Source organism: Marmota flaviventris, chromosome 3 (assembly GCF_047511675.1).
Source record: "Marmota flaviventris isolate mMarFla1 chromosome 3, mMarFla1.hap1, whole genome shotgun sequence".
NCBI lineage: Eukaryota > Metazoa > Chordata > Mammalia > Rodentia > Sciuridae > Marmota > Marmota flaviventris.
The window spans coordinates 125,674,687-125,963,044 of NC_092500.1; the positions used below are offsets into that span (position 1 = coordinate 125,674,687).

The window sequence follows — 288,358 nt, forward strand, 5'->3', positions numbered from 1 at the left end:
GCATGAATGGGATGTTTTTGAATATTAAGATAGTTGTTTCTAAGTTAATTTTTGTACAACCGAGTTCTTAGTTCAGGACTGCATACCAGTTTTATACTGTTCAAGAGAAGAATAAACATCTGTTCATCTAAAAGATCAAGTGTGTAGTGTGGGGAGAATCCTATGTGGGATCCATTCAGTTTGAACACTGAATTTTCAGAGGTTGTTGGTGGTCAATGCATTCAAATTAAGAGAATGACACTGGTATTTGAGGTTCAGAGTATTTATTGTAAATGAGAGAAACATGTAAAAACTTTAAAGTAATGAAGAAGACAGAACTCTCCTTTATCAGAAAACAATATCATAAGGAGTTACACAAAATACCAAACAAAACAAAAAAACACTCTAAGGTGTTAGGCTCAACATCATCATATCCAGGGTCTTCTTTTCTCAGGACCAATAAGGATGTTGTCTCTTCCACGTTAGAATTGTCAGCTTCTTTGAGAGACTGAGGAGAGATGCCTGGAACAGTAAGAGAATCCTGGTTTTAGTAGTGACAAGAATGACAGTCCAGAGACCTCTTGCAAAGTAAAAAGACTAGTAGAGTGGCTAGAAAATATCTATGGGGAACTAGGACTTTTGTGGAAGGGTTAATAGAGCTATATCACATTGACTATGTCCTGTTCAAATGTCTTGATTTGAACAATGAGAAGGAGAATGAGTTAAAAATGATGAGGAGTGGTAATGAGATGCAAGTGCTCTCTTCCACACCAGGCTGGTCTGATTCCTTAAGCACTCCAGGCAGAAGATGACCTCTCACAATTCCTCCATACCTCAATAATATACCACATTTCTTTCATAGTATTCATGACAACAAGTTGGGTCCAGATGCTAAAGAAGGAAAGCTTAACTAAACTCAATAATTTCTTTTTCCCATGGACCACATGACCATGCACATGTGGAAAGCCCACTTCTAAAATATAACACTATATGTTATTTCAAATAAGAGAATTATTCCTTCTAACATGTGAAATCTCAATATCTCTATTTAAGGCTATTGTATGTTATGGATTAAAGTGGGAAATGTTAATGAAAATAAGTGGTTACATGCTTCATTAAAAATAATTTTTAGCAAAGCAATGTTGGTTCAGCACATGTGAATCAATAAATGCAATCCATCACATAAATCGAATTCAGAACATAATTTATATAATCAACTCAATAGATGCAGAAAACAATTCATCAACAAAATTTAGCATCCATTCATGTTAAAAATCTCGAAGACACCAGGGATTGAAGAAAATTATCTCACTCTTATAAAGGCTATACATGACAAACCCAACATCACATCAAAATGAATGGTGAGAAAATAAAAGCATTTCCTCTAAAATCTAGAATGGGACATGGATTCATACCCTCACCATTCCTATTCAATTTAATTCTTGTAATATTAGCTATATCAATTAGACAGGAGGAGGAAATTTAAGGGATACAATGAGAAAAAAAAATTCAAATTATCTCCATTTGCAGATGATATGATTCTATACATAGAATCTCAGAAGATTTTTATAGTGGATTAATAAATACAGCAAAGTAGCAGGATACAGGATCAACATACAAAAATTAAAAGTTTTTCTATATGCCAATAGTAAAACCAACCAAAAAAAAAATGAAGGACAGTATCCCATTCAAAATAACCTGATACAAAACAAAATCATGAAAATAAACCTACCTAAGAAGTTGAAAGACCTCTAAAATAAAACTATAGAACACTGAAGAAAGAATTTAAAGAAGACTATAGAAGATGGAAAGGCATCTGTTGTTCTTCAATAAGCAGATTTAATATTGATAAAATGATTATACAACCAAAAGCAATCTATAGATTCAATCAGTCCCAATCAAAATATCAATGTCTTTCTTCACAGAACTGGAAAAATCAGTCCTAAAATTCATATGGAAGAATAAAAGATCCAGAGTAGCCAAAAGACTACTGAGCAAGAAGAACAAGGATGAAGCATCACAATTCCCATGCTCAAATTGTGCTGCAGAGCTCTTCTAACAAAAATAAAATGGCATTTTTATAAAAACCAACATGAAAGTCAATGGACTAAAAATCACAGAGATAAACCCACACAGATATAGTCATCTGATGCTTGACAAAATCAGTAAAAACACACATTGGAGAAAAAAATGGATGTTATGGTTTGGATGTGATGTGTCTTCCAAAAGTTCATGTGTGAGAAAATGGTAGAGGAGAAACAACTGGATTATAAGAGCCTTAATCAGTCATTGCATTATTCCCATGGTGGGAATTAACTGCCTGGTAACTGAAGGCTGGTGAGTTGTGGGTTGAGGGGATGGGACCCTGAAGGCATTGTGTTCTGGAGAGTGGAGTCTATCTCTTTTTCCTAATCACCATGCAAGGTGCTTCCTTCTGTCACATTCTTCCACCATGATGTTCAGCCACACTTTGAGCTTCAATGAATGGAGCCTGCTGTTTATAAATAGATACCTTTGAGACCTTGAGCCCCTGCATAAATCTTTTCTCCTCTACAATTGTGCTGGTTGGGTCTTTTAGTCAAAGAAGTGAAAAAGCTGACTAAATAGACTTTTTAACAAATGGGAAAACAAATATCCATATGTAGATGAATGAAAGGAGCTCCCTCTGTCTAGCCAAGTTATGAAAACAGCCTGGGTGTCTGTCAGCTGATGAATGGATATAGAGAATGTGGCAAAATTTTACTCAGCCATAAAGGAGAATTAAATTATGGTATTTGCATATAAATGGCCAGAACTGGAGAACATCATACTAAGGGAAATATACCAAACTCAGAAAGTCAAAAATTGAATTTCCTCTCTTATATGAAGAAGTTGGAGCAAAATAAAGCATGAAGGGAAAAAAGTGGTATAATTCTGAATTAAAAATGACTCATGAAAGAAAAAGAGATCAGTGGAAGAGAGTAAGGGAGTTGATGCGAAGGGAGAAAGGATGAGAAAAAGGAGGAACTGTGGAATGAAATCAACAAAATAACGTTAAACATAAGTATACCATGTTAATGTATATATAATTGTAGATATATATTACTAATTTATTTAAAAAACTATAAATTAACAGAAAGGAGATAAGTAGAGGAAGAGGAGCAGAAGAATGGAGAGGAGAAAAGTGGAATACAGGGAATTAAAATGGAGAAAACTTTATTTTGTGGGTATATAAATAGTTCAAAATGAACAATACTATTATGGAGAAATATAATGCACTGAAAAAATTTAAGAATTCAATAAATAAATATTGGTGAGGATGTGGGAATATAGAAATACACACACATTTGTGGTAAGATGGCAAAATAGTATGACAACTTTGGAAAGCAGTATGAAGATTGTTTAAAAGAGTAGGAATGCAGCTACCATTTGGCCCTGCTATTCTACTTGTTGATATGTATCAAAAGAGCTGAAATCAGCATAAGACTGTGATACAGGTATATCAGTGTTTATAATAGCTGAGTTTACAGTGACCTAGTTATGGAACCAGCCTAGGTGTCTCTTAATGAATGAATGAATAAAAAATTACACACACACACACACACACACAATACCCATAAACACACCTAATAGACTTCTATTCAGTCATAAAGAAAAATTAAATTATATCATTTGCTAGTAAATGGGTGGAACTGGAGAAAATCATGCTAAGTGAAATAATCCAGACTCAGGATGATAAGAGTTGAAACTTTTCTCTCATATGCAGAAGCTACATAGAAGTAAGAAATAAAAAGAGAGATATTATGAAAATAGAAGCAATAACAGTGTATTAGAAAGGGGTTGAGGGGAGGCATGATGGGAAGAAATGGAGAGGATCTCTGAAATGAAAGTCTCCATATTATGCTCTCCTCTGCTTGAATATATCACAATGAATTTTACTTTTATGTATGAATGTAATGTTCTCACTACAAAAACAATAAATACATAGAAGACAGACCTGTTGATTAAGAGAAGGTAATCAGGGGGAAGGAGGAGGGAAAAGGGAAGCACTGGATATTTAAATGGAGCAAATTATGTTGTATGTATTTTTGAATATATCAAAAGTAGTGCCACTATTATGAATTATTATAATGCACTAATAAAAACACTAAAATGCTCTCCAAATTACTTCTCACATGTTTAAAGACAACCATACTTGATGTTCAAACAGAGGTCTTGGTTTGCTGTGTGAAAATTGTAACAAAGCCACAAAGTCTCTGCAGCTCATACAGACATGTCTCAATCCCAAGAGCAGGGTGTAGACAGAGGACATAATATTTACCTCCTTTCAGAACATAGTATTTACCTCCTTTTTAAATAAACAGAAAAAGGCAATAGATGACATCATCTTGGTTTACAAGGCTACTGAGAATCTTGTAGTAAAGGAAAACTGATCATTGATATGTCCAAATCCATCTTTACCATGATAATAATGCAAGACCACTGGAGACATAGTTATCCACTTACATGTATGAGAAGACCTGGCACCACCTCCCTCTTCTGGGAAAAAATCTTCTCCTTCATTCCAAAGAAAGAAGGAATTTCAGGAACAGGTAACTCTTCAACATCATCATAACCACTGCTTGTGGCAACTGCATGCTGTCCTCCAGGTTCTGAAAACAGGGAATAAGGAGGAAGAGAAAGATATTTCTTAGTCTTGGTGATGTCTTCAGTCTGTAATAATGAAGAGATTCTATGAGATTCTCAAAGCTGAGAAATATAGGCACCATATTCCAAGGCTGTCCCAAAGGCATACATTTGATGTCCATATTCTTACATCATGTAAATCATCTAAATATTTCAGTGTATGAAATTCAATAATATTTTACTAACATGTTATGCCGAAAAACATTAATAAAACTTATGCTGTAAGTTTGATGCACTCTTTTCAGGCATATGATAATGGGTTGGAAAATGCGTACATATCAGAGATTGAGGGTGATTTCATTAGGAGTAAGGATAACCCAGGCTGTTCATATGGCCTGTAAGGAAATAGAAACACAGAAGAGAAGCCTGTCTTTCTCTCTCCCACAGATAGGCTATTCTACCAATTTGAATCCCAGGAGGCATGGGTTTCAACCTCCTCTAGTGCTTTGCTGTCCTTAAGATTTAATTTTAAAGAGCACTCCTGGACATGACCCACCCTAGGAACTCTCCATTTTTACCACTTGGGGAAGGTCCATGATGTCCTCCTTTCTCAGGTCATTTTTAGAGAAGCTCTTCCAATGATTGATAAGTACAGGCATCACACACATTCCTTGTGTTATAGTGATTATGTAGGCCTTTTTTTTTGTCTTCATATACCATAAACCACAAAATAGTCCATACATCCCTGTATTTCAGGTGAAATCCATATGTTCTCTTTCACCATAGAATTTGTGAGATGATCAAGTTCAAATGTTCTTTTTAAAGTTATGGCCTTGGATTTTATAATGATATATTTGAGGTGTGTCTGTGACCATATAGAAGTATCTATGGAAACCAACAGATTAGAATCTCATCTTTCCCTTTCTGTATGACAGAGTGGGTGGAGAGAAAAAGTAGTTGTGAACCTTAAGGAAGAGATCCTTCCCATCCTAATCATAGAAAGTACTTCTTAGATGATAATCTCCCCTCAACCCCACAATCCAGGGGAAGACTTGTCTCTACTACCTGGGGCAGGTTCAGGGTCTCCATTCTCCTCATTGTCCCCTGTGTAATAGGGTAGCTTAGTTGCTGAGCCATCATCAGATATGTTTCCTAGTAGGGAGAAAACATCATAGACAACCACAGTGGGAGGTCCAATGTCAAGTTTCAGAAAAAATTTTGAAGCTTCATCCTTGTAGAGAGAGGACTTAGAGCTCCTGCCTTAGAAGGATGCTGATAATTGTTATAGTGGTCCAGGAATATTCCTAAAAGTTCTTGTTCTAAATTGTTAGTCCTCAGGTTGGTGGTATTTGAAAAGGTACAAACTTTAAGGTGTGAGAACTAGTGGGAGGAATGAAGTTGTTGGGTGCATCCTCTTGAAAAGGATTGTAGGATGCTAATCTCTTCTTATTTCTCTTAATATTCTGGTCACTGTGAGGTGAGCATCTTTGCTCCACCACATGCTCCCAGCATGATAGGCTGCCTTACACAGGCCAAAAGCAGTAAAATATCTGAAAATGGAAGGCAAATCAAACTTTCTTCTTTATAATTTGATTATCTCAGGCATTTTATTTCAGTAATAGAAAGCTACCAAATATGCCATATGAGGTTGGTGATCTTTGCTTATTGAAGGTTTCCACACTGAGCAAACTCATGCAAACAAAGGAGGTAGAACACACCTGGGCTGTTCAGCAGGCTCTCCTTCTCTGGATTTATGGGGTAATCTATCTCCTGGTATAGGACCTCATCAACAGCATGTTCAAAACTGGATAAGGCTATGGAAAGCAAAATGAGTTCAGACATTTCTCCTGGAAGTCTTTCCATTACCAACAGACCATGGGATAGAACTAGATTTCTGTCCACACATGGATCTTAAACCCAGTCTCCACTAGCACTGCCCACATGGGAATCATCCTCTTTGAGGGCTCCATTTTTTAACCCAGGACGAATTCATGTCTTTTAAGTTTCCAAGTCCATGGTAGAGAAGGTAGTTTTTCATAAAATGAGAACAAGACTAAAATGTGTACTTAAAAAAATTGTCCCAATATTATCGTGCATACTTTCAGGTCACAGAATTCCCAAGTCCCACCTTGGCGCTGTGCTGTCCATCTAAGCAGCTGAGTTCCCAGGATGATGAGAACAAGAAAGAGAAGGGCTCCCAGGATCATGCAGAGGATCCCAGGTAAGGAGAAGATTCCAGGGACAGGAGCTGAGGCCGAACTGGAGCCTGAAGAAGAAAAAGAGCCATGAGTCTTTAGGACCATAAGCTCAGGAAAAAAAAACAAAAAACAAAAAAAAAAACAATTACCTGGTCTTCACTTGAGTCCTCAGGACCATGAAGTCCCTAGTTCATACATCATATATCATGAATCTCAGGATATTACCACCCTAGATCCTGCTCTGGGCTGTGTCAACTATCTTCTGAGTCTGGCTTTAAGGGATTTCTTTAAATTTAATGCAGGTGAGGCAGTGGAGCTCCCTGACTGCTACAATTTAACACAAATGATGGCTTCTTCTAAGAAGACCTGATTATAGTAGACCTGATCATCAGGCCTACTATAATATGACCAGAGCTGTGTAGACTCCATAGTGCAGAACTCTGAAAATCTGCTTATCTCCTCCAAAATAAAATAAAATAAATTTATTTTAATAAATTAAAATATTTTTTTTTTTATCAGAGCAAAAAAAAAAAAAAAGCAAACAAACAAAAAAACACTTACTTCTCTGGGTGGGTCGAGTTGTTGTCCTTTCACCTGGGGAGAAGAGAAGGAAAAATCACTACGCTGTTTTGGTCTGGGAATGTCTCTGGGTACCACCCCCAACCATTGGCACATAGTTCTGTCCCAGATGCCAGAAGATTGGGCACAGCCTTCCATAGCCAGTGCTCAGGGCAGCAGGACAGCCTGGGAAGCCCTTTGGATGCAAACACACTCCTTTAACCCTAGGCCCCCCACCTGGTCCTGCTACTCACTGGAGCACCTCACACTAGCGTCCTCCTCATGCTTGCAGTCACTCTGTCCCCAGGGTGCTGCAGCACAGGCCCACAGGGAGGGCTCCCTGCCCCTGCACTGCACTTCGTCCAGCCAGATGCTTCCATTTCCAGGGCCAAAATCAGCTTCTCCTGGGGCTTCCAGGGCAGAGCCACAGCCCAGCTGCTGACACACCACCTCAGCCTCTGCCAGGCTCCAGGAGTCATCACACAGAGTGCCCTAGGTGCCTTCATGCCAAACCTCCACTCGCCCTGAGCACTCACTGTCTCCTCCCCTGAGTCGGAGCTTCTCTTTGTCTGAAAAGGCAGTAGCACCTCTTTTTACTCCTTGGTGGGAGGAAAGGAGCCCTTGGAAGCCATGAGGAATGTGGGAGAGGATGAGGTACCTATGCAGGGTGCAGTGGCTGGACATCTCTTGGGTCTGTTTCCTGTAGGAGCAGACAGTGGGAGAAGCACTAGTAAGTGACAGCTGGGTAGATCCTACCCCCAGACAAATCTCTCTAAGGTCCTAGGCTCAGTTCAGGTAACAGGTGGAGATAAGGTGCTTCAGAAGTAGTCTATTAGACTGGGTTACTGAGACATTCATTCTCTATAGCATATTCCTATCAGCAGTTGAAATTACTTTTATCAATTTACCTGTTTTAAATGCCTACTATGTGAAAAAAATACAAACACGATAATGCACATTCTCATGTATGTATATGAAAACACACTCATAGACATGTTACCCAGAAAGAAAACTCCTCTAGAAAGGGCCCTTGCTTCATTCCCTCTGTTCCTGCTAATAGGACAATGCCTGGCATGTTGAGTGCATTCCTTAGAAATATATATGGGTGAGTTTCAACGAACGCTATGAACATTGGCTTGATAAATATTTAATTATTAAATAAATAGATGAGTAAGATGTGCAGAAAAATAGTTTTTGAACTCTTTCAAATCCCAAAGGCAATAAAAGAAATGTAAACTAATGTCAATGGTTTTGGGTAATAAATATTAGGCATTTAAAACATAAGTACTGAGTAATCCCCCAAATAAGTTGTACTCAATATATCTCATATTGTTAATGAAAAATTACAAACATTGAAAGTATTCATTTAAATTAATTGAAACTATTATTTTCAATAAATTAAAATATTTTACATAAATTATGCAAGCAGATATCAGATAAGTTAATAAGTGAACAATAGTTAGCTGGAAAGATAGAAACATTTTCATGGAAAGATAATACACTCAGGAAAATTAGAGGTAACACAGAATCAAGCAAAACAAAACAAAAGAATACATATAAATACAAATTAACATGGACAAAACACACATGCCACTTGTCCTAAAACAGCTTCGTGGATATACATTATCCCCATTATTCTGTCAACCTCCTACACTATACTGAGAACATCTCTAGATGATGGCAGGACCTGTCTTGGGTGGTTGCTCACTTCAGGATTGGGTGTCTATTTCTCAAAATGTGGAGTCTATTGTAATAAAAAAACATCATTGGTACCTAAACTTATTATTTATTATCACTTCAGACTCTACAGGAAAAATTTAAAAAATAAGGTGAAGAACATCATTGGTACCTAATCTTATTATTTATTATCACTTCAGACTCTACAGGGAAAATAAAAAAAAAAAATAAGGTGAAGAAAGGGAGAAAAATGAAAAGTGTAAGCAATTGCTTTTGAAATGTTTACCACTATTTATTATCTCATCCTTCCTGGATTTTAGGCAGTTCCTAGCATAGGTTTATGGGCTTTGTTCCTTTTTTGATTTTTGAGCTTCTGTATGTTCTTTGACTTATTTTAATGGTCAAGTTATAAAAAAATCCCAGGGTTTTCTATGAAGATGTGAAATACTGTTTGAAAACAATTGCTCCTACAAGGTAATATGACAGTATCTGTTCAAAAAATAGATATCCTGTGATCTTTCAACCATGGGCAGTCATTTTGTAGTAATAACCTACTAGTATGTTGTGTTACATGTGCAAGGATATTTTTTACAATATTGTTTTTAGAAGGGAAATGTAAAAAAAAACAATTATAAATAAATAGCAAAAAATGATTATGCAAGCTCCAATACTTATCTATTAAGAATGTAACATTATGGAGTTGTTTTACAGAAGAGTGAGCACTACTTGTGGAACATCCACAATATATTGTTAAGAAAGCCAATGTAACAATAGTAAATATGATACAAGCCCAACATTGTAAAACCAAATAAAAAGATACCATAAGATAAATGCTATTATCACTGTTATTAGTTTAGATAAAATGCCATGAAAATGAAGAATTGGGAAAAGAGAAACTATCAGTCCATTAATTCTATTTACATCAGAGGAATATGAATAGACAAGTGGTTTTGCAATGTCACTAATGTATCTTTATATTTTAATGTTTTCCTTGATTTCAACGAGTAATTAGAGTTTTGGTAATCAGTGTAACTGAAAACATTATTTAATTCTACACCAGAAATAAACTAGAGGGAAGAATGTCAATCCCCTAGTGTCAAACATTTGCCATCCTGTGAAGAGAGCAAAAAATATAGCACAGCATAAGAGAAGGTGGGGTGGACATCCCTTTATGTCTCCAGTGCTCTTTGCCCAGAGAGACAACATTACTCATTCCCTTGGGTTCCTTGCATGGTGAGGTTCTTTAGAGTTACTTAAACTTAGAGTGAACCAAACCCAACCAGTAGTAATCTGCACCCATGAGTCACATCCTTGAACCCTGAAGTGGCTCACAGTCTCCTCCCTTTTTCATGAGGAAGTCCTTCAAAGTCTGAGAAAAACAATGTGTTCACTCTTCCTGGCATTTCTGCAAATTATGGTAATTACAAACTGCTGTGCCATGGTTTCCAGTTGTTTCTGCATTTGGTAGCCACAGAGAAATTTGCCAGTGTCACTTCTAAAGGCAGCTCACCTGTGACACAGCAACATATTAATCAACTTGGTAATCAAATGAGCATATTTCCAGCATTAAACAGACAATATGTTATAGAAGATAACGACCACTGAAGATTGTTGGAAGAGTCCAAGCAACAAGTGATCTTTCCTGAACCAAGATGAGGGTGGAAAGGAAAGAGTAGAAGGAACTAATTCCATGGTTTCTGGTACAGACATAGAACTTGCTACTACATTGGAACTGGAGGGAGAGTGAAATGGAGATGTGAATGTAGACTGAGAATAAGTAACTGAGCAACAACAGTGTCATTAACTGTGATGGGGAATAGAAAAGGGAAAAAAAGGGTAGAGGCAGATTAAAGGGGTGAAATAAAATGCTCTACTTTGAAAACAAATTTGAGTTGTCCATTATACATTCAAGTGAGGGTCCAGTAGAAATGAAATACATGAGAATGGATTTAACGTCAGAGATAAGATATGGAGTTTATATTGGGAGATGTCAGTGAAATAGTATCATCTAAGGCCTGGACCCCAATGAGATTAGTGAAGGAAAGAGCTAAGGAAGAATAGAGAGTCTAAAATTTAGATATTGAATGAAGAAGTTGCAAGAATAATAATCAGTAAATTAGAGTGACCATGAGGATAAAACAAAAAAAGAAGATAGACAGCTGAAAGTTTCTCTTTTTCCAGTGAAGTTTGTGTGAAGATTATCATTTGTATGTATCATGGGTTTAAATAGCAATGAGTGGGAGTTCAGGAAATTTGTAAAATATTATGTTAGAGAGAGGGCAAGAGCCCATGTGAGAGAAGCACACTACAATATGGGGCCAGTGTGGAGGATCCATCAGAGATTGGATCACAAATTCAAAGAGACTAGCAGGATAATTTCACTTTATAACAAGATACAGTACTTTTCCATGATACAACAGTCCTTGCCTAGTCCAGTGCAGGCAGCGAAGTGTTAGGTAGTTGACTCAACTATTCTTCTCATTGACAGATAAAGAAGAAACCAGGGAATTGAGTGTATTTGAAGGGGCAGGATATTAATACGGCATCATGTTGTCTAATCAGGGTAAGAAGAACATGTGCTATACTGAGAAGAGTGGAAGAATGAAAAACTGATAAGGGAAAACATTTGGAATCTGCATGAGGATGAAATATCTGGAAAAGAAGCATAATGAATATGTGCTACACGAAGAAGAGGCAACAGTCAGAGAAGGAATAATGAAAACAAGATCTCAAGCTGGACAGTTAGTGATGGTCAATAGTGTGGCCATCCAGGGATATGGGATGTAAGTGTAGTGCTTCCAAGGGAGAAAGTCAGGAATGGAGGCCAGTATGTTATCTCAGTTGTGTGCAAGTTTCCTGGCAGCACCAGAAACAGGAGACAGAGGAGCCTAGTGAGCCTGGAATTGCAGTATTCCTGGATGAGGGGGAGCAACCAGGCTGAAGAATGATACCAGTTGAAGTGGTAGTTGGTACTACTTCATGGAACAAATTTTAAGCACGTGGACATGGAGAAAAAATAATATAAATTGTTGAAAATGACAATGGAAAGCAGGAATATTTTTATTCTAAGATTCGACCCAGAAATATTTTTTGAAAGGGAAGCACAGAGCCTCCAGATGATAAAGATATCATTGTTTTCAGAGGACAGCCAGTTTTTTTATCACAACATGAAACTGAAGCACATCTTGTAGATCTTAAGAAATTGGAAGACAATAGCCTCCAATTTCCAACAGGTCCCATAGAATGTTTTCTGGGAGAGGGATGAAGTGGTTCGTTTGCAGTAGCATATGGATGAAGGCTCAGAGGAGGCATATCAACCTCTGGGACTGTGAGGAGATGAACTCAATAAGAAAAAAAGGGGGGACAGACCCCTCATTTCACTGCAATTCCCCATAATGTGGCAGACAAGAAGATTAACAGACAGCTTTTCAACAGAATTGGTATTGGGACTATGGATAGGAGTTGAATTCTTGTTATCCATTCAGATAATCAGGCATCACTCTCCCCAGCTTCTTCCTACTCTGCTCATGATGAGATTTTATCAGTACCTCAAGGTCACCAGACTTCTCACACCTCAGTATTTATATTGACCAAATGTTCTTATTACTTTCATCATTTGACATCTACTTCCTTCAGTGGTCTCAACCTAAATGTTATTTCTCTTTTCCTCAAATTACCCATTTACACAGGACCTTCCACTTCTTTATGACACATTTATGGTTGGTGTGTTTCATCAAGCTGGAGGGTAAACTTCATGAGGACACGGAGAGTATTTTCTTCTTGTCTCTCCTCCTTATGACTCAAATTAAATTGCTAGATGCAATTCACTCAATTACTTATAATCAAGAATCTGAACTGAGAGTTTTTCCTACTGATGTAGATGGATTTCAGAGTAAAAGACCATGAGCTCAAAGATAATCCACTAGTATTGGATACCCCAAGTTGTCCCTCACTCTCTAGACTGTATGGGGTGGATGAAGTGCTTACTCCTAACATTAATTTGCACATCTGGATTAAATGATCACCATGGTACCTATAAACAGTTTGCTTAGTGGTTTAACCTTCATTACCTGTGAAAAAATTTTAAAAAAAACCTAACACTATGACAGGGCCTAGCAAGTGATTTATATATTTGACGTCAAATTCCTCACTCTACTAAGGAAATAGAGAGTAATTATTATAGCATAAGACTGAACTACCCATTTGCTGACATAGTTTTTTAGAGAGTAAGTTCATGCTCAATTTAATATTTATGGCATTTTCCACATAAATGGCTGTCAGAACAGATTTACTTAATTCTGTTATTGAAAGGAGATTGTAAATTGTAGCTAAAATAATCTCTATTCAAATTTGTACATCATAGACTTATTTGAACTTATTCCCTTGGCTTGAAAATATGATATTTATTTAAAAATTTACAGAGTGAGGACACAGGAATAGGGAGTAAGTCACCTGAACACATGATATAAGCTTCCTCCTTTGCAGAGCAAGATCTCTGTTTCCAGGGGTCAGAAGGACACTGCCAGAGAGAGGTGTCTGTTTTCCTACACTGGATTGCATCCACCCAACGGGGTCTAGAACCTTCTCTTAGAGGAACAGAAGAGTTGAGAGTCCCAGTGTCCCCACAGCCAAGCTGTCTGCAGATAATGGACAAGGTCACAGGTTCCACGGGGCTGTGGCAGACACTGCCCCAGGTGTTGTTGTAGAAAACCTCCAGCCACCCAGCACTCTCCTGGTCCTCGCTCCCCAACCTGAGGGCCAGGAACTCTGAAACCAAGAGGAGGAAAATAGGACAGAGTGAGTATTTAACACTTAGTGCTGCTTTTCTTTACCCCTATGTAGTGAGTGCTCATCGCTAACTTTGCTGATGAAATGCCCACCAGGAGAAACAACACTTTTATCCATTTACCTGTTTTCATAACTTGTATGTATCTTTGTAGTTCTATGACAATGGTATAATGGAAAATGAACAGGCAGGAACACTGAAGTGGGACTCTTGAAGGGAGGGAGTAAAAGCTACCTGACTAAATATCTGACGGACCCTGGGAAAGGGGGATAGAAAATGATGTGGCATAACAGTGAAGTCCCAGATATGTCACTTCCTGATGCTGGAGCTTGCGAATAGGTTACTTTTTGAGGCAAAGGGGATTTGCAAACATGATCAGGATGAGGATTTTATAATGGTGCAATTTTTTTAGATTATTTGGGATTAACCATGTCAGCTCATTCTAACTACATCCTTTGATCTGTATTCTTTCAAGCAGACAATGGTTTCTGACCCTGATCAAAGAGAGATGTGAAGATGAAAAAATGGCCAGAAGTATGCAAGGTGGTTGAGTTCAATAAGGAAGGAAAATACCTTTAATGCTGGAAAAGGAAAGGAAATGACTCTTCCCAGAGCCTTGGCTTAAGGTAGCCCACTGACACATTGTTTATAGCTCAGGTGAACTGGGGTCAGACCTGAACTCATTTTGTTCTAGGACACTAACTCTGTGGTAATTTATTATAGCAGCAATAGGAAACTCTTACAATGGGTCTCAGGATGTTGCACACACAGTAACTGAAGCATGAGGTCTGCAGTCAAATGGACACTGAAGAGAATGAATGTTAGGAATCAGGGATAAGAAGAAAGGAGCAGAAACTCAGCTGTTGCAGAAGAAATGGAAGCATCTTCTCGTTTCTGCTAGAGGGACAGGCACTGTGGGATGAGCCTTCTCCCCTTCCACCCTGCCACCAATTTTCCCTCCTCTGCCCTAAGGCTCAGATACCATCCTTTATATGCCCCTCATTTCTTCTACCTGTACCCAGTGTGCCCCACAAACCTGAGAAGATAACCCCAGCATCTTCCTTGGGTCTGCAGTTGTGTTGTCCCCAGCCCTGGGAAGGGCACTGCCACACATGGGCCTCCTCTCCTGTGCAGTTCAGCTCATTCAGCCAGATGGGCCCTGATCCCTCTCCAAAGTGAGCAGAGATGGTGGCCTCCAGGGCCACTCCACAGCCCAGCTGTCTGCACACCACGTGGGCATCACTCAGGTAACAGCTGTCATCACAGATGGAGGCCCAGGAGCCCTGCTGCAGGGTCTCCACTCTCCCTGCACAGCGACTGTCCCCATCCATCAGGCGGAGCTGTCTGCTGTCTGAGGAGAGACAGGGTCATGTCAGTGGGCATTTGCTCAGGGAATGGGAAGGCTCTGTTGCTGGAGTCTTTGCTCACCTGAGCAGTTGGTAGTGTGGCCCTCTGAGGCTGCCAAGCCTGCTGGGTCAGACCAGCAGTCATTGCACTGGGGCAACAGCTGGGTCTGGTTATCTACAGAAGGGAGTAGAGAGAATGAAACCAAATTAAGGTACATAATAATCTGGTGATGGCATTTGAATTTTGTAGGACAAAATCAGTAATTTCCTATCTTCACAACTGTTCTCCTAATGGAGATTTCTGCTTCTGACTCTGACATTTTTGGGCTTTATGTCAAGCACTCAGATTGACTTTAGAAAAGTCGAATATATTAGTTCTTCTTGAGAGCATTGCACAGCTCCCAGGACAGCTAGATTTTAGAAGTACAGTGAAGAGAAAAGTAAAAAGTGGGATTAGCTATTTTTCCTTGGAGGCACTTGCCCATTCCAAGTTAGAAGGTGAAACTGAAAATCTCAGCATATTTGCCAGATTGCCTTGGCCATACAGAAATATAATTTAGCTTGGACTAAAGAGGAGAAATCATGTTAAACAACCAGGAAATTTGTATCTTATTTTGTGGAACAAAAAGGACTTTTGTCACAGGGATGGAACCCAGTTTCTCAAAACTTCACTTGTTTTTATATAACATGATCTACCTTAAATATAGTACATGGAAGAAGCAAACTAAAATCCTTTCTGAAGGTTTTGTATAGTTTCTGAAAAACAATATTGATCCAAAATACCTCATGAAATAGAGTGTAGTAGAGAACAAAGAAGAAAAATGAGAAAATATGGGAAAGATTTTTACATAATTACTAATGGTGTTTCCTTATAGGTACTTTAAATAATCATAATTAAATGCTCTATTAAATGGCATGATGTGCATCTTGGCAGAGAAATAATCACAAAAATATAGTAAAATTTGAAAGTTAAAAAGTCAAGAGCTAAAAATAAGAACTGAGAGATGAGTCAAAAAGATAAGATTATCACAGAATAGAATTGCAAAGTAAAAAAAAAATATAGAAAAATACTAAGAGTAAAACATAGAAATATAAGGATAGAAACTATAAACAGGGACTTGAGAGACATGGTGAGAGAACCTAACATTCCTATGTAATCTAAAAGTTTTAGATATTTATGGCCACTATGATAGTGGTAAAAGTACAACTTAGAAAATACACAAAGTCAGATATTCAGTACACATATAGCTTTAAAAATGTTCAGAAAATTTGTGATGCTCTATCCAATGACCTGTGAAGTCCATTGTTCCTTCCCTTGAATCTGGGCTGACCATGGTGAGTGGTCTATAAGCAATAGAATGTAGTGAAGCCTACATGGCTTAACATAGAAACCTAGCTTAGAAGTCATGCCTCCTTCTCTTTAGGATGTTTGCTTCATGGCATATCTACTGCATAGAGACTATCATGTGGGAGACAACATTTGTAGGTGGTTCTGTCAACAGCCTCAGTTGAATGTCAAGCTACCAGCCCTGTGAATGAACTATCCTGATTTTCAGCATGGTCAAGCCTTCAAGTGATCTCAGCTCCAGATGACATTCAAGTGTAACCTTATGACAGATCCCAAGAGGCCTTCCAAATTTATGAGTCAGGTAATGATCAGAAAAAATAAAATATATTTTTCATTTGTGTTGCTCTTTCGTGCTTGCTTTCATTCTTTCAAATACCAAATATACAGAATAAGGATAGAATTTCTTTTATTTATTTATTTATCTATTTATCTATTTCATACATGACAATAGTGGAATGTACTACATTCATAATTATCCATTCACAGCACAATTTTTCATAACTCTGCATATAAAGTATGCTCACACCAAGTTATGCCATTATATATGAGCTCACTTATTGATTTTTTTGCATTACAATTCTTAATACACCTTTATACCACAAGATATCATATCTCTGTTTGTATATAAGGTATGTTGACAACAATTTCACATCTTCATACATTAGAATTTCTAAGGCTGCAAGAAACAAATGTCAGATTACATTTAGAAGGAAACCAACTTGCATCTCAGCTGATTTCTCAACCCAGACCCCCAAATCTAGGAGGTCTTGGAATAATGCATACGAAGTCTTCAAAGACAATGGATGTCAGCCAAGAATACAATACCCAGCAAAATTAAGCTTTATATTTGAAGATGAAATCAAAACTTTCCCTGATAAACAAAATTTAAAATAATTCACTACTAGGAAGTTGCAGAACATTCTTAGAAAAATATTCTACAAAGAAGAAATGAAAAATAAAACTGTAAAACAGCAAAGGGAGGAAAGGGGATAATCTAAGTCAAATTAAAAACCAGAAATAAGACAAAATTGCTGGGAATACAAATCATAACACAATAATATCTTTGAATGTAATTAGCAAAATTCATCAATTATAAGGCATATACTGGCATGTTGGATTAAAATAACACAACCCAACAATATGCCCTCTCCAAGGGGCTCACCTCACAGGCAAACACATTCACAGACTAAGAGTAAAAAGAAGGGCAAAACTATATCACCCACATGGATCATGTAAACAAGCAGGGATTTCTGTCCTCATGTCAGGTAAAGTGAACTTTAAGCAAAAGCTAATCATAGGCACAAAGAAGGACATTTCATACTGCTTAAGGGAATGATACATATGCAGGACATAGCAGTTGTAAATATTTATGCCTCAAAAAATGGAGCATCTATGTACATGAAACAAATTCTTCTCAATTTCAAGAAAGAAATAGAATATAATACAATAATACTGGGTGAGTATAACATACCTCTATCACCACTAGATAGATCCTCCAAACAAAAACTAAAGAATAGTAGAGGATAGGAAAGGCAGCAGAATACAACAGACACTAGTATGGCAACATGTAAATCAATGGATGTGTAACTGATATGATTCTGCAATCTGTATACGGGGTAAAAATGGGAGTTCATAACCCACTTGAATCAAAGTGTAAAATATGATATATCAAGAACTATGTAATGTTTTGAACAACCAACAATAAAAAATTAAAATAAAATAAAATAAAATAAAAATTTAAAAAAAATATAGAAGTAAATAATACAATCAATAGTTTAGAGACATATATGGAATATTTCATCTATCAATGATCTATGACACTTTTTTCCCAGCAGCACATTAATCCTTCTCTAAAATAGACCATATCTTATGCCACAAAGCACCTCTTAGAAAATACACAAAAAATAGAGAGAATGCCTTGCATTCTATGCAATCAAAATGGAATAAAATTAGAAATCAATGATAAAATTTAAAAAAAAAATAGAAGCTACTCTAACACTAGGAGAGTAAATAATACACTAAGGAATGACCAATTGATAGAAGAAAAAACAGGAATGAAACAAACAAACAAACAAACAAAAATACATAGGGGAAATGAAAATAGTGTCACAAAATCAAAAACTCTGGAACACTATGAAGGCAGTATTAAGAGGAAATTTCATTGTTTTGAGCTCATTCACTAAAAGAATATAAAGTCAACAAATAAATAATCTAACATTACATCTCAAAGCCCTAGAGAAAGAAGAACAAATCAACATCAAATACAGTAGAAGACAGGATAAAGTTAAAATTAAAGGTGAAATCAATAAAATCGAAACAAAAGAAATAATTCAAAAAAATTGACAAAATGAAAAGTTATTTCTTTGAAAAAAATCAACAAAATTAAAAAACCTTTAGCCTCTAAGACAAATAGAAAACAAAAATATTAAAATTTGTGATGAAAAAATATATATCACTGAAATACAGATAATCAGAAACTATTTTGAAAATTTATAGTAAAAAAAAAAGAAAAGAAAATCTTGAAGACACTGACAAATAACTGAATCAGGAGGACATACAAAATGTAAACAGATCAATTTCAAGAATTGAAATAGAAGTCACCATGAAAAGCCTACTAATCAAGAAAAGCCCAAGACCAGTTGTATTCTAAACCAAGTTCTACAAGACCTTGAAAGAAAAAGGATATCAGCCAAGAATACAATAAACACCAATAGTCCTCAAGTTATTCCATGAAATGGAAATGAAGGGAACACTTCCAAACTCATTCTATGAAGATACTATCACCCTAATAGCAAAATCAGACAAAGACACATTAACTAAAGAAAACTTCAGACTAATACCCCTGATGAACACAGATACAAAAGTTCTCATTAAAATTCTGGAAAATATCATACCAAAATATTAAAAATAGTGCACCATGATCAAGTGGGGTTCATTTCAGGGATGTAAGTTTTGTTCAACATACAAAAATGAATAAATATAATTCAACACATCAATAGACTTAAAGAGAAGAATTATATGATCATCTCAACAGATGCAGAAAAAGCATTTAACAAAATACAGCACACCTTCATATCCAAAACACTAGAAAAAACTAGGGATAGTAGGAACATACCTCAACATTGTAAAAGCTACATATGCTAGATCCAAGGCCAATATCATTCTAAATGGATAAAAAGTGAAAGCATTTTCTCTAAGAACTGGAACAAGACAATGTCCTCTTTTACCACTTGTATTCAACATTGTCCTTAAAATTCTAGCCAGAGCAATTTAAGAAGAAATTAAATGGTTACAAATAGAAAAGGAAGAACTCAAACTATCCCTTTTTGCTGATGACATGATCCATATTTAGAAGGCCCAAAAAATTCCTCCAGAAAACTTCTAGAATTCAGCAAAGTAGAAGGATATAAAATTAACACCCATGAAAATCAATTGCTTTCCTATACATCAGTGGTGAATCCACTGAAAGAAATTAGGAAAACTACACCATTCATAATGGCCTCAAAAAATTAAAATATTTGGGAATCAATATAATGAAAGAGATGAAAGACCTCTACAATGAAAACTACAGAACATTATAGAAAGAAATTGAAGAACACTTTAGAAGATGGAAGGATCTCCCATGTTCATGGATAGCAGAATTAACATTGCCAAAATGGCCATACTCTCAATTGCTCTATATAGATTTAATGCAATTGCCATTAAAATTCCAATGGCATTCTTTATTGAAATAGAAAAATCAGTCATGAAATTCATTTGGAAAAATAAGAGACACAGAATAGCCAATGCAATCCTTAGCAATAAAAATAAAGCTGGAGCCATCAAAATACCAGACCTTAAATTAAATTATATTATAGAGTTATAGTTACAAAGAGCAGAATAGTGTTAGCACCAAAACAGACAAGTAGACCAGTGATACAGAGTGAAGACAGAGAGACAAAACCACATAAATACAGTTATCTCATACTAGAAACAAAGTGCCAAAAATATACATTGGAGAAAAGATAGCCTCTTCCAAAATGGTGCTGGGAAAACTTGAAATTCATATGTAGTAAAATATAATGGAGCCCAAATATCTCACCCTGCACAAAACTCAAAGTGGATCAAGGACTTAGGCTCGAGACCTTAGACCCTGTGCCTAATAAAAGTAAAAATAGGCCCAAATCTCTGCCATGTCATCTTAGAAACTGACTTCCTTAATAAGACTCCTAAAGTGCAGGAAGTAAAATCAAGAAACCACAAATTGGATACATTCAAGCTAAAAAGCTTCTTCTCAGCAAGGAAACAATCAAGAATATGAAGAGAGAGCCTACAGATTAGGAGAAAATCATTGTCATCTGCATTAATCTCCAGGATATACAAATATCTCAGAAATTTAACACCTCCCCCCAATAACCCAATAGATAAACTGGCTAAGGTACTGAACAGCCACTTCACAGAAGAACAAATACAATTGGTCAGCAAATATATAAAAAAATATTAAACATCTCTAGTAGTTAGAGACATGCAAATTAAAACTACACTGAGATCTCGTCTTACTTCATTTGCAATGGCAATTAACAAGAATACAAGTAACAATAAATGCTGGCAAGTATTTGGGGAGAAAATTTCACTCATACAATATGGGTGAGATTCTTTATGCATAGTGGTATAAAGATTCCTCAGAAAACTTGGAATGGAATCACCATTTGATTCAGTTATCCCATAACTCAGCATATACCCGAAGGTCTCAAAATCAGTATGCTATAGTGACACATTACATCAAAATTCAGAGCAGCTCCATTCACAGTAGCTAAGCTATGGAAGCAACCTAGATGTTCTTCAGCAGATGAATGGTCAAAAAAAAATGGTATACATACACATTGGAATATTACTCAACCATAAAGAAGATTGAAATTATGGCATCTGCCAGTAAATGATTCAACTGCCAGTAAATGATTCAATTGGCTAAGTGAAATAAGCCAATCCCCCCAAAAAAACAAAGGCCAAATGTTTTCTCTGATATACAGATGATAATTCACAATAAAGTGGGTGGGTGCTACAAAAGAATAGAGTTACCTTGGATTATACAGAGGGGACTGAAGGGAGGGGAAGTTCTATAAGGGTAGGAAGGATAGTAGAGTGAATCAGACATTATTACCCTATGTGCATTTATGATTCCATGACTGTTGTAACTACACATCTTGTACAACCAGAGGAATGAGAATTTATATTCAATATATTAAAATACATTCTACTATTAAGCTATTAAATACTATTCTAGCTATTAAGAACAAATAACAATAATAATTTTAAAAGTTTGAAGCAAATTTGGTAGCAGAAGTTTAAGATTTGAGAAAACATTGAAGAAGGTATTTGGGTGTTCTGTATGCTTAAGCTATACAGGAAATAATAAACCTACAGCCTTTGTCAATAAAAAATACTCTGAATAATCCTTGACAGGGTCTGAAATGTGAATATGAATCTTCATTGAGAAGAATCATATTTCACCAAGGAATGTCTCATATTTCTGCTCTGCTCTCCATGCTGTCTTCTCTTGTCACACAAGGGGAAAACTGAGTACCAGTCAGCCCTGCCCTCTCTTACCTGAGCAGACCACAGAGGCTGTGTTTCCATGGGCACAGGCAGGAACACCCAGGGCAGTCACAGGGCAATTCCACAGGAAGGACTCAGATCCTGAGCAGTGAAATCGGTCTCTCCAGATCTCATCTCCTCCTTCCACAAAGTATGCTCCCTTTGGGGTGGAGATGGAGACTCCACAGCCCAGCTGATGGCAAACTACATTGGCATTTGCCATATTCCAGTGGGAGGCACAGAGTGTTCTCCAGCCTCCAGAGGTCTTCATCTCCACTTGACCCTCACACTGAGAGCTGCCATTTTTCATGAGATGAACATCTGTATATCCTGGTAGAAGACAGGGTTTTAGTAACACCTCACATTTGTTACCACAACAGAGTGTGCAAAAAGGTTAAAGTCCTGCTGTGGGTCTCACCTGAGCAGACAACTTGCACAGCCCCTCTATGGTGGCAGCTGCCTGCAGGACAGGGCACTCTGGGGCAGAACCAGAGCTCGGCTCCCATCCCTTACACTGGAACTCTTCAGCCCAGACCTGTTCACTGTCCTCTCTGAGGGGCAGGTCCAAGGTAAAAGATGCTGCCTTACCACAACCCAGCTCTGCACAGATGACCTGGGCAGTGGGTAATGTGAAATTCCCATAAGGTACTGGAGTCCATCCTCCTCCAGAATTCACTTCCACTCACCCAGAGCAAGGTCCACCTCCTCCATCCAAACGCACAAATCCTGTGGAAGAAAATAACCAGTACAATGAGTATCTAGGGTTGGAATTGGGAGCTATATGTCTCAGGAAAACTGTAAAATATTTTTCTTTTCCCAGGAATGGAATGTAGAGAATGGATTCAGTAGTGTTAGAATGGAGATTCCATGAGCAAGTGTCTGAAGACAACTTCAGGAGGAGAAATTTGTAAGACTGTTCTAAATGGCTGACTCCAGAAAAAAAAAAAAAAAAAATATATATATATATATATATACATATATATATATATATTTCTATGTATTACAATATATCTAACTCTGTGTTTGTGTGTGTCAGTCTACCTCCTTTTTTAATAAACCTATATCTATCCTCTGAATTTCAACTCAGTGTAGAAAAAAATTAGGATTTACTTTTCACTATTTTATCCTCAGGAACTTTCAGTTCACAGGTAATAATTCCAAGTAAGTTAACATTTGTTAAAGAATGAAAAAATTCAAAATGTATCAAAAATTACAATTTATATTAATTTCCCATTTAGAGATGAGAAAAGAGCCCACTAAATAGTGTGAGACAGAGATGGAAAGTAGGTTATGGTGACTAAGATAATCTGGCTTCTTTACACCATCCTTCCTATTAAAGAAGACAGAGAATTTTGAAGTTGCATCAGCTGGGTGATGTGGCATTTGCCTGTAATCCCAGTGGCTCTGGAGGCTGAGGCAGGAGGATCTCGAGTTCAAAGCAGCCTCAGCAATGGAAAGGCACTAAGCAACTCATTGATCAATCTGTTGCCTTCTAAATAAAATAGAAAAAAGGTCTGTGGATTTGGTTCAGTGATTGAGTGCCCTTGAATTCAATCCCTAGTACCTCCCCATCCCCCAAAAAAGTAGGATCAGAAGATTTGAGCATGCTCCTTTGCCTTTTTGTTTTGTTTCTAGGGATCATTTTGTTACTAATAGTAAAGTTGGAAGAAGCCATTAGACATCTAATGAAGTTGATCAGGAAGTGATTTTGAGTATGGGTTCAGACCTTTGGGTAGGCTGACTACAAATATGGAATTGTAATGTAATAGTAGGTTGATGTCCTGAAGAAGGGAGTACTTTCTCTGTAAAATAACATGTTCAATAATTTTTATTTTCAAAGTAAGCCATCAAAATGGAATTTACCCAGTATGGGTAGAAATGCCTCCAATCGGGAAAGAATAAAAAATGCAGCAGAGACGTTTTCAAAGGAGACACAATCTGAACTTTCCACTCAGGCCTGATATAGGAGAGAGGTGTGCAATGACAATATTGAGAGTGTGCTTCCTTGTTTTGTTATTCAGAATACTATCATGTTTTCAGAATTTTTCATGTTCCAGATGTTTTTCTAGGTGCTGTGTATGTATATTTAAAGAAAACAATGTCATTATATTTTCAGAGCTTTACATCCAGTGGGGAAGAAAACCAGTTTTAAGCCATTTGAAGTTTGTGAGCCACTGAGTGAAAAAGAAAGAAAAATTGCATCTGCAGAAATCTATTGATTCATATGAATCATTCTCACTCAAGTAATTAAAAATTGCAGCCATATGTATCTTTGTCTGAACTTTTGCTCCATAGACACATTGTTCCCCTGGGCATGTTTCAAGTTTCTTATGAAAGTATCATCCAATGGATCTTTTCTTTCTCTATTCTGACCTTCTCAATACCTCAGCTTGAGTCACTCTTGCGAATCATTTTCGTCCTTTTGTGAAGGAGATGTGTATTGAGTTCACACAATGTACACAGATTGCCCTTCCACCAGGGTCTTACGTGCTGCAGGTGCTGCAGAGGTAATCCTTATATGCACTTTGTCAAACTTTGAAGGCCATCCCCCAGATACTGTAAGCTTCTTCTGTCTTCTTCAGAAAATTCTATTTGTCTTCATGTCTCATTCTTATCACATTTATCTGACAATATATTCTTCTTGTTTCATTGTTTCCATTAGATATAAGCAATATAATTTCCCCCATATCTTGTCACCTGTATATTTTCCTTCATTTTCATCTAAGTAAATTTATACTAACTCATACCTACTGATATAATGTACATATTAATTGAGTAAATTCATGTGCTGATGTATGTATATATTGCATTTCTTTGTCTCCTCAAATCTTCATTTTTTTTTTTTTGGTGAAAGCTTCCAAAACACTTTCTTGTAGCTTTTTTAAATGTAGTTCATTGTTATTTTTTATAGACATTCTACTGTGCCATGGTGCACCAAAACTTCTTGCTCCTATTTAAGTAAAACCTATTATTCATTGATCAGTCAGTTGCCTTCCAATTCCCATTCTCTGCATTCTCTAGTCTATGGTAACCACAATTCTACTCTCAACATCGATGAGGTCAATTCTTTTATATTTGACATACAGTTAGATTATAAGATACTTGTCTTTCTTTGCCTGACTTATTTTAGTTAACCTAGTGATCTCCTGACCCATGCATGTTATGTTGAATGAAAGGATTTGATTCATTTTAATGGCCAAATAGTATCCTATTGCATTTAATTTATTTGTCCATTTATCAGCTGATGGAAGTTTAGATTATGTCCATTTCTTAGCTACTATTAATAGCACTGCCATAAACATGGGAGTACAGGTGTTTCATCAACATAGAGATTTCACTTCCTTTGGACATATGCTCAACATTGGGATTACTGTGTCATATGGTAATTTGTGTGAGAGGTGCAGGATGTCTGATAATGTGTTTGTACCGCTTTTATTTCTTTTTTTTTTTAATTTTTTATTGTTGGCTGTTCAAAACATTATATAGTTCTTGATATATCATATTTCACAATTTGATTCAAGTGGGTTATGAGCTCCCATTTTTACCCCATATACAGATTGCAGAATCACATCAGTTACACATCCATTGATTTACATATTGCCATACTAGTGTCTGTTGTATTCTGCTGCCTTTCCTATCCTCTACTATCCCCCCTCCCCTCTTCTCTCTCTGCCCCCTCTACTGACATTCGTTTGTCCCCCTTGTATTATTTTTCCCCTTCCCCTCACTTCCTCTTGTATGTACTTTTGTATAACTCTGAGGGTCTCCTTCCATTTCCATGCATTTTCCCTTCTCTCTCCCTTTCCCTCCCACCTCTCATCCCTGTTTAATGTTAATCTTCTTCTCATGCTCTTCGACCCTACTCTGTTCTTAGTTACTCTCCTTATATCAAAGGAGACATTTGGCATTTGTTTTTTAGGGATTGGCTAGCTTCACTTAGCATAATCTGCTCTAATGCCATCCATTTCCCTGTAAATTCTATGATTTTGTCATTTTTTAATGCAGAGTAATACTCCATTGTGTATAAATGCCACATTTTTTTTTATCCATTCATCCATTGAAGGGCATCTAGGTTGGTTCCACAGTCTAGCTATTGTGAATTGTGCTGCTATGAACATCGATGTAGCAGTGTCCCTGTAGCATGCTCTTTTTAGGTCTTTAGGGAATAGACCCAGAAGGGGAATAGCTGGGTCAAATGGTGGCTCCATTCCCAGCTTTCCAAGAAATCTCCATACTGCTTTCCAAATTGGCTGCACCAATTTGCAGTCCCACCAGCAATGTACAAGTGTACCTTTTTCCCCACATCCTCGCCAGCACTTGTTGTTGTTTGACTTCCTAATGGCTGCCAATCTAACTGGAGTGAGATGGTATCTTAGGGTGGTTTTGATTTGCATTTCTCTGACTGGTAGAGATGGTGAGCATTTTTTCATGTACTTGTTGATTGACTGTATGTCCTCCTCTGAGAAGTGTCTGTTCAGGTCCTTGGCCCATTGATTTGCTGGATTCAGTATTCTTGATTGGCAGGTTTTTCTTCAGTTCTATTAAAATCTCATGGCACTCACTTCTGACCTATATGTTTACTGTTGAGAACTCTGCCATCAGGTGAATTGGGACATTCTTATATGTTATTTCTTTTTTTTCTCTTGATGCCTGAGAGTCTTTATCTTCCATCTTTGAGAGATATACTATAATATATAGAGATAAGAACCAGTGTTTTGCCTTCTAAATAAAATGCAATTCCTCAACTAACTTTTCACCTTCACACAGAGACTTAATCTTCTTTATATTGTACTACCAGGGTTTGAGGAAGAATGAGGTGGGAAGTACTGTGGCCACCAACACTGCAATGCTATTTCATACACTGAGGCCACATCCTGCTAAGGCAAAACAGCAGTGGGGAGGAATTAAGAACCTCAATGCTATGAGCTGCCTACTGCTGAGGTGGACTCAAGGCTCCAGACTCCTGCAACCAGCCACAGGTGCTGCAGGCTTTTCTTGAGTCTGTCCCAGCAGCACACAGGTCTTGCTCTTTTATATATGTTCTACATTTGAGGCCTCTAATTCCTACTCAGTGCTGTGTATGATCCTTTTTTTTAAAGAGAGAGAGAGAAAGAGAGAATTTTTTAATATTTATTATTTTTTTAGTTTTCGGCGGACACAACATCTTTGTATGTGGTACTGAGGATCGAACCCGGGCCGCATGCATGCCAGGCAAGCGTGCTACCGCTTGAGCCACATCCCAGCCCCATGTGTATGATCCTTATTGGCCTGACACTGAACTCCAAGTCAAAGTCCAGTGCCAGCAAGGTGCCCTGATCCTTAGAGTGTCTTGCTTTTCCCTCTTCTGCTAAAGGTTGGAGAAGTAGTGGTGGAGACAGACTCTTTGCTGCCCAACACAACAGAGTTCCAGAGTCTCAGTGTCAGGTTACTGGCATGGGGACAGGGTTATAGGGCTCTGTTGGGACCCAGGTTTCACTGTGGCAGGCCTAGTCCTGGGTTTCAATTTAAGGTCTGGGCTAAATTCCCTTTCCATTCCCCCCAAAGTATGCATTTCTCTTCATTCTGGGCTGCCTGAGGTTAGGGAAAGGGCAAGTCTTATCTTCCTTCCTCCCTCAATGTGTCTTTATTTTTTTTAATCATTGTAAAAGCATGCACTCACCTGCTTTATTGTCTCTTATGAAGCCAGTTTGGTGTGTGAATTACAGTTATTGTGATGTATTTGTGGGAGTTATTTGATGTATTTGAACAACTATTCTGATCTGAGTCCTAAATTATATATCATCTTACCATAATAAATATGCATTAATATTTTGTTTCATCCAACACTGATCTGCCAGCACAGGACTAAATTCATCTCCCACATATGAGTTTATACAGATGTTGCTTTAAGAAAGAAATGTAGAGAGAATCTATTGTAGTAATGATGGAAGGAAAACCTGTGTCTCATAGCATTTGCCCACAGTTCTTTGGCCCTTTCTGCCAATGAGTTGATAATTCTGATGTCTGAATCTGGAAAGGAGAATTGCAATTTTCTGGTAATTCTTAAATTCCCCTGTGATGTGTTTAATCCCATCCTTGTGCCTGTACACCTATTAACCCAGTGAAGAATTATCTCTGGCTATACATATATGAACATTCAATTCAACTGAAAAAAAGTAAGCCCCATTCTTGTCTATCTTTTGAAAGAGGATATGTGTGGTAATTTATAAATAAATATATAAATAGTAAATTATAGAAACAAAATTATGAAGATGATTTTAAGTGAAATGATTCTACAAAAAAAAACCCTATCTTTTTGAGTATGACTGCAGAGAATGAAAAGGACAGTATTTGAGATTTACAAGAAATAATTAAAGCCCATTATCCACTGCTATTTTGAACACCCAGGGTCCATGGGGAACTCTGAGTCCTCTATGGCTCATCTGTCTCTTATTTCTCTAGAATTGAATACACACTTTGGTTCCTTCCATTCTCTTAGACAGTGGAGAATATGCAGACCATACCTGAGTAGATGACACCTGCGTCTGCAGCATGTATGCAGTTGTGTTGCCCCCAGCCTAGAGAAGGGCACTTCCACACTTGGTCCTCCTCTCCTGTGAACTTCAGGTCATCCAGCCAGAGGGGCCCTGATCCCTCCCCAAATTGTGCATAGTACATGGCATCGAGGGCCACTCCACTGCCCATTTGTCTGCACACCACATGGGAATCATTCAGGTCCCAGTGGTAGCCACAGACAATGCCCCAGCAATGCTGGTGAAGGATCTCCACTCTGCCTGCACAGCGACTGCCTCCATCCACCAGGCGGACCTGTGGAGTCTCTGAGGAAAAGAATCATGTCAATAGTTGTATTTACAAAGAAAAGGAGAAGGGTATTCTTTTCCTCTGGTACTCCCTCTCCTAGCCAATCAGTTTGCAGAATCCACTTTCAGACTGCAGAACTTGCTGTGTAAGACATGGAATTGTTTATACCAGAATAGTAGCTAAATTTCAATTTCTACCAAACAAGTGGGACAATTAATTGTGTAAAAAAAAAGAAATGAGTTTAAACACATCATAGTCTAGTTAGATGTCTCAGGTAGAAGTTATGAGGTAGTTCCCATCAGAGTTAAACCTACTATTTGCAGAGATCTTCACAGGATCTGATAACACAATTCTAGAAATGTCAGGTTTCCTAGCTTGAGTAGATAAAAATGTCTTTTTCTGAATAATTTCTAAAAGTCAATGGGCCAGCATCTGATTGGTTCTTATAAAGCACACAATTGAGTGCCAATGGCTAGAGATGTGGAAGGACCAGGGCACAGGCATAGAGTAAGGAGATCAAATGTGAGATCATCAGGAACCTCAGGTGACAGCCATGAATCCAGGATAAATAATAATCATATAATCATAAGATTGAAGAATGAATTGACCATGGCTTGCCTCCAAATATTTCACTAATGATTCTAGGCTTCAGAGTTCAGATTGGACATGTAATGTCAAAACTTGATTCACTTTAGGTATATTGAGCAAGTTGTCAAAAAAAGATGATTTCAGATATCGACATTGCTCAACTTCAGTAGGTATCATAAAATGTTACCCTTTTACCAAATTCTTCTTTCAGGAGTTGTTATTATTCAAAAATAGGACGTAAATGGCAGAAAAGAAGTAACTTTGTTGTGACTCTCTGAGTTAAAACTATTAGGAAACAAAGGGATATTTGTACTTTGAGAAGAGAAATAGAGGAACTATAAACAACAGGGAGAAGGAGAAAGGCAGCCCAGAGAAAAGTATAAAGCAAATTACAACTTAATCTCCAGCTTCCCGGGTGAGGGAGGCAACCTTCAAGCATAAAGTAAACTGGAGAATGTAGACAGCCTAGATGGTGTCTTACCTGTGGGAGAAACACATGGTTCTTACAAGCTTTAGATCAAATTTAGGGAATTGTTCTGAGAGAGAATACTCTTGTACAACAAGAAAGCTTTAGAGAAAAAATTCATCACATTGCTCAGCAAGCTCTCAGAGTGATATAACCAGGAGCTATATCAAGAAGGGGCCATTGTTAGGGACTAACTGCTCTGGGGTTTAGACAATATAGGGTAATCACAATTTTAGGCCCCTGGGCCACCCTGCCACCGTTATTAGGTGTAAGTTAATGTTCTACAGTCTCAGGTAGGAAGAGTGACTGACACAAACATGCTGAGAGCATCAAATAGTAGGGGAAGGATGGAGGTCTCATTGGTAAGTGGCCCCACTCTCGGTAAAGAAGAGCAATTCCAGGCAATGTGGTTGCACATAGATACCAGGTCTGAGAACTCAGAGACAGCGTCTGGTAATTCATTGCATTCCCATGTCGTCTATCCAGGGATTACACTATTTTCCACATGCTTTCCAGGAATTCACCATGGCTAGGACCCTTAGCACACCCCAATGGGCACCTTCTAGAGGCATCTGGGGCAAATGTGTGCCCACCCGTTGGGTGTGCAAACCACCAAAGGAAGAGCTGACTTGACATATGACATGCTTTCAGGTTTCCAGACAAAGCCCCTGCAGGGATATTATAACCTGTCTTGTCAACACTCCTTTAACCTCCTTAACGGGAAATGAGGAGAACAGTATAGCCAATCTATTGCCTCTGATCCCAGCATGTTTGGTGGGAAGAGAGAGGAACTGAATCTGATTTCTTTTGCAATTGACTCCCACATTCCTGATGGATTCAAATGTTAGATGACCTGGAAAAAGTGTCTTCAATGCAAATACTTTGGTGGGAAGAAATTTTGACACGTAGTTTTCTTTATGCTTTATTATATTTTTATACTATTATTTAATTAATTTGTTTTTAATTCTTCAAATGATTTTCCCCCTTTTTCTTTTTCACCCCTCCCCTTCTCTTTATTGTACTTGTGATTGACCCCAGAGGCACTTTACCACTGAGCTACATCCCCAATCTTTTAAATTTTTATTTAATTATTTATTTATGAGGCAGGTTCTCTCTAAGTTGCTCAAGCTGGTACTGTACTTGGAATGCTGTCTCAGCCTTTAGAGTCCATAGGATCACAGGCAAGTGTCACCTGCCTGGTTATGTTTTCCCTTTTTTTGTTACAAATATTTTTCTTCCTCTTTCTAAAATTCCCTTTCTTCCTTCCCTTTTATTTTCCAACTTCAATATTTTTTGAATTAATTTTCCTTTTACTAATTCTTTACTTTCTTTTTCATTTCATATTTCTTCTTCCCTTTATCTATTGTTATTGCTGTTTTAGTTGTTGTTGAGTGTAATTGATTATTACTGTATTTCTATAGGTGTTTTATTTGGTACCGGGGATTGAACTCAGGGAATTTAACAACTGAGACACATTCCCAGCCCTTTTAAAATTATTTTTGGGGAGAGGATACTGGGGATTTAACTCAGGGACACTGGACCACTAAGCCACATTCCCAGCCCTATTTTGTATTTTATCTAGAGACAGGGTCTCATTGAGTTGCTTAGTGCCTTGTTAAATTGCTGAGGCTGGCTTTGAACTCACAATCCTCCTGCCTCAGCCTCCTGAGTGGCTGGGATTATTAGCATGTACCAACATGTCCAGTCAGTTTATTGTTATGTTGTGGTTATTGCTATTGTTTTCTTTTTTCTGAGTTATGTTGGTGATCAAACAGAGAACCTCAAACATATTGGGTGTGTGCTTTGCCACTGAGATATAACTCTTGCCAATCTAGAGAAGTTGCACATTACTGAACACATGACCTAGTGCTGATAAGGGTTGGTGAGTATTTCAACTTAATGAATAGGGAAGAGAGAAATCCACAGCTGATGAGCCAGCCACAAGTAGGCATAACTCCTGCTTCTGGACAATCTCCAGCTTAAGAAAACATGGGGGAAATAATTCAAATGATGTGGGAAAAGTGATTTGAAGGGCCTCAGCACAGGTTGTTGCCCTATACCCTCAGACCAAACACTAAAAATAATACTGGAAAAATAACTACAGAAAGAATGCCCTTCACACTGTGCTGTATATAACAACATGCATGAACTACCAGAAAGACTCCATTTGTATGAGAAATACAGAGAACAATATTGTGCTCTGAAACTATACATGGAGTTTCAGAACCCATCATTACCAACCAAAGAAGCCACAGAGAAACAACCTACAATGTCCACTTGGAATTAATCTCAACTCTTCAGGACACTGACACCCCAAGTCACATTATTAAGAGAAGGGTGCTTACCAAGAAGACCCTCACATAACAGATTTATAAGCAGAAACACTAGCAGCCAGGGGGCATGAATGATGTACTTGAGACCATGAGAGAAAATAGTTGCCACCTACATGACTATGTTCAGAAAAGTTATCCTTCAGAATCAAAGGAAAATAAGACTTTTGAAGATAAGCATCAGTAAAAGGAATTTTGAATTATGAACCTGCAATGTAGAAGATAAGGAAGCAATCCTACACACAGAATAGAAAGCAAGACAATCTAACAATGAGATCATAAGAAATAATAAATAACACTAGAAGAGCAGATAAACAAGTGAGAAAGAGGAAAGAATTAAACATTATCAATTCAGTAAATCATTAAAGCTCCAAGATGAATAAGGGAGAAAGACATGATCACAGATTATTCAAACTCTCCAGAAAAAAAAAAAGACAGGCACTTGTAAAAACCTTTCAAATATAATTCTGAGAATCAGTGGTCTGATTTTCAAATTAAAAGATGCAGCCTGGATAACTGCATTAAAAATCAAGATCCAACAACTTGCCGCCTGCAAGAAATCTACCACATAGGCAAAGACATATGTAGACTGAGAAGAAAATTATTAAAAGTGACATTGAAAGCAAATGGAACCTGAGAGTAAACAGAAGTAGCTGTATTCATATGTGAAAAACACACTCCAAAATCAGTCAGAAGAGACAAAGAAGGTCACTACATATTAGTAAATAAAATAAACCATCAAGAAGATATAATAATTATAAATAAATATGTACCAAATAAAAGAACACAGAATTTATTTAAAAAACAATCATAAGCTATAACAAGAAAACAAACTTCCATACAATACTAGGCGTATCTTAATATCCCATCTCACTAATAGATTTGGCATGCACAGAAAATATCAACAAGTACACATCATAGTTACACTACCATTATACATCAATTGGACTTAGCAGATATCTACAGAATATTCCATACAACATCTTTAGAATACACCTCTGGGGAAGTAGGATAGGTAAGTAAGAGTAGAGAGTCTGAGGTTCAACCAAGAATGTGTCTAAAATTTATAAGGTAAATAGAGAAATAGCAAACCTATTAGACAGAATAAGAACAACCAATAAGGTAGAGTAACCATATGAGAAAAAAAATGAGGTAGATAGCTGAAGGTTTCAATTTTCCAGGGATTTGAGGCAAGATCATCATTTAAGTGTATGGTGGGCTTAAAACATCAGCATGAGTGAGATCTGAGAATTTGTAAAATAACATATTAAAGAGAGGGCAAGAGCACATGTGAGAGCAGCACACTAGAATAGAGAGGATCATTGTGGATGGTTCATCAAAGGTTGATCACAAATTCAAGGAGACTAGCAGGATAATTTCACATTATAGCAAGATACAGTACTTGTTCATGATCCAACAGTCCTTGCCTAGTCTAGTGCAGGCAGGGAAGAGTTAGGTATTTACACAACCACTCTTGCCATTGACAGATAAAGAAGAGAGCAGGGAGTTGAGTGTACTTGAAGGGGGTGATTATAATGGGGCATCATGTTGTAAGAAGAACATGTGCAACTCAGAGGAGAGTGGAAAACTGGAAAAATGATAAGGGAAAATATTTGGAATCTGCATGAGTATAAAATATCTAGAAAAGGAGTATCAAGACTATGTGCCATAAGGAGAAGAGGCAACAGTCAGAGAAAGAGCAATGCAATCAAGATCTCAGGATGGACAGGTAGTGGTCAATAGTGTGGCCATACACAGAGATGGAGTGAGAGGGAGCACAATACCTCAAAGGGAGAAATTCAGGAATGCAGAGGCCAGGATGTTATCTCAGTTGTATTCAAGGATATTGGCAGCACCAGGAACAGGAGTCAGAGGAGCCTGGTGAGCCTGGTACTGCAGCCTTCTGGGTTGAGGGGGAGTCTCATGGGGCAATTTTCATGGGGCAGCTGGACATGGAGAAAAAGAAACAAAATATTGAAATTTCAAGGCACACCAGAAATATCCTAAAAATGGGATAGAATCTTATTCTAAGATTTGACCTTGAAAAAAAGGGAAGCATAGAGCCTCTGAATGATGAGGACATTATTGTTTTCAGAGGACAGCCAGGGTTTTATCAGAATAAGAAATTAAAGGGACATTATAAGTTTTAAGAAATTAGAACATGATAGTTTCCAATTTCCAACAGGACCCATGGAATGCTTACTGGGAGAGGGATGAAGTGCCACATTAGTTTCCAGTAGGATATGGATAAAGGCAAGAAAGTGGTATCAACAAAGACCACTGGGACTATGAGGAGATAAATCCAAGAAGAAAGTAAGGGAAGACTCACCCCCCCATCTCACAGAAATTCCCCATAATGTTGAGATGAGAAGACTAACAAACAGCTTTTCAAGAAGATTGTTATTGGGGCCATGCCTTGGAGAGAACTTAAGCTCTTCTTACCCATCCAGGTAATCATGTATCTTTCCCCTCATCCTCTTCTTGCTCTGCTCATGATGAGATTTTATCACTACCTCAAAGTCACCATGCTCCTCCTTTCTTCTTTTATTGGACCACTACTCATTTAGTTATCAAACTAAAAATGATTACTCTTTTCCCCAAATCACATATTTCCACAGTACCTTCATGACACTCAAATTTTTGCATGATCGTGTTATCAGGCTGGAGTGGAAAACCTATGAAGACAGTGGTAGTGTTTTCTTTCTGTGTCTGTCCTCCTGCCTGGAATTAAGGTTCTACCTCCAAATCACTTGATTACTTTTCATCAACAAAATGGCCTGAGATGTTGTCTGTCTGGTTGTAGATGGATTTCAGAGTAAACAGCCCAATATATTTGATTTCCAAATTTCCCCCCCCATTCACTTGAAAGTGTGAGAGAGCTGAAATGTTACTCCTTATCTGAGATAAATGACCACCATGATACCTATCATCAGATGATAGTAATGATTAAGCCTCATTACCTGTGGTGGGGTGGAAGTGTGGGAACAAAGTGATAGCACAGAGCAAACAATGTACACAACTGAGGTCCAGTTCACCCCTTTACTAAGGAAATACAGTTTATATAATAAGTTATTAGTATAATTTAAGACTGCATGAGCTAATTGCTAAGAATGTTCATCAGAGTATAACTTCATGCTCCCATATTCTCAGTTCAGTCTCTGGTTCTTTTCACATAAGTTGCTACTATCAATAGTTTCCTCACATCTGCCTTTGAAACAGGACTACAACATGTTGATCAAGTAATCTCTATCCAGTAGACTAATTTCAACTCATCCATTATGCTTGAATATGTGAAACTTTCTTAATAACAACCTACAGGCATAGGACAAACACATAGAAATAGACAACAAGTAGGTCACCTGTACATGTGATATGAGCTTCCTCATTTGCAGAGCAAGATTGGTGTTTCCAGGGGTCAGAAGGACACTGCCAGAGAGAGATATCAGTTTCCCGACAGTGGATTCCATCCACCCAGCGGGGTATAGAACCTTCTCTGGAAGGAACCAAGAAATTCAGAGTCCCACTGTCCCCACAGCCAAGCTGTCTGCAGATCATGGACAAGGTCACATCTTCCATGGGGCTGTGACAGACACTGCCCCAGGTGTTGTTGTAGAAAACCTCCAGCCACCCAGCACACTCCTGGTCCTCACTTACCAACCTGAGGGCCCGGAACTCTGAAACCAAGAGGAGGAAAACAGGGCATGGTGACCATTCAACTATTACTGGTATTTTTTTTTTGTTATTCCTAGGTAGTGAGTGCTTATTGCTGACTCTGGTGAGAAAGTGCCCACTAGGTGAAAGACTAGATGTTTTGTCCCTTTAATTCATTTTGCTAACTTGTAACTCTCTTTACAACAATGTAATATTAACAAACGCATAGGCAGGGACATTGATGTGGGTGTTGATTCTGTAGAAAGTAAACTCTTATCTACTATCTGCTATCTATCTATATTCATCTACTATCTGACTAATCATATGACAGATCCTAGAAAAGGAGCATGGACAGAGGGGTGGCAGAATAGTGGAGATATGTCACTTCCTGATCCTGAGAGCCTGTGTATATTTTACCTCACATTGCAAAAGGGCTTTTCAGACAAGATGAAGACAATGATCCTTTCTCTAGGCACAGTGGGAGATGCCTGTAATCCCTGTTGCCTGGAAGCTGAAGCAGGAGCATCCCATGTTCAAAGCTAGCTTCAGCAACTCAGTGAGGCGCTATGCAACTTAATGTGACCCTGTCTCAAAGTAAAATATAAATAAAAGGGCTGTGGCTGTGGCTCAGTTTTTGAGCCCCCTGAGTTTAATCCCAGTACAAAAAAACAAAACAAAACAAAAAAAAAAACAAAAACACAATTACAAAAGAATGTTTTCACTGTGAGACTGTGAGATTATCTTAGATAATCCTAGATAGGATGACCCAATCTAATGACATCTTTACACCTGTATCCTCAAAAACAGATAAGCCTTTCTGGCCCTCATCAGAGGGAGATGAATGTGGAATTGTGAGAGGGTTGAGATGTTTTGGTTTTGAAGAAAGAAGGGGTCATACGAGGAATTGAGGCAACTTCTAGAAGGTGAAAAAGGCAAGAAAATTAGTCTCCCCATAGTTTCAGCTGTTGCAGCCTGCTGAAACCTCGTATATATCCCAAGGAGACCCAGGTCAGGTTCTCACCTACACACTGTACGATGATAAATTTGATTGTTTTGAGTCACTCATTCTATGGTAACTTGTTACAGCAGAAGTAGAAAATTAATTCAGTGGGTCAGGATGTTTTACCCACATGTTACAGAACAATGATGACTGCTTTAAATGGATATTGCAGAGAATGACTGTGTCAGGGGACAGTGCTGAGAAGGAAGGAGCAGAAGCTCAGGTGCTTCATCAGGAAATAGAAATATCTCATCTTCTCCTTTGCTTCAGGGACAGGAACTGTGAGCCCCCACCTTCTTTGTCAGCAACTGCTAAACCCCTGCCCTAGGACTCAAATACCATCCTGCAGACCCTCTCCTGCCCTCCCCCACCTGATCACAGTGTGCACCACAAACCTGAGCAAATGACTCCAGCATCCTCCTTGTGACTGCAATTGTGCTGTCCCCAGCCCTCGGAAGGGCATTACCACACATGGGCCTCCTCTCCTGTGCAGTTCAGCTCATCCAGCCAGATGGGCCCTGGCCCTCTCCAAAGTAAGCAGAGATAGTGGCTTCCAGGGCCACTCCACAGCCCAGCTGTCTGCACACCACATGGGCATCACTCAGGTCCCAGCTGTCATCACAGATGGAGCCCCAGGAGCCCTGCTGCAGGATTTCCACTCTACCTGCGCAGTGATTGCCCCCGTCCACCAGGCAGAGCTGTCTGCTCTCTGAGAAGAGACAGGGTCATGTCAGTGGGCATTTGCACTGGGAATGGGGAGGCTCTGGTTCTGGGGGCCTTGCTCACCTGAGCAGTTGGTAGTGTGGCCCTCTGAGGCTGCAGAGCCTGCTGGGTCAGACCAGGAGTTATTGCACTGGGGAAGCAGCTGGGTCTGGTATTCTACAGAAGAGATTAGAGAGCAGGAAACTGAATTAAGATAAATAATAATCTAGTGATTGCATCTGAAAGCTCTAGGGTATAATCTGGAATTTCCTATTTTCAGAGCTGACTGTCTATTCAAGAGTTTTGCTTCTTCTTCTGACATACTCTTTTAAACCAAGACCCAATAATTACTTTAGGAAAGTGTTAATATATCAGTGTTGTTTGAGTGCTTGCATAGCTTCCAAGGGAGGAAGACTTTGAAGTCAAGTTCAGAGAAATGTAAAAACTAGAATCAACTATTTTCCCCTGAAGTCATTTAGTTGAGACTGAAAATCACAGCATGTTTGCCACATTTCCCTGGGAGTACCCTAGTCAAATTTAGGTGAGACTGAAGAGGAGAATCCTCTTAAAAATCCAGAAAAGTTGTTAATTCAAAGAGTTTTTTTAAATAGGAATGAGTGCCCAGTTTCTCACCATTTCAGTTCTCTTTGTATAATGGGATCTACCCTAAATAAAGTGCATTGAAAAAAGTAAAATCTTTTCTGAAGGTTTGTACGATGGAATTTTTTTTCAAATAGAATATCTGTCCATCAAAAAACAAAAACAAAACACCACATATATAAAAGAGTTTACATAGAAAATGAAGTGCACAAATGAGATAAAATAAGATATTCATAGAATGGTATTAGTGTTTTCTCATAGGTAATTGAAATAATCATGATTAAATTTTGTAAATTAAGTGACATGATGTGCATTTTGTTAGAGAAATGATGATAAAATCCAATCAATACTGTATAGAAAAAGAAGTAATGAAAAAGAACCAATAAAAAGTCAGTAACTAAAATAAGAAACCAGAGGTTCAGTCTAACAACACTGCAGGTTAGCACAAAGTAGAAACAGTAAGTGGAAGAATGCAGGGAGCCATCCGTGAAAAACACATGAGGATCTTCTCTAGGCATGAAGCCAGGGGGATTTCAGGTTTAACCTTGGGAACTATCCATGGCTCTCCCATGCAATAGATTGCCCAAGACACATGACCTTTATCTTTGCATCGCTAGGAAGATCTCTCATGGTCACTTCAGAGAAGGGCATTACCCATTGGGACCTGGATATGCCACCTTTTTAACCTTTAATGGAGAACATTCTATGGAAGGCCTTTGATGTCCCCCAATATAAATAAAGCAGGTGCAGGCTCCATTTTGCTTTTTAGTACAGACGCTTGATCCATATGATTGTCTAGTCCGTCCTGCCCCTTCTTTCTGAAAATATTTTCTGTGTCCTTTGGGTTTTTTTGTCCTTCTATTTTTCCTAGCTTTTGTTTCTCATCCAGCTCATTCCACTGAGGGGAACCCCATTTCCATCACCTGTGCAGGATGTGGGTGAGAGAATATCATGTGAATATATAAAGTGAAAAACAGAAAGACAAAAACATAGAAAATATAATAGGATACTAAGAGACATGGTGAGAGAAGCTCACATTCCTATATACTCTACAAGTTTTAGGTATTAAGACCATAAGAGATAGTGTAAAAGTATAAAGTGGAAAATACAAAAAGTGAGTTATCTAACACACCTGTCATTTTAAAAAATACCCACAAAATCTGTGACATCTATCCATTGACCTCTGCAGTCCATTCCTCCTTCCCTCCCATCTGGGCTGACAGGGGTGAGTTGACTAAAGCAATAGAATGTGGTGAAGCCAGCACAGCTTGACTTAGGAACCTAGCTTAGAAAGTTATGCCTCCTCCTCTTGGCTTAGGATATATACTTTATGGGAAATCTACTCTTTGTAGAGACAATCACGTGGGAGAGAGCATTTACAGGTGGCTCTGTCAGCATCCCCAGTTGAACTTCAAGCTTCTGGCCATGTGAATGAATTATCCTTGATTACCATCTTGGTTGTCTTCAATGACCTCAGCTCCAGATGAGATCTAAGTGCAACCTCATGAGAGACTTCAAGAGACAACTACCAATAGCCTTTTGCCAAATTTATGAATCTGGAAATAATGGGCAAAATGAAATGTATTTTTTATTTGTGTTGCTATTTTTTGGGGGGAGGAATGTATTATAAGCAGTAGCTACTAGGACAATTACATTTACTGTGAAACAGCAATCTTATGTCCCCATGTTTATTGTGGCATTATACAAAATAGCTACAGTATGGAATCAGAAGCTACAGTATGAAATCAGAATCTACATATGGAATCAGATGCTCATTGCAAGAGAAATTCATAAAGAAAATGTGGTATAAATATAGGCATAGAGAAGCAGGGAATCCTGCCATTTGCATCAAATGGATGGAATTGTAGGACATTATGTTACGTTAAATAACCAGACACAGAAAGAAAAGTACAACATGTTCTCCATCATATGTGGAAGCCAACAGGTTAATTTATGGAATTTGGCAATGATACTGTGGTTATGTAAAACAATTCTTGAAAATATTTTAAGAGTAAAGGGACATACCATCTTATCCATCTACTCTTAACTATTCACTCAGAAATATTTTATATATTCAGGGATAAATGTTGCAGAATGAGGGATAATATAGAAAAATATAGCATTGGGGAATTTGCATTAGGGTTATCTGGGAATTTTATACTATCTTTGAAGTTCAGTCAGAATTTTCAAATAATCCATTAAGTAAATGAGTGAAAGAGAAAAAAGAAAAAGCCACAAAAAATGTGAAGATGAAACCTAGTTGTTATGGTTTAGATAGTGGGTGTCTCCCAAAAGCTCATGTGTGAGACAATTAAAGAAAGTTTAAAAGTGAAATGATTGGGTTATGAGACCCTTAGCTAATTAGCACATTAATACTCTGATATTAACTGAGTGGTGAGTGTAGACAGGTAATGGGTATCTGGTTGAGATGGGTCCCTTGGAGCATGTCTTTAGGGTTTATATTTTGTCCTTGTTGAGAAGAGTTCATTTTATTTTTTCTTCTTGGTGGCCTTCTGCTGACCTCCTTTCCCCTGCTCCACTCTTCTACCATGATATTCCACCTTACATCCGACCCCAAAAATGGAGTAGTTGATCTATGGACTGAGACCTCTGAAATGTTTGGCTTCAAAATAAACTTTTTCTCCTTCTTGTCAGGCCTTTCTATCACAGTACAAAAAAAGCTTACTAAAACATTAATATCTAGAACATTTCACTAAAAAACAACACATAAAATAGCATCATAAACCTAAAACCCCAAGAGTATGCCTATTAAGAGTTATGTATAGTCTCTGAGAGAAATTAGAGATATACCTTGTAAGACAGCTCCATATTGATGGTTACATTAAAATCAAACTCAATATAAATATCATTATGTGATTATTGAATTAACTATACCAACTGAATTATTGAATTAAATATATCAAGTTGTAAAATTTATGCGAAATTCATAAGACCAATTATGAACAATACACTGGACAGAAAAAATAACACAATTAGAGCAGTTGCTTTAAAGTAGTCTTTAAAAAAGTTAGTCACACATGCTATGAAGTTATAATTAAGGAGGTGTGCATGGCTACAAGCATAGAAAATGACAGAATGGAACAGAACAGAGCATAGAGCATAAGTCAGAAATATATGCACACTGTGTATTTCAAAGGTGACACAACAGTGGGGGAAGGCTTTTCAGTAATGATTATGAGTCAAATGGATGTATAACCAATAATGTGAAAGATTATTTTACACCACACTCCCTAAGTAAAATTCCAACCCTAGAAAGGTTGTGCAATTATATGTAAAAGAACTGTAACTAAACTTCTATGTGATACTCTTGGAGAACATTTTTATGATCTTATGGTACTAAAGTTCTATTTAAAAGGGCATTAGAACACTAAGTGTACAGGGAATATTGATATGCTATGCTTCATTAAGAACAAGAATCTGATTCCAGAAAGAATACCATAATAGGAGAAGGCCTGGATTAAAAATCATACACAAATATATCCATATTTGCACCAAAAGTTATTGGCATGGTAATTTGTAGGATCATTATTTGGGTACTCAAAAATTGTGAACTACTCAAATCTCCATATAATTTGAATGGATCAATACATGATCCTGTATTATTTGGCTGAAAACCCTACAGCAATAAAAATAAATGAGATTAGGCTAAAATAAAAAGATAGGTAAATTCTAAATATTATGTTGAGTCAAAATAGACATAAAGAGAGAACATGCTATAACTTTACATAAAGCTCAAATCCTGACAAAATTTTCTTTCACAGTAGAATTTAGAGTGGTCTTCTTTGGAGGGGATGGGGACACAGTGACTGAGGTATCTGCAGGTGACTTCTGGGAGCAGCTGATGATCTCTGATTGTCCAGGGTGAGAAACTGGACCGAGCTATTATTCATTATTTTACAGTGTTCTCTATGGATTATAAAAAAAATAATAATGCTTACTTAAAACCATTCCTCATACCCCTTGGATGATCATTGAGAAGAACAATATTTCACCACACAATGCCTCAGTTTTGAAGTCAGTTCTCCACATTGTCTGCTCTTAGAGACATGTCACTCAAGTACCAATCAGTTCTGACATTTTTCAGGAGCTGAACATTTGTATATGCTGATAGAAGACAGGCTTTTAGCAACATCCCACATTTTCTTGCCCACAAAGTGTGTAGGGAGGTTAAGTTCCTGCTGAGAGTCTCACCTGAGCAGACAACTTACCTGAGCAGACCACAGAGGCTGTGTTTCCATGGGAACAGGCAGGAACACCTAGGGCAGTCACAGGGCAATTCCACAAGAAGGATTCAGACTCTGAGCAGTGGAATTGGTCTCTCCAGATCGCATCTCCTCCTTCCACAAAGTATGCCCCCTTGGGGTGGAGATGGCGACTCCACAGCCCAGCTGAAGGCAAACTACATTGGCATTGGCCATATTCCAGTGGGAGGCACAGAGAGTTCTCCAGCCTCCAGAGGTCTTCATCTCCACTTGACCTTCACACTGAGAGCTGCCATTTTTCACAAGCCGAACATCTGTATGTCCTGGTAGAAGACAGGATTAGCAACATCCTACATTTTTCTTACCCTCACAGAGTGCATAGGGAAGTTAAGGTCCTGCTGTGAGTCTCACCTGAGCAGACAACTTGCACAGCCCCCCTGTGGTGGCAACTACCTCCAGGACAGGGCACTCTGGGGCGGAACCAGAGCCAGGTTCTTGTCCCTTACCCTGGAACTCTTCAGCCCAGACCTGTTCGCCACCCTTTCTGAAGGGCAGGTTCCCTAGGACAGATGCAGCCTTGCCACACCCCAGCTCTGCACAGATGACCTGGGCTGTGGATAATGTGAAATTCCTATCAGATACTGGAATTCACTCTCCTCCAGAATTCACTTCCACTCGCCCAGAGCAAAGTCTATGTCTTCCAATCAGATGCACAAATCCTATGGGAGAAAAAACAAAAAGAAGTGTCAGGGAATAGAATTGGAAGCTACAAGTCACATGTAATAGTGTAAAATCTTTCATTTTCCATTGTTGGTTTCTGGGAGTAGATTTAACAGATGGTGCCAAAATATGAATTCTATGAACAAGTGTCTGAATTCACTAATCTTTTGGAGGTTATATTTTAAAGAGTATGAGACTTGCAGGTTCATCTTAAAAATTAGTCATCAGTACAGTTATCCAGTGACAGAAACAACAAATATCAGCCTCCAGAACAGAAACCTGACTGGCTGAAGGCTCTGCCTGTGGATGCAACCAGGTCTTCTTCTCTATGAACTCTGGTTTTCACACAGTTCCACCTTCACATTAAAGGTCAACATCAGCACCACCAGAGAAGGCCACCAGTTTTGTATGACTGATTGTAGTTTCAGCTCAAATAGAAACATAGTCTTGCCTTCAGTGGCATTATTTCCTTTTTATTTTTCTTTTTTCATTCTATATGGCCTATTTCTAGTATCCAAGGGTTAGAATGTCTGAGTTGAGATAGAACATTACATCCCAATTCTCTCTTAGATAATCCACTGTGATATCTTAGTACAGTGCCCTCTAGATAAAATATTAAGAGGGAATCTTTGTCTTGGGCACTGAATTCTATTGCAATGTCAAACCGTTTGCAGAGACATTTGTATAATTTTCATTAATAAAAATTGGAAGCATTTCAGATAAAGAAATAGATCAACCAATTCAGGTTTCACCTTTACTCCGCTATTCTTCACTGATGATTGAGACCTAATCTGCCATAGCCTGAGAGGGCAAAGAGAAAAATTATTCAAGTACATTATACTGAGATGATCAACTAAGCATCTGTCATTGTACAGAACAGAGATCCTGAGATCTTCAGTGAGCAGTATTGTTACAAACTCAGCAATACACTTATTTACCTTTAAAAACACATTGAGGATTTGTTATGTTCTGAGCATTGTATTATAAAGTAACATATGTCAAAAATCCTTGAAACAACTTTTTGAAAAAGACATGATTTATACATTAGAGCCAGCTACCATCAATACAGACAGTATTTTTGGAAGATGATTTACTCTGTTACACTTAATGAAATATAAACACAACAGTCAAAGTATGGTTTAGATGTTAGTATACATTGTTCTATAAACCCAAAAACCTTTCTATTGAAAGTGGTATTATCATGGTCCAAAGTTCTTCAGATAAACAGGCAATTCTTATATCATACTTGTTTAGAAATCCTCATTAGTTCTATTTGCAAAATTATATATAAATTTTGGTAATATGTCAATGTTATAAAGATATGTGGAGAAAAAAAGTTCCCCTTCCTCATTTTCATTACCAGATGGTTGAGATAAATAGTACCACAGTTTTATTGTTCACTCTTCCTTTCACCTGTCTTTCTTATAAAGATTATATTCTCAAGTAAAATTAAGGTGCCATATTGAACCTACCACTCAGTCTGCACAACCTAGAATCTTGAAATCTTAGCAGTTTGAATGTTGAGGTTGTTTCATCTGTGTCTATAGTGTATGGACACATAATTGCCAACTATTTGTTCATAGCAGCCCTCCCTTTGGAATCTTAGAGAATGGAAGACTTCAAGGCCTAAAGATTATTTAAGAGGCCTAAATTGGTAGAACTTATCAACAATATCTGTTTTATATTGTCTCCTAAGATAACTGCTGTGCATTTTTCTCTCAAGGCCATAAACACCATTTACAGTGGAAACTTCTAATTTGACTTTGAGGCATAATATGAAGCACACATAATGTGTGAGGATTTTTTGAAAAATAAAACATTAAATATAATATCCAATGCTGAATCTATTACTGAAAATTTTTATTACAAACAATTCAGCCTCAGCTCTCTATCTCACCTGGGAGGCTGTCATCTTCAGGTTACTTGAGAGTTATGCAACTCAAGCTCCCAACAATGAATGTAAACTGAATTTTTAAAAATGGTGTACATATAAATAGGATGGATTGCAATAAAATGATCTGTTCAGTCAACTGTGGATAAATTTCATAAATATAAAATTAAATAAATGAAAAATAAAACAAAACCACAATAGGTGAACCAATTCAAATAGATTTGATGCACAAGCCTGGCAGAGTTCACATGAACTTCTGAAGGGAAGTGTGATGAATAGGGACCTAAGGCTTCCAAGACCCCCAATCCCCATATTCCTTCCCAATCCCTGCTTCTTTTTCTTAGCTCTTCAGAACTAACTTACACATAGAGCTGAGAATGTGGGTCCTGGTGCGCTGCTGGATCCACAAGAGGGTAAAATCAGGGAAAAGACTTCACCTGTCTCTACCTGTATTATTGGCCCACCACTATAACCAGAGTGGGTGGAATGGTATGAATGAGCACATCAAATGCACCTAATTATTATCATGAGGACTGGCTTCCCAAAGAAAAAGATGCTCAGCAGAATATTAGGATGAGCAAATATGTGGGATCCATGTAAATGCAACCACAATAATTTTATGATGGTGTTTAATAACTATTTTATCCTTTTAATGGTTAATTCTGTTTCCTTTAGGAAATGCACTTATTTGCTGAAACAGTTTAATATCCAAGTTGTTAATTCTGTTTTCCATAGGACTTGAAATTTCTTGATAAAAATTAAGTGTGTCCATGAATCAAGGACATTTATGACAGAAGGCTGGTGTGAAGGGAACAATTATGTATGAAATATGTTAAAAATTATTAAAAATTATATTTTTATTAAATAATAAGCTTAGAGTGGATTGGAATTGAATACAAACATGTGTATATGTATGTGAAATTCAGTACTCATAAAATCATTCACATACCTACATTTAATTTTAAATAATAATATTTTAAAATTATTAGACTATATATGCTTATAGTGTTAGATATTTTAGGGATAGATACTAAATAAAAGAAAATTAGTCTTTGTTTGGTATTTTCCTGTATAGTCAAATATGTATATGTCAAAAAGAGTCAAAACACCGGGTTGGGGTTGTGGCTTAGCAGAGAGTAATCCCTTTGCACGTGCAAGACCCTGGGTTGGATCTTCAGCACCACATAAAAATAAATAAGTGAAATAAAAGTATTGTGTCCAACTACAACTAAAAAATAAATATTAAAAAGAGTCATAACTCATGGAGAACAAATGATACCCGCTCTTTAGAAAATATCAGAGTGGATATAAAGAAGACCCATTCTAGGGCTTTCTTTTTAATATAACATTTTCAGTATGTCCTCTAACATGACTTTTCCATATTGACTAAAGTCTTTGAATTATCTCATATAACACAAATCCTTTCATTGGTCTAGAATTGGGTAAGGAATCAATGTCATTACTGATGATGATTTTGATTAAAACACAATTTTTCTACCTCAAAGTTGTGGAGGACAAAAGTAGGGAATGAGAGTTTTAGTGAGGTTGGCTCCTTCTCTCAAGACTGCAGGAGGGGATCCTTCCTCGTCCTCCCTCACTTTTGCTGGTCAATGACAGTCCTTGCTGTGCCTTGGCTCAAAGATGTATCATTGTAGTTGCTGTCTCTGTGCTTACTTGTCCCTCTTCTCTGTGTCTGTCACTATGTTCCCTCTTCTGAGGACATGGGTCAGGTTGGATTAAGAGTATGGATGACAGACTTTAGAATATGACTGAAGAATTCAATGCAAAACAGCAAGATGAAAATTCCTCACATCCTTTCTGCTATAGTAACTGGCTCTTCTTCTAAATCTGTGATGCTTCAGTGAAGATTTTTGAATCTCCTCCTGTGATGCATCACACTTAGAGAATAGAGCCACATCCCAGTCTAATCATCTGTTCCAGGAGTAGTAGGACTGGTAAGAGGAGGCACATTCGCCTTAGTCCCTATAGAGAAAGCAGTGATTGGCAAAGATGACGTGAAAAGAAAAGAAGAAGTAGTTCTTTATTTATCCCCATGGTTGCATGTTGTTTCAGTCATGACCACCAATTGAAATTACATGAGGCATGGTAAGGACATTTCAATATCTGCATGATATGGGCATTTTCATGATATGTGATGTCTTAATGTTGAAATAATTCCATAGATATTGTCATGTGAGGTACATTGATTTTGGGTTCACCAGAGCCATCTATATGTTAGTTTGAAACAATATCAACATTTTTTCTGTGTCTTTTGCCTAACATTTCTCCACATGAGGGCCATGACAGAGCCTGACTGACTTGAGCTCCTCACTCAGCTTGTGTCTGACTCATCTGAGGACAGGTGTTGAATTTTCAGGGTGAAGACTGGGCTGACACTAAAGGCTACTCTCCAGCTCCTTGTCCTTTTAAAGGAAATTGTTCTTCCAAATCTCATCTGAAAGATATTAGGACTTATGCGTATATAGGAGGCATAGTAGAGAAAGAACAATTTTACCAAGAACCACTGAATGGAGAATTAACACAATACAACAAATTCCATGAAAACTTCAAAGGACCAACACAGCAAAAATTAAAAGTAACTTCAAAACCTTAATGTTTGACACTACATATTGAACACTAAAGAACAAATTTTTCTTTTTGTGTCATAAATCAGAAAGAATTAGAGACACACTCATGCTTCAGTCCAAAAGGAGGATGCATCAAAGCCCACAGTAACCAACCAAGGAATATGGTCCTGCTCTGTGGCGTAAGAAATTTGCAGGATTGGCACTAAAAAGAACTGAAGGTGCAGAGTGTGTGTTTGGCACATGGCAGAAAATGACTCTTTTGGTGGCTTCTCTAATAGGGAGAAATAGATGGGAAGCTCACAGTCAAGGTCTGGGTGTTATATTCCTGTATAAATAAATAAAGTACTGTGGTGTTTATATTAAATTCATCCTCAGTCTCAATTTCCCTTCCTAAAACTCTCTATCTGAATTGTCTAGTACCCTAAATTCCTCGACATAACGGCCTTTTTCATGGCTACTTAAAGATCCACAGTGATAAATGCTGTTGACAGTGTTAAATGTGTTATAAGTTGCTAAAAATGATATACTGTTGAAGATGCTTATATGCTACATCCTTATGTCTTGACAGAGAAGACAGACCTGGTGAGAATAAGTGACTTGGTAGAGGTTAGAGACATTGTGCCATCCAGATCTTTCCACCATGACCTCATTTCTGCCTCTCAGCAACAGTTCCTCTGGCTTCAACTTCCCAGCATCTCAGCTGCCCCCTACTTCATCCTCCAACCCCCGTCATTGAGGATATATCATTTTCTTTGCTCATTTATACTCTTATTTCACAGAGGTGGCCTCCACTTTACAAACTGGATTCATTTGCAAAAACACTTCAGTCAAGTCCAAGAAGGGCTTGTAGGGACCTTGTCTTCAGGAAACTACTCTTTATGTACCTGTATCAGCTCCTGGGAGATCCCCAATTCTCCACATCCAGCTTTAAGAAAACTAGGGCTCTTTCATCTTGTGGAAATGACCTCTCTGACTTCCCATCACTATTAGAACTTTCGGGCTCAATTTGATCCAGGTAAACCAAAGAGGCAGGGTGGCCAGGTTGATTTTCAACATCTTTCATCAAGATCTCACTTTTGTTTCTATCACTAAAAGCAAGATTGCTTCCTGAACCCTGCTGTAGCTGGGACTCATCTTCATACAATCAGTTCTCTAGGGTTTTGATCATAAGCCTTGTTTCTGTATCCATCTGTTTCCTCATCCATGACTTCACAATCTTACTATAATTTTAGGGTACAGAACTGTGTCATCTGAATAGATAGGAATGTCTCCATCAGATGTGGAGACATTGGCCAGGTAGAGGTCCACACAGATCCCAGTATCTTCTTTGAAAACCCAACTGTCCCTGAATTCTTGGGCTTCCCAGTCATCTCTGAAAGCTGCTGCATGAATTTCCCTTTGAGGCACAGGAAGAGGATAAGGAGAGTAATCATTGGAGGCCCCACAATTGGCAAAATGTTTGTAACCAGGAAAGGTAAAAGGGGACAGAGGGGTCTTCAAATGAGACATAATCTAAACTTTCCACTGCGGCCTGATAGAGGAAACAGGTATTTGAGGAGAGTATTCAGAGTCTGCTTCCCTGTTTTCTAATTCAAATACTAATTTCTTTTCAGAATTTGCTATGTTAAAGAAATGTTTTTAGGTGCTGGGTGTGAATATTTCAAGGAAACAATGCAGACAAAAACAAACCATTTCAAGCCATTTGAACTTTATGAGCAATCTGGTTGGGAAAAGAAAGAAAAATTGCTTCTGCAGAGGTCCACTGATTCACATGACTCATTCTCACTAGAGTAAATTAAAAAGTTGGAGTTAGATATATCCTTGACTGATTCTTTCTTCAAAGACACATTGCTTCCTTGGGCAAGTTCCATGTCTTAAAAGGTGTCATCCACGAGGCCTTTTCTCTCCCCATTCTGTCATCAATACCTCATCTTTGAGTCACTCTTACAATTCATTCTTCTTCTTTTATATAGTGAGGGAGTACAGAATTCACACAAATGTACACGGAGTCACCACCCTAAACCAGGATCTTAAAGCCCAGGCACTGTAAGCTTCCTCTGTCTTTCTCAGAATGTTCTATTTGTTCCCTTCTTATTCTTATCAAATTTACCTCTCAGTGCACCTCTCTTGTATTACTGCATCATCACATATAAACTACATAACCTTCCCCCATATCTTGTCACCTGTAGCATTTTCCTCCTTTTTTCATTTAAATTAAATTTATTTCAACTGATACCTCGAACATAAATAGTATACCTATTAATAGAGTAAATAGATCTCTTGATGCATGTGTACATTGTGTTATCTTGTTTGCTCAAACACTGTTCATTTCTTTCTGTGAAAATTTTCAATATGCTCTCTTCTTGCTTTTTGAAATAAGTTTCTTATTGTTATCTACAGTCACCCAACTATGCAATGGTGCACCAGAACTTCTTGTTCCTATCTAAGTAAAACCTATAAGAGATTGATCATTCTGTAGCCTTACATTTCTTACCCCTACACTTTCCATCCTATAGTAATCACAATTCTAGTTTAAACTTCTAAACTTTTATTAGATCAAATCTTTCATATTTGACATATAATGAGATTGCAAGACCCTTGTTCTTCATGGCCTGAGTTATTTCACTTAACCTAATGATTTTCAGGTCAATGTTTTCATTCCTTTTCTTTTCTTTTTAGCTGAAGAGTATTCCATTATGCAAATATACTTCATTGTATCCATTTGTTAGTTGATGGACTCTTAGATTGTTTCCACTTCTTAGTTACTGTCAGTTATGCTGCAATAAATATGGGAGTACAGATGTCTTTTCAATATCTTGATTTCATTTCCTTTGAATGTATGCTCAGCAGTGGATTGCTGTATTGTGTGAGAATTTGGGGGGGTGGGGCTATCTGATAATATCTTTGTATTTCCATTGTTTGAAAAGTACAGTTTTGGCATGTTCTGTATTTTTTTATTGGAAGATTTTTTTCTTCAATTCTATGAAAATCTCATGGCACTCACTTCTGTTCCTCATCTTTCCTGTTGGGAAGTTCACTGCCAGATGAATTAGGACATCCTTATATGTTGTTTGTTTCTTTTGTCTTGATTCCTTTAGACTCTTTATCTTTCATCCCTGAGAACTGTATTATAATATGTAATGATAAGAGCTCAAAGGGTCCAGGTCAAATCTGGAATTTTCACCCCTAAGCAGAGACTTAAATCTCTCCATAGTGTGCTGCCTGGTGCTTTGGGAAGCAATGAGGAGGGAGGTCCTGTGGTCACAAATGCTGCAATGCTATGTCACACACTGAGGCCACAGCCTGCCAAGGCAACATAGAACCAGGGGGGACCAAGGTCCTCAGTGCTGTGACCAAGGTCTTCAGTTGCCTACTGGTGAAGTGGACTCATTGTCCAAGACTCCTGCAACCAACCACAGGCTCTTCTTGAGTGTGTCCCACCAGCACACAGCTCTTACTCTCTCTATGAGTTCTGTCCCACCTTTGAGGACTGTAATCCCTACTGAGTGCTGAGTGTCACCATGATGGGCCTGGCATTGTGCCCTAAAACAAAATCCTGTTTCTGCTCTTGTGTCCTGCTCCTTAGCAAGTGAAGTGTTGATTTTCCTTCTGTCAAGATAGTTTGGAGGAGTGGTAGTGGAGACAGTCTCTTTGCTGCCCAACAAACACAGTTACAGAGTCTCTGTCTGAGGTTACTGGCATGGGAACAAGGATTGTTGGGCTCTACTGGGCACCAACTTAGTTCTGAGTTTCAAGTCTGAGGCCTGGATGTAATTACCTTTCCATTTCCCAACAAGGGTGCATCTTCCTTCATGCTGGGCTGCTTGGATTAAGGGAAAGGGCAACTCTTATTTTCCTCTCTCCTTCACAACAGGGTCTTTTCTTTTTATTATCAAAAAAGTAGGCATTTGGGCTGGCCCTTGGGCTGGGGTTGTAGCTCAGTGGTGGAGCACTTGCCTCGCACATATGAGGCACTGGGTTCTATCCTCAGCACAACATAAAAGTAAATAAATAAAATAAAGGTATTGTGTCCATCTATAACTAAAAACATATATTTTTTAAAAGCAGGCACTTACCTGGGTCTTTTTCTTTTCATACACATAGTTTATTTTCTCATATCAAACCATTTTGTGTGTAAAAACAGTTTATGTGGTGTATTTGTGGTAGATCACTGAATAAACACCTTAATTTGAGTCTTAAACTATGTAATCTCTTACCATAATAAATAAGCATTTATATTTTATTGCTTTCTACATTGATCTGGAAGCACAGTGTTCAATTCACCTCCCAAGATGAGTTTATGCACAAGTTGCTTGAAAAAGAAATGTAGAGAGAATCTATTTTAGTAAAGAAAGGAGAAATTGTGACTCAGAGCAAAATGCTCACAGTTGCTCTGTCCCTTCCTGACAATGAGCAGATAATTCTGATGTCTAAATCTGGAAAGGAGAATTGCAACTTTCCCATAATCCATAAATTCCCCAGTGATGTGTTTAATCCCATCCCTGTGCCCAAATAAATACTAACCCAGTGCAAAAATACTTCTGACTGTATATATACACCACTCAATTCAACTGAGGAAAGTAGGACCTTATTCTTCTCTGTCCTTTGAAAACTGCTGCAAACAGAGTGTGTGTGCTAATTTTGTATGTAATCCTAAAAATAGTAAATTAGAGAAACAAAATTATGATGATTGATTTTAAATTGAAATACAATACTCTACAAAAAATCTTGTCAAGTAATAGTGGAAAAGAAGGGAAAAGACAATATTTGGGATTTAAAAAAAGACTGTAATAAATGAAGATCATCATCCACTGCCATCCCTGAATCTACTGATTCAGGGAAGGGCATCCTACTTCTCTCTGGACAATTCATTCTTTATTTCCCCAGGGATCAGACACTATTCCTGGAACTTTCCATTCTCTTAGGTAGTGGAGAATGCACTGACCATACCTGAGCAGATGACTCCTACATCTTTAGAGTGCCTGCAGTTGTTCGCTCCCTGGCCCAGGACAGGGCACTTCCACAAGTAGGCCTCCTCTCCTGTGAACGCCAGGTCCATCAGCCAGATGGGCCCAGATCCCAGTCCAAATTCTGCATAGAGCAAGGCATTGAAGGCCACTCCACAGCCCATTTGTCTGCACACCACATCTGTGTCTTTCAGGTCCCAGCTGTTATGACAGACAGTTCCCCAGGAATGCTGGTGTAGGATCTCCACTCTGCCTGCACAGCAACTGCCACCATCCACCAGGTGGAGTTGTGGGCTCTCTGAGAAGAAAGACTCATGTCAATGGTTGTATTGACAAAGAGAATGAGAAGGTTTCTACTGTCATGTGGTACTCCCTCCTTCAACAAATCAGTTGGAGAATCTACTTTCAGAATGCAGTGCTGTGGTGTAAGACATGGAGTTATTCATTATACTAGGAGCGGGTAAGTCTTAGTTCTATCATCACTTGTAGGAGAATTAATTGTGAAAAAATAAGAAATGGAATTAACTACAGTATAATCAAGTGAGTTGTCTCAATAGAAGTTATCATGTAACTGATCAGAATAAAATTTGTTATTGGTAGAATTCTGTATATGATGTGACAAAAAAAAAATTGAGAAATGCCAGGTTTTTTAATTTGAATAGCCGAATGTGTCTTTTCTGAATGATTTCTACGAGTTACTGTAATGGGCCAGTATCTGAATTGGCTTCTTGAGGATATATGCTTCAGGACCCATGACCTCAGATTGGAAGGGTCAGAGCACAGAAGATGGAGTGAGAAATGGGATGAGATCATCAGAAGTCTTCGTTGACAGTCATGAATCCAGTAAAAAAATGTAATTAAGACTGAAAAATAAATGGATCATAAAAAAAACCATAGTTAATGCAATATATTTCAGTAATGGTTCTAGCCTTCAGAGTTAAAATATGGGTATGCAATTTTAAATTTGCATTCACTTTAGGTAGATTGGGCAACCTCCCTAAATAGATGATGTAAGATATTGACATTGCCCAAATGACACTGGGAATTATAGAATGCTACATGTCCCTCTAAATATATTTAATCTATGCTTGGACTTCCTGCCAGGTATTCTTGATGAGGAATCAAATAGCAGAACAGAACTACACTATTTGTTGAGGGCCACAGATAAGTCAAGATGGCGCCTGGCACTTTGCCAGGAGGAGTGGTTTGAGAAGTAATGCCAGCGAGCCATTAAGATGATGGAGATTCCTTAATGACTGACTGCTGTATCTAGATGATGTTAATTAAGTTAAGCTGTGTGTAATTATTGAGATGATGAGGATTCCTTAATGACTAATTGATGTATCTAGATGATATTAATTGAAAAAGCTGTGTATAATGAGTTAGGTATAAATACCTCTGTTGTCCTACAATAAAGGGGCTCCCGATGTTTCAACCTTCACAAGTTGCTTGTCACCCCCCGGTTATTTTGCCCAGCCAGACTGCAGCAACTATTTATGACTCTGTGAGTGAAAAGAGTCAGGAACACAGGAAAAACTGTATTCTGAGAAGAGAAAGAGGAAAAAACACTGGGAACCAATAAAGAAATGATGAGAAATGTTAATGATATGGAGAATCATTAAGGCAGCCCAGAGAAAAGTATAAAGCAATTTACAACTTCAACTCCAGCTGTAACCATGTAATGGATAGCCATGGGAGAAACACATGGTTCTTACAAGTTTTAGAACAAGTTTGGGGGGAGAGGTTCTAAGAGGGACTCCTCCTGCACAACAGGAGAGCTTTGGAAAAGGAATCCATCACATTGCTCAACAAGAGTGCTATAACCTGGGATTATCTTGGCATGGGTCCTATTGTAGGGGATAAACTGTACTAGGATTATAAAACATGGATTATTCATAATTCCAGGTCCCTGGGCCACCCTCCACATTGATTCTGTGAAGGAAGTGAGCACCTACAGTCTTAGATAGGAAGACTGACTTTCACAAACACAGTGACAGAGTGGCACAGAAGAGCCTAGAGGCCTCACTGACATGTGGTCTTTCTCTATGTGAGGAGGAGTGATTTCAGTCTCATGTGGTTGCACATGGAAGCCATGTCTGATAGCTCAGAGACCACATCTGGTGATTCACCCCATTCCCATGGCCTATCTTCAGAGTGGAGCTCAGTGTTTGGAGAGCTTACACCACTTTTCACAGGCATTCCAGGGATTTACCATGGCAAGGACACTTGGCACTCCCCCATGAGCATGAGTCTTTGGAATAGTGTGTGCCTACCAGTTGGGTCCAGAAACTACTGAAGGAAAGGCTTGGATGATTTTGACTTTTGCCATACACCCAGATTTGCAAATAGAATTTATCCAGCATGAATATGGCCTGCCCCATCAATATTCCCTTAACCTCCATGGCAGGAAATGAGAAGCTCAGTGCAGCCAGCATATCACACAATATCCTAATTCATCTTGATGGGAACTCAAAGGAACTATGATTGGTTTCACTTTTTAGGCTACTAACTTAGTATTTCTGGTGGATTCAATTGTTAAATAACCAAAAATGGGTTGTCTTCATGAAAGTATTTTGTCTGGGAGGAATTTTTATGCATTTAAAAAGTGTATACACACACATATTGTTATATTTTCCTTATTACTCTGTATTTAATGCATTTGTAAATTCTTCAAATGGATTTTTCTCTTTTCTTATTTCTCATCTTTGCTTTACATAATTAATTTCCTTTTATTAATTTACTTTCTCATTTATTCTGTTTATTCTTTGCCTAATCTATTGTTACTATTTTTTTTAGTTTTTATTAAGTTTAATTGATTATTATTGTATTTATACAGCTGATTTATGTTTATGTGGTAGATACTGCTATTATTCACTTTCTTCTTTCTTATTTATGATGTTTATCAAGCCAAGAAACTTGAACAGGTTGGATGTACTTTGCCACTGAGTTACACCACCAGACACTAGAATGAGGATGTACTTATTTTAGCCACAACCTAGCCCTGCACAAGCTTTGGTGGATGTTTTGGTTTGGATGAGAGGTGTCCCCTGAAAGCTCCTGTTGAGACAATGCAAGAAGTTTTAGAAGATAAATGATTGGGTTATGAGTCTTAATCCAATCAGTGAATTAATCCCCTGATGAGATTAACTGAGTGGTAAGATTATTTTTGTCTTTGACTGTCAGAGGAAACCATGGAGTTGAGTGTCCTTGAAGGTGGAGGATTATAATGGGGCATCATATTGACTAATCAGGGTAAGAAAAGCATGTGCATTCCTGAGGAGAGTGGAAAACTGAAAATATGAAAAAGGAAAACACTTGGAAGCTGCATGAAGATAAAATATCTGTGAAAGGAGCATCAAGAGTATGTGCCACAAGGAGAAGTATCAATAGTCAGAGAAGGAACAATGCAATCAGGATCTCAAGCTGGACAGCTAGTGATGGTCAATAGTGTGGCCATAAAGCAGATGGGGTATGAGGGATGCTTCAAAGGGAGATAGTCAGGGATGGAGAGGCCAGGATGTTATCTCAGTTGTATTCAATTATGCTGGCAGCAGAACAGGAGAAAGAGGAGCCTGGGGAGACTGGTACTGCAGCCTTCCTGGATGAGGGGGAGTGATCAGTTGGGAGAATGACATCAACAGAAGTGGTGGCACTAGCCACCTCAGGGAGCAAATTTCAAGTATTTGGATATGGAAACAAAAAGAAAAGAAATTGTTGAAAATGAAAAAGTAAAGCAAGAATATACTTCCTCTAAAATTTGTCTCAGAAATATCCCATTTAAAGGGAAGCACAGAGCCTCCCAATGACAAGGACATCATTGTTCTCAGAGGACAGACAGGTTTTTCTCAGAACATGAAACTGAATGGTACATAATAGGTCTTAAAAAATTAGAAGATGATAGACTCCAATTGCCAAAAAGCCCCATGGAATGTTTTCTGGGACAGGATTGAAGTGGCATACTTGTTTGCAATAGGATATGGATAAAGGTTTAGAGGCGGTAGTATCAACCAAGACCACTCGGACTGCGAGAAGGTCAATTCAAGACAAAAATAAGGGAGACCAGGCCCCTCACCTCACAGAAATTCCCCATGATATGCAGATGAGAAGATAAATAAACAGCTTTTCAACAGGATTGTTTTCTAATACATGCTTTGGAGAGGACTCTAGCTTTTATTATGCATCCAGGTAATCATGCATCTCTCTTTCCACCCTGCTCCTGCTTTGCTCATGATGGGATTTTATCAGTACATCAAGGTCACCATGCTCTTCTTACCTCAATATTTACACTGACCCAATGTTCTGCTTTCATTCTGCATTGGACTTCTAATCCTTTAGGTTTCAACTTAAATATGATTTCTCTCTTCCTCAATGTACATATTTCCACAGCACCTACAATACCTTCATTACACTCAGATTTATGCAGGGTGTGTTTCATTAGGCTGGAGTGCAAACTGCATGATAGGAGGGGTGGTATTTCCTCCTTGCATCTTTCCCCCTGCCTGGAATTAAGTTTCTACCTATAAATCGCTCAATTACTTACCATCAACAAACTAATCTGAGAAGTTTTCTGGTGGTGGATTCCAGAGTAAACATCCTACTGTATTAGATACCCCAAGTTGCCACTCACTCAATTGAAATTGTGAGAAAGATGAAATGTTTACTCCTAACCTCAATTTCCTCATGTGAAATAAATGATCACCATGGTACCTACCAAGAGTTGATTGTGTCTGTGAGAACAAAGTGATAGCATATAGCAAGCAATGTGTATAACTAACATCCAGTCATTCACCCTCTCACTAAGGAAATACAGATTAATTAACACAACTTAATACTGCATGAGCTAATTGCTAATAATGTACATCAGAGTATAACTTCATGCTCCCATGTTGTCAATTTAGTCTCTGGTTCTTTGCACATAAATTGGTATTATCAATGGTTTCCTTACATCTGCCTTTGAAATGGGACTGCAACAGTGGGATTTAGTAATCTCCATCCAGTATTCATTTTGTAGACTTATTTCAACTCATCCATTATGTTTGAATATGTGAACCTTTCCTAATAACAACCTACAGGCATAGGACAAACACATAGAAATAGACAGTAGGGCACCTGTACATGTGATATGAGCTTCCTCCTTTGGAGAGCAAGATTGGTTTTTCCAAGGGTCAGAAGGACACTGCCAGAGAGAGGTATCAGTTTCCCGACAGTGGATTCCATCTACCCTGTGGGATCTAGAACCTTCCCTGGAAGGAACCAAGAAATCCAGAGTCCCAGTGTTCCCACAGCCAAGCTGTCTGCAGATCATGGACAAAGTCATAGCCTCCATGGGGCTGTGGCAGACACTGGCCCAGGTGCTGTTGTAGAAAACTTCCAGCCATCCAGCACACTCCTGGTCCTTGCTTACCAACTGAGAGCCAGGAACTCTGAAATGGAAGGGGAAACATTGGGCTCAGTGTGTATTGAAGTCTTATTGATGTTTTTTTCTTTATTCCTGAGTAGAGAAAGTTCATTGTTACTCTGCTAAAGAAGTGCCCACCAGGTGCAAGACTGGAAGTTATGTCCTTATAACCTTTTTTCTAACTTGTACATCTCTTTCTCTTTCTACAACAATGTAACTTAGCAAATCAATAGGCAGAAACACTGACCTGGGGGCTCTTCTGGAAGTGAACTCTTTATCTACTATCTGAGGAACTACTTGACAGATCCTAGAAACAGAATATGGACAGAAGGGTGGCAGAATAGTGGAGCTCCAAATATGTCCTCTCACTGATCCTGGGAGCCTATGATTATTTTACCTTATTATAGAAGGGCTTTGCAGACATGAGTTATAATAGATCCTTTCATGGCTTATCCTGGATTAATAAGGGACTGCAACATAATCATATCCTTAGACTGTGTTCTCAAAAGAAGATAATTCCTTCTGGCCCTCATCCGAGCAAGATGTTGCTCAGTGTGTTGTGATACTGTTGGTTTGAAGAAGGTAGTGGTCATGAGACAAAGAATTCAGGCAACTTGTAGAAAATGGCAAGAAAAGAGTCTTCTGAGAGCTTCAGCTGTTGCAGCCTGATGACATCTTGAATATAGCCAAGACAGACCCAGGTCAGTATTCTAACCTACACACTGTAAGATTACACATATGTGTTGTTTTGAGTCATTCAGTCTATACTACCTTGTTATAGCAGAAATAAAAAAACTAATTTAGTGGATTAGGACTTCACAACAACAGGTAAGAGATGACTGCATTAAATGGGCAATGAAGAGAATGACTGTGTCAGGAGACAGGACTGAGAAGGGAGGAGCAGAAGCTAAGCTGCTGCAGCAGGATATGAAAGTACCTCATCTTCTCTGCTGGAAGGACAGGTACTGTTCTTTTCCTCTGCCCTGTCCAGACCACTGCTTTGGGGCTCAAACACTACCCTGAGACCCTCTCCTGCTATCTCCCACCTGTGCAGAGTGTGCAGCACAAACCTGAGCAGATGACCCCTCATCCTCCTTGTGACTGCAGTTGTGATGCCCCCAGCCCTGGGAAGGGCACTGCCACACATAGGCCTCCTCTCCTGTGCAGTTCAGCTCATCCAGCCAGATGGGCCCTGATCCCTCTCCAAAGTGAGCAGAGATGGTGGCCTCCAGGGCCACTCCACAGCCCAGCTGTCTGCACACCACGTGGGCATCACTCAGGTCCCAGCTGTCATCACAGATGGAGCCCCAGGAGCCCTGCTGCAGGATCTCCACTCTCCCTCCACAGTGACTGCCCCCATCCACCAGGCGGAATTGTCTGCTGTCTGAGGAGAGACAGGGTTATGTGAGTGGGCATTTGCTCAGGGAATGGGAAGGCTCTGGTGCTGGAGGCTTTGCTCACCTGAGCAGTTGGCAGAGTGGCCCTCTGAGGTTACAGAGCCTGCTGGGTCAGACCAGGAGTCATTGCATTGGGACAGCAGCTGGGTCTGGTTTCCTACAGAAGGGATTAGAGAGCAGGAAACTGAATTAAAGTACATAATAATCTACTGACGGAATCTGAGGTAAAAGCTATAATAAAGAAAGATTGATTTCCTTTCTTCAGAGCTGATATTCTAATGGAGATTTCTGCTTTTCATTATGTTTTTTTTTTTTTTGTTGTTGTTGTTGTTGTTTTGTTTTGTTTTAAGCCTATCCTTTGGAATATATCAGTGCTCCTGGAGAGCATTGAATAGCTCTTGGGGCAGCATGATTTTTGGAGGCAAGTTCAGAGAAAAGAAAAACTAGAATCAGATATTTTCCCCTATTGAAATTTTTCATTCAAAGGTAGTAGGAGAAACTCTGAAAATCTCAGCATGTTTGCCTGATTTCCCTGGGAATACATAAGTATAATTTAGTTTGAGCCAAAAAGGTGAAATTCTGTTAAATATCTTGAAAATTGATATCATATTTCGTGAATTGCAAGTAGAGTTTTTCTTTTAGATGGTGCCCAATATCTAACTACCTCAATCATTCTTACTTAAGGGAGCAGTATTCAACTTCTGGGACACACTCAAACTGACCTCCTTGATCTGACCTGACTTGATTTACCTATCTATACCAACTGCCTGTCTAATTCTGTCTAATTCTGGTTTCAATAAGTGACGCAGAAACAGTATTCCCACTGCTGGAATCCCAGGTCATAAAGCCACACAGAATGCAGACTTTCTCTATACCACCATCTTGGATCTCCTTCTTCCTTTCATTTTATTTATTTATTTATTAATCTTAGTTTGATAAATCTGAAAAAGTTTCAAGGATAATATGAAATTGCAGTTAGAGTTACATTCTTATTGATGTACATGATGGTGGGATTCACTGTGATGTTTTCATATGGGAAAATTATGTCAGATTCATTCCACTGTCTTTGCTTTTCTTATCTCTCTCCTTCCCTCTATTTCCCATTGAATGTATTTTTATTTGAATTGGTATCTTGGGGGGAATTTATTAAGCAGAAATAGCAATATTACATTGACTATGAAACTTAGTAATCCTGCATTCCCATGTTTGTTGTGGCACAATTTAGTCTAGCTATGGTATTGGAATCACCCCAGCTGCTCACTGAAAGACAAATTCATAAAGTATAAGTTTTATATATATATATATATATATATATATATATATATATATATATATATATATCCATAAAGAAGAATGAAATTCTGTTTTCATCAAAATGGATGGAACTGGAAGACATTGTGTTTTGTTTAATAAGCCAGATACAGAAGGACAAGAACCCGTGTCCTCTATCATATGTGCAAGCCAAAAGGAGTCCATTGGAAAATAGACAGGAGATTGCTACAAGGTGTAGGTCATATTTATAATACTAGATATATCCAATCTGGTATAAAAATTCTTGTGCATGAAGTTAAGAAAGATGTGTGTTTCGTGATTAATTTCTGTAATGTATATAGGTTAAATTTCTACTTTGGAAAAAAGGCAAAGCCAATTTTCATTTATGTAGAACAGACTCAAACATTGATTTACAAGTTATCTTATTACTTATTTTGCTTATTATCATACCTCAAAATCAGAACTTTTCATAAAATTATTGGTATGTATTCTTTGAAAATATCTTTACCATAGAATACAAAGAAAAATTAAAATAGTTTCATAGTAAGAAACATAAATAAACATGAGAACCGAACACAGCACATTACCATACATTTTTTAAAGTGAATTGATGAACCTAGCCTAATTCCATTTTAAGATTGGGAGTCATCTCATCACAAAGTCATGAAAAATTAATTTCTGTTTTACTATGTATTACTGAGATGTCTAAACTTGTTTGGAATTTCTGCTCATGCCTTGAACTCACCCATGCCTGGCTCTCCCTGATCAGATAACAACCCTCTCTGAAACCACAGTGGTGCCTCATAAATTCTGATGTTTGGATCTGAATTGATTCTCTACCTTGAAATGTTAAGCCACATAGATCATTAACCTACTATCTGCCTTTGTATTATCCTCTTAGCTGTTAAGTTCTCATGACACCTCTTTTACAACCTTTTGTTCTATAAAATCTTGTTCCTGAAGAGCTGGGGTGCTGATCTCTAGCCCGGCTTAGAGAGAGACAGCCACTGGCCAGCTTTCTTTGTGAAAACAATATAAATTTGCTTTAATTTGATTTAAAATTGTAGTTGATGGTATTTGCTTTGGCATGTAGTTCAACATGAATAACATATTTAGTAAAATTGGTAAAAATTTGATAATATACAGATAATACACTATATAATCATATTACATCAAGGTGGATTTATGAAATTTGGCAACAGCACTGTAGTTACATATGAAATTCTTGAAAATATTTTAGGAGTAATGGGACACATTACATTATCCACCTACTCTTAACTACTAACTCAGAAAGATTTGATAAATTTAGGCATAAATGGGTCAGAAGGAGGGAATATAGTGAAATAGTGGCATTTGGAAATCTGGTTTAGTGTTACCTGGCAATTATTCTTTGTTGGTATCCATAAACTCAGGGCATGTGCAAGTAAATGGATGGAGCTGGAGGATAACATGCTAAGTGAAGTAACCCAATCCCCCAAATCAAAGGCCAAATGTCTTCTCTGAGGTGTGGATGCTGATTCAGAATGCAGGTGGGGGGCATGGGAGGAATGGAGGGACTTTGAAAAGGGCAAAATGGAAAGGAGCATAAGGGAGGCAGTATGGGTGTGGGGAAGATGGTGGAATGTGGTGGACATCATTACCCTAAGTACATGTATGAAGACATGAATGGTGTGACTCTACTTTGTGTACAACCAAAGAAATAAAAAAATTGTGCCCAATATGTGTATCATGAATTGAAATACATTCTACTGTCATGTATAACAAATTAGAAAAATATATTTAAGGAAAATTTAAAAAGTAAAAATAAGAAAAAAGAAAATCCACCCCCCCCCATACAAACACAAAAATAAAAGTGAAAACAATTTAAACTCATTCTTATAATATTTCACTAAAAGAAGCATTAACAGCCTCAAACACAAAAACACCTAGGACTAAACATCATAAAGGCTATGTATGATCTTTGAGAGATATAAGAGATATTCCTCATAAGTCAATTTTCTGCATATTCATGTGTAGTCTAAATCCAATGTCAATCTAAATAACATCATGCTTTTATTTGTAGTAAACATATAGAGCTGCTTCTAAAATATTTGTAAAATGCATATGGCCAAGCATGACTAATGCATTAGGCAAGAAAGACTACACAATTAGAGGAGGTACTGTAAAGTAATCTTTAAAGAAAACTTACTCAGACATGCTATGAAGTTATAACAATTAAGGGTGTAAGGACTGCTGTAAGGATGCACAAACAACAGAACTGAATGGAACAGACTATAGAATGAGTAAGAAAATCGGCACCCTGTGTATTTCAAAGGTGACCCTGTGGTTGGGAAAAGCCATTTCAGTGATGATGCTGAGTCAAATTTCTGCCCAAACAATAATGTGTAATTTTTCTTCACATCATACACACCCTTACAATATCAACCTCAGAAAGATTGTACAATTTTTGCAAAAGAAAAAGAATTAAACATGTATAACATACCCTGGGAGAATATTTTTAAGCTCTTATGGTAGAAAGATTCTATTTAGTGTACAAAAAATGTTGACAATCTGTGCTTCATTAAGAACTACATTTGACACCTGAAAGAATATCATATTAAGAGAGTGAAAGTAAAAGGACAAGCGTTAAAAAAACTGATACAAATACATACATATCTACACCAGAAGCTATTACCATGAAAATATGTAGGATCATTATTTGGGAAGTCAACAAGCCTTAAATCTCAATATCACTTGAATGTATCCATACATGGTCATGTGGTCATTCAGCATAAAACTCAACAGCAATAAAAATAGAGAAAGCTCTGCTACAAATAGCAAAATGGGTAAACTCCAAGCACAATGTAGAGTCAAAGTAGATACAACAAAAGAAGATACTGCATGATTTTACATAATGGTCAAATCTGACAAAATTTTTCTTTGGCAGCTGAAGTCTAAGGGGAGGATGGGCAGTGACTGAAGGAATGTGCAGCAGGTGTCTTCTGGGAGCTGCTAATGTTCTCTGATGGTGCAAGGTAAGAAACTTCCCAGAGTTTTCATGCATCGTTATAGAGTGTTCTCTATGAATTGCAATAAATAATAATGCTTACTTAGAACTATTTCACTTAAAACCGCTTGGCAGGGCCTAAAGGATAAATGATCATTGAGAAGAATCATATTTTATTATGGAACATCAGCTCTCCACGCTGTCTGCTCTTAGAGACATGCCACTCAAGTACCAGCCAGCCCTGACCTCTCTTACCTGAGCAGACCACAGAGGCTGTGTTTCCATGGGCACAGGCAGGAACACCCAGGGCAGTCACAGGACAATTCCACAAGAAGGACTCAGACCCTGAGCAGTGAAATCTGTCTCTCCAGATCTCATCTTCTCCTTCCACAAAGTACTCTCCTTTTGGGGTGGAGATGGCGACTCCACAGCCCAGCTGACGGCAGACAACATTGGCATTGGCCATATTCCAGTGGGAGGCACAGAGTGTTCTCCAGCTTCCAGAGGTCTTCATCTCCACTTGACCTTCACACTGAGAGCTGCCATTTTTCATGAGCCGAACATCTGTATATCCTGGTAGAAGACTGGGTTTTAGTAACATCCCACATTTTTCTTACCCACCTCACAGTTATAGGGTGGTTAACATCCTGCTGGGATTCTTACCTGAGCAGACAACTTGCACAGCCCCTCTGTGTGGGCAGCTTCCTCCAGGACAGAGCACTCTGGGACAGAACCAGAGCTCAGGCTCCCGCCCCTCACACTGGAACTCTTCAGCCCAGACCTGTTCTCTGGTGGGCAGGTTCCTTAGGACAGATGCAGCCTGGCCACACCCTAGCTCTGCACAGATGACTTGGGCTGTGGGTAATGTGAAATTCCCACCAGATACTGGAATCCACTCTCCTCCAGAATTTTCTTCTACTCGCCCAGAGCAATGTCCATCTCCTCCTTATAAATGCACAAATCCTAAGGAAGAAATTAACTATTAAAATTAGTATCTTGGCTTGGAATTCATAGATACATATCTCAGGCAATGATTGAGAGCTTTTCTTTACTCAGGGTGTGGGGAATGGATTCAACAGTTGGTATCAGAATGGGCATTTCAGGAGAAAATATATGAAGACAAATTTAGGAGGAGGAATTTAAATGATGAGTTCTGAAAATATTATTGACTCAAATCTATCTCTGTCTCCTTTTTTATAGGATCTGTATCAATCTCTGAATTTGAAGTCATGTTTAAAAGACTAGGCTTAATTTTTAACATTTTATCCTCAAAAACTTTTACTTCACTAAAAAACCTCTAACTAGGTTGACATTTGTTAATGAATGAAAAAAATTCAAAATTTATCAAAAACTGACAATTCATATCTATTTCTCATTTATAGATATATATGGATGAAGAAAGAATCTGCTAAATCTGGTGAGGCTGAGATGAAATCCGGTTATTTTTCTAAAATAATCAGGGTTCTTTACATTATATTTCCTATTATAGAAGACAAAAGGAAAGTTTAGATTTAAGATCAGAAGTTACAAAAAAAGAGGTTACCAAGATTTTTAAGTATTTTTTTCTATTAAAAATTTTGTTTCAAGGGATTATTTTGTTACTAATAAGTGGAGTTGGGAGAAGCCACTAGATACCTATTGAAGCTCATCAGGAAGAGATTTCAAGTATGGGTTTAGACCTTTGGACAGGGTTTTGGCCACAGGTATGGAAAAGTAATGTTTATGTGATGAAAAATTTAAGCAGGGCATTCTTGTTGAAAAAGAATATTGTAAGCCTTCAAAATGGAATAAATATCAAAAGAATTAATTTACTTTAGTAATTTTTTTTTACTTAAAACATTATAATTAGAATATTCTCATTTCTCTCTGGAACTGTTGTATTAACATCAAGTGTGGATTTGTGACCTTGTGATCACAAAGACTTTTTAATTTATATCATTATTACAGAGGAGTGATGACAATGTACCTTACTTGGAAAGTCACAGTGAAAGTACAAAGTTCAAACTGAAATGAGTATACTTTCAGATGGTATGTTTTACTGAGTGTGAGACCTTCAGGGTGTCATAAAAAATCAGCTATCAATATTGGTGTCCAGTGAGAAGAACAATAAAGATCAGCCTCCAGAAGAGAAACCATCACTGCAGGCTCTCCCTGTGGATGCAGCCAGGTCTTGTTCTCTGTGGATTCTGATTTCCATTCAGGACATCTCCACACTAGGGGTTAACACTACCACCACCACAACCATGAATTGTGCATGATTGATTAAAGTTTTGGCTCAATTAGATACACAAAGTTGTCTTCAGAAGTATTAATTCTTATTAATTTAATTGTATATGGTATATTTCTAGATCCTGATATAAAATGTCTCAATTTAGGTAGAATACATTACTTTTGAGTTCTGAGACAATTTAGTGGAATATCTGATTGTAGTGTCCTCCAGTTTAAATGTTATGTGGGTCTGTTTTTTTTAGGCACTGAATTCTGTTGCAATGTAAAATCTTCACAGGGAACTTTGTAATTTTAACTAATGAAAATTGGAAGCATTTCAAATAAAGAAATAGATCACCCAATGCAGGTTTTATATTTGCTCTTCTACTCTTAACATATCAGAGAGACCTAATCCAGTTACATACCTGGGAAGGTGAAGAGTAAAATTTCTACTGAACATGTACTCAGACAGTCAACTGAGTATCTGTCATTGTTCTGAACAGAGATCCTGAGGTGTTCAGAAAGCAGTGTTGTTGCAAACTCAACAATATTTTTATTCATATTTTAAATGGTATTAATTATTTGTTGTTTTCTAGGCATTATTAATGAAATAACATACATACAGAAAACTCAAACTTTTTTTGATACTACTTGATTTAGAAATTAGAATCAGCTACCATCTACACAGAGGTGATCCCCACTTGTTATTCTCAGGGATTAAATTACTCTGTTGTATTTAATAAAATATAAATAGAACAGTCAAAGTGTGGTTCAGGTGCAGGTATATGCTGTTCTGAAAACCCAGATCCCCTCATTCCATAGATAGGTATGAATATGGTCTACATAGTTCTTCAGCAAAGTATGCATTTCTTATATCATAGTGGTTTAGAAATCCTCATTAGTACTATTGGAAAAAATACATATCAGTTTTGGCAAAATATCAATGGTCTAAAGGGATTTGGAAAAAAAAAATGATTTCCCTACTCATTGTCATTACTAGATAGTTGAGGTAAATAGTACCACTATTTTATTGTCAACCCCTCTTTACAACTGGCTTACTTATACAAAATATATTCTCAAATAAAACTAAGGTGAGCTGGAAGCAGTGGCAAACATCTGTAATCCCAGTGTCTCAGGCTGTTGATGCAAGAGGATTGTGAGTTCAAAGCCAGCCTCAGCAACAGCAAGGCACTAAGCAATGCATTGACAGCCTGTCTCTAAATAATATATATTAAAAAGGGCTTAGGATGTGATTCAGTGTTTAAGAACCCCTGAGTTCAATGTTTGGTATCTCTCCCCAAAACAAAAGACAAAAAAAGTGCCATATTAAACCTATTCACTCCGTCTGAACAATCTATAGTCTCCAAATCCCGAAGTCTGAATGTTGAGGTTGTGCCATCTGGGCCTCTAGTATATGAAAACATAGTTATCTATTATTTATTCAGAGTAGACCTTATTCTTGAATCATGAGGAAAAACTGAATGAAGGCTTCAATTTTATTGATGAGGACTAAATTTCCATTTATGGATCCACATGTCTCCTCATCCATCACTCCAAAATCCCACTATTCTCTGTAGGCATAGAACTGTGTCACCTGAGTACATGGGAATGTCTACATCAGCTGTTGGAAAGTAGAATATATCAGTGCTGCTGGAGAGCATTGCACAGCTCCCAGGACAGTTAGATTTTTGGAGTCAAGTACAGAGAAAGGAAAAACTAGAATCAACCATTTTCTCCTATAGGCATTTCTCATTCAAAGGTAGTAGGAGAAACTCTGACAATCTCAGCATGTTTGCCTGATTTCTCTGGGAATACACAAATATAATTTAGTTTGGGCCAAAGAAGTGAAATCCTGTTAAACATCTTGAAAACTGGTATCATATTTAATGGATTGAAAGTAGAGTTTTTCTTTTAGATGATACTGGATATCTAACCACTTCCATCACTTTTACTTAAGGTGATCTACCCTAAATTAACTGCCAGAGGAAGCAAAATACCTTTATGAAGGTTTCATAGGATGTGCATCTTGGCAGAGAAATTATAAAAAAAAATCCAATAAATATTTGAGAGTTAAATGAATTTGAAAGTCAGAAGCTAAAAATAAGAAACCAGTGGGTGAGTCTAAGAACATGGTAGATTAGCACAAAATAAAAATAGTAAATGGAAGAACATGGGGAAATACAGAGTGAAGCACAGAAAGAAAAAGGGATAGGAAATATGATATGGAACTAAGAGACCTGGTGAGAGAAACTAACACTCCTAATACTCTACAAGTTTTAGGTACTTAAAGCTACTATTTTTGTTAAAAATTCATGTCTCTTTTAAGTTACATGTAACAGAAAAATCCATTTTAGTATAATTATACAAGCATGGAATATATATTATTGCAGTTAGAGTTACATTCTTATTGATGTACATGATGGTGGGATTCACTGTGATGTTTTCTTATGTGCCCCTGGGAAAATTACGTCAGATTCATTCCACTGTCTTTGCTTTTCCTATCTCTCTCCTTCCCTCTATCTCCCATTGTCTAATCTACTGCACTTCTATTTTTCCTCTCACTGCAACCTAACTAACCCCTTCTTGTGGGTTAGCTTCCACAAATCAGAGAAAACATTTGAACTTTGGTTTTATAATGCTAGGTAGAAATCAGAAAATATGTGGGATATTTAATACACCCATTGTTTAATAATATAAATAAAATCTGTGATACTCTATCTATTGACTTGTACAGTTCATTCCTCCTAGCCCCCAATCTGGGCTGACAGTGGTGAGTTAGTTGTCTATAAGCAATAGAATGTGGTTAAGCCAGCATGGCTTGACTTGGAAACCTAGTTAACAAAGACATGCCTCCTCCTCTTGACTTAGTAAGAAGTTTACTTTATGGGAAATCTACTCTGTAGACCATCATGTGGAAGAGAGCATTTGCACATGGTTCTGCCGGCAGCCTCAGTTGAACATGAAGCTACCAGCCATGTGAATGAACTATCCTGGATTCCCATCTTGGCCAAGACTTCAAATGACCTGAGTTCCAGAAGAAATACAAGTGCAACCTCATGAGAGACCCCAAGAGGCAACTGCCAAAGAGCCTTTGGCAAGTTCCTGATTCTGGAAATCATGAGAAAAAATGAAATTTATTTTTATTTGAATTGGTATCTTGGGGGAAAAATTTATTAAGCAGCAATCCAGCCAAGATTACACTGAATCTCAGTAATCCTACCTTCCCTTGTGTGTTGTGGCACTATTTAGAATAGCTATGGTATGGAATCACCCCAACTGCTCACTGAAAGACAAATTCATAAAGTATAAGTGCTATATATATAGCCAAAAAGAAGAAAAAAATCCTGTCATTTTCAAAATGGAAAGAACTAGAAGACATTGTGTTTTGTTTAATAAGCCAGATACAGAAAAACAAAAACCCATGTCGTCTATCATATGTGCAAGCCAAAAGGAGTCCATCGAAAAATACAAAGGAGATTGCTACAAGGTGTAGGTCACATTTATAGCCCTAGATATGTCCAATCTGGTAAAAAAAAATTCTTGTGCATGAAGTTAAGAAAGATATGTATTTTGTGATAAATTCTCTAACATATATAGTCTAAATTTCTACTTTGGAAAAAAGTCAAAGCCGATTTTCATTTATGTAGAACAGACTCAAATATTGATTTACAAGGTCTCTTATTACTTACTTATTTTGCTTATTGCCATAGCTCAAAATGAGAACTTTTCATAAAATTATTGGCTTGTATTCTTCAAAAATATCCTGGGATACAAAGAAAAATTATAAGAGTTTCATAGTAAGAAACATAATGTTATGTTGAACTGAATGCAGTACATTACTCTATTTTTTTTTTACCATGAATAACATATTTAGTAAAATAGTAAAAATCTGAACAAGACTAATACACTATGTAATTATGTTACATCAAGGTGGATTTATGAAATTTTATAACAGCATTGTGGTTACATATGAAATTCTTGAAAATATTATAGGAGTAATGAGACACATTATCCACCTACTCTTAATTACTCATTCAGAAAGATTTGATAAATTTAGGCATAAATGGATCAAAGGAGAAAATAAAATAAAATAGTTACATTTGGAAATCTGGTTTAAGATTACCTGGCAATTTTATACTATCCTTAAAACTTTTTCATAATTACCAATTTAACATTAATAAATAAATTAAATGAAAGAAAGAAAAAAAAGAAAAACCCCACACAAAAAAATAAAACTGAAAATAATTTAAAGTTACTCCTATAATATTTCACCAAAAGAAACATTAACAGCCTCAAACACAAAAACACCTAGGACTAAATATTATAAAGGCTATGTATGTTCTTTGAGAGATATTAGAGATATACCTCATAAATCATTATCTCCATATTCATGTGTAGTCCAAATCCAATGTCAATCTAAATAACATCATGCTTTTATTTGTAGTAAACATATAAAGTTGCTTCTAAAATGTATGTAAAATGCATATGAACAAGTATGACTAACGCATTAGGCAAGAAAAACTACACAATTAGAGGAGGTACTGTAAAGTAATCTTTAAAGGAAACTTACTCAGACATGCTATGAAGTTATAACAATTAAGGGTATAAGGATACACAAACAACAGAATTGAATGGAACAGACTATAGAATGCGTAAGAAAATCTGCACCCAGTTTATTTCAAAGGTGACCCTGTGGTTGGGAAAAGCCTTTTCAGTGATGATGCTGAGTCAAATTGCTGCCCAAACAATAATGTGTAATTTTTCTTCACATCATACACACGCTTACAATATCAACCTCAGAGAGATTGTACAATTTTGCAAAAGAAAAGGAATTAAACATGTATAACATACCCTGGGAGAATATTTTTAAGCTCTTATGGTAGAAAGATTCTATTTAGTGTACAAAAAATGTTGACAATCTGTGCTTCATTAAGAACTACATTTGACACCTGAAAGAATACCATATTAAGAGAGTGAAAGTAAAAGGACAAGCATTAAAAAATCTGATACAAATACATACATATCTACACCAGAAGCTATTACCATGAAAATATGTAGGATCATTATTTGGGAAGTCAACAAGCGTCAAATCTCAATATCACTTGAATGTATCCATACATGGTCATGTGGTCATTCAGCATAAAACTCAACAGCAATAAAAATAGAGAAAGCTCTGCTACAAATAGCATAATGGTTAAACTCTAAGCACAATGTAGAGTCAAAGTAGATACAACAAAAGAAGATACTGCATGATTTTACATAATGGTCAAATCTGACAAAATTTTTCTTTGGCAGCTGAAGTCTAAGGGGAGGATGGGCAGTGACTGAAGGAATGTACAGCAGGTGACTTCTGGGAGCTGCTAATGTTCTCTGATGGTGCAAGAAACTTCCCAGAGTTTTCATGCATTGTTATAGAGTTTTCTCTATGAATTGCAATAAATAATAATGCTTACTTAGAACTATTCCACTTAAAACCACTTGTCAGGGCCTAAAGGATAAATGATCATTGAGAAGAATCATATTTTATTATGGAACATCAGCTCTCCACACTGTCTGCTCTTAGAGACATGCCACTCAAGTACCAGTCAGCCCTGACCTCTCTTACCTGAGCAGACCACAGAGGCTGTGTTTCCATGGGCACAGGCAGGAACACCCAGGGCAGTCACAGGACAATTCCACAAGAAGGACTCAGACCCTGAGCAGTGGAATCGTTGTTTCCAGATCTCATCTTCTCCTTCCACAAAGTATTCTCCTTTTGGGGTGGAGATGGTAACCCCACAACCCAGCTGACGGCAGACAACATTGGCATTGGCCATATTCCAGTTGGGGGCACAGAGTGTTCTCCAGCCTCCAGAGGTCTTCATCTCCACTTGACCTTCACACCGAGAGCTGCCATTTTTCATGAGCCGAACATCTGTATATCCTGGTAGAAGACTGGGTTTTAGTAACATCCCACATTTTTCTTACCCATCTCAGAGTTATAGGGTGGTTAACATCCTGCTCAGGTGGGATTCTCACCTGAGCAGACAACTTGCACAGCCCCTCTGTGTGGGCAGCTTCCTCCAGGACAGGGCACTCTGGGACAGAACCAGAGCTCAGGCTCCTGCCCCTCACAGTGGAACTCTTCAGCCCAGACTAGTTCACCAGGCTCTCTGGTGGGCAGGTTCCCTAGGAAAGATACAGCCTGGCCACACCCCAGCTCTGCACAAATGATCTGGGCCATTGGGAAGGTGAAATTTCCATCACATACTGGAATCCACTCTCCTCCAGAATTCACTTCCACTCACCCAGAGCAATGTCCAGCTCCTCCTTCCAAAGGCACAAATCCTAAGGAGGATATTAACCATCAAAATGAGTATCTCGGCTTGGAATTTGGAGGTACATGTCTCAGGCAATGCTTGGGAGTTTTTCTTTTCCCAGTGTGTTGAGAGTGTTTTCAACATTTTGTATCAGAATGGAAATTTCTGGAGCAAGTATGTGAAAACAAATATACAAGGAGGAATTTAAAAGATCAATTCTGAATTATCGATTTAAGAAATAAATGTATATTTATAAAACTGTGTGTGTTTGTGTAATATATGTGTTTTTGCTTTTTTCTATATGAACATAATATACTTCATATTAAAAAAAGATACCTGTGTGTGTGTCTGTATATCTGTCTCTATCAGTCAACTTCTTTTTTTATACTACCTACATCAATCAACTGAATTTGAACTCCAGTAGAAAATAACCGGGCTTAATTTTCACAATTTTGTCCTCAAGAACTTTTTCTTCACTAAAAAATTCAACTAACTTAACATTTGTTAATGAATTAAAATATCAGTATGTATCAAAATATGACAATTTATATTTATTTTCCATTTAGAGATGAGGGGAGAGTCCACCAAATAGTGTGAGACTGAGATGACACCAGGTTATTTTGACTAAAATAATCAGGGTTTTTATATCATACTTCCTAAGACAGTAAGAGAATTTAGAAGTAGGAAGAGAAGTATACACACACACACACACACACACACACACACACACACGAAGTTATCAAGAGATTTGAGCATGATTTTTGAATTTTTGTTTTATTTTGTTTTGAGGGATTATTTTCTTACTAATAAGTGGAGTTGGAAGAAGCCATTAGATATCTATTGAATCTCATTAGGAAGAGATTTCAACATACATTTAGACCTTTGGACAGGCATTTGACCACCGGTATGGAAAAGAATGTAAGGAAGTTTATGTCTTGAAAAAGTTCATTAGAGAATTCTTGCTGAAGAGAATAATATGATCAGTGATTATTTTTCCAAAGTAAGTCTTCAAAATGGAATTAACATCAAAAGTATTTATCTACTTTATTAAAATTTTATTTAAAGCATTGTAATTAGAATACTATCATTTCTCTCTGAAACTGATATATTAACATCAAGTGTGGATTTGTAATTACAAGGACTTTTTAATTTATATCATTTTTACAGAGGAGTGATGACAATGTACCTTACTTGGAAAGTCACAATGACAATACAAAATTTCAAATTGAAATCATTATACTTTCACATGGTATGTTTTACAGAGTATGAGACCTGCTGGGCATCATAAAGCTCAGCTATCAATATTGGTGTCCAGTGACAGGAACAGTAAAGATCAGACTCCAGAACAGAAATCATTAATGTAGGCTCTCCCTGTGGATGCAGCCAGATCTTTTTCTCTTTTTTCTCTTTCCATTCAGGACATCTCCACACTAGGGGTTAGCATCACCACCATCATGAGTTGTGCATGACTTATTAAAGTTCTGGTTCGATTAGATACAGAAAGTTGTCTACAGAAGCACTAATTCTTTTTCATTTAATTGTATATTGTATGTTACTAGATCCCAATATAGAATGCCTCAATTGAGGTAGAATAACATTACTTTTGTTTTCTGAGACAATTCAGTGGAATATATGATTGTAGTGTTCTTCAGTTGAAATGTTATGTGGCACATTTTCTTCGGCACTGGACTAAGAAAAACATTCTATTGCAGTATCATACCTTCACAAAGAACTTTTGTATAAATTACACTAATGAAAATTGGAAGCATTTCAGATAAAAAAAAAAGATTATCCAGTGTAGGTTTCACCTTTGCTCCTCTACTATTCACAGATCAGAGAGACCTAATCCAGTTATAAGTCTGAGAGAGGGAAGAGTAAAATTTATACAGAACACGTACTCAGACCATCAATTGAGTGTCTGTCATTTTGCTGAACAGAGATCCTGAAGTGTTCAGGGGCAGTGTTTTTTGCAAAATCAACAATATTTTTATTTATCTTTAAAACTATATTAATTATTTGTTGTTTTCCAGGCATTTTTAATGAAATAACATGCATCCAGGAAACTCAAAACATTTTCTTTTGAACATAATTGATGTACAAATTAGAGTCAGCTACCATCTACACAGAGGTGATCCCCACTTGTTATTCTCACGGGTTAAATTACTCTGTTGTATCTAATGAAATATAAATAGAACAGTCAATTTATGGTTCAAGAGTAGATACATTATTCTGTAAACCCAGATTCCCCTGATTCCAGAGGTAGGTATTACTACGGTCAACATAGTTCTTCAACTAAATAGGCATTTCTTATATCAGTGGTTTAGAAATCCTCATTAGTACTATTGGCAAAAATACATACCAGTTTTGATAAAATATCAATGGTATAAAGGAATTTGGAGATAAAAAATGATTTTCCTTTCTCATCTGCATTACCAGATGGTTGAGGTAAATAATATAACCATTTTATTGTTTACCATCATGTGCACCTATTTTGCTTATACAAAATACATTCTCAAATAAAAGTAAGGTGCAACAGGTGCTCTGGCACATGCCTGTAGTCCCAGTGACTCTCAGAAGGATGAGACAAGAGGATTGTGAGTTAAAAGCCAGTCTCAAGCAACAGCCAGATGCTAAGCAACTCAGGGAGAACCTGTCTCTAAATATAAAAATATAAGAAAGGGGTTAGGATGTGGCTCAGTGTTTAAGTATCCTTGAGTTTCATCTCCAGTAACAACAACGACAATAACAACCAAAACAAAACCCCCTAAACAAAAAAAAAATAAGGAGATATATTGAACCTATTCACTCAGTTTGACCAATCAACAGTCACAAAATTCCAGAGGTCTGAATGTTGAGGTTGGTTCATCTGGACCTCTAGTGTGTGAACAATAATTATCAATTATATGTTCAGAATAGTCCTTCTTCTTGAATCATGAGGAAAAACTATGAAGGCTTCAACATTACTGAAGAGGCCTAAATTGGTATAATTTACCCAGAATGGTAATTTTTCAAGTCTTGAAAGTATTGACATGCATTGCTCCCTCTGAGTTGTGTTAGACGTTTCTTCTTTGAGTTTTGAGGCACAAAACGAAGCTAACCTACCCGAGTCTTTATTGAGGCATAAAAATTAAATACAGTATTCAATTTTGGGTCCAGAAACCTCATCTCTCTGTCCACCTGTCTCCTTGTCCATCACTCCACAATCCTACTATTCTTTTCAGGTCACAGAACTGTGTCCCCTGAGTACGTGGGATTGTCTCCATCAGATGTTGTATTTGCCCAGGCAGTGGTCCACAAAGGTCAAGTGCCTGCCTCAAAGAGCAAACTTTACCATTGGGCTTCCAAGTTACCTTTGAAAGCCAGAGGTGTCAGCATAACCTGTCCATCAAGGCAGGGGACAAGGTGAGTGGTCATTAGAGGCCCAGTATTGTTTAAAATGCCTTTCACTGGGAAAGGGTAAAAATGGGGCAGAGAGGTCTTCAAGGAAGACACAATCTAAACGTTCTGCCCAGTCCTAATGTAGGAAACATTTTATAAAGGCAATTTTGAGAGTCTCCTTCCATGTTTTCTTATTCAAAACATATACCCAAAGTTTCCATGTTATAGAAGTGTGGGTTTGGATTTTTTTTTTGTTGTTGTTGTTCTGGATACATATATATCAAGGAAATAATATTGCTATCTTTGTGGAGCTGCACAAGAAATGGGAACTAAAATGTTTCAAGTTTCTGAAAAATGTGTCATCCATGGGATCTTTTCGTTCCCCATTCTGACCTCAATGACATAACTTTGAGTCACTTTTGTAAATAATTCTTCTCCTTTTGTATAGCTAAGGTGTACAGGATTAACACAAATGTAAACAGATTTCCTCATCATATACCCAGGGTGTTAAGTGATGCTCAGATAATTCATGTGTGCTCTTTGTCACCCTTCTGTTGCCATCTTCCATATACTGTAAGTTTTCTCTGTTTTCAAAAAACTCTATTTGTCTCCTTGTTCCTATTCTTATAAAATTTACCTTCCAATGCACTTTTCTTGTATCATTGAATCCATCAATGTAAACTATAAAATCTTCCCCCATATCTTCTCATTTTTCTATTTCTTTCCCCTTAAATTTATTTCAACAGATACCTAAAAACACAAATAGTGTACATTTTAAAGGGTAAAGAGATGTGCTGGTGTATGTATACATTGTGTTATCTTTGTCTCCTCACACACTTTATTTCTTTTTGTTGAAAATTTCCAAATGCTTTCTTATGACTTTTTGAAATGTAGTTTATTATTGTTTTCTATAGTCACCCTACTGTGTAGTGGTGCACCAGAAGGTCTTGCTCTTATCTAAGCAAAACCTCTTATTCATTTACCATCTGTAGCCTTCCATCTCTATCCCCTACACTCTCCAGCCTATAGTAATCACAATTCCAGTTTCAAATTCCATATGGTCAACTCTTTCAGATTTAACACATAGTAAGATTATAAAGCACTTTTCTTTCTTTGCCTGAGTTATTTCACATAGTAAATGAAAGGATTTCATTCCTTTTCTTCCCTAAAGAACGTTACATTGCATACATTTATTTTAATTTATTTATCCATTTATCAGTTGATGGACACTTACATCAATTCCATTTCTTAGATACTCCTGTCTCTTTAACAACCCAATTTTATTTATTTTATCATCTTTGGATATATTCTCAGCAGTTGATTAATATATTATATGGTAATTTTTCTGGGGACTGTCTGGTATATGTCTTCATATTTCCTGTGTTTCTAAAGGATAATTTTTCAATGTTCTATATTTTTTAAAAAAAATATTTATTTATTCTAATTTGTTACACATGACAGCAGAATGCATTTCAATTCATAGTACAAATATAGCTCTTGATTTCTCCTGTCTCTGATTGTTCACAAGGTAGAGTCACAATATTCGTGTCTTCATACGTGTACTTATGGTAATGATGTCCATCTCATTCTACCATCTTTCCTATCCACCTGCTCCGTTCCTTCCCCTCCCTCCCCTTTGCTCTATCAAGTTCTTCCATTACTCCCATGATCTCTCTGCACCTGTCCCCATTATGGATCAACATCCACATATCAGAGAAAACATTTGGCCTTTGGTTTATTGGGATTGGCTTTCTTCCTTTAGCATAATATTCTCCAACTCCATTCATTTACTTGCAAATGCCATGATTTTGTTCTCTTTTAATGCTGAGTAATATTCCATTGTGTGTGTGTGTGTGTGTGTGTGTGTGTATATATATATATATATATATATATATATCCACAGTTGTTTTATCCATTCGTCTACTGAAGGATATCTAGGTTGGTTCCACAATTTAGCTATTGTCAATGTGTTCTGTATTTTTGATTGGCAGGGTTTTCTTTCACTCTATGAAAATCTCATGACACTCACTCACTTTTGGTCTATATGTTTGCTGTTGAGAAGACTGTCATCAGGTGAATTAGGCCACCCTTATGTGTTGTTTGTTTCTTTTCTCTTGATTCCTTGAGACTCTTTATCTTTAATCTTTGTGAGGTGTGTTATAACATGTAAAGATCCCAAAGCTCCAGGTCAAATCTGGGTGGCCCACTATATTTTCACCCCCAAGCAGAGACTTAACTCTGTACTTTCTCCATAGTGTGCTGTATGGGCTATGGGGAGGAATGAGGAGAGTGGTCCTGTGGCCACCAATGCTGCCATGCTATTTCACTACCCTAGGAAACAGCCAGATGGGACAGCACAGAACTGGGAATTCACCAAGGCCCTCAATGCTGCCTACTGCTGAGGTGGACTCAAAGACTAGGACTCCTGCAGCCAATCACAGGCTCTACTCGGATATGTCCCACCAGCACTCAGGTCTTTCTTGCTCTATGATCTCAGTCCTAGAGTTAAGGTCTCTAATTCCCACTGAGTGCTGAGTATCACTCCCCCATGGTGGGCCTGGCACTGAGCTCCAACACAAAGTTCTATACCAGCCCTATGCCCTGCTCCTTAACAGGTGGAGTCTTACTTCCTTCTCTGCCAAGGCAGCTTGGAGGCGTGGTGGTGGAGACAGTCTTTTTCTGCTGACTAAACACAGTTCTAGATTCTCAGTCAGAGGGCACTGGTTTAGAAATCAGTGTTGTCAGACTCTACAGGACACCAGGTTCCATTCTGGCAGGTCTTGTCCTGGGTTTTAAGTCTGAAGCCTAAGGTTGATTTCTTTTCCATTCCCCAGGAAGGATGCATCTGTCTTCATGATGGGCTGCTTAAGGTTGGAAACTTCTAAACTTCCTCCCTCTTGAATATGTCATTTCTTTTTAATATACTAAAAACAGGCACTCACCTTGTTTATTGTCCCTTATCAAGCTAGTTTGGTATGTGAATACCAGTTAACTCAGTGTATTTGTGGGAGATCACTGAATAAATATCCTGGTCCTGAACTATATGTTCTCTTACCATAATTAATATGCACTAATATTTTATGGAACTCAACATTATCCAGGACTGGGTTACATTAACCTTTCCAAGTATGAGTTTATACAGATGCTGCTTTGAAAAGCAAATGTAACAAGAATCTACTGTAGTAATGATGGAAGGAAAGGCTGTGACTCAGGGTATTTAATTCACAGTTCTCTAGCTCTTCCTGCCAATGTGTTAAGAATTCTCATGTCTAAATATGGAAAGAAGAATGGCAACTTTCCAGAAATTCAAAATTCTCCTGTGAGGTTTTCAATCCCATTCCTTTGCCCATACACCTACTGACCCAGTACAAAATTATCTCTGGCTTTACATATATAAACACTCATTTCAATAGAGAAAAGCAAAGCCTCATTCTTCTGTGTCTTTTGAAAAGTACTGCAAACAGAGAATGTGTGGTAATTTATGTATAATTCTAAAAATAGTAAAGTAGAGAAACAAAAATTATGAAGATTGATTTTAAGTGAATCATCCTACAACAAGCCTATCTTATCAATAAAGAGAATTGAGAAAGAAAAGTAGAATATTTGAAGTTTACAAGAAAAGAAACCAATGAAGCTCATTGTCTGCAGCTATTTCAAACACTCAGGGTCTATGAAAGAACCTCTCTGTCCTCTATGCACTGTTCTTTTTCTACTCTCCCACTTCCTTAGACCTTTTCATTCTCCAATACAGTGGGAATTCACTGGCCATACCTGAGCAGATGACACCTGCATCCACCTTGTGTGTGCAGTAGTTTTGACCCCAGCCTAGGGAAGAGCACTTCACAAATGGGACTCCTCTCCTGTGCAGTCCAGGTTATCCAGCCAGATGGGCCCTGATCCTTCCCCAAAGAATGCCCTGTGCAGGGCATTTAGGGCCTCTCCACAGCCCACTTGTCTGCACACCACGTGGGCATCATTCAGGTCCCAGCTGTAGCCACAGAGAGTGCCCCAGGAATGCTGGTAAAAAACCTCCACTCTGCCTGCACAGCGACTGCCCCCATCCACCAGGCGAATCTGTGGAATATCTGAGGAGAAAGAATCGTGTCAATGGTTGCATTTACAAAGAGAATGAGAAGGGTTCTCCATCCCCCAAACTAAGCTTTCAGAATTCAGATTTTTCTAGGTAAGACATGGAGTTGTTACACCAGGGCAACAGCTAAATCTCAGTTCCTACCAAAACAATGAGGAAAATTAATTGTGTAAAAAAAAAAAAAAAGGAATTAAACTCATTGTCCACTCCCATTCAGGAGAGTCAGCTGCTACCTACCCACAGAAACTCTGGCTACCACTCCCCTGTGGGCCCCCAACTACCAATGAGAGGCTCCCCTGGTTGCCTCCATCTTGTGACTCCACTGGGCAGCTACTGACATAGCTCCCTACATAACAACCTGCCTGCACCTGGGGAAATGTCACAGGCTCTGAAGACAGCCCAAAACTGCAGTGTAAAATGTCACAGAGCTCATTTCTGAACACATCCTACAGTGCCATTGCCTGGCTTCCCCCACCCCATGTGACACCCCAGCACTGGAAGCAGGCTGCCTCCAACTTGGGTCAATTTCCTTGCCATATTTAGTGGGGGCAGCCCGCAGATTGGAACTCCAGCTGGCCAGGTACCTTGTTACCAACACCCTCCTCTCCCAGCAGCTGTAACCTGGCATAGCAACTGCCCAACACAAAACAGCTTACAGTGGGAGGGGTGTGCAATGCAACCAGGGAACCACCCACAGGAGCCCCAATGAGACAGTTCCCTTAATTGGGAACTGCTAAGGGAGAGGGAAATGGGGCAAAAGTTTGTAGAAGAACAGAGAGACCAGGAACTGGGAAATCTTCAGGCAAGATAGGGACATAGGACTGGGTGCTCAGGTGCCATGCCTAACTTCCATGTGCCATGCATCAGATCCAGCCTTCCCACCTCGTTATCTTCACCATACTGAGAGCAGAGATACCAGCTAACAATAGACAACTCCACCCATTGGATGAGAAAGGAAGCAGGGAAGATACTGATATCCAAAACAATCAATAATCCTGGTTACTTCCTTTTTTCTCTCATCTCTTCCTCTGTCCTCCTGCTCTCACATCCCCAACATATGTGAAACCAAGTACTTTGCATGAATTAGGATTTGAGGACTGGAGTGTCTGAATAATATATTATAGGTGTGATGTATATACCCTGTTTTTCCTCTAAAATTTGTATTATCTTACCACCTTTTATTTTTCTGAATACATATGTGTGTTTGTTTTATGTACTCTACTGTCTTCCCATGAACTTGTCTACCCAAATTATTTCCAGTCTATTCTCTTCCTACTAGCCCTCTTCATTAGATTTCTCTTTCATACTTCCTAAGATATATTAACTCTATATCCTCACATCCTGCCTCCTCAGCATATCATTCAAAGCTTCACCCCAGTTCATTTCCCACTGTCAGAAACTGTAAATGTTTTTGCAAACCTAGTGATTATACTATAGATAATAATCAAATTAACAATTCTGTAAATTGTGACCAAACTGTAAACATCTTAATAGCAACAAATTATTTATAGGTAGTATATTGTTGACATTGGGATCTGTTAATAACATCCTTCCCCACAAAGGAGAGGTATTGGAACCCTACAGGAACACTGTAAGCCTAGAAGTAGTCATGAAATTCATCTGGAAAAATAAGAGACCCAGAATAGCTAAAGCAATCTTTAGCAAGAAGAGTGAAGCAGGTGGCATCACTATACCAGACCTTAAACTAAACTACACAGCAACAGTAACAAAAACAGCATGAAATTGGCAACAAAATAGACTTGTAGACCAATGGTACAGAATAGAGGACACAGAGACAAATCCAACTACAATGATATTAGACAAAGGCACCAAAAACATACATTAAAGAAAAGATAGCCTCTTCAACAAATGGTGCTGGGAAAACCAAAATCCATATGCAATGAAATAAAATTAAACCCCTATCTCTCACCATGCACAAAACTCAACTAAAACTGGATCAAGATCCTAGGGAATTAAACCAGAGACACTCCCCCTATTAGAAGAAAGATTAGGCCAAAATCTTCATCATGTTGGATTATACCCTGACTTCCTTAATAAGACTCCAAATTATTTTTGAAGGTTTTAAAGAACTTATGTTTGTCTTCTTTAGTGAATGAAAATTTTTGACAGAATACAGTTCAACATCTAAATTGTTACTAATTTGATGTTTTCAATAGAATTTTTGAAGTTCATAAGTAAAACTAAATGTGAATATAGGAAAGAAATTTTTGACATAGAAGGCTGCTATAAAAATATTCAAGAGATTTAAAAATATTAAAAAGAACTAAGTTCTTATGAGAGTGCAATGCAGCAGAATGTAAATGTAGATAAAAGACAATTATATGTTTAGAAAGTTAGTATTTAAAAGGTAACAACTTAAATCACTAAGACATATATATTTTTACATCATTGAAAATTTAAGTATTTTTTAAAATAGTATTTTACAACTACTATTCATTGTGCCCTAAAATAAAATTTTCAGTGGTTAAATAAGCACATGTGAAAATCATTCATAATGCAAGTCCCCCCCACACACACACACAGACACACACATATCAAATAATATCCAAGTTTATTGCAAAAAAGACATGTTTGAGCACTTTCCTACTAATACCAAAATGAAAATGGCTCCATATTTCCATATTTACTAAAATTCTTAATTTCTGGAATGTAGAATTTTTTTTGGCCATTGATTTGGTAAGAGCATTTTTAAAAAATATTTGATTTAAAAATGAAATTTTATGTCTTACATGAAGGATAAATGTAGTAACTAAAACTATTAGCCAGGTTAGTGTGTTAGCAAATGCTTTTTTATGAAACACATTAGATAATCAGCTTATAAAGAGAAAAGTTTTAAGACACACATTAGATAATCAGTTTAAAAAGAGAAAAGTTTAATTTCATTCACAATTTTTTATTAACTACACCTGACAGTACAATGATCTTGATAATTCATACATTTGAATCAAATGGGGTATAATTTCCCATTTTTCTGATTGTACAGGTTGCAGAATCACATTGCTCATACAGTCACATATACATACAGCAATAATAATGTCTATTTTATTCTGCTGCCCTTCCTATCCCCTCAGCCCCTCCCCTCCCCTCCCATCACATCTCTCTACCCAATTTAATGTGACACATTTCTTTTTTTTTTTTCCTCCTCACAACATCATACATGTATTCTGTATAATGATGAGGGTCTCCTTCCATTTCCATGCAATTACCCTTCTCCCTCTTTTTTCCCTCCCACCTCTCTTCCCTATTTAGTGGTAATCTTCTTATCATGCTCTTCCTCCCTATCCCATTTTGAATCACCCCCCCCCCCTTATAACAGAGAAGACATTCGGCATTTGTTTTTAGGGACTGGCTAACTTCATTTAGCATAATCTCCTCTAATGCCATCCATTTCCCTGCAAATGCCATGATATTGTCATTTTTTAGTGCTGAGTAATATTCCATTATGTGTAAATCCACATTTTTTAATCCATTCATCTATTGAGGGGCATCTAGGTTGGTTCCATAGTCTAGCTATTGTGAATTGTGCTGCTATAAAAATTGATATGGCTGTGTCCCTGTAGTATGCTCTTTTTAGGTCTTTTGGGTATAGTCCGAGAAGGGGAATAGCTGGGTCAAATGGTGGTTCCATTCCCAGCTTTCCAAGGAATCTACATACTGCTTTCCAAATTGGCTGCACCAATTTGCAGTCCCACCAGCAATGTATGAGTGTACCTTTTTCCCGCATCCTCACCAGCATTTATTGTTGTTTGACTTCATAATGGCTGCTATTCTTATTGGAGTGAGATGGTATCTTAGAGTAGTTTTAATTTGCATTTCTCTGATTGCTAGAGATGGTGAGCATTTTTTCATGTATTTGTTTGATTGTATATCCTCTTCTGAGAAGTGTCTGTTCAGGTCCTTGGCCCATTTGTTGATTGGGTTATTTGGGTTTTTGTTGTTGTTGTTGTTGTTGTTGTTTAACTTTTTGAATTCTTTGTATACTCTAGAGATTAGAGCTCTATCTGATGTGTGAGGGGTAAAAATTTGTTCTCAGGATGTAGGCTCCCTATTCACTCACATATTATTTCTCTTGCTGAGAAAAAACTTTTTGATTTGAATTTGTCCCATTTGTTGTTTTTAACTCTTGTGCTAAAGGTGTCTTATTAAGGAATTTGGGGCCTGCCCCCACATGATCAAGATTAGGGCCAACTTTTTCTTCTATTAGACCGCAGAGTGTCTGGTTTGATTCCTAGCTCCTTGATCGATTTTGAGTTAACTTTTGTGCATAGCGAGAGAAAGGGATTCAATTTCATTTTGTTGCGTCTGGATTTCCAGTTCTCCCAGTGCCATTTGTTGAAGATGCTATTCTTTCTCCATGCATGCTTTTAGCCCCTTTGTCTAATATAAGGTAGTTGTATTTTTGTGGATTGGTCTCTGTGTCCTCTATTCTGTACCATTTGTCTACCAGCCTGTTTTGGTGCCAGTACCATGCTGTTTTTGTTACTATTGCTCTGTAATCATGGATGCCCTCTCTCAACACTTCTATTCAACATAGTTCTTGAAACACTAGCCAGAGCAATTAGACAGATAAAAGAAATTAAAGTCATACATATAGGAATAGAAGAACTTAAATTAGCACCATTTGCTGATGACATGATCCTATACCTAGCAGACCCAAAAAATTCTACCAAGAAACTTCTAGAACTAGTCCATGAATTCAGCAAAGTGGCAGGATATAAAATCAACACCCATAAATCAAAGGCATTCCTGTATATCAGTGACAAATTCTCTGAAATGGAAATGAGGACAACTACCCCATTCACAATATCCTCAAAAAAAAAAAAATACCTGGGAATCAACCTAACAAGAGAGGTGAAAGATCTATACAATGAAAACTACAGAACCCTAAAGAAAGAAATAGAAATGACTTTAGGAGATGGAAAGATATACCTCGCTCATGGATAGGCAGAATTAATATCATTAAAATTGCCATATTAACAAAAGCACTTTACATGTTCGATGCAATGCCAATCAAAATCCCAACAGCATTCCTCACAGAAATTGAAAAAGCAATTATGAAATTCATATGGAAAAATAAGAGACACATAATAGCTAAAGTAATTCTAAACAGGAAGAGTAAACAGGTGGTATCGCCATACCAGATTTTAAACTATATTACAGAGCAATAGTAACAAAAACAGCATGGTACTGGCATAATTCACAATTTTAGAAGTTACAGTTTGTATTTGGTTGGCCTAATTTTGAGGGGTAGTGTATCCCCTCATTGTAATATAACAAGGTACAGCACATTGCTCATCTCATGTGTGGCAAGAGAGGTAATAGGAGACCAGGGTTCTATAATCTCCATCAAGAACAGGCCCTTAATGACTCAGTGATTCCCACTATTCTCAAAGACCTGAGGGGTCTCTCACCTCTCAAAAGAACCAGGTTGGAGTTTAAGCATTTACCATGGGCCTTTGGGGACAATTTTAAGATCCAAACTATAGCCAGTCATTGGGTTTTTGAAAGTCTAGCAAAAAGAGGAACAATTTTACCAATGGTTACTGTGTTTAGAATTAATATATTGAATGCACTTCTATAGAAATACCATAGGACCAAGAGGGCAAAAATTAAAAGTAAAGAAAACCATGAATTTTAAAATCTGTCTTGCATTGTAGAGAACTATACTCAGTTTTTTAAATCATTAATTAGAAGAAAGAGACTCATCAGTGCTTCAGTCAGATAAAGAAGAGCACAGTTTCAGACCATGCAAAATATAATTCTTAGTTGCCTATGACACTTGCGATATTAGGTCTATAAATGACTGAAGATATATGTTGGGCACAAGACAGCAAAAGACATCTTTGGTGGCTACTCTTGGAATGACAGAAATATGGTTGTTGCACAGTTCAGATTTGGGGGTTGTTTTATTTCTAAGCAAAGAAAATACTATCCCTTTGATTTTGTAGCATAAAACTATTTCCAGTTTTATTTTTGTTTTCTAGAATCATCTTTTCATGGCTTACACATACAATATCCAAAGTATCTTCTGATAGTGACTTATTTTAGTGCTAAGATTAAAGATCATTAACCTGTAAATTAAATTGAGAATTTTAATGCACCATTTCCTTTTATTTTGGCAGAGATGGTGGAATGGGGTAGGGATAGTGATTTGTACAATGTTATAAATTTGGAGAATATGGTTGGACTATCTTCTCATGTCATTGTTTTATTCTTCCCAATGACAGCTTCACATGTCAGGTGACTACACATTTCCTTCTCCCTTGGCTCAGTGTAAGATATATATTGTGTGTCAATCTCCTGGTACATCCTTTCCACTTACTGTCAGACAAGTGTCCTCGAAATCTCATATTTAACTCACTTGCAAAAAAGACATCAACCTGAGTGATACGAGAATCTCAGGGTCCAGACTAGAAAATTGTTGCTCCTTACCTATGCTTCAGCTAGAATGTCCTCAATTTTCCACATTTCTGCTCTTTTCAGGGCTCTATTGACCACAGGAAATGTCTCCTCTTACCCCCTCTCATAATTACAGGTTTAGGTCTCAATTTTATCCAGGTAAACCAAAGAGCTAGAATGACAAGGATGGTTCTCAACATGTTTCATCAAGATTGTATATATATTTATTTCTCTATGTCCAGGGTTGCCTTCTTCATCCTGCCTGTAGCTGTGTCTCAATCTGCATTCAACCAACTCTCAGGCAATATCCTCACTTCTATCTATATGTCTCTCATACATCACTCCAGGGTCATACTTTCTCCTGGGACAGAGCACTGTGTTGCTTGAGATACTGGAGATGTCTATATTAGATGTGGTATTTGGCCACTAACAGATATACAAAAACTGAAGTATGTTCCTTGAAGACCAACCTTGCTTTTTACATTTCAAAGCAGAGATGGCTGCATGACCTTCCAATCAAGGCAAAGAAGGGGCAAAAAGCATGGTCACTAGATGCTGAGAAATAGGCATAATATCCTCAGAATAGGACATGATGAAAATGCAGGAGAAAGGGATACTTCAAAGAGGTATATGTAATCTTTATGCTCAGGTTTGTTATTTATGTTGGAGATGGCTATGTGAAGGCAATATTGATAGTTGACCTCATGTTGTTTTATTCAAAATTCAATTTTTTTTTAGATTTCTCCATGTTGCAAGAATGTTTGTAGTTGCTGAGAATATAAATCACAAAAAAACAATGATGTTAGCTTTGGTGCATGGGCTGTCTCTCGTCCAGTGACGAGGTCCACAGAACAGGGTAGAGGAGAGTATGGCTGTCAAGTTGCTAATCAAGACCTCTGGAGACCAAGCAGGGATGAGGTCTGATTTTATTGTGCAGTTACCATGTATATACACACAGGCTGGAGCTAAGCAGATTACAGGCAGCCACCAGTGCAATTTCTGCTAACTGTCCCTGCAGAGACCAATCAAGGAGTGGGCCATGGAGCAAGCACTGGGACTACAACACATAGCCTCATGACCAGGACTATGCATTCAGGGTAAGTGTCCTGCAGCTCATGCACCTAGCACACGAGGGGAGTCACCTGCCACTCTGACACCCTTAACATGTACCATGTATGCAGTACTCCGTGCACTTGTCCTCACAATTTGGGATTTCCTATTTCTAGTGGAAAGAAAGAGAAGCAGATAGTTTCAAGTTATTTGAAAAGTTTATGAACTACTGGGGTGGACAAAGAAAGAGATATTGCCCTTACAGAGGACTACTGATTTATACAAACCAATCTAACCAAAGGCAAAATGAAAAGTTCAGTCAAATAAGTTTCTCTCTTTTTATATTGATGCACTTTGACCTAAGGTAAGATTCCTAATAAAATCTCATTAAAAGAGAATAAAATCATGACATTTGCAGGTAAATGGATGGCACTGGGGAAGACATGCTAAGTGATGTCATCCAATCCCCCCAAAACAAATGCTGAATATTTTCTCTGATATAAGGAGGCTGACTCATAGTGGGGTAGGGAGTGGGAGTATGGGAGGATTAGATGAATACTAGATAGGAAAGGGGGTGGGAGGGAAAGGGAGGGGGCAGGGGATTAGCAAGGATTGTGGAATGTGATGGACATGATTATACAAAGTACATGTATGAAGACCTGAATTGGGTGTCAACATACTTTGCATACAAACAGAGATATGAAAAATATGTGTAATAATAATTGTAATGCAAAAAAGTATGTGTATAAAGCATGAATTGGTGTGAACATACTTTATATACAAAGATATGAAAAATGGTGCTCTATATGTGTGACAAGAATTGTAATGCATTCCACTGTCTTGTATTTTAGAAAAATCAATAAAAAATTGAAAAAAAGAAAATTCCAAGGGCATATGACTTCAATACTGAGTTATCCACAAAGGTTTAAAGAAGTACTACTATCAATATGGTTAAATTATTTCAGAAAATAGATGAGAGAATTCTTCTAAACTCATTCTCAGAGGCCAGAATTCCCTCATATCAACATTAGACAAGGACGCACAAAAAAGAGAAAAGGTATAGACCCAACACCTTTGATGATTATAGATGTCAAAAAACATCAACAAAATACTAGCAAATCTAACAGCACATTAAACAGATTAGTACTATAATCGATTGGGATTTATCTTGGGATGCAAATGTGGTTTAACAAATCCAAGACTGTAAACATGATTCAACACATCAACAGAATAATGGACAAAAATCATATGATATTAAAATTATACAGTAACAAATGCAGTAAAGGCCTCAAATAAAATTCAGAATTCCTTTATAATAAAATATCTGAATAAATTTAAAAAAGGAAAACATTCTTCAACATAATAAAGGCCAATATGTAAAATGTTACTGAATGGGAGAACTCAAAATCTTCCTTCCTAAAATCTGGAACAAAGTGATAGTGTCCACTTCTATCACTTTTGTTCAACTTAGTACTGAAATCCTAGCTGGATAAACCACGTAAGAGAAAATAATAAAGGGAATCCAAATTGCAAAAGAGGATATGCAAATTGTTTGCAGATCATCAGATCTTAATACAGAAAACCCCAAAGACTCCATCAAACAACAACAATTGAAACTAGAAAATAAATTCTGTAAATTTGTAGTATACACAATCAATATATGAAAATTTATAGTCTTGTGGTTTTTCATTAGTGAAATATCTGAAACATAATCAAGAATCAATTTCATTCATAATAGCTATGAAAAATACTTAGAAATAAATTTAACTAAATAAGGAGAAGATTTCTATAATAGAAACTATAAAACATTAATAGAAGATTTTGAAGAGGTCATATAAAAAACAAAGCAGAAAGTCATGCTATGTTTATAGTTCAAGAGTCAACATTTGTATCTGAAGCAATCTACAGATTCAAGCCAATTCCTGTCAAAATACCAATTCCTGTCACATATCTAGAAAAACACAAACTCAAAATATATACAGAATAATGAAAAAACCTTGAATATGCAAAGCCATTTTGAACCAAAGACTAAAACAGGACTCATTACAGTACTCAATTTCTAAATGTACTATTAAGCTGCAGTAATCAATAAAGCAGGTTATTGGCATAACAACAGAAACACAGAAAATAGGATAGAATATGTATCTCAGAAGTAAATTCATACCTCCATAGTCAACTGACTTTGGATACAGGTGCTAAGAAAATGCATTAGAGGAAGGACAGTCTTTTCAATAAACACAGGTGGAAATAATGGATAACCTTATTCAAAAGAAAAAAAACTAGATCCTTATCTCTCACCAGATACAAAAAATTATCTTAAAGTGGATTAAAGACTTAAATGCAAGCTATGAAACTACTACAAAAAATAGGAGAAATTCTTCAGGATACAGGAAATGGGCAAAACTTTTGGACAAGACATCAAAAGAACAGGTAATAAAGTAAAAAGTAGACACATGAGATTCACAAAAAATGCCAAAGTCTTCCACATAGTAAAGGAATCACTCAACAGAGTGAAGAGACAGTCTACATAACAGGAGAAAATATGTATAAAATATACATATGAAAATGGGTTAATGTTCAGAACATATTTTTAATACAGATATATACAAAATAACCTGATAAAATATGGTTTCTAGATCAAAACAGATACTTCTCAAAATATATACAATGGGGGATGGGGTATAGATGAGTTGGTAGAGTGCTTGCCTCGCATGCACCATCACCACCATTATATATATATATATATATATATATATATATATATATATATATAGTGTATGCGTGTATACCTATATATATATATATATATATATATATATATATATATATATATATATATATGCTCACCATCACTAATCTTCAAGGAAAAGCAAACCAAAAGACAATGGAATATTGTCTTACTCTAGTAAGAATGGCTATTATCAAAAATAAAAATACTAACAAGTATAAGAATGTGGACAATGTGGTGTTTATGCACAACAGAATATTATTTAGCACCAAAAAGCATGAAATCCTGCTATTTTCAAAAGTGTGGATGCAAGTAGACATCATGGTTTAGTGAAACAGGAAGAGTACAGAAGGATAAGTGCCAGGTGAGATCTCTGAGATGAGCACTATAAAAAAGTCAATCTCACTGAAATGAAGAGTGGGATGGAAGCAGCTGGTGAGACTGGAGGCCTAAGGGGAGAGGGGATGATGGGGAAAGGCTGGTGAGGGGCTCCAGGTTATGTAGCTAGATAGGAGAAAAAAGTTCTGTTGTGCTCTTGAACAGCAGGGTGACTCTTGATAATGTTAATGTGCTGCATATTTCAAAAGCTCCAACTATGGATTTTGAAAGGTTTTACCACAAAGAAATTATAAATATTTGAGGACAGAGATATGTTTAAACTGATTTAAATATTATATAATATATGTGTAGAATAAATCACCTGGTATCCCATAATTATGTGTACATTTTATGTTTTTATATATCTGTTAAAAATCACTGTCATGCCAAGTTTATAACCAAGTTGAATTATTGTTTAAAACCTCCCCACAAAAAACAAAACAAAAAAACCCTCAAGACCAGAAGCCTTCAGTGGTGAAGTATACCTCATAGGAAAATTATAGGACGTCTAGGTTTTGTTTTGCTGTACAGAAAAGAAAAGAAAGCACTTTCTAATTTTTTTAAAGATATCTCCAAGGTCTTTAATGGAGGAAAAGCACATGTTAGTGAAAGCAGAGTCACATTAGTGCACTCCAGGAAAGCCTAAAAGCACTTTCTAATATATTTTATGATGTCAATAAGATATAATGTCAAAATCAAGGCCTTAGAAGAAAACAAGTTAACTGCAAAGCAATATTCTTCACAAATATAGACAAAAGAATCTTCAGCAAAACACAGCAAGTTATACTCAATAATACACAAACAGGATAATGCACCAGGACCAAATGAGGTTTACCCAGGAACACAATGCCGTTTTTTCAAAAAAAAGTAAATGAAAGTAATTTACCATATTAATAGAATAAATGAGAAAAAAGCAAGATTGTTTCAATAGATGGATGGAAAAAATTTGGTAAAATTTAATATCCCTTTATAATAAAAATTCTCAGGAAAATAGGAAAAAAAGAGAATCTCATTAAGCTACAACAACATTCTCTCTTAAAAATTCCATTTTTTTATATTGAAGTTCCCCAAAAAGGCAAAAAATAAGCAAAAAGTATAAAACTTATGAAATATGAAGTAAAATTCTGTATATTCTCAAACAATATGATTGTGTATGTGAAACTAGGAATCTGCAAATATCTGCCAGTACTTATAAAGCTACAAGACATGAACACAATATAAAAATTAAATCATCTAATTGTAGCAACAAAAATCAGAAAGGTTAATAATCTTTTTGGAAAGAAGTACATCAGACCACTTGCTTCAAGATCTGTTATAAATCTACCATATTGAAACAGTATGGTACTGGCCTAAGGATAATCATATAGGTAATGGAGCCAAATAGGAGCCTAGAATCAAACTCTCATGTTATGCCTCCCTTCCTGAGTAAAATATAAGAATGACCAATGAAGACACAAAAGGTACTGAAAACCATTAGTAACTAAGGAAGAGCAAGTTAGATCTACAGAGAATTAAACTTATTCACAAGAACTTCTAAAAGAGTAAATAGCAAGTGTTAGAGAGGATTTGTAGTCATGGGAATAGTAGTATTAACTTTGGAAATCTCCAGCTGTTACTTTAAAGAAAAGATATTGACAATATGATGTGCCACCTTCAATAATATTCCAAAGCAATGAATGTTCCTAACATTTTTATTTATAGTAACAAAACTAGGATGTCACTCAGCTGTACCATAATAGGTGAATGGATAAGAAACTGAGATATATCCACACAAGGAAAAGTTATTATGTAGTAAAATGAATAAAGTATTGTAAAATAAATGTTATTGTGTATATTTAATATATGTTACATGATGCAATGGTAAATTATAAACATGTATATAGATTTATATACCCACATTTATATTTACTATCATGAAGCAAAATATCATAGCCCACAAACCACATACTTATCCAAATTTTGTTTTGCTTTTTTTTCCTTTGGCAAGAGCACCTAAAATCTAATCATTTAGCATGAATCCCCGAAAGAGCACAGTTTTATTATATATAGTCCTCCTGTTGTATGTTAGAGCTCTAAGCTTAGTCATGTTACTTATCTGCTGCTTTGTATCCTCTTACCTAAGTCTATAATGTTGAACAAACAAAATGAGGAAAAAAGTGTCATATACTGTATGAATGCATCCATGTAGGCCAATTAATGTGTGGTGTTGAAAGTCAGGGAACTGGTTAACCTTGCCTGAAAGGAGGCATGAAGTTGTCTTCTAGTTGTTAATATTTTATTGCTTGATTTCTGTATTGTTTACATGTATTCACTTCATAAAAATTACTAGAGCTTGAGACTTGGTACTCTTCTATATTTTAATACTTCAATTAAAATTTAAAATAAAGATTCAAAGCCAGGCCATTGGATTTCAGAGATCAAACCTTTTATTCTTATGCTAAACTACCTTAGTAATATAATCTTCATGAGACTTTATTAGTCCCAAATGTTGTTTTAAGATGAAAATTATAAATTTAACAGAACTCTAAGAACAATAGAACATACATATTTCTTTACCTACTTATTGGTTAGCATTTGCCCAAAATAGAAAAATTAATATTATTGTGGAAATTATGATTATATTTATAAATGTGTGTGGACACACAAATGTGGAGACTTCTGTTATAGCATTATGTAGACGTTGTAGGTGTATATATACAGTTTTATATCTAAAAACAATTTCAATTCCAAAATATACTGTCTCTCTTTGTATTTCTGTTTCTTTCAGGAAGCCTTCTCTGACCACTTCTGAGTAGGTTAGCTGACTTCCTATTGTGTTCCCACAGCAGCCTTTACTTTCTTAATTATTGTATATATCATAGTATATCATTGTTACTGGTTTAGTTGTTCACCGCCCCTATTATGCTGTGTCACTGAGAAGTGTGCTCACTGTTGTAGCAATGGTGCCTGTTAATGTATAATGAAGAATTATTACTTCTAGCAATGCAGTGTACTAGGTACTCTAGGGAACCCTCCAGTACACAGAGAAAATACTCCACAGAAACAGGTCCTGACACCAGTATGGCCTTTACGTATAAGATATAAGCCAGCAGGAGAAATTGGGAGCCCTTCTGAGTGTGCAATGCCTTGGAACTGTATTGAGGGGCACTGTGGGAGATATTATGGATATACCCATTAAATCTGTGCCACAGAAAGAGTCAAGTGACTGGCAGGCTGCTGTGGTCACCTGGACTACTGGCAGTAAAGGCTCTTGAAACATGTTCTAGAATTGAGGAATTTTTAATGCCCTCACAGCATAATTCCAAGGTTGAAATTTTGCAAGAAGATGGGGCAAATTCATCTGAAGCAAGTGCTTCCATATGTAAAAATGTGTTTTGATATTTTTCATCCTCTGAGGAAAATGTTTTCTCTGAGAAAAACTATGTTTATTTGAAAGAGGTATAATTTCTTCTCAGCCCGATGATGAATTCATTCAGTGATGTTGCTGACAGAGACTAAAATGGAATCAGAACATTAATTTTACATTTCAATTTGAGAGTCCATCCCCACCCGTAAGAGCCAGACAGCTTTGCAGACAGGAAACCATCATGGGCCTTTGGCTAGAACCCAAGGAACTGGATGTTCCTAGACATATAGTAAGGAAGTGAGGAGCAGAACATCTTGTTCTTATTGGGAGGGGTAGAGTTTCTCAAAGAAGGACAGAGACTTTTGAACAGAGAGGCTGGAAAAGGGAAGAAAAATTGAGTAGAAATAGATACGTGAGGGAAGGAGGCAGGACTAACACCTGTAACTAGAATAGCTGATTCTCCAGGAATGTGGTTAGATCATTCCCATTTCAGGAGCTCAAGTGCTGGTAACCTAACTCCACTGAGCCACAGGCCCAGTTGAGACCAGATTTCAGGCAAGGTCTGAGGAAACCACAAGGGAAAAATTCACTAGGAATATTTTCACAAGCACAGGGTTCTTCTAAGCAGCAGATTCTTGGCATGTGAGAGAACAAGTTCAAGTACCCACAGGAAGGGAAAATTGGACTATGAGAGGCTCATCCTGAAGTCTCTAAGGCCGGATCCCTGTTCTGCCTACAATGCAAACATCAATTCATCCATGACCTTTCTACAGATGGTGTAGATTTTGTTTTTCCTGAGCAATGGGATCAGAAGACCATCAATCAAAGTGATAGGAAGAGAAAAAAAATCTGCAGAAAGACAAAGTTCTACCAAGTACCCTGGGCAGGCGAAACACGATAGTAAGACAGAAAATGCCTGAGCTGTGGGTTTGTGAGGAAGAAAAAGAATCTCATGTCAGGCTCAGAGTGCAGGTGCAGGGTTATCTGTGGTAATAACTGCAGTTCATGTTGGGGGGGGGAGTTCTTTATAGGCACCAAGGTTTACATCTGCTCTTGTCATGTGCACATACACATATATCATCACCAAAACTGCCCTCACTATCAAATCCAGCACCACGGATCAGAGTGATTTCTATGGACTCCTGTCTAAACAGCTGACTTCCAGTGGGCAGGCATGCTCCTGCTCACACTTTTACTTCAAAGTTCCTTCACCCATTATTTTCTCTCCCTCTCTCTCTCTATCCCTACACCTCTCTGCCCCCCCATCCAGTATCTATGTTTTTTATTTTTCAAACTTTCCTCCATTCTCTCTCATCTTTCTCTCCTTTTTTCTTTCCCACTGTATTTTTCTTTCTGTTTCTCTCTCTCCCTTCTCTCTTCAGGTACATCACTCTCTATGGTCCTTCTATCTCCCTCCTTCCTTCTCTCTCTCTCTTTCATACACACAAACACACAAGTTCACTGGCTAAAAGGGCAGAAATACTAAAAAGTAAACATATTATAGAGTAGAGGAGAAACAGATAAGAGGGCCAGCTTGAGGTCATCCCTCAGCCTCTAACTGTGAAGTGAGTTTTTAGGTGTCATTGTAGAAGTCCAGAATATAGTCTCATAATTTGTTCTGGAAACAAACTTTATATCTTTCCAACATCCCATTGTTGTTCTCGAATAACAGACCCCACAGAAGAAAAATGAACATTTACTGTCACTTCAGATCATATTAGGTGAAAACCCAATGATGATAAATAGACAGTGTCTTTAGCATCCCAAGGACCATTTCCCAGAGTCTTGGAGCTAATCCAGCATCTCCCTGGTCTTAAAAAGTGGGGCTATTCTTACCTTGAGCATCCACTATGACAGTAAAGAGGAGAAAAGCAAGTCCCTGGAGATGGCCCTGTCTCTGCATAGTCCTTCTGCTCCTTGTGTCCTCTGGTCACAGCATTGGCTTCTCCAGATGATCCCTCCCAGCTTTTGATGGGGCTCCTACCACAGAAAGGGGATTATATAGTGCCAGCCACTGACATGGACATCTTCTAGGAGCCAATAGAAACTGTGTTTAACGTCTTTCCTGCCCTCAGAGACTGTAGGAAAAGAAAACTTTCTGAAGTTAAAACATCAATTAGCTGCTGAATCTTAATTATCTCCTTATATAAAATAGAGGTCTTTTTGATAACAGATTTCTTTCTGTTCTAAGGATTGGTACAGAAAAGCGATTTTTTTTTTTTTTACCCAGTTGCTAACATTAGTCAGGTGCAAGCTTTTGGATCAGTTCTATTAACCAGTGGAATCAAGAAAAGATGACCTTTGTTGAGTGAGACCTAGGATTCCAATGTCACAGGACCAGCATGTTGTGGCTGCAAGGAATCAAGATGTCCTTAGTGTAAGAAGAAAAAGGATGGGGATTAGAAAGATAAAAAGACTTTTGGGGAATGAACAAAGGTGAGTTGGACATCACAATGTGAGTGTTGATCCTATAGACTTAACTTCCCTCCCTCTTCATTTCTAGGTCATAAGTAAAGCCTGTCTATAGCTCTACTGAGGACAGTCTAAATGTATAAAGATTGTCTTCCTCTCCTTCGGTCAAATCTCAGAGAACTTTTACCAATTTCACATGAGAATAAATTGCAATTCCCTGGGACATGGTGGGATCAGGGATTGAAAATAATTTATAAGTTCACTTCTCATTTACAATTCAGCTCTCCTCCCTCTGACACTCCAGTCTTTATGGGATTCATGGACCCTGCTAAAAGGATTTCTTTTGTACCCTACTGGTATTTTTGCCCTTTTAGACCCTGCTCTTGGTTTCTCCTTTTCAGCAATTTTTTCTACACCTTCTCTTCTTTCCTGCATTCTCATATAAATTGCTTAGTTCTCTTTCACATTCTCTCCTGATGTCTGCTCAACCTCTACCCAGTGTGACAAACCTCCTGAAGTGTTGCTACTTACTTGATCAATTACTGAGACAGGGATATTAAAACATCCCAGTTAAGATAGCAGCTCTCTCTATTTCCCCCTTTGCTTGTATCATCCAGGCTTCATGGATTTTGATGCTCTGCCATTATTTGCACAAATATTTATGGTGTTTTTATTTTATTTTATTTTATTTTTTACAAACTTTGCATTTTCTTGTCATGAAAAGTCCTTCATTAATTATGGTCATAGCCTTTGTATTGGGGTCTACTTTTACTAACTTTATTATGAGTAATGTTTTCTCATTGTATCTCTTTCTATCATTTTCCTTTGCACATTTACAATTTATTTCTTATAGAAACATAGTTGCATATTGATTTTAAAAACAATTTCACTCTGACTTGATTATAGATTTTAGGTAGTTGTAGAACTAGAGGTGACCCACATACTCTTCAACCATTTCTACCCAAAATTTACATGTTGTAAAACAATAGTACAGTATCAATACAAGGAACTTGACACTATCACCAGCAACACATGAGAGATCTAATTTTTTGCATTCAGTCTTACATTTAGTAGTTAATATTTTTCATTTTTTCAACTTGAATAGATTACAGTGATATTGTGTCATAGTTTTAAATTGTCTTTCTAGTGGCTGGTTTTGCTAAACATTTTTCACGTGCTTATTTGGCATTTATATATCATTCTCTATTGAATTGTCTGTTGATGTCTATTGCTAATTTTCTAACTGAATATTTTTGTTTTGGTTTTGAGAAATTTATATATATATATATTCTAAATATAACTTTATCAGATATTTGTTTTGCAAATATTTTCTCTCCATCTCATGCTTGTCTTTCCATCTTTTTGGAACTTTCTAGAGAAACAGTTTTTTTATTATGATTAATTCTAATTTACTAATTTTTACCTTTTTAATAAGATCATGCTTTTGGTGTCGTCCAATCACTCTCTGCACAGCCCTAGATCCCAAATATTTTCTCTTATATTATTTTTTAAAAGTTTTTTGGTTTTACATTTTATACTTAAAACCAAGTTACATTTTCAGTTAATTTTTTATAGGGAGTGAAACTTGGGTAAGGTTCAGTTGTTTTCTTTGCTCATGGATGCCTATTTGCATCACTACATCTAGGCTAGTTTCCTCCTCTAAACTGCTTTTGCATCTTTATAAAAACTCAGTTGACTCTTTGTGTAAGTCTGTTTCTGTGTATTTGGATCTGTTCCATCCACTCACATGCCAGTTCCTTCACTTAAGCCAGACGGTCTGCATTATCATAGCTGTAAATGTCTTGATAGTGCACATAATGACTCCTCCATTTTATTATTTCCTCCCTATTTTTAGATATTCTCATTTTCTTTTTTGCATAAATTTTAAAGAAAGCTTCTTATATTTGCAAAACTTTTCAATAAACTGTTGATATAAATTTACATAAATCTAATGATTTTCTAATCCATGCATAGAGTATGTCTCTCTATTTGTCTTTTTAAATTTATTGTATACATTTTAAATCTTTCTACATACAAATCTTGATTATATCTTTTTGAATATATAAATAAATAAATGTCTTTTGGTTATTGCCAATGACATTTTTAATATGTTTCTAAATTTTATTTTTGTTTAATATTAGTATATAACAATTCCATTAATTTGTTCCTTGTGGGAACACACATAAAATTTATTATCTAAAAACCATTTTTAAATGTATAGTTGATGTTTAAGCTTAATCCATGTGGTAGCTGGTATAGGATTTCCTTCCTTATACAGCTGCATGATATTCCATTGTCTATAGACCACATTTTGCATTGTCCCTTGGTAATGGTTTTTCCCTTTGTTTCTACTTACATTATTTTTATTTTATTTTATTTTTGGTACCAGGGATGAAACCCAGGGACATTTAACCACAAAGCAACATCCCAAGTCATTTTAAGTGTTTTATATTGAGACAGGATCACACTAAGTTGCTTAGAGACCTGCTAATTTGCTGAGGCTGGCTTGTACCTGTGATCTTCATGCCTCAGCTACCTGAGCCTCTGGGATTACTGGCATGCACCATCATATCCAGCTTCAGCTTTGTGTTTACATCCCAGGGAAATAGTAGCATTGTTAGTCAACTTTTCATTAATGTAACAAAATACTTTAGAAAAACAATTTACAGAAGGAAAGATTCATTATGGCTCACAATTTCAGGGATTACAGTATGGTTGTTCAATTGCTTTGGGCCATGGTGGAAAGGCATGGCAGAGGAAATCTGCTCAATTCATGGCTGCCATGAGGGAGAGAAGATGGAAGGGGTTGAAAGAAGGGTTGTGGACAAGATATAGTCCTTAAGAGCACACTCCCAAGGATCCATGCCATTCAACTAGATTGCAGTTCCTACCATTTCCATCAACTCTGAGTAATTCATTCAAGTTATGAATATATCAAAAGAGTAATTCACTGATGAGGTTAGAGTCCCCATGATTTAATCATTTCCACAAAGCTCCACTTCTGAACAATACTGCATTGGGCATGAAGTCTTCAATACATGAGCCTTTGGGGGAGGGGGACTCTTAAGATTCAAACCATCCTATTTTGTTCCTGATCCCCAAAAGCTCATGGACATCTCACAATGTAAAATACATTCAGTCAAGAATCTCCATAGTCTTAGAAGTCCCAGCATTTCTTAACAGTCCAAGTCCAAAGTCTCCTCTGAGACCCAAGGCAGCTGTTAGCAACAAAAATTAAAAAAATACAAGTTACACATGTTCAAAATACAATGGTGGGGCAGGTAAACATTCCTATGCAAAAGGGAGGAAGGGAGTGATATAAAGGAAGGATTGGATCAAAGTAAGACTGAAACCCAGGAAGGCAAACTTTAAATCTGGTAGCTCCATATGTTGTCATCTGGGGAACATGGTGGTGGACTGTGAGCTCCATAGGGTTTAGGCATTTCTGCCTCTATGACCTTGCCAGTTGCAGCCCACATGACCTTTTTAGGGCTGGCTCTACTCATTTCTTGCAGCTTTCCTCAGCAGACATTCCACATTCTTGGCACCTCTAACTTCCTAGGGTGTCCACTTCAGTTTTGACTTCAGTTTTGAATTCACTGTCAAAGCCTCATTCATTCCCTTCTCATGGGCTGCCCACAGGGATACTAGCCCTAGCAGACACTGTCTATCCTCCCAGGAATTCTTCTGAAATCTTGGTAGAAGCAGCCATGTCCCTGTAACTCTTGTATTCTTCATGCCTGCAAATCCAGCACCAAATGTATGATGCCAAATTCTACAGCAATTTGAGCAGTAGTGTGCCTCACTTAAGCCACAGATGCAGTGGCCTCTGAGTGCCTAGAAAGTGGAGCAACAACTTCTTAGGTAGCCCTGTAGTAACAGTGCTCTCTTCTGTTCTTTTGAACATGTTTTCACCTGTACACTCTTGAGCTTGTTATGGTTGGGATCTTGCTAATACCCAGTATGCCCTCAAGGCAAAAGGGTACAAAATGCTTGGGTTCTTTGTAATGGTACTAATCTCTTCAGAGTTTCTGTAGCCTTAATTTTGCAAGTGATATTCTGGACTACTGTAGGTTTTTCTAATCTTTTTGCTCTACTTCTTTACTCTGATTTTAAATGCAAAGTTAGCTACCTGCAGCCAGAAATATCCATGCCACATCCTTAATGAAGTGTTACCTTGAAACTTCCTCTGCCATATGAGCACTGAGGGGACATCACAGATCCAAACCATAACACGATGTAAAAATGCTCTTTGAAAAAGTGTTTTCATGGTGCAAAGTTCTCTTACTATAGGTGAAGCTGTGGCTGGATTCTCCAGGGCTTTTAGAGGACAGGGCCTGGCACTTCCTATCAATGCAGAAGCAAGGAATTCAGGGTCAATGCCCTGGAGATGGCTAGATAACCCCCATTCTTACTCTACTTAGGGTATAGGGAAAATTTGTTTTATTATCAAACAGGTACAGGTTTCCCTCCATTTGTCCCCATGTGAGAGTAGAGAGAATCTCTTTCCCTCTGAAGCACACATTTCAGACAGGATAGAAAATGCCCAGAGGGACCCTTAGTCCTTCAAAAAAGGGAAAAGATGTCTCTTCAGGAAAACTTTTGTTTCCTTTGATTGATTTAGGAAAAAAAAAAGCTGAAGAAACTCAGCAAATACTGTTCTCTGAGCTTTCTCTCTCTCCCTGCTCACATGTGGGTGACTCAGATGTGAAAGGGGCTGGATCTTGTGCCTCTGAATCTTTAAGTCTTTGGCAGATATGAAGCCTCCAGGTATTCACGAGCATTCTCTTATTTAACACCTAGGACAGCATGGGATGAGGCTGAGGCCCCTGCCAGGCTGTCACAATTTAGCATTGCTCGAAGCTGTGACTTCATCATGTTGAGTGCCAACATGTGATAGTAAGGAGCAGAACTCCCAGCATCCTTTCTATATTCAAGATATGCCCTCCCCCCAGTGGTCCACTCAAATCCTAATACTGGGATCTTCTTTGTAACAAATATCCTTAGTTTCATCCCGGGAACTTGCCTCTTCCTTTTTTTTCTCATTTTCCTGGTGCAGGAAGAAAATAATATGCAACAAGGACTTTAGAGAACACAAGGATCCTGGGATGAGGAGAGCTTTGGGGAAACTGGTGAAAAGGGCTTAGTGTGATGGGGATTATGAATCTGCATCTTGACCTTACTGTTTTCTGGAAAGTGATACTTGTACTTCTCTAAACTGTAAGCCTCAGTGACTTGGAAACGATGTAATGTATGATAACAGTAGGGATGGGCACATGGGACCAGGAACCAAGTTAGACCAGCAGTGAGAGTCTTTTTTTTTTTTTTTTTTTTTAGTGTACAGGAACTCTGTCCCTCAGAGCACAGAGAACATGAAGACTATGGGGACTCTGCTGATCTGACAGCAGTCCCAGAGACCTCAAGGGTTGGTCTATATAAAGGTATTTCATGATATATCTTATTCAACCTTTGTCTCAATCTTGATTGCATGTGATATTATCTGTGAGGTGGCATGCAAAGACTTCCATGGAGGTATTGAGACCAGGGAAGAGAAAGAGCCATAGTCAGGGGGATGTCCCTAGAATGTTCTCCCCATAAACCATCATCTGGGGTTTTTCATACTGCCTGTGGGGCAATGTCTGCACCTAGCATTTCTGAGTCCCACCTCAGAAATATATCTGCATTTGTGTACTGAGAGGTGAGGGAGTAGAGTTAAGATAATATGGCTTTATATAGAGGAGACATTGAGGATAATAGAGCTTAGGGAATTTAGAACATCTGTTGCCACAGTCTGGCTGGGTAAAATAACCGGGGGGTGACAAGGAACTTGTGAAGGTTGATACAGTGGCAGCCACTTTATTATGGGACAGAGAAGTATATATACCCAACTAATTACACACAGCTTAATTTAATTAACATAAACTAGATATAGCAGTCAACCAATAAGGAATCCTCATCATCTTAATGATTACACACAGCTTAACTTAATTAACATCAACTAGATACAGAAGTCAGTCATTAAGGAATCCTCATCATCTTAATGGCTTGCTGGCATTGCTTCTCAAACCACTCCTCTTGGCAAAGTGCCAGGCGCCATCTTGACTTGTCTGTGGCCCTCATCAATCTATCCTCTGAGAGGGAACATCTGGTTCTTGTGGGTTCATCCTTTAAGGAATGAAATGACTGCTTTTCTAACTTAAATAATTTTCGTTCACACTCTATTTTCTTTTTCTGACATCTTTTGACTACCTCATGAGTAGGAACCGATCTGTGTTCTCTATGTTCATAGTTTCTTTAATGATTTCAGATCTAAATTTTTATGTAGTTGACATGTTGTTAGACCAAAAATTTTTAAAAAATCATAAAACTTTAGGGTGAGTTAATGGAGAAATACAATTTTAGAGAAAGATATTAGGCTTTACTAAACATTTTGTTTGAAGGGACTTGTGCCAACAAATGTTGAAGTTGGTACCTCTAACAACTATCCAAAATGTCTTTAATTACAGACTCTGGGATTATTAGTACTTGAAGAGGTCACAAGGTATGCAGGGAAAAATACTACTTCACACATGAAGTAACTGAAACTGGACAACATGAGACTTTCTCAAGGTTGCACAGAGGTCACTGTTAGATCCAGGATGGCCCTCTTCTCATTCCTAGCCATAGGTCCATATCACTTTCATGCTTTCCATCAGGGACTTTTGTCTGCTTTTAGAGGACAAAAGGCTGATGATCTAAGAAACAGTAACAAAAATGAATGGATTCCTAGATCTAAAATTATTTCTTAGCTCTCTCTATGTAAAATTGATTAGATGGACATTACCAGGGCCACTCTCTGAGAAATAGGACCTAAGGGACATCACAGCACCACCATGTGCTGTCTGATTGTTCTGCTGTCACTGTCTTGAATTTCTTAGTAGTTTTTACACAAGAGACTATGCATTTTAATTTTGCCCTGGGCCTTACAAGTTCTTTACCCCAGAGGACAGTTCCTCATAGATAGGTGAAAGTGAGGTCCATATCAGAAGTCATCATTTCCTGGGAGGATGAGTTTTATTTATTAATTGCCAAGCCTTCCTGCAAAGACAAAATTTTTATTCTCAATGATGATCAAATTCTAAATTCATTTCTCTTATTTCTAGGCATCTTTAGGGAGATGGGAAGAGACTTGAACTTTTGACAGGCTCCCACCTATAGTTACAGTCACATGCCTCAGTCACCATGCAGCAACCCATCTTTCCAGTCACAATGACATGAATTATGAAAAGATATTTTGGGGTTAATTCAGGATTTAAAGCAAAGTGAAAAATAGAGTAAAAAGGGACATTATATTGATACAGTATTTTGATACTTTAAACTTACTAATACATTAGGATTTCTTGGCTAAGCATTCCTTTTCACTAGGCAGGGATTGGTGAGGGAAAGTAATTACTCCATAATTGTTTAAGAAACACAGCAGGACTAATCACATTATTTTCAGGACATAGTGCAAGATGACAATGTGGAATGTCTTATTTAAAAACCATGACTATTTTCACAATGGATCTAGAACATTCAACAAAGCATGAGGCCCTTCTGATCCTGGGCACTGTGCAATTCTACAGGCCACATGCCTATGATGCTTCCTTGATTGACAGCACTTTCAGAGCTGATTGGCTTGATAAAGCACAGCTGTGTGAAGGTGGTCTGGTACCTTGGAGCAGAAAAAGCATAGCAGCTACACTCACTTGACTTTCAGTAAAACATGGAATTATCCCTGTTGGCCTTTTTGAAATTGGGGTCCAGTTCCTAAGTTTCTTCATGGAATACATGGTAATGGAGCTGTACCTTTCTGCCACAAATTTCCTAAGAGAAATTGTGGAAAAATGTGTGATGTTCACAATTATTTTCTTTGATCCCATGTCCCTGATTATTTGTATAGACTGAGAAATAGTTCTTTGCAGTTCTTTTAGCGTTTCAGTAATCCCTATGGGAGATATTTCCCTGATAGTGATCTGTGATCAATAGTTTATGTTACCCTGTGTGTTTAATGTTGTTTAAAAATTGTCTCAGTCTGGGTCCCTAGGTTGCTGTGTTTTTACCTCACCCATGATTCTGGTGCCTCTAGGGGGCTCTGTTTTGTCTTCAGGTCCTAATTATCTCCAGACCCTAAATTTGCTAATTTGGTTTTTTACTTTGCTCGGAAGAAGAAGATCTAGCAGAGGAGAACCTTCTGAATGAATAAGAGAAGTCTGGAAATGAGGATTCTGAGCTCAGGGACTTTGGAATGTCACTTGAGGAACCAGTGTATTGACCCAAGATGCTTTGGCTCCAGCTGCAGGTTCAGAAATGATCACAGTGTGTGTTCAGATAGGGTGGGTAATGGTAATTTGTCTTTCATTTATATATAAAGATCCAACAATAAATACTTTGGCCATTTTACACAGTTCTGTGTAGTTGAGAATTGTCTCTGAACACCTAGAGATGCCAACACAAAATGCTCTTACAGCATTCATGATGTTGCCCCTTTAACTGAGAGGTGTATTTATTTATTTATTTATTTATTTTTTGATGGGTGAAACTCAAGGTGAGTTGACTTGTGGTAAAACTCAGGGAGATGCTGAGTCAAGGCCCAGCTGATACTTTACAGTAAAAACAAATGAATATCCCATAAAACTGCAATGCTAATTACAGTATCTTTTCTTGCATAATTTTCCCCCACACCCAGTAGCTCTGGAACTTTGTTACATGGAAGTAGAGGCAGGTGTGACAGGACTTCCTGCATAAAAAGTAATAAATCCAAAACATTAGAAATCTAAAAACTTCTCACAGACTTAATTGTAATAGGAAGGTAGAGAAATAATTTGGAAGCTGAACATTTGTAAATAGCTAACTTTGAGACTTTGGCTGTGAAGTTTTTCAGATTGCAACTTGTTTTCAAGCCCTTCTCTAGCTTTTCTTGGTTGAGTTACTGAGTAGAACACCTCATGTACCAATGGTAATGAACTCTCATCTCTACATTTCCCAGTAAAGACTATCTCCTACTTTCTCAACTCTGATGACATGTTTGGTTTGTTTCATTAATTAATGTATTTACTTGTTCTGAGCTGGGGATTCAATCCATGTCACTGAGCCTGCTAGGCAAGTGTTATGCCACTGAGCTACACTCCCAATCCCGCAATAATATTTTAAAATGTAGACAAATTCAAATGACCCTATAACATTGGTAGGTTTTACTTGAGGAACCAATCTTCAGCTTCTTGTTTATTTCCTCTGAATGTGGGAAAAGATGAGAAATGCCCTGTCTCTTGGTAGATAATATCAGTTCTAGAAGTGGATTGGGGTCAGGGTTAATGATGTTCTGTTAGGGTATAGATGAGTCTTGTTTCCTGAGCATGTTAAGCTATGAGAAGATATGGATGCATGATACCATGAAAAATAGTTTTAGTATAATTATTTACACTCTCTATAAGATTACTCTCTATCCCACTATCTTTGAATAACTTGATGAGAAAAACGAAAAAAGAAAAGAAAATAATTGTCTATCTATTCCCCAAATTCCATCTTAATATGTTCTTATCAGTGGAAGGGGAGGGATATGAGCTTATTTCTTACCTGCTGTGGTAGATTAATGGGATAACACAATGTAGAGTAAGGTCAGACCTGCTATCCTCTGAGCTTCCTGGGAAAATCATTAGAGTTCACATTCTGCTAGAAGTAAACATATCATCTGCAGATAATAAGTCCAAGTTTTTAATTCTTTCAGTAATGAGAAAGAAAGTGGATGAAGGATTGGCTAAATAAACACTCTGGTATCTCTCATGTCTTTTGGGTGTGTCAGGCTATCATGCTTCTAAGTGCTGTGTTCTGTAAGTGGGCTCTATTTCACCTAATGTACAGACATTTTACTACTTCTTCCTTATCAAAAATATTTCTCTTAAAACTTTATCTTATGTAGTAGTATTTACTGATGTTTAGTGTTAAAGGGAAAGAGTGATACAACCTGGAGCAAGATGTAAACATCATTAAATTAGCCTAATTTTAATATCCTACTGCTGTGCCTTTCAATCCCTTTCACCCAAGGAAATTTCTCTTTGTGATTATTTCCATTAAATTTAACCCTAATTGTGACAATAACTTACTACAGAGTCTCTCCCATCTCTCAGATTGGCCTATCCTGTCTTCTTTCTTTTATGAGTTTTGAAATGGCTCCCATAAGTCCTCTTGGAATTGACCCTCTTGCCTCAGGTGTAGAGAGGTAACAGGAGAGTAAATCAATTAAATATTCTTCCTCCAAAAGAGGCAAAGTGGAGGAATTTTTTCTACTTTCTATCTTATACTCTGTTCAATGGTCAGGAACAAAGAAAATTTTATGTTCCCAACAGTCATTACTTTGCCAGTTTGATTCCCTGATTCTCATATGTGAGCTATTGTGTGCAGAAGCTGACCCCCAAAAATAGGATTTGTGCATTCTGCCTATTTGGAGTCTAGTCCATACTCGTGATTCCTATTTAGGCAGTCCATCTTGATTTGGTCCAAGATGGACTGCCTAAATAGGCACATGGCAATAGTTTGGCAAACTAATCAGTCTGGCTTTCGGGGAATAATAGGAACCTTGTCAACACAGCAGATTCACAGTTAGGAAAATGAATCAAATTATAATAAATGGACACTGACTGATCTCCTATAATACAGTATACATACAGCATTAACTTTTATGACTGCTACCCACATCCCATCCCCATTTCCTGAATGAAAATGCAACTGCTGTTTTTTTTATATATATATATATCAGAAATTTATATTATATATATGTATATAATATATATATATATATGTATATAATATATATATCAGAAATATATATTATATATATGTATATAATATATATGTATATAATATATATATATATGTATATATATATATATATATATATATATATATATATATATATATCAGAAATTTCCTTCCTGTTATACATCACTATGATCGTAACTGCAAATGGGTATAACTATGAGCAGAAAAAACATCCTGCACCTTAGGTCATATCTGATTACCAGTAGTGCAGGAGGACTTGCTTATCTGTACTTGGAAGTAAATTGTGGTGTAACTTGTGTATCTGAAATATCTACAGCATCTACATAATTTCCTAAACTACCAGCCTCACCAATGATCAATGAGAGATAAAGGGTCATTTAATTTTAGAAATTTTAATTTGATGTGTTAATTGATAGCTTTTCATGTAGTTTGGCTGAAATGTAACAATGATTTATATCATGTTCTCTAAATATTTTTTCTTAAATGAAATAATGTGTTTTATTGCAATTTCTCCATATTTCTGCCAAATCAGTGAACTATCAGGGTCTTCCTACTTCCATAAACAACTCTGGAGTAATAGTAGTGATAATAAGAGTAACTATCTACAGTATTAAGCACATTAGAATAAATTTGTCCTTGAGTAGTTGAAGCCTGTATTCAACTGGTAAATAATGGTTATGGGTGATGAAGGGTTTTAGTCTGAGAAGAGGACTGCATATGGGAGGCAATGACAGTGTGGATTGTAAGGAAGTTCTGATCACGCATTTCCCCAATTCATTTTATCACTTATATAAGTGTTATACCCACAGGCATTTGTGGAAATAATCAGAGCTAGTCCATGTGTCCACGATGCATCAGGGAAGTACAAATGTTACTTACTTAAAATGTTAAACAATTAAAAAAATCAAAAACATGGTGAATATAGTTGAAGAACAAATTTTTTAGTTGAAATGTCAATTTATCAAGAAGGTAAGAAGAAAGTATAGAAGCAGAACTTATCTCTGAAACATTAAAGGTTATACAGCATCTATTTATCAGAAGTGCTAGAAGGAATTAAACATAAGCCTGGAGAAAAAAAAATGAAGAACTATTAGTTGAAAATTGCAGAGAAGTAAAAAGCAAGTCTTATTTTGAAAAGACTTGTATATTGCCACTTAAGTATAATAAATAATGATAATCACAGGTAAACAAATTAGAATAAGTTTTATTCCATGCATATATAATTATGTCAAAATGGATTCTACTGTCATTTTTAACTAAAAAGAACCAATAACAAAAGTACTAAAGTAAAATTTCCAAAAAGTGGGTATGTGATCTTTTAGGATGCAAGAATCAAATTGACTCTAAACTTTTTAATAGCAATGTTGCTTACCAAAAAATAATAAAGTAATATCTTAAAATAATAAAATCCAACAACTTTGAATTTAGAATTGTATTTATAGCAAAAATAACATTCTTAAGAGAGGAGTAAATATATTATTAGTTAAAGAAGCTCACAACTTTATAAAATATATATCATGCTGCCACTAACATAAAAAGAAACAATAAACTCAACTTAACAGTAAGTATAAGGAAATTGTAATGTTTTTCAAAGACCAATCTTAGTAAAACACAGGACTAGATTGTTTATTGTTGACTTACATCAAACTCTCATAGAATATTTTCTCTTTTACACAAAAAGAAAAATAGAACAAAAAAATAGTGGAAAAAATACCCATCTTGTTTAGTCTTGGCAATTCTTATGTTTCTATGAATTTATATATTTCATCTAGACTATCCATTTTTTTGGTGTGCAATTGTTCATATACTCTAACAGCATTAAAAATTTCATAGAATTGGCAACAATGCCTCTATTTTCATTTCTAATTTTAGTAATTTTTGTCTTCTCTTTCTATTATTTCTTTAGTTAAAAGTTTGTTGATCTTTTAAATTGTTTTTGGCACTGGGGATTTTAACCCAGGAGCTCTTTATTACTGAGCTACACCCTCACCCTCTCCTAACCCCGTTTTTTAAAACTTTAAGAAAGGGTCTAATTAGGCAATGTAGGGCCTCCCTAAATTGCTGAGGCTGGTCTTGAATTTGTAATCCTCCTGCCTCAGCCTCCCTAGTGGCTGGGATTACAGGAGTGCACCAGGGCACCCTGCTAAAGATTTATCAGTCTTGTTGGTTTTTTCAAAGATAAGGTAATAATATTCTCTGTTTTTTTCTGGACTCTATTCTGTTAATCTTAGATCTAATCCTTATTAGATCTAAGATTAGATCTATCCTTCTGCTTGATTTGAGCATAGCTTGTTCTTTTATTTCTAGGTTTTCTGGATTTCCATTTCTAGTTGCAAATATATGTTGCTGATTCGAGTGAGAATTTTTTTTCATATATGTATTTATAGCTGTAATTTTTCCCCTGCTCTCACTAAATGCGCTAAATTTTGTCTTGCTGTGTTTTCATTTTCATTCATCTCAGAAGTATTTTCTAATTTTTCTCTGATTTCTCTTTGATCCATTGGTTTTTTAAGTGTGCTGTTTAATTTCCACAAGTTTGTGATTTTTCCAGTTGGGTTTCTGTTATTGATTTCTAATTTTATCCCATTGTGGTTGAAGAAGATATAATAGTCCCCTCTTGTCCACATGGACAACTTTTTAGGACCCTCAGAAGATGCTAATAACTGTGGATAGTATCAAATCCAAAATATACCACATTTTCTTCCATATGCATATGCCTCTGATTAAGTCTCATCTATGAATTAGTCACAGTAAAAGATTAACAATGACAATGAATAATCAAATCAAACAATTATAAAAATATAATGTAATAGTTATGTGAATGTGGTCTCTCTCACTCTCAGAATTCCTTATTTTACTGTATGCTGGATGAATAAATAATTCACATCTTGTTCGGATAAACAGGAATGCTTCAAGATTTATTATGTTACTCAAAATGGCACATTTTTTTAAAAATTGAAAATTGAGTCTTCTTACTCATGAATATAGAGTGTATCTTTTTTTCTCTCTTATTTTATATAGGCAACACAGGCTAATTTTAATTAAATTGAAAGTAATCTAGTAATAAAGAAAATAAAAGGATGATAGAGTATCTCTTTATTCAGTTCTTTGCTATCTTTCTTTAGTTTTAGTTTTTCTTTTTAAATTATTATACATATCTTGCTAAATTTATACCAGAGTTCTTAATTCTTGAGGTGCTTACGTACATTGCTAACGTGTTTTGAATTTCCAAAGCAACTTGTTTTTTTCTGGTATACTAGAGTGATTGATGAGTTCAGTGCAGTAAGTTTATATCCTGCAACCTTGCTGTATTCATTTTGTATTTCCAGGAATTATTGCTTTTGTTGTTAATTCTTTTGATTTTTTTTCTACACATAATCATTGCATCTGTAAACAAAGATTTTTTTTTCCTTTCAAATCTGTACACCTTTTATTTCCTTTTCTTGTCTTATGTCATTAAGGACTTCTCAATGGTGTTAAAAAGCATGTTGAGAAGGGACATCCTTTATCCTTGTCTGTTTCTGATCTTAGTGGGCATCTTTGTTTTTCCTACCATTACCTGTAGGTTTTATTGTAGAACTTCTTTATCAAGTGAGGAAGTTCCCCCTACATCCCCGATTTTCTGAAGGTTTGCTGTTTTTTTCTTGAGCAGGTGTTGAATTTATCAAAAGATTTTCTGCATATATTGATGTTATCATGTGATTTTTCTTTTCTGTCTTGTTGATATGATGGATTATATTTATTGGGTTTTGAATGTTGAACCAGCCTTGTACAAGTATAATAAATCCTACTCACTCATTGTATATAATTCTTTTAATACTCCACTGGACTCTATTTACTAATATATTTTGTTAAGAATTTTGCTTCTACATTCATGACGGATGTTGAAATGTATTTTGTTTTCCTGTAACACCTTTATCTGGTGTTAGAGTGTCGCGTCCCCTCGCCAGCAAGGAAGACACGACACAGGATTCTTCTTTCAGCACTTTATTCAGGAACCTTGGAGTAAGATGAAGAAGAAGCAGAAGAGAACAAAGAAAGAGCCCCGAGCAGCCGGTCTGCCCTGGCTAAAAATCTCTTGCACAGCCAATGTCCTTGTGCCACGTGGAAAAAGCTGATAGATACACAAATGCGGAAACAAGTCAGAGCCCAGCTCCACAGCCTTACAAGGAGTTGTTTACTTCCACAACTCTAACTGCCAAGAAAGCAGAAGCAGGAAACCAGCGCCATATTCAGGGTGCGGTCGCCGGCTCCCTACATTAGAGTAATGCTTGCCTCATAGAATGAGTTAGGAAATATTCCCTTTTTTATTATTCTTTGAATAAGAACCTTGAGAAATAAGTGCTCACATTGTTATTCAGTTGCTATATTTAGTAGTAGCCCCAAAAGACCTAGGCTTTTTTTTTTCCTACTGGGAGCAAATACCTTTGTGTTTGAACTAATGGTGTGGATCTTCTGAGCTTCTGTGTTCCTCCCCACAGCATTTGATATCTGAAATGTGTCTGTGGTTGATCTTTGGTAGTGGTTTTGTGCCATGTCCTCCATATTTAGGAGACTTCTGTTTGGTGTTAGTAGTGTTGGTTCATAGGGCCACGACAGTTCCCTGCCCTTATTTCAAAGGTAGAGTTTTTGCATCACCTTTAGAAGAGAATGAATCTTTGTACCCTGGAAAGAAGAGGCACTTATTTTGCTTCTACTCCTTCCTTTGAAGCACTGAGCTTTTTGCTACACCCTAGTGTGAAAAGGTTGCTTCCCCTTTTATCTGATGACTGAAAACTTTTGCTGCCTATAAGAGAAAGTTTTAGAGAAGACAGGACTTTGCCTTTCTTCATCAGCAGTTGTCAATCATCTCACAGAGTTGAGGTTTCTTTGTCATCTCCTGTGTTGCTCCCAGTCTTTCTGATGGAAGCCCAGGATGAAGCTATTTGAGTGTGAAGTACCCTTGTATCTCTGACCTCAATAATTCAAAACTTGCAAGGAAGCAACTCTTTCAAATTGTATATTATATCCATTTTTTTTAGTGGATTGTCTACTTGGGATCAGGATTACTTGGGTAGCACATGACTTCAATAAAATAAGTTAAAGGAAGTAAAAAGCTATGCCTTTTTACCTCATCTACCTTTTTCTCAATGTTGAAGAAGGAGAAATAAATATTCTTTGTAATTTTCTATATTCTCAAAACAAATGGTTGTTTCAAAAATTATTCTTTTAACATTCTAGCATGCTTATGACAGAATTTTATCATCTGTAAACCTGTTTATATTGTCTGTTTTCTCCCTCTTTCATCCTGTCTCTTATTATGCCTAAAAATTTTGATTGAATGCTAGATATTTTTTTATTGAAAATTTTGTTCTGACTTGACATAATCTTTCTCCATGAGTCCACCTGTTATTTCTTTTTTTATTATTGTTCAAAACATTACAATGTCCTTGACATATCATATTTCATACATTTGATTCAAGTGGGTTATGAACTCCCATTTTTACCACCTGTACAGATTGCAGAATCACATTGGTTACACATCCACGTTTATACATACTGCCAAACTAGTGTTAGTGTAATTTAATTTACCCACAAGCCCACTTTAATTCAGATTTTGAGTTATGTTCTCTTAGTATGTCTGTTACTTAGACGTGTTTATTTTAATTATTTTATTTTATGTGTGAATTCACATTTATTTTAAATTTTAAAATTAATAATAATTTTAATAAATTTAAAAATCAATTTAAAAACCATTATGTTCAAAATGGATCTGGAATATTCAACAACCATGAGGCCCTTCTGATCCTGAGCACTGTGCAATTCTTTGTATACAGCCAGAGATATGAAAATTGTGCTCTGTATATGTAATAAAAATTGTAATGCATTCCACTGTCACATATAAATAATTTTTTAAAAAGCACTGTGCAATCTATAGGCTACATGCCCATGAAGCTGTCTGTTCCACAGCATTTCAGAGATGATTGGCCCAATAAACCACAGCCTGTGTGACAGTGGTCTAATCCCTTGGGAGGAGAAAAATCATGGAAGCTGCACCCAGTTGACAACTCTCAGTAAAAGCTGGTATTAACTCTGTGGGCATTTGAGAAGTCAGAAACTGGTCCCTAATTATGTTTATGGTACTGATGGTAACAGAGCTGTACCTTTCTGTCACCAATTTCCTAAGATTTTTCCTAGGAAAAATGGGATGGAATATTCACATTTCCTGTCTCCGATTTTATGTGGTTAGTTATAGAGACCCAGAAATCACACTTTACAGTTTCTCTTGTCTTCCAATAATTCCCTTGAGAGATATTTCCAAGATAACGAACTGAGGGCAAAAGTTTTTGTTTGCTAGGTGTTTAGTGTTGCTTGATATTATTTCTATTTGGGTTCCTCTCTATTTTGTGCTTTTGCCTTGCCCATGATTCTGATGCCTTTAGAGGGCTCTGCTTTGTCTCTGGCTCTTAACTTTAACTTGATTCTAAATTTGCTATTTCTGGTTGCTTTTTACATGGGTTGGAGGAGGACTATGTGAGAGAGGAGAAAGTTGTGAATGAATAATAAGACTGTGACTCAGTGGTGGAGCAGTTGCCTGTCATGTGTGAGGCACTGGGTTAGATCCTGAGCACCACATAAAACAATAAATAAATAAAATGAAAGTAAAAAAAAAAAAAACATAGGATCCTAGAAATGAAGATACTGCACTTAAGGAATCTGGAATATTATACAAAGAATCAGCATGTTTGGCTGGGTGTGGTCATGCATGCCTATAATCCTAGCGGCTCTGGAGGCTGAGGCAGGAGGATCTGAGGTGAAAGCCAGCCTAGCAAAAGTGAGGTGCTAAGCAACTCAGTGAGACTCTGTCTCTAAATAAAATACAAAATAGGGCTAGAGATGTGGCTCAGTAGTTGAGTGACCCTGAGTTCAATCCCCAGTTTAAAAAAAAACAAAAACAGCATCAGCATGTTTGTATTGAAACATGTAAAATTTTGGTCCAAACTAGAGGTGCAGAAATGATCATAGTTGTATCCAGACAGAAGAACACAGGCTTTGTTCCCTTTTAAGATGTCATTCATACTTTGACCATTCTGACTGGTTTTGTTTAACTGAGAAATGTGTTTGAACATCTAGCAATGTCAAACGTATTGCTTTACAACATTCATAACCTGTCCATTTTAGTCCACAGATATATTGTCTTTTTCAGGGTGAAACCCTTGGTGAGTGACTTGTGTTCAGAATGAGGGAGACACTAGGTCCAGCTAATGTTTCTCTCTCCACAGATGACCTTGCATTTAAAATGCCTGAATAGTCCAGAAATATTTTTGTTAATTATACATCATGTCATTTTGTGTCCTCCCACTATGACTGGAATTTGGTTATATGGAAAAAGGTGCAGTTGTGACAGAACTAAGTGAAAATCATTAATCCAAAATTAATAGAAATTTTAAAAAATCTCAGACACTTCATTGGAATAAAATCTGCCAAAGTCATTTGGAATCAGAAGATTTTTAAATTCTTAACTTTAAAATGTTGACTGTGGAGATCTCAGACCCCAATTTATTTCCAAGACTGATTCTGTATTTTCAGGTCTAACTACAGTGTTTGGCATCTGTGTTTTTAAGTAATAAAAACATATTTTGTTTTTGCTTTGATGGGAATAAAACCTTACACGTTGTATGCAAGGACTCTAACTCTTAGCAGCAACACTAGAACTACAGTGATTTTATGATGTAAAGAAATTCAATTGATATCACAACACACATAGATTTTATATTGGGCAACAAATTTTTATTTCTTCTTGTCATTTCCTCTATGGGGAAAAGTCATAAACTCTGTCTCTTGGTTGATGAAAATATGGTTAGAGCCAGATGTGGCAATCCCAACAGCTCCAGAGGCTAAAGGCAGGAGAATTGCAAGTTCATAGCCAGCATCAGCAATTTAGTGAGGCCCTGAGCAACTTAGCAAGACATTGTCTCAAGATATAAACAAACAAACAAACAAAAAACCAAACAAACAAATAAATAAATAAGGCAGGAGAATGTGGCTCAGTGATTAAGCTCCCCTAGATTCAATCCCTGGCACCAAAATAAATAAATAAATAAATAAATAAATAAATAAATAAATAAATAAATAGATGAATAAATAAATAAATAAATGAAAGAAAAGAAAAATAGTGCTAGAAATGGATTAGGACTGGGGTTAATGATGTTCTGTTGGGTCTAGACTAATATTGCTCCCTCATTTATCATTTTAACCATGATGAATTTGGATATCCTTCTCAAGTCATATTCTGGAAGATAGTGATGCAAGATTATTTGGAAAATAGTTCTATTGTAAGAAGTTATACTCTCTCTAAATTATTCTATATCCTATATGAATTATGTTTCAAAGAAATGAAGTAACCCTCTATGTTCAAGCTGTGGGTACAGGAAATTCAAATAATCAACTCTTAAGTACTAAAAGTGCTTGCTTTTATCCCCAATTCCTTTCCAACATGTGCCTGTCAGTGGAAGAGAAGGAGAATGAGGCTGTTTATTTCTGTCCTGCTGTGGTAGTATCAACAGGATGACACAATGTACAGAATAGGGTCAGCTTTGATGACCTCTGAGCTTCCTGGGAAAATCATTTGAGTTCACAAGTTTGCTGGGCATAAATTTAACATCTGCAGATAACAAGTCCAAATTATCTTATCAATTTCACAAGATTTAAAGTAGTTGAAGCATTAGCTCTCTGTACACTCTGGAGTATTTGTAATGGCTCCTGGGTGTGCTCCAGCTGTTGTGCATCTAACTAACACAGCCTGTAAGTGTTTTCTGGCTGAATTCTCAAACTCTAATTCTATTTTTCTTCCTATGCTTCCTATTTTCTTTCTGCCTGATTTTACTTAATGTGTGAACATTTTGTGGTTTTTCTTTCTTCAAAACATTATTCTGGGAAGTTGATTTTATATTATGGACACTGAAAATACTCTTAAACGGAAAGTGCAATGTAAGTATAAGCACATGGACCTAATTTTAATTTTCCACCTCTGTTCTTTCATATTTCTTTCTTCTGAGAGGATTTCTCTTCGTCTTCCTTTCCATTTCACCCTAATTGTGTTCATAACTTTTTTATAGATTTCCCGCTCTGTCTCCCAACCTTGCTTGGTTTCTTTGTTTTACAAGGTTTGAATTGGCTCTCACAAGTCCTCTTGAATTAAAACTTCTTGGCTTGGATATAGAGATTTAACAGGATAGTAAACCAATAAAATATTATTCCTCCATTAAAGTCAGAGTAGAGGAATTTTATCTACTCCTGGTCACAGTGTTTGTAAAAGACTTTATTAATAAAAAAACATTATACACAGCAGGCTTATTGTTAGAAATATGAATCCAGTCATAATGATTGGGCGCTGCATGACCTCCTGTAGTACAGCACACATAGTGTAACTATGTGTAACTAGTGTAACTCTTACTTACTATTACTTGCAACTCACCCCCATTTCCTGAGTGCAAAAGCAACTTATGTTTTTTTTCTCATTAGGGCAAAATTTTCCTTCCTGTTATATATCACTATGGTGACAAATACAAATGGTGTAATGACAAAAAGTAACACATGCTGCACTTTTGGTCACATCTGATTAACAGCAATGCGGCAAGCCTTGATGATCACCACTTGGCAGAAAATTGTGATGTGGTTTGTGTGTTTTAGATCACTCTAAAAGATCTGTAGTATGTTTGGAATCTTCTAACAAAGGAGCTTCACCATTGATCAATCACAGAGATAAGCGGGAATTTAGTTGTAGACATTTAAATTTGATTTATTAACTGAAATTATTTTATTCAGTTTGGCTTAAAAAGTATAAGTACTTGTATTATGTTCTCTAAATATTTTTTCTTAAATGTGACAATTTGTGTTCTATGCCATGGATCCTTGTTCCTAACAAAACATTGAATCTTATGATCTTGCATTTCCCCATTTATTCCTTTTTCTATAGCCACAGAACGCTGGTAGCAATCTCATTGCTGGGTCTATGAGTCATATTAGGGAAGTACCAATTATTACTAAGGTAAGAAATTAAACAATGAAAAAACAAAAAGTAAAAATTTAGTGACTTGCAATAAATTTTACAAGATGGCAAGGGAAGAGATGAGAGAAAATATCACTAAATTGCTGAAGGACAGAGAGACAGCATCTACTTAGATTAAATCCCAGAAGAACAGAAATAAAGCTGGTGAAAAAGAAAGAATTTAGAAATAACAGATTAAATTTCACAGAAGGAAAAAAAAAGAAAGATGCAATCTCAGTTTGAAAACACTAGTACATTGCCATAATTAAAAATCATCAGACTTGTCCAAATTATAGAGAAATCTGAAATGTACCAAATTAACATCTAAGTGAAAGGGAATGTGATCTGCCAGGAAGTGTGAATCAGAATGACTCTAAACAGCAAAAGTGTTTATAAGAAGATAATAGAGAGAGACTCATAAAATTTTAAAAACTAATAACTTTGCACTTAGAATTATACAAAGAGATAGAAAGTCATTCTTAACTGAGGTATAAGTATATTATTAGTATAATAAGTTCACAGTTTTATACAATGTATATGATGCTGCTTTTAAGATGAGTAGAGTTAATGAGCTTAATTCAACAATAAGTATCACAGAATTAAAATGTTTTTGAAGGTTGACCTTTAGTAAAACCTATGTCTAGATTTTTATATGATTCTTTTTCATCAAGCTAGCAAAGAAGAAGTACTATTATAAAAGAAAAGAAAAACCAAAAAGACAATAGAGAAAAGATTCCAACATATTTCATTTTGGTAGCTTTTGTGTTTTTAGGAATTTATCCATTTTACCTAAGTTATTCAATTTTTTTGGTTGACAAATATTTATAATACTTTCACACTATATTTGTGTAAATTTGGCAATAGTGCCGCATTTTCAATTAAGCTTCTAGTAATTGATGTTTTCTCTTGTTTTTTCTTCATGTTGCTACAGGCAGGTCAGTTTTGTTGATCTTTTCAAAGTAGTAACTTTTGGTTTCATTAGTTTTATCTTGCTTTTCTAGTCTCTACCTATCTTTGCTCTAATCTTTACTACTACTTATATCTTTTTTGTTAGATTTTGATTTTGTTTGTTCTTCTCTTTCTATGCCCTCATGTTGTAATATTAAGTTGTTGATTCAAGTTCATTTTTTTTAAATTTTCATTTTATAGGTGTAATTTTCTCCCTTAGAACTGCTGTAACTGATTCCATCATTGTGGCATGTTGTGTTTTCATTGTCTTTCATCTCTGAATAGTTTTTAATTTCCCTTCTCATTTCTTCTTTCATTCACTCATCAAGTGTGTTGGTCAATTTTGACAAATTTGTGAATTGTCTAATTGTGATTTATGTTGTCAACTTCTCACTTCATCCTATTATTTGAGAAGATACAATAGTGCCTCTTTATCCATGGGGCCACATTCCAAGAACCTCAGAAAATGCCAAACTGGATAGTACCAAACTCCATATGTGTTATATTTCCCTATATGTACATGCCTATGATTACATTTAATTTATAAATTAGGCACAATGAAAGATTAACAGCAAAAACTAATAATGAAATAGAACACTATAACAGTATAGTGTAATTCAATTTATATGAATGTGGTCTCTCTTACTCTCAAAATATCTTGTACATTGCACTGTAGAAGGGGATGATTCATATGCTGGTAGGATTAATTGGAATGATTGAAAAATTTGTCATGCTAGTCATAATGGCTCTCTATTTAAAACTCACAAAAATTTCTAAAAAGTATCCATTAAATATTTTAGACTTCTCACTAAAGAATGTGGAGTATCTCTGTTATTTAGTTCTTTGCTGTTATTAATTATATTTGTATATTTTCCCTTTATACATCTACTACACATTAGATCTATATCTAAGTCTTAGTTCTGTTGGTGCTTATGTAAATGGTAATGTGTTTTTAATTTCCAATACCTCATGTTCTTTCCTGGTAAATAGGAAAGTGATTGGCTTTAATGTAATAGTATTGCATCCTGCAACCTTTCTGTAATCACTGCTTAGTTCCAGAAATTAGTGTTTTTGTTGTTGATTCTGTTGACATTTTTCTACACAAATAATCATTTCATCTACAAACAAAGAGAGTTTTATTTTTCTTCCATATCTGTATACCTTTATTTCCTTTTTTTGTCTTGTTGCACTAGCAAAGACTTCCAGGATGGATAAATAGGCATGATGAAAGGGGAATTCCTTATCTTTTCTTCTATCTCAGTGAAAAAGCTTTGAGAATTTTACCTTTAAGTATGATTTGCACGCCAGGTTTCTTTTGTAGTTCTTCTTTATCAATTTGAAGAACTTCCCACTCTATGTTTGTTGGCTGAGAGTTTTTTTGTTATCCAAAATGAATATCAGATGGGCATGGTGATGCACACCTATAATCCCAGTGTCTTGGGAGACTGAGGCAGAAGGATGCTAAGTTCAAAGCCAGCCTCAGCAATGACAAAGCAGTAAGAAATTCAGTGTGAACCTGTTTCTAAATAAAAACAAAACAAAATAAGTATGAGGATGTGGCTCATTGGTTAAGTACCCCTGATTTCAATTCCCTGTATTTTTTTTAATTATTTGTTTTAATTAGTTACACATGACAGTACAATGATCTTGATGACATATCATACATTTGAATCAAATGGGGTATAATTACTCCTTTTTCTGAGTGTACAGGTTGCTGAATCACATTGGTCATACAGTCCTGTATATACATACAACAATAATAGTGTCTATTTTATTCTGCTGTCCTTCCTATCCCACCCTCCCCTCTCCTCCCCTCACTTCTTTCTATCCAATCTAATATGACACGTTTCCTTTGTTTTCCCCCTCACATCATCATACATGTAATCTGTGTAACAATGAGGTTCTCCTTCCATCTTCCCTGCAATTCCCCTTCTCCCTCCCTTTCCCTCCCCCTCTCTTTCCTATCTAGAGGTAATTTTCTTCTCCTGCTCTTCCTCCCTACCCCATTTTGAGTCACCTCCCTTATATCAGAGAAGACATTCGGCATTTGATATTTTTGGGATTGGCTAACTTCACCTAGCAAAATCTGCACTTATGCCATCCATTTCCCTGCATATGCCATGGTCTTGTTATTTTTTAGTGCTAAGTAATATTCCATTGTGTATAAATGCCACATTTTTTTTATCCATTCATTCTTTGAAGGACATCGAAGTTGGTTCCACAGTATAGCTAATGTGAATTGTGCTGCTATAAACATTGATGTGGCTGTGTCCCTGTAGTATGCCATTTTTAGATCTTTTGAGTATAGTCTAAGAAGAGGAATAGCTGGGTCAAATGGTGGTTCCATTCCCAGTTTTCCAAGGAATCTCCATACTGCTTTCCAAATTGGCTGCACCAATTTGCAGTCCCACCAGCAATGTATGAGTGTACATTTATCCCCCCGCATCCTTGCCAGCACTTGTTGTTGTGTGACTTCATAATGATTGCAATTCTTACTGGAGTGAGATGGTATCTCGTAGTAGTTTTAATTTGCATTTCTCTGATTGCTAGAGATGGTGAGCATTTTTTAGTGTATTTGTTGATTGATTGTGTATCCTCTCCTGAGAAGTGTCTGTTCAGGTCCTTGGCCCATTTGTTGAGTGGGTTATTTGTTTTTTTGTTGTTTAACTTTTTGAGTTCTTTGTATATCCTAGAGATTAGAGCTCTATCTGATATGTGAGGGGCAAAAATTTGTTCCCAGCATGTAGGCTCCCTATTCACTTCACATATTATTTCTCTTGCTGAGAAAAAAAAAAACAAAAAACTTTTTAGTTTGAATTCATCCCATTTGTTGATTCTTGGTTTTAATTCTTGTGCTGTAGGTGTCTTATTAAGGAACTTGGGGCTTAACCCCACGTGTTGGAGATTAGGGCCTACTTTTTCATCTATTAGATGGTTTGATTCCTAGCTCCTTGATCCATTTTGAGTTAACTTATGTGCATCATGAGAGATAGGGATTCAATTTCATTTTGTTGCATATGGATTTCCAGTTCTCCCAGCACCATTTGTTATTAAAAAAAGAAAAACAAATAATCAATATTAGATTGTGACAAATATCTTGTCGGCTATATGGTGACATAATTGTATTTTTTTTCTTCTCTATCTCTTTGAACTGATGTAATAATTTGATTTTTTTAAAATGTTGAACTAACTTGTAAACCTGTGACAAATTTCACTTGGTCATATTCTTTTAATACATTGTTGCACTCCCTTTACTGATATTTTATTGAGGATTTTGTATCTATATTCATGAGAAAGTTTAGTCTGTAGTAGTTTTTTCCTTCAATGTCCTTTTTTTCTGGTTTTGGTATTAGAGTAATGCTGGCCTAATAGAATTAGTTAGGATTTATTCCTCTTCCCTGATTTTCTGGATTAAGAACTGTGAGGGAAAAAGTTCTGTATTTAAACCACCTGTTTATGATATTTTATAATAGCCTTAGCAGATGAAGGCTTCTTTCTTCCCTCAGATCTCATTCTTATTACTTGGTGTTAAGTTCATTGTGGGAGCAAATACATTTTGTGTTTGAATTTATAGGGTGAATTCTTTCAGCATTTGTGCTGCTTCTCCCCACAGGGGCCAACTGAAATATACCTGTGGTTGATCTTTGATAGGTACTTCCTCAGGATTGAGCAGACCTCTGGTTAGTATTAGTTTTGGTTCCCAGATCCAAAGTGTTTTTCTTACCACCTCTTTGGTAGAGAATTTTTACTTCACCTCTTAACAAGAGAAATGAAGCAAGAGGCAAACTTGTTTTGTTTCTACTTCTTCATCAGAAGCACCGAATTTGTCTGTTCACTAAAGTAAAGGTTTGCAGTTCTTCATTTAGTGACATAGAAATTCTGCTTCTCATAAAGAAAGTTTCAGGGCTTTGCTGTTCTCCCCCAGCAGTTGTTGATCACCACTTGCACTCTGTGACATCAAATGGTCTTTATGTGGTTTCCTGTCTGTGGAGCCCCAGGAGGAAGATGTTGTAGATGAGTGTGAAGTACCCTTGTAAAATGCACCTCAACTCTTCCAAACTGAGAAAGCAGTCTGAAAGACAATTTTTGAGAATACAAGGAACAGTAAATGTTGGTGAGGATGTAGGAAAAAAAGGTGCACTCATACATTGTTGTTGGGACTGCAAATTGGTGCACCCACACTTGAAAGCAATATGGAGATTCCTAAGAAAATGTGAAATGGAACCACCATTTGAAACAGCTATCCCACTCCTCAGTTTATACCCAAAGGACTTAAAATCAGCATAGTATAATGACTAAATTGTGGGGAGACACTCTGAATGACCACGCCTTCCAGTCCTAAAGCAGGAGGCTCTGACCAATCACCACATTCATGGTGGTTTGGGCGTTGACCCAGCTCAGATAGCAAGGCCAGTCTTCAGGTGTAGGCTTACCCTGAGGTTGAGTTACACTCATCTGCTCCCTTGTAATCCTACCCCTTCTGATCTTTTGTGGATAAATCCTTCTAAGAACAGTGTCTCCCTAACCACCCCCACCCCCCAGTAAAAGCTGACTTCTGAAATTGCTCCCTGTCTCTTTCTTGTTATCCTCTTATGACTTTCTCTTGCTCTCCCTTTTGGGGAGCCTGAGAGTTGGGGGAAGCCATCCTAAATATTGTGTAAAGGTAAATTGTGTCTGTGTTTTATTTGTGTCACCACAAATTCACATGAGCAACCTTAGTTCAACTGCCCACGCTGGTTGATGGTGGCACTAAGCCACATCAATTTTTATAGTATCTCAACTCACAATAGCTAAGCTATGGAAATAATGTAAGTGCCCTTCAACAGATAAATGGATAAAGAAAATGTGATATATATACACAATGGAATATTATTCAGCCTTAAAGAATAATGAAATCATAGCATTTGCTGGCAAATGGATGGAGCTAGAGAATATCATGCTATGTGAAGTAAACCTATTCCAAAGAATCAAAGACCAAATGTTTTCTCTGATATGTGGATGCTAATTTGCAATAAGGTGGTGAGGGGTCTAGGGAAGAATAGAGTTACTTTGGATTATACAGATGGAAGTGAAGTGAAGGGAGGGTGTATGAGGGTAGGAAAGGTAGTAGAAGGAATCAGACATTAGTACCCTGTATGTGTATATGATTAAATTATTGCTGTAATTCTACATTATGTACGCCCAGAAGAATGAGAAGTTAGACTCCATTTATGTATGATGTGTCAAATGCATTCTACTGTTATGTATGATTATTAGAACAAAAAAGAAAGATCTTCATTCAAATAAATAAGAAATTCAAATAAACAAAGCTTATAAAATAGCACAAATACTCAACAATCTTACCTTAAAGGTGGTAGGTAATACAATAGCTATAACCCTTTGGAATGCAATTACCAATATATATTAAGAATACAAAAACATTGGATATCTTGACTGTAGTTTTTTTCTCTGGGGAACTATGTTGACAAAATTATTTTATCATATAAAAAGCATTATGAGCCAATCTACTCATTGCCACCTTATTTCTGTTAACCATTCTATGCAAAACAGCAATGCTGTTGTCCTCTAAATACTTTTTCCTGTTTTTTTATGGCATTTATTATCACCTGACATTTGTTTATTATCAGTCCCTCTCAGAAACCCTAGAATTTAAGCCCCAGGAGAGTTTGCCTACTTTGTCCAGTGCAATATTTACAGTTGATAGTTGTTAAGTGAAGAAATAATTCCAAACATTCTGCAAGAAAGGAATTATTTTCAAAATTATGATTTATTCACTTAAGGTAATAGAATGAAACTATTAGTGAATATTTAGGAATAATAACATAGAGAACTATGAATCCTGAAATGATAAATTTAAAAAGTGAAATCAATTCTCATGTATACACAAGCATGCAACACATGATGCTTTGATCAACGCTGGATGGCATATATGATGTCAATCCCACAACGGAAATAAAAAACTCCTCTTGCCAAGTGACATTATAGCTACATCACAGTGCAGCACATTACTCATGTCTGTGCTGGTAATGGAGGAAGCAAACCTAGTGTCCTGCCAGTCTTATAAAAGCATAGAACATTATGTTATATCTAGTACATAATGTTTGATAATGATAATAAAGGACTCTGTTACTTGTTTTTGTATTTACTGTACTATACTTCACCATTATTTTAGAATGTATTCCTTCTACTTATTGAAACATCTACTGCATATCTATTGGTGCCTATTAAAATGCAAAAGCTTAAGAAAACACACTACAAAACAGGTGTCCTCCAAACTAAAATTATTAGTAATTTTCCAGGTTTATATTTCTGTGATCCTAAAAGCATTATGACCAGCACCTTTAAGAGAAAAAATAGCTAAAGATGTCCAAAGACATGGCTTTCCAAACCATGCTACTCTGATTAAAAGATTTGACACTTAATGAGTGAGACCACTGGCTCAAAGGGCTCTGGATCCTGACAGTGACAGCAAAGCTCCAAAAGAAACTATTGCCGCAGGAGTCTTGCCTCCAAATGAACAACCATATTCCATGCTTGTGAATAACCTAAAATAATAATAACAACAATCTGCAAACAAGTCAAATTTAACTTATGGTTTATGTATTCCATCTGAGTTTCAAAATTATTATAAAACTGGATTTGCTTTACTTGTAAAAATTTTGCTTTGTACTTGCCTTGTAAAATATCATTACCATTGCCTTTTGTTTGTAGGAGTACTATTACTAACAAAACAACCTGGGTTAATCTGAGATAACAAGTCCTCACCTATAGGATACATAGACTATAATGCTGATCTTCAGTACTAATACTGACCCCAACTAATGAAAAGGGGTAACTGTAAAAATTATGGGCATTAAAGCTAAAACTATTACGTCCACTCCAAGAGTCGTGAAGGTGACCTTCTCAATATTTTAAACCAAAACTTGGAGACCAAAGCCATGGAAGTAAAAGGAGTAAGGAAAGGGCTGCCAATATTTAGGACCTTGCATTCTAAAGTAATCCAGGATCTAGGGAATGAGAGAACCCTTCTAAAAGCTGTAAAATCTTGTGAATCAACTGATGTCCTGATCAGGGCAATCATGAGGATCCTGCTCATTGGAAAGCCAATCAGTATACATTAGGCAAAGAGGAGAATTATTGAAGAGAGAATTGTCCCTGATACTTCGAAGAGAAGCTAGGTGTGGTCAGCAAGACCCTGACCCTTCCTGGTAGACAGCACAACCAGTCAAGAAGATAAAGAAGCCAAAAGGCTTTTCACATGTTCCCAAGAGGGACCCTCGAGGAATCTCAGGTGACCTTAATAGTAGATAGGACAAGGTCAATTTTTTACCTGTTTACTCTTAAACACTTGTTGGGAAAGTATAACCAAAACACAGCCATCATGGATGTATCAAAGGAAAGAAGGTTCTTTAAGAATATCTTCTTTTAATATATCATGAGATGCACACTGTGTCAGCCCTACCAAAAGTAAGTAGAGATGCTATAGAGAAAGAGGTATTATGCATGAGTATCGGATAATAACTATCAAAAGAGGCTCTGCTAAAATCATGTTTTATCTGAATTAACTTAAGTCTGATCATGATTTTTTTAAAAAAATCCATATCCTGAGATGTGTACAGGTAAATAAAAACATTAAGTTTTACTCAGTAAGCTTTTGGTTATGGCCACTATTGGGAGCTCTGGTAAGTATGTCTGCTCCTATTGCTCAACCCTCTCCCTCTGAATCTTCTAATAAATTCTGCATCTTCCAGATTGCAACAATTAATGTTAAGAAAAATTCCAGCCCATCCCTACAACTGAGATTGGTTTTTCTCTGTAAGTTCATGGAGAGGCCACAAAGGAGGGACTGAACACCATCAAGAACAAGGTGAGGAGCTCACAGTGAGTCCTCCCCAACAGCCGCAGCTTGAGATGACAGCACACCAACAGGCCCCTTGACTGTACCTTCTGAGAAACCTGACCTAGACACACCAGATAAAAAAGGACTGGAGAATACAGAGGGCCATTCCAGAGACATGTATAAACACAGATTTGCAGGTGTGTGGCCTGCTGGGGAGGACATTATCTGTGTCCTGGGCTGGACTTCACATCCCACCCTAGACAGTGGAGAGTAGCCTGGGAGGTCTCCTGTAGACCCTCAGAAGTAGCACCTCGGTGGTAGCTAGCTCTGCCTGTCTTCCTGCACCACTGGGCCCTGTATAATGAATGAGACCACTGGCTCAAAGGGCTCTGGATCCTGACAGTGACAGCAACGTTCCAAAAGAAACTATTGCCACAGGAGTCTTGCCTCCAAATGAACAACCATATTCCATGTTGGCGAATAATAGTGGGTATGCTGCAAACATGAAAGGAAATTCAGAATATCCAACACTGAAATACACAAAATTGGGAGAGTGAGTACAGGAATACCATCCCTGGACACTAGTGTGTTCCATAGAGTGTGGTAGTAGAGCATGCAAATGTGAGAATCCAGCCTGCTGGAGTGAGCAGGAGCAAGACATTAAGGGTATTTACTCATCCAGGGTCACTAACAATATCCAGGTCATGGCTCTCCTATTATCTGAGCTCCTCGAGAAGTACCACATCATGGAGCAGGTCCTCAGTCATGGTCTAAAATCAATAACCAACCTGTAGCACCCTGGTAAGGGTGCTAGCTGTGGGAACTCTGTGGAACAAGAAAGACTTCACATTCCTTCCTGAAGTGTTCATGGAGGGTGGCATTTATTTCTACAATTCTGGATGGAAGGATTATGGGGTAGCATCTCTTACCATCTTGGATACAGTGAAAGTGATGACATCTTCCTTACAGAAAGAAAAAGTAGTCATTTATTGTCATGCAGGGCTCAGCCACACAGGTGTCTTAATAGCATGTTATTTAGTTTTTGCAACAAAAATGACTGCTGACCAAGCAATTATATTTGTGCTGGCCAAGTGACCTAATTCCACACAAACCAGAAGACAACTGCTGTGTACAGGAAATTACTCAGTTTCTCACTCCGCTTCCATAGTATTTCTCTTGCTGTGATACCAAAGCACACACTGTCACATTAGTCCAGTACCTAATTCATCAGCATCATCTGATTCATGGTTATGAGTCATGACTTCTGAAGCACATGCTCCAAATTGTCCAACTGGTCTGCAAATTCCTGCATGAAAACAGGCCAGTGGTGATTAAGGTCATGTTGAAAGGTCCTGAACTCTCTGCTGAAATTGAAAAGACCATGTCTAAGATGATGACAATGTGGCTGGATGAAGAGTTAATGAAGCACAAGAGTGAGGCATCAGACCCATTTAACCCTACTGCAGTGGTGGCAGAGTTTGAGAAATGGGATGATTCTTTCCAATGAGCAAGAGTTTGACTCCCTTTGGAAGAGGCAGGATGTCCAGTGATCTATCTGAAAATGTGATTCAGCTACATTGACTCCGATTTAAAGAGGACCCCAACTCTCCTGGAGCAAGAGGAGACATCATGCCTGCCCAGGGCATGCTGGGCCACAACGTCCAGCAGCAGAAGCCCATCAGATATTGTTGAGATGCACCATCTCCAGAACTAGAGTTCCAGAGGCGGCATTGGTTGGTAACACATTTTTTTTTCTGGAGTCACTCTAAATGTGGAGGTTTCAAAAGACCCAAGGATGATGAACCATCACTATTTTGTAGGAGAGATATTCCAAAGGAAGTACAATGAAGGAGAACATTCTCTGTGGGTATTTCACATTCATGCAATCCTTGGGAACCAGTTACACCAACTTTGCAAATCTCCATAAGGATCTAAACCCTTATAAGCAGCAAGTGGCCCTCTGTCATTGTGAACTGCACAGTGGTTAGGGCCCAGGTTCTGTGGTGGAGGATGAGGATTTGCTGCAGCTCTCAGGACTGTGGCTTCAGTCCCAAGACACAGTTTTTGGTTGGACATAAAACCCAGAAAATCAAAGGTCTGTCTGAAGCAGTGCCATGTGCTGACTTGTCATGTGAATTGACTGTTGAAGCAAGGAGTATACTGCCAGTAAAAGCCCTAGCAAATTTAACTAAATTTGTAGAAAAGGAGGAAGTGAAAAGGAAGATAGAAATGTAGCAGAAAGAACTAAATTTCCTAAATGGAGCATGGGAAAGAACATGTGGTGAGAGAGATCCTTTCATCTCTGGTCGTTTGATGTGGTCTTTGGTGGAGCAACTAAAGAAGCTTATAATCACCAAAGAGGATGTGGACACATTGGTTGACAGACACACAGGTGCCACTGAAGCCCTGTTCTTATTAGAGAAGGGACAGCACTATCCTTTGTGTGTTGCATTGCATAGTGAACCTGAAGAAATTCCCATTGAGGTGGAGAAAGCTTGCCTTGTTCACATCATTAAGGCTTTCACTAAAGTTAATTTTGATTCTGAAAAAGAACCAATAGTTTACAAAGTCCTGTGCCACAGTCTGGCTGGGCACAAAATCACGAGCCACCACACACCTTGTAGATTCAAACAGCAACTCTTTATTCTCGAACTGTCACCGGCACTTTACACACACGTTCTGGGGAAATTCACGTTCTGGGCCAAATCCACATTCTGGGCAAAATCCACTGGGCTCTGAATCCCAAATACTCTCTCAATCCCCCGAGAACTCAACGGGAACTCAAGGAGCAGGTGCGCCTGAGGCAGCAGGATAAGCCCTATTCCCAGCAGGGTACATCTTAAACCTGGAACCGCCCTAAACCCGGATATGCCCTGGTCCTTGAGCAAGGTCACCTTAAATGCAATGTCACTGCAAATGACCTGGGTCATGCCATGCGTCATTCTTACTTAGCAATGGCCCTCAGCAGTCCTGAAGAAAATATTTAAGTACATTTTGGGAAGGGGACAAAAATGGCAAAAGAGCCCCAAGCCAGGCCTTTGTGAAGGTAAATTTCTCCTCATGATGAATATGTCAGGCCTAAATATCAAGATAACATTTCTGTTCATCTGTAAATAAGCTGAAGTTTATAGAGCTACTTTTTCTCATAGCACTTTATTTTGAATGCTGTTGGCTTGAGCTGAGAATGATCATTCTTGTTTGGGAAATCATTTGTTTTAAAATATCCTTGAGCTACATCTACTCTTGAAAAATTGCCATAAAGTTGGTGCCACTTTCTTTTATTTATTCAACTGAATTAATATTATTGTTTTAACATTTTAAGTATGTGTGTTTACCTTAATTCTTTTTGACATTCCCGAAAAAAGTAATTCCAAAACAATTATTTTCTTGATAGAACTTTTCCTAGAGGTTTTACCAAATAGATGATTTTAGTAGTAAAACCTTACTGTGTATGTATCCCACTGGAAAGTCACAGAGATTCTTAAACTGTTTTTTATTTGTTACTAAGAAGTAAACTGATACATTTTTAAAGGACTTCTAAAGACATTGTTTGAAATTTCTTGGTTTTTATGTTATTATAAATGTGTCAGAGTTTCAAAATGTATTATTTTTCAAAGACATTTTATTTTACTTTAGTGGATAGACTGTAAAGTGACTGGAATTTTTTTTTTATTTTTTGGTACCAGGGATGGAAACCAAGTTTGCTTAACCACTGACCCACATGATAGCCATTTTCTATATTTTATTTAGAGACAGTGTCTGGCTGAGTTGCTTAACACCTTACTTTTGCTGAGGCTGGCTTTGCACTCATATTCCTTCTGCTGGAGACATTTGAACTGCTGGGATTACAGGCATGCACCACCGCTCTGGGCTATGACTGGGAGTTTTATTAGTAGAAAGTGGGCTTGTCCTTTGTCGGATTTCCAGATGACCTTTCCAACCTTGGCTGTCATAGTAGGCAGGAGCAAGTCTCAACACACCAGGCCTATTCCCACTCTTCAAAGTTGCTGCTGAGCCAAATCACATTTTACAAAGGAAGTGGGATGAGAAGTGGGCAGTGTGTGAAATTGGTAAGGAACAGGACTTGCCTGTGTCCCTCCGGGGACTTCATAGAAAGTATAGTTGTGCCAGCCCTGCTCTCTCCAGATGCCACAGCCATTCTGTAAAGGTGACACAGCCAGAATCAGTCAGGTCAGGGCTAGCCTGCTTGTGCTAATACAACATCCACACAGACAATGGCCTGGAACAGGTCCCACACTCCCCAATCTTCAGTTCCGTAGGCCCACTTGTCTCAGGCCTCTGTCTTTGGCTGCTTTTTTGCTATGAGAATTATAATTTTTAAGTTGAATTGAATCCCAGGTTGCATTTGCCCTAATTGGCTTCAGATAAGGGTGATGTGACTTTTGCCTAAACTTGTTTCTTACAGGTCAAACTATCACTCAGTACTTGAAGCCATAACTTTATTGAAATTAAATTAATATGTAGGAGTAGCAAAGCCCAAGCAACAGAAAAGACACCAGCTTCTTCAGTAAAATTGATATTAATAAGACCAATTTCAAACTAACAAAGGTATTACTTAGTTTTCAAGATGGAATTTCTGGGGAAGCAAGACTAATTTAAAATGAATGAAATTTCCCCTACTCCTTAATTTTTGAATTACAAGTCTAGAACATCAGAAAACATTTTAGTCATTATGGTCTTATTAACTCTGCTGGCAAAGGCTAACTTCAGTGTTCTTCCATATTGTTTAAAGTTTCTTAGGAAATCAAATCCAATGGAAATCAACAAACTTACTAGACCTCTCCTAAAATGTCTCATTTTTCAAGTGTCCACCCTTGGAAAGAAGGAGAGGAAGCAGTTGCATTTTATCCAGAGGTACATTAGATTTCTAACCCCCCTCCCCCAAAAATACTTGTCTTTGCATCCATCAACTTCAAGTGGGCAAGTGTCATCACAGTGATTTTTATCAGCTCTTTTTCTTTGAACCCCCTGCCCCAGCTATTTGCTTGTGTGTCCAAAATACTTGTTTCAAATTATAGAATAGTCATGATTTGACCACAGCACTGCACATCTGAAAATCCAGATACATTAGCTTAAAAGGATATATGATCAGTCTATGTACAAGTACTGTGTTTATTTGAATAAAAATGAAAAGAACAATTCCCAAATAAAACAAAACATAGATTTGTAAATGAGTCTGATGTGTTTAGGAAATAGTTTGTTATTGCTGACAGTTGCTATTGCTCTTTCCTAAAATTACTGTAAGTGTATAGCTAGTGAGGTCCAACAATGAAGGTAGCCCTTCAAATGTGGGGACTTCAGAGTCTACATAAAATAAGGCCTTTGAACTTTCTAATATAGATAAATGATTCCCAATTCTGAATTGCAGAAGTGCCTGGGAAGTTTTGGAAAAAAAAATAACTGTACATATGGTTCATAAATTTCAGAATTTTCAAAGTAACTTTATGTATATTATGGTAGGAAAATACATTTTTTTGTTTTTAAATAAAATAATAAAGTTATAAAAGTAAAGAAAAAACAGACTCAGGTAGTCAAATATTAAATGCTTTCTCTCATATGATAAAGCTAGAGAGAAATAAAATTCAAAATGTGGGATCCATGGAAGTAGAAGAGAATTCAGTGGAGGAGAGGAAGAAAATTGAGGGGAACATTGAAGGCATATGAAATGTGAGGAACTGAAGGATTAAATTGACCAAATTATCCTAAGTACATTTATGAATATACTAGAGTGAATTCAGCCTTTATGTGTATCGATGAAGTACCAAACATAAACTGATAAGACATAAGGGAGAAAAGCAGAGTAGAGGCAGGGGAAAGAAGAAGAGGAGGGGGAGGGAAGAACTGGGATGGTAATAGAGCAAACTATATTAAATGCAAGTATGAATATGTCAAAATAAATCACATTATTATGTATAACTCTAATTCATTAATAAAAACAGAAGAGACTGGGCCTGTAGCTCAGTAGAAGAGTACTTGGCTAGCATGTGTGAAGCACTAGGTTTGATTCTTAGCACCACATAAAAAATAAATAAATGAATTTTTAAAAAGGCATGGTGTCCATCTACAACTACAAAAGTTTTAATTAAACAAAATAAAAACAGAATAAAAAATCATTAAGGAAAATGAAGGAATCAGAAAAAAGAGTAAGTAAAATCCTGGTTTAAAATTATTCAGTTAGAATGTAGATGTGGAAACATTCATTTGTTTGCATGCAAATAACTGAATTTTGAAAAACTTGCTATAGATGAAATGAGACTTTAGAATACAGAATTTCAGAGTTTGGCTCACTTATTCAGACCTTTCCAACTCAAATAAATATGTGAGGATGGTCTGGGATGGGAATAATTCACAGTAAACATAGCCACTTAGAATCTTTTGCAATTCTGGTGGTTAGAATTATTTGTGGTTTAAACAAAGATAGCCAGAGAAAGGAGTAAAGAGCAGTGAAAAGTGTTACAAAAATGAGCAACAATGCAATTTTATGGAGAAAGATGAGATTTAGAGAGTTGTGGAATAACAAGAAAGGAGAAGAAGCCATTGAAGTAAAAGACTAATGGATAGTATTAGAATCTAGTTACTGATATTTTATTAAAAAATCATGAAAAATTAAAAGAAACATAGCCATTTTCCATCCACCTGATACTCCCCAATTACTAAATGTAGGTTTTATTCAAGCATGAATGGGATGTTTTTGAATATTAAGATAAGCGTTTCTAAGTTAGTTTTCATAAGACCAAGATCTTAGTTCAGGACTACATTCCAGTTTTATGCTGTTCAAGAGAAGAATAAACATCTGTTCATCTAACAGAAGCAAATGAGTAGAGTGGGGGGATCCTATATGGGATCCATTGAGTTTGAACACTGAATTTTCAGAGATTGCTGGGGGTGAATGCATTCAAATTAAGAGAATGGCACTGGTATTTGAGGCTCAGAGTATTTATTGTAAATGAGAGAAATATGTAGAAGCTTTCAGTAATGAAGAAGACAGAACTCTCTTTTATCAGAAAACAATATCGTAAGGAGTTATCTGCAGACTTGGTTACACAAAATACAAAACAAAACAAAAAAACACTACAAGGTGTTAGGCTCAACATCATCATATCCAGGGTCTTCTTTTCTCAGGACCAATAAGGATGCTGTCTCTTCCATGTTAGAATTGTCAGCTTCTTTGAGAAATTGAGGAGAGATGCCTGAAATAGTAAGAGAATCCTGGTTTCAGTGGTGACAAAAACGACAGTCCAGAGTCCTCTTGCAGAATGAAAAGACTAGTAGAGTGGCTAGAAAATATCTATGGGGAACCAGAACTTTTCTTGAAGGAGTGATAGAAATATATCTTATTGACTATGTCCTGTGCAAATGTCTTGACTTCAACAATGTGAAGGAGGATGGGTCAAAAATGGTGAGGAGAGGCAAAGTGATAGATGCGAGTGCTCTCTTCCACACCAGGCTGATCTGATTCCTTAAGCACTCCAGGCAGAAGATTGTGGTGAGCCGCTTCTGCCGTTTCTGCAGACTATGGTCGCCATTACGAGATGGCGCTGGCTCCGCTGTGGTATGTGACAAACAACTCCTTATCTGAGAGAGTTGGCACATGATTTTTCACCACCCTGTGAGAAAGCTCCACGCGGCAGCTTTGCATTGGGGCTTGGGAAACTTTATTAAGGCTGGGAGGGCATCCGGGAAGGAGAGAAGAAGAAAGAATAAGAAATATCAAGGGACCTGAATAAACTGCTGAGAGAAGATTCCTGAGTTGCGTCTTCCTTGCGGGCAAGGGGTCGCGACAAGTGGTGCCGAAACCCGGGATTCAGAACTCTCAGTAGTCAGGGGTGGTGCACCGGTTAGTCCCTAGGTAAGTGGGATCCGCGATCAAAGCGGGGTTAGTCCCTAGGTAAGTGGGATCTGCGACTAAAGCGGGGCAGTTCCTCTGTAATGAAAGAGGAAGCCTTGCATTTTATTGCAGCTGCGCCGTGTACTTTTGCTTCTACTTTCGCTTTTGTTTTCTGTGTTTTTTCCGCTGCGTCAGTGTGTTTCTGCTGTCTGTATTTTTTTTGTCGTTGTGTCATGGGTGCCGCATCTTCAAGTCCGCTTCTTCTGGCCCTAGATGGCCTGTTACGTTCCAAGGGACTGGAAGTGAAGCATAGTACATTACAGAGATTTTTACAAAAGGTAGATATCGCTGCACCGTGGTTTGCATTTTCGGGCAGCCTTACTGTGCCTAGTTGGGATAAATTAGGCAAAGATCTTGATTTTGCATCTGAGCAGGGCATGTTAGAGGGTGGGGTGATACCCCTTTGGAAAATGGTCCGTGGTTGCCTTACAGATGGCAGATGCCAGGAAGCACTTGCTAAAGGACAGGAGGTTTTAGAGCGTTTACATGAGGAAAAGTCGGAGACGGCAGAAAGCGAAGTGACTTGGGAAGAGGGGAGTGTGCGGAGCATGACACGGGGGAGGAGACGGTTGTACCCAGATCTCAGTACGCTGCGTACACCCCCATGCGAAAGTGGGTCAGAGGAGGAGGAGGATGAGGAGGAAGAGCTCGGGAGGCTGTCTTGTCAGCTAGGGAGTTTAGCTATAGGAGAAGGGAACAAAAAGAAACAAGGGCTCAGGAAGAACGATCCCCCGGATCCACCGCCGTATGGTGGGGGCACTACGGGGAGAGCTTTCCATGCCCAAACATGGAGGGCTGTTCACGCTGAGATGGGTCTTGCTTATCCAGTTTTTCAGGATGACAACAGGGGAAGAGTCCATGAACCCTTAGATTTTAAAATTGTAAAGACCCTGGCGGAGTCTGTGCGTACTTATGGGGTGGATGCCGCCTTCACACTGACTCAGGTGGAGAATCTATCTAGATACTGTATGACTCCCTCTGATTGGGCTAGCCTTGTTCGGGCTTGCGTTTCCCCGGGTAAATATCTGGACTGGAGAGCATTCGTGCTAGAGGGCGCAATAGAGCAGGCTGCCCAAAACCATGCGGCGGGACATCCCCATTGGGACAAGGATATGCTCTTAAGGCAGGGTAGATTTGCAAATCAACAGACAGGATTTCCTCTTGAGGCATATGATCAAATTAACAACATTTGCATTCGGGCATGGAAGTCGCTTCCAAATAGAGGAGAGGTGTCTGGTAATTTGACCAAGATTCTACAAGGCCCTACAGAACCCTTTTCAGATTTTGTAGCAAGGATGGTGGATGCCGCTGGAAAGATTTTTGGGGATCCTGATAGAGCCATGCCCCTTATCAAGCAATTGGTCTTTGAGCAGTGCACCAAGGAATGTAAAGCAGCAATCACTCCTTATAAAAATAAGGGCATAGAAGCATGGATGAAAGTGTGTAGAGAGATTGGAGGACCTTTAACTAATGCAGGTCTTGCAGCTGCTGTCCTTCGGATGGCAAAAGGGGGCAGTCCTGGTGCCGGAACATGCTTCCATTGTGGTCAACCTGGTCATTTCAGACGTGAATGTCCTAAAAAAGATAATTTTACTGGACCCCCTCACGGTGGCCCTTCCAATGGCCTTCGTCAACCGGGGCTGTGTCCAAAATGTAAAAAGGGGAAGCATTGGGCAAAAGAGTGTAGATCAGTGAGGGACATCTATGGACAGCCTGTTTCAGCTGGGCCAAAAAATGGCCGAAGGGGCCCCCGACCCCAGGGCCCACAAATATATGGGGCAATGGAGAATGTCACACCCAAACCCGAGACATGGCCATCTCTACGCCATCCCATGAGACGCGGAGAGCCACTACAGGTGCCGCGGGATTGGACCTCTGTTCCACCTCCAGACTCGTACTAACACCTAAGATGGGAGTCCAATTGGTGGAAACTGAATTCAAAGGGCCTTTACCACCTGGCACTGTAGGTTTGCTAATTGGACGTGCATCCTCTATATTACAAGGTCTTCATGTCTTTCCTGGAGTCATTAGTCCTGATACTGTAGGATCAGTAAAGGTTATGGTGGAAGCTCCAAGGGGTATTGTGTCCATTTCCCCAGGAGACCGGATTGCTCAATTGCTAATTCTACCCAGTCTGCATACCCGCTTTCCTGCTGATTCCTTTTCAAGGACAAGTGATGAGATTGGAGTTACTGGAGGGAATTCTGTTTATTTGTCCTTAGATATGAATGACCGTCCTACTTTAAACTTAACCATAGAAGGCAAATCAATTTTGGGGTTGCTAGATACTGGAGCAGATCGTAGTATCATAGCACAAAAGGACTGGTCAAAGGGGTGGCCAGTGCAGCTCTCAGATCAATCACTAAGAGGTTTGGGATATGCCCAAGCCCCTCAAATCAGCTGTAGACATCTATCTTGGAAGGACCCAGAAGGGCACAATGGCACCTTTCAGCCTTATGTACTTGATTTACCTATCTCTTTATGGGGTCGTGATCTGATGAAAGACATGGGGTTCACTCTTAGTAATGACTATTCTCCGGTGTCTCAACAGATTATGCAAAATATGGGGTATAGGCCAGGTCTAGGACTAGGAAAACACCTACAGGGGTGTAGGCATCCTGTGCAAGGTCATCAAAAGCTTAACAGATTTGGTCTGGGTTTTTCCTAGGGGCCACTGGGGCTCAAATACCCATAACATGGCTCACCGAGGAACCTGTTTGGGTGCCTCAGTGGCCTCTTCCCTCGGTTAAATTGGCAGCGGCCCATAATTTAATCAAAGAACAACTAAACTTGGGTCACATCCAACCTTCTACTTCTCCATGGAATACTCCCATATTTGTTATTAGGAAAAAATCAGGAAAGTGGCGCCTACTACATGATTTACGAGCAGTTAATGCTCAAATGCAACTTATGGGGCCCATTCAAAGAGGGCTACCTCTGCTCTCCTCTATTCCTCAGGGCTGGCATATTATTGCTATTGACATTAAAGACTGTTTCTTTTCTATTCCTTTGCATCCTAAAGACTCACAACGTTTTGCTTTCACCCTTCCCTCGTGTAACCACGAGGAACCAGATCAAAGGTTTGAGTGGGTAGTGTTGCCACAGGGAATGGCTAATAGTCCCACGATGTGCCAGATGTATGTGGGAAAGGCACTTGCACCTCTCAGACATAAGTATTCCTCCATCAAGATTATTCATTATATGGATGATGTGTTATTGGCCGCTAAGTTAGAGCAGATAGTTAATGAGGCCTATAAAGACTTAGTAAAGCTGTTAGCTCAATATGGGCTACATATTGCACCTGAAAAAGTTCAAACGGGGAATTCTATTGAGTATTTGGGAGCAATAATTGGGTATGATAAACTAAAACCACAAAAAATCACCATAAGAACTCAAGATCTCCAAACTCTAAATGATTTTCAAAAACTGTTGGGAGATATTAATTGGATAAGGGGATATTTACATATTCCTAATGGTGTGCTCCAGCCTTTGTATGCTACCCTTAAGGGTGATCCAGATCTTGCTTCTCCTCGTAGCCTCACCAAAGAGGCTAGAGCGGCCCTTATAACAGTAGAAAAAGCTATACAACATGCTACTCTATGCAGGCTCCAAAGTGATAAATCTTTCCAGTTATGTGTGCTTGCCACTATGCGGCAGCCTACTGGAGTACTGTGGCAAGATGGGCCTTTACTATGGATCCATCCACATATATCCCCAGGAAAATCTTTAGAATACTATCCTGATGCTGTTGCAGCGTTAGCACTTAAAGGGATTCACCAAAGCATTCAATTTTTCGGACAATCACCTTCTTCTCTTATTATACCCTATACTAAGGCTCAACTCAATGTTTTGTGTGCTACTCTAGACAACTGGGCTATTCTATGTTGCTCGTTTCAAGGGGATATTGATAATCATTACCCTTCCCATCCATTACTCCATTTTGTTAAAGAACATCCCATCATTTTCCCTAAGGTAACTTCACCCAATCCAATTCCGGGGGCTGTTAATATTTTCACTGATGGTTCCAAGTCTGGAATGGGAGCTTATGTAATTAATGATTCTCCCCCTGTTCAGCATCAATTTGCTCCTGGTAATCCACAATGGGTTGAACTGCAAATTGTTATTGAGGTTTTTAAACAGTGTTCTTTTCCTTTTAATCTTATCTCGGACTCCATTTATGTGGTACAAGCACTCAAAGTTCTGGAGGCCATGGGAGCTATTAGTAATGCCCATAATGTATCTGCTTACTTTAATCAGCTTCAACAACTTATCTGTAGCCGCACTGCTCCTTTTTATCCAATGCACATACGGGCTCATACTTCTCTTCCTGGTCCGTTATCACAGGGTAATGCCTGTGCGGACTCAGCCACTAGAGGCCAGTTGATATGCTTGGCTTCCTCCTTAGAGGGGGCTAAATTATTTCACCAAAATTTCCATGTTAATGCTTTAACGTTGCGCAGGCGTTTTTCCATTTCAAGAGCGGATGCTCGTCAGATAGTATTACAATGTCCTCATTGTGTCACATTTCTTCATCCCCCTACTTATGGAGTGAACCCACGGGGATTAAAACCATTGGTTGTCTGGCAAATGGATGTGACGCACATACCTGACTTTGGTAACCTCAAGTATGTACATGTTTCTGTTGATACGTGCTCTGGAGTTATTCATGCCTCTGCTTTGTCGGGAGAGAAGGCACGTAATGTTATCACTCATTGCCTAGAAGCATGGGCAGCATGGGGTGCTCCTGCATCCCTTAAGACTGATAATGGACCTGCTTATACTGGCAGACAATTTACATCCTTTTGTTCTACCATGGGAGTGCAACTTACTCATGGTCTGCCTTACAATCCTCAAGGACAAGGCATTGTTGAGCGTGCTCATCGCACCTTAAAGGAAACTTTACAAAAACAAAAAGGGGGAATAGGAGCTGAACACACTCCTAAAGAACGCCTGTCCTTAGCTCTCTTTACCATTAATTTTTTAAATTTGGATATTCATGGTCGCTCTGTGGCTGATAGACATGTGTCCCCTCAGCCCTCTGTGATTGGTTATGTTAAGTGGAAGGATGTTCTTACAGGCCAATGGAACGGCCCCGACCCCGTGCTGACATGGGCACGAGGATCTGTATGTGTTTTTCCCCAGGATCGCACGGAGCCGTTGTGGGTCCCTGAACGCCTGACAAGAAGAGTCTTGACATCAACCGACCAGCAACAAGAGATACCACAGCAACCCTGTGATGAGGATCTTCACTCTGCTATGTGCTCTGGTTCTGGTGCTGGTGCCGATGGCACAGACGACACCAATGCAGTGGTGGGCAGTGGCACGGGCTTGGCCAATGCCGATGCCGGTTCATGGTAGTTCTAGTGTCCTCCCCACTCTTTTCTCTACCTCATGTGAGATGTCTGCTCCCTGTGCCTCTCCTAGAGGGGACGTGGAAAGCATTTTTAATCGATCTCAGGTTAATCTCACAGGAGTTTTTTGTTTCAGCCTTGGAAACGCTAATTGCATTAGCCTTAAGACCAAAAATTTGACTAACTGGGAGGACCCATTGCGGTCCAATCAGGTCTCAGGGAGTATTATTAATGCTGTACTGAGCCAAGTAGTTTCGGGGAAGCAATCAGGTTCAGGGACCCCTGTAAATAGCTCTGCTTTAAACATAACTACCTTGGCTATGATCTCCAAGGTACTAATCCCAGTACCTCCTTCTTTTAATAGTACTTACAATGCCACTCATTTTAAGGCTTCTCCTTATTGCACCCCTGAGTATGGCTTCCCCCCAATATTCACACCTTGCCAAGACCATTCTTGGGAGAAACATCAGGTCGCTAAAGGTTTCTCCTTTTCCCCCTCTCTTAAAAGATACTTGTATAATTCTTCCAACAATAATTCCTCTATAGGAGCAGGTTGGTCCTGGTTTCAATGGTTGATTTCCAATGAAAAGGGGGCCACAGCCGACATCTCCGCTTTGGCTCAATTACAAGGAGTCCAAGGTTGGTTGTTTAATGTTTCTGGCAGTACCCAAGAATTAAAGTGGGGTAGGAGACTCAAAAATATGTCACATAATGCACAATTAAGTAATGCAACGTTACACCCTGCAGCAGTCTGTCTCCAATCTCCGTTCCTGTTTCTTTTGGCTAATTTCGGCTAATGATACATCACAGGAGATGCTTGATTGTTCTAATGTTACCTGCTATTTGTCTGAGTGTTGGAATGGCTCCTGGACTACGGCAGTGGTTATGAAAATTCCAACCTTTGTCCTGATCCCGGTTACTGCAGATCCAGAATCCTTTCCTATTGTTGAATTGATTAGAACCCGTAGAGATTTTGGAATTACGGCAGCTATAGTGACAGCTGTGGCGGTATCTGCTGCTGCAGCAGTTACAGCTGGAGTAGCCATGGCCAGCCAAGTACAAACTGCTGCCACTATTAATCAGGTTATTCAACAAACATCCACCGTACTTGAATCCCAAAGTAAAATTAATCAACACATTTTATCTGGGATTTTGGCTGCTAATCAAAGGATAGATCTGCTTCAAGCTCAAGTTGAGGAATTGTCTGACCTAGTACATTTGGGTTGTATTGATCAACGTGCACATTTATGTATAACCTCTGTCAGATTTAATGATTCCAGAAATGCCTCCCGCATCATCGGGGAATATCTATCCGGAACCTGGTCCATGGAAGCAGAAAACTTGATCCAGTCTCAACTAACTCAGATTGCTGTTTTGAATAGTACCTGTGTCGAACCAGTGACTTTGGGTCAATTCACCAGTTGGCTATCCTCTGCCTTTTCCTTTTTTAAGGAATGGGTGGGAATGAGCATTTTTGGGGCAATGTGTTGCTTCGGTGTTGTACTTTGTTTGTGGCTTCTCTGTCGCCTTAAAACTCGCCATGCAAAATAGAAGGCTATGATCGTACAGGCTCTTGCGGCCTTAGAAAATGGCATTTCTCCACAAATCTGGCTTGCACATCTTATACAGTGATTTCTGGGCATGGCCATTGCACCCCAAGTTAGTTTCACATTGCACTGGGATTGGTATGTCCTCTTCCTTATTCTCTCCCAGTGCTGAATAGCCCTTGCACTCTGCAGGTCTTGTTACCATTGCACGCAGATGGATTTCAGGACTGGTCTTTCTTCTCGGCTACAGACTCTTTACCTTCCTCTGGGGCTTAGGGATTGTGTTGCCAACTTAAATTTTGTCATCATTACCAGGCTACCTGTGTTATCCTACTTCTCACCGTCGTCACGATACAGGATGCGAGGCAAGGCACTGCACTTGAGTGATCCTTGACGTGGACCTCAAGGAGAGCATGTCCTATTGCATGCGGGTTAGACACGTCCACGCCCCGCCCCACGAAAAAAGGCGTCGGCTGATATAGCCTCGGATCTGGGGAAGGGCCCTCCTTAGGACTGAGCCATACTATGCAGCCACTTCTGCACAGTGGGATAGGACCTCTACTCTCGCCTGTATTGTTTTAATAAAACAGAAAGGGGGAACTGTGGTGAGCCGCTTCTGCCGTTTCTGCAGACTATGGTCGCCATTACGAGATGGCGCTGGCTCCGCTGTGGTATGTGACAAACAACTCCTTATCTGAGAGAGTTGGCACATGATTTTTCACCACCCTGTGAGAAAGCTCCACGCGGCAGCTTTGCATTGGGGCTTGGGATGCTTTATTAAGGCTGGGAGGGCATCTGGGAAGGAGAGAAGAAGAAAGAATAAGAAATATCAAGGGACCTGAATAAACTGCTGAGAGAAGATTCCTGAGTTGCGTCTTCCTTGCGGGCAAGGGGTTGCGACAGAAGATGACTTCTCTCAATTCCTCTGTACCTCAATAACATACCACACTTTCCCTCACAGTATTCATGACAAGAAGTTGGGTACTTTGGAAGATGCCAAAGAAGGGAAGCTTAACTGAATTCAATAGTTTCCTTTTCCCATGGATCACATGACCACGCCCATGTGGAAAGCCCACTTCTAAAATATGACTCCATATGTTATTTGAAACAATAAGAGAATTATCCTTCTAGCATAGGAATTTTCAATATCTCTACTTAAGGCTAATTTGCTTTATGGATTAAAGTGGGAAATGTTAATGAAAATAATTGGTTAAGTGCTTCCTTAAAAATAAATTTTTACGGAGGTTGATTCAGCATATGTGAATCAGTAAGGGTAATTTATCACATAAATGAATTTAGAACATAAATTATATAATCAACTCAATAGATGCATAAAAAGATTCATCAACAAAATTTAGCATCTCTGATGACACTAGGGTTAGGAGAAAATTATCTCAATCTTCTCAAGGCTATACATGACAAACCCAACATCACATCAAAATGAATGGTGACAAAATAAAAGCATTTCCTCTAAATATCTAGAGTAGGATAAGGATTCATACTCTCACCATTCCTGTTCTATATAGTTCTTCTAATGTTAGCTATATCAAATAGACAGAGGAGGAAATTAAAGGGATACAATAAGAAAAAGAAGTCAAATTATGTCCATTTGCAGATGCTATGATTCTATACATATAATTTTCATCAGAAGAGTTTTAGAGCTGATAAATAAATACATCAAAGTAGCAGAAAACAGGATCAACATACAAAAATTAATAGTTTTGCTGTATGCCAATAGTAAACCCAACAAAAAATGAAGAAAAGTATTACATTGAAAATAACCTAAAACAGAGCTGGGATTGTGGTTCAGTGGTGAATGCTTGCCTAGCATGTGTGAGGCCCTGGGTTCGATCCTTAGCACCCACATAAAAATAAGTAAAATAAATGTATTGTGTCCAACTACAACTAAAAAATAAAATATTAAAAAATAGCCTAAAGCAAAAACAAACAAACAAACAAACAAGAAAAAATAAACCTATCTGGGAAGTTGAAAGACCTATAAAATAAAGCTATAGAACACTGAAGAAAGAAGTTAAAGAAGACTATAGAAGATGGAAAGGCATCTGTTGTTCTTCAATAAATGATTTAATATTGATAAAATGATTATACAACAAAAATCAATCTATAATTTCAATCAGTCCCAATCAAAATATCAATGACTTTCTTCACAGAACTAGAAAAATCAGTCCTAAAATTCATATAGAAGAATAAAAGATCCAGAGTAGCCAAAGGACTACTGAGCAAGAAGAACAAGGCTGAAGCATCACAATTTCCATGCTCCAATTATGCTGCAGAGCTCTACTAACAAAAATAGAATGGCATTTTTATAAAAAGCAACATTAAAGTCAATGGAATAGAGGACACAGAGATAAACTCACACAGATATAGACATGTGATTCTTGACAAAAACAGTAAAAACACAGTGGAGAAAAAATAGATGTTATGGTTTGGATGTGAAGTGTCTTCCAAAAGCTCATGTGTGAGACAACACAAGAGGAGAAACAATTGGATTGTAAAAGCCTTAATGCAATCATTGCATTATTCCCCTGATGGGGACTAACTGGATGGTAACTGGAGGTAGTGGGATGTGGGTTGAGTGGGTAGGTTCCTGAAGGTATGGCCTTGGGGTATATATTGTGTATCTGGAGAGTGGAGTCTGTCTCTTCTTTCTGATCACCATGCAGGCTGCTTCTTTCTGCCACACTCTTACACCATGATGTTCAGTCACACCTCTAGCCCCAATGAATGGAGCTTTCTGTCTATAAATAGAGACCTCTGAAACCCATGCTCCCCTGAATAAACCCTTTCTCCTCTACAATTGTGCTTGTTGGGTCTCTTAGTCACAGGAGTGAAAAAAACTGACTAAATGGACTTTTTAACAAATGGGAAAACAGAATATCCATATGTTGAAGAATGAAAGGAGCTCCCTCGGTCTCACCCTGCATAAACATCAACTAAAATGGATCAGAGGCCTAGTAATTAGACAAGAATCTTTACAATTGCTAGAAGAAAACATAGGGCCAACTCTCCAATGCACAGGCACAAACAGTGACTACCTTAAAAAAACTCCCAAAGATCAAGAAATAAAACCAAGAATCAATTGGGGCACTTTCAAATTTAAAAATTTCAAACAACAAAGGAAACAAGTGAGCCTGAAGAATGGAAGAAACTCTTTCCATTTATTCTTCTGACAGAGGATTCATATCCAGAATATGTAAAATCAAAATAACCCAATAACCCAATCAGTCAATGGGTAAGTGAGATAAACAGATATTTTTTAGAAGATGAGATGAAAATGGCCAACAAATATGAGAAAACTGTTCAACATTCTTAACAATAAAGGAAATAAAATAAAAAGTACACTGAAGTTTCATCTCACCCCAGTTAAAATGACAAGATTCAAGATAAACAATAACCAGTGCCTTGTTTTAGGTTATTGTGAGTGGAATAGTTTTCCTGACTTGTTTCTCAGATTTATCATTGGAATATTGAAAAGGTATTGATTCTTTTAAAAATATATATAGTTGTAGTTAAATAGAATACCTTTATTTTATTTGTTTATTTTTATGTGGTGCTGAGGATTGAACCCAGGGCCTCACAAGTGGTAAGCAAGCGATCTACTGCTGATGCACAACCCCAGCCTGAAAAGGTACTGATTTTTGGATGATAATTTTCTATCCTACTTTCCTGAATTTGTATATCAGTATTAGATTTATTCTGATGGAGATGTTTGAGTATACTACATACAGGATCCTTTCTTCAGAAAACAGATAATTTGACCTCTTTTCATATTTGTATCTCTTTAATTTCTTCTTTTGTCTGATTGCTCTGACTTTAGTTTCAATAACAATAATTGAATAGGAGTGGTGAGAGTGAAAATCCTTTTCTCATTCCTGATTTCAGAGACAATGTTTTTAGTTTTTCTTCATTCAATAGGAAATTTGCTTTGCATTTGTTATACAGAGCCTTTATAATGTTGAGGTAAGTTCTTTCTATCCCTAATTTTTTCAGACATTTTAACAGGAATAGGTGCTAAAATTTATCATTTTTTATTGCATATATTGAACTGATCATGTGATTCTTAGAATCATTTTTGGTGAACTAAACTTATTGATTTCCATATGTTGAACTACCCTTGCATCTCACTCACATGAAACCCACTTTTTCATTCTGTACTATCTTGTGAAAGTGTCTTTGAATGTGCTTTAATAATATTTTATTGAAGATTTTTGTGTCTTTGTTACTCAGGGACATTGGTCTGTAGTTTTCCTTTCTTGATGTGTCTTTGTCTTTTTTTGGTAAAAGAGTAATACTGGCTTTATAGAATAAATTTGGAAGTATTTCCTCCTTTTCTATTGAATGGAATAATTTGAGAAAGATGGGTATAATTTCTTTCTTAATAATTTGATAGGACTTCTTTTTGTTGGAGGACTTCTAATTGCTGCTTCAGGATCATAGCATGATTTTGGTCTGTTTACGTTTTCTATATTTTGTTGATTTGATTTCTACCTAGAAATTGGTTAATATATTCTAGATTTTATAGTTAAAACTATTTTCAAAATAGTTCCTAATGAGCCTCTGGACTTCTGAAATGTTTGTGATGATATCACTTTCTTTCATCTCTAATTGTGTCGATTTGGGTCTTCTCTCTCTTTTGGTTAGTTTATCTAAGGAGAGAGCTGTGGTAACAAAAACAGCATGGTACTGACATCAAAACAGACATGAAGACCATTGCAATAGAATAGAAAACACAGAACAAGCCCAAAGAGATATTTTCATGCAATACTAGATAAAGGAACAAAAAACATATGTTGGAGAAAAAAGCCTGTTTTTTTAATGGTGCTTGGAAAAGTAGATATTTGTATGTAGAATGAAACAGGTCCCTTATCTCTCAGCCTGCACAAAGGTCACCTAAAATGGATCAAAGACCTAGGCACCTAGACTAGAAATTTTGTGATTGATAAAAGAAAATAGATTCATTACTCCAACATATTGACATAGGCACCTTATCAAAACCCTAGTGATCAAGAAACAAAACTAAGAATCAACAAGTGGGATTGTATTAAATTAAAATACTTCTGTACAGCAAAGGAAACAAGGGAATGAATAGAGAGCCTATAAAATGGAAGAAAAATTTTTGCCAACTGTTCTTTTGACAGAGAATTAATATGCCGAATATGTAAAGATCTCAAAAAGTTAACACCTAGAAAACAATTAATCTAATTAGTAAACAAGCAGTAAAGCTAAACAGGTATTTCTCAAAAGAAGTAATACAAATGACTAAGAAATATATGAAAAGCTGCTTAACATCTATACCAATCAAGGGAATGCAGATCAAACTACATTTTTATATCATCTGGCCCCTGTTAGAATGGCAATCATCAAGAATATACATATTAGGGCTGGGGTTATGGCTCAGCGGTAAAGTGCTTGCCTCACATGTGCAAGGCCCTGGGTTCGATCCTCAGCACCACATATAAGTAAATAAAATAAAGTTATAAAAGAAAAATTAAAAAAAAAGAATATATATAATAAATGCTGGAGTGGATGTGGGGAAAAGTACTCATTCATTTTTGGTGGCACTGAAAATTAGTACAGCCACTTTGGAAAACAGTATAAAGATTTCTCAAAAGACAAATACTGAAACAATTTCATGACTAACTCACTCCTTGGTTTTATCCAAAGAACTAAATAAAGCATCCTGGAGTGATATTGGCATATAATTATTGATGAAAGCACAATTTACAATAACCAAGTTATGGAAACAGCCTGCAGGCCTGTCAACTGACAAATGGATATAGAGAATGTGGGAAATATGCACAACAGAATTCTACTCAGCCATAAGGGAGAATCATATTATTGCATTTGCATATAAATGGATGGGACTGGGGAACATCATACTAAGTGAAATATACCAAACTTACAAAGTCAAACATTGAATTTCCTCTCTTACATGAAGAAGTTGGAGCAAAATAAGACTTGAAGGGGAAAAAGTGGGTGGAATTCCGGAATGAAAATGACTCATGGAAAAAAAAAGAGAGAGATCAGTGGAATAGAGTAAGGGGATTGATGCAAAGGCAGGATGGATGAAGAAAAGGAGGAACTGTGGAATAAAATCAACCAAAGCATATTATACATAAATATACCATGGTGAAGTATATGTGTATGTGTGCATGTACATAATTTTTTATATATATATATATATATATATATATATATATATATATATATATATATATATATCACTGATTGATTACAAAACTATAACAGAAATTAGATAAGTAGAGAAAGGGGAGCAGAAGGGAGAGGTGAAGAAAAGTGGAGAAAATCATGCTAAGTGAAATAAGCCAGACTCAGGATGATAAGAGTTGAAACTTTTCTCTCAGATGCAGAAGCTACATAGAAGTAAGAAATAAAAGAGGGGATATTATGAAAATAGAAGTAAAAACAGTGGCTTATAAGGGGGTTGAAGGGAGGCATGAAGGGGAGAAATGGGGAGGGAGTCTCAAATTCTCCATATTTTGCTCTCTGTGTACTTGAATATATCACAATGAATTCTACTTTTATGTATGAATGTAATAACTCTAACTACAAAAACAATAAATACATAGAAGGCAGACCTGTTAATAAGAGGAAGGTAATCAGGGGGAAGGAGGAAGGAAAGGGGAAGCACTGGATATTTAAATTGAGCATATTATATGTATTTATGAATATGTCAAAATTAATGTCACTATTATGAATTATTATAATGTACTAATAAAAATGCTCTCCAAATACTTCTCACAAGTTTAATGACCACCATACTTCTTGTTCAAACATGGGTCTTGGTTTACTGTGTGAAAATTGGAACAAAGCCCCAAAGTCTCTGCAGCTCATACAGACATGTCTCATCCCACAGGAAGTGTGTGCAGACAGAGGACACAATATGTACCTCCTTTCAGAAGAAATAAAACAGCTTCAATAAACAGAAAAAGGGAAGAGATGACATCATCTTGGTTTACAAGGCTACTTAGATTCTTGTAGTAAAGGAAAACTGATCATTGATATGCCCAAATACATCTTTACCATGACAATAATGCAAGACCACTGGAGACATAGTTATCCACTTACCTGTCTGAGAACACCTGGTATCATCTCCCTCTTCAGGGAAAAAATTCTTCTCCTTCATTCCAAAGGAAGAAGGAATTTCAGGAACTGGTAACTCTTCAACATCATCATAACCATTGCTTGTGGCAACTGCATGCTGTCCTCCAGGTTCTGAAAACAGGGAATAAGGAAGAAAAGCAAGATATTTCTTAGTCTTGGTGATGTCTTCAGTCTCTTCTAATGCAGAGATTCTAATAGCTGAGAAATATAGGCACCATATTCCAAGGCTGTCCCAAAGGCATACGTTTGATTTTTGTATTCTTAGAAATCATATAAATCATCGAAATATTTCAATATATTAAGTAAATAATGTTTTACTAAATACCATGCTACAAAACTGATAAATGTTATGGCTATGAGTTTGAGGCATGTGGTAGAGGGTTGAAAAAATAAGTGTATATCGGTGACTGAGGGTTATTTCATCAGGACTAAGGAGAACCCAGGCTGTTCACATGGCCTCTGAGGCAATGGAGACATAGGAGAGAATTCTGGGTTTCTCTCTCCAACAGATAGGCTATTCTATGAATTTGAATCCCAGGAGGTATGGGTTTCAACATCCTTTAGTGCTCTGCTGTCCTTAAGATTCAATTTTAAAGAGCACTCCTGGACATGACCCACCGTAGTAACTCTCCATTTATTCCACTTGGGGAAGGCCCAGCATGTCCTCTTTTCTTAGGTCCTTTGTAGAGAAAAGCTCCCAGTGATTGATAAGTACAGGCACCACACACTCCTTGTGTTCTATGGGTTATGAAAGTCATTTTATTTGGTCTTGTTGTGCACATAAACTACAAAATGGTTCATATGTCCCTGTTTTTCAGGGTCAAATCCATATTTCCCAATGTTCTCTTTTAGCATGGAATTTTTTAGACGTTTAGGTTCAATGTTCTTTTTAAAGTTATGGCCTTGGATTTTATAATGATATATTTGAGGTGTGTCTATGACCATACAGAAGTAGCTATGAAAACCAACAGACTAGAATCTTATTTTTCCCTTTCTGAGATGACAGACTGGGTGGAGAGAAAAAGTAGTCGTGAACCTGAAGGAAGAGACCCTTCCCATCCTAATCACAGAAAGGTCTTCTCAGATGATAACCTCCTCCTCACCCCCACCATCCAGGGAAAGACTTGTCTCTACTACCTGGAGCAGATTCAGAGTCTCCAATCTCCTCATTGTCCCCTGTGTAATAGGGTAGCTTAGTTGCTGAGCCGTCATCAGACAGGACTCCTAGTAGGAAGAAAACATCATAGACAAACACAGGAGGAGGTCAATGTCATGGTTCAGAAGAAATTTTGAAGCTTCATACTTGTAGAGAGAGCGCTTAGAGCTCCTTCCCTAGAAGGATGCTGATAATTGTTTTAGTGGTCAAGGAATATTCCTAAAAGATCTTGTTCTAAATGGTTGGTCCTCAGGTTGGTGGTATTGGAAAAGGTAGAACCTTTAAGGTGTGGGAACTAGTGGGAGGAATTAAGTTGTTGGGTGCATGCTCTTGAAAAGGATTACAGGATGACAATCTCTTCCTCTTTCTATTAATTTTTCTGGTCACTGTGAGGTGAACATCTTTGCTCCACCACATGTTCCCAGCATGATAGGCTGCCTTGCACAGGCCAAAGGCAACAGGGCCAGGTTACCATGGAGGAAAACATCTGAAAATGTGAAGGAAAATAAAACTTTCTTCTTTTTATTTTGATTATCTCAAGCATTTTATTTCAGTAATAGAGAGCTATCATATATGCCATGTGTGCTTGGGTTAGTCATGTGGTCTTTGCTTACTGAATAATCCCACACTGATGCAAACTCATTCAAAGAAAGGAGGTTATGGAACACACCTGGGCTATTTAGCTGGTTCTCCTTCTCTGGATTTGTGGGGTAATCTATCTCCTGGTACAGGACCTCATCAACAGCATCTTCAAAAGTGGATAAGGCTATGAGAGGCAGAATGAGTTCAACCATTGCTCCTAGAAGTCTTTCCATTACCAACAGACAAAATCTTCTCCAACGAACACTTTAGGAGACATTTCTCTGGGCTTCCAGGGTCCCTTTCTTTAGCATTGTAATCCACTGGGATACAACTAGATTTTTTGCCCACCTGGATCTTTAACCCTGGATCTTAAACCTAGTCTCCACTAGCACTTCCACATAAGAAATCATCATATTTGTGGGCTTCATTTTTAACCTAGGATGAATTCATGTCTTTTAAGTCTCCAAGTCCATGGTAGAGAAGGCAGTTTTTCAAAAAATGAGAATAAGACTAAAATATGTTCTTAAAAAATGCCACAATTGGTCCAATATTATCTGTGCATACTTTCAGGTCATAGCATTCCCAAGTCCCACCTTGGTGCTGTGCTCTCCATCTGAGCAGCTGAGTTCCCAGGATAATGAGAACAAGAAAGAGAAGGGCTCCCAGGACAATGCAGAGGATCCCAGGTAAGGAGAAGATGCCAGGGACAGGGGCTGAGGCTGAACTGGTGCCTGAAGAAGAAAAAGGGCCTTGAGTGTTTAGAGAGGACCATAAGCTCAGAAAAACCCAATTATTCTGGTCATCACTTGAGTCCTCAGGACCATGAAGTCCCTAGTTCAGACATTATATATCATGAAACTCAGGATATTATCACCCTAGATCCTGCTCTTAACTGTGTTAACTATCTTCTGAGTCTGGTGGAATGTGATGGACATCATTATCCAAAGTACATGTATGAAGACTTGAACTGGGTGTCAACATACTTTATATACAAACAGAGATATAAAAAAATTGTGGTATATATGTGTAATAAGAATTGTAATGCAAAAAAAGAGAACAGAGTGCATGTATAAATGCATGAATTGGCATGAACATACTCTATATACAAAGATATGAAAAATCGTGGTATGTGTAATAAGATATGTGTAATAAGAATTGTAATGATTTCCAATGTCATGTATTTTTAAAAAATAAAATCAATAAAACTAAAAAAAAATAAAGTTAATGCAGGTGAAGCTTTGGAGCTCTCTGACTGCTTCAATTTAACACAAATGATGGCTTCTTCTAACACTGGACCATCAGGGCTACTGTAATATGACCAGAGCTGTGTAGACTCCATAGTGCAGAACACTGAAAATCTGCTTATCTCCTTCATTACCTTGTTCAGACCAAAGATTCACTTACTTCTCAGGGTGGGGAGAGTTTTTGTCCTTTCACCTGGGGAGAAGAAAAGAAAAATTTAATCACTGTACTGTGTTTGTCTGGGAAATGTCACTGGGTCCCTCCAACCACCACTGACACATAGTTCTGTCCCAGAAGCCAGGAGATTGGGCACAGCCTTCCAGAGCCAAAGCATAGGGAAGCAAAGCAGCCTTGGAAGCCCTCTAGATGCAAACACACTCCTTCAGCCCTGGCCCTCTCTCCTGTCTTGCTACTCACCAGAGCACCTCACACCAGCGTCCTCCTCATGCTTGCAGTCATTCTGTCTCCAGGTTGCTGCAGCACAGGCCCACAGGGAGGGCTCCCTGCCCCTGCACTGCACCTCTTCCAGCCAGATGCTTCCATTTCCAGGGCCAAATGCAGCCTTCCCTGGGGCTTCCAGGGCAGAGCCACAGCCCAGCTGCTGACACACCACCTCAGCCTCTGCCAGGCTCCAGGAGTCATCACACACAGTGCCCCAGGCACCTTCATACCAAACCTCCACTGGCCCTGAGCACTCGCTGTCTCCTCCCCTGAGTCGGAGCTTCTCTTTGTCTGCAAAGACAGCCACACCTGCTCTTACTGCCCTGGTGGGAGGAAAGGAGCTCCTGGAAGCCATGGGGAAGGTGGGAGGGGATGAGGTACCTGTGCAGGGTGCAGTGGCTGGACAGCTCTTGGGTCTGTTTCCTGTAGGAGCAAACAGAGGGGAAGCACTGGTAGGCGACAGCTACGGAGATCCTACCCCCAGACAAATCTCTCCTAGGTCCTGGGCTCAGTTCAGGTGACATGTGGAAATAAGGTGCTTCAGAAGTAGTCTATTAGACTGGGTTACTGAGACATTCCCTGGACCATATTCCTATCAGTAGCTGAAATTATTTTTATCAATTTACCTGTGTTTACTATGCCTACTATGTGAAAAAAAACCAAAAACATGATCATGCACATGCTCATGTGTGTACACTCAAACACACACAGACACATATAATCCAGAAGGAGAACTCCTATAGAAAAAGGCCTTGCCTCATTTCCTCTGTTCCTGCAAACAGGACAATGCCTGGCATGTTGAATGCATTCATTAGAAGTATGTATGGGTGACTTTCTATGAATGCTATGAACAGTGGCTTGATAAATATTGATTGATTAAATAAATAGATGAGGAAAATATGCTGAAAATTATTATTTTTAATTCCTGCTAATCCAAAAGGTAATAAAAGAAATGTAAGTTAATGTCAGTGATTTGTGGTAATAAATGTTAGGCATTTAAAACATAAGTACTGAGTAATCCCCAAAATAAATTGTACTCAGTATCTCTCATATTGTTAATACAAATTATAAACATTGACAGTATTCATTTAAATTAATTGAAACTATTATTTTAGATAAATTAAAAATATTTTTTACATAAATAAAGAAGCAGTATTCAGAGAAAAGTAAATAAGTAGACAATAGTTAGCTGATAAAATAAAAACATTTGCATGAAAAGATAAAAACATTTGCATGAGGAAAATCAATACATGAAAGGACATAGAGGTAACATGGAGCCAAGTAAAACAAAATGAAATAATATATATAAATGAAAATTAACAATGAGAAAACATTCATGATACTTGTCCTTAGACACTATCATGAATATTCATTATCCTCATTATTCTGTCAACCTCCTACACTATACTGAGAACATCTCTAGAAATGATGGCAGGACCTGTCTTGGGTGGTTGCTCACTTCACGATTGGATGTCTCAATATGCGGAATCTATTGTACCTTATCTTATTATTTATTAACACTTCAGCCTCTACAGGAAAAAGGAAAAAAAAATAAGGTGAGGAAAGGGAGGAAAAGAGTAAGCATTTGCTTTTAAAATGTTTACCATCATTTATCATCTCATCCTCCCTGGATTTCAGGTTGTTTCTAGCATAGGTTTGTGGGCTTTGTTCCTTTTTGATTTTTTAGCTTCTTTTTTGTTCTTTGATTTTAGTTTAATGGTCAAGTTATTTAAAAAACAGTGTTTTTCTATCAAGATATGAAATACCAAATGACAACAATTGCTCCTACAAAATAATATGACAATATATGTTCAAAAAATAGATATCCTGTGATCTTGCAACCATTGGCAGTCATCTTGTAGTAATAACCTACTAGTATGTAGAGTTACATGTGCAAGGACATTTGTTACAATATTGATTTTAGAAGGGAAAAATAGAAAACAATTTTAAACAAATAGCCAACTGATTATGCAAGTGTAATACTAATCTCTTAAGAATGTAAAATTATGGAGTTGTTTTACAAAAGAGTGAGCTCTACTTGAGGCATATCCATAATATATTGTTAAGAAAGCCAATGTAACAATAGTAAGTATGATACAATCCTAGCATTGTAAAACCAAATAAAAAGACACAAGATAAATGTTTTTAAAAAATATAAACATTTTTATCACTATATGAGTTTAGATAGAATTCCATGAAAACGAAGGATTGGGAAAAGAATAACTACCAGTCCATTAATCATATGCACATCAGGATAATATGAATAAACAAGTGGTTATGTAATGTCACTAATGTATATTTTATATTTTAATATGTCTTCCTTGATTTCAATGAGTAATTAAGGTTTTGGTAATTCAGTGTAATAGAAAAGATATTGTTTAACTCTACACCAAAATTAAACTAGAGGGAAGAACATAAATCCCCTAGTGTCAAATATGTGGCCAATTCTGTGAAGAGAGAAAAAGTATAATACAGCATAAGAGAAGGTGGGGTGGACATGCCTTTATGCCTCCAGTGCTCTTTGCCCAGAGAGACAACATTACTCATTCCCTTGGGTTCCTCGCATGGTGAGGTTCTTTAGAGTTACTTAAACTTAGAGTGAACCCAAACACAACCAGTAGTAATCTGCACCCATGAGTCACATTCTTGACCCAAGAAGTGGCTCACAGTCTCCTCCCTCTTCCATGGGGAAGTCCTTCAAAGTTTGAGAACAACAATCTGTTCACTCTTCCCTGGCATTTCTGCAAATTATGGCAATTACAAACTGCTGAGCCATGGTTTCCAGTTGTTTCTGCATTTGGGAGCCACAGAGAAATTTGTCAGTGTCACGTCTAAAGGCAGCTCACCTGTGACACGCAACACACTTATTGACTTGGTAATCAAATGAGCATATTTCCAGCATTAAATAGACAATATGTTATGGAAGACAAAGACCACTGAAGATTGTTGGAAGAGTCCAAGCAACAAGTAATCTTTCCTGAACTAAGATGAGGGTAGGAAGGAAAGAGTAGAAGGAATTAGGACATGGTTTCTGGTACAGGCATAGAACTTGCTACTACATTGGAACTGGAGGGAGAGTGAAATGGAGATGTGAATGTAGACTGAGAATAAGTAACTGAGCAACAACAGTGGCATTAACTGTATGGGGAATAGAACAGGGAGAAAAAGGTAAGAGGCAGGGCTTGAAGGGGTGGAATAAAATGCTCTACTTTGAAAACTAAATTTGAGTTGTCCATTATATATTCAAGTGAGGTTCTATTAATAATGAAATATAAGAGTTTGAATTTAAGGGCAGAGACCAGGTATGCAGGTATGGATCTGTCAGTGGAATGATATCATCTAAGGCCTGGACTCCAATGAGATAAGGGAAGGAAAAGAGCTAAGGAAGAATAGAGAGTCTAAAATTTAGATATTAAACAAAGAAGTTGCAAGACTCTAATACAGAATAATAATCTGTAAATTAGAGTGACCATGAGGAGAAAACAAAAAAGATAGACAGCTAAGTTTCTATTTCCAGTGAAGTTTGCGGGAAGATCATCATTTATGTGTATGATGTGGTTTAAATAGCAATGAGGAGGAGATCAGGGAATTTTTATCTTGAAAGATAAAGAAGAGACCAGGGAGTTGAGTGTACTTGAAGGGGGAGGATTATAATGGGGCATTATGTTGTCTAATCAGGATAAGAAGAACATGTGCAATCATGAGGAGAGTGGAAAACTGGGAAACTGATAAGGGAAAACATTTGGGATCTGCATGAGGATGAAATAACTGGAAAAGGAGCATCTGAATATGTGCCATAAGAAGAGGCAACAGTCAGAGAAGGAACAATGGAAAGAAGATCTCAAGATGGACAGGTAGTGATGGTCAATATTATGGTCATACAGGGAGATGGAATGTAAGTGGAGAGATTCAAAGGAAGAAAATCAGGAATGGAGTCAGGATGTTATCTCAGTGTGTTCAATGATTCTGGCAGCACCAGGAATAGGAGACAAAGGTGCCTACTTAGCCCAGTACTGCAGTGTTCCTGGATGGGGGGGAGCTACCAGGCTGAAGAGTGACACCAATTGAAATGGTAGCTGGTGCCACCTCATGGGGCAAATTTCAAGTAAGTGAACATGCTGAAAAAAGAAAATAAATTGTTGAAAATGACAAAGGAAAGCAGAAATAGTTTTATTCTAAGATTTGGCTCAGAAATATCCTGATGAAAGGGATGCAAAGAGCATTAAAATGATAAGAATATCATTATTTTCAGAGGACAGCCAGGTTTTTTTTTATCAGAACATGAAAATGAAACACACATTATAGGTCTTAAGAAATTGGAAGACAATAGCCTCCATTTTTCAACAGGCCCCTTAGAATGTTTTCTGGAAGAGGGATGAAGTGGTTTGTTTGCAGTAGCATATAGATAAAGGCTCAGAGGAGATAGTATAAAGCAAGGCCACAGGGACTGTGAGGAGATGAATTCAAGGAGAAAATAAGGGGAAATGGATAAAGCTGGAGACCATAATGCTAAGTGAAGCAAGACAATCCCAAAACACCAAAGGCTGAAAGTTTTCTTTGATATGAAGATGCTGACTCATAATGGCGATGGGGGGAAGCATGGGAGGAATGGAGGAACATTAGATAGGGCAAAGGGGAGGGAGGGGAAATGAAGGGGGAAGGAGATAAAAATGATGGTGGAATGAGTTAGACATCATTATCCTAAGTACATATATGAAGACACGAATGGTGTGAAAATACATTGTATACCATCAGTTACTTGGGTATTTGTGCTCTATAAGTGTAATATGAAATAAATTGCATTCTGCCATCATGTATAACAATTAGAATAAACAAATAATTTAATAAAAATAAAGAAAAGATGGGGAGACAGGATCCTAATCTCACAGCAATTCCCCATAATGTGTCAGAGGAGAAGATTAACAAAGAGCTTTTCAATGGAATTGGTATTGGGGCCATTCCATGGAGAGGAGTTGAACTCTTCTTATCCATCCAGATAATCAGGCATCACTCTCCCCAGCTTCTTCCTAATCTGCTCATGATGGAATTTTGACAGTACCTCAAGGTCACCAGGCTTCTCAAAACTCAGTATTTACACTGACCAAATGCTCTAATTATTTCCTTCATTCGACATCTACTACTCCTTTAGGTCTTGACCTAAATATGATTTCTATTTTCCCTCAAATTACCCATTTCCACAGAACCTTCCACTTCTTCATGACACTCACTTTTATGGCTAGTGTGTGTCATCATGCTGGAGGGTAAACTTCATGAGGACAGGGAAAGGATATTATTCTTGTCTCTCCTCCTCATGACTAGAATTAAGTTTCTACATGCAATTCACTCAATTACTTATCATCGACAATCTTAATTGAGAGTTTGTCTGATTGATGTAGATGGATTTCATAGTAAAACACCATGAGCTCAAAGATAACCCTCTAGTACTGGATACCTCAAGTTGTCCCTCACTCTCTTGAGTGTATGGGGTGGATGAACTGCTTACTCCTAACCTTAGTTTCCACATCTGGATTAAATGACCACCATAATACCTATGAACAGTTTGCTGAGAGGTTTAACTTTCATTACATGTGGAAAAACAACAACAAAAAAACCCCCAAAAAACCAAAATGTAACACTGACAGGACGTAGCAAAGTGATTTATATATTTGAGGTCAAATTCCTGACTGTAACAAGGAAACACAGAGTAATTACTATAGGCTAAGACTGCACTAACCATTTGCTTATACAGTTTTTTAGAGGGTAAGTTCATGCTCAATTTAATATCCATGGCATTTTCCTCATAAATGGCTGTCAGAACAGGTTTACTTAATTCTGTAATTGAAACAAGATTGTAAATTGAAGCTAAAATAATTTCTATTCAAATTTGTACCTCATAGATTTATTTGAACTTATTCTCTTGGTTTGAAAGTGTAAGGGTAAAAGAAATTGAAGTTAAAGCGTAAAAGTTAAAGGGTAAAAGACCGGGTATTGTAAAGTTTCTAAGCTGCAAGGTCTGAGTTAAAATGTAAAGGATTAGGTATTGTTAGGTTTCTATGCTACCTGCAAAACCTGAAATCCCTGTAGCTGTTAGGACAATACTGGAACTGCCCAGTAAATATTCCCACTGACTCCCTGGTTGTCTAATAACCTGGGACTCTGTGTAACTTGTCACGTAGTCATTTAGGCCCTAAAACCAATCAGTTTGAATGTGTACCCCGCTTAGGAGTGACCAATCACCCCCGTCTGACCTGTTCCCGCCAATGAATAAACTAATCATGTTTAGGAGTTGTTGTTCAATTTTCCCACGCCTCATGATGATTTGTTCTGATGTATACAAAGCCCCCCACCCTCCCCAAAAAGTGTACTTAAGCACTGCTTGACCTCTGCTCTGGGCTCTGGGCTGCCCTCCCTTCTTGAGCGAGCCTGCCTGGAGCCTCAGTGCGCTGAATTGGATCCTCAATAAACTCCCTCCTGCTTATTGCATGAAGCTAGTCTCTTGGGGTCTCTTTCTCCGATGCTTCGCCGGACCCTTACAAAAGTATGAAATTTTTCTAACCTACAGAGTGAGGACACAGGAATAGGGAGTAAGTCACCTGAACACATGATGTAAGCTTCCTCCTTTGCAGAGCAAGATCTCTGTTTCCAGGGGTCAGAAGGACACTGCCAGAGAGAGGTGTCTGTTTTCCTACACTGGATTCCATCCACCCAACGGGGTCTAGAACCTTCCCTTAGAGGAACAGAAGAGTTGAGATTCCCAGTGTCCCCACAGCCAAGCTGTCTGCATATCACGGACAAGGTCACAGCTTCCATGGGGCTGTGGCAGACATTGCCCCAGGTGTTGTTGTAGAAAACCTCCAGCCACCCAGCACATTCCTGGTCTTTGCTCACCAGCCTGAGGGCAAGGAACTCTGAAACCAAGAGGAGGAAAACAGGACATAGTGAGTATTTAGCACTTAGTGCTGTTTTCCTTTACCCCTAAGTAGTGAGTGCTCACTGCTAAATTTGCTGATAAAATTCCCACAGGACGGAAATACAAAACTTTTGTCCCTTTTACCTGTTTTGATAACTTATATGTCTCTTTCTATTTCTATGACAATGGTGTAGTGGAAAATAAAGAGGCAGGAACACTGAAGTGGGGCTCTTCAGGGGAGGGAGGAAAAGATAACTGAATAAATATCTGACAGACCCTGGGAAATGGGGTATGGACAATGAAGTGGCAAACAACTGAAGTCCCAGATATGTCACTTCCTGGTCCTGGAGCTTGGGAGTAGGTTATCTTTTGAGGCAGGGGCTTTGCAAACAACATGAAGTTGAGAATATTTTAAAGGTGAAATTATTTTAGATTATCCAGGATTAACCATGTGAGCACAATCTATCCACATCCTTAGATCTGTATTCTTACAAACAGACAATGGTTTCTGACCCCAGTCAAAGAGAGATGTGAAGATGAAAAAATGGTCAGAAGTAGGCAAGGGATTGACTTGAATAAGGAAGGGAAATAGAGGTATCCTTTAGTGCTGGAAAAGGCAAGGAAATGAGTCTTCCCAGAGCCTCAGCTGAATGTAGCTCACTGACACCTTATTTATAGCTCAAGGGGACTGGGGTCAGTCTTGAATTTGTGTTGTTTTAAGCCACTAACTCTTTAGTAATTTATTATAGCAGCAATAGGAAACTAATCCAATGGGTCTTAGAATGTTGCACACACAGTAACTGAAGCATGAGGTCTGCAGTCAAATGGACACTGAAGAGAATGATTGTCAGGAGGCAGGAATGAGAAGGGAGGAGCAGAAACTCAGCTGCTGCATCAGGAAATGGAAGCCCTTCATCTTTTCTGCTAGAGACACAGGCACTGTGGGATGAGTCTCTTCCCCATCCGCCCTGCCACCAATTGCCCCTCCTCTGCCCTAAGGCTCAGATAACATCCTGCACACCCACCTCACTTCTCCCACTTGTGCACAGTGTGCACCACAGACCTGAGCAGATGACCCCCACATCTTCCTTGTGTCTGCAGTTGTGTTGCCCCCAGCCCTGGGAAGGGCACTGCCACACATGCACCTCTTCTCCTGTGCAGTTCAGCTCATCCAGCCAGATGGGCCCTGATCCCTCTCCAAAGTGAGCAGAGATGGTGGCCTCCAGGGCCACTCCACAGCCCAGCTGTCTACATACTACATGGGCATCACTCAGGTCCCAGCTGTCATCACAGATGGAGCCCCAGGAGCCCTGCTGCAGGATCTCCACTCTCCCTGTGCAGCGACTGCCCCCGTCCACCAGACGGAGTTCTCTGCTGTCTGAGGAGAGACAGGGTCATGTCAGTGGGCATTTGCACAGGGAATGGGGAGGTTCTAGTGCTGGAGGCCTTACTTACCTGAGCAGTTGGCACTCTGTCCCTCTGAGGCTGCAGAGCCTGCTGGGTCAGACCAGGAGTTCATGCACTGGGGCAGCAGCTGGGCCTGGTTTCCTACAGATTGGAATAGAGAGTAGGAAACTGAATTAAGGTACATAATAATCTAGTGATGGCATCTGAAAACTGTAGGACAAAATCAGTAATTTCCTATTTTCAGAACTGTTATCCTAATGGAGATTTCTGTTTCTGACTCTGACACTTTTGTGCTTTATGTCAAACACTAGGAGTGGCATTAGGAAAATAGGAATATGTTTGTGCTTCTTGACACATTGCACAGCTCCCAGGGCAGCTAGACTTTAGGAGTCAAGTGCAGAGAAAAGTAAAAAGTGAGATCAGCTATTTTTCCCATTCAAAGATTGAAGGTAAGACTGAAAATCTCAGCATGATTGCCAGATTTCTGTGGCCATACACAAATATAATTTAGGTTGTACCAAAAAGGAGGAATCACGTTAAACAACCAGGAAACTTGTATCATATTTTGTGAACTAAATGGATTTTTGTCAAAGGGATGCTGCACAGTTTCTCAAAACTTCACTTGTTTTTGTGTAACGTGATCTACCTTAAATAAAGTACCTGGAAGAGGCAAAATAAAATCCTCTCTGAAGGTTTTGTATAGTTTCCCCAAAACAATGTTGATCCAAAATACTACATGAAACAGAGTTTAATAGAGAGCAAAGAGGAAAAATGAGGAAATATTGGAAAGATTTTTGCATATTAGTATTGGTGTTTCCTTACAGGTAATTTAAATAATCATGATTTATGGCCTATTAAATGGCATTATGTGCATCTTGGCAGAGAAATGTTCACAAAAATGTAACAAAAATTTGAGAGTTAAAAAGTCAAGAGCTAAAAATAAGAACCTGAATATGAGTAGAAAACATTAGAATATCACAGAATAGAAATTGCAAAGTACAAAAACACAGAAAATTACACAGAGTAAAGCACAGAAAGATAAGGATAGAAACTATAAACAGTGAGAGACATCGTGAAAGAACCTAACATTCCTATGTAATCTATAAGTTTTAGGTATTTAAGGCCACTATGATAGTGCTAAGAGTATCACTTAGAAAATACACAAAGTCAGATATTCAATATACATATATATTTAAAAAAATATTCTTAAAATCTCTGATGCTCTATCCATTGACCCATGGAGTTCCTTTCTTCTTCTCTTGAATCTGGGCTGACCGTGGAGAATTGTCTATAAGCAATAGAATGTGGTGAATCCAACACAGCTTGACTTAGGAACTTAGTTTAGAAAGTCATGCCTCCTTCTCTTTAGGATATTTGCCTTATGGTATATCTACTCAATAGAGACTATCATGTTGGAGGCAGCATTTGTACTTGATTCTGTCAACAGCCCCAGTTGAACTTCAAGCTACCAGCCATGTGAATGAACTATCCTGGATTTCCTGCTTGGTCAAGCCTTCAAGTGATCTCAGCTTCAGATGACATTCAAGTGCAACCTTATGACAGATTCCAAGAGGCAACTGCCAAGAGCCCTTCCCAAACTTATGAGTCAGGAATGATGAGTAAAATGGAATATATTTTTCATTTGTGTTCCTCGTTATTTCTTGCTTTCATTCTTTCAAATGCCTAACATACAGAATAAGGATAGAATTTTTAAGGCTTCTAGAAACAAATGTCAGATTACATTTAAAAGGAAGCCAATTTGCATCTTACCTGTTTTCTCAAACCAGACCCTCAAATCTAGGAGGTCTTGAAATAATATATATATCAAGATTTCAAAGAAAATGGATGTTAGTCAAGAATACAATACCCAGCAAAATTAAGTTTCATATTTGAAGATGAAATCAAACCTTCCATGATAAACAACAAATTTTTTAAAAATTCCCAACTAGAAAGCCTGCACTACAAAACATTATCAGCAAAATATTTCATAAAGAAGAAATGAAAATAAAAATAAAAATCAGCAAAGGGAGGAACCACACTAAAGGAATAGTCAAACAAAGGTTAAACAAAATCAAATTAAAAACCAGCAATAAAACAAAATGACTAGGAATACAAATCACATCTTAATAATATTTTTGAACATACATAGCTAAAACTCATTAATTAAAAGACAGACTGGTATGTTGGATTAAAATAACATGACCCAACAACATGCAAGTCCAAGAGACTCACCTCATAGGTAAAGACATTCACAGACTAAAAGTGAAAAGATGGCAAAATATATATCACTCACATGGATTATGTAACCAAGCATGGATTTCTGTCCTCATATCAGATAAAGTGACGTTCAAGCCAAAGCTAACCATAAGGCACAAAGAAGGACATTTCATACTGATTAAGGGAATGACACATATGCAAGAAATAGCAATTGTAAATATTTATGCCCCAAACAATGGAGCATCTATGTACATGAAACAAATTCTTCTCAATTTCAAGAAAGAAATAGATAACAACACAATAATAGTGGGTGAGTATAACATACCTCTATCACCAGCAGATAGATTCTCCAAACAAAAACTGAATAAACTATAAAACTAAATAATACAATCAATACTTCAGACTTTAAAGACAAATGTAGAGTATTTTATCCATCAGTGATCAAAGATACTTTGTTCTCAGCAGCAAATGAATCCTTCTCTAAAATAGACCATATCTTATGCCACAAATCAACTCTTAGAAAATGCAAAACAAAAAAAAAATAGAAATAATGTTTTGCATTCTATGCAATCATGATGGAATAAAATTAGAACTCAATGATAAAATTTAAAAATAGAAGCTACTCTGACACCAGAAGATTAAATAATACACTACTGAATGACCAATTGATAGAAGAAATCAAGAATGAAACAAAGAAAATACTTGGGGAAAATGGAAATAGTGTCACAACATATCAAAATCTCTGGGACATTATAAAGGCAGTATTAAGAGGAAAGTTCTTTTCATTGAGCTCATTTACTAAAATATAAAGTCAACATATAATGTAACATTACATCTCAAAGCCCTAGATAAAGAAGAATAAATGAACACCAAATACAATAGAAGACAGGAAAAAATTAAAATTAGAGCTGAAATCAATAAAACTGAAACAAAATAAATAATTCAAAAAATTGACAAAATGAAAAGTTTGTTTTCTGAAAAAAATCAGTAAAATTGATAAATCCTTCGCCAAGAATACAATACCCAGCAACATTAAGGTTCATATTTGAAGATGAAATCAAAACCTTCCATGATAAACAAAATTAAAAAAAAATCAGAACTAGAAAGTCTGCATTATAGAACATACTCAGCAAAATACTACATGAAGAAGAAATGAAAATAAAAGTTAAAGACAAAGAGAGTGAAAACTAAAATTACTAAAATTTGTGATGAAAAAAGAAATATCACTGAAATAAAGATGATATTCAGAAACTATTTTGAAAATTTGTACTCCCAAAAAGAAAGAAAAAAGAAAATCTTGAAAAATTGACAAATTTCTAGAGACATATGACCTACACAAACTGAATCAGGAGGATATACACAATTTGAACAGATCAATTTCAAGCATTGAAATATAAGTCACCATGAAAAGCCTACCAATCAGAAAAGCCCCAGATCAGATGGATTCTCATCCAAGTTCTACAAGACCTAGAAAGAAAATGAATATCAGTCAAGAATACAAAAAAAAATAAACACCAATAATTCTCAAATTATTCCATGAAATAGAAAAGAAGGGAATCCTTCCAAACTCATTCTATGAAGCTACTATCACCCTGATACCAAAACCAGACAAAGACATATCAAGGAAAGAAAACTTCAGACCAATATCTCTTATGAACATAGATACAAAAATTCTCATTAAAATTCTGGTAAATCTCATACAAAAATATTAAAAATAGTGCACCATGATCAAGTGGGGTTCATCCTAGGGATGCAAGTTTCATTCAATAAACAGAAATCAATAAACATAATTTAACACATCAATAGACTTAAAGAAAATAATTATATGATCATCTCAACAGATGCAGAAAAAGCATTTAACAAAATACAACACATCTTCACGTTCAAAACACTAGAAAAATTAGGGATAGTAGGAACACACCTCAATATTGTAAAAGCTATATATGTTAAATACAAGGCCAATATCATTCTAAATGGGGAAAAACTTAAAGCATTCCCTCTAAGAACTGGAATAAGACAGGAATGCCCTCTTTCACCACTTATATTCAACATTGTCCTTAAAACTCTAGCCAGAGCAATTAGACAGAAGAAAGAAATTAAATAGATATAAGTAGGAAAGGAAGAACTCAAACTATCCCTATTTGCTGATGATATAATCCATATTTAGAAGACCCAAAAAAATTCCACAAGAAAACTTGTAGAACTAATAAATGAATTCAGCAAAATATCAGGATATAAAATTAACACATGTAAATCAATTGCATTCCTATAAATCAGTGGTGAATCCACCAAAAGAAATTGGGAATACTACCCCATTCATAATGGCCTCAAAAAATTAAAATATTTGGAAATCAATCTAACAAAGACCATTACAATGAAAATTACAGAACATTAAAGAAAGAAACTGAAGAATACCTTAGAAGATGGAAAGATCTCCCATGTTCATGGATAGCAGAATGAACATTGCCCAAATGGCCATACACTCAATTGCTCTATACAGATTTAATGCAAGTACCATTAAAATTACAATGGCATTCTTAAATAAGTCATGAAATTTCTTTGGAAAAGTAAGAGACCCAGAATGGCCAAAACAATCCTTAGCAATAAAAATAGAGCTGGAGCCATCAAAATACCAGAGATATGGTTACAAAGAGCAGCATGGTGTTGGCACCAAAACAGACAGGTATACCAGTCGTACAGAATGAAGACAAAGAGACAAGCCCACATAAATACACTTATCTCATACTAGACAAAGATGCCAAAATATACATTGGAGAAAAGACAGCCTCTTCAAAAATGGTGCTAGGAAAATTGGAAATTCGTATGTAGCAAACTATAATGAGCCCAAATCTCTCATCCTACACAAAACTCAAAGTGGATCAAGAACTTAGGTTTGAGACCAGAGACTCTGTGCCTAATAGAAGTAAAAGTAGGCCCAAATCTCCACCATGTCAGCTTAGAAACTGACTTCCTTAACAAGACTTATAAAGTGCAAGAAGTAAAATCAAGAAACCACAAATGGGATGAATTCAAAGTAAAAAGCTTCTTCATAGCAAAGGAAACAATTAAGAATATGAAGAGAGAGCCTACAGATTAGGGGAAAATCATTGTCATTTCCATTAATCTCCAGGATATATAAAGATCTCAGAAATTTAATACCCTGCCCCGCCACCAAACAACCAAATAGATAAATAGGCTAAGGTAATGAGCAGATACTTCACAGAAGAAGAAATACAATTGGTCAATGAATATATAAAAAAAAAAATTCAACATCTCTAGTAGTTAGAGACATGCAAACTAAAACTACACTAAGAACTCATATACTTTAGTTAGCATGACAATTATCAAGAATACAAGTAGAAATAAATGTTGGCAAGGATGTGGGGGAAAAAGTACTCTCATACAATGTGGGTGGGACTGCAAATTGGTGCAACCATTATGCAAAGTGGTATAGAGATTCCTCAGAAAACTTGGAATGGAAACACCATTTGACTCGGTTATCCCACTACTCAGCATATAACCAATGGCCTAAAAATCAGTATGCTATAGCTACACAGCACATCAAAGTTTATAGCAGCTCAATTCACAATAGCTAAGTTATAGAACCAACCTAGATGCCATTCAGCAGATGAATGGTTAAAGAAAATATGGAATATATACACATTGGAATATTACTCAACCATAAAGAAGAATGAAATTATGGCATTTGTCAATAAATAATTGAACTGGTGACAATCATGCTAACTGAAATAAGCCAATCCCAAAAAATAAAGGCCCAATGTTTTCTCTGATATGCAGATGCTAATTCACAATAAGGTGGATGGGTGCTATGAAAGTATAGACTTATTATGGATTATAAAGAGGAAAATGAAGGAGGGAAAGTTGTATAAGGGTAGGAAGAATAGTAGAGTGAATCAGACATTATTATCCTATGTGCATTTATGATTACATGACTGGTGTAACTCTACACCATGTACAACCAGAGGAATGAGAATTTATACTCCATATATAAATAATATTTCAATATAATAGAACTGCATTCTATTATCATGTATTTCTAGTAAGAAAAAATAAAAATAATAATGAAAAAAGTTTTAAGCAAATGTTGTAGCAAAAGTTTAAGGTTTGAGAAAACTTTGCAGAAGGCATTTGGGTGTTCCTTATCTTACTCTGTTTTTCTGTAATGTTTAAACTATAAAGGCAATAATAAACCTACAGCCTTTGTCAATCAAAAAATTTCCTCTGAATAACTCTTGACAGGGTCTGAAAGATGAATGATCACTGAGAAGAATTATATTTCACCAAGGAATGTCTCACTTTTCTAGTCATCTCTCCATTATGTTTTGCTCTTAGAGACATGCTACTCAAGTACCAGTCAGCGCTGACCTCTCTTACCTGAGCAGACCACAGAGGCTGTGTTTCCATGGGCACAGGCAGGAACACCCAGGGCAGTCACAGGACAATTCCACAGGAAGGACTCAGACCCTGAGCAGTGGAATCGGTCTCTCCAGATCTCATCTCCTCCTTCCACAAAATATGCTCCCTTTGGGGTGGAGAAGGCAACCCCACAGCCCAGCTGACGGCAAACAACATTGGCATTGGCCATATTCCAGTGGGAGGCACAGAGTGTTCTCCAGCCTCCAGAGGTCTTCATCTCCACTTGACCCTCACACTGAGAGCTGCCATTTTTCATGAGCCTGACTTCTGTGTACTCTGGCAGGAGAAGACAGGATTTCAGTAACATCTCACGTTTGTTACCACATCAGAGTGTGCAAAAAGGTTAAAGTCCTGCTGTGGGTCTCACCTGAGCAGACAACTTGCACAGCCCCTCTATGGTGGCAGCTGCCTGCAGGACAGGGCACTCTGGGGCAGAACCAGAGCTCAGGCTCCCATCCCTTACACTGGAACTCTTCAGCCCAGACCTGTTCACTGTCCTCTCTGAGGGGCAGGTCCAAGAGAAAAGATGCTGCCTTGCCACACCCCAGCTCTGCACAGATGACCTGGGCAGTGGGCAATGTGAAATTCCCATAAGATACTGGAATCCATCCTCCTCCAGAATTCACTTCCACTCGCCCAGAGCAGGGTCCACCTCCTCCATCCAAACGCACAAATCCTGTGGAAGAAAATAACCAGTACAATGAGTATCTAGGGTTGGAATTGGGACCTCCATGTCACAGGAAAGCTGTAAAATCTTTTCTTTTCCCAGGAATGGGATGTGGAGAATAGATTCAATGGTGTCAGAATGGAGATTGCATGAGCAAGTTTCTGAAGACAACATTAGGAGGAGAAATTTGTAAGGTCAGTTCTAAATGGCTGACTCCAGAAATTAATTAATATTAATATATATATATATATATATATATATATATATATATATATATATATATATATATATATATACACAAAAAAAAGGGCTGGGATGTGGCTCAGTGATTGAGTGTCCTTGAGTTCACTCCCTAGTTCCTCCCCACCCCCCAAAAGAAGTAGGATCAGAAGTTGTCAAGAGATTTAAGCATGCTCCTTTGCCTTTTTGTTTTGTTTCAAGGGATCATTTTGTTACCAATAAGTAGAGTTGAAAAAGCCATTAGACATCTAATGAAGTTGATCAGGAAGTGATTTTGAGTATGAGTTCAGACCTTTGGGGAGGCATCTGACTACAGATATGCAATTGTAATGTAATAGTAGGTTGATATCCTGAAGAAGAGGAAAATAACATGTTCAGTAATTTTTCTTTTCAAAGTAATTCATAAAAATGGAATTTACCCAGTATGGGTAGAAATGCCTCTGATTGGGAAAGGATAAAAATGAGGCAGAGAAGTCTTTAAAGGAGACACAATCTGAACTTTTCACTCAGGTCTGATATAGGAGAGAGATGTGCAATGACAATATTGAGAGTGTGCTTCCTTGTTTTGTTATTCAGGATACTAACATGTTTTCAGAATTTTTCATGTTCCAGATGTGTTCTAGGTGCTGTGTATGTATATTTAAAGAAAACAATGTCATTATCTTTGTAGAGCTTTACATCCAGTGGGGGAGAAAACCAGTTTTAAGCCATTTGAAGTTTGTGAGCCACTGAGTGGAAAAAGAAAGAAATCTGCAGAAATATGTTGATTCATATGAATCATTCTCACTAAAGTAAACTAAGAATTGCAGCCATATGTATCTTTGTCTGAACTTTTGCTCCATAGACACATTGCTCCCCTTGGCACATTTCAGGTTTCTTGTGAATGTATCCTTCAGGTTTCTTGTGAAAGTATTCCTTCCTTTTCTTCCACTATTCTGACCTTATCAATACCTCAGCTTTGAGTCACTCTTGAAAATAATTTCCTCCTTTTGTGCAGGAGGGGTGTACTGAGTTTACACAGTGTACACAGATTGCCCTTCCTACACCAGGGTCTTAAGTGCTGCAGAGGTAATCCTTATGTAATGCTTCTCAACCTTTGAAGGCCATCCCCCACATACTATAAGCTTCTCCTGTCTTCTTCAGAAAATTTTATTTGTCTTCCTGACCCATTCTTATCAAATTTATCTGACAATACACTCTTCTTGTTTCATTATTTCCATTAGATATGAGCAATATAATTTTCCGCATATCTTGTCACCTTTATATTTTGCTTCATTTTCATCCAAGTAAATTTATACTAACTGATATCTACTGGCACAGTGTACATACTAAATGAGTGAATTCACAGGGTGATGCATGTATACATTGCACTTCTTTGTCTCCTCAAAATTTTTCATTTCTTTTTGGTGAAAGCTTCCAAAACACTTTCTTGTAGCTTTTTGAAATGTAGTTCATTTTTATTTTCTATGGACATCCTACTGTGCCATGGTGCAGTAAAACTTCTTGCTCCTATTTAAGTAAAACCTATTATTCATTGATAAGTCAGTTGCCTTCCAATTCCCATTCCCTAAACTCTCTAGTCTATGGTAACTATAATTCTACTCTCAACATCTATGAGGTCAATTCTTTTATATTTGACACACAGTTATATTATAAGATACTTGTCTTTCTTTGCCTGACTTATTTCACTTAACTTAGTGATCTTCTGACCCATGCATGTTCTGTGGAATGAAAGGATTTGATTCATTTTATGGACAAAGAGTATCCCATTGTATTTAGTTTATTTGTCCATTTATCAGCTGATGGAAGTTTAGATTATGTCTATTTCTTAGTACTATATATAGTACTGCCATGAACATGGGAGTACAGATGTCTCTTCAACATACAGATTTCACTTCCTTCGGACATATGCTCAACATTGGGATTGCTGTATCAGATGGTAATTTGGGGGGGCAGGATGTCCGATAATGTGTTTGTACCTCCTTTATTTCTAAAGGATAGATTTGCCAGGTTCAGTATTCTTGATTGCTAGGTTTTTCTTCATTTCTATGAAAATCTCATGGCACACACTTCTGACCTATATATTTACTGTTGAGAATTCTGCCATCAGGTGAATTGGGACATTCTTATATGTTATTTCTTTTTTTTCTCTTGATGCCTGAGAGTCTTTATCTTTCATTTTTGAGAGCTGTCCTATAATATATAGAGATAAGGACCTGAGGTTCCCAGTCACAACTCCTCAACTAACTTTTCACCTTCACATTAATCCTATAATATGCTTTTACAATGATTAAAACAAAATAAAGACACATTGAAGGAGGAAAGAAGATAAAACTTGCCCTTTCCCCAACCTATGAACTATATTAATCCTATATTAATCCTATAATATTGTGCTGCCAGGGTTTGAGGAAGAATGAGGTGGGAAGTCCTGTGGCCACTAACACTGCAATGCAATGTCATACACTGAGGCCACAGCCTGCTTAGGCAACATAGAAGTGGGGAGTGACCAAGGCCCTCAGTGCTATGAGCTGCCTACTGCTGAAGTGGACTCAAGGCTCCATACTCCTGCCACTAGCCACAGGTATGGCAGGCTCTTCTTGAGTCTGTCCCACCAGCACACAGGTCATTCTCTGTTGTATACATTTGAGGCCTCTAATTCCTACTCAGGACTATGTATGATCATGATTCGTCTGGCACTGAACTCCTGTGCCAGCACTGTGCTCTGATCCTTAGAGAGTCTTGCTTTTCCTTCTTCTGTTAAAGGTTGGAGGAGTGGTGGTGGAGACAGTCTTTTTGCTGCCCAACACAACAGAGTTCCAGAGTCTCAGTGTGAGGTTACTGGCATGGGGACAAGGTTGTTGGGCTCTGTTGGGACCCAGGTTTCACTGTGGCAGGCCTAGTCCTGGGTTTCAAGTCTAAGGTCAGGGCTAAGTTTCCTTTCTATTCCCCAAAAAGTATGCATTTCTCTTCATGCTGGGCTGCCTGAGGTTGGGGAAAGGGCAAGTTTTATCTTCTTTCCTCCTTCAATGTGTCTTTATTTTGTTTTAATCATTGTAAAAGCATGCATTCACCTGCTTTATTGTCCCTTATGAAGCCAGTTTGGTGTGTGAATTATAGTTAATGTGGTGTATTTGTGGGAGATCACTGAACAACCATCCTGATCTGAGTCCTAAATTATATAACATCTTACCATAATAAATATGCATTAATATTTTGTTTCATCCAACACTTATCTGCCAACACAGGGCTAAATTCACCTCCCACTTATGAGTCTATACAGATATTGCTTTAAGAAAGAAATGTAGAGATAATCCATTGTAGTAATTATGGAAGGAAAACCTGACTCAGAGCATTTACCCATATTTACCCACAGTTCTCTGGCCCTTCCTGCCAATTAGTTGATAATTCTGATATCTGAATCTGGAAAGGAGAATTGCATTTTTGTGGTAATCCTTAAATTCCCATGCCATGTTTTTAATCCCATCCCTGTGCCCATACACCTACTAATCTAGCAAAAAATTATCTCTGGCTATACATATATGAACACTAAATTCAACTGAAAAAAGTTAGCCCCATTCTTGTCTGTCTTTTGAAATAGGATATGTGTGGTCATTTATAGATAAACCTATAAATCATAAATTATAGAAACAAAATTATGAAGATGATTTTAAGTGAAATGATTCTACAAAGACAAAAACCTATCTTTTCAAGTATGACTGCAAAGAATGGAAAGGACAATATTTGAGATTTACAAGAAATAATTAAAGCCATTACCCACTGCTATTTTGAACATCCATGGTTGATGGGGAACTCTGAGTCCTCTGTGGCTCATCTGTCTCTTATTTCTCTAGAATCAAATACACACTTTTGGTCCCTCCCATTCTCTTAGGCAGTGGAGAATATCCAGACCATACCTGAGCAGATGACACCTGCGTCTGCAGCATGAGTGCAGAAGTGGTGCCCCCAGCCTAGAGAAGGGCACTTCTGCAATTGGTTTTCCTCTCCTGTGCACTTCAGGTCCTCCAGCCAGATGGGCCCTGATCCCTCCCCAAATTGTGCATAGTTCATGACATCGAGGGCCACTCCACAGCCCATTTGTCTGCACACCACATGGGCATCATTCAGGTCCCAGCTGTAGTCACAGACAGTGCCCCAGGTATACTGGTAAAGGATCTCCACTCTGCCTGCACAGTGACTGCCACCATTCACCAGTTGGACCTGTGGAGTCTCTGAGGAGAAAGAATCATGTCAATAGTTGTATTTACAAAGAAAAGGAGAAGGGTATTCTTGTCCTCTGGTACTCACTCTCCCAACCAATCAGTTTGTAGAATCCACTTTTAGACTGCAGAACTTGCTATGTAAGACATGGAATTGTTTATACCAGGGTAGCAGCTAAAGTTCAATTCCTACCAAACAAGTAGGAGAATCAATTCTGTAAAAACCAGAAATGAGATAAAACACAATATATTCTAGTTAGATGTTTCAGGTAGAAATTGTGAGGTAGTTGCTATCAGAGTTAAACATACTATTTGCAGAGGTCTTCAAAGGATCTGATAACATGATTCTAGAAATGTCAGGTTTCCTATCTTGAGTAGATAAAAGTGTCTTTTCCCAAATGATTTCTAAAAGTCAATGGACTGGCATCTGATTGTTTCTTATAGAGCACACACACTTGAGTGCCAATGGCCAGAGCTGTGGAAGGACCAGAGCACAGGGGGTAGAGTAAGGATCAAATTTGAGATCATCAGGAACCTCAGGTGACAGTCATGAATCCAGGAGAAATCATAATCATATAGCCATAAGATTGAAAAATGAATGGACCATGGTTTACCTCCAAATATTTCACTAATGATTCTAGGCTTCAGAGTTCAGATTGGACATGTAATATCAAAACTTGACTTACTTTAAGTAGATTGAGCAAGGTCCCAAAAATGATGATTTCAGTTATCGACATTGCTCACCTTCGCTAGGTATCATAAAATGTTACCCCCCCACACACCCCAATTCTTCTTTCAGGAGTTGCTATTATTCAAAAATAGGAGGTAAAAAAAGGTAACTTTGTTGTGACTCTGTGAGTTAAAAATGTTAGAGAACAAAGGGATATTTGTACTTTGAGAAGACAAATAGAGGAACTATAAAGAACTATTTATAAAACTTCTCCCTGTAGAAGAAAGGGAGAAGGAGAAAGGCAGCCCAGAGAAAAGTACAGAGTAATTTACAACTTCATTTCCAGCTGCCTAGTGAGGGAGGCAACCTGCTGGGAGTGTAGACAGCCTAGATGGTGTCTTACCTGTGGGAGAAACACATGGTTCTTACAAGCTTTAGATCAAATTTAGGGAATTGTTCTGAGAGAGAATACTCTTGTACAACAAGAAAGCTTTAGAGAAAAAGTTCATCACATTGCTCAGCAAGCTCTCAGAGTGATATAACCAGGAGTTATCTTAAAAAGTGGCCATTGTTAGGAAATAAAGTGCTCTGGGGTTTAGACAATATGTGGTAATCACAATTTTAGGTCCCTGGGCCATCCTGCCACAGTGATTGGGTGTAAGTTAGTGTTCTACAGTCTCGGATAGGAAGAGTGCCTGTCACAAACATGCTGAGAGCATTGAATTGTAGGGGAGGGATGGAGGTCTCATTGGTTTGTGGTCCCACCCTCTTTGAAGAAGATCAATTCCAGGCACATGTGGTTGCACACAGGGACCAGGTCTGGGAGCTCAGAGACAGCGTCTGGCATTGCCATATCACCTATTCAAGGATTACACTATTTTCCACATGTTTTCCAGGGATTCACCATGGCTAGGACCCTTAGAACACCCCAATGGACACCTTCTAGAGGCCTCTGGGGGCAAATATGTGCCTACCTGTTGGGTCTGCAAATCACCAAAGGAAGAGCTGACTTGACATTTGACACGCCTTCAGGTTTCCAGACAAAACCCCTGCGGGGATATTATGCCCTGTCTTGTCAACACTCCTTTAACCTCCTTCTCAGGAAATGAGGAGCACAGTATAGCCAATCTATTGCCTCTGATACCAGCATGTTTGGTGGAAAAGAGAGGAACTGAATCTGATTTCTTTTGCAGTTGACTCCCACATATCTGGTGGATTCAAGAGTTAGATGACCTGGAAAAGGTGTCTTCAAAACAAATACTTTGGTGGGAAGAATATATGAGAAATATTTTTCTTTATGCTTTATTATATATATATATATATATATATATATATATATATATATATATATATATATATTTTAATTAATTTTTTTAAATTCTTCAAATGGATTTTTTTCTCTCTTCTTTTTTCTCACCCCTCCCCTCCTCTTTATTGTACTGGATATTAAGCCCAGAGGCACTTTACTACTGAGCTACATCCCCAGTCTTTTAAAATTTTATTTACTTATTTATTTATGAGACATATTCTCTCTAAGTTGCTCAAGCTGGTACTGTACTTGTAATCCTCCTGCCTCAGCCTCCAGAGCCCATAGGATCACAGGCAAGTGCTACCTGCCTGGTTAATGTTTTCCTTTTTTTGTTACAAATATTTTTATTCCTCTTTTTTAAATTCCCCTTATTCTTTCCCTTTTATTTTCCACTTTCAATATTTTTTTAAATTAATTTTCCTTTTACTAACTTTTGACTGTCTTTTTAATTCTATATTTCTTCTTTCCTTTATCTATTGTTATTGCTGTTTTAATCATTGTTGAGTGTAATTGATTATTACTGTATTTCTATAGCTGGTTTATTCATTTTATTTGGTACCAGGGATTGAACTCAGGGGAGTTAACCACTGAGACACATCCCCAGCCATTTTTTTTTTGTATTTTTTTTGGGGGGAGGGGCTGGGTGGTACTGAGGATTTAACTCAGGGGCATGGACCACTGAGCTACATCCCCAGCCCTATGTTGTATTTTATTTAGAGACAGGGTCTCACTGAGTTGCTTAGTGACTCATTAAATTGCTTAGTCTGGCTTTGAATTTGCAATCCCTGTCTCAGCCCCCCAAGCCATTGGGATTACAGACATGTGCCAGCCGGCTTCCTTTTTGTATTTTCAGACAGGTCTCACTGAGTTACTTAGAGCCTTGCTAAGTTGCTGAGGATGGCTTTGATCTCACTGCCTCAGCCTCCTGAGTGGCTGGGATTATTGACATGTACTCGCATGTCCAGTCAGTTTATTGTTATGTTGTGGTTATTGCTGTTGTTTTCTTTTTTTCTGAATTATGTTGGTGATCAAGCAAAGAACCTCAAATATATTGGGTGTGTGCTTTGCCACTGAGATATAACTCCAGCCAATCTAGAGAAGTTGCACCTTACTGAAGCCGTGACCTAGTCCTGCTGAAGGGTTGGTGGATATTTCAACTAATGAATAGGGAAGAGAGAAATCCACAGCTGATGAGCCAGCCACAAGTAGGCATAACTTCTGCTTCTGGACAATCTGTAGCTTAGGAAAACATGGGGGGAATAATCCAAATGTGGGAAAAGTGCCTTGAAGGACCTCAGCACACATTGTTGCCATATCCCCTCAGACCAAATACTAAAAATAATACTGGAAAAATAACTACAGAAAGAATGCCCTACACATTGTGCTGTCTATAACAACATGCCTGAACTACCAGAAGGGCCCCATTTGTATGAGAAATATAGAGAAAAATATTGTGCTCTGACACAATACCTGGAGTTTCAAAACCCATTATTACCAGCCAAAGAAGCCACAGAGAAACAACCTACAATGTCCACTTGGAATTAATCTCAACTCTTAGGACACCTACACTCCAAGGCACATGATTAAGAGATTGGTGTTTACTAAGAAGACCCTCACATAGTAGATTTGTAAGCAGAAACGCTAGCAGCCAGGGGGGGCATAGATGATGTACTTGAAACCTTGAGAGAAAATAGTTGCCACCTACATGACTTTGTTCAGAAAATTTATCCTTCAGAATCAAAGAAAAATAATTCTTTTGAAGATAAGCATCAGTGAAAGGAATTTTGAACCACTAAATCTGCAATGTAGAAGGTAATGAAGCAATCCTACACACAGAATAGGAAGCAGAACAACCTAACCATGAGATCATAGGAAAGAATAAATCTCACTAGAAGAGCAGATAAACAAGTGAGAAAGGAAAGAATTAAACTTTATCAATTCAGTAAATCATCAAAGCTCCAAGATGAATAAAGGAGAAAGACATGACCACAGATTATTCAAACTCTCCAGAAAAAAAAATGACAGGCACTTGTAAAAACCTTTCAAATATAACTCTGAGAATCAGTGTTCTGATTCTCAAATTAAAAGATGCAGACTGGATAACTGCATTAAAAATCAAGAGCCAACAACTTGCCACCTGCAAGAAACTCACCATATAGGCAAAACATAAGTAGACTGAGAAGAAAATTATTAAAAATGAAATTGCAAGCAGATGGAACCTGAAAGCAAACAGAAGTATCTGTATTCATGTGTGAAAAACACACTCCAAAATCAGTCAGAAGAGACAAAGAAGGTCACTACATATTAGTAAGTAGAGTAAACCATCAAGAAGATATAATAATTACAAATAAATATGCATCAAAGAAAATAACATAAAACTTTATTTTAAAAATACCCATAGGACATAATGGGAAAACAAACTTTAGTACAATACTAGTGGTATCTCAATATCCCATCTCCCTAATAGATTTGGAATGCAGAGAAAATTATCAACAAGCACACATCATAGTTACACTAACATTATAAATCAACTGGACTTAGCAGATATCTACAGAATATTCCATCCAACATCTTTAGAATACGCATCTGGGGAAATAGGATAGGTAAGTAAGAGTAAAGAGTCTGAGGTTCAACCAAGAATGTGCCTAAAATTTAAAGGTGAACAGAGAAATAGCAAACCTATAAGACAGAATAAGAACAACCAATAAAGTAGAGTAACTATATGAAGGAAAAATGAAGTAGAAAGCTAAAGGTTTCTATTTTCCAGGGATTTAAGCCAAGATCATCATTTAAGTGTATGGTGGGGTTAAAATATCAGCATGAAGGAGATCTGGGAATTTGTAAAATAACATGTTACAGAGAGGGCAAGAACACATGTGAGAGAAGCACACTAGAATACAGGGCTATTGTGGATGGTTCATCAGAGGTTGATCACAAATCCAAAGAAGCTAGCAAGATAATTTCACATTATAACAAGACACAGCACTTGTCCATGATTCAGCAGTCCTTGCCTAGTCTATTGCAGGAAGGGAAGAGTTAGATATTTGCACAACCACTCCTGCCATTTACAAATAAAGAAGAGAGCAGGGAGTTGAGTGGACTTTAAGGGGGAGAATTATAATGGGGAATCATGTTGTCTAATCAGGGTAAGAAGAACATGTGCAATCCTGAGGAGAGTGGAAAACTTGGAAACTGTTAAAGGAAAACATTTGGAATTTGCATGAAGATAAAATATCTGGAAAAGGAGTGTCAAGACTATGTGCCATAAGGAGAAGAGACAGCAGTCAGAGAAGGAAGAATGTAATCAATATCTCAAGCTGGACAGTTAATGGTCAATAGTGTGGCCATACACAGAGATGGGGTGGGAGGGAGCACAGTGCCTCAAAGGGAGAAAGTGAGGAATGGAGAGGCCAGGATGTTATCTTAGTTGTTGTATTCAAGGATGGTGGCAGCAACAGGAACAGGAGACAGAGGAGTCTTGTGAGCCTGGTACTGCAGCCTTCTGGGTTGAGGGGGAATGACCAGGCTGGAGAGTGACACTAACAGAAGTGGTTGTTGGTGTCATCTCATGGGGCAATTTTTAAGCTGCTGGACATGGAGAAAAAGAAACAAAATATTGAAAATTTCAAGGAGAACCAGAAATATTCTAAAAATGATATACAATCTAAGATTTGACCTTGGGGAAAAAAAGCATGTTGAAAGGGAAGAATAGAACCTCCAAATGTTGAGGACATTATTGTTTTCAGAGGACAGCCAGGATTTTATCAGAACAAGAAACTAAAAGGACATTATAAATTTTAAGAAATTAGAAGATGATAGCCTCTAATTTCCAAGAGGCCCCATGGAATGTTTTCTGGGGGAGGGATGAAGTGCCATATTAGTTTCCAGTGGGATATGGATAATAGTGAGGAAGTGGTATCAACAAAGAGCACTGGAACTGTGAGGAGATAAATCCAAGAAGAAAGTCGGGGAAGACCCACCCCCCACCTCACAGCAATTCCCCACAATGTAGAGATGAGAAGAATAACAAACAGCTTTTCAACAGAATTGTTATTGGGGCCATGCCTTGGAGAGACCTCTAGCTCTTCTTACCCATCCAGGTAATCATGAATCTTTCCCCTTACCCTCTTCTTGCTCTACTCATGATGAGATTTTATCAGTACCTCAAGGTCACTTCACTATGCTCCTCCCACCTCAGTATTTATACTGATAAATAGTTTACTTTCTTCTTTCATTAGACCTCTACTCCTCCTTTAGTTATCAAACTAAAAATGATTTCTCTTTTCCCCAAATCACACATTTCCACAGCACATTCACGACACTCAAATTTTTGCATGGTTGTGTTGTCAGGCTGGAGTGGAAAATCCATGAAGACAGGGGTGGTATTTTCTTTCTGTGTCTGTCCTTCTGCCTGGAATTAAGTTTTTTTTTTTAAATTTCATTAACATTTTTTAAAATTTTTATTTCTTACATACATGAAAAAAATGTATGGAATTAAGTTTCTACTTCCAAATCACTTGATTACTTTCCATCAACAAAATGACCTGAGAGATTGTCTGTCTGGTGTAGATGAATTTCAGAGTAAACAGCCCAATATATTTGATTCCCCAAATTGTCCCCCACTCACATGAAAGTGTGAGAGAGATGAAGTGTTAATCCTAATCTAAGATAAATGATACATATCATCAGATGATAGTGATGATTAAGCCACATTACCTGTGGTGGGGTGGGAGTGTGGGAACAAAGTGATAGCACAGAGCAAGCAATGTGCACAACTGAGGTCCAATCATTCACCCTCTCACTAAGCAAAGAGAGTTTAATTAATATCACTTAAGACTGCATTAGCTAATTCCTAAGAATACTCATCTGAGTATAACTTCATGCTCCCATATTCTCAGTTCAGTCTCTGGTTCTTTTCACATAAATTACTATTATCAATGGTTTCCTTACATCTGTTTTTGAAAGAGGACTACAACAGGTGGATCAAGTAATCTTTATCTAGTATTCATTTTGTAGACTCATTTCAACTCTTCCATTATGTTTGAATATGTGAAACTTTCCTAATAACAATCTATAGGCATAGGACAAACACAGAGAAATAGACAGCAAGTAGGTCACCTGTACATGTGATATGAGCTTCCTCCTTTGCAGAGCAAGATTGGTGTTTCCAGGGGTCAGAAGGACACTGCCAGAGAGAGAGATCAATTTCCCGACAGTGGATTCCATTCACCCAGCGGAGTCTAGAACCTTCCCTGGAAGGAACCAAGAAATCCAGTGTCCCAGTGTCCCCACAGCCAAGCTGTCTGCAGATCATAGACAAGGTCATGGGTTCCATGGGGCTGTGGCAGACACTGCCCCAGGTGTTGTTGTAGAAAACCTCCAGCCACCCAGCACACTCTTGGTCCTCTCTCACCAGCCTGAGGGCCAGGAAGTCTAAAAGCAAGAGGAGGAAAATAGTGCACAGTGAACATTCAACTCTTACTGGTATTTTTTTCTTTATTCTTAAGGAGTGAGTGCTCATTGCTGACTCTGCTGAGGAAGTACCCACTAGGTGAAAGACTGGAAGTTTTGTCCCTTTAATACGTTTTGCTAACTTGTACCTCTCTTTACAACAATGTAATATTAGCAAATGCATAGGCAGGAACATTTATGTGGGTGTTTGCAGAAAGTAAACTCTTATTTACTATCTGCTATCTATCTATATGCATCTACTATCTGACTAATCATATGATATGTCCTAGAAAAGGAGCATGGATAGAGGGGTGGCAGAATAGTGGAGTTCCAAATAAGTCCACTTCCTGATCCTGAGAGCCTGTGGACATTTTACCTCACATTGCAAAAGGGATTTTCAGACAAGATGGAGACAAGGATCCCTTCTCTAGGCACAGTGGGAAATGCCTGTAATCCCTGTTGCTTGGAAGCTGAAGCAGGAGCATCCCATGTTCAAAGCTAGCCTCAGCAACTCAGTGAGGCTCTATGCAACTTAATGTGACCATGACTCAAAGTAAAATATAAATAAAAGGGCTGTGGCTGTGGCTCAGATTTTGAGCCCCCTGGGTTTCCCAGTACCAAAAAAAAAAAAAAAAAAAAGAATGTTTTCACAGTGAGATTATACTAGATAATCCTTGATGGGATGTGCCCAATCTAATGACATCATTACACAGTTTCCTCAAAAACAGGTAAACCTTTCTGGCCCTCATCAGAGGGAGATGAACGTGGAATTGTGAGAGGGTTGAGACACTTTGGTTTTGAAGGAGGAAGGAGTCACTCAAGGAATTCAGGCAACTTCTAGAAGGTGAAAAAGGCAAGAAAATGAGTCTTCCCAGAGTTTTAGCTGTTGGAGCCTGCTGAAACCTCATTTATATCTCAGGGAGACCCAGGTCAGGTTCTCACCTACACACTACAAGATGATAAATTTGTGTTGTTTTGAGTCACTCAGTCTATGGTAACTTGTTACAGCAGAAAATAGAAAATTAATTCAGTGGGTCAGGATGTTTCACCCACGTGTCACAGAACAGTGATGACTGCCTTAAATGGAAACTGTAGAGAATGACTGTGTCAGGGGACAGTGCTGAGAAGGAAGGAGCAGATGCTCAGCTGCTGCAGCAGGAAATAGACATACCTCATCTTTTCCTCTGCTGCAGAGACAGAAACTGTGAGTCTCCCCCTCTTCCCTGTCAGCAACTACTAAATCCCTGCCCTAGGACTCAAACACCATCCTGCAGAGCCTCTCCTGCTCCCCCCCAATTTGGGCACAGTGTGAAACACAAACCTGAGCAGATGACCCCCGCATCCTCCTTATGACTGCAGTTGTGCTGCCCCCAGCCCTGGGAAGGGCACTGCCACACATGGGCCTCCTCTCCTGTGCAGTTCACCTCATCCAGCCAGATGGGTCCTGATCCCTCTCCAAAGTGAGCAGAGATAGTGACCACTCCACAGCCCAGCTGTCTGCACACCACGTGGGCATCACTCAGGTCCCAGCTGTCATCACAGATGGAGCCCCAGGAGCCCTGCTGCAGGATCTCTACTCTTCCTGCACAGTGACTGCTCCCATTCACCAGGCGGAGCTGTCTGCTGTCTGAGGAGAGACAGGGTTATGTCAGTGGGTATTTACACAGGGAATGGGAAGGCTCTTGTTCTAGGGGCCTTGCTCACCTGAGCAGTTGGCAGAGTAGTCCTCTGAGGCTGCAGAGCCTGCTGGGTCAGACCAGGAGTCATTGCACTGGGGCAGCAGCTGGGTTTGGTTTCCTACAGAAGAGATTGGAGAGCAGGAAACTGAATTAAGGTACATAATAATCTAGTGATGGAATCTGAGGTGAAAGCTATAATAAAGAAAGATTGATTTCCTTTCTTCAGAGCTGATATTCTAATGGAGATTTCTGCTTTTCATTATGTTAAGTTTTTTGTTGTTGTTGTTTTAAGCCTATCCTTTGGAATATATCAGTGCTGCTGGAGAGCATTGAATGGCTCTTGGGGCAGCAAGATTTGGGGAGGCAAGTTCAGAGAAAAGAAAAACTAGAATCAGCTATTTTCCCCTATTGAAATTTTTCATTCAAAGAAGATGTGGTATAAATATAGGCATAATCTAAGCATGTTTGCCTGATTTCCCTGGGAATACACAAGTATAATTTAGTTTGAGCCAAAGAGGTGTACAATTAGTAATTTCCTGTCCTCAAAGCTGATTGTCTATTCAAGATTTCTGCTTCTGCTTTTGACATACTCTTATTTTTTAAACCAAGACCCAAGAGTTCCTTTAGAAAAGTGTGAATATATCAGTGCTGTTTGAGAGCATTGCATAGCTCCCAGGGAAGGAAGACTTTTGGAGTCATGTTCAGAGAAATGTAAAACCTAGAATCAACTATTTTCCCATGAAGGCATTTAACCATTCAAAGGTAGTAGTTGAGACTGAAAATCTCAGCATGTTTGCCACATTTCCCTGGGAGTACCCTAATAAAATTTAGGTCAGACCAAAGAAGAGAATCCTCTTACACATCCAGAAAAGTTCTGAATTCAAAGAGTTTTTGTCACAAGGAATGAGTGCCCAGTTTCTCACCATTTCAGGTCTCTTTGTATAAGGTGGTCTACACTAAATAAAGTGCATTGAAAAAAGTAAAATGTTTTCTGAAGGTTTGTAGGATTGATTTTTTTCAAATAGAATGTCTTTTCATCAACCCCCCCCCCACACATATATAAAAGAGTTTCCATAGAAAATGAAGTGCACAAAGGAGATAAAAGAAAGATGTTCACAGAGTGGTATTAGTGTTTTCTCATAGGTAATTGAAATAATCATGATTAAATTTTGTAAATTAAGTGACATGATATGCATTTTGTTAGAGAAATGATAATACAAATCCAATAAATATTGGATTTTTTGAGAGTTGTGTATAAAAAGAAGTAATAAAAAAGAACCAATAAAAAGTGAGTAGCTAAAAATAAGAAACCAGAGGATGAGTCTAACAACAATGCAGGTTAGCACAAAGTAGAAACAGTAAGTGGAAGAATGTAGGGAGCCATCCGTGAAAAACACATGAGGATCTTCTCTAGGCATGAAGCCAAGGAGATTTAAGGTTTCACCTTGGGAACTATCCATGGCTCTCCCATGCAATACATTGCCCAAGGCACATGGACTTTATCTTTGCATTGCTAGGAAGATCTCTCATGGTCACTCTAGAAAAGGGCATAACACATTGGGAACTGGATAGTCCACCTTTTTAACCTTTTATGGAGAACATTCTATGGAAGGCCTTTGATGTCCCCCAATATAAGTAAAACAGGTGCAGGCTCCATTTTGCTTTTTAGTATAGAAGCTTGATCCATATGATTGTCTAGTCCGTCCTGCCCCTGCTTTCTGAAAATTTTTGTCCTTCTATTTTTCCTATCTTTTGTTTCTCAGCAAGCTCATTCCACTGAGGGGAACCCCATTCCCATTATCTGTGCAGGATGTGGGTGAGAGAAGATCATGGGAATATGTAGAGTGAAAAACAGAAAGACAAAAACATAGGAAATATAATAGGATAAGAGCCATAGTGAGAGAACCTCACATTCCAATGTACTCTACAAGTTTTAGGTATTAAGACCATAAGTGGTAATGTAAAAGTATAAATTAGAAAATTAAAAAATGGGTTATTTAACACACCTATCATTTTGAAAAATGCCCACAAAATCTGTGACACTCTATCCATTGACCTCTGCAGTCCATTCCTCCTACCGTTCTATCTGGGCTGACAGGGGTGAGTTGTCTATAAGCAATAAAATGTGGTGAAGCCAGCACAGCTTGACTTAGGAACCCAGCTAAGAAAGTCATGTCTCCTCCTCTTGACTTAGGATGTATACTTTATGGGAAATCTACTCTATAGAGAAAGCATTTGTAGGTGGCTCTGTCAGCAGCCCCAGTTGAACTTCAAGCTTCTGGCCATGTGAATGAACTATCCTTGATTACCATCTTGGTTGTCTTCAATGACCTCAGCTCCAGATGAGATCTAAGTGCAACCTCATGAGAGACTTCAAGAGGGAACTGCCAATAGCCTTTGCCAAATTCATGAATCTGAAAATAATGGGCAAAATGCAATGCATTTTTATTTGTTTTGCTATTTTTTTCAGGGGGAGGAATGTATTATAAGCAGTAGCAACTAGGACAATTACATTTACTGTGAAATAGCAATCCTATGTTCCCATATTTATTGTGGCATTATTCACATTAGCTACAGTATGAAATCAGAAGTTACAGTATGGAATCAGATGCCCATTGCTTGAGAAATTCATAAAGAAGATGTGGTATAAATATAGGCATAAAGAAGCAGGGAATCCTGCCATTTACATCAAATGGATGGAATTGTAGGACATTATATTAAGTTAAATGACCCAGACATAGAAAGAAAAGTACAACATGTTCTTTATCATATGTGGAAGCCAACAGGTTAATTTATGGAATTTGGCAATGATACTGTGGTTATGTAAAAAAAGATTCTTGAAAATATTTTAAGAGTAAAGGACACATCATCTTATTCACCTACTCTTAACTATTCACTCAGAAATATTTTATATAATTCAAGGATAAATGTGGCAGAACAAGGGGAGAATATAGAAAAAAATATAGCATTGGGGAATCTGCATTATGGTTATCTGGGGATTTTATAATATCTTTGAAGTTCAGTCAGAATTCTCAAATAATCAAATAAATTAATTAATTAAAGAAAAAAAAAGAAAAAGCCACAAAAATGTGAAGATGAAACCTAGTTGTTATGGTTTTTAGTTATTGGATGTCCCCCAAAAGCTCATGTGTGAGACAATGAAAGAAAGTTTAAAAGTTAAATGATTGGGTTATGAGACCCTTAATCAATTAGCACATTAATACTCTGAAAGTATTAACTGGGTGGTGAAGGTAGACAGGTAGGGTATATCTGGATTAGACGGGTCCCTGCGTGTGTGCCTTTGGGGTTTATATTTTGTCCTTGTTGAGAAGAGTTCTCTCTATTTTTGCTTCTTGGTGGCCATCTGCTGACCTCTTTCCCCTGCTTCACTCTTCCACCATGATATTCCGCCTTACATTCAACACAAAAAATGGAGTAGGCTATGTATGGACAGAGACCTCTGAAAAGTTGGGCTTCAAAATAAACTTTTTCTCCTAAATTTGTTCTTGTCAGGCCCTTTTGTCACAGCACAAAGAATCTGACTAAAACATTAATAGAATTAATTCCTAGGACATTTCATACACACACACACACATACAAAAACCAAACATAAAAACCACACATACAAAATAGCACCATAAACCTAAAACCCCAAGAGTATGCCTATTAAGAGTTATGTACAATCTCTGAGAGAAATTAGAGATACACCTTGAAAGTCAGTTAGCTCCATATTGATGTTTACATCAAATCCAAACTCAATATAAATACCATTATGCAATTATTGTATTAACTATATCAGGTTGAATTATTGAATTAAATACATCAAGTTGTTGTAAAATTTATGTGAAATACATAAGACCAAATATGACCAATGCACTGGGCAGGAAAAATAACATGATTCGAGCAGTTACTTTAAAGTAGTCTTTAAAAAAGTTAGACATGCTATAAATTTATAATAATTAAGGAGGTGTGCATGGCTACAAGCATAGAAAATGACAGAATGGGACAGAACAGAGCATAGAGCATGAGTTAGAAATATCTGCACTCTGTATTTCAAAGGTGACACAGCAGTGGGGAAAGGCTTTTCAATAATGATTCTGAGTCAACTGGATGTACAAACAATAATGTGAAAGTTTTTGTTTACACTACATTCCCTATGCACAATACCAACCCCAGAAAGATTGTGCAATTATATGTAAAAGAAATGTAACTAAACTTCTATATGGTACTTTTGGAGAATATTTTTATGATCTTAAGGTAGTAAAGTTCTATTTAAAAGGGCATTAGAACACTAAGTGTACAGGAAATATTGATACACTATGCTTCATTAAGAACAAGAATCTGACTCCAGAAAGAATACCATAATAGGAGAAGGCATTTAAAAGGTCCTGGATTAAAAACCATACACAAATATATCCGTATTTGCACCAAAAGTTATTGACATGGTAATTTGTAGGATCATTATTTGGGTACTCAAAAAGTGCATACTACTCAAATCTCCATATACTTTGAATGGATCAATACATGATCCTTTTTTATTTGGCAGAAAAACCCTACAGCAATAAAAATAAATGAGATTAGGCTAAAAATAAAATGATAGGTAAATTCTAAATATTATGTTGATTCAAAGTAGACATAAAGAGAGAACATGCTATGACTTTAGATAAAGCTCAAATCTGGACAAAAATTTTCTTTGACATCAGAATTTATAGTAGTCATTCTTGGAGGGGAGGAGAGCACAGTGACTGAGGCATCTGTAGGTGACTCCTGGGAATAGATGATGATCTCTGATGGTCCAGGTTGAGAAACTTGACAGAACTACTACTCATTATTATACAGTGTTCTCTATGAATTACAATAAAAAATAATGCTTACTTAAAACTATTCTTCATAATACCCCTTGACAGGGCCTGAAAGATGAATGATCATTGAGAATAACCATATTTCACCACAGAATGTTGAAGTCAGTTCTCCACACTGTCTGCCCCTAGAGACATGTCACTCAAGTACCAATCAGCACTGACCATTTTTTCATGAGCCAAACATCTGTATATCCTGATAGAAGACAGGGTTTTAGCAACATCCCATATTTTTCTTACCCCCACAAAGTGCTTAGGGAGGTTAAGGTCCTGCTGAGAGTCTCACCTGAGCAGACAACTTACCTGAACAGACCACAGAGGCTGTATTGCCATGGGCACAGGCAGGAACCCCCAGGGCAGTCACAGGGCAATTCCACAGGAAGGACTCAGACCCTGAGCAGTGGAATCCATCTCTCCAGATCTCATTTCCTCTTTCCACAAAGTATGCTCCCTTTGGGGTGGAGATGGCAACTCCACAGCCCAGCTGACGGCAAACTACATTGGCATTGGCCATATTCCAGTGGGAGGCACAGAGTGTTCTCCAGCCTCCAGAGGTCTTCATCTCCACTTGACCTTCACACTGAGAGCTGCCATTTTTCATGAGATGAACATCTGTGTATCCTTGTAGAAGACAGGGTTTTAGCAACATCTCACATTTTTCTTACCCCCACAGCATGCGTAGGGAGGTTAGGCCCTGCTGTGAGTCTCACCTGAGCAGACAACTTGCACAGCCCCTCTGTGGGGGCAACTGACTGAAGGACAGGGCACTCTGGGGCAGAACCATATCCCAGGTTCTTGTCCCTCACACTGGAACTCTTCAGCCCAGATCTGTTTACCAGGGTCCCTGAAGGGCAGGTTCCCCAGGACAAATGCAGCCTTGCCACACCCCAGCTCAGCACAGATGACCTGGGCTGTGGGGAAGGTGAAATTCCCATCAGATACTAGAATCCACTCTCCTCCAGAATTCACTTCCACTCACCCAGAGCAAGATCCCTGTCCTCCAACCAGATGCACAAATCCTGTGGGAGAAAAAGCAACAAGAAGTGTCCGTGAATAGAATTGGAAGCTAAAAATCACAGGTAATACTGTGAAATCTTTCATTTTTCATGGTTGGTTTCTGGGGAGTGTATTTAACTGATGGTGCCAAAATGTGAATCCAATGAACAAGTGTCTAAGGACAAATTTAGGAGGAGGAATTTGTAAAGTCTGTTCTAAATTGCTGACTCATGAAATGAATGTATGCACGCCCCTCTCACATACATATATATCTGTGTGTTCAAAAAATGAATATATATATATTTTTTCTTTTACATGGATGTATTATTCTTCATATTATTAAAGTATGTGTGTTTGTATAACTTTCTGTGACAGTCTACCTCCTTTATTTTTTTGATAGGATCCATATCTATCCACTTAATGTCAACTTCATGTAGAAAAAGATTAGGATTACTTTTTCACTATTTTACACCCTGAAACTTTCAATTCAGACAATAATTCCAGTGAAGATAACATTTGTTAATGAATGAAAAATTCAATATGTATCAAAAACTAACAATTCATATTTATTTCCCATTTGGGCATGAGAAAAAGTTCACTAAATACTGTGAGACTGAGATGAAACAAGCTCATTGTGTCTAAAATAATCAGGGTTTTTTACATCATATTTCCTATTACAGAAGACAGAAAGGCAATTTAGAAGTAGAAACGGAAGTTAAACAGAGATTTGAGCATTTTTTGTTTGTTTTATTTTTTTAAGTTATTATTTTGTTTCTAATAAACACAGTTTGACAAATCCATTATACATCTATTGAAAATGATCAATTTTAAGTATTGGTTCAGACATTTGGGAGGGCATTTAGTTACCAATGTAAAATTGTAATATAATAGTAATTTTATGTAGTGAGGAAATTCAGTAAGGAATTCTTTCTTAAGAGAATAGTATGTTCAATATTTTTTTTTCTGTAACTAAACCATCAAAGTTGAAAGAACATCAAAAGCATTGACCTAACTTATTAAAATTGTTACTTAAAACACTATAATTGAAATACTCTCTTTTATCTCTGAAGCTGATTATTAACATGAAGTGTGGATTCCTGAAGTCTTACTACATTGGTAATTTTAATTTATATCATTATTATAGAGGAATAATGATAAATACTTACTTACAGAATCAAATTCCAAACTGAATTCAGTAATCTTTAGGAAGTTATGTTTTAAAGAGTATGAGACCTTCAGGTTGATCATAGAAATCAGCCATTTATCTAGTGACAGGAACAACAAAGATCAGCCTCCAGAACAGAAACCTGGCTGGCTGAAGGCTCTGCCTGTGGATGCACTAGGTCTCCTTCACTGTGAACTCTGGTTTCCACACAGCTCTACTTTCACATTAAAGGTCAACACAAGTACCACCAGAGAGTGGTTTGCATGACTAATTGTAGTTTCAGCTCAGATAGAAACAAAATCTTGCCTTTGGCGGCATTATTTCCTTTTTATTTTCCTTTTTTTCATTCTGTATGGCCCATTTCTAACATCCAAGAGTTAGAATGTCTGAGTTGAGATAGAATAATATATTCTATCTGAGATAATCCACTGTGATATCTGAGTACAGTGTCCCCCTAGATAAAATATTAAGAGGTCATCTTTGTCTTGGGCACTAAATTCTATTGCAATATGAAACCATTTGCAGAGACTTTTGTATAATTTCCATTAATAAAAATTGGAAGGATTTCAGAAAACGAATAGATCACCCAATGCAGGTTTCACCTTTACTCTTCTATTCTTCACTGATGATAGAGACCTAATCTAGCCATAGTCTGAGAGGGCAAAAAGTAAAATTTATACATTACATATACTGAGATGATCAATTGAGCATCTGTCATTGTGCAGAACAGAGATACTGAGATGTTCAGCAGGCAGTATTGTTACAAACTCAGCAATATATTTATTTAACTTTAAAAATATATTGAGGATTTATTATGTTCTGAGCATTGTATTATAAAGTAACATATATCCAAAATCCTTGAAACAATTTTTTGAAAAATACATGATTTAGAAATTAGAGCCAGCTACCATCAATACAGATAGTATTCTTGAAAGATGATTTACTCTGTTACACTTAATGAAATATAAACCACAACAGTCAAAGTGTGGTTCAGATGCAAGTATACATTGTTCTATAAACTCAAATACCCTTCTATTGAAAGTGGGTATTATTATGGTCCACAGTTCTTCAGATAAACAGGCAATTCTTATATCATAGTGGTTTAGAAATTCTCATTAGTTCTATTTGCAAAATTACATATATCAGTTTTGGTAATATGTCAATGTTATAAAGAAATGTGGAGAAAAAAACAATAATTCCCCCTTCTCATTTGCATTACCAGATGGTTGAGATAAATAGTACCACTATTTATTGTTCACTATTTTATTGTCCACTCTTCCTTTCATCTATATTGCTTATAAAGAATATATTCTCAGAGGACTTGAAGATGGCGGTGAGGGGAGTGCTTGTTCATCAAATCGCCCCGTGGCTAGAGTCTGCGGCACGTGCTAGGAAACGATGAGATAGCGACGCAGGGATACAGCGCTGCAGTTTCTGCGGGCTTCTGCCAGCTGTGCAAGCACCGTACTCAGTGCTGAATTCTGGGTTTGAGATGGGGGAAGGAAGCGGTCCAATTCGGTTCTCCACACCGGTCAGACCACAGAGGAGGCCAGCGGCCACCATCTTGGAGAGCTGACGTCACCATCCCTGTTTTCGACTGATCGCAGCTCATTCAGCCATAGAACGGGTAATTTCAGGCTGCCATTCGCCTGTGGCTTGCAGACAAATTACTCAGGCTCAGTGCTAAATAGCCTGCGGAAACTGCTTCTTGGAGCCTGCTCTTATCAGAGCATGCACCGAGCATGGAGAGGCCAAGTTCCGGCTCCCAGAACTGCTCTGGCCCAGGGCTAAGGAGCCTGCGGAAACTGCTTCTCAATCCGGGTCCTGCTGAGTACTGTGGAGGTAGATACCAACCGAGCCTTCATGGGCAGTGGCAACAGGACTGAGACGGGGCTTGTGAGGGCCGGTTAGGACTCACCCGTTGCTTTGGTCACCTGGCAAAGGGAACGAAATGCTGCCATTCGCATGGGATACCAACATGGCAGAGATCTGATGTCATCAGAAAGCGGTGGAGGAGAGAACTTCATCAATACCAGCGGCGACAGAAACAGTTGGTCTCCTGGTAGGGAGGGTGAGTCACAGACACCCGAGTCTTTCTCACTTTGTCGTCGAGCCAGAGGGGAGGAGCGGGGCCGCTGCCCACGCCCGGAGCAGGCCCAGCGGCTCGCCAGCATGGTGGTCGTGTGACCCCAATTGGAGTGGGGGTGGAGCGGAGCTGCCACCCCTGCCCGCGCCTGCAAGGTAGGCAGACCGCCGCCCGACCCTGCAAGGGAGACTTTTCAACTATACAAGAGCAATATAAATATATAGGGGGAAAAAAATTTCAAAAACACAACAGTTTCACCAAGCAGAAAGAAACGCAAGCAGTATGAAAAGACAAGGAAAGAAAGGACCACAAGCAATGCAGGTCAACTCAACTTTAGAAGAGGTAACAGCTGCAGCAGATGGAATGTCAGATAAAGAATTCAGGATATATATGCTCCAGATGATCTGGAGTATCAAGGAGGACATTAGACAGCAAAATCAGACAATGAAAGATCACTTCGACAAGGAATTACACAAACAAATCCAGGAAGCAAAGGATCAACTATACAGGGAGATAGAGGTTATAAAAAACAAACAAACAGAAATCCTAGAAATGCAGGAAGCAATAAACGAACTTAAAAACTCAATTGAGAATACTACCAGCAGAGTAGAACACTTAGAAGATAGAACATCAGACAATGAAGACAAAGTATTTCAACTGGAAAAGAACATAGACAGCTCAGCAAGACTGTTAATAAACCATGAGCAGAACATCCAAGAAATATGGGATAACATTAAGAGACCAAACTTAAGAGTCATTGGGATACAGGAAGGTACAGAACTCCATACCAAAGGAATGAGCAATTTATTCAATGAAATAATACGAGAAAACTTCCCAGACTTGAAGAATGAGACAGAATCCCAAATTCTAGAAGCCTACAGGATGCCGAATGTGCAAAATTATAAGAGATCCACACCTAGACACATTATAATGAAGATGCCCAACATACAGAATAAGGAGAGAATTTTAAAAGCTACAAGAGAAAGGAAGCAGATTACATTTAGGGGCAAGCCAATCAGGATAACAGCTGATCTTTCAACACAGACTCTGAAAGCTAGAAGATCCTGGAATAACATATTTCAAACACTGAAAGAAAATGGGTTCCAACCAAGAATTGTGTATCCAGTGAAATTAAGCTTCAGGATGGAAGATGAAATTAAAACCTTCCACGAAAAACAAAAGTTAAAAGAATATGCAGCTAGAAAACCATCTCTTCAAAACATCCTTGGCAAAACATTACAGGAAGAGGAAATGGAAAATAACAATGAAAACCAACAGTGGGAGGTAGGACAGTAAAGGGGGGGGGAATAATCAAAGAGGAAAACAAACCATGTTTAGTAACAGAAATAAAAAAATATGGCTGGAAGAACAACCCATATCTCAATAATAACCCTAAATGTTAATGGCTTAAACTCACCAATTAAGAGACACAGGCTAGTAGAATGGATCTCAAAACAAGACCCAACAATATGCTGCCTACAGGAGACGCATTTGATAGGAAAAGACATACATAGGCTGAAGGTGAAAGGTTGGGAAAAATCATATCACTCATATGGACTTCGGAAACAAGCAGGAGTGTCCATACTCATATCAAATAAAATAGATTTTAAGCCAAAGTTAATCAAAAGGGATAAAGAGGGACACTACATACTGCTCAAGGGAACCATACACCAACAAGACATAACAATCATAAATATATATGCCCCAAACAATGGTGCAGCTATGTTCATCAAACAAACTCTTCTCAAGTTCAAGAGTCTAATAGACCACCATACAATAATCATGGGAGACTTCAACACACCTCTCTCGCCACTGGACAGATCTTCCAAACAAAAGTTGAATAAGGAAACTATAGAACTCAATAACACAATTAATAACCTAGACTTAATTGACATATATAGAATATACCACGCAACATCAAGCAGTTACACTTTTTTCTCAGCAGCACATGGATCCTTCTCAAAAATAGATCATATATTATGTCACAGGGCAACTCTTAGACAATATAAAGGAGTAGAGATAATACCATGCATCCTGTCTGATCATAATGGAATGGAACTGAAAATCAACGATAAAAGAAGGAAGGAAAAAGCATACATCACTTGGAGAATGAACAATAGGTTACTGAATGATCAATGGGTTATAGAAGACATCAAGGAGGAAATTAAAAAATTCTTAGAGATTAATGAAAACACAGACACAACATATCGGAATCTTTGGGACACATTGAAAGCAGTTCTAAGAGGAAAATTCATTGCTTGGAGTTCATTCCTTAAAAAAAGAAAAAACCAACAAATAAATGATCTCATACTTCATCTCAAAATCCTAGAAAAAGAAGAGCAAAACAACAGCAAAAGAAGTAGAAGGCAAGAAATAATGAAAATCAGAGCCGAAATTAATGAAGTCGAAACAAAAGAAACAATTGAAAAAAATTGACAAAACTAAAAGTTGGTTCTTTGAAAAAATAAACAAAATCGACAGACCCTTAGCCATGCTAGCGAAGAGAAGAAGAGAGAGAACTCAAATTACTAGCATACGGGATGAAAAAGGCAATATCACAACAGACACTTCAGAAATACAGAAGATAATCAAAAATTATTTTGAATCCTTATACTCCAATAAATTAGAAGATAGTGAAGGCATAGATAGATTTCTTAAGTCATATGATCTGCCCAGATTGAGTCAGGAGGATATAGACAACCTAAACAGACCAATATCAATTGAGGAAATAGAAGAAAACATCAAAAGACTACCAACTAAGAAAAGCCCAGGACCGGATGGGTATACAGCAGAATTTTACAAAACCTTTAAAGAGGAACTAATACCAATACTTTTCAAGCTACTTCAGGAAATAGAAAAAGAGGGAGAACTTCCAAATTCATTCTATGAGGCCAACATCACCCTGATACCTAAACCAGACAAAGACACTTCAAAGAAAGAAAACTTCATACCAATATCTCTAATGAACCTAGATGCAAAAATCCTCAATAAAATTCTGGCGAATCGGATACAAAAACATATCAAAAAAATTGTGCACCATGATCAAGTAGGATTCATCCCTGGGATGCAAGGCTGGTTCAATATACGGAAATCAATAAATGTTATTCACCACATCAATAGACTTAAAAATAAGAACCATATGATCATCTCGATAGATGCGGAAAAAGCATTCGACAAAGTATAGCATCCCTTTATGTTCAAAACTCTAGAAAAACTAGGGATAACAGGAACATACCTCAATATTGTAAAAGCAATCTATGCTAAGCCTCAGGCTAGCATCATTCTGAATGGAGAAAAATTGAAGGGATTCCCTCTAAAATCTGGAACAAGACAGGGATGCCCTCTTTCACCACTTCTGTTCAACATAGTTCTCAAAACGCTGGCCAGAGCAATTAGACAGACAAAAGAAATTAAAGGCATCAAAATAGGAAAAGAAGAACTTAAATTATCACTATTTGCAGATGATATGATTCTATACCTAGCAGACCCAAAAGGCTCTACAAAGAAACTACTAGAGCTAATAAATGAATTCAGCAAAGTGGCAGGATATAAAATCAACACACATAAATCAAAGGCATTCCTGTATATCAGCGACAAATCCTCTGAAATGGAAATGAGGACAACCACTCCATTCACAATATCTTCAAAAAAAATAAAATACTTGGGAATCAACCTAACAAAAGAGGTGAAAGACTTATACAATGAAAACTACAGAACCCTAAAGAGAGAAATAGAAGAAGATCTTAGAAGATGGAAAAATATACCCTGTTCATGGATAGGCAGAACTAACATCATCAAAATGGTGATATTACCAAAAGTTCTCTATAGGTTTAATGCAATGCCAATCAAAATCCCAACGGCATTTCTTGTAGAAATGGATAAAGCAATCATGAAATTCATATGGAAAAATAAAAGACCCAGAATAGCAAAAACAATGCTAAGCAGGAAGTGTGAATCAGGCGGTATAGCGATACCAGACTTCAAACTATACTACAGAGCAATAGTAACAAAAACAGCATGGTACTGGTACCAAAACAGGCGGGTGGACCAATGGTACAGAATAGAGGACACAGAAACCAATCCACAAAACTACAACTATCTTATATTTGATAAAGGGGCTAAAAGCATGCAATGGAGGAAGGATAGCATCTTCAACAAATGGTTCTGGGAAAACTGGAAATCCATATGCAACAAAATGAAACTGAATCCCTTTCTCTCGCCATGCACAAAAGTTAATTCAAAATGGATCAAGGAGCTTGATATCAAATCAGAGACACGCCGTCTGATAGAAGAAAAAGTTGGCTATGATCTACATACTGTGGGGTCGGGCTCCAAATTCCTCAATAGGACACCCATAGCACAAAAGTTAATAACTAGAATCAACAAATGGGACTTACTCAAACTAAAAAGTTTTTTTTTCTCAGCTAAAGAAACAATAAGAGAGGTAAATAGAGAACCTACATCCTGGGAACAAATCTTTACTCCTCACACTTCAGATAGAGCCCTAATATCCAGAGTATACAAAGAACTCCAAAAATTAGACAATAAGATAACAAACAACCCAATCAACAAACGGACCAAGGACCTGAACAGACACTTCTCAGAGGAGGACATACAATCAATCAACAAGTACATGAAAAAATGCTCACCATCTCTAGCACTCAGAGAAATGAAAATCAAAACCACCCTAAGATACCATCTCACTCCAGTAAGATTGGCAGCCATTATGAAGTCAAACAACAACAAGTGCTGGCGAGGATGTGGGGAAAAGGGTACACTTGTACATTGCTGGTGGGACTGCAAATTGGTGCAGCCAATTTGGAAAGCAGTATGGAGATTTCTTGGAAAGCTGGGAATGGAGCCACCATTTGACCCAGCTATTCCCCTTCTTGATCTATTCCCTAAAGACCTAAAAAGAGCATGCTACAGGGACACTGCTACATCGATGTTCATAGCAGCTCAATTCACAATAGCAAGACTGTGGAACCAACCCAGATGCCCTTCAATAGACGAATGGATAAAAAAAAAATGTGGCATTTATACACAATGGAGTATTACTCTGCATTAAAAAATGACAAAATCATAGAATTTGCAGGGAAATGGATGGCATTAGAGCAGATTATGCTAAGTGAAGCTAGCCAATCCCCAAAAAACAAATGTCAAATGTCTTGTTTGATATAAGGAGAGTAACCAAGAACAGAGTAGGGATGAAGAGCATGAGAAGAAGATTAACATTAAACAGGCATGAGAGGTGGGAGGGAAAGGGAGAGAGAAGGAAAATTGCATGGAAATGGAAGGAGACCCTCAGGGTTATACAAAAGTACATACAAGAGGAAGTGAGGGGAAAGGGAAAAATAATACAAGGGGGATAAATGAATGACAGTAGAGGGGGTAGAGAGAGAAGAGGGGAGGGGAGGGGAGGGGAGGGGAGGAGGGATAGTAGTGGATAGGAAAGGCAGCAGAATACAACAGACACTAGTATGGCAATATGTAAATCAATGGATGTGTAACTGATGTGATTCTGCAATCTGTATATGGGGTAAAAATGGGAGTTCATAACCCACTTGAATCAAAGTGTGAAATATGATATATCAAGAACTATGTAATGTTTTGAACAACCAAAAATAAAAAATAAATAAAGAATATATTCTCAAATAAAACTAAGGTGTCATATTGAACCTACCACTCAGTCTGCACAAACTACAGTCTTGAAATCTCAGCAGTTTGAATATTGAGGTTGTTTCATCTGGGGCTCTAGTGTATGGACACATAATTGCCAACTATTCCTTCAGAGTAGCCCTTCCTCTTGAATCTTAGGGAATGGAAGATTTCAAGGCCTAAAGATTATTTAAGAGGCCTAAATTGGTAGAATTTATCAACAATGTCTGATTTATATCGTCTTTTGAGATAACTGCTGTGCCATAAACAGCATTTATAATGGAAACTTCTAATTTGACTGTGAGGCATAGTATGAAGCACACATAATGTGTGAAGATTTTATGAAAAATAAAACATTAAATATAATATCCAATGCTGAATCTCTTACTGAAAATTCTCATTACAAACAATTCAGCCTCAGCTCTCTATTTCACCTGGGAGGCTCTCATCTTCTGTGTAAGTTATGCACATTCAACTCAAGCTCCCAACAATGAATGTAAACTGAATTTTTTTTTGTAGAAATAATATGAAACATTTATTTGATATATTGAAAAACAACAGAGCTAAGTAATCCAACTCCACTGCAGCATAACAAAAAAAAATCACCTCTTCAGTACAGTGTAAGTTTTAAATGCAACCTGCATAAGAGCGCATGTCATATGAAATAGTAAGACTGCTGCTGCCTTACCAAGTACTTCCACTACCCAGGTTAGTGTGAAATACTGGTGGTCCAATAGTTTTATTGAAATAAATCATTTAAAAATATTTTAAAGGCAAATTAAAATGCCTCAGTCTCAGTAATCATATATTCAACTGAAACTTTTATCTATATAAATGAGATTTATTTACTTCCCACTAGTAAGTCTTCATTTCACTCAGGTTACAGCTATGTATTTTCCATATTTGGTATCTGCCTTGCCCAATATCAAAGAAAAAAATCCAAAATGATCAGTAAATAAAAATGTAGGAAATAATACCTCCTTGAATTTTAAATATTTTTAAGGTTTAAAAAGTGTTTTAAGTTTGTAATTCTTAGTAGGAAAACATTATCTGAATGAACACCCTAATGGCAAACCATTGTAAAATGCTTCAACTGAATTTGCTGTAGAGGGATAGGGATTATCTTCAAAGCACCCCAGCTCTCCTGATGAGGTCAGAGGTATGGTGGTTTGTATTATTGCGACAGCCTTTAAGTGATCTAGGTTGCTTTTCCTTCAGTAAGGGTTTTGTCAGGTGGGCATTATGCTTGACCTCCAAATTTGGCTGACAATTTACTGATGAGATTCATAACCTTTGGGTTGCTTTGATATTTTGACATATTTTCTGGGTTCTGGGCCATATCCTGGAAGGTCACCATAACTTCTGGATCCTGCATGGCTGCAAGAACCTCTGGATCACTAAGAATTTCATTGATCCCAGGCATTCCTGCCATTCCAGGCATGCCCCATCCCATTCCAGGCATTCCTCCAGGAAAATTACCAGGCATTCCTCCAGGAAAGGCACTTGGAAAAGAGCCAAACTGAGTTCCTGCTTGTCATCTGACTTCTTCCTGCCTCTGGGCTCTCTCATGTTCTTCTCAAGCCTTCTTAACTCTTTCTATTCTTTCTTTGATCTCTCACTCTTTACGTTTTCGCTCATATTTTCTCCGATGTTCAGCAATTTTCTGTGCCCGTGGTTGAACTTCTTTCATCATTGCACTAGCATCATCATCATAATCCAGTTTACAGGCAAGAGCAAGATCATGGGCTGCTTCTTCCCAGTGGCCCAAAAGTTTGTAGGCTTTCCCTTGACACTTGTAAGGCTGAGCTGAATCAGGATTTATTTCAATGGCTCTGTCACAGTCATTTGGCTTTTTTAATTTGTTGAAGACACTGGCTTTCTTGGCATATAGAATGGCCAAGCGAAGATTTAACTTGATAGCATCTGTGAACAAGTCATTTGGCTTCTGTAATTTGGCTTCTGTAGCATTTGGCTTCTGTAATTTGATGAAAACATGGCTCTCTTGGCATATAGAATGGCCAAGCGAGGATTTAACTTGATAGCATCTGTGAACAAGTCAATAGCTTTCTGTAGTTCACCATCATTCAGGGCTTCAATGGTAGCCCCTTTCTTTTCATTTGCTTGATTCAACATCTCCTCAGTTATCTCTGAATTTTCATCTCCCATTTCTTGAGGGGCATCACTGTATGGTTCAATTACACCTTCATTATCAATTTCTAGATCACTTTCCTCATTTGATGGCTCATCTCTCTTAATGTTTTCTTCCATCTTTTTGCTATCTGTTTTTTTTTTCCCCTTGGTATTTTCTTCTGATTTAGGTTTATGAGTAGCAGGTGGTACTTTACCCCCCATGCTCTCCACCTACTCTCTCAGGAAGTGCATCTTCTTGGTGTGCAGGACGCTTGGATCCTGCTTACACATTTTCATGATGGCCCAAAGGCCCAAAGCTCGCTCACTTTCTGGGGGTCCATGGTCAGGGAAAGATAGGCAGAGGAGGCTGCTGCCTGTTTCCAGGCCGTAAACTGAATTTTAAAAAATGGTGTACACATACATAGGGTGGATTGCAATAAAATGATTTGATCAGTCAACTATGGATAAATTTCATAAATATAAAATGAAATAAAAGAAAAATAAAACAAAGCCACAAGTAGCAAACCAATTCCAATAGATTTGATGCACATGGTTGGCAGAGCTCACATGAACTTCTAAAAGGAAAGTGTGATGAATGGGGACATAATGCTTCCAGGACCCCCAATCCCCATATTCCTTCCCAATCCCAGCTTCTTTGTCTTAGCTCTTCAGGACTAACTTATACACAGAACTGAGAATGTGCCTGGTGTGCTGCTGGATCCACAAGAGGGTAAATTCAGGGCAAAGGCTTCAACGGACTCTACCTGTGTTATTGGCCCATCACTATGACCACGGAGAGTGGAATGGTATGAATGAGCACATCAAATACACCCAGTAATGATCATGAGGACTGTCTTCCCGAAGGAAGAGATGCTCAGCAGAATATTAGGAGGAGCAAATATGTGGGATCTATGTAAACACAACTACAGCAATTTTATGATGGTGCTTATTAACTATATTATACTTTTAATGGTTAATTTTGTTTCCCTTAGAAAATGCACTTATTTGCCGAAACACAGGTCCATATCCAAGTTTTCCATAGGACTTGAAATTTCATGAGAAAAATTGTGCCCATGATTCAAGGACATTTATGACAGAAGGCTGGCATGAAGGGAGATATTATGTATGAAATATGTTAAAATTATTAATAATTATATTTTTATTAAATAATAGGCTTAGATTGGATTGGAATTAAATACAAAGAGATTAAAACACCACACATACGTGTGTATATGTATGTAGAATTTAGTACTTACAAAATCATTCACATACCTACATTTAATTTTAAATAATAATATTTTAAATTTTTAGACTACATATTCTTATAGAGTTAGATATTTTAGGGATAGGTAATAAATAAAAGAAATTAGTCTCTGGTATTTTCCTGTATAGTCAAATATGTAAATGTCAAAAAGAGTCATAACATGGGGCTGGGGTGGTGGTTTAGCAGTAGAGTGCTTGTCTCACACATGTGAGACCCTGGGTTTGATCCTCAGCACCACATAAAAATAAATAAATGAAATAAAAGTATTGTGTCCAACTACAACTAAAAAATAAATATTAAAAAAGTCATAACTCATGGAGTACAAATGATACCCGCTCTTTAGAAAATATCAGAATGGATTAGAAAGAAGACCCATTCTAGGGCTTTCCTTTTAACATACCATTTTCAGTGTGTCCTCTAACATGACTTTTCCATATTAACTAAAGTCTTTCAATTATCTGATATAACACAAATCCCTTCATTGGTCTAGAATTGGGTAAAGAATCAATATTACTACTGATGATTATTTTGCTTTAAAACACAATTTAACTACCTTAAAGTTGTGGGGGACAAAATTGGGACTGAGAATGTCAGCAAGGTTGGGTCCTTCTCTCAAGACTGTAGGAGAGGATCCTTCCTTGCCCTCCCTCACTTCCGCTGGTCAATGACAGTCCTTGGTGTGCCTTGGCTTACAGATGCATCACTTTAGTTGCTGCCTCTATGCTTACCTGTCCCTCTTCTCTGTGTCTGTCTCTGTGTTCCCTCTTCTGAGGACATGAGTCAGGTTGGATTAGGAGTATGGGTGAGAGACTTTAGAATATGACTGAAGAATTCAATGCAAAACAGCAGGATGAAAATTCCTCACATTCTTTCTGCTATAGTAACTGTCTCTTCTTCTAAATCTGTGATGCTTCAGTGAAGACTTTTGAATCTCCTCATCTGACACATCACACTTAGAGGACAGAGCTACATCCCAGTCTAATCAACTGTTTCAGGAGTAGTAAGACTGGTAAAAGGAGGCACGCTTGCCTTTGTCCCTAGAGACAAAACAGTGATTGGTGACAATGACATGAAAAGAAAAAGAAAAAGAAGAAAAAGGAAGCAGTTCTTTATTTTCCCCCATGGTTGCATGTTGTTTCAATCATGACCACCAATTGAAATTACATGAGGTATGGTAAGGACATTTCAATATCTGCACAAGACTAGTATTTTCATGACATAGGAAGTCTTAATGTTGAACTAATTCCAAAGATATTGTCATGTGAGGTACATAGATTTTGGGTTCACCAGAGCCATCTATATGTTTGTTTGAAACAGTATCAACATTTTTTTCTGTGTCTTGTGCCTAACATTTCTCCACATGAGGGCCACGACAGAACCTGACTGACTTGAGCTCCTCACTCAGCTCATGCCTGACTCATCTGAAGACAGGGGTTGAATTTTCAGGGTGAAGACTGGGCTGACACTGAAGGCTACTCTCCAGCTCCTTGTCCTTTTAAAGGAAATCATTCTTTCTAATGTCAGCTAAAAGTTATTAGGATTTATATGTATATAGGAGGGATAGCAGAGAAAGAGCAATTTTACCAAGAAACAATGAATGGAGAATTAATACATGGAACCAAATTCCATGAAAACTCCAAAGGACCAACACGGCAAAAAAGTAACTTCAAAACCTTAAGGTTTGACAGCTACATATTGAACACTAAAGAATAATTTCTGCTTATTGTGTCATAAATCAGAAGAGTTAGAGACACACTCATGCTTCAGTCCAAAAGAAGGATGCATCAAAGCCCATAGCAACAAACCAAGGAATATGGTCCTGCTCTGTGGCCTAAGGAAATTGCACTAAAAAAACTGAAGGTACAGAGTGTGTGTTTGGCACATGGCAGCAAATGGACTCTTGGTGGCTTCTCTAATAGGGACAAACAGATGGGAAGTTCACAGGCAGGGTCTGGGTGTTGGTTGGTTCCTATATAAATAAATAAGGTACTGTGATGTTTATACTAAATTCATTCTCAGTCTCAATTTCCTTTCATAAACTCTATCTGAATTTTCTGATGTTGAGAGCCACAGCGGAAGGGGCCCCAGCAAACTTCCAGCTGCCAGCAAACTTCCAGCTGCCAGTTGATGATTGGCTCACAGCGGCCCCAGCAACTTCTAGCTGCCAACTGATTGGCTCCTCCGCTGTGATGTTCATTGGGATGTTTCCCCGCCCTTTCAGATCACGGAGCTGCTCATTGGGGGACTTTTTTTTGGCTCTGCCCACGCCACCCAGCCAATCGGCCTCAAGAGCAGGAGGAGTTGGGGAGGTTGAGAGGCTTGTGGGAAGCCGGTGGTGGCAGTCGGGCTCTGAAGGTTTTTCCTGAGGAGCTGTGTGGTGTAGTGTGTGTGTTCTAAAAATAAAGTTCGTTTCTTTTGACAAGTGGCTCCTGAATTGTGCCCAGCCAGACTGCGGCACTCCAGTAACCTAAATTCCTTGACATAATGTCCCTTTTCAGGGCTACTTAAAGCTCCACAGTGATAAATGCTGTTGACAGTGTTAAATGCGTAAAAAGTTAATAAAAATGATATATTGTTGAAGATGCTCATATGCTACATCCTTAGGTCTTGACAGAGAAGACAGAACCTGGTAAGAGTAAGTGACTTGTTAGAGGTTGGAGACGTTGTGCCATCCAGATCTTTCCACCATGACATCATTTCTGCCTCTGAGCGACAGTTCTTCTGGCTTCAATTTCCCCACATCCCAGCTGCCCCCTACTCCATCCTCCAGCCCATCATTGAGGATATATCATGTTCTTTGCTCCTTGGTGCCTCATCTCTACTCTTATTTCACAGAAGTGGCCTCCATTTTTACAAACTCAGTTCATTTGCAAAAACATTTCAGTCAATTTCCAGGAGGGCTTTTAGGGACCTGATCACTACTCTCTTTTTTTTTTTTTAATTTTTGTTGTTGTTGTTCAAAACATTACATAGTTCTTGATATATCATATTTCACACTTTGATTCAAGTGGGTTATGAACTCCCATTTTTACCCGGTATACAGGTTGCAGAATCACATCAGTTACACATCCACAGATATACATATTGCCATACTAGTGTCTGTTGTATTCTGCTGCCTTTCCTATCCTCTGCTATACCCCTTCCCCTCCCCTCCCCTCCCCTCCCCTCTTCTCTCTCTACCCCATCTACTGTAATTCATTTCTCCCCCTTGTTTTTTTCCCTTACCCCTCACTTCCTCTTGTATGTAATTTTGTATAAACCTGAGGGTCTCCTTCCATTTCCATGCAATTTCCCATCTCTCTCCCTTTTCTCCCACCTCTCATCCCTGTTTAATGTTAATCTTCTTCTCATGCTCTTCCTCCCTACTCTGTTCTTAGTTACTCTCCTTATATCAAAGAAGATATTTGGCATTTGTTTTTTAGGGATTGGCTAGCTTCACTTAGCATAATCTGCTCTAATGCCATCCATTTCCCTGCAAATTCTATGATTTTGTCATTTTTTAATGCAGAGTAATACTCCATTGTGTATAAATGCCACATTTTTTATCCATTCGTTTATTGAAGGACATCTAGATTGATTCCACAGTCTGGCTATTGTGAATTGTGCTGCTATGAACATCGATGTAGCAGTGTCCCTGTAGCATGCTCTTTTTAGGTCTTTAGGTAATAGACCAAGAAGGGGAATAGCTGGGTCAAATGGTGGTTCCATTCCCAGCTTTCCAAGAAATCTCCATACTGCTTTCCAAATTGGCTGCACCAATTTGCAGTCCCACCAGCAATGTACAAGTGTACCCTTTTCCCCACATCCTCGCCAGCACTTGTTGTTGTTTGACTTCATAATGGCTGCCAATCTTACTGGAGTGAGATGGTATCTTAGGGTGGTTTTGATTTTCATTTCTCTGACTGCTAGAGATGGTGAGCATTTTTTCATGTACTTGTTGCTCTTTATGTACCTGTATCAGCTCCTGGGAGATTCCCAATTCTCCACATTCCATCTTTTAGAAAACGAGTGCTCTTTAATCTTGTGGAAATGGCCTCTCTCACTTCCCATCACTATTAGAACTTTTGGGCTCAAATTTATCCAGGTAAACAAAAGCGGCAGGGTGGCCAGGTTGATCTATAACACCTTTCATCAAGATCACACTTTTGTTTTTTTCACTAAGACCAAGACTGCCTGCTCCACCCTGCCTGTAGCTGGGACTCACGTGCATACAACCAGTTCTCTAGGGTTTTGATCATAAGCCTTGTTTCTATATCCATCTATGTCTTCATCCATGACTTCAAAATCTTACTATACTCTTTAGGGCACAGAACTGTGTCATCTGAGTGGATGGGAATGTCTCTGTCAGATGTGGAGACATTAGCCAGGCAGAGGTCCACATAGATCCCAGTATCTTCTTTGAAAACCAAACTTGCTCTGTATCCCAGTCATCTCTGAAAGCCAGAGGTGGCAGCATGAACTTCCCTTTGAAGCACAGGAAGAGGATAATGAGAGTGCTCATTGGAGGACCAGAAATTGGCAAAAATGTGTGTAATCAGGAAAGGGAAAATGGGGCAAAGGGATCGTCAAAGGAGACATAACCTAAACTTTCTGCCTGATAGAGGAGACAGGTATTTGAGGAGAGTATTGAGAATCTGCCTCCCTGTTTTCTAATTCAAAATATTAATTTCTTTTCAGAATTTGCTATGTTCCAGAAATATTTTTAGGTGCTGGGTGTGAATATTTCAAGGAATTAATGCAGGCAAAACCCAACCATTTCAAGCCATTTGAACTTTATGAGAGATCTGGTTGGGAAAAGAAAGAAAAATTGCTTCTGCAGAGGTCCACTGATTCACATGAATCATTCTCACTAGAGTAAATTAAAAAGTTGGAGTTAGATATATCCTTGTCTGATTCTTTGCTTCAAGGACACATTGCTTCCTTGGGCAAATTTCATGTTTTAAAAAGGTGTCATCCATGGGGCCTTTTCTCCCCCCATTATGTCCTCAATACTTCATCTTTGAGTCACTCTTACAATTAATTCTTCTTCTTTTATATAGTGAGGGTGTACAGAATTCACACAAATGTACACGGAGTCAGCACCCTAAACCAGGGTCTTAAGCCCAGGCAATGTAAGCTTCCTCTGTCTTTCTCAGAATGTTCTATTTGATACCTTCTCATTCTTATCAAATTTACCTCTCAGTGCACCTCTCTTGTATTACTGCATCCATCACATATAAACTACATAACCTTCCCCCATATCTTGTCACCTGTAGCATTTTCCTCCTTTTTTCATTTAAATTAAATTTCTTTAAACTGATGCCCCAAACATAAATAGTATACCTATTAATGGAGTAAATAGATCTCTTGATGCATGTGTACATTGTGTTATCTTATTTGCTCAAACACTGTTCATTTCCTTTTGTGAAAAGTTTCAATACACTCTCTTCTTGCTTTTTGAAATAAGTTTCTTATTGTTATCTACAGTCACCCAACTGTGCAATGGTGCACAAGAATTTCTTGTTCCTATCTAAGTAAAACCTATAACTGATTGATCAGTCTGTAGCTTTACATTTCTAATCCCTACACTTTCTATCCTATGGTAATCACAATTCTAGTCTAAACTTCTAAACTTTTATTAGATCAACTCTTTCAGACTTGAGATATAGTGAGATTAGAAGACTCTTGTACTTATTTGCCTTATTTATTTCACTCAACCTAATGATTTTCAGGTCAAGGTTTTCATCCCTATTTTCTTTTCTTTTCTCTCTCTTTTGTTGGGGGGGGCTGAAGAGTATTCCATTATGCAAATGTACTTCATTGTATCCATTTGTTAGTTGATGGACACAGATTATGTCCACTTATTAGCTACTGTCAGTAGTGCTGCCATAAACATGGGAGTACAGATGTCTTTTTAATATCTTGATTTCATTTCCTTTGAATGTATGCTCAGCAGTGGATTGCTGTATTGTATGATAATTTTGGGGAGGCTATCTGATAATGTCTTTGTATTTCCTTTGTAAAGTACAGCTTTGTCTTGTTCTGTATTTTTGATTGGCAGATTTTTTTTCTTCAATTCTATGAAAATCTCATGGTGCTCACTTCTGGTGTACATGTTTCTTGTTGGGAAGTTCACTGTCAGATGAGTTAGGACACCCTTATATGTTGTTTGTTTCTTTTGTCTTAATTCCTTAAGACTCTTTATCTTTCATCCCTGAGAACTGTATTATAATATGTAATGACAAGAGCTCAAAGGGTCCAGATCAAATCTGGAATTTTCACCCCTAAACAGAGACTTAAATCTCTCCATAGTGTGCTGCCTGGTGCTTTGGGAAGCAATGAGGAGGGTGGTCCTGTGGCCACAAATGCTGCAATGCTATGTCACACTCTGAGACCACAGCCTGCCAAGGCAACACAGAACTGGGGAGGGACCAAGGCCTTCAATGTTATGAGCTGCCTCCTGGTGAAGTGGACTTATGGCCCAAGACTCCTGCAGCCAGCCACAGGCTCTTCTTCAGTCTATCTCACCAGCACACAGGTCTTGCTCTCTCTATGAGCTCTGTCCCTCCTTTGAGGACTGTAATCCCTAGTGAGTACTGAGTATCACCATGGTAGGCCAGGCATTGTGCTCTAAAACAAAATCCTGTTTCTGCTCTTGTGTCCTGCTCCTTAGCAAGTAAAGTCTTGATTTTCCTTCTGTCAAGATAGCTTGGAGGAGTGGGGTGGAGACAGTCTCTTTGCTGCCCAACTAAACACAGTTCCAGAGTCTCCATCTGAGGTTACTGGCATGGAACAAGGATTGTTGGGCTCTACTGGGCACCAGCTTAGTTCTGAGTTTCAAGTCTGAGGCCTGGATGTAATTACCTGTCCATTTCCCAACGAGGGTGCATCTTCCTTCATGCTGGGCTGCTTGGATTAAGGGAAAGGGCAACTCTTATTTTCCTTTCTCCTTCACAGTGTCTTTTCTTTTTATTATCAAAAAAGTAGGCACTTGGGCTGGCCCTTGGGCTGGGGTTGTAGTTCAGTGGTGGAGCACTTACCTCTCACATGTGAGGCACTGGGTTCCATCCCCAGCACCACATAAAAGTAAATAAATAAAATAAAGGTATTGTGTCCATCTAGAACTAAAAAAAATATTTTTAAAAGGCAAGCACTTACCTGGGTCCTTTTCTTTTCATACACCTGGTTTATTTTTTCATATCAAGCCATTTTTGTGTGAAAACTGTTTATGTGGTATATTTGTGGTAGATCACTGAATGAACACCTTGATCTTAGACTTAAATTATATAATCTATTACCATAATAAATATGCATTAATATTTTATTGCTTCCTATATTGATCTGGAAGCACAGTGTTCAATTCACTTCCCAAAATGAGTTTATACACAAATTGCTTGAAAAAGAAATGTAGAGAGAATCTACTATAGTAAAGAAAGGAGAAATTGTGACTCAGAGCAAAATGCTCACAGTTTTCTGGCCCTTCATGCCAATGAGCTGATAATTCTGATGTCTAAATCTGGAAAGGAGAATTTCAACTTTCCCTTAATCCATAAATTCCCCTGTGATGTGTTTAATCCCATCCCTGTGCCCAAATACCTACTAACCCAGTGCAAAAAATATTTCTGACTATACATATACAAACGCTGAATTCATTTGAGGAAAGTAGGGCCTCATTCTTGTCTGTCCTTTGAAAAAATGGTGTAAACAGAGTGTGTGTGGTAATTTTGAATATAATCCTGAAAATAGTAAATTAGAGAATCAAAATTATGAAGATTGATTTTAAATTGAAATACTCTACAAAAAATCTTGTCAAGTAAGAGTGGAAAAGACAATATTTGAGATTTACAAGACTGTAATAAATGTAGATCATCATCCACTGCCATACCTGAAGCTACTGATTCAGGGAAGGGCATCCTACTTCTCTCTGAACAATTCATCCTTCCTTCTCCCAGGGATCAGACATTACTTCCTGGAACTTTCCATTCTCTTAGGTATTGGAGAATGCACTGACCATACCTGAGCAGATGACTCCTGCATCTTTAGAGTGCCTGCAGTTGTTCTCTCCCTGGCCCAGGACAGGGCACTTCCATAAGTAGTCCTCCTTTCCTGTGCACGCCAGGTCCGTCAGCCAGATGGGCCCAGATCCCAGTCCAAATTGTGCATAGGGCAAGGCATTGAAGGCCACTCCACAGCCCATTTGTCTGCACACCACATCTGCATCTTTCAGGTCCCAGTTGTTATGACAGACAGTGCCCCAGGAATGCTGGTGAAGGATCTCCACTCTGCCTTCACACCGACTGCCCCCATTCACCAGGCGGAGTTGTGGGCTCTCTGAGGAGAAAGAATCATGTCAATTGTTGTAATGAGAAGGGTTATGTGGTACTCCCTCCCTTTACAAAGCAGTTGGAGATTTTACTTTCAGAATGCAGTTCATGTGGAGTCATTCATTATACTAGGGCAGTAGGTAAGTCTTAGTTTCTACCATCACATGTAGGAGAATTAATTGTGAAAAAATAAGAAAGGAAATTAACTACAATGTAATCAAGTGAGTAGTCTCAGTAGAAGTTATTATGTAGATCTGATCAGAATAAGACATGTTACTGGTAGAGTTCTGCATATTATGTGCCAAACCATTTTGAGAAATGCCAGATTTCCTACTTTGAGTAGCCGGATGTGTCTTTTCTGAATGATTTCTAAGAGTTGCTATAATGGGCCAGTATCTGAATTGGCTTCTTGAGGACATAAGCTTCAGGACCCATGACCTTAGATTGGCAGGGTCAGAGCACAGGAGATGGAGTAAGAAATGGAATGAGATCATCAGAAGTCTTAGTTGATAGTCATGAATCCAGTAAAAAAAAATGTAATTAAGACTGAAAAATGAATGGATCATAAGACAAACCATGTTTAATACAATACATTTCAGTAATGGTTCTAGCCTTCATAGTTAAAATATAGATATGCAATTTTAAATTTTGCATTCACTTTAGGTAGATTGGGCAACCTTCCTAAATAGATGATGTAAGATATTGACATTGCCCAAATGACACTGGAAATGATAGAATGCTACTTGTTCCTCCAAATATATCTAATCTGTGCTTGGACTTCCTGCCAGGAGTTCTTGATGAGAACAAAAGTACACTTTTTATGACTATGTGAGTGAAAAGAGTCAGAGAACACAGGAAAAACTGTATTCTGACTAGAGAAAGAGGAAGAACACTGGGAACCAATAAAGAATTTATGAGAAATGTCAATGATACAGAGGATCATTAAGGCAGTGCAGAGAAAAGTATAAAGCAATTTACAACTTCAACTCCAGCTGTAACCATGTAATGGATAACCATGGGACAAACACATGGTTCTTACAAGCTTCAGAACAAGTTTGGGGAGATGTTCCAAGAGGGACTCCTCATGCACAACAAGAGAGCTGTAGAGAAGGAATTCATTACATTGCTCAGCAAGCTTTCGGAGTGCTATAACCTGGGGTTATCTTGACAAGGGTCCTATTGCAGAGGATAAATTGTGCTGGGATTGTAAAATATGGATTAATCATAATTCCAGGTCCCTGGGTCACCCTCCACAGTGATTTTGTGAAGGAAGTGAGCACCCACAATCTCAAATAGGAAGACTGACTTCCACAAACACACTGTCATAGTGGCACACAAGGAACTACAGGACTTACTGACATGTGGTCCTTCTCTATGTGAGGAGGAGTGATTCCAGTCTCATGTGGTTGCACATGGAAGCCATGTCTGAGAGCTTAGAGACCATATCTGATGATTCAACCATCTCCAGAGTGGAGCTCCCCAGATGGCTCTGGTCTCCCATCTCCAGAGTGGAGGTCAGTGGTTGGATAGCTTATACCACTTTTCACAGGCATTCCAGAGATTCATCATTGCTAGGACACTCAGCATGCCCCCATGGGCATGAGTCTTTGGAATAGTGTGTGCCATCAGTTGGGTCCAGAAACTACTGACAGAAGGGCTTGGGTGACTTTGACTTTTGCCATGCACCCAGGTTTGCAAACAGAATTTATCCAGAATGAATAGGGCCTGCCCCATCAATATTCCCTTAGCCTTCATGGCAGAAAATGAGGAGCTTGGTGCAGCCAACATATCACACCATATCCTAGTTCATTTTGATGGGAACTCAAAGGAACTATGATTGGTCTCATTTTTAGGCTACTAATTCGGTATTCCTGGTGGATTCAAATGTTAAATGACCAAAAAAGGATTGTCTTCATGAAAGTAATTTGTCTGGGAGGAATTTTTTATGCATTTAACCATATATATATATATATTTTTTCCTTACTACTCTGTATTTAATGCATTTGTAAATTCTTCAAATGGATTTTTTTCTCTTTTCTTCTTTTTCTTATTTTTATAATTAATTTCCTTTTATTAATTTACTTTCTTATTCATTCTGTTTATTCTTTGCCTAATCTATTGTTACTATTTTTAAGTTGTTATTGAGTTTAATTATTACTGAATTTATACAGCTGATTTATGTTTACGTGGTAGATACTGCTGTTATTCACATTCTTCTTTCTGAGTTATGATGTTTATCAAGGCAAGACACTTGAACAGATTGGATGTGCTTTTCCACTGAGCTACACCAGCAGACACTAGAATGAGGATGTACCGTATTGTAGCCATGACCTAGCCCTGCACAAGTCTTTGTGGATGTTTTGGTTTGGATGAGAGGTGTCCCCTGAAAGCTCCTGTTGGGACAATGCAATAAGTTTTAGAAGAGAAATGATTGGGTTATGAGTCTTAATCAAATAAGTGAATTAATCCCTAGTGGGATTAACTGAGAGTTAATATTATTTTTGTCTTTGACTGACAGAGGAAACCAGGGAGTTGAGTGTACTTGAAGGTGGGGAATTATAAGGGGCATCATATTGAATAATCAGGGTGAGAAAAGCATGTGCAATCATGAGGAGAAAGGAAAACTGAAAAACTGATAGGGGAAAACATTTGGAAACTGCATGAGGATGAAATATCTGGGAAAGGAGCATCAAGAATATGTGCCACAAGGAGAAGTAGCAATAGTCAGAGAAGGAACAATGCAATCAAGATCTCAAGCTGGACAGTTAGTGATGGTCAATAGTGTGGCCGAAAAGCAGATGGGGTGTGAGGGATGCTTCAAAAGGGGAAAGTTAGGGATGGAGAGGCCATGATGTTATTTCAGTTGTATTCAAGTATGTTGGCAGCAGAACAAGATAAAGAGGAGCCTAGGGAGACTGGTACTGCAACCTTCCTGGAGGACGGGGAGTGATCAGTCAGGAGAATGACACCAACAGTAATGGTAGCTGTTGCCACTACAGGGGGCAAATTTCAAGTACTTGGACATAGAAAAAAAGAAATTGTTGAAAATGACAAAGTAAAGCAAGAATATACTTATTCTAAAATTTGTGTCAGAAATATCCCATTGAAAGGGAAGCACAGAGCCTCCCAATGATAAGGACATCATTATTTTCAGATGAAAGCCAGGTTTTTATCAGAACATGAAACTGAATGGTACATAATAAGTCTTAAAAAATTAGAAGATGATAGGCTCCAATTTCCAACAGGCCCCATGGAATGTTTTCTGGGACAGGAATGAAATGGGCATACTTATTTGCAGTAGGATATGGATAAAGGCTTAGAGGTGGTAGTATCAATCAAGACCACTTGGACTGTGAGGAGGTCAATGCAAGAGAAAAATAAGGGGACATTAGGCTTCTCACCTCACAGAAATTCCCCATGATATACAGATGAGAAGATAAATAAACAGCTTTTCAACAGGATTGTTATCTAACCCATGCCTTGGAGAGGACTCTAGCTTTTATTATGCAACCAGGTAATCATATATCTCTCTCCCCACCCTCTTCCTGCTTTGCTCATGATGGGATTTTATCAGTACCTCAAGGTCACCATGTTCTTCATACCTCAATATTTACACTGACCCATTGTTCTGCTTTCTTTCTTCATTGGACTTCTATTCCTCCTTTAGGTTTCAACTTAAATATGATTTCTCTCTTCCTCAATGTACATATTTCCACAGCACCTACAATACCTTCATGACACTTAGATTTATGCAGGGTGTGTTTCATTAGGCTGGAGTGCAAAACTGCATGATAGGAGGGGTGGTATTTCCTCCTTGCATCTCTCCTCCTGCCTGGAATTAAGTTTCTACCTATAAATCACTCAATTACTTACCATCAACAAACTAATATGAGAAGTTTTCTGGTGGTGGATTCCAGAGTAAACATCCTACTGTATTAGATACCCCAAGTTGCCACTCACTCAATTGAAATTGTGAGAAAGATGAAATGTTTACTCCTAACCTCAGTTTCCTCATCTGAAATAACTGATCATCATAGTACCTACCAGATTGTGTCTGTGAGAATAAAGGGATAGCACATAGCAAGCAATGTGTATAACTGAAGTACAATCATTCAACCTCTCACTAAGGAAATACAGATTAACTAATATAACTTAAGTCTACATTAGCTAATTGCTAAGAATGTACATCAGAGTATAACTTCATGCTCCCATATTCTCATTTCCGTCTCTGTTTCTTTTCACATTAATTGCTATGATCAACGGTTTCCTTATATCTGCCTTTGAAATGGGACTGCAACAGTTGGATCAAGTAATCTCCATCCAGTATTCATTTTGTAGATTTATTTCAACTCATCCATTAGTTTGAATATGTGAACCTTTCCTAATAACAACCTATAGGCATAGGACAAACACATAGAAATAGACAGTAGGTCACCTGTACACGTGATATGAGCTTCCTCCTTTGAAGAGCAAGATTGGTGTTTCCAGGGGTCAGAAGTACACTGCCAGAAAGAGGTATCAGTTTCCCGACAGTGGATTCCATCCACCCAGCGTGGTCTAGAACCTTCCCTGGAAGGAACCAAGAAATCCAGAGTCCCAGTGTCCCCACAGCCAAGCTGTCTGCAGATCATGGACAAAGTCATAGCATCCATGGGGCTGTGGCAGACACTGCCCCAGGTGTTGTTGTAGAAAACCTCCAGGCACCCAGCATACTCCTGGTCCTCGCTCACCAACCTGAGGGCCAGGAACTCTGAAATGGAAGGGGAAACATTAGGACTCAGTGAGCATTGAAGTCTTATTGATTTTTTTCTTTATTCCTAAGTACTGAATGTTCATTGCTAACTCTGCTAAAGAAGTGCCCATCAGGTGGAAGACTGGAAGTTATGTCCTTCTAATCATTTTTCTAACTTGTACCTCTCTGTTTTTACAACAATGTAATCTTAGCAAATCAATAGGCAGAAACACTGACCTGGGGCTCTGCTGGAAGTGAACTCTTTATCTACTATCTGAGGAACTACTTGACAGATCCTAGAAATAAAGCATGGACAGAGGGGTGGCAGAATAGTGGAGCTCCAAATATATCCTCTCACTGATCCTGGGAGCCTGTGAGTATTTTACCTCTTTGCACAAGGGCTTCACAGACATGATTAAAAATAGATCCTTTTATGGATTATCCTGGATCATCCTGGATTAATAAGGGAGTGCAACATAATCATATCCTTAGACCTGTGTCCTCCAAAGAAGATAATTCCTTCTGGCCCTCATCAGAGCAAGATGTTGCTCAGTGTATTGTGAAACTGTTGGTTTGAAGAAGGAAGGTGTCATGAGACATGGAATTCAGGCAACTTCTAGAAAATGAAAATGGCAAGAAAAGAGTCTTCTGAGAGCTTCAACTGTTCCAGCTTGATGATACCTTGTTTATAGCTCAGACAGACCCTAGTCAGTCTTCTAACCCACACACTGTAAGATGACACATATATGCTGTTTTGAATCACTCAGTCTATACTACCTTGTTACAGCAGAAATAAAAAAAAAAAAAAAAACTAATTCAGTGTGTCAGGATGTCAAACCAACAGGTCATAGATGACTGCATTAAATGGGCACTGTAGAGAATGACTGTGTCAGGAGACAGGACTAAGAAGGGAGGAGCAGAAGCTCAGCTGCTGCAGCAGGAAATGGAAGCACCTCATCTTCTCAGCTGGAAGGACAGGGACTGTTCTTTTGCTCTGCCCTGTCCTGACTGCTGCCTTGGGACTGAAACACCATCCTGCTGACTCTCTCCTGCCCTCTCCCACCTGTGTACATTGTGTACTGCAAACCTGAGCAGATGACCCCAGCATCTTCCTTGTGACTGCAGTTGTGTTGCCCCCAGCTCTGGGAAGGGCACTGCCACACATGGGTCTCCTCTCCTGTGCAGTTCAGCTCATCCAGCCAGATGGGCCCTGATCCCTCTCCAAAGTGAGCAGAGATGGTGGCCTCCAGGGCCACTCCACAGCCCAGCTGTCTGCACACCACATGGGCATCACTCAGGTCCCAGCTGTCATCACAGATGGAGCCCCAGGAGCTCTGTTGCAGGATCTCCACTCTCCCTGCACAGGGACTGCCCCCGTCCACCAGGCGGAGCTGTCTGCTGTCTGAGGAGAGACAGGATCATGTCAGTTGGCATTCACACAAGGAATGGGAAGGCTCAGGTGCTGGGAGCCTTGCTCACCTGAGCAGTTGGCAATGTGGCCCTCTGAGGCTTCAGAGCCTCCTGGGCCAGACCAGGATTTCTTGCACTGGGGCAGCAGCTGCGTCTGGTTTCCTACAGAAGGGATTAGAGAACAGGAAACTGAATTAAAGTACATAATAATCTACTGGTGGCATCTGAGGTGAAAGCAACAACAAAGAAGCATCAATTTTCTTTCTTCACAGTTGATATGCTAATGGAGATTTCTACTTTTTATTATGCTAAAGTTTTTTGTTTTAAGCCTATCCTTTGGAATATATCAGTGCTGCTGGAGAGCATTGCACAGCTCTTGGGGCAGCAAGATTTTTGTTGTCAAGTTCAGAGAAAAGAAAACCTGAATCAAATGTATGAAATATGATATGCCAAGAGCTTTGTAATGTTTTGAACAACTAATAATAAAAAATATATAAAAAAAGAAAACCTAAAATCAGCTATTTTCCCCTATTGAAATTTTTTATTCAAAGGTAGTAGGAGAAACTCTGAAAATCTCAGCATGTTTGCCTGATTTCCCTGGGAATACACAAGTATAATTTAGTTTAAGCCAAAGAGGTGGAATTCTGTTAAACATCTTGAAAATTGGTATCTTATTTTGTGAATTGCAAGTAGAGTTTTTCTTTTAGATGGTGCCCAATATCTAACTACCTCAATAATTTTTACTTAAGGGGGCAGTCTCCAACTTCTGGGACTCACTCAAATTGACCTCCTTGATCTGTCCTGACTTGATTTACCTATCTATACCAATGGCCTGTCTAATTCTGTCTAATTCTGGTTTCAATAAGTCACATAGAAATAATAGTCCCACCGCTTGAATCCCAGGTCACATAGCTACACAGAATGCAGACTTTCTCTATACCACCACCTTGGATCTCCCTTTTTATTTCATTTTATTTATTAATGTTAATTTGATAACTCTGAAAAAGTTTCAAGGATAATATAAAATTGTAGTTAGAGTTACATTCTTATTGATGTACATGATGGTGGGATTCACTGTGATGTTTTCATATGTGCCCATGGGAAAATTATGTCAGATTAATTCCACTGTCTTTAATTTTCCTATCCCTCTTCTTCCCTCTATCTCCCATTAAATGTATTTTTATTTGAATTGGTATCTTGGGGGAAATTTTATTAAGCAGCAATAGCAGCCAAGATTACACTGACTATGAAACTCAGTAATCCTACATTCCCATGTTTGTTGTGGCACTATTTAGAATAGCTATGGTATGGAATCACACCAGCTGCTCACTGAAAGACAAATTCATAAAGTATAAGTGCTATATATATATATATATATATATATATATAGCCATAAAGAAGAACAAAATCCTGTTTGCATCAAAATGCATGGAACTGGAAGACATTGTGTTTTGTCTACTAAGCCAGATACAGAATGACAAGAATCTATGTCCTCTATCATATGTGCAAGCCAAAAGGAATCCATCAAAAAATAGGAGATTGCTATAGGCTGTAGGTCATATTTATAGCACTAGATATGTCCAATATGGTATAAAAATTCTTGTGCAGGAAGTTAAGAAAGATGCTTATTTCATGATTAATTTCTATAATGTATATGTTAAATTTCTACTTTGGAAAAAAGTCAAAGCCAATTTTAATTTATGTAGAACAGACTCAAACATTGATTTACAAGTTCTCTTATTACTTATTTTGCTTATTGCCATACCTCAAAATGAGAACTTTTCATAAAATGATTGCCATGTATTCTTCAAAAATATCTTTATCATGGAATACAAAGGAAAATTGAAAGAGTTTCATAGTAAGAAACATAAATAAACATGAGAACTGAACACAGCACATTACCATACATTTTTTTTAGTGTGAATTGATGAACCCAGCCTAAATCCATCTTAAGATTGGGAACCATCTCATCACAAAGTCATGAAAAGTTAATTTCTGTTTTACTATATATTACTGAGATTTCCAAACTTGTTTGGAATTTCTGCTCATGCCTTGAACTCACCCATGCCTGGATTTCCCTGACCAGATAACAACCCTCTCTAAATCCTTAGCGGTGCCTCATAAATCCTGGCTCCCCCTGACCAGAAAACAACCCTTTCTGAAACCACAGTGGTGCCTCATAAATTATGATGTTTGGATCTGAATTTATTATCTACCCTTGAAATGTTAAGCCATGTAGATCATTAACCTACTATATGCCTTTGTATTATGCTTGTCAAACCCTGTTAGCTGTAAATTTTCTTTACACCTCCTTTGCAACTTTTTGTTCTATAAAACCTTGTTCCTGTAGGGCTGGGGTACTGATCTCTAGCCTGGCTTAGGGAGAGACAGCCACTGGCCAGCTTTCTTTGTTTAAACAATATAAATTTGCTTTAATTTGATTTAAATTTGTAGTCAATGGTATTTGCTTTGTGATGTGGTTAACATGAATTGCATATTTAGTAAAAATGGTAATAATTTGATAATATACAGATAATACAGTATATAATCATATTACATTAAGGTGGATTTATGGAATTTGGCAATAACACTCTAGTTGCATATGAAATTCCTGAAAGTATTTTAGGAGTAATGGGACACATTACATTATCCACTTACTCTTAACTATTCATTCAGAAAGACTTGATAAATTTAGGCACAAATGGTTCCGAAGGAGGGAATATAGTAAAAGAGTTGCATTTGAAAATCTGGTTTAGGGTTACCTGGCACAATTATTCTTTGTTGGCATCCATAAATTCAGGGCATATGCAAGTAAATGAATGGAGTTGTAGAATATCCTACTAAGTGAAGTAACCCAATCCCCTCAATTCAAAGGCCAAATGTCTTCTCTGATGTGTGGATGCTGATTCAGAATGGGGGTTGGGGAGGCATGGGAGGAATGGGAGGACTCTGAATAGGGCAAAATGTGAGAGAGCAGAAGGGAGGCAGCATGGGTGTGGGAAAGATGGTGGAATGCAATGGACATCACTACCCTAAGTACCTGTATGAAGACACAAATGATGTGATTCTACTTTGTGTTCAACCAAAGAAATAAAAAATTGTGCTCTATATGTGTACTATGAATTTAAATACATTCCTCTGTCATGTAGAACAAATTAGAAAATATATTTAAGAATATTTTAAAAAGTGAAAGAAAGAAAAAAGAATAACCACCCCCATACAAATACAAAAATAAAAGTGAAAACAATGTAAAGTCATTCCTATAATATTTCACCAAAAGAAATATGAATAGCCTCAAAAACAAAAACACCTAGGATTAAACATCATAAAGGCTATGTATGATCATTGAGAGATATTAGAGATATTCCTTGTAAATCAATTATCTCCATATTCATGTGTAGTCCAAATCCATTGTCAACCTAAATAACATCATGCTTTCTATTTGTAGTAAATATATAAAGTTGTTTCTAAAATGTATGTGAAATGCATATGACTAACATATTAGGCAAGAAAAACTACACAATTAAAGGAGGTACTGTAAAGTCATCTTTAAAGGAAACTTAGACATGCTATAAAGTTATAACAATTAAGGGCATGAGGACTGCTATAAGGACATGACACTCAGACATGCTATAAAGTTATAACAATTAAGGGCATAAGGACTGCTATAAGGACACACAAACAACAGAACTGAATGGAACAGACTATAGAATGAGTAAGAAAATCTTCACCCTCTTTATTTCAAAGGTGACCTTGTGGTGGGGAAAGCCTTTTCAGTAATGATGGGGGTCAAATTGCTGAGTCAAATTGCTGCCCAAACAGTAATGTGTGAATCATAGTTCATTTTGGAACATGTGCTCTCCATGCTGTCTGCTCTTAGAGCCATGCCACTCAAGTACCAGTTGGCCCTCATACACACCCTTACAATATCAACCCCAGAAATATTGTACAATATATGCAAAATAAAAGGAATTAAACATGTATAACATACTCTGATAGAATATTTTTATGCTCTCATGGTAGAGAGTTTCTATTTAGGGTACAAAAAATGTTAACAAGCTGTACTTCATTAAGAACTACATTTGACACCTGAAAGAATACTTTATTAAGAGAGTGAAAATAAAAGGAAAAGGGTTAAAAGTCTAATACAAATACATACATATCTACACCAGAAGGTATTGCCATGAAAATATGTAGGATCATTATTTGGGAAGTCAATAAGCATCAAATCTCAATATCACTTGAATGTATCCATACATGGTCATGTGGTCATTCAGCAGAAAACTCAACAGCAATAAAAATAAAGAAAGCTCTGCTACAAACAGCAAAATGGGTAAACTCTAAGCACAATGTGGAGTCAAAGTAGATACCACAAGAGAAGATACTGCAAGATTTTACATAATGGTCAAATCTGACAAATTTTTTCTTTGGCAGCTGAAGTCAGAGTGCTCATCTTCAGAGGGAAGGAGGGCACAGTGACTGGAGGAATGAGCAGCAGGTGGTTTCTGGGAACTGCTAATATTCTCTGATGGTGCAAGGTAAGAAATTTCCCAGAGTGTTCTGTCATTCATTTTTATACAGTGTTCTCTATGAATTGCAACAAATAATAATGCTTAATTAGAACTATTCCTCTTAAAACCACTTGACAGGGTCTAAAAGATAAATGATCATTGAGAAGAATCATAGTTCATTTTGGAACATGTGCTCTCCACGCTGTCTGCTCTTAGAGCCATGCCACTCAAGTACCAGTCAGCCCTGACCTCTCTTACCTGAGCAGACCACAGAGGCTGTGTTTCCATGGGCACAGGCAGGAACACCCAGAGCAGTTACAGGACAATTCCACAGGAAGGACTCAGACCCTGAGCAGTGGAATTGGTCTCTCCAGATCTCATCTCCTCCTTCCACAAAGTATGCTCCCTTTGGAATGGAGATGGCAACCCCACAGCTCAGTTGACGGCAGACAACATTGGCATTGGCCATATTCCAGTTGGAGGCACAGAGTGTTCTCCAGCCTCCAGAGGTATTCATCTCCACTTGACCCTCACACTGAGAGCTGCCATTTTTCATGAGCCGAACATCTGTATTTCCTGGTAGAAGACAGAGTTTTAGCAACATCCCATGTTTTTCTTACCCTCACAGAGTGTATATGGCAGTTAACGTCCTGCTGTGAGTCTCACCTGAGCAGACAACTTGCACAGCCCCTCTGTGTGGGCAGCCTCCTCTAGGACAGGGTACTCTGGGGCAGAACCAGAGCTCAGGTTCCTGCCCCTCACATTGGAACTCTTCAGCCCAGACTGGTTCATCCGGCTCTCTGAATGGGAGGTTCCCTAGGACAGATGCAGCCTTGCCACACCCTAGCTCTGCACAGATGACCTGGGCTGTGGGTGATGTGAAATTTCCATCAGATACTGGAATCCACTCTCCTCCAGAATTCGCTTCCACTTGCCCAGAGCAATGTCCAGCTCCTCCTTCCAAATGCACAAATCCTATGGAAGAAATTAACTAACAAAATAGTATCTTGGCTTGGAATTAGGAGCTACATGTCTCAGGCAATGCTTGAGAGCTTTTCTTTACTCAAGGTTTGGGGAATGGATTCAACAGTTGTTATCAGAATGGGCATTTCAGGAGCAAATATTTGAAGACAAATTTAGGAGGAGGAATTTAAAAGATTGAGTTTTGAATTATTGGCTTACGTCTATTTCTATCTCCTTTTTTAAAAATAGGATCTACATCAATCTCTGAATTTGGAGCCAAGTTTAAAAGACTAGGCTTAATATTCAACATTTTATCCTCAAAAACTTTTACTTCACTAAAAAACTCCAACTAAGTTGACATTTGTTAATGAATGAAAAAATATCAAAATTTATCAAAAACAATTAATATCTCTTTCTCATTTATGGCTATTTATGGATGAAGAAAGAGTCTGCTAAATCTTGTGAGGCTGAGATGAAACCAGATTATTTTTTCTAAAATAATTAGGGTTCTTTACATCATATCTCCTATTATAGAGGATAAATGTAGAGTTTAGATAAAAGACCAGAAATTAAAAAAGAGGTTATCAAGAGTTTTAAGGATTTTTTGACTTTTTGTTTTATTTTGTTTCAAGGGATTATTTTGTTACTAATAAGTGGAGTTGGAAGAAGCCATTAGGTATCTGTTGAAGCTCATCAGGAAGAAATTTCAAGTATGGGTTCAGACTTTTGGGCAGGATTTTGGCCACAGGTATAGAAAAGTAATGTTTATGTGATGAAGAAGTTCAGCAGGGCATTCTTGATGAAAAAGAATATTTAAACTTTCAAAATGGAATAAATATCAAAAGAATTAATTTATTTTAGTAATTTTTTTTACTTAAAGCATTATAATTAAAATATTCTCTTTTCTCTCTGGAATTGATATATGAACATCAAGTATAGATTTGTGACCTTGTGACTACAAGGACTTTTTAATTTATATCATTATTACAGAGGAGTGATGACAATGTACCTTATTTGGAAAGTCACAATGAAAGTACAAAATTTCAAACTAAAATCAATCTACTTTCAGATGCTATGTTTTACACAGTATGAGACATGTAAGGTGTCATAAAAATCAGCTATCAATATTTGTGTCCAGTGTGAAAAACAATAAATATCAGCCTCCAGAACAGGAACCATCACTGTAGGCTCTCCCTGTGGATGCAGTCAGGTCTTTTTCTCTGTGGATTCTGGTTTCCATTCAGGACATCTACACACTAGGGGTTAACACCACCACCACCACCACCACCATGAGTTGTGCATGACTGATTAAAGTTCTGGCTCAATTAGATACTACAAAGTTGTCTTCAGAAGCATTACTTCTTTTTCACTTAATTGTACAAGGTATATTTCTAGTTCCTAATATAAAATGTCTCAATTAAGGTAGAATACATTACTTTTGAGTTCTGAGAAAATTTAGTGGAATATCTGATTGTAGTTTCATCCAGTTGAAATGTTATGTGGGTATGTTTTTCTTAGGCACTGAATTCTGTTGCAATGTCAAATCTTCACAGGGAATTTTGTAATTTTCACTAATGAAAATTGTAAGCATTTCAGATAAAGAAATAGATCACAAATGCAGGTTTCATCTTTGCTCTTCTACTCTTAACAGATCAGAGAGACCTAATTCAGCTACAAGCCTGGGAAGGTGAAGAGTAAAATTTCTACAGAACATGTACTCAGACAGTCAGCTGAGTATCTGTCATCGTTCTGAACAGAGATGCTTAGGTGTTCAGAGGGCAGTGTTGTTGGAAACTCAACAATATTTTTATTCATATTTTATTTTTTTTTATTTTTTTATTTATTATTTATTTTTTTTATTTTTTTTTAATTTTTTTTTATTGGTTGTTAAAAACATTATAAAGCTCTTGACATATCATATTTCATACATTAGATTCAAGTTGGTTATGAACTCCCAATTTTACCGCAAATACAGATTGCAGAATCACATCGGTTACACATCCACATTTTTACATAATACCCTATTAGTAACTGTTGTATTCTGCTACCTTTCCTATCCTCTACCATCCCCCCTCCCTCCCCTCCCATCTTCTCTCTCTACCCCATCCACTGTAATTCATATCTCTCCTTGTTTATTTTCCCATTCCCCTCACAACCTCTTATATGTAATTTTGTATAACAATGAGGGTCTCCCTCCATTACCATGCAATTTCCCTTTTCTCTCCCTTTCCATCCCACCTCATCTATCTGTTTAATGTTAATCTTTTCTTCCTGCTCTTCCTCCCTGCTCTGCTCTTAGTTGCTCTCATTATATCAAAGAAGACATTTGGTATTTGTTTTTTAGGGATTGGCTAGCTTCACTAAGCATAATCTGCTCTAGTGCCATCCATTTCCCTGCAAATTCTATGATTTTGTCATTTTTTAGTGCTGCGTAATACTCCATGGTGTATAAATGCCACATTTTTTTTATCCATTCATCTATTGAAGGGCATCTGGGTTGGTTCCACAGTCTAGCAATTGTGAATTGTGCTGCTATGAACATCGATGTAGCAGTATCCCTGTAGTACGCTCTTTTAAGGTCTTCGGGGAAAAGCCCAAGAAGGGCAATAGCTGGGTCAAATGGTGGTTCCATTCCCAGCTTTCCCAGGAATCTCCATACTGATTTCCAGATTGGCCGCACCAGTTTGCAGTCCCACCAGCAATGTACAAGAGTACCCTTTTCCCCACATCCTCTCCAGCACTTGTTGTTGTTTGACTTCATAATGGCTGCCAATCTTACTGGAGTGAGATGGTATCTTAGGGTGGTTTTGATTTGCATTTCTCTGACTGCTAGAGATGGTGAGCATTTTTTCATGTACTTGTTGATTGATTGTATGTCCTCCTCTGCGAAGTGTCTGTTCAGGTCTTTGGCCCATTTGTTGATTGGGTTATTTGTTTTCTTATTGTTTAATTTTTTGAGTTCTTTGTATACTCTGGATATTAGGGCTCTATCTGAAGTGTGAGGAGTAAAAATTTGTTCCCATGATGTAGGCTCCCTATTTACCTCTTTTATTGTTTCTCTTGCTGAGAGAAAACTTTTCAGTTTAAGTAAGTCCCATTTGTTGATTTTTGTTATCAACTTTTGTGCTATGGGTGTCCTATTAAGGAATTTGGAGCCCGACCCTACAATATGTAGATCGGAGCCAACTTTTTCTTCTATCAGACTCAGAGTCTCTGATTTGATATCTAGCTCCTTGATCCACTTTGAATTAACTTTTGTGCATGGCGAGAGGAGGGGATTCAGTTTCATTTTGTTGCATATGGATTTCCAGTTTTCCCAGCACCATTTGTTGAAGATGCTATCCTCCCTCCATTGCATGCTTTTAGCTCCTTTATCAAATATAAGATAGTTGTAGCTTTGTGGATTAGTCTCTGTGTCCTCTATTCTGTACCATTGGTCCACCCTCCTGTTTTGGTACCAGTACCATGCTGTTTTTGTTACTATTGCTCTGTAATATAGTTTTAAGTCTGGTATCGCTATTCCGCCTGATTCGCACTTCCTACTTAGAATTGCTTTTGCTATTCTGGGTCTTTTATTCTTCCATATGAATTTCATGATTGCTTTATCCATTTCTACAAGAAATGCCGTTGGGATTTTGATTGGCATTGCATTAAACCTATAGAGAACTTTTGGTAATATCACCATTTTGATGATGTTAGTTCTGCCTATCCATGAACAGGGTATATTTTTCCATCTTCTAAGATCTTCTTCTACTTCTCTTTTTAGGGTTTTGTAGTTTTCATTATATAAATCTTTCACCTCTTTTGTTAGGTTGATTCCCAAGTATTTTATTTTTTTTGAGGATATTGTGAATGGAGTGTTTTTCCTCATTTCCGTTTCAGAAGTTTTGTCGCTGATATACAGAAATGCCTTTGATTTATGCGTGTTGATTTTATATCCTGCCACTTTGCTGAATTCATTTATTAGTTCTAGTAGTTTTTTTGTAGACCCTTTTGGGTCTTCTAGGTATAGAATCATGTCATCTGCAAATAGTGATAATTTAAGTTCTTCCTTTCCTATTTTTATGCCTTTAATTTCTTTCGTCTGTCTAATTGCTCTGGCCAGTGTTTCGAGAACTATATTGAATAGAAGTGGTGAGAGAGGGCATCCCTGTCTTGTTCCAGATTTTAGGGGGAATGCCTTCAATTTTTCTCCATTGAGAATGATGCTAGCCTGAGGCTTAGCATAGATAGCTTTTACAATGTCGAGGTAAGTTCCTGTTATCCCTATTTTTTCTAATGTTTTGAACATAAAGGGATGCTGTACTTTGTCGAATGCTTTTTCTGCGTCTATTGAGATGATCATATGGTTCTTATTTTTAAGTCTATTGATGTGGTGAATAACATTTATTGATTTCCGTATATTGAACCATCCTTGCATCCCAGGGATGAATCCTACTTGATCATGGTGCACAATTTTTTTGATGTGCCTTTGTATCCGATTCGCCAAACTATATTAATTTTTGTTGTTTTCTAGGCATTATTAATGAAATAACATACATCCAGAAAACTCAAACATTTTTTTGACACTACTTGATTTAGAGTTTAGAATCAGCTACCATCTACACAGAGATGATCCCCACTTGTTATTCTCAGGGGTTGAATTAATCTGTGGTATTTAATGAAATATAAATAGAACAGTCAAAGTATGGTTCAGGTGCAAGTATATGTTGTTCTGTAAACCCAGATCCCCTCATTCATAGGTAGGTATTAATATGGTCAACATAGTTTTTCAGCTAAGTAGGCATTTCTTATATCGTAGTGGTTTAGAAATCCTCATTAGTACCATTGGCAAAAATACATATCAGTTTTGGTAAAACATCAATAGTATAAAGGGATTTGGAAAACAATGATTTTCCTGCTCACTGTTATTACTAGATAGTTGAGGTAAATGGTACCACTATTTTATTATCTACCCTTCTTTACACCTGACTTACTTATACAAAATATATTCTCAAATGAAACTAAGGTGATTTGGGAGCAGTGGCACACACCTGTAATCACAAGTCTCAGGAATCTGAGGCAAGAGGATTGTGAGTTCAAAGCTAGCCTCAGCAACAGCAAGACACTAAGCAACTCGGTGAGAGCCTGTCTCTAAATAATATATAAAAAAAGGACTTAGGATGTGATTCAGTGTTTAAGAACCCCTGAATTCAATATCTGGTATCTCCTCAAAAAACAAAATTCAAAACAAAGGTGCCATATTGAACCTGTTCACTCAGTCTGAACAATCTATAGTCTCCAAATCCCAGAGTTCTGAATGTTGAGGTTGCATCATCTGAGCCTCTAGTATATGAAAACATAGTTATCTATTATTTATTCAGAGTAGATCTTATTCTTGAATCATGAGGGAAAAACTGTATGAAGACTTCAACTTTATTGTTGAGAACTAAATTTCCATTTCTGTATCCACATGTCTTCTTATCCATCACTCCAAAATTCTACTATTCTCTATAGGGTATAGTACTGTGTTACCTGAGTACATGGGAATGTCTACATCAGGTGTTGGAAAGTAGAATATATCAATGTTGCTGGAGAGCATTACACAGCTCCCAGGGCAGTAAGACTTTTGGAGTCAAGTTCAGAGAAAGGAAAATCTAGCATCAGCTATTTTCTCCTATAGGCATTTCTCATTCAAAGGTAGTAGGTGAATGAGACAATATCAGCATGTTTATCTGATTTCCCTGGGAATACATAAGTATAATTTAGTTTGGGCCAAAGAAGTAAAATCCTGTTAAACATCTTGAAAACTGTTATCATAGTTAATGAATTGAAAGTAGAGTTTTTCTTTTAATGATGCCCGATATCTAACCACCTCAATCACTTTTAATTAAGGTGATCTACCCTAAATTAACTGCATAGAGGAAGCAAAATACCTTTCTGAATGTTTCATAGGATGTGCATCTTGGCAGAGAAATTATTTTAAAAAATCCAATAAATGTTTAAAAGTTATGTGTAATTTTAATGTCAGAAGCTAAAAATAAGAAACCTGTGGATGAGTCTAAGAACATGGTAGATTAGTACAAAATAAAAATAGCAAGTGGAAGAACATGGGAAAATACAGAGTGAAGCACAGAAAGAAAAAAATGATAGGAAATATGATAGGGAACTAAAAGACATGGTGAGAGAAACTAACAAGTTTTAGGTACTTAAAGCTACTATTTTTGTTAAAAATTCATGGCTCTTTTTAGTTATATGTAACAGAAGAACCCATTTTAGTATAATTATACAAGCATGGAATATATCTTATTGCAGTTAGAGTTACATTCTTATTGATGCACATGATGGTGGGATTCACTGTGAGGTTTTCATATGTGCTGTGGGAAAATTATGTCAGATTCATTCCACTGTCTTTTCTTTTCCTATCCCTCTCCTTCCCTCTGTCTCTAATCTACTGCATTTCTATTCTTCCCCTCACTGCCACCTAACTAACCCCTTTCTGTGTGTTAGCTTCCACAAATCAGAAAAAAAACATTCCACAAATCAGAGAAAACATTTGGTTTAATAATGCTAGGTAGAAATTAGAAAATACATAAAGTGAGATATTTAATACACCTGCAGTGTTTAATAATATCCATAAAATCTGTAACACTCTATCCATTGACCTGTGCAGTCCATTTCTCTTAGCACCAATCTGGGCTGACAGTGGTGAGTTAGTTGTCTATAAGCAATAGAAAGTGGTGGAGCCAGAATGGCTTGACTCAGGAACCTAGCTAAGAAAGTCATGCGTCCTCCTCTTGACTTAGCAGGATGTTTGCTTTATGGGAAATATACTCTGTAGATTATTGTGTGAAAGAGCATTTGCACATGGTTCTGTCAGCAGCCTCAGTTGAACATGAAGCTACCAGCCATGTGAATGAACTATCCTGGATTCCCATTTTGGCCATGCCTTCAAATGACCTCAGTTCCAGAACATATGCAAGCTCAACCTCACGAGAGACCCCAAGAGGCAACTCTCAAGAGCCTTTGCCAAATTCAAGAGTCTGGAAATCATGAGAAAAATTAAATGTATTTTTATTTGAATTGGTATCTTGGGGATAAAATTTATTAAGCAGCAATAGCAGCCAAGATTACACTATGAAACTCAGTAATCCTACATTCCCATGTGTGTTGTGGCACTATTTAGAATAGTCATGGTATGGAATCACCCCAGCTGCTCACTGAAAGACAAACTCATAAAGTATAAGTGCTATATATATATAGCCAAGAAGAAGAATGAAATCCTGTCATTTACATCAAAGTGGATGGAACTGAAAGACATTGTGTTTTGTTTAATAAGCCAGATACAGAAAGACAAGAACCCATGTCCTCTATCATATGTGGAAGCCAAAAAGAGTCCATCGGAAAATAGACAGGAGATTGCTACAGGGTGTAGGACATATTTACAGCAATAGATATGTCCAATCTGGTATAAAAATTCTTGTGCATGAAGTGAAGAAGATGTGTATTTTGTGATTAATTTCTCTAACATATATAGTTTAAATTTCTACTTTGGAAAAAAGCCAAAGCCAATTTTCATTTAAGTAGAACAGACTCAAACATTGATTTACAAATTCTTTTATTACTTATTTTGCTTATTGCCATAGCTCAAAATGAGAACTTTTCATAAAATTATTGGCTTATATTCTTCAAAAATATCATGGGATACAAAGAAAAATTAAAAGAGTATCATAGTAAGAAACAAAATGTTATGTTGAACTGAATTCAGCACATTACCCTACATTTTTTACTGTGAATGACATATTTAGTAAAATTAGTAAAAATCTGAACAAGACTAATACACTATATAATTATGTTACATGAAGGTGAATTTATGGAATTTTGCAACAGCAGTGTGGTTACATATGAAATTCTTGAAAATATTTTAGGAGTAATGGGACACATTACATTATCCACTTCCTCTTAATTACTCATGAAGAAAGATTTGATAAATTTAGGCATAAATGGATCAAAGGAGGTAATATTATAAAATAGTGGCATTTGGAAATCTGATAAGATTACCTGGCAATTTTATACTATCCTTAACACTTTTTCAGAATTATCAATTTAACATTAATGAATAAATTAAATGAAAGAAAGACAAAAAGAAAAAACAAACCCCCAAACAAAAAATAAAATTGAAAACAATTTAAAGCCATTCCTATAATATTTCACCAAAAGAAACATTAACAGCCTTAAACACAAACAAAGCTAGGACCAAACACCATAAAGGTTATGTATGATTTTTGAGATATATTAGAGATATTCCTCATAAATCAATTATCTCCATATTCATGTGTAGTCCAAATCCAATGTCAACCTAAATAATGTCATGCTTTTATTTGTAGTAAACATATAAAGTTGCTTCTAAAATGTATGTGAAACACATATGACCAAGTATGACCAAAGCTTTAGGCAAGAAAAACTACACAATTAGAGGAGGTGCTGTAAAGCAATCTTTAAAGGAAACTTAATCACACATGCTATAAAATTATAATAATTAAGGACATAAGGACTGGTGGAAGGATACACAACAGAATTGAATGGAACAGACTATAGAATGAGTAAGAAAATCTGCACCCTTTTTATTTCAAAGGTCACCCTGTGGTGGGGAAAAGCCTTTTCAGCAATAATGCTGAGTCAAATTCCTGCCCAAACAGTAATGTGTAATTTTTATTTACATCATACACACCCTTACAATATGAACCTCAGAAAGATTGTACAATATATGCAAAAGAAAAGGGATTAAACATGTATAACATACTCTGATAGAATATTTTTATGCTCTTATGATAGAAAGTTTCTATTTAGGGCACAAAAAATGTTGACAATCTGTGCTTCATTAAGAATTACATTTGACACCTGAAAGAATACTATATTAAGAGAGTGAAAGTAAAAAGCAAGGGTTAAAAATCTGATACAAATACACACATATCTACACCAGAAGGTATTACCATGAAAATATGTAGGATCATTATTTGGGAAGTCAACAAGAATCAAATCTCAATATCACTTGAATGTATCCATACATGGTCATGTGGTCATTCAACAGAAAACTCAACAGCAATAAAAATAAAGAAAGCTCTGCTACAAACAGCAAAATGGATAAACTCTAAGCACAATGTGGAGTCACAGTAGGTACAACAAGAGAAGATACCGCATGATTTTACATAATGGTCAAATCTACAAAATTTTTCTTTGGCAGCTAAAGTCAGAGTGCACATCTTCAGAAGGGAGGAGGGCACAGTGACTGGAGGAATGTGCAGCAGGTGACTTCTGGGAGCTGCTAATGCTCTCTGATGATCCAGGGAGAGAAACTTCCCAGAGTTTTCATTCATTCATTTTTATACAGTGTTCTCTATGAATTGCAACAAATAATAATGCTTAATTAGAACTATTCCTCTTAAAACCACTTGACAGGGCCTAAAAGATAAATGATCATTGAGAAGAATCATAGTTCACTATGGAACATCAGCTCTCCATGCTGTCTGCTTTTAGAGACATGTCACTCAAGTACCAGTCAGCCCTTCCCTCTCTTACCTGAGCAGACCACAGAGGCTGTGTTTCCATGGGCACAGGAAGGAACACCCAGGGCAGTCACAGGACAATTCCACAAGAAGGACTCAGACCCTGAGCAGTGGAATCATTGTCTCCAGATCTCATCTTCTCTTTCCACAAAGTATTCTCCTTTTGGGGCGGAGATTGCAGACAACATTGACATTGACAGCAGACAACATTGGCATTGGCCATATTCCAGTTGGAGGCACAGAGTGTTCTCCAGCCTTCAGAAGTCTTAATCTCCACTTGACCCTTACACCTAGAGCTGCCATTTTTCATGAGCCGAATATCTGTATATCCTGGTAGAAGACATGGTTTTAGCTACATCTCACATTTTTCTTACCTCCCTCAGAGTTATAGGGTGGTTAACATCCTGCTTGGATTCTCACCTGTGCAGACAACTTGCACAGCCCCTCTGTGTGGGCAGCTTCCTCCATGACAAGGCACTCTGGGGCAGAACCAGAGCTCAGGCTCCTGCCCCTCACACTGGAACTCTTCAGCCCAGAACAGTTCACCAGGCTCTCTGGCTGGCAGGTTCACCAGGATAGATGCAGCCTGGCCACACCCCAGCTCTACACAAATGATCTGGGCCATAGGGAAGGTGAAATTCCCATCAGATACTGGAACCCACTCTCCTCCAGAATTCACTTCCACTCGCCCAGAGCAATGTCCAACTCCTCCTTCCAAACGCACAAATCCTATGGAAGAAATTAACTATCAAAATGAGTATCTTGGCTTGGAATTCATAGCCACATGTCTCAGGCAATGCTTGAGAGTTTTTCTTTTCCCAGTGTGTTGGGAGTGTATTAAACAGTTGGTATCAGAATGGAAATTTCTGGAGCAAGTGTGTGAAGAATAATGTACAAGGAGGAATTTAAAAGATCAATTCTGAATGATTGATTTAAGAAATTAATGGATATTTATATAACTCCTTGTGTTTGTGTTTGTGTGTGTAATATGTGTTTTTGCTTTTTTTCTATATGAACATACTATACTTTATATTAAAAAGATACCTGTGTGTGTGTCTGTATATCTGTCTCTATCAGTCTACTTCCTTTCTTATAGCACCTATATCAATCCACTGCATTTGAACTCCAGTAGAAAATAACTGGGCTTAATTTTCACAATTTTATCCTCAAGAACTTTTTCTTCACTAAAGAAATTCCAACTAACTTAACATTTGTTAATGAATTAATAATATCAATATGCATCAAAAACTGACAATTTATATTTTCCATTTAGAGATGAGGGAACAGTCCATTAAATAGTGTGAGCCTGAGATGAAACCAGGTTATTTTGACTAAAATAATCAGGGTTTTATATCAAACTTCCTAATACAGCAAGAGAATTTAGAAGTAGGATCAGAAGTACACACACACACACACACACACACACACACACACACTCAAGAAGTCATCAAGAGATTTGAGCAAGTTTTTTGCATTTTTGTTTTATTTTATTTTGAGAGATTATTTTCTTACTAATAAGTGGAGTTGGAAGAAGCCATTAGCTATCTATTGAATCTCATCAGGAAGATATTTCAAGTATGGGTTCAGACCTTTGAACAGGCATTTGGCCACAGGTATGGAAAAGAAAGTAAGCAAGTTTATGTCATGAAGAAGTTCAGCAGAGAATTCTTGCTGAAGAGAATAATATGATCATTGATTATTTTTCCAAAGTAAGCCTTCAAAATGGAATTAACATCAAAAGTATTAATCTACATTATCAAAATTTTTATTTAAAGCATTATAGTTAGAATACTATAATTTCTCTCTGAAACTGATATATTAATATTTAGTTTGGATTTGTGACTACAAGGACTTTTTAATTTATATAATTTTTAAAGAAGAGTGATGATAATGTACCTTACTTGGGAAGTCACAATGAAAATACAAAATTTCAAATTGAAATCATTATACTTTCACATGGTATGTTTTACAGAGTATGAGACCTGCCGGGCATCATAAAACTCAGCTATCAATATTGGTGTCCAGTGACAGGAACAGTTAAGATCAGCCTCCAGAACAGAAACCATCACTGTAGGCTCTCCATGTGGATGAAGCCAGCTCTTTTTCTCTGTGGATTCTGGTTTCTATTCAGGACATCTACACACTATGGGCCTAGCACCACCACCATAATGAGTTGTGCATGACTGATTAAAGTTCTGGCTCTATTAGATACACAAAGTTGTCTGCAGAAGCACTACTTCTTTTTCATTTAATTGTATATTGTATATTACTAGATCCCAATATAGAATGCCTCAAGTGAGTTAGAATAACATTATTTTGAGTTCTGAGACAATTCAGTAGAATATCTGATTGTAGTGTTCTCCAATTGAAATGTTATGTGGCACATTTTCTTTGGCACTGGACTAAGAAAAACATTGTATTGCAGTATCATACCTTCACAAAGAACTTTTTAATAAATTACACTAATGAAAATTGGAAACATTTCAGATAAAAAATTACAGATTATCCAATGTAGGTTTCATCTTTGCTCCTCTACTATTCACAGATAAGAGAGACCTAATCCAGTTATAAGCCTGAGAGAGTGAAGAGTAAAATTTATACAGAACACATACTCAGACCATCAATTGAGTGTCTATTATTGTGCTGAACAGAGATCCTGAGGTGTTCAGAGGACAGTGGTTTTGCAAACTAAACAATATTTTTATTCATCTTTAAAACTATATTATTTGTTGTTTTTAGGCATTTTTAATGAAATAACATACATTCAGAAAACTCAAAACATTTTTTTAAATACTTGATGTACAAATTAGAGTCAGCTACCATCTACACAGAGATGATCCCCACTTGTTATTCTCAGGGGTTGAATTGCTCTGTTGTATTTAATCAAATATAAATAGAACAGTCAAAGTATGGTTCAGAAGTAGGTATACATTGCTCTATAAACCCAGATTCCCCTGACTCCAGAGGTAGGTATTACTACGGTCTACATAGTTCTTCAGCTAAGTAGGTATTTCTTATATCTTAGTGATTTAGAAATCCTCATTAGTACTATTGGCAAAAATACATATCAGTTTTGCTAAAATATGGTATAAATGGATTTGGAGATAAAAATTATTTTCCTTACTTATCTGCATTGCCAGATGGTTGAGGTAAATAATTCAACCATTTTATTGTTTACCATCCTGTACACCTATTTTGTTTATACAAAATACATTCTCAAAAAAACTAAGGTGCAACAGGTGCTCTGGCACATGTCTGTAATCCCAGTGGCTCTCAGGAGGCTGAGGCAGGAGGATTGTGAGTTCAAAACCAGCCTTAAGAAACAGCCAGATGCTAAGCAACTCAGTGAGACCCTGTCTCTAAATAAAATATAAGAAAAGGGTTAGGATGTGGCTCAGTGTTTAAGCATCCTTGAGTTCCATCTCCAGTAACAACAACAACAACAACAACAACAAAACAAAAACAAAAACAAACTAAGGTATTTTGAACCTATTCACTCAGTTTGACCAATCGACAGTCACCAAATCCCAGAGGTCTGAATGTTGAAGTTGGTTCATCTGGACCTCTAGTGTATGAACACTAATTATCAAATATATTATCAGAGTAGTTCTTCTTCTTGAATCAAGAGGAAATATTATGAAGGCTTCAACATTACTGAAGAGACCTAAATTGGAAAGATTTACCCAGAATGATAATTTTTCAAGTCTTCAAAGTATTGATATGCATTGCTCCCTCTGAGTTGTGTTGGAAGTTTCTTCTTTCAGTTTTGAGGCATAAAATGAAGCAAACCTACCTGAGGCTTTATTGAAACATAAAAATTAAATATAATATTCAATGCTGGGTCCAGCAACCTCATTTCTGTGTCCACCTGTCTTCTTGTCCACTACTGTACAATCTTACTATTCTGTTTAGGTCTCAGAACTGTGTCACCTGAGTACATGGGATTGCCTCCATCATGTGTTGTATTTGCCCAGGCAGTGGTCCACAAAGGTCAAGTGTCTGCCTCAAAGAGCAAACTTTACCATTGGTCTTCCAAGTTACCTTTGAAAGCCAGAGGTGTCAGCATGACCTGTCCATCAATGCACAGCAGGGGACAAGGCGAGTGGTCATTAGAGGCCCAGTATGGTTTAAAATGCCTCTCACTGGCAAAGGGTAAAAATGGGGCAGAGAGGTATTCAAAGTAGACACCTAAACTTTCTGCCCAGTCCTATTGTAGGAAACGTGTATAAAGGCAATTTTGAGAATCTCCTTCCATGTTTTCTTATTCAAAACATATACCCAAACTGTCCAAGTTATAGAAGTGTGTGTTTGGGTTTTTTTGTTGTTGTTCTGAATACGTATATTTCAAGGAAATAATATTGTTATCTTTGTGGAGCTGCATAAGTAGTGGGACTAAAAGTTTCAAGCAATTGGAAAAATTTATGAGACATGGATGGAAAAAGAAAGAAAAACCTGCCTGCAAAAGTATATTGAACCAAATGAATCATTCTCACTGGAGTAAATTAAAATTTGCAGTCAGATATATCCTTGTCTGATCTTTTGCTACATAGACACATTGCTTCCTTGGGAATGTTTCAAGTTTCTGAAAAACGTGTCATCCATGGGATCTCTTCTTCTCCCATTCTGACCTCAATGACATAAGTTTGAGTCACTTTTGTTAATAATTCTTCTCCTTTTCTACAGCTAAGGTGTACAGGATTCACACAAATGTACACAGATTTCCTCATTGTACACCTAGGGTGTTAAGTGATGCTCAGATAATTCATGGTGCTCTTTGTCACCCTTCTGTTGCCATCTTCCATATACTGTAAGCTTTTTCTGTCTTCAAAAAATTCTATTTGTCTCCTTGTTCCCATTGTTATAAAATTTATCTTCCAATGCACTTTTCTTGTATCATTGAATCCATCAATGTAAACTATATAATCTTTCCCCCAGATCTTCTCATTTTTCTCTTTAAATTTATTTCAACTGATCCCTAAAAACAGAAATAGTGTACATTTTAAAGGGTAAAGAGATGTGCTGGTGTATGTATACATTGTGTTATCTCTGTCTCCTCACACACTTTATTTCTTTTTGTTGAAAATTTCCAAATGCTTTCTTATGACTTTTTGAAACATAGTTTATTATTGTTTTCTATAGTCACCCTATTGTTTTCTATAGTCACCCTAAATTTCTGGTGTTGCACCAGAAATTTTTGCTTTTATCTAAGCAAAACCTCTTATTCATTTACCATCTGTAGCCTTCCATCTCCATACCCTACACTCTCCAGCCTATAGCAATCACAATTCCAGTCTCAAATTCCAAATGATCAACTCTTTCAGATTTGACATATAGTAAGGTTATAAAGCACTTTTCTTTTTTTGTCTGAGTTATTTCACATAGTAAATGAAAGGTTTTAATTCCTTTTTCCCTAGAGTGTTACATTGCACAAATTCATTTTATTTTATTTATCCATTTATCAGTTGATGGAAACTTACATCAATTCCATTTCTTAGATAATGACAGTACTCCTGTCTCTTTAACACCTGATTTTATTTATTTTATTATCTTTGGATATATGCTCAGCAGTGGATTAATATATTATATGGTAATTTTTTCTGGGGACTGTCTGGTGTATGTCTTCATATTTCCTGTGTTTGTAAAGGATAGTTTTGCTTTGTGTATTTTTAAAAAAAATATTTATTTATTCTAATTTGTTACACATGACAGCAGAATGCATTTCAATTCATAGTACACATATAGCTCATGATTTCTCCTGTCTCTGGTTGCTCACAAGGTAGAGTCACAACATGTATTCATACGTGTACTTATGGTAATGATCTCCATCTCATTCTACCATCTTTCCTATTTACCTTCCCCTTTCCTTCCTCTCCCTCCCCTTTGCTCTATAAAGTTCCTCTATTACTTCCATGCTCTCTCTGTACCCATCCCCAGAGAAAACAGCATCCACATATCAGAGAAAACATTTGGCCTTTGGTTTTTTGGGATTGGCTTTCTTCCTTTAGCATAAGATTCTCCAACTCCATTCATTTACTTGCAAATGCCATGTTTCATTCTCTTTTAATGCTGAGTAATATTCCATTGTGTGTGTATGTGTGTGTATGTATGCATGTGTGTATGTATGTATATATATATGTGTGTGTGTGTGTGTGTATGTATGTATATATATATATATATATATATATATATATATACACACACAATGGAATATTTTATATATATATATATATATATATATATATACACACACAATGGAATATTTTATATATATATATATATATATATATATATATATATATATATATATATATATATATATATATATCACAATTTTATCCATTCATCTACTGAAGGATATCTAGGTTGGTTCAGCAATTTAGCTATTGTCAATGTGTTCTGTATTTTTGATTGGCAGGGTTTTCTTTCACTCTATGAAAATCTCATGACACTCACTCACTTTTGGTCTATATGTTTGCTGCTGAGAAGCCTGGATCAGGTGATTTAGGCCACCCTTATGTGTTGTTTGTTTCTTTTCTCTTAATTTCTTGAAACTCTTTATCTTTCATCTTTGAGAGGTGTGTTATAACATGTAAAGAGCCCAAGGCTCCAGGTCAAATCTGGGTGGCCAATTAAATTTTCACCCCAAGCAGAGACTTAACTCTCTACTTTCTCCATAGTGTGCTGTCTGGGCTTTGGGGAGGAATGAGGAGGGTGTTTCTGTGGCCACCAATGCTTCGATGCTATTTCACAACCCTAGGAAACAACTAGGACAACACAGAACTGGGAATTCACCAAGGCCCTCAATGCTATGAGCTGCCTACTGATGAGGTAGAGTCAAAGACTAGGACTCCTGCAACCAACCACAGGCTCTACTTGAATATGTCCCACCAGCACTCAGTTCTTTCTCACCCTATGGTCTCTGTCCTACAGTTGAGGCCTCTAATTCCCACTGAGTGCTGAGTATCACTCCCCCATGGTGGGCCTGGCACTGAGCTACAGCACAAAGTTCTATGCGAGCCCTGTGCCCTGCTCCTTAACAGGTGGAGTCTTACTTCCTTCTCTGCCAAGGCAGCTTGGTGGAGTGGTGGTGGAGATAGTCTCTTTGCTGCTGACTAAACACAGTTCTAGATTCTCAGTCTGAAGACACTGGTATAGAAATCGGTGTTGTCAGACTCTACAGGACACCAGGTTTCATTCTGGCAGTTCTTGTCCTGGGTTTTAAGTCTGAAGCCTATAGTTTATTTCTTTTCCATTCCCCAGGAAGGATGCATCTGTCTTCATGCTGGGCTGCTTAAGGCTGGAAACTTCTAAACTTCCTCCCTTTTAAATATGTCATTTCTTTTTAATATACTAAAAGCAGGCACTCACCTTGTTTATTGTCTCTTATCAAGCTAGTTTGGTGTCTGAATAGCAGTTAACTAAGTGTATTTGTGGAGATCACTGAATAAATATCCTGGTTCTAAACTATATGTTCTCTTACCATAATTAATATGCACTAGTATTTTATGGAATTCAACATTATCCAGGACTGGGTTACATTAAACTTCCCAAATATGAGTTTATACAGATGTTGCTTTGAAAAGGAAACCTAATGAGAATCTACTGTAGTAATGATGGAAGGAAAGCCTGTGACTCAGGGCATTTAATTCACAGTTCTCTAGTTCTTCCTGTCAATGTGCTAAGAATTCTCATGTCTAAATATGGAAAGAAGAATTGCAACTTTCCAGAAATTCAAAATTCTTCTGTGAGGTTTTTAATCCCATACCTGTGCCCATACATCTACTGACCCAGTGCAAAATTATCTATCTCTCTCTCTCTCTCTCTCTCTCTCTATATATATATATATATATATATATATATATATATATATATATACTCATTTCAACAGAGAAAAGTAAAAACCCATTCTTGTGTGTCTTTTGAAAAGTACTGCAAACAGAGAATGTGTGGTAATTATGTGTAATTCTAAAAATAGTAAACTAGAGAAACAAAATTATGAAGATTGATTTTAAGTGGAATCATCCTACAACAAGCCTATCTTATCAAGAAAGAGAATTGAGGAAGAAAAGCAGAATATTTGAAGTTTACAAGAAGAGAAACCAATGAAGCTCATAGTGTACAGCTATTTCAAACACTCAGGGTCTATGAAAGAACCTCTCTGTCCTCTATGGACTGTACTTTTTCTACCCCCCTGTTGGGGTTTAAGTGTGCAGAGTTTAGCTCCCTCAGGCCTGACATTTTGCAAGAGCTGTGGCTGTGATTTAGGTCAGCTGAGGCAAACCTCAGCTAGGAGGAGGAAACGTTTTCTTCCCCTTATCGCAAGGCACAAGTTCTGCATGGTTTGGCCAAGAGGAAGAAGCTTCCTGCATACTTATCCTGGGAACAGTACATTCTAAAGAAACAAATGCATCCTCAGGGGACTAGATAATGTCTACAAAGAACTTTAGGAGGGTACTTATCAAACAAACAGGAACAATTTGAATCTAGCTCTGTGTATCCGCTGAGGCATGATATTTGGACAATGTGGGCAACGTGATATTAAAGAATTGCTTGCTTTGTTAGAAGAAGTGTATAAAAGGAACTTGCAAATAAACTTCAGCATGCAGTTGCGATTGCTGCCTTGGCTCTGCATCCCCTGTGTCCCGGTTATTTCGTGACCCTTACCCAGGGACCCGAACGCTCTAGACGTTCACAACTGGCGCCAGAATAGGGACCCTGTTGGATTGTCAGGAAGGGTAAGTTATTTTTCTTTATATTACAGGGTGATGGGACAATCTTCATCTTCTCCTTTTTTACGTATTCTTAGGCATTCACTTGCTGTCTATGGTATTAACATTTCCCATTCTGATATAGAGATGTGTCTTAAGGTGGTCAGGGAATGGAATCCCTGGTTCCCTGAGGAAGGATCTATGGATGTAGATAATTGGAAACGGGTCCGTCACAATGTTGAAAAGGCCATGAGGCAAGGTGAAAAAATTCCAATTCGGTTTTGGTCTATCTGGTCTATTTTATATACAATGTTTAAAGCTATGGAGGAAGAAAGGTTAATTGGCAACTTACAAAAGGAGTTAGCTCCCTCTATTCTAGATCTCCCTCTGGATGTTAGTGAAAAAGAAGAGGTAGTAAAAATACGCAACAATTGACTCATAATTCTTCACAAAATTCTGCTGATTTAATTGGTACTGCTACGGAAAAGAAAACGAAAGTAAAAACGATGATTGATGATCGCTCCATTTCGGAGCAATTCAAACTTGTTATGGAGGAGGTTTGGGGACGTCTTAATAAATTAGAAGCTAAAATGGACCCTAAGCCTTTATCGGGAACCAGGCCCTCTGCCCCTCCGGCCACCAATCCTTTTTTGGCAGCTTCTTTAAAGGCTGTCCAGGAAATGGACTCAGAACCTTCTGACGATGAGGACGAAACTCCTTTCTTTGCTTTTCCTATAATCAGGCCTGATCCAGTTAATGGAATGGCACATCCACCTTGGTATGAGGGGATTGATATTGATCATATTAGCAGATTAAAAAAGGCAGTGACAATGTACGGACCTCAATCCCATTATGTAAAAGCATTGCTTAATGCTTTTGCTACTCATTACAATAATTTTGCTCCTGAGGATTGGAAGATTGTGAGCCGTGCTCTTTTACAGGAACCTGAATATCTTCAATGGCACATGTGGTTTTTAGAAGGATGTGCCACTAAGGCTAGAGAAAATGGTAACAGTCAAAACCCTGTTACTCGTGCCATAGGATACCCTATGTTATCTGGCACTGGTATGTATGATGACATTCAACATCAAATTAATATTCCTCCTGAGATTCATGAGCAATTGAAGGAAATAACTTTAGAAGCTTGGGACAAAATTAGACCTTATTATTGCTCCAGTACATAGGAATTATGTAAAGTGTTAAAGCAACTATATACATTTAAATTGTGTGTGTTGAAGATTAGGAAAAAAGATAATGGTTATTTTTCCTAAATGAAATAACATTCTTCTCTCCACCAATTTTTTTTTTTTTCTGAAGTTAATGGCATTTAAGTCAAGGTAAATTTTAAATGTTAAGATTTCCGATTTATTGAGCTTGAATTATGCCACCATGCTTATGTAAAAATGAAGGTGGCACCATGGTAAAACTTAATGAGAAGTAATTTCTCAGTTGTAATAATTTTGATTTCTCTTTCTTGTGATCTCTCCTTCCCTGTTGTCTTGAACCATAACAAAAGGATACTACATCTCTCATTATTATAGTGATGAGGTTATTGAAGTTATATAAACACATCTCAATCTCTGTTTCTTTGAAATGTATCTATTAAGTCCTGCTAGGTGATTGACAAGACTAAGTAGGAAAAATAAAGGTAAATGTGATTCATGTTTTGCACACAAATGCAGAATTTTATAACCACATGACTTCATAGTTGTGATCTCAAAAGGAATTTCTCCTTTAATTTTTCTTGCAGTTAATGTAAGAATACTCTAAATCTCTAAGCTTCTGAAGTATTAAAAGTAAAGATGATCTAATAAAGATGTAGTTTATCCATTTAGCATGTGTTTATTTTTCCTTATGTACTCAAGGTGATTTATTTGTTCAGCTCAGTGATATTACAACTAAAAAACATTCATTAGCAAAAGGAGAAACAATCTACATCTAACAGAGGAATCAAAAATGTTTCTTATTTTTGTTGAGTTAAATGTTTGACTCTAACACTTTTCTACATACAAAACATAGATTCTCCAAAAATATTATGCCATATGCTGACCAGATCGCATTATTAATTGAACAAGGAAGACAGAGAAGTATAACTTTGACAGGCAATGACATTTCTACATAATTACCCCATTACCTAAAGACCAATGGACTTACTTGGTACAAATGACTGAAATGCTACAAATAGCGTTGGCTGAATATACCGGAGGTATTTCCTATCATTTCCCCAAGGGAAAACACAATTTACTAACATATGTGATAAAAAAGGCAATATCACAACAGATACTACAGAAATACAGAACATAATTGGAAATTATTTTGAATACTTGTACTCCAATAAAATAGAAAATATTGAAGACATTGACAAATTTCTTAAGTCATATGATTTGACTGAATTGAATCAAGATGATATGCACAATTTAAACAGACCAATATCAAGCAATGAAATAGAAGACACCATCAGAAGACTACCAACAAAAAGCCCAGGACCAAATGGATTCAGAGCTGAGTTCCATAAGACCTTTAAAGAAGAACTAATAACAATACTCTTCAATTTATTTCAGAAAATAGAAAAACAGGGAGCACTTCCAAACTCATTCTATGATTCCCAAACTAGACAAAGACACATCAAAGAAAGAAAACTTCAGACTAATATCTCTAATGAACATATGTGCAAAAATTCTCAATAAAATTCTGGCAAATTGAATAAAAAAACATATCAAAAAGATAGTGCACCACAATGAAGTGGGATTCTTCCCAGGGATGCAAGTTTGGTTCAACATACAAAAATTAATGTGTAATTCATCATACCAATAGACTTAAAGATAAGAATCATATCATCATCTCAATAGATGCAGAAGCAGCATCTGACAAAATACAACACCCCTTCATGTTCAAAACAGTAGAAAAATTAGGGATAACATAAACACATCTCAACACCATAAAGGCAATCTACACTAAGCCTCAGACCAACATAATTCTAAATGGAGAAAAACGTGAAGACATTCCCTCTGAAAACTGGGACAAGACAGGGATGCCCTCTTTAACCACTTCTATTTAACATAGTTCTTGAAACACTTGTCAGAGAAGTTAGACAGATGAATGAAATTAAATGGGTATGCATTCAAAAAGAAGAACTCAAATTAGTACTATTTGCTGATTATATGATTGTATACCTAGAAACCTCAAAAAGTTCCACCTGAAAACTTCTAGAATTAGTAAATGAATTCAGAAAAATAGCAGGATATAAAATCAACACCCATATATCAAAGGAATTTTTGTATAACAATAACAAATACTCTAAAAGGGAAATGAGGAAAACTGCCCCATTTATGTGTGGACAAGTGCAGAATGCACTGCATACATGGCACATATTAGGGGCATCTAAGTGGCAAACCACTTCCCCCTGCTAGGTGTATGAGCGGCAAACTGCTTATCCCACAGGCACAGCCCTGGGTGTAAGGCCATACATTACAGTCCCTGTGCCTGCTCCATGGCCTGTTCCTCGATTGGTTGCTACAAGGACAGTTGTCCAGAAATTGTATTGGTGTCTGTAATCTGCTTGGCTACTGTCTGAATATATATTCATTAGCTGCTCAATAAAATCCGACCTGCTTCCTGCTTAGTCTCCAGAGATCTTGAATGGTGAATCCTCAGCCACACTCTCCTCTACCCTTTTCTGTGGACCTCCTCACTGGAAGAGAGAGAGCCCATGGACATTTACAATAGCCTCAAAAAAAAAAAAACCACTTGGAAATCAACTTAATGAAGGAGGTGAAAGATCTAACAATGAAAAGTACAGAAACCTAAAGAAAAAAAAATCAAAGAAGACCTTAGAAAATGAAAAGGTCTACCTTGCTCTTGGATAGCCAGAATTAATATTACCAAAATTGCCATATTACCAAAAGCGCTATACAGATTTAATGCAATTCTGATCAAAATCCCAATGGCATTCCTCATAGAAATAGAAAAAGCAGTCATAAAAATCATATGGAAAAATAAGAGACCCAGAATAGCTAAAGCAATCCTTAGCAGGAAGAGTGAAGCAGGTGGCATCACTGTAACAGACTTTACACTAGAGAGCAATAGTAACAAAAACAGCATGATATTGGCACCAAAATAGACTGATAGACCAATGGTACAGAATAGAGGACACAGGGACAAATCCACCTAACTCCAGTTATCTTATATTAGACAAAGGCAACAGAAACACACATTGGAGAAAAGATAGGCTCTTCAAAAAATGGTGCTGGGAATATGATATGTCAAGAGCTTTGTAATGTTTTGAACAACCAATAAAAAAAAGAAAAAAAAAAGAATACTGAAAAAAAAATGGTGCTGGGAAAACTGATATCCATATGTAACAAAATGAAATTAACCCCTATCTCTCACCATGCACAAATTCAACTCAAATTAGATCATGGACGTAGGAATTAAACCAGAAATCCTGTGACTAATGCAAGAAAATTTAGGCCCTAATGTCCATCATGTCAGATTAGGCTCCAATTTCCTTAATATGACTCCTATAGTGCAAGAAATAAAATCAAGACTCAATAAATGGGATGGATTTAAACTAAGAATTTTCTTCTTAGCAAAAGAAACAATCTGTGAGGTGAATAGAAAGCCTGCATCTTGGAAGCAAAGTTTTGCTTCTCACACATATCAGATAGAACACTAATCTCTAGGATATATAAAAATCCAAAAAGCTAAATACCAAACAAAACAAATAACCCAATCAGTAAATGGGCCAAAGACCTGAAATTCTCAGAAGAGGATACACAATCAATCAACAAATATATGAAAAAAATATTCATCATCTGTAGCAATTAGAGAAATGCAAATCAAAAGTACTCTAAGATTTCATCCCACTCCAGTCAAAATGGCAGCTATTATGAATACAAACAACAATAAGTGTTGGTAAGGATGTGGGGAAAAAGGAACACTCATACACTGCTGGTGGGACAGCAAATTTGTGCAGCTGATATGGAAAGCAGTATGGGGATTCCTTGGAAAACTGGGAATGGAACAACCATTTGACCCAGCAATCCCTCTCCTTGGTCCATACCCAAAGGACTTCTAAACAGCATACTATAGTAACACAGCCACATCAATGTTTATAGCAGCACAATTCACAATAGCTAAACTGTGGAATCAACCTAGATGCCCGTCAGTAGATGAATGGATGAAAAAATGTGGAATGTTATGCAATAAAAAAGAATAAAATCATGGCATTTACAGGTAAATGGATGGAATTGGAGAATATAATGCTAAGTGAATTAGTCAATCCCAGAAAGCCAAATGCCACATGTTTTCTCTGATATAAATAGGCTTATTCATAGTGGGATAGAGAGGGGGAGCATGGGAGGAATAGTTGAACTCTAGATAGGTCAGAGGGGTGGGAGGGGGCATAGGGTTAGAAATGATGGTGGTTGGGATGGACATCATATTCCAAAGAACATGTATGAAGACATGAATTGGTGTGAATATACTTTGTGTACAACCAGAGATATGACAAATTGTACTCTATATGTGTAATATGAATTGTAATGCATTTCGCTGTCATATATTAAACAAATTAATATTAAAAAAAACAAAGAGAATGAGAAGTGTTCTAGTCCCTCCCACAAACTAAGCTTTCAGAATGCAGAGTTTTCTGGGTAAGATATGGAGTTGTTACACCAAAGGAGCACTAAGTCTCAGTTTCTATGAAAATGAGTAGGTAAATTAATCGTGTAAAAAAATAATTAAACTCATTGAAATCTAATAAGTAGTCTCAAGTAGAAGTTCAGTAGGTCCTATCATAGTTAAACATGTTATTGGTAGAGCTATTCATAAGGTGTGATAAAACATTTCTAGAAATATCAGGATTCCTACCTTGAGTAGTTGAAAGTATCTTTTTGTGAACCATCTTTAAGATTCATGTAATGTGTTTGCATCATATGTTGCAAACATACTGAGAGGATTGAATGGCAGGGAAGGGCCGGCAACCTCATTAGTAAGTGGTCCTTCCCTCTGTGAAGAATAGTGATTCCATTCACATGTGCTTGCACATAGGGAGAAAGCTCAGATGATACATTTGACAGTTCACTGCATTCCCATATCCCCTCTCCAGGGTGGAGCTCAATGATTTGATTGCTTACACCACTTTTCACAGGCATTCTAAGAATCCACCATGACTAGTACACTTCCATGGGCAATGACTAGAGGCCTCTGGAACAAGTTTGTGCCCACCAGTTGGATTCACAAAGTACTTAAAGAAGGGCTTGTAGTGACTTTGACTTTTGTTTTGCAATGCTTCTCAGATTTGCTAACAAAATCCCTGTAGTGTGATGGCCAGCCCCATCAACCTTCCCTTACCCTCCATGGCAGGAAATGAGGAGCACAGGGCAGCCATCATATCACACTAAATCCCAGAATATTTGGTGGGAAGAGAGATGAATTAACAATTGTTTTTTTTGTTTGTTTGTTTTTCATAAGCTACTAACCCCACATACATGGTGAATTGAAATGTTAGATCACCTGCAATGAGGTGTCTCCAGTGTAAATATTTTACATGGGAAGAATTTTAACCTATTTTAAATTATTTATATCTTCTTATATTTTCTTACTATTTAATTAATTTATTTTTAAAATTCTTAAAAGGAATTTTCTTTTTTTCTCATTTTTTCCATTTCTTTGCATATATTTTTCTTTTTTTAATTCCCAAATTTCCTCCATATTTATTCCTTCTTGAGTTAATTTTTATTAACTTTTGACTTTCTTGTTAATTTATTTTTCCCCTTATCTATGTTTACTGCTGTTTTAGTTGTTGAGTGTAATTGATTATTACTGTATCTATGTAACTTGTTTATTTTATGTTGTTGTTACTGCTGCTGTTTGTTTTCTTCTTTCTGAGTCATGATCGTGATCATATATGATCATATATGAAAAGCACACTTCAAAATATGTTAGAAGAGACAAAGATGGTAACTACATTGTGGTAAGTTGAACAAACCATCAAAAAGATATAATGATTATAAATTGATATGGAACAGAACACACAATTTTATAAAACAAATCTTATAGGATATAAATGGAAAATAAACTTGAATACAATGCTAATGATGTCTTAATATTTCACTAATAAATTGGTCATTTAAACAAGATATCAACAAGCAAACATAGGACTAGAGTACATTATATGTCAAGTGAACATAACACCTACAGAGTGTTCCACCCAACAGCTGCAGAATACACATCATCTTCATTTGCAGTGCAGCACTCAGCTTCAGAGTTCTACTCTTCACAGATCAATGAAACCTAATCATCCTGTAGTCTGATTATGTCATGAAAACAGTAAAATTCATTCACTGAACATTCTTAGAGCTTTGGTTAAGTATAAGACTGCTGTGGAAAGAGATCCTGAAGTGACCCAAGCAGCAGAATCAGTGAAAACTGAACATTCTTTTCTTGTCTTTAAACAAATTCTCAAGTACTTATGAATCATTTATCATGTTCTAGTTTTATGTTAAGAAATTTATTCACCCAGAAGCCATGGAAAAGTTTTTTTTGGATAATATATTCTTTGAATAATATATGACTTAGAAATCTCAGTCTGCTATCAACTGTACAGACAGATGATCCTCACCTGTAGTTCTCAGGAATAGACAGATTCTTGCAAATGATGAGGTGTAAACAGTGCACAGTCAGGGGTGTCGCTCAGATGCAGGTGTGCACTGCTCTACAAATCAACATCACCTGATTCTAAAAGATGAGTATTTCTCTGGTCTACCAAGCCTTCAATTAGAAAGGTGTTCGTTTTATTACAATGGTTTAAACACAGTACTTGATTTTAATTTCAAAAGTACACATTCTTTTGTAATATTTCACTGGTTGATAAGAATCTGAAGATGAAAATTTTCCATCTTCTTTTCCATTTCCAGATGGCTGAGGTAAAAATACCATCAATTTAGTGAGCTGTCCTCCTCACACCTGTGTTTTTTATGCAATAGAAGTAATGTGTCATAGTCTAGTGTCTGTACACTCTACAATCATTAATAAGCATGTTTCATAATGTTATGATTGGCTCATCTATACCTCTATAATATAGATACAAAATGGCCAAATATATGTTCAGAGTAGCCCACCTTGAACACTGGGGAGTGGAATATGTCATAACTTGAGCATGGTTTAAAGGCCTACAGTGCTGGCTTTTACCTGTAATGGCAATCTTTCATGGCTTACTGAAGCAATTGGCAGGCATCTTACCCCTCTGATTTATAAAAAGCACTTATAGTGTAAGTACTGCTTGCAGTTTTTAAACATAGTAAGCCTACAGCCTGAGGCCTTTGTTTAGACAATGACATTAAACAAAATATCTGATACTGGGTCTCTTAATGTTATTTTCACTACAAATGATAGGCACTAACCAAAAGTGGTTTCACACATAAAACTGTAGAGATCACAGAAAAGATGAGCTTCTAAAGAGAAAACATGAGGAACAGGCACATGATGCTTCTAGAACATTTCCTTCCCAATTCCTGATATTTTTCATTTACCTTTGCTCTTTAGACATGTGCTTCCCACACAGCTGAGACTGTGGACCCCAGAATGTATATTTGATCCACAAGAATATGATAAACCCAGGGCAGTGACTCCTACTGATCTCCTATGTTTTGTGAGGGGATAGTTACTAATCCATCAGGATTAGTGAATTAGTAGTGCACCATCAGCACTGTGTTGATCAAGAGTAATGGTGCACCAAAAGAAGAGATATTTAGCAGCAAATTGGAATACAGCTACTAAATTTAAGAAAATAAATCTAACAGGGAATATGTAGTACCCTTGTAAAAGCAACCAAACTATTTTTTTTTATTTTTTAAATTCAAATTTGTTATCTATGACAGCAGAATGCATTACAATTCATATTATACACATAGAGCACAATTTTTCATATCTCTGGCTGTATACAAAGTTGAGTCACACCATATGTGTCTTCATACATGAACTTAGGGTAAGGACGTTCATCTCATTTCACTGTCTTTCCTACCCCATGTCTCCTCCCTCATCCTCCCTCTTCTTTCCTCTATATAGAGTTTGTCCAATCCTCCTATGCTCCTACCCCAACCCCATTATGGAACAGCATCCTCATAACAGAGGAAACACTTGGCATTTGGCTTTTGGGGTTTGACTAACTTCACTGAGCATTATATTCTCCAACTCCATCCATTTACCTGCAAATGTCATGATTTTATTCTCTCTTAATGCTGAATAGTATTCCATTAGACAAACTAAAGAAATTAAAGGGATACAGATAGAAAAAGAAGAACTCAAAAAAGCACTGTTGGCCAATGATATGATTCTATACCTAGAGACCCAGAAAAATTCCACCAGAAAACTTCTAGAACTAATAAATGTATTCAGCAAAATACCAAGATGTAAAATCAACACCCATAATTCAAAGATATTTCTGTATACCAGTGATAAATCCTCTGAAAGAGAAACAAGGAAAACTACTCCATTTACAATAGCATCAGAAAAAACCCTTGGGAATCAACTTAACAAAAGAGGGAAAGACCTCTACTACAAAAATTACAGAATGCTAAAGAAAGAAATTAAAGAAGATTTAGAAGATACAAAGATAAATCTTGTTCTTGGATAGGAGAATTAATTTTACCAAAAATGACCATATTACCAAAAGACTATACAGATTTAATGTAATTCCAATCAAAATCCCAATGACATTTTTTATACAAATAGAAGAAGTAGTCATGAAATTCATCTGGAAAAATAAGAGACCCAGAATAGCTAAAGCAATCTTTAGCAAGAAGAGTGAAGCAGGTGGCATCACTATACCAGAACTTAAACTATACTACACAGCAACAGTAACAAAAAGAGCCTGAAATTGGCACCAAAATAGACTTGTAGACTGATGGTACAGAATAGAGGACACAGAGACAAACCCCCCTAACTACAGTTATCTTATATTAGACAAAGGCACCAAAAACATACATTAAAGAAAAGATAGCCTCTTCAACAAATGGTGCTGGGAAAACTGAAATCCATATGCAACAAAATAAAATTAAACCCCTATCTCTCACCATGCACATAACTCAACTAAAAGTGGATCAAGATCCTAGGGAATTAAACCAGAGACACTCCACCTATTAGAAGAAGGAGGAGGCCCAAATCTTCATCATGTCATATTAGTCCCTGATTTCCTTAATAAGACTCCAAATTATTTTTGAAGGTTTTAAAGATCTTACATTTGAAGTAGAAACATAAATAATTATTATACTGTCTTCTTTTTATTAAGGAAAATGATATATTTTTTATTTATCCATGTTATTTATATTCCATGAATCCTTCATTCCATTTTTACACCCTTTCTGAAAAAAAATAAATTTACCACCTAAGCATTCTAAATATTTCAGCTTAATTCTGCTACATTTTGGATTTACATTAAAAAATACAGTATGATTATGTGTGTGTATATGTGTATATGTGTTTTCCTTTACTCAAAATTACCCTTATAAGATTCATCTATGCTATTCTGTATAGGCATAGTTTACTCATTTCATTCCTGTATAGGACACTAAATTATATTACATGCATGTATGATTATGTCAAAATGAACCCCAATTTTATGTATAGCTATAATACACTAATAAAAATACTTTTCAAATTAAAAAAAAGAAAAAAGAAAAATCTCCACAAAAATGGAGGAAGAGATGGGTAATTTCAGGAGAGACATGGAAATGCTAAAAAGGAAAAATAAAAAGGTACATCCAGAATAATAAAATAAATACAGTATCTAAAGTTAAAAAGGCATCTTGGATTCCTAACACTACAAAAAAATGAATATATAAAAATAAAAGCATTTTGAGATCAGATCAAACAATGCAAACTGAGGGCCAGTATGCTTGAAGACAGGCCAATAGAAATTATTAAAACTGAAAAGAGCAAAATGATTCCAAAAAATCTGAGCAAAACTTTAATATATTATATGACAGTATCAAATAGTCAAAAATATATGCACTTTTCAAAAGTCCCATTAGAAAAAAAGAGAGAAATAAGGAAAGAAAAAAATATCTGAAGGAATTTTTCCAAATTTGATGAAAAATAACAACACACAGATCAAAGGACACACCAAACTCTAAATATAACAGATTATATACAAAGGTGCATTCAATAGAAAACAAGGATAAAGTCTTAAAAGCAGCCAAAGTTGGGGAAAGGCATATACACAGAGAAGAACAATGAAAAGAAACATTAGACTCATTTTCAGAATCAAAGACTGGAAAGGAATAGAATGACATGTACCAAGCACCGAAACTTAAAAAAACAAACAAACAAAAAACCTTGTAAGCTTAGAATTCTACATCGAGTAAAACTATCGTTCAAAAATGAAGACAAAATGAAGAAAATTCAGGTTAGCAAAAGTAAAGCTAATTTGCTGCCAGCAAATTCATCCCATAATAAAAGTTAAAGGAGTTCTTCAGGCCAAAGGGAAATTCTACCAATGGAAATTTAGAACTACAGAATTATGGATTAGTTATTTGTGGTGTCATTATACTCTCTTCTTTAGTGAATGAAAATTTTTGATAGAATACAGTTCAGCATCTAATTTTTTGAAGAGAGAGAAAGAGAAGAGAAAGAATTTTTAATATTTATTTTTCAGATTTTTGGTGGACACAAGATCTTTATTTTATTTTTATGTGGTGCTGAGGATCAAACCCAGTGCCCCGCTCATGCCAGGTGAGCATGTTACCACTTGAGCCACATCCCCAGCCCATCAGCATCTAAATTATTACTAATTTGATGTTTTCTATAGAATTTTTGAAGTTCATAAGTAAAAATAAATGTGAATATGGGGAAGAAATTTGTGAAATAGAAGGCTGCTATAAAAATATTCGTGAGATTTAATAATATTAAAAAGAACTAAGTTCTTATGAGTGCAATGTAACAGAATTTTTAATGTAGACAAAAGATAATTGTATGTTTTGGAAGTTAGTATTTAAAAAGTAACAACTTAAATCACTAGCATATATATATATATATATATATATATATATATATATATATATATTTTTTTTTTTTTTTACATCATTGAAAATTTAAATATTTTTTTTTAAAAATAGTATTTGACCACTACTTTTCATTGTGCCCTAAAATAAAATTTTCAGTGGTTAAATAAGCACCTGTGAAAGTCATTCATAATGCACAAACAACACACACACACACACACACATCCAATAATATCCAAGTTTATTGTAAAAAAGACATATTTGAGCACTTTCCTACTAACACCCAAATTTGAGCCTCTCATGAAAATGGCTCCATATTTTCATATTTGCTAAAATCCTTCATTTCTAGGATGTAGCAATTTTTTTTTATTAACCATTGATTTGGTAAGAGCATTTTTTAAAAAATTGACTTAAAAATGGAATTTTATGTCTTACATGAAGGATGAATGTTGTAACTAAAACTATCAGCCAGGTTAGTGTGTTAGCAAATGCTTTTTTATGAAACACACATTAGATAATCAGCTTATAAAGAGAAAAGTTTAAGACACACATTAGATAATCAGCTTAAAATGAGAAAAGATTAATTTCAATCACAATTTTAGAAGTTATACTTAGTATTTGGTTGGCGTAATTTTGAGTGGTAGCATCGCCCCTCATTATAATAAAAACAAGGTACAGCAAATGCTCACCTTGTGTCTGGAAAGAGAGGTAAGAAGAGGCCAGGGTTCTATATCTCCATCAAGAACAGGCCTTAATGACTCAGTGATTCCCACTATTCTCAAATGCCTGAGGAGTCTCTCAACTCTCAAAAGAACTAGGTTGGAGATTAGGCATTTACCATGGGCCTTTGGGGACAATTTTAAGATCCAAACTTTAGCAGTCATTGGGGTTTTTGAAAGTCTAACCAAAGAGGAACAATTTTACCAAAGGTCACTGTGTTTAAAATTAATGTATTGAATGCACTTCTATAGAAATACCATAGGACCAAGAGGGCAAAAATTAAAAGTAAAGAAAACCATAATTTTTAAAATATGTCTTGCATTTAGAGAACTATACTCAGTTTTTTTAAAAATCATTAATTAGAAGAAAGAGACACATCAGTGCTTCTGAAGCACTGATTGTTTGGCACAAGACAGCAAAAGACATCTTTGATGGTTACTCTTGGAACGACAGAAATGTGGTTGTTGCACAGTTCAGATTTGGGGTTTGTTTTATTTCTAAGCAAAGAAAGTACTATCCCTTTAATTTTGTAGCATAAAACTACTCTCAGTTTTAGTTTTGTTTCCTAAAATTATCTTTTCATGGCTTACATATCCAATATCTGAAGTATCTTCTGATAGTGATTTATTTCAGTGCTAAGATTGAAGATCATTAAACTGTAAATTAAATTGAGAATTTTAATGCACCATTTCCTTTTATTTTGGCAGAGATGGTAGACTGGAGTAGGGATGGTGATTTGTACAAAGTTATAAATTTGGAGAATATGGCTGACATCCTTACCTATCCTCTCATGTCCTTGTTTTATTCTTCCCAAAGACAGCTTCACATATCAGGTGACTGCACATTTCCTTTTCCCTTGGCTCAATGTTTTATTATATATATATATATATATATATATATATATATATATATATATATATATATATATATATATGGTGTGTCAGTCTCCCTACATCCATTCTACTTACTCTCAGACAAGTGTCCTCCATATCTCATAATTAACTGACTATCAAGAAAGACACCAACCTGAGTGATAGGAGAATCTCAGGGTCCACAGTAGAAAGTTGTTTCTCCTTACCTATTCTTGAGCCTAGAAGATCCTCAATTCTCCACATTTCTGCTCTTTTCAGGGCTTTATTGACCATAGGAAATTTCTCCTCTTACTCCCCTCATAATTACAGCTTTAGGTCTCAATTTTGTCCAGGTAAACCAAAGAGCTAGGATGGCCTTGTATATCAGTGCCAGATAGGTAAAACCTAATACTGGACAGATCCTGGTGGTACTTGTTCCCAGGCCAATGCCCCTGAATGGAGAAGAGACACATGGCCCAGTCAATTGGACTTGTATTCCAGCCAGCATGTCCTATGGCTGGTTGCAGCAGTCATAGGCCATGAATTCACCTTGGCAGTACACAACTCATAGCAGCATTGGTCTAGGTCCTTCTTCAGTGTTGACTGTGGCCTCGGCATGTGAAATAGCATTGCAGTGTTAATGGTCAAAGACCTTCCCACCACATTCCTCTGCCAGCTTCAGGCAGAACAACATGAAGAGAAAAACTTCCTCCTTGAGAAGTAAAAGGGAGATGAGCACCTTCTATGATTAAGAGTCTGGAGGTGGTCACTCCAAAGTGATTCTTTCCAGGGCCCATTGGAATATCAGAGTACCTGAATGCAGGCTAGTGATCCTGGTTGAGGCATCTTGACCTACCCCAGTCTCAGGGAGAGTTTGTATCAACTACCCTTTGAGGTTCTCCCCCATTCCCCCAGTTCATTTTGAAAAACACACCTGCTATGGATGTGGGGAAAACCAGGCATTGTTCTCTACTGAACAAAGAAAGCATAGGCTAAGTTACTACCTAATACTAAAATAACATTAGTGTCAACAGGCTCAGAGAAAATATGAAGTTTGCTTAGTTAGCATTTGTATACATTACATGTGTGTATGGTAATGTCACATTATCTGCATTAATATATATAATACAAATATATGTGTGTGTGTATATATATATATATATATATATATATGAAATTGTTTTAAATTAAGGTTAGAAAGACTGAAATAAAAACCTGATCCTTCATTATGCAGGTGATGTGACACATCACCAAGGTATGGAAAATTTCTAAGAAGTATGACTTCACCTAATGGTCAAAATAAGTGTCAGAAAGCGACCATATACTATCCATTTACTCTTGGATGAAAATGTAAACAACTGTTTTAATGAAATTCAATGAGCTTTCACAAAAACAGAGAAATAATTTAATATTCTAACAGAAATTTATAGAGATGGAAGTAATTTTTTTAAAAGCAAGCAGAAATCCTTGAGATGAAAAATAAACTAAGTGAATTTTAAACTATGAGAGATGGCAGAATATATACAAGAAAGAAAAAAAAATAGTGAGCTTAAATACAGATTATTTGAAATCACACAGTTCGAGGAGAGAAAGAAAAGATAATGAACAGGAAGCAAGGAAGCTTAAACATATTTGGAACACGATTAAAAAATTAAAGATAAGTTTTTCAAGGCATCAAAAGAAAATAAATAATACATAGTGGTATTTTTTGGGTGGAAACTATTCAAATACATGGAAAGAAAATAACTTACTTTGAACAACTAATGGATCAAGGAAGAAATCAAAAAGAAACTTGAATATTTTCTTACATCAAAAATAAAAACAAAAACAGAACGATATTATGTGTATTGTAATTGTGTCTCCAAGAATTAGAGGAAAACAAGAAGAAACTAATTCAATATTAGCAGAAAGAAAGAACAAAGTCCAAAGCTGAAATGAATGAAGTAGAGAGTAAAATATTAGCATAACTAGGAACTTGTTCTTTATAAATACTCAAAAAATTAACAGCCATACTAACAGAGAGAGAGAGAGAGAGAGAGAGAGAGAGAGAGAGAAACTCAAATAAATTCAGAGACTAAAAGGTAGACATTACAACTCACACCAAAGAAATACAAAGGATCATTAGAGATTATTATGAATATTGTATGCTAACAAATTTGATAACCTAGAAGAAATGGACAAATTCTTCAACACATCATGAAGAAAATCATGAAGAAAGACAATAAATGAAGAAACCCAATAATGAGTAAAGAGTTATTAATAAAAAACATCCCACTAAAGAAAATTCTTGCTGGAGATGATATCTTAGAGTAGTTTTGATTTGCAGTTCTCTAAAAGCTAGAGATGGTATACATTTTTTTATATATTTGTTCATTGATTGTATATCTTCTTCAGAGAAGTGTCTGTTTAGGTCCTTGGTCCATTTATTGATTAAATTATATGTTTTTTCGGTGCTTAGCTTTTTGAGTTCTTTATATGCCCTAGAGATTAGTGCTCTATCTGATGTGTGAGGGGAAAAATTTTGCTCCCAAGATGTAGGCTCTCTGTTCACCTCACAGATTGATTTTTTTGTTGAGAAGAAATTTTTAGTTTGATTCTATCTCATTTATTTTTCTTGGTTTTAATTCTTGCATGATAGGAGTCTTATTAAGGAATTTGAGGCCTAATCCCACATGATGAAGATTAGGGTCTACTTTTTGTTCTATTAGATTCAGAGTCTCTGGTTTAATTCCTAGGTCCTTGATCCATTTTGAAATAAGTTTGTGCATGGTGTGAAATAAGGGTTATAATTTCATTTTTGTTGCATATGGATTTCCAGTTTTCCAAGCACCATTTGTGGAAGATGCTATCTTTTATCCAGGGCCTGGTTTTAGCACCTTTGCCTAATATAAGATAACTGTAATTTTGTGGATTAGTCTCTGTGTCCTCTATTCTGTACCATTTGTCTACCAGTCTGTTTTGGTGCCAATACCATGCTGTCTTTGTTACTATTGCTTTGTAGTATAGTATAAGGTCTGGTATAGCAATGCCACCTGTTTCATTATTCCTGATAAGGATTTCTTTAGGTATTCTGGGTCTCTTATTTTTCCAGATGATTTTCATGATTGCTTTTTATGAAGACAAACAACAATAAGTGTTGGCAAGAATGTAGGAAAAAAGGTACACTCATACATTGCTGGTGGGACTGCAAATTGGTACAGCCAATATGGAAAGCAGTATGGACATTCCTTGGAAATCTGGGAATGAAACTACCATTTGACCCAGCTATTCCTCTCCTTGGACTATACCCAAAGTACTTAAAAACAGCATATTACAGGGACACAGCCACATCAATGTTTATAGCAGCACATTCACAATAGCTAAACTGTGGAACCAACCTAGAAGTCTTTCAGTGGATGAATGGGTAAAAAAAAAAAAAACGTGGTATATATACACAGTGGAATTTTACTCAGCATTAAAAGCAAATAAAATCATGGTATTTGCAGGTAAATGGATGGCGTTGGAGAAGATAATGCTAAGTGAAGTCAGCCAATCACCAAAAAACAAATGCTGAACGTTTTTTCTGATATAAGGAGGCTGACTCATAGTGGGGTAGGGAGGGGGTACATGGGAGGATTAGGTGAATTCTAGATTGGGAAGAGAGGTGGGAGGGAAAGGAAGGGGGCAGGGGATTAGCAAGGATTGTGGAATGTGATGGACATGATTATACAAAGTACATGTATGAAGACCTGAATTGGGTGTCAACATACTTTGTATACAAACAGAGATATGAAACATTGTGGTATATATGTGTATTAACAATTGTAAATGCAAAAAAAAATCCAAAGTACATGAATAAAGGCATGAATTAGCATGAACATACTTTATATATAACAATATGAAAAATGGTGCTCTATATGTATAATAAGACTCGTAATGCATCTGCTGTCATGTATTTTAAAAAAATAAATTTAAAAAAGATTTAAAAAAATGTAAATTCCAAGGGCATATGACTTCAATACTGAGTTACCCAGAAAGGTTTAAAGAAGAACTAATATCAATATGTTAAATCATTTAAAAAAATAGATGAGAGAATTCTTCCAGCTCATTCTCAGCGGCCTGAATTCTCTCATATCAACATTAGAGAAGGACACACAAAAAAGAGAAAAGCTATAGACCCAACACCTTTGATGATTATAAATGTCAAAAACCTCAACAAAATACTAGCAAATCTAACAGCTCATTAAACAGATTAGTAGTATAATCAATTGGGATTTATCTTGGATACAAACGTGGTTTAACAAACTCAAGACTTTAAACATGATTCAACACATCAACAGAAAAAAGGACAAAAATCATATGATACTAAAATTATATAAAATTATATAATAACAAATGCAATAAAGGCCTCGAATAAAATTCAGCATTCCTTTACAATAAAAATCTGAATAAATTAGAAATAGAAAAGCATTCTTCAACATAGAAAAGGCTATTATTAATATGCCAACAGGTAAAATGTTACTGAATGGGAGAACTCAAAATCTTTCTTCCTAAAATCTAGAACAAAATGATAATATCCACTTCAATGAATTTTGTTCAACTTAGTACTGAAATCCTAGCTGGAGCAGCCAGGTAAGAGAAAACAATAAAGGGAATTCAAATTGCAAAAGAGGATGTCAAATTTTTGTTTGCAGATCACAAGTTCTTAATACAGAAAACCTCAAAGACTCCATCAAACGACAACAACTATTGAAACGAGAAAATAAATTCAGTAAATTTGTAGGATACACAATCAATATATGAAAATTTATAATTTTGTGGTTTTCCATTAATAAAATATCTGTAACATAATCAATAATCAATTTCATTCATAATATCTATAAATAATACTTTAAAAAATTAACTAAAGAAGGAGAAGATTTCTATAATAAAAAGTATAAAACATTAATAAAAGATTTTGAAGAGGACATATACAAAAAAACAAAGTGGAAAGTCATGCTATATTTATAGATCAAGAGTCAACATTTCTATGTGAATCAATCTACAGATTCAAGCCAATTCCTGTCAAAATACCAATGGTATTCTTCACATATCTAGAAAAACCCAATCTCAAAATATTATACAGAATAATGAAAAAACCTTGAATATGCAAAGCCATTTTGAGCCAAAGACTAAAACAGGACTCATTACAGTACTCAATTTCTAAATGTACTATTAAGCTGCAGTAATCAATAAAGAAGGTTATTGGCATAAAAACAGAAACACAGAACAACAGGATATAATATGTATCCCAGAAGTAAATTTATACATCCATAGTCAACTGACTTTGGATACATGTGCTAAGAACATGCATTGGAGGAAGGACAGTCTTTTCAATAAACACTGGCGAAAATAATGGATAACCTCATTCAAAAGAAAAAAACCCGGGGCTGGGGATGTGGCTCAAGCGGTAGCAAGCTCGCCTGGCATGCCTGCGGCCCGGGTTTGATCCTCAGCACCACATACAAACGGGGATGTTGTAACTAAGAAATAAATAAATATTAAAAAAAAAAGAAAAGGAAAAAAAAACCTAGATCCTTATCTCTCACCAGATACAAAAATCGTCTTAAAGTGGATTAAAGACTTCAATGCAAACTGTGAAACTACTACAAAAAATAGGAGACATTCTTCAGGATTCAGAAAATGGGCAAAAAATTTTTGGACACAACATCAAAAGAACAGGAAAAAAAGTAAAAAATAGGCACATGAGATTTACAAAAAAAGCTAAAGTCTTCAACATAGTAAAGGAAACACTCAACAGAGTGAAGAGACAGTCTACATAACAGGAGAAAATATGTATAAAATATACATATGAAAATGGATTAATGTCCAGAACATATTTTTAAAACAGATATATAAAAAAATGACCTGATAAAGTATGTGATGTAGATCAAAACAGTTACTTCTCAAAATATATACAAAGGGGGCTGGTGTATAGCTCAGTTTGTAGGGTGCTTGCCTCGCATGCACAAGGCTCTGAGTTCAATATCCAGAACCACCACCAACATATATATATATATATATATATGTGTGTGTGTGTGTGTGTGTGTGTGTGTGTGTGTGTGTGTGTATCACCAGGTATATATAAATATGCTCTTCAAGGAATAGCAAACCAAAGGACAATGGAATATTTTCTTACTCTAATAAGAAAGGCTATCATAAAAAATAAAAATACTAACAAGTGTCAGAATGTGGACAATGTGGTGTATATGCACAACAGGATATTATTTAGCACCAAAAGGCATGAAATTCTGCTATTTTCAAAGGTGCGGATGCAAGTAGACATCATGGTTTAGTGAAAAAGGCAGAGTACAGAAGGATAAGTGCCAAGTGAGATGTCTGAGATGAGCACTATAAAAAAAGTCAATCTCACTAAAATGAAGAGTGGGATGGAAGCAGCTGATGAGACTGGAGGCCTGGGGAGAGGGGCTGATGGGAAAAGGCTGGTGAGGGGCTCCAGGTTATGTAGCTAGATAGGAGAAAAAAGTTCTTTTGTGCTCTTGAACAGCAGGGTGACTATCGATAATGTTATTATCCTCCATGTTTCAAAAGCTCCAACTATGGATTTTGAAAGGTTTCACCACAAAGAAATTACAAATATTTGAGAAGTAGATATGTTTAACCTGATTTAAATATTACATAATATATGTGTAGAATAAATCACCTGGTATCCCATAATTATTTTTGTACATTTTATGTTTTTATATATTTGTTAAAAATCACTAAAATACCAAGTTTATAATCAAGTTGAATTATTATTTAAAACCTCCCCACACAAAAAAAAAACCCATAGGACCAGAAGACTTCAGTGGTGAATTATACCTCATAGGAAAATTAAAGGATTTCCATGTTTTGTTTTACTTTTCAGAAAAGAAAAATAAGCACTTTCTAATTTATTTTATGATGTCATTAAAACATAATGTCAAAATCAAGGCATTAGAAGAAAACAAGTTAACTGCAAAGCAATATTCTTCACAAATATAGACAAAAGAATCTTCAGCAAAACACAGCAAGTTATATTCAACAATACACAAACAGCATAATGTACCAGGACCAAATGAGGTTTACCCAGGAATGCAATGTTTTTTTTTTGTTTTTTTTTTAAGTAAATGAAAGTAATTTACCATATTAATAGAGTAAATGAGAAAATGCAAGATTGTTTCAATAGATGGATGGAAAACATTTGGTAAAATTTAATATCCCTTTATAAAAAAAATCTCAGGAAAATAGGAATAAAAGAGAATCTCATTAAGCTACAACAACATTCTCTCTTAAAAATTCCATACTTTGTATTGGAGTCCCCAGAAAAGGCAAGAAAAATAAGGAACAGGTATGAAGCTTATTAAATATGAAGTAAAATTCAGTTTATTCTCAGACAATATGAGTGTGTATGTGAAATAAGCAATCTGTAAATATCTGCCAGTACTTATAAAGCTACCAGACATGAACACAATATAAAAATTAAATCATCTTATTGTAGCAACAAAAATCAGAAAGGTTTTTTGAAAGAAGTACATCAGACCATTTACTTCAAGATCTGCTATAAATCTACCATATTGAAACAGTATGGTACTGGCATAAGGATAATCATATAGGTCACTGGAACCTAATAGGAGCCTAGAATCAAATTCTCATGTTATGCCTCCCTTCCTGAGTAAAATATAAGAATGACCAAATGAAGACACAAAAGGTACTGAAAATCATTAGTAACTAAGGTTAGATCCACAGAGAATTAAACTTCTTCACAAGAACTTCTAAAAGAGCAAATAGCAAGTGTTAGAGAGGATTTGTAGTCATGGGAATAGTCGTATTAACTTTAGAAATCTCTAGCTGTTACATTAAAAGAAAGATACTGGCAATATGATGTGACAACTTCAATAATATTCCAAAGCAATGAATGTTCCTAACATTTTTATTTATAGTAACGAAACTAGGATGTCACTCAGCTGTTCCATAACAGGTGAATGGATAAAGAAATTGAGATATATCCACACAATAAAAGTTATTATTTAGTAAAATGAATAAAGTATTGTAAAATAAATGTTATTGGGTATATTTAATGTATATTACATGATGTCATGGTAAATTTATATATATATATATATATATATATATATATATATATATATATATATATATATATATATATATATCTCCACATATATGTTTACTATAGTGAAGCAAAATACCATAGCGAACAAACCACATACTTACCCAAATTTTGTTTTGCTTTTTTTTCCTTTGGCAAGAGCAGCTAAAATCTAGTCATTTAGCATGAATCCCTGAAAGAGCACAGTTTTATTATCTATAGTCCTCCTGTTGGGTGTTAGAGCTCTAGGCTTGTTCATGTTACTTATCTGCCACTTTGTATCCTCTCACCCAACTCTATAATGTTTAACAAACAAAATAAGGAACAAAGTGTCACATACTGTATGAATGCATCCATGTAAGCCAATTAATGTGTGGTGTTAAAAGTCAGGGAACTGGTAACTTTGCCTGAAAGTAGGCATGACGTTTTCTTTTAGTTGTTAATATTTTATTGCTTGATTTCTGTATTGTTTACATGTATTCACTTCGCAAAAATTCCTAGAGCTTGAGACTTGGAACTCTTCTATATTTTAATACTTCAATGAAAATTTAAAATGAAGATTCAAAGCCAGGCCATCAGATTTCAGAGATCAAACCGTCTATGATTATGCTAAACTATATCAGTAATATAATTTTCATGAGACTTTATTAGTCACAAATGTTGTTTTAAGATGAAAATTATAAACTTAACAGAATTCTAAGAACAGTGGAACATATATATTTCTTTACCTACTTATTGGTTAGCATTCGCCCAAAATGGAAAATTAATAATAATATGGAAATTATGATTATATTAATAAATGTGTGTGCACACACAAATGTAGGGACTTCTGTTATAGCATTATGTAGACGTTGTGGGTGTGTATATACAGTTTTATATCAAAAAACAATTTCAATTCCAAAATATGCTATGTACCTTTGTATTTCTGTTTCTTTCAGGAAGCCTTCCCTGACCACTTCTGAGTAGGTTAGCTGACTCCCTATTGTGTTCCCACAGCAGCCTTCACTTTCTTAATTATTGTATATATCATAGTTTATCATTGCTACTGGTTTAGTTGTCCACCTCCTCTACTGTGCTGTGTCACTGAGAAGTGTGCTCACTGTTGAAGCACTGGTGCCTGTTAATGTATAATGAAGGATGATTACATCTAGCAATGCAGTGTACTAGGTAGTCTAGGAAACCCTCCAGTATACAGAGAAAATACTCCACAGAACAACTAGGGAACAGGTCTTGACACCAGTATGGCCTTGATATGTAAGATATAAGCCAGCAGAAGAAATTGGGTAGTTCTCAGATGAATTCTGAGGGGAGCCATTGTGAGTGTGCTATACCTTGGAACTGTATTGAGGAGCAATGTGGGAGGTATTAAATCTGTGCCACAGAAAGGGTCAAGTGATCTGGCAGGCTGTTGTGGTCACCTGGACTACTGGCAGTAAAGGGTCTTATAACATTTTCTAGGATTGAGGAATTTTTAATGCACTCGCAGCATTATTCCAATGTTCAAATTTTGCAAGAAGATGGGGCAAATTCATCTGAAGCAAGTGCTTCAATATGTGAACATATGTTTTGATGTTTTCATCCTTTTAGGATAATTTTCTCTCTGAGAAAAACTATGTTTATTTGAAAGAGGTATAATTTATTCTCAGCCTGATGAGAAATTCATTCACTGATATTGCTGATAGAGACCAAAATGGAATCAGAACATTAATTTTACATTTCATTTTGAGAGTCCATCCCCACCCCTAAGAGCCAGACATCTTTGCAGACCCAGACATCTTTGCAGACAGGAAACCATCATGGGCCTTTGGCTAGAACTCAAGGAACTGGATGTTACTAGACATTTAGTAAGGGAATGAGGAGTAGAACCTCTTGTTTTTGTTGGTAGGGGTAGAGTTTCTCAAAGAAGGACAGAGACTTCTGAACAGAGGGGTTGGAAAAGGGAAGAAAAATTGAGTAGAGACAGATACATGAGGGACATTGTTGAAGCAGGCAGGACCAACACCTATAACTAGAATAGCTGATTCTCCAGGGATATGGTTAGATTATTCCCATTTCAGGAGCTCAAATGCTGGTAACCTAACTTCACTGGGCCACAGGCCCAGTGTTGACCAGATTTCAGGCAAGGTCAGAGGAAACCACAAGGGAAAAAATTCACCAGAATATTTTCACAAGCACAGGGTTCTTCTAAGCAGCAGATTCTTGGCATGTGAGAGAACAAGTTCAAGTACCCACAGGGAAGGGAAAATTGGATCACAAGAGGCTCATGCTGAAGTCTCTAAGGCTGGATCCCTGCTCTGCCTAGAGTGCTAACATCAATTCATCCATGACCTTCTACAACTGGTGTAGATTTTTTTTTCTGCACAATGGGATCAGAAGACCATCAATCCAAGTGATAGGAAGAGAAAAAAAAATCTGCAGAAAGATAAAGTTTTGCCAAGTATGCTGGGCAGGGGAAACACGATAGTAAATCAGAAAATGCCTGAGCTGTGGGTTTGTGAGGAAGAAAAAGAATCTCATGTTAGGCTCAGAGTGCAGGTGCAGGGTTATCTGTGGTATAATTGCAGTCTATCTTGGAGGTGGGGTTCTTTATAGGCACCAAGGTTTACATCTGCCCTTGTCATGTGCAAATACACATATATCATCACCAAAACTGTCCTCACTATCAAATCCAGCACATTGGCTCAGAGTGATTTCTATGGACTCCTGTCTAAACAGCTGACTTCCAGTAGGCAGGCATGCTCCTGCTCACACTTTTACTTCAAAGTTCCTTCACCCATCACTTTCTCTCTCTCTTTCCCTCTCTCCCTCTATCCCTCCACCTCTCTGTCCCCCTACCCTGTATCTGTCTCTGTTTCTAATTTTCAATCTTTCCTCCCTTCTCTCTCATCTTTCTCCTCTTTGTCCTCTCCCCCTGTGTTTTTCTTTCTGTTTATCTCTCCCCCTTCTCTCTTTAAGTACATCACCCTCTTTGTAGCCCTTCTTTCTCTCTCCTTCCTTCTCTGTCTCTGTCTCTCTTTCATACACACAAATGCACAAGTTCAGTGGCCAGAAGGGAAGAAATACCAATAAAGTAAGTTAGCATATTATAGAGTACAGGAGGAACAGATAACAGTTCCAGCCTGAGGTCATCCCTCAGCTTTCAACTGTGAAGTGAGTTTTTAGATGTTATTGTAGAAATCCAAAATATAGTCTCATAATTTGTTCTGGGAATAAATTGTATATCTTTGCAAAATACAATTGTTGTTCTTCAATAACAGACCCCACAGAAGAAAAATCAACATTTACTATCACTTCAGATCATATTAGGTGAAAACCCAATGATGATAAATAGACATTGTCTTTAGGATCCCAAGGACCATTTCCCAGAGTCTTGGAGCTAATCCAGCATCTTCCTGGTCTTAAAAAGTGGGGCTATGCTTACCTTTAGCATCCACTATGACAGTAAAAAGGAGAAAACCAAGTCCCTGGAGAAGGTAGTGTGCCTGCATGGTCCTTCTGCTCCTTTTGTCCTCTGGTCACAGCATCGGCTTCCCCAGATGAACTAGGGAGCCCTCCCAGCTTTTGATGGGGCTCCTACCACAGGAAGGGGAATATATAGTGCCAGCCACTGACATGGCCATCTTCTGGGAGCCAATAAAAACTGTGTTTAACATCTTCCCTGCCCTCAGACACTATAGGAAAAGGAAACTTTCTGAAGTTAATACATCAATTAGATGCTGAATCTTAATTATCTCCTTATATGAAATAGGCATCTTTTTGATATCAGATTTCTTTCTGTTCTCAGGACTGATACAGAAAAGAATTTTTTTTTTTTTACTTCAGGGGTTTGTTTCAATGGCAGGTTCCATCCAGTTGCTAGCATTAGTGAAGCGCAAGGTTTTGGGTCAGTTCCATTAACTAGTGGAATCAAGAAAAGATGACCTTTGTTGAGTGAGACTTAGGATTCCAGTGTCACAGGACCAGCATGTTGTAGCTGCAAGGAATCAAGATGTCCTTAATGTAAGAGGAAAAAAGGAAGGGGATTAGAAAGATAAAAAGACTTTGGGGGAATGAACTTAGGTGAGTTGGACATCACAATGTGAGTGCTGATCCTGTAGGCTTAACTTCCCTCCCTCTTCATTTCTAGGTCATAAGTAAAGCCTATCCATAGCTCTACTGACGGTCTTCCTCTCCTTCAGTCATATCTCAGAGAACTTTTACCAATTTCACATGAGAATAAATTGCACTTCCCTGGGACATGGTGAGATCAGAGATTGAAAATAAGTTATAAGTTCACTTCTCATTTACAATTCAGCTCTCCTCCCTCTGACACTCCAGTCTTTATGGGATACATGGACCCTGCTAAAAGGATTTCTTTTGTACCCTACTGGTATTTTTGCCCTTTTAGACCCTGCTCCTGGGTCCTCCTTTTCAGCAATTCTTTCTATACCTCCGCTTCTTTCCTGCATTCTCATATAAATTGCTTAGTTCACTTTCACATTCTCTTCTGACATCTGCTCAACCTCTACCCAGTGTGGCAAACCTCCTGAAGTGTTGTCTACTTACTTGATCCATTACTGAGACAGGGATATGAAAACATCCCACTTAAAATGGAAACTCTGTCTATTTCCCCTTTGCTTGTATCATCCAGACTTCGTGGATTTTGATGCTCTGCCATTATATGCACAAGTATTTATGGTGGTTTCGTTTTCTTCACAAACTTTGCATTTTCTTGTCATGAAAAGTCCTTTATTGATTATTGTCATAGCTTTTGTATTGGGGTCTACTTTTACTTACATGAATGTAGTTATACCAACTTTATTATGAGTAATGTGTTCTCATTGTATCTCTTTGTATCCTTTTCCTTTGCACATTTATAATTTATTTCTTATAGAAACATAGTTGCATACTGCTTTTAAAAACAATTTCACTCTCACATGATTATAGATTTTAAGTAGTTGTAGTACTAGAGGTGTCCCACATACTCTTCATCATTTTCTACCCAAAATTTATGTGTTTTAAAAAAATAGTACAGTATCAAAACAAGGAACTTGACACTGTCACCAGCAACCATGAGAGATCTAATTTTTTGCATCCAGTATTACATTTAGTAGTTGGTATTTTTCATTTTTTTTTTAATTGAATACATTACAGTGATATTGTGTCATAGTTTTAAATTGTTTCTTTAATGCCTAGTTTTGCTGAACATTTTTTCATGTGCTTATTTTGCATTTATATATCATCTCTATTGAATTGTCTGTTGATGTATTGCCAATTTTCTAACTGAATATTTTTGTTTTAGTTTTGAGAAATTTATATATATTTTAAATATAATTTTATCAGATATTTGTTTTGCAAATATTTTCTCTCAGTCTAAGGCTTGTCTTTCCATCTTCTTGGAATTTTCTAGAGAAAAAGTTTTTTATTATGATTAATTCTAATTTACCAATTTTTACCTTTATAATAAGATCATGCTTTTTGGTGGCATCTAATCGCTGTCTGCACAGCCCTAGATCACAAAGATTTTTCTCTTACATTATATTTTAAAAGTTTTGTGGTTTTACATTTTATACTTAAACCCAAGTTACATTTTCAGTTAATTTTTGTATAAGGAGTGAAACTCAGGTAAGGATCAGTTACTTTATTTGCTCATGGATGCCTAATTGCATCACTACATCTAGGCTAGCTTTTCTCCACTGAACTGCTTTTTCATCTTTATAAACACTCAGTTGACTGTGTAAGTCTGTTTCTGTGTTCTCGGATCTGTTCCATCCACTAACATGCCAGTTCCTTCACTTAAGCCAGATGGTCTGCATTATCATAGCTGTAAATGTCTTGATAGTGCACACACAGACTCCTCCCATTTTATTATTTCTTCCCCATTTTTAGATATTCTCATTCATTTTCTTTTTGCATAAATTTTAAAGAAAGCTTCTTATTTATGCAAAACTTTTCAATAAACTTTTGATAGAAATTCACATAAATCTAATGATTTTCTAATCCATGCATAGAGATGTCTCTCCTTTGTCTCAATCTTGATTGCATGTGATATTATCTGTGAGGTGGCATGTAAAGACTTCCATGGAGGTATTGAGACCAGGGAAGAGAAAGAGCCAGAGACAGGGGGATGTTCCTAGCATGTTGTCTCCATAAACCATCATCTGGGGCTATTCACACTGTCTATGGGGCAATGTCTGCACCCAGCATTTCTGAGTCTCACTTCAGAAATATATCTGCCTTTGTGCACTGAGAGGTGAGGGAGTTGAGATAGAATATAGCTTTATATAGAGGAGACATTGAGGATAATAGAGCTTAGGAAATTTAGAACATCTGTCCTCTGAGAGGAAACATCTGGTTCTCCTGGGACCATCCTTTAAGGAATGGAATGACTGCTTTTCTAACTTAAATAATTCTCGCTCACAGTCTATTTTCTTTTTCTGACATCTTTTGACTACCTCATGACCTCAAAGAGTAGGAACTGGTCTGTGTTCTCTATATTCATAGCTTCCCTAATGATTTCAGATTTAAATTTTTATGTAGTTAAGACATGTCATTAGACCAAAAATTTAAAAAAAAATCATAAAACTTTAGGGTGAGTCAATGGAGAAATACAATTTTAGAGAAAGATATTAGGCTCTACTAAACATTTTGTTTGAAGGGACTTATGCCAACAAATTTTGAAGTTGGTACCTCTAACAACTATCCAATATGTCTTTAATTACAGACTCTGGGATTATTAGAACTTGAAGAGGTCACAAGGTGTGCAGGGCAAAATAATACTTCACACATGAAGTAACTGAAACTTGATAACATGAGACTTTCTCAAGGTTGCATAGAAGTCACTGTTAGATCAAGGATGGCCCTCTTCTCATCCCTAGCCACAGGTCCATATCACCTTCATGCTTTCCAACAGGAACTCTTATCTGCTTTTAGTGGATGGAAGACTGCTGATGTAAGAAACAGTAACAAAAATAAATGGCTTCCTGAGTCTGCAATTATTTCTTAGCTTTATCTATGTAAAATTAATTAGATGGACATAGCCAGGGTCACTCTCCTAGGAATCAGACCTAAGGGACATCACAGTATCATCATGTGCTGTCTGGTTGCTCTGTTGTCACTGTCTTGAATTTCTTAGTGGTTTTTACACAAGAGACTCTGCATTTTAATTTTGCCCTGGGCCTTACAAGTTCTTTACCCCAGAGGATACTTCCTCATAGACAGGTAAAATTGAGGTGCATATCAGAAGTCATCATTTCTGGGAGGATGAGTTTGATTCATTAATTGCCAAGCCTTCCTGCAAAGACAAAATTTTGATTCTCAATGAAGATCACCTTCTCAAATCATTTCTCTTATTTCTAGGCATCTTTAGGGAGATGGAAAGAGACTGGAACTTGTGACAGGCTCTCACCTATAGTTACAGTCACATGTGTTTCACCATGCAGCAACCTTATCTTTCCAGTCACAACAATGACATGAATTATGAAAAGATATTTTGGGGTTAATTCAGGATTTAAAGCAAAGTGAAAAATAGAGTTAAAAAGACATAATATTGATACAGTATTTTGATACTTTATAGTTCCTAATACATTAGGATTTCTTGGCTAAGCATTCATTTTCATTAGGCAGGGAATGGTGAGGAAAAGTAATTACTCCATAATTGTTTAAGACACACAGAAAGACTGATTACATCATTTTCAGGACATAGTGAAAGATGACAATGTGGAATGTCTTATTTAAAAACCATGAATATGTTCACAATGGATCTAGAACATTCAACAAAGCATGAGGCCCTTCTGTTCCTGGGCAATGTGCAATTCTACAGACCACATGCTTATGATGCTTCCCTGATTCACAGCATTCCAGAGTTGATTGGCCCAATAAAGCACAGTTTTGTGAGGGTGGTCTAGTAGCTTGGAGGAAGAAAATCAGAGCAGCTGCACTCACTTGAGTTTCAGTAAAACCTGGGATTATCCCTGTGGGCCCTTTTGAAGTTGGGGTCCAGTTCCTAAGTTTCTTCATGGAATACATGGTAGTGGAGCTGTACCTTTCTGCCACCAATATCCTAAGAGAAATTGTGGGAAAATGTGTGAAGTTCACAATTCTTTCCTTTGACCCCATGTCCCTGATTATTTGAGAAATAGTTCTTTGCAGTTTTTTAGTGTGTCAGTAATCCCTATGAGAGATATTTCCCAGACAGTGATCTGTGCTCAATAGTTTATGTTACCCTGTATGTTTAATGTTGTTTAAAAATTTATTTCAGTCTGGGTCCCTAGGTTGCTGTGTTTTTACCTCACGCATAATTCTGGTGCTTCTAGGGGGCTCAGTTTTGTCTTCAGGTCATAATTATCACAATACCCTAAATTTGCTATTTGGGTTTTTTTACTTTGCTCAGAGGAAGAAGATATGGCAGAGGAGAACCTTCTGAATGAATAAGAGAATCTCGAAATGAGGATTCTGAGCTCAGAGACTTTGGAATGTCACTTGAAGATCCAGTGTATTGACCCAAGATACTTTTGGTCCAGGCTGCAGGTTCGGAAACCATCACAGTATGTGTTCAGATAGGGTGGGTAATGATAATTTGTCTTTCATTTATATATAAGTCATCCAATAATAAATACTTTGGCCATTCTAGACAGTTCTGTGTAGTTGAGAATTGTCTGTGAACACCTAGAGATGCCAACACAAAATACTCTTACAGCATTCATGACATTGCCCCTTTAACTGGGAGGTGTATTTTTTTTGATGGGTGACACTCAAGGTGAATCTACTTGTGGTGAAACTCAGAGAGATGCTGAGTCAAGGCCCAGCTGAAACTTTACAGTAAAAACAAATGAATATCCCAGAAAATTGCAATGCTAATTACAGTATCTTTTCTTGCATAATTTTCCCCCACAACCAGTAGCTGTGGAACTTTGTTACATGGAAGCAGAGGCAGGTGTGACAGGACTTCCTGGGTAAAAAGTAATAATCCCAAAACATTAGAAATCTAAAAACTTATCACAGACTTAATTGTAATAGAAAGGTAGAGAAATAATTTGGAAGCCCAACATTTGTAAATAGTTAACGCTGAGACTTTGGCTGTGAAGTTTTTTGGATTGCAATTTGTTTTCAAGCCCTTCTCTACCTTGTTGTGGTTGAGTTACAGAGTAGAACACCTCATGTACCAATGGTAATGAACTCTCATCTCTACATTTCCCAGTAAAGACTATCTCATACTTTCTCAACTCTGATGATATTTTTTGGTTTGTTCTATTAATTAATTTTATTACTTGTACTGTGCTGGGGATTGAACCCATGGCATTGTGCCTGCTAGGCAACTGCTATGCCACTGTGCTACACTCCCAATCCCGCAATGATATTTTAAAATGTAGACAAATTCAAATGACCCCGTAACATTGGTAGGTTTTACTTGAGGAAACGATTTTCAGCTTCTTGTTCATTTCCTCTGAATATGGGAAAAGATGAGAAACACCCTGTATCTTGGTAGATAATATCAGTTCTAGAAGTGGATTGGGATCAGAATTAATGATGTTCTGTTAAGGTGTAGACAAGTCTTGTTCCCTGAGCATGTTAAGCTATGAGAAGATATCAATGCATGATACTGTGAAAAATAGTTTTAATATAATTATTTACACTCTCTGTAAGATTACTCTCTATCCCACTATCTTTGGATAACTTCATTTGAGAAAAGAAAGAAAGAAAGAAAGAAAGAAAGAAAGAAAGAAAGAAAGAAATTGTCTATCTCTTCCCCAAATTCCATCTTAATATGTTCTTATCAGTGGAAGGGGAGGGATATGAGTTTATTTCTTACCTGCTGTGGTAGGTTATTGCGATAACACACCTGATAAGATCAGACCTGCTCTCCTCTGAGCTTCCTGGTAAAGTCATTAGAGTCTACATTCTGCTAGAAGTAAACATATTATCTGCAGATAATAAGTCCAAATTTTTAATTCTTTCAGTAATGATAAAGAAAGTGGATGAAGGATTGGCTCTATAAACACTCTGGTATTTCTCATGGCTTTTGGGTGTGTCAGGCTATCATGCTTCCAAGTGCTGTGTTCTGTAAGTGGGCTCTATTTCACTTAATGTACAGACATTTTACTACTTCTTCCTTATTCAAAATATTTCTCTTAAAACTTTATTTTATATACTCAGTATTTACTGATGTTTATTGTTAAAGGGAAAGTGAAGAGTGATACAACCTGGAGAAAGATGTAACATCATCAAATTAACCTAATTTTAATATCCTACTGCTGTGTCCTTCAATCCCTTTCACCCAAGGAAATTTCTTTTTGTGATTCTTTACATTAAATTTAACCCTAATTGTGACAATAACTTACTACAGAGTCTCACCCATCTCCCAGATTGGCCTGTCCTGGCTTCTTTCTTTTATGAGTTTTGAAATGTCTCCCATAAGTCCTCTTGGAATTGACCCGCTTGCCTCAGGTGTACAGAGGTAAAAGCAGAGTAAATCAATTAAATATTCTTCCTCCAAAAGAGGCAAAGTGGAGGAATTTTGTCTACTTCCTATCTTATACTTTGTTCAATGGTCAGAAACAAAGAAAATTTTAAGATCCCAACAGTCATTACTTGGCCTGTTTGATTCCCTGATTCTCATTGTGAGCTATGATGTGAAGAAACTGACTCCAAAAAAATAGGATTTGTGCATTCTGCCTATTTGGAGTCTAGTCCACATTCATGATTTGGTCCAAGAGGGACTAGTCCGCCTAAATAGGAACATGGCAATAGTTTGGCAAACAGATCAGTCTAGCTTGCAGGGAGTAATAGGAACCTTGTCAACACAGCAGACTTACAGTTAGGAAAATGAATCAAATTATAATAATTGGGCACTGACTGATCTCCTGTAATACAGTATACATACAGCATTAACTTTTATGACTGCTATCTACATCCCATCCCCATTTATTTCCTGAATAAAAATGCAACTGCTGTTATATACATATATCTCAGAAATTTCCTTCCTGTTATATATCACTGTGATTATAACTACAAATGGGTATAATGATGAGCAGAAAAACATCCTTCACTTTAGGTCATATCTGATTACCACTAGTGCAGGAGGACTTGCTGATCTGTACTTGGCAGTAAATTGTGGTGTGACTTATTATCTAAAATATCTACAGCATCTACATAATTTTCTAAACTACCAGCCTCACTAATGATCAGAGATAAAGGGGAATTTAATTTTAGAAATTTGAATTTGATGTGTTAATTGATAGCTTTTCATGTAGTTTGCCTAAAAGGTGACATTGATTTATAGCATGTTCTCTATATTTTTTCTTAAATAAAATAATGTGTTTTATTGGCAATGTCTCCATATTCCTGCCAAATCAGTGAACTTCCATAATCAACTCTGGAGAAATAATAGTGATACCAAGAGTAACTATCCACAGTATTAATCACATTAGAATAAATTTGTCCTTGAGTTGATTGAAGCCTGTATTAAACTGGTAAATAAGGGTTATGGGTGATGAAAGGGCTTTAGTCTGATAAGAGGACTGCATCTGGGAGGCAATGACAGTGTGGATTTTGGGAAGTTCTGATCATTCATTTCCCCAATTCATTTTATCACTTGTGTTATAGTCACAGACATTTGTGGCAATCAGCAAAGCTAGTCTATTTGTCCATGACGCATCAGGGAAGTACAAATGTTACTAAACTAAAATGTTAAACAATTTAAAAAAATTAAAAACAGGGTGAATATAGTTGAAGAACAATTTTTTAAGTTGGAATGTCAATTTACCAAGAAGGTGAGAAGAGAGTATAGAAGCAGAACTTCTCTCTGAAACATTAAAGGTAATAGAGTATATGTTTATCAGAAGTCCTAGAAAGAATAAAACATAAGCCCAGAGAAAAGAAAAAATGAAGAACTATTAGTTGAAAATTGCAGAGAAATAAAAAACAAGTCTTATTTTGAAAAGACTTGTATATTTCCACTTAAGTATAAGAAATAATGATAATCACAAGTAGAAAAACTAGACTAATTTTTATTCCATGCATGTCAAAATGGATTCTACTGTCATGTTTAACTAAAAAGAAACATTAAAAATGTACTAAAGTAAAATTTCAAAAAAATGGGTATGTGATCTTCTAGGATGCAAGAATCAAATTGATACTAAACTTTTTAATAGCAATGTTGCTTACAAAAAATAATAAAGTAATATCTTAAAATAATAAAATCCAACAACTTTGGAGTTAGAATTCTATTTATAGCAAAAATATCGTTCTTAAGAGAGGGGTAAGCATATTATCAGTTAAAGAAGCACATAACTTTATAAAATACATATCATGCTCCCACTAACACAAAAAGAAAGAATAAACTCAATTCAACAATAAATATAAGGAAATTGTAATGTTTTTCAAAGATCAATCTTAGTAAAACACAGAACTAGATTGTTTATTGTTGACTTGCATCAAACTCTCAAAGAATATTTTCTCTTTTACACAAAAAGAAAAACAGAACAAAAAATAATGGAAAAAATATCCATCTTGTTTAGTCTTGGCAATTCTTGTGTTTCTATTGTTGGGAAAATGTATAACGGCAGCAGCACCCCAGAGAAAAACCCCAACGTGATGCCTAACGACCCTCTTTCTCCTCTTTTTTCTTTCACTGGTGCGAAACGTTCCCGCCAGCGCCAATGTTCAAATCCTGTGGGTGGGAAACCTTAGCCCCAATAAGAATTAACTTCTTAGGCTCCGGAACTGACATATGGAAGAGCTTGCCAATAAATGGGTGACCCATTATCTACCTCAGCCCTGCTACCTCTCCTTAGATCTATATAAACCCACAGAATTTTGTAATAAAGTGAAACCTCTCCGGTGATTTGTGTCATGTGGTATCTTCCATTCATAGTGGTGCTGAAAACCCGGGAAACAGTGTACTCGACAAAGCGAGCCCCGTCTCCGCCACCGCCGTCATCAACTATACATTTTGCCCTTGTCTTTTTGGGTGCTGGCTCCCTGCACTCACCACTGATCGGGTTTAGGTAAGTTCCCCCTCCCTGGCTCGCCAATTCCCTTCCGGCTAGCAGCAGGAGACGTGACCATGATCGTCCGGCAAGCTCCTGATGCCCAGTAGGGAGGAGGGAATGCATCCCACTAAGACCTTCACTGGTCGCAGTGGACCCTTTGGTGATCAGCTTCCCTTTGGGGCATGAGGCTTCTGGGTTTACATGAGAGGCTCCCTGGTCTCTTCCTCCTCCACGGAAGCCGCGTCCCACTGGAACTCTCCCCGCCGGGGCTGATCCAGAGCTGAACTTCCGGCCCAGAGCTGTGTTCTGCTGGAGCTCTGTCCCTTTTCTTTCTTGACTCTCTCCAGTTTCGGTTGAAAAACTTTCCTGATGTCACGTTGCCCACGGCCTCAACCCTCCAGGGTCACACAGACTGCACTTTGTCGGTGACGACCGAGCTGTGCCCTCTGTGCCTACTCGCAGTGGACTGGTCACTTCGGGGACGACCACGTGATCCTCCATCTGCTCTACGCTTCCAGGAAGCCCCTATGGCCCGGGTTAATTCTTTTTCTCCCTTTGCTGTCCCTTCCTCCACTCTTTAACTATGGGTGCCCCCTCGTCTATACCTGAAACCTCACCACTCAAGTGTCTCCTTAAGAATTTGGCTACTCTCTCTCCTACTCTCTCTCTTTCCCTGGATCTCAAGCCCAAAATTCTTATCAGATTCTGTACCCAAGATTGGCCCACATATCCACTAGATAATGACAATCATTGGCCTCCAGAAGGCTCATTAGATCCAAATCTCCTCCAGGATCTTTTTAACTATTGCCAGTGCCTGAAAGGGTAGAAGGAGGTTCCCAGGTCTTCCCGTCCTGCCTTCTGCTCTCTGCTCCTCATTTTCCCTCTGCACCCTTCCCTCCCCTCTTCATGTCTTCTCTCTTTCCCAGCAGTACCACGTCCACGTCCCCTCCCTCTCCCTGCTGCAGCCTCCACCCACAGCCCTGCCTGTGCACTTTCCCTCCTATTCCTCCGTGGAGACATCCCCCTTCCCTCCCTCTTCTTCCTGTCTGCCGCCGCCGCCACACATGGCCCTGTCTGCACACTTTCAGTCTGCCTGGCCACCAGACACGTGCGCTGGTGCTCCACCTTCCCGGTGCAGCGGGCAAAATGGGCCAGTAGTGCACGCTTGGCAGCCTGGAGAGGCCTTGGGATCCCACCTCAGCCAGCGGGCAAGCCCCTGTCCTTCACCTTCATTGCGCCAGGGCAGCTTTGGCGCAAGTCCCCGACTCGCGCTCGCCTCCCTTTTGCTGCTGGGTTCCAACGGGCAGGCAGGATGGGTTCCACCTGGCTGCAATGGGTGGGATCTCCAGATCCCTCTGAGCCTTCCCCCCCACTCTGCTCATCTCTTCTACTGATAAGCCCTTTCCCTCCCCCTACTCATGCCTCTCTTCTCCTGTCAGTGTCCACACCCAGTCCCACTGATCCCTCTTATCAGATAACTCACAGTTCCTTTGTCTTCTCAGGGAAGTAGCTGGTGCTGAAGGGATATTCTGAGTGCACATCCCATCCCATAACTCAACCTAACTGGGACTATCAAGGTGGCCAACAAGGTCGCCGTCACTGTGCTCGCATGGTCCAATATCTCATAGCAGGAATGCAAGCAGTTTCTAATAAGGTAGTTAACTTTGATAAACTGAAGGAAATTACCCAGAATCCTGATGAAAATCCAGCCTTATTTCTCAACCACCTTACAGAGGCTCTCACCAAATACACTAAGCTGGATCTTGAGTCTCCCACCAGGGCTACAGTGTTAGCAACCCATTTCATTACTCAATAGGCTCATGATATTAGAAAAATCTCAAATGAACTGAGGAGGACTCTCAGACCCCTATCTGAGATCTGGTGAAAATGGCCTTTAAAGCAGGCCCCATTGCAGAAAAGAAGGTAAGACCCCAAACTCAGGCCTTGGCAGCAGCCCTGAGGCCTACATCTCCAGCAAAAGTTTCAGAGGGGAATCAGCATTCTTCTCCACCAGAGGCTTGCCTCAAATATGGATGTGAAGGTCACTGGGCTCGCCAATGCCCAAACCCATGGCCTCTTTCCAGGCCATGCCCCACCTGTAAGCAGACAGGACATTGGAAGTTTGACTGCCCCATGGCTGGCCCTTCCTCGGCGCCTCTACGCAGGGGTATGACCAGTCAGGCAGTCCCTTCTCCTGAACTTTTGGTGTTCACAGAAGACTGAAGAATCCCAGATTCAAAGACCCCCTCAGCCCTCTCTGGGCCCAGGGTAATGCTCCAGGCAGCAGGTAAGTCCATAACCTTCCTTGTGGACACAGGGGCTACCTATTCTGTCTTGCCTGCCCATTCTAGGCCTCTGTTTCCTTCCAAGGTCTCAGTTATGGGGATTAATGACAAACCCTTCTCCCCAAACAGAACTGTAAAGCTGGCCTGTGCCCTGGAGGGACACCCATTCACCCACCCTTCTGGTCATTCCATCCTGTCAGTTCTTCTCCTAGGCAGAGATGTTCTCCAATTACTAGGAGCCACCCTCCAACTATACCCCAAGAATACTCCTCCCATCTCCTTCTTTCTTTAATTCTTACCCTCTCTAATAACCCACCAGTACCTACTGTGCCATTGCTCCCTGACCTAGTCGATCCCCAGATCTGGGACATCTCCACGCTGGTCATAGCCTCCCACAACAAGCCAGTCTGAATCCAGCTGAAACCCCAAACTAAATTTCCTTTGGGTCCCTAAGACTCCCCCTGCAACACTCCCATATATCTGGTATGCAAACCCTCAGGAGACTATCACTTAGTCCGGGAACTCTGCCTAATTAATGAGGCAGTTATTCCCATCCACTCGGTGGTTTCCAACCCTCATGCTTTTCTTTCTCATATCCCCCTTTGACCTTTCACTTTACTGTCCTGGATCTTAAAGGTGATTTCTTTATAGTGCCTCTGCATCCTGACTCTTATTACCTCTTTGCCTTCACATGGGAAGACCCTACATTCTTTAGGTTTCAACAGCTGACATGGATAGGCCTACCCCAAGGCCTCAGGGACAGTCCCTACCACTTTGGTCAGGCCTTGACACAGGATTTAACTGTTTGTAATTTGAGGATAGCACTCTCTTACAGTTGGATAGAAGCCTTCCCTACCTCCAGGAAAACTGCTGACACCATTGGAAACTGCTGACACTGTAGCCTCAATCCTCACTAAGCAGATCATTCCTAGGTTCGAACTTCCTGCCTCCATCCAGTCAGACAATGGTCCAGCCTTCACTTCTCAGATTGTTTAACTAGTTTCCAAAGGCCTTAACAGCACTTGGAAGCTCCACATCCCCCACTGACCCCAATCCTTGGGTAAGGTTGAGAGGCCTAATGGCATTCTCAAGGATCATCTCACTAAACTTGCTATTGAACTCAGACTGTCCTAGCCCAATCTTGTGCCATTGGCCCTCATCCAAATTTGAGCAACCCCTAGAGCCCCCTCAGGCCTTAGTCTCTTTGAGCTGTTCTATGGATGCCTTTCTTAATCAACTAAAACTTTCCTGTCACTCCTCCTCCCCTTGTGTCCTACCTGCCCTATCTCATGCTTCTATACAAACTCCTAAGAGAACACGCAGACTGGTGTCTTCATGCACCATGTGTTACTTCTGTTCCAGCACAACCAGGAATTAAATTGGACCCTATTCAACCGGGTGATGCAGTCTTACTTTGAGAGCTACATTCTCAGTCATTGAAACCTCGCCGGACAGGACCCCATACAGTCATATTTCCACCATGCTGGGGCCCACCAAACTCAAAATTTCTCGCCAACCCTCTTCTTCTTTTACTAATCATTATTCTCTCTCAAGTTTTTATCTCAAACCACAGATACTGCTTCTGCATCCAAGCAACATGACACCAGGATGACACCACCCACTCTCAGTTTATGGATCAAGGCATTTGCCCTTTCACTGGCTGTAATTGGGCTCCTAATGTTACTGGATTCAACCAGGCCACCTCATCCCACTTATGTTCAGCAATGGTATGCTCCATAGCAGATCAAACTGAGGAATCCTGTAAGCACTGGCCTGACACCTATGGCAGATGCCCTTATAATTCATGCAAAAAGGGCTTTCTAGATAAGCCTCGCTATGAAAATCGAGCATACACCAAATTGACCTTCTAACAGAGGAAAAAGGAGGTACTTGCTTATTTCTCAGGGATTATATTAATGAACCTGGTCTAATAGAACAAAATATTGTTAAATTGCAGGAATTATTGACCCAATTGCTCAAACCCACCTCCTCTAATCCCATAATGGGGTTCTTCCAATCCTCTCTTGCCACATACTTGCTACCTCTCTTAGGGCCCCTTATTGGGATGCTCTTTTTTTTGTGCTCTCTTGCCCTTCATAATGAAGTTCCTTCAAACCCAATTGCAGAAAATTTTTAATCAAACTTTCAACCAGCTTCTGCTTAGGCACTATCAGCCTCTGATGACTGATGAACCCCCAACATCTTCAAGAGAACAGCTCACTCAGTGCTGAAGCTCACTACCAGGCACGATGGAATGCAAGGGACATTGGACAGAAGGAGACAACGAGCCCAATGAACCTCTTAATCTGCCATCCTGGATTCTTGAGCCTTTATGTCCTTTTAAGCCTCCTCATGGCCCTTGGTCTCTTCTCTGTCAGTCCCCCAACATGGAACTTCTGCCAAAAACTGACATTTGCTTTAATCTTTATCTTCATCCTGCTTTTGTTCGCTCTGATCTTCTTCAGGTGCTGGTGATGCCAGGTCAAGGCAATGCTTCCAATATTTCATAGAGTCTCTGTTACAGGACCAGTGGCTAATACCAACAATCTCCTCCATCCAGGACTGGTTTCATGCCATTGACGACTTGTGGTTTCAGGGAACTTTTATAGACTTCGCCCCTACCAAAGTAGCTGTCTATAGCCACTGGGCTTTATTTCTTGTTGCCATGATATCCCCAGACCTGCCCCCCGAACATTCCTCCACTTCCCCTTCTAGGCCCTACGCAGCCCCCACACAGCCGGAAGCAGCCAGATCTGACCAACGACGCCCCAATTCCTAAGAAAACAAAAAGGGAGGAATGTTGGGAAAACATATAATGGCAGCAGCACTCCAGAGAAAAACCCCAACATGGCGCCTAACGACCCTCTTTCTTCTCTTTTTTCTTTCACTGGCGAGAAACGTTCCCGCCGGTGCCAATGTTCAAATTCTGCGGGTGGGAAACCTTAGCCCCAATAAGAATTAACTTCTTGGGCTCCAGAACTGACATATGGAAGAGCTTGCCAATAAATGGGTGACCTGTTATCTACCTCAGCCCTGCTACCTCTTATTAGATCTATATAAACCCACAGCCTTTTGTAATAAAGCGGAACATCTCCGGTGATTTGTGTCATGTGGTATCTTCCACTCGTAGTGCGGTGCGGCATCTTACATCTATGAATTTATATATTTCATCTAGGTTATCCATTTTTTTTAGTGTGCAATTGTTCATGGTACTCTAATAACATTAAAAAATTCCATAGAATTGGCAACAATGCCTCTATTTTCATTTCTAATTTCAGTAATTTGTGTCTTCTCTTTGTCTTATTTCTTTAGTTAAAGGTTTGTCAATCTTTTAAATTGTTTTTGGTACTGGGGATTTTAACCCAGGAGCTCTTTATTACTGAGCTACATCCTCAGCCTCTTCCAACCCTGTCTAATTAGGCAATTTAGGGCTTGAATTTGTAATCCTCCTGCCTCAGCCTCCCTAGTGGCTGGGATTACAGGAGTCTACCAGGGCACCCTGCTAAAGATTCATCAGGTCTTGTTGGTCTTTTCAAAGATAAGGTAATAATATTCTCTGTTTTTCTTTTCTGGGCTCTAGTCGTTAATCTTAGATCTAATCCTTATTAGATTTAAGATTAGATCCATCCTTCTGCTTGATTTGAGCATAGCTTGTCCTTTGATTTCTAGGTTCTCTGTATTTCTATTTCTAGGTACAAATATAGGTTGCTAATTTGAGTGAGAGACGTTTTTTATGTATGTTTTTATAGCTGTAATTTTCCACTTATCTCTGCTCTCACTAAATGCCCAAATGTTGTCTTGCTGTGTTTTCATTTTCATTCTTCTCAGAAGTATTTTCTAGTTTTTCTCTGATATCTCTTTGATCCATTGGTTGTTTAAGTGTGCTACTTAGTTTCCACAAGTTTGTGATTTTTCCAGTTGTGTTTCTGTTGTTGATTTCTAATTTTATCCCATTGTGGTTGAAGAAGATATAATAGTCCCCTCTTGTCCACAGGGACAACTTTTTAAGACCCTCAGCAGATGCTAAAAACTGTGGATAGTACCAAGCCTAAAATATACCACATTTTCTCCCATATGGACTTGCCTCTATGATTAAGTCTCACCTATGAATTAGTCACAGTAAAAGATTAACAGTGACAATGAATAATCAAATGAAACAATTATAAAAATATAATAGTTATGTGAATGTGGTCTCTCTCACTCTCAGAATACCTTATTTTACTGTATGCTGGATGAAGAAATAATCAACGTCTTGTTGGGATAAACAGGAATACTTCAAGATTTATTATGTTACTCAGTATGGCACATGTTTTAAAAATTGAAAATTGAGTCTTCTTACTCATGAACATAGAGTGTCTCTTTTTTTCTCCCTTACTTTATATAGGCAATATAGGCAAATTTTAATTGAATTTAAAGTAATATAATAATAAAGAAAATAAAAGGATGATAGAGTATCTCTTTATTCAGTTCTTTGCTATCTTTCCTTAGTTTAGTGTTCCTTTTTAAATTCTTATATGTATCTTGATAAATTTATACCAGAGTTATTTATTTTTGAGGTGCATACGTACATGCTAACGTGATTTTAATTTCCAAAGCAGCTCGTTCTTTTCTGGTATACTTGAGTGATTGACTTCATTGCAGTAACTTTATATCCTGCAACATTGCTGTATTCATATTGTATTTCCAGGAATTATTTCTTTTGTTGTTAATTCTTTTGATTTTTTCTATACATAATCATTGCATCTGTAAACAAAGATTTTTTTTCCTTTCAAATTGGTACACCTTTATTTCCTTTTCTTGTCTTATGTCATTAAGGACTTCTCAATGGTGTAAAAAGCATGTTGAGTGGGGACATCCTACATCCTTGCCTGTTTCTGATCTTAGTGGGTATCTTTGTTTTTCCTACCATTACTTGCAGGTTTTATTGTATAACTTCTTTATCAAGTGAGAAAGTTCCTACTACATCCCCGAGTTGCTTAGGGTTTGATGTTTTTATCATGAGCAGGTGTTAAATTTTTCAAAATATTTTCTGCATATATTGATGTGATCATGTTACTTTTCTTTTCTGTCTTGTTGATGTGATGGATTATATGAATAGGGCTTTGAATGTTGAACCAGCCTTATACAAGTAGTATAAATTCTACTTACTCATTGTATATAATTCTTTTAATACTTCACTGAACTCTATTTACTAATATATTTTGTTAAGAATTTTGCTTCTACATTCATGAGGGATGTTGGAGTGTAATTTTCTTTTCCTGTTATACCTTTATGTGGTGTTAGAGCAATGCTTGCCACATAGAATGTGTTAGGAAATATTCCCTTTGCTATTATTCTCTGAATAAGAACTTGGAGAAATAAATACATTGTTGTTCAGCTGCTCTATTTAGTAGTAGCCCAAAAGGACTACAGTTTTTTGTTTTTTTTTTTCTACTGGGAGCAAATACCTTTGTATCTGAACTAATGATGTGGATCTTCTCAGCTTCTGTGTTCCTCCCCACAGCAGTTGATCTCTGAAATGTGTCTGTAGTTGATCTTTGGTGGTGGTTTTGTGCCATGTCCTCCATATTTAGGAGCCTTCTGTTTGGTGTTAGTAGTGTTGGTTCACAGGGCCAAGACAGTTCCCTGCACTTACTTCAGAGGTAGAGTTTTTACTTCACCCTTTAGAAGAGAATGAATCTTTGTACCTTGGGAAGAAAGAGGCACTTATTTTGCTTCTACTCCTTCCTTTGAAGCACTGAGATTTTTGCTACACCCTAAAGTGAAAAAGTTGCTTCCCCTTATCTGGTGATTTAAGGTTTTTCCTACTTATAAGAGAAAGTTTTAGAGAAGACAGGACTTTGCTTTTCTTCATCAGCAGTTGATGATCAACTCTGTGAGACTGATGTCTTGTGTTTCTCCCAGACTTTCTGATGGAAGCCCAGGAGGAAGATACTTGAGTGTGAAGTACCCGTGTGTCACTGACCTCAACAATTCAAAACTGGCATGGAGACAACTCTTTCGAATTGGATGTTATAAACTTTTTTTTAAGTGGATTGTCTACTTGTGATCAGGATTACTTGGATAATACATGACTTCAATTAAAAAAAAATAAGATAAAGGAAGAAAAAAGCTATGCCTTTTTAGCTCATCTACATTTTTCTCAATGTTGAAGAAGGAGAAGTAAATATTCTTTGTAATTTTCTATATTCTCAACAGAAAGGTTGTTTCAAAAATTGTTCTTTTAACTTTCTAGCATGCTTATGATAGAATTTTATCATCTGTAAACCTGTTTATATTGTCTGTTTTCTCCCTCTTTCTTTTATCCTGTCTCTTATTATGCCTAAAAAGTTTTGATTGAATGCTAGATTTTTTTAATTGAAAATTTTGTTCTGACTTGACATAATCTTTCTCTTTAAGCTCACCTTTTATTTCTTAATGCAGATACAATCAGAAGAAATTTGTTTGAGTGGTAATTTTGTTAGGGCTAAGATTACTTCTGGGTTACTCTCTTTTGAGGTTATAGCCCTCCAGAAAATTTCAATTTCATCTAGAGTTCAGAAGGACTCAGATTGCCTGGAAGAGCCTGAGTTCAAACCTTATTTTCCACAGTTTCAAGAATCTGTTAAAAACTAAGCACTATTCTTTTTTTTTTATTATTGTAATTTAATTTACCCACAAGCCCACTTTAATTCAGATTTTGAATTATGTTCTCTTGGTGTGTCTGTTACTTAGACCTGTTTATTTTAATTAATCTTATATTTTTATGTGTTAATTCACATTTATTTTAAATTTTAAAATTAATAATAATTTTAATCAATTTAAAAATTTAAAAATAAATTTTAAAACTATTATGGTCAAAATGGATCTGGATATTCAACAAACCATGAGGCCTTTCTGATCCTGAGCACTGTGCAATTCTTTTGTATACAACCAGCGATATGAAAAAGTGTGCTCTATATATGAAATAAGAATTGTAATGCATTCTGCTGTCATATATAAATTGAAAAAAAAATTAAAAAGCACTGTACAATTCTATAGGCTACATGCCCATGAAGCTCTCTCTGTTCCACAGTATTTCAGAGATGATTGGCCCAATAAACCACAGCCTGTGTGACAGTGGTCTAGTCCCTTGGGAGGAAAAAAGCCATGGCAGCTGCACCCAGTTGACAACTGTCAGAAAAAAGCTGGCATTAACTCTGGGGCATTTGAGAAGTCAGAATATGGTCCCTAAGTATGTTTGTGGATAGATGGTAACATACCTGTACCTTTATGCCACCAATTTCCTAAGGTTTTTCCTAAGAAAAATGAGATGTAATATTCACATTTCCGGTCTCTGATTTTATGGGGTTAGTTACAGAGACTGAGAAATCACACTATACAGTTTCTCTTGTCTGCCAATAATTCCTGTTAGGTGCAGGACAGGCTGAGTAAGCTGTCTGCAGGGCATGCCAAACAAAGTTAGCTGCAGGATGACCTGGCCTCTCAAACCCTCTGTCTGGTTCTTTATCAACTATTTGCTTCAAGCCCAACTGCCCAAGCCCCCGCTCAAGGCTGAACACTCAACCCCCTGCTCAAGGCTGAACATGTAACCCCTCTTGTGCCAACAAGGCAGCTTGCAGACCCAGAGACCTCATTAGTTTGGGCTATAAAAACTCCCTCCTGCCAGGCCCCTCGCTCTCTTGCTATCTCACTTGCTTTCTCTGTCTCTTTCTTGCTCTCTCTCTCTCTCTCTCTCTCTCTCTCTCTCTCTCTCTTTCTCTCTCTCTTCTCTTTCTCTGTTTTCTCCTCTGTTGCACTGCTGCAATAAAGATCTCTTGGTTGCTCTGAGTGTTTTGGTCACTTTTCTTTCAATTCCCTTGAGAGAGATTTTCAAGATAATGAACTGAGGGTAAAAGTTTTTGTTTGCTAGGTGTTTAGTGTTGCTTGATATTATTTCTATTTGGGTTCCTCTCCATTTTGCGCTTTTTCCTTGCCTATGATTCTGATACCTTTAGAGGGCTCTGCTTTGTCTCTGGCTCTTAACTTTAACTTGACTCTAAATTTGCTATTTCTGGTTGCCTTTTACATGGGTTGGAGAAAGACTATCTGAGAGAGGAGAAAATTGTGAATGAATAATAAGATTGTGTCTCAGTGGTGGAGCACTTACCTGTCATGTGTGAGGACTGGGTTAGATCCTGACCACCACATAAAACAATAAATAAATAAAATGAAAGTTAAAAAAACAACCATAGGATCCTGGAAATGAGGATACTGACCTTAAGGAATCTGAACTATTACACAAAGAATCAGCATGTTTGGCTGGGTGTGGTGGTGCATGCCTGTAATCCTAGCAGCTCTGGAGGCTGAAGCAGGAGGATCTGAGGTGAAAGCCAGTCTAGCAAAAGTGAGCTGCTAAGCAAATCAGTGGAAACCCTGTCTCTAAATAAAATACAAAATAGGGCTAGAGATGTGGCTCAGTAGTTGAGTGCCCATGAGTTCGATCCCCAGTTAAAAAAAAAAAAAAATCAGCATCAGTTGTTTGTATTGAAATAGAGCCCTAATATCCAGAGTATACAAAGAACTCAAAAAAATTAGACAATAAGAGAACAAACAACCCAATCAACAAATGGGCCAAGGACCTGAACAGACACTTCTCAGAGGAGGACATACAGTCAATCAACAAGTACATGAAAAAATGCTCAACATCTCTAGCTGTCAGAGAAATGCAAATCAAAACCACCCTAAGATACCATCTCACTCCAGTAAGATTGGCAGCCATTATGAAGTCAAACAACAACAAGTGCTGGCAAGGATGTGGGGAAAAGGGTACACTTGTACATTGCTGGTGGGACTGCAGATTGGTGCAGCCAATTTGGAAAGCAGTATGGAGATTTCTTGGAAAGCTGGGAATGGAGCCACCATTTGACCCAGCTATTCCCCTTCTTGGTCTATTCCCTAAAGACCTAAAAAGAGCATGCTACAGGGACACTGCTACATCGATGTTCATAGCAGCACAGTTCACAATAGCAAGACTGTGGAACCAACCTAGATGCCCTTCAATAGACGAATGGATAAAAAAATGTGGCATTTATACACAATGGAGTATTACTCTGCATTAAAAAATGACAAAATCATAGAATTTACAGGGAAATGGATGGCATTAGAGCAGATTATGCTAAGTGAAGCTAGCCAATCCCTAAAAAACAAATGCCAAATGTCTTCTTTGATATAAGGAGAGTAACTAAGATCAGAGTAGGGATGAAGAGCAGGAGAAGAAGATTAACATTTAACAGGGATGAGAGATGGGAGGGAAAGGGAGAGAGAAGGGAAATTGCATGGTAATGGAAGGAGACCCTCAGGGTTATACAGTGGAGGGGGTAGAGAGAGAGGAGGGGAGGGGAGGGGAGAGGTGGGGAGGGGGGAGGGGGGAGGATGGGAAAGGCAGCGGAGCACAACAGACACTAGTATGGCAATATGTAAATCAATGTATGTGTAACTGATGTGATTCTGCAATCTGTGTATGGGGTGAAGGTGGGAGTTCATAACCCACTTGAATCAAAGTGTGGAATATGATATGTCAAGAAATTTGTAATGTTTTGAACAACCCACAATAAAAAATTAAAAATAAAAAAAAAAAGAAACATGTAAAATTTTGGTCCAAACCAGAGGTGCAGAAATGATCATAGTTGTATCCAGACTAAAGAACACAGTCTTTGTTCCCTTTTAAGATGTCATTCATACTTTGACCATTCTGACTTGTTTTGTTTAATTGAGAAATGTGTTTGAACATCTAGCAATGTCAAAGGTATTGCTTTTACAACATTCATAACCTGGCCATTTTAGTCCTCAGATAATATTGTCTTTTCCAGGGTGAAACCCTTGATGAGTGACTTGTGTTCAGAATGAGAGGGTCACTGGGTCCAGCTCTGGATGAAGCTAATGTTTCTCTCCCCACAGATGACCTTGCATTTTAAATACCTGAATAGTCCAGTATGTTTTTGTTAATTTTACATTTTTTTATCATGTCATTTTGTATCTTCCCACAATGACTAGAATTTGGTTATATGGAAAAAGATGCAGTTGTGACAGAACTAAGTGAAAACCATTAATCCCCCAATAATAGAAATTTTAAAAATTCTCAGAGATTTTTTAACTAGAATCAACAAATGGGACTTACTCAAACTAAAAAGTTTTTTCTCAGCAAAAGAAACAATAAGAAAGGTAAATAGGGAGCCTATATCCTGGGAACAAATCTTTACTCCTCACACTTCAGATAGAGCCCTAATATCCAGAGTATACAAAGAACTCAAAAAAAATTAAACAATAAGAAAACAAATAACCCAATCAACAAATGGGCCAAGGACCTGAACAGACACTTCTCAGAAGAGGACATACAATCAATCAACAAGTACATGAAAAAATGCTCACCATCACTAGCAGTCAGAGAAATGCAAATCAAAACCATCCTAAGATACCATCTCACTCCAGTAAGATTGGCAGCCATTATGAAGTCAAACAACAACAAGTGCTGGCGAGGATGTGGGGAAAAGGGTACACTTGTACATTGCTGGTGGGACTGCAAATTGGTGCAGCCAATTTGGAAAGCAGTATGGAGATTTCTTGGAAAGCTGGGAATGGAACCACCATTTGACCCAGCTATTCCCCTTCTCGGTCTATTCCCTGAAGACCTAAAAAGAGCATACTACAGGGACACTGCTACATCGATGTTCATAGCAGCACAATTCACAATAGCCAGACTGTGGAACCAACCTAGATGTCCTTCAATAGACGAATGGATAAAAAAAAAAAAATATATGGCATTTATACACAATGGAGTATTACTCTGCATTAAAAAATGACAAAATCATAGAATTTGCAGGGAAATGGATGGCATTAGAGAAGATTATGCTAAGTGAAGCTAGCCAATCCCTAAAAAACAAATGCCAAATGTCTTCTTTGATATAAGGAGAGTAACTAAGAACAGAGTAGGGAGGAAGAGCATGAGAAGAAGATTAACATTAAACAGGGATGAGAGGTGGGAGGGAAAGGGAGAGAGAAGGGAAATTGCATGGAAATGGAAGGAGACCCTCAGGGTTATACAAAATCACATACAAGAGGAAGTGAGGGGAAAGGGAAAAAAATATCAAGGGGGAGAAATGAATTACAGTGGAGGGGGTAGAGAGAGAAGAGGGGAGGGGAGGGGAGGGGAGGGGGTATAGTAGAGGATAGGAAAGGCAGCAGAATACAACAGACACTAGTATGGCAATATGTAAATCAGTGGATGTGTAACCAATGTGATTCTGCAACCTGTATACCGGGTAAAAATGGGAGTTCATAACCCATTTGAATCAAAATGTGAAATATGATATATCAAGAACTATGTAATGTTTTGAACAACCAACAATAAAAATTAAAAAAAAATCTCAGACACTTCATTGGAATAAAATCTGCCAAAGTCATTTGGAATCAGAAGATTTTTAAATTCTTAACTTTGAAATGTTGACTGTGGAGATCTCAGACCCAAATTCATGTCCAAGACTGATTCTGTGTTTTCATGTCTAACTACAGTGTTTGGCATCTGTGTTAATAAGTAATAAAAACATATTTTGTTTTTGCTTTGCTGGGAATAAAACCTTACACATTGTATGCAAGGACTCTAGCTCTTAGCAACAACACTAGAACTACAGTGTATTTATGATATAAAAAAATTCAATTGACATCACAACACACATAGATTTTATATGGGGCAACAATTTTTGATTTCTTAATTTCATTTCCTCTAAGGGAAAAGGTCATAAACTCTGTCTCTTGGGTAGTTGAAAATAAGGTTGGAGCCAGGTGTGATGGTGCATGCCTGTAATCCCAACAGCTCCAGAGGCTAAAGGAAGGAGAATTTCAAGTTCATAGACAGAATCAGAAATTTAGTGAGGCCCTGAGCAAGTTAGCAGGACATTGTCTCAAGATATAAACAAACAAACAAACAAAAAAACCCAAACAAACAAATAAGTAAGGCAGGAGATGTGGCTCAGTGATTAAGCTCCCCTAGATTCAATCCCTAGGACAAAAAAAAAATAGTGCTAGAAATGGATTAGGACTAGATTTAATGATGTTCTGTTGGGGTCTAGACTAATCTTGTTCTCTCATTTATCATTGTAACCATGATGAATGTGGATATTCTTCTCAACTAATATTCTGGAAGATAGTGATGCAAGATTTTTTTGGAAAATAGTTCTATTGTAAGAAGTTATACTCTCTCTAAATTATTCTATATCCTATATGAATTATGTTTTGAATAAATGAATTAACTCTGTAGGATTACTTGAACCCTCTGTGTTCAAGTTCTGAGTACAGGAATGTTGAGAGCCACAGCCCAGTCAGAATGACACCTGGCATTTGCCAGAGGGAGTGGTTGAAAGGTGATGCCAGCAAACCATTGAGATGATGATTTGAATTAAGCTATATATAATTGCTGTGATGCTGGATTGATTGAATTGTATATTTGACCTTTACTGTCGGGCAATAGGGAGGCTCTTGCTGCCTTGGGTGCTGGCTACTTTGGAGTTCCCAGTGCAGTTCTCGCAGGGAGGGTTGAGGGGGGGTGGGGGGGTGGCGGCTCAGTTATTTGTGCCCAGCCAGACTGCTACACAGGAAATTCAAATGATCAACTCTTATGTACTATAAGTGCTTACTTTTATTCCCAATTCCATTCCAATGTGTGCCTCTCAGTGGAAGAGAAGGAAAATAAGGCTGTTTATTTCTGGCCTGCTGTGATAGTGTCAACAGGATGACACACTGTAGAGAGTAGGGTCAGACTTACTAAACTCTGAGCTTCCTGGGAAAATCATTTGAGTTCACAAGTTTGCTGGGCATAAACTTAACATCTGCAGATAACAAGTCCAAATTATCTTATCAATTTCACAAGATTTAAAGTAGTTGAAGCATTAGCTCTCTGTACACTCTGGAGTATTTCTAATGGCTCCTGGGTGTGCCCCAGCTGTTGTGCATCTAACACAGCCTGTTAGTGTTTTCTGGCTGAATTTTCAGACTCTATTCATGTTTTGCTCCCTATGCTTCCTATTTTCTTTCTGCCTGATTTTACTTAATGTGTGAACATGTTGTGGGTTTTCTTTCTTCAAAACATTATTCTGGGAAGTTTATTTTATGTTGTGGACACTGATAAATATTTACTCTTAAATGGAAAGTGCAATGTAACTATAAGCACATGGACCTAATTTTAATTTTCCACCTCTGTTCTTTCATATTTCTTTCTTCTGAGGGGATTTCTCTTCACCTGTATTTCCATTTCACCCTAATTGTGTTCATAACTTTGTATAGATTTCCCCCTTTCTCTCCCAACCTTGCTTGGTTTCTTTTGTAAGGGTCCGGTGAAGTGTCAGAGAAATAGACCACCAAGAGACCACTCATGCAATTGGCAGAAGGGGATTTATTGAGGATCCAATTCAGCACGCTGAGGCTCCAGGCTCACTCAGGAAGGGAAAGCAGCCCAGAGCCCAGAGCAGGGGTTGAATAATGCTTAAGTACACTTTTTGGGGAGGGCAGGGGCTTTGCATACATCACAGTCTCCTTTAACAAATCACCATACACCAAGGGAAAGTCAAACAACAATTCCTAGACTTGATTAGTACATTCATTGGCGGGAACAGGTCAGGCTGGAGTGATAGGTCATTCCTAAGGAGGGGGTTACATTCAAACTGATTGGTTTAGGCCTTGAATGCCTATGTGACAAGCTGCACTGAGTCGTAGGCTATAAATCAACTAAATGGCCAGTAGGGCATTGTCTTAACTGCCTCAGGAATTTAACCCATGCTTTGCAGTTTAGAAGCAGGTTTACAATGTCTGGTCCTTTACATTTTAACTCAGGTTTTGCAGCTTAGAAACTTTACCCTTTCACTTTATTTTACAAGGTTTGAATTGGCTCTCACAAGTCCTCTTGAATTGACCCTTCTTGGCTTGGATATAGAGATGTAACAGGATAGTAAGCCCATAAAATATTATTCCTCCATTAAAGTCAGAGTAGAAGAATTTTATCTACTTCTGGTCACAGTGTTTGTAAAATACTTTATTAATAAATAAACATTATACACAGCAGGCTTATTATTAGAAATATGAATCCAGTCATAATGATTGGGCACTGTGTGACCTCCTGTAGTTCAGCACACATAGTGTTAACTCTTACTTACTATTTACCTGCCACCCACCCCAATTTCCTGAGTGCAAAATTAACTTTTTTTTTTTTTTTTTGTTAGGGCAAAATTGTCCTTCCTGTTATATATCAATATGGTGACGAATGCAAATGGTTGTAATGACAAAAAGAAACACATGCTGCACTTTTGGTCATATCTGATTAACAGCAATGCAACAAGCCTTGATGATCATCACTTGGCAGAAAATTGTGATGTGGTTTGTGTGTTTTGGATCACTCTAAAAGATCCATAGTATGTTTGGAATCTTCTGACAAATCAGCTTCACCATTGATTAATCATAGAGATAAGAGGGAATTTAGCTGTAGGCAATTAAATTTGATTTATTAACATATTATTTTATTTAGTTTGGCTAAAAAATTATGAGTACTTGTATTATGTTCTCTAAATATTTTTTCTTAAATGGGACAATTTGTGTTCTATGCCATGGATTCTTGTTCCTGACAAAACAGTGAATCTTGTGATCTTGCATTTCCCCATTTATACCTTTTTCTATGGTATCAATCTCATTGCTGGGTCTTTGACTCATATCAGGGAAGTACCAACTATTACTAAGGAAGAAATTAAATAATGAAAAAACAAAAAGTAAAAAAAAATAGTGACTTGGAATAAATTTTACAAGATGGCAAGGGAAAAGTTGAGAGAAAATATCACTAAAATTCTGAAGGATAGAGAGACAGCATCTACTTGTATAAAATCCCAGAAAAACAGAAATAAAGCTGGTGAAAAAGAAAGAATTTAGAAATAACAGATTAA

The 288,358-nt window shown here is 37.5% G+C and overlaps 3 protein-coding genes and 3 pseudogenes across 3 annotated transcripts; 1 reads left to right on the top strand and 5 right to left on the bottom strand.

Moving 5' to 3' along the window:
• Positions 1-246: 246 nt before the first annotated feature.
• Positions 247-185,526, bottom strand: LOC114104827 (antigen WC1.1-like). The gene is given in 40 exon segments (XM_071609306.1): positions 247-501; positions 4,465-4,500; positions 4,503-4,610; positions 6,303-6,398; positions 6,713-6,850; positions 7,344-7,376; positions 7,595-7,909; positions 7,999-8,040; positions 13,470-13,784; positions 14,840-15,154; positions 15,232-15,324; positions 22,084-22,401; positions 22,490-22,567; positions 22,570-22,797; positions 28,575-28,889; positions 35,616-35,930; positions 37,303-37,434; positions 37,437-37,616; positions 37,694-37,786; positions 42,439-42,582; positions 42,585-42,755; positions 42,844-42,921; positions 42,924-43,151; positions 52,582-52,896; positions 57,708-58,019; positions 59,063-59,380; positions 59,458-59,550; positions 63,907-64,224; positions 64,315-64,614; positions 79,308-79,379; positions 79,382-79,621; positions 157,543-157,857; positions 158,923-159,237; positions 159,315-159,407; positions 165,879-166,196; positions 166,288-166,596; positions 170,742-171,056; positions 179,796-180,101; positions 180,179-180,271; positions 185,316-185,526. Coding segments are annotated over 40 exon segments (8,175 nt in total). The 3' UTR covers positions 247-340.
• Positions 125,941-130,033, top strand: LOC114104825 (protein tyrosine phosphatase domain-containing protein 1 pseudogene; annotated as a pseudogene).
• On the bottom strand, positions 132,512-151,304 carry LOC114104824 (antigen WC1.1-like). The gene is made up of 7 exons (XM_071609186.1): positions 150,926-151,304; positions 150,671-150,727; positions 149,860-149,997; positions 149,355-149,450; positions 148,666-148,752; positions 147,493-147,639; positions 132,512-132,786 (listed from the first exon to the last, which is right to left on the bottom strand). Exons 1-7 carry the CDS (start codon positions 151,302-151,304, stop codon positions 132,668-132,670), a joined length of 1,023 nt encoding a protein of 340 aa, XP_071465287.1. The 3' UTR covers positions 132,512-132,667.
• A 10,592-nt stretch (positions 185,527-196,118) lies between the features above and the next one.
• Positions 196,119-197,388, bottom strand: LOC114082307 (hsc70-interacting protein-like; annotated as a pseudogene).
• Positions 197,389-206,277: 8,889 nt separating this feature from the next.
• LOC114104823 (antigen WC1.1-like) lies at positions 206,278-212,752 on the bottom strand (the record flags this gene model as incomplete). Its single annotated transcript, XM_071609307.1, has 3 exons — positions 206,278-206,621; positions 211,050-211,364; positions 212,434-212,752. Coding segments are annotated over 3 exons (978 nt in total), but the record flags the coding sequence as incomplete, so codon positions are not given.
• Positions 212,753-212,769: 17 nt separating this feature from the next.
• Positions 212,770-236,556, bottom strand: LOC139701351 (antigen WC1.1-like; annotated as a pseudogene).
• Positions 236,557-288,358: the final 51,802 nt, after the last annotated feature.

Excerpts from the sequence above, each read along its gene's own strand:
- LOC114104824 (XM_071609186.1), bottom strand. The coding sequence starts at position 151,304 with ATGGCTTCCAGGAGCTCCTTTCCTCCCACCAGGGCAGTAAGAGCAGGT. Across the intron at positions 149,998-150,670 it reads AACTCTCCCCACCCTGAGAA|GCACCAGTTCAGCCTCAGCC; the intron begins GTAAGTGAATCT and ends TTTCTTCTTCAG. Across the intron at positions 132,787-147,492 it reads TACCAGGTGTTCTCAGACAG|GCATCTCTCCTCAATTTCTC; the intron begins GTAAGTGGATAA and ends TTACTATTTCAG.